This window comes from Pholcus phalangioides, unplaced genomic scaffold, assembly GCF_987345545.1.
Source record: "Pholcus phalangioides strain wild (caught in Gottingen) unplaced genomic scaffold, Ppha-v1.0 ptg000039l_1, whole genome shotgun sequence".
NCBI lineage: Eukaryota > Metazoa > Arthropoda > Arachnida > Araneae > Pholcidae > Pholcus > Pholcus phalangioides.
In genome coordinates this window covers 28,915,993-29,204,350 of record NW_028301625.1, presented here as the reverse complement: position 1 = coordinate 29,204,350, position 288,358 = coordinate 28,915,993, and the positions used below count along the sequence as shown (strand labels likewise).

The 288,358-nt window shown below is 35.8% G+C and overlaps 7 protein-coding genes across 12 annotated transcripts; 3 read left to right on the top strand and 4 right to left on the bottom strand.

Moving 5' to 3' along the window:
- Window positions 1–11,487: 11,487 nt before the first annotated feature.
- On the top strand, window positions 11,488–25,585 carry LOC149065804 (leucine zipper transcription factor-like protein 1). Its single transcript, XM_089253428.1, has 10 exons — window positions 11,488–11,575; window positions 13,089–13,216; window positions 14,236–14,430; window positions 17,100–17,250; window positions 17,666–17,731; window positions 20,013–20,099; window positions 20,294–20,353; window positions 22,954–23,058; window positions 23,674–23,777; window positions 25,258–25,585. The coding sequence occupies exons 1-10, from the start codon at window positions 11,573–11,575 to the stop codon at window positions 25,310–25,312; spliced, it is 954 nt and encodes a 317-aa protein (XP_089109554.1). The 5' UTR covers window positions 11,488–11,572; the 3' UTR covers window positions 25,313–25,585.
- Window positions 25,586–26,472: 887 nt separating this feature from the next.
- On the bottom strand, window positions 26,473–33,032 carry LOC149065803 (U24-ctenitoxin-Pn1a-like). Of its 2 annotated transcripts, none has more exons than XM_089253429.1 (5): window positions 32,874–33,032; window positions 31,972–32,011; window positions 29,570–29,606; window positions 28,246–28,488; window positions 26,473–26,679 (listed from the first exon to the last, which is right to left on the bottom strand). In XM_089253429.1, exons 2-5 carry the CDS (start codon window positions 31,993–31,995, stop codon window positions 26,546–26,548), a joined length of 438 nt encoding a protein of 145 aa, XP_089109555.1. In that variant the 5' UTR covers window positions 31,996–32,011; window positions 32,874–33,032; the 3' UTR covers window positions 26,473–26,545. The 2 variants fall into 2 exon arrangements, with proteins under 2 accessions (XP_089109555.1, XP_089109556.1); XM_089253430.1 differs by having other exon boundaries at window positions 32,810–32,885.
- Window positions 33,033–35,309: 2,277 nt separating this feature from the next.
- On the bottom strand, window positions 35,310–39,797 carry LOC149065802 (testican-1-like). Its single transcript, XM_089253535.1, has 5 exons — window positions 39,691–39,797; window positions 37,137–37,207; window positions 36,901–36,937; window positions 36,582–36,695; window positions 35,310–35,579 (listed from the first exon to the last, which is right to left on the bottom strand). Exons 2-5 carry the CDS (start codon window positions 37,161–37,163, stop codon window positions 35,398–35,400), a joined length of 360 nt encoding a protein of 119 aa, XP_089109661.1. The 5' UTR covers window positions 37,164–37,207; window positions 39,691–39,797; the 3' UTR covers window positions 35,310–35,397.
- A 4,475-nt stretch (window positions 39,798–44,272) lies between these two features.
- LOC149065801 (U24-ctenitoxin-Pn1a-like) lies at window positions 44,273–47,611 on the top strand. 3 transcript variants are annotated; one of them, XM_089253645.1, is made up of 5 exons: window positions 44,273–44,348; window positions 45,106–45,146; window positions 45,816–45,849; window positions 46,001–46,225; window positions 47,408–47,611. In XM_089253645.1, the coding sequence occupies exons 2-5, from the start codon at window positions 45,123–45,125 to the stop codon at window positions 47,557–47,559; spliced, it is 435 nt and encodes a 144-aa protein (XP_089109771.1). In that variant the 5' UTR covers window positions 44,273–44,348; window positions 45,106–45,122; the 3' UTR covers window positions 47,560–47,611. The 3 variants fall into 3 exon arrangements, with proteins under 3 accessions (XP_089109771.1, XP_089109772.1, XP_089109773.1); XM_089253646.1 differs by having other exon boundaries at window positions 44,330–44,567; XM_089253647.1 differs by lacking the exon at window positions 44,273–44,348 and adding an exon at window positions 44,541–44,654.
- A 21,797-nt stretch (window positions 47,612–69,408) lies between these two features.
- LOC149065800 (plasminogen receptor (KT)) lies at window positions 69,409–84,792 on the bottom strand. The gene is made up of 5 exons (XM_089253415.1): window positions 84,575–84,792; window positions 81,211–81,324; window positions 79,835–79,965; window positions 72,613–72,722; window positions 69,409–70,918 (listed from the first exon to the last, which is right to left on the bottom strand). Exons 2-5 carry the CDS (start codon window positions 81,289–81,291, stop codon window positions 70,776–70,778), a joined length of 465 nt encoding a protein of 154 aa, XP_089109541.1. The 5' UTR covers window positions 81,292–81,324; window positions 84,575–84,792; the 3' UTR covers window positions 69,409–70,775.
- A 19,609-nt stretch (window positions 84,793–104,401) lies between these two features.
- LOC149065799 (neural cell adhesion molecule 1-B-like) lies at window positions 104,402–139,446 on the top strand. 2 transcript variants are annotated; one of them, XM_089253784.1, is made up of 9 exons: window positions 104,402–104,938; window positions 107,087–107,188; window positions 108,564–108,764; window positions 111,078–111,368; window positions 117,521–117,808; window positions 127,036–127,323; window positions 130,570–130,863; window positions 138,632–138,745; window positions 139,271–139,446. In XM_089253784.1, the coding sequence occupies exons 1-9, from the start codon at window positions 104,869–104,871 to the stop codon at window positions 139,354–139,356; spliced, it is 1,734 nt and encodes a 577-aa protein (XP_089109910.1). In that variant the 5' UTR covers window positions 104,402–104,868; the 3' UTR covers window positions 139,357–139,446. The 2 variants fall into 2 exon arrangements, with proteins under 2 accessions (XP_089109910.1, XP_089109909.1); XM_089253783.1 differs by having other exon boundaries at window positions 138,629–138,745.
- Window positions 139,447–140,630: 1,184 nt separating this feature from the next.
- Window positions 140,631–217,088, bottom strand: LOC149065798 (uncharacterized). Of its 2 annotated transcripts, XM_089253781.1 has the most exons (15): window positions 216,693–217,088; window positions 209,754–209,851; window positions 170,405–170,525; window positions 165,854–166,053; window positions 161,390–161,524; window positions 160,894–161,073; window positions 158,462–158,622; window positions 157,975–158,208; window positions 155,430–155,579; window positions 152,259–152,423; window positions 148,725–148,979; window positions 147,630–147,764; window positions 146,486–146,639; window positions 146,042–146,158; window positions 140,631–144,989 (listed from the first exon to the last, which is right to left on the bottom strand). In XM_089253781.1, the coding sequence occupies exons 2-15, from the start codon at window positions 209,767–209,769 to the stop codon at window positions 142,426–142,428; spliced, it is 4,587 nt and encodes a 1,528-aa protein (XP_089109907.1). In that variant the 5' UTR covers window positions 209,770–209,851; window positions 216,693–217,088; the 3' UTR covers window positions 140,631–142,425. The 2 variants fall into 2 exon arrangements, with proteins under 2 accessions (XP_089109907.1, XP_089109908.1); XM_089253782.1 differs by lacking the exon at window positions 161,390–161,524 and having other exon boundaries at window positions 216,693–216,799.
- Window positions 217,089–288,358: the final 71,270 nt, after the last annotated feature.

The window sequence follows — 288,358 nt, the reverse complement described above, 5'->3', positions numbered from 1 at the left end:
AACAACATGTACTGTACTTGCTGACGTACGAAACCTCTTCGACCACGGCGGAGGGGATTCCCTAATACCTCTTTTGCCCAGGGCACCATGAAGTCAAAGTCGGGATCTGTTCTGGGTTCTTTCATCACCACTGATGTCTCATCGTTTATATCACGATCAGACATCAGTGATCTTCATTTATCGTTAGGTTTATCGTTGATTTACATGTCACGCACTTCGATTGTAATTTGTATGCTGCAAATGTATAACTATTGAGAGAGAGAGAAATTTAATTTCTACTTTATCTCAAAAACTAGAACCAATTTGGCAAAACCAATGCCAGATTCCGAATCAGTGCCCCAAAATTATCTAAAGCCACTGAAATTTCGCATTTATTTTTAACGCACACTTAACAATGTGATTTGTACAGTGTCCCCAATCGACTGACGGTTTACAAAATGGGAAAACGGTGGCAGATATTAGTCATTCTTGCGGAATATAAATGTACGAAAACGAATTTCATATACGTCATTCATGTTTCAAGGGGATAAAAGTTGGGAAAGAAGCCGTTGTCCATTATTATTATTATTTTTTCACAACTTTCCTCCATTTTTGAATTGAAATATCTCAGCGAATATTGCATTTGGAAAACGATTTCGTTTCCATCAAGAGAAACGGGACACTAACTTTGTAATTGGGTTCTTGAGTACAGAGTTCCCGTATAAAAACTTGCAATTTTTATGTTAATAACTACTGTATACATCCCATTGCAACATGAATATGAATGTCGCAGATGGAAATTCCTGATTTCGCACATTTTTATTCCGCCACCGTTTCCTTGCTATCCCATCTTGAAAACCGTCAGTCGATTATGGGACACTCTATATGCTGCTTATGTATCACCATCGAGAAATTTAACTTCAACTTTATCTCACAAACTAGAGCCAATCTGACAAAACCAATGTCGGAATCAGCGCCCAATAATCCCCTTAAAAATCTTTAAGAACAAAATCAGTGTTGAGCAGTGAATTTGAGTTTTGAATTTTCATGTGCAAAATTTTTTTTCGGTTAAAATTAAAATTCGCGTTATAAAACGAAGGATGCTTCATAAGAAAAGTTACACCGTACAATTTGCAATTTAAGGAGATGCATTTCTTCGCGATGTTAAAAAAATTGGACAAAACGAAGCAAAAAAACTGCAGAATTCTACGCACCTTCCATCCACCCGTGTACTAAAACACCAGCAAACATTAACTCTGGCAGCGGTTTGTGTTTGATAATATTTTCCGTTTTATCACGCTACCACATAATATGCTTATTCAAGTCTCGCTTTATGCATCATGCCTCAGATATGCTGTCAAGTTACCCTGTGTACATCCGCAAGAGAGAGTTTAATTTTATATGGCGTGTTCCGAAGAGCGTCTATGATGAAGCCCTTCATGATACCAACACGCGAACGAAAAAGTTATTAATGTGTCTGTCTCTTTATATATTCAACTGAGATTATTATTATTTGAACTTTTCCGGGATAATTCGAGAGGAACAATTCATTGGAGCATTAGAGACTTGTCTATTGATTTTTTATTCAATCAATGAATTGCTCAACATGAATCAAATACTAAACAATCATTCTGTACGTTTTTTGTTGTCTTTATTAAAATTCAATTAGGGGTCATTCAAGTATTACGTCAACATCGGGGGGGGGGGTCCGATTTGCTAACTTTTGATGACAAGAGGGGGGGGGGTTTGGATGATGCTTACGTCATCAACCACCCTTTATGAAAATGTGCAATATTTCTTGATGGCATTTTACTCGGAGCGGCAAAAACGAAAAAAATCTTTGTGGGCACCTGAACTAACATTCTCCCTAATGATTAATCCCTTACAGAGCGACTTCAGCGATCTCTAAATGTTTCACGGATCCTTCAAGTGCTCAGGAAATGTGTCCGGGCCGCTTAACTGCTCTGGAACTGTGTCCCGCATCACTCATGTGATCCGTAATTATGTCGCGGATCACTTCAGTAATCTGGGAACGGCCCGCGTGTAGCTTGAGTGATGTAGAACCGCACTGGAGCTCGCTTAAGTGCTCTAAAAATGTGCCACATGTCGCTAAACGTGCCGCATGTCTAAATGTGCCACGGACCACTTAGATGTTCTGAAGCTGTGCCGCTGGTCATTCATGTGATTCGTGAATGTGTCATGGGCCTACTTAAGTGATCTGATACGTCCCACGTGCCGTTTAAATGTTCTGGAATTGTGCTACGGGCCACTCCAGTGATCTGTAAATGTGCCGCTTGGTTCATTTTTGCAGAATATGGTTTGAGGTGGCGGGCCACATCAGATACCTTCGAGGGCCACATTTGGTCCGCGGGGCATGGGTTAAGCGTATATTTCTTAGAGAGTGGATCACAATGAATTTCATTAAATTTATTTAACCCCTTGCGGTTCTATGTCAAGGTGGACTCGGTATAGAACCCAAAGGGTTTAAGTAAATTTAATTGGTCGTTTTTGAGTATAATTTATTAGTAAAAACAATTAACATTTTAGACTCCTGGAGTCTATTCCCATTGTCCACGATTATCTCCGAAATCTCAAGAATTTGCAAGAGTGGATTGAATTAACCTCCCTTTGATTCCACGAGTATTGTTACAACATACCATTACCAACAACAATATACAGGGTGCATAGGAAAGTCCCTTAATCCTGAAATAATTCGCGAACCGTTGATGCTAGAAGCATGCTTCCAATTAGAAATTGTATGAAAATAACGTTAAGACCTCACAGATATTTCATTTATATTGCGAGGTGTTGTAGTTATTGAAATAAAGGAATTACCTTTTGATATGGTTCCCCTGTTCTGAAAACACTAATTACAAAGCTGTTGCCCTGTCTCTTCTGAGCCCAACAAAATAAACTCCCTGTTTTCAAATGTAATATTCGTTTAGATATTTTATTTCGGAAATTGCTGAAAATCAAAGAACCGCATAAACAAACGGACAAACTCATTCTACGCTTCATATGATGTTCTTTCCCCCATTTTCGGAAATTTTTGAATTCAAATATCTCAGCCAATATTGCATTTGGGAACTTGAAATCTTTAAATGAAAATTATTTTTTTTCATTTAAATAACTATGCAACCTTTTGTAATATGATTAACGTATCTGAGCGATTTACATGTTATTTGGATACTTTTTCCAGTTGGAAGTATACTTCTAGGATCAACGGTTCATGAGTTATTTAAGGATAAATGAACGTTCATATGCATCCTGTCTAGGCCTATCGCTTACATTTATCGTGCATGTCATTCCTCGAATTTCTCTCACCTACTGAAACATGTAAGGTATTGAAGGTACGGTGCGTACCCAAAGCCTGTCTTAACAGCACTATGGCCTCCGGTAAAGTTATATTTACGGGGGGCCTTAACTAGAGCACGAAGTGTACCCGCTCCTGCGAATTTCTATACAAACTCTCGAAAATCATAGTAACTAATTCCATCATAACGAGACTAGCCCCCCCCCCCCCGGGCCATTTCCAAGAGACCCATGGGTTAAAAAAGACACGGCCCTGTGCAAACTCACTTTAATTCTCTGGAAAGGCCCTGCGAGAGCCAGTTCTATAGAAAACTATACAGTTTCTATCTGACACATGAATTTTTGTACGGAAAAGTAATCGTGAATTCAAGCTGCGTGTAGAGATTCCCTGTATTTCTGTTTTTTATCTTTACTTCATTTTCGCCCATTCTTTTCCATTTGAATTTATTCTGGTTTTCATTTTTCCGGATTTGAATACTTCCGAGATGTTTATGAATAAATAGTACATTATCAAGTCGGTCACCGAAAATCGTATAAGATTTTTAAAGTAGGCAATATTATACACAGTATGTACAGTCTGTCGCACATGATTTGAATTTTTATGAAATTATCTTCGACTCATAACGTCACTTTCATTTGCAATGATCACGAGCTAATAGCGGAATCAGCAAATATGTATTCAGAATAAAGTGTGTATTCAAACAGGTCCATGTGTTGAATGATTTCTATATTAGTAATGTTTAGGCGGGAACATATTCGATCTTTCAAAAAATCTGATCAATCCTTGCGCATTCTTGTTTGCACCGTATTTTCTCCACGGTATAGTTCTGCCCTCTGTTGACACAAATGTAAAAGACATGTTTTACTCTTTTAACCAGAAATCTCGTAATAAGAGTAAAAATATGTATTTATTTAGGATTTCATGTTAAAAAATTTATCAATCTCTCGCGTTAAAATTATTTAAAAGAAATGTTCATTCTTTTTAATTCCTTGGGATGTAAGCGAAAATTTCTGACACCGATCCAACCCACATAAAAACGCACTGAATTTTTCTTTTTTACATATACGGATGCAAATAGGTGCTGTTATCATGTTTTTAATTAAAACCATACACTAGCACACAGAAATTTAATTAATTAGAAGAATTTTTAAATTAGTTACAATGGTTAATTACGGTGGAATATACAGGGCGTTTCAAAAAGAATCACCCGATTTGTTGTGTATATTACCAAAAATATTCACAAGAATAAAACACTTAAGATTAATTTTATATTACATGGCTCTAATCGTATATAAAGTTATTTTATAAACCAAATTAAAAAATTAAAGGTGCTCAATATGTTCACCTTGGGATGCACGGCATATGTCTATACGGTAGTCAAATTCGTGCGAGCATGTTTTCATCCACTGCGAGTGGATTTCTGTGGACTACGTGCGAAACTCTGTCGGATGCGCTCCACATTTTCGTCTGACATGCGGGGACGGCCAGGGGATTTCCCTTTACACAGACAACCCATGTCTCGGAATTGTATATACCATGGCCTAATTCAGGGGCGTAGCCAGAAATTTCGTTCGGGGGGGGGACCCACTTTCATTTCGGGGGGGGACCAAAGTGACAGAACAATGGATTTGGCCATCTTTTTCCCTTTTTTCGGTCATTTTCTCACATTTCGGGGGGGGGACCAGACCCCCAAGTCCCCCCCCCCCTGGCTACGCCCTTGGCCTAATGCTCTGAGCCGTAGGAAGTTCAGCACCAGGGCAATTGTTGGTGAAAAGCACGATGAACAGTTGTTACGGACTCACACTTCGTGAAGCTTAGAACACAAAACGATTTCTCGAAAACGAAACTCGAAATTTCCCTCTTTCTACCTATACATTATTTGATCAAAACGGATTAAAAGCTGAATAGTTAAGATTTTTTTTAAATCGCATGACTCTTTTTAAAACACCCTGCATAAAACATTCGTATAAAATGCAAAGTACTCGAATTATAGTTCCATGTACCAAGTGCAACGTATTCGAATTCAAGGGCACTTAATATTCCCCCTCTTTTTATAAATCTCTGAACACATAAAATTTCATTGGATGCGGAAAACCGCATTTACCTGCATTTTTAACGTTGTTTTTTCCCATCTTCCCTCTATTTTTCGAATTCAAATATCTCAGTGAATATTGCACGTAGAAACGTGGAACTTTTTAGTTGGAATCAGGAGAGACAGGGAAACAACTTCCTAACTGGGTTTCGGGGCACACGAGCACTGTGTAAAAACACAACTTTTTTATTTTAATAACTATACAACCCTTGGCAACATGAATGACATATCTGAGTACTACCCGTTATCTCGAAACATTTTCTAATTGAAAGTATGCCTGTAGGATCAACAGTTCTCCAGTAAAGAGCCATACACCCTTTTTTGCTATGCACCCTGTATATATATAAATATACAACTTATACGTAATATACATACGTATATTTGACATCCATATTTTTTATGAGCATCTTTTTTTCAGCCACCTCGTTGAGCAACTTGCCTGTTGTGGCCTTTAAGTTTGTATCTGTATCTGTATTTACGCATGAAAGGGATGAATTCAAAAGAGAAAAATTCAAACTCTCTCTCTCTCTCTCTCTCTCTCTGAACTCTGTTTAGTCTCACGTTGAGCGTCAATGATTTTAATTTCTGAGTAGCCACGTCTATCCGCGGTACAATTGGCATAAATAAATGTGTTTGTTAACACAAATATACTCTCTTTTACGGGGGTGACAAAAAATAAATGTATACAAATTTTCTAACGCTGTGTCTGGTGAAAGTTTGATTAATTTTCTTATCTGTTGCAGTAATGTTGAAGAATATTAATAATATTAATAAGAAATAAGTATAATTTGTGATTTCAATAAGTATTTTGCGCGTTATTTTACCTGGCAAAAAATGTTAGGATCGCAATTATTACATTGTATCAGAAGGGCAAACGAAATTGTGACGCTGTAAAATCTCTTGGTATTGCCCGTTCACTTGTCTCAAGGACAATTAAGCGGTTTAAGGAGAGCCAGGTCATAAAGGTGACTGTGCAGATTGAGGATGAAAAAGAACTGTCAACAAAATTAGGAACTGCCAGCTCATCAAAAAATGTGTTATTTTGAATGAGGAAGGTCGTCTGGGAAACTGACATTAACCAAGAATCTGTTCGTTTGACAGCAAAACTAGAATTAATACAAATACAAATATACAAATACAACGCCACAACAGGCAAAATGCCCAACGAGGTGGCTGATAAAAAGATGCCCATAAAAATATGGATATCATATGTTTCAAAAATACAGCAACCCAATTAAAAATGCAATTAACACAAATTACAAACAATATATACACGTGATAAAATATTATACAATGCCTATAAAGAATACTTATGGTTGTCTTATTCTAAGAATGGATAGCTTCTCGATTTACCCCAACATGTTTATCGTATTTCTTTTTAAACGTGTCAATTGTGTTACAATTTACTACCTCCGGGGGTAAGCTATTCCATTTATTAACAACCCTATTGGAGAAAAATTCCCTGCGACACCATAACCTTGCATTGTCCCTCACCAATCGATACTGGTGTCCCCTTGTAAAAGCAGTCGATTGGCGGTGTACTAAAAGTTCATGGTCCATCCTATCCATCCCATTGAAAATTTTGAACACTTCGATCATATCTCCTCGACACCTGCGTTCATCCAATGTAAACATATTCAAAAAATGAAGTCTTTCTTCATAACTCAAGCCCTGTGTGCCAATAAGGACACGCGTAGCTCTTCTCTGCACCCCTTCAACCAAGTCTATGTCCCTCTGTAGGTATGGTCTCCAAAACCTTACAGCATACTCCAGTCCAGGACGAACTAAGCCTCGAAAAAGCGGAAGAATTGGGACTGATGGATTACCAATTCTGAAAGTATCAACACCTTATTGATGAAAATAAGCGAGTGAGTACGGCTAAAAAGATGTCGTGCACTGCTACGTCGAGCCGCTGGCAACAGATGGAGAACATTCTTTTCACAGATGAAAAGCTGTTCACATTTGAGCAAGCGCACAATCATCAAAACGATAGACACTGGTTTTCAGATATTCCAGGATCATCAGCCGTTGTTCAATAACGTAAAAATCCTCAATCCGTTATGGTTTCGGATACAATTTATTCCAGTGGAGAGACACCTCTTGTTTTCGTGGGAAAGAACTCTGAAACCGATCAAATCTTTACTAGAAAGTTATTTTGTAAGCTTTTGCTCAAAAGCATTTTGTAAAAGACATTTAGACATCCAACAAGATTTAGCGCCAGCGCACAGGGCAAAAGGTACTCGGCAATGGTGTAAAGCTCATTTTCCTCATTCCATCACATCTGCTGAATGGCCATCATATTCACCCTAATCTCAATTCCGTGGATCACAACACGTGGTCCATTTTGAAGAACAGGGCTTGTTTGCTAAGCGCTAACAAAGTTTAACATCGCTAAAGCAAGCTTTTAGTCGAGAATGGGATAAACTTTCTAAGGAAGAGGTATACGGTGCGAATATCAAAATTTTGTAATTTTTTTGAAGCTTTGTATCGTCAAAGGCAGCTACTTTAAATTCAAGTTAATGTGGTTGTTAACAAATGTATATGTCCGCATGTTATGAGTTGTCAATTTGTTGTAATCAGAATTAATGAAAAGATCATCTGGAAAAAAGTTGCATACAGTTATTTTCTGTCACCCTGTACCCAAGTAGCACAAAGATATAGATTTATATCGTAAAATTTCAGTTTCCAATATTGATCTATATTGGTCCACGATATCGTTCTGGCTAAAAAAGGCATAGTCAGAGATAAATAGATCTATATAGTGAATGTGTGTGTGTGTGCTGATATATATGCAAGTACTTCAACTTTTGGACGATAGATGGCGCCCTTTCAGAAATAATAAAATGTCGTCTTTAGTTTTTACGGATTTGAATCCATACACGCTGGACTCTTCCCATCTCTGACTACATGCCTAACCAACCCACCACAACAGCACTGGCTACGGAATGCTATTATAACATTATTCTACTAGTAATAGTTTTTTATTTGTATTTCAAAAAAATTGTATTTCAAATTTATTAATTTTCATGTATGCTGAAAAATTACAAAAGAAAAATATGAGATATTTATCATTAATGAAAAAATTACATTATAATTAAGGAAATTATATTATACAAAATTTATTAAATATATATACATTATATTTATTATATATTAATTATTTATTTAAAATTATTAATTTATATAATAGAACAAAAAAAAAAGTTAAAAATTCTCAGAGTATGGTAAAAAATGAACAAAACATCTAAAAGAAATAATAGTAATAAATAATTTTAAAAGAGAAGAACAAGCACACACACACACTTATACAACAAAAACAAGAGCAATTTTTTTTAAATTAAAAACTATGTGCTATTATAAAGTGGCAATTAAAGCTATGGTGGATAAGTTCTTGCTCCTCCTAAAATGCCAACATCTACGATGTAAAACATACACAGTAAGGATTCAATTATAATTGATGAAATGATTTTCATATATCCACATAATTTATTCTATTAAAATCAAAATTTCATATGAACGTTTATGCAAACGTTTTTAATTTCCATTAAAACAAAAAATTGTACACTCGACTCTAAATTTTCTCCAAATTTTTATTTGAAGGCACAATATGTTAATATATCAGCATATTGTGTATCTGATATATATATATTTGTGTCAAGTTCAGGATATAGATCTATGTCATGTTCAGCATATAGATCTATGTCATGTTCAGCATATAGATCTATGTCATGTTCAGCATATAGATCTATGTCATGTTCAGCATATAGATCTATGTCATGTTCAGCATATAGATCTATGTCATGTTCAGCATATAGATCTATGTCATGTTCAGGATATAGATCTACAGTATGTCTCCTAAGATAGATCTATATCAGGTCTATATCGTGAATCTGATATAGATCTTTGTCAGGTTCATGATATAGATCTATGTATTTCAAACTATATTAAAATAATTTATTGTTCCAAGTTGTTGTCTTTCAAAGTAAAGATTATTCACGTGGAATCAAATGCATATTCGACTGAAAAATTAAAGACTTGATCAATTAATATCATAACTAATTTGCACCATATAGGATGAGATCGTTTATATCATAGTTATATATATATACATCTGATATTCCTCTGACATTTCGATATATAACAATATGGTCCAGATAATGTACTATGTCGTTGTACTGCTGGGGTATATGCTATAGAAAACTGCCAAACTATAACCGGAAAAAATTAATAAATCTCATTTGTTGAAGTATATTTCAGATAATTTGGTATCATTTTTAAATGCAGATATGCAGAACAAGTTCTGGATAGGAGTAGACAAAGATCAATCTACACAGTAGGATAGGAGAGAAATTGTATCTTATGTACACTATATACAAAAAAAGTATTTAAATGGATTTTCGTTGTCACGATGGAATTTTTCCCTGTAAAGGGGGACGATGAGATAAATAAGATCTGTAGAAGACTAGGTTTTCCCAATAAGTACTAAATTCAAAAGCTTATCGAATAATGGAGAAGGGCTGTTTATTGATTATTGTAATTGTCTCAACGTCAAGGAAACTTTTCTGGGTTCTATTGCACAGTAGTATTTAGTAGCCATGATCAATCTCATGAAATACTTTCTTTTTTTTACGGGATTAATCTAATTATATACTCGTAATTTGCGGGATGAAAGCTTGACGAAAATGTATCATTTTTAAGGTGACCATGTGACCCGTATTTTTATTTTTATTTTTTTTTTTGGAATTTTTTTGACTTTCTTTACGTATTTTCGCAGTTTTCCCTTTTGATATCAACCAAACTTACTTGAAATGATTATCTCACTGAAATATCGCGCATGATGATAATTTGCTGAACTTTGTAACTACAATTACAAAGAATCAACTCCTTTCTTGTGAAATATAATTTACCTAATTTACTGCAAATATGTGACTTAATCTTGCTGCAATAGGTATGAATTTAAATGGAATTTTGTTTTATTTCATGCTGACGTGATTTTTTGGCGGTAATTTTGCCTATACTTTATTCAGTTATTAAGCATTCAAACATAGTTTAAAAAACATCATTAATTCTCTCTCCCTCTCTTTCGCTCAATTCATAAATAAAACCATTTTTAAAAATTAAACTACGACTTCAGTCATTATATAGGAATTCAATGAAAACGAAAAAAAAAAACACATTACAAAAAGTTATTTGTTATATAGTTTGTTATAATAGAAATTATAACAAAAATTGAAAAACATATGACCAAAAGATACTGAAAAAAGCCAATTAAAAAATACCAAAAAAACACAACACTCACCCACCATCATCCCCTGCCCTTGGGAGCACCTCGTAGCAGGAAAACTCGTGTGTAGTGCATTATATTAGTTTTCAAACTGAATTTCAAAGAAAACCGGGTCTGTCCGGCGGAGAGAAGAGAGTCTGACCTTCCTATCCTAAACGTTCGCGCCGAGAAGTGTGCGTCACGCCGAGAATAAGAGCACTTTAATAAATATGCGATTTTGTAAATGGTCAATAGAGATCATGTGTTAATTCTGGAATTTCATCCAAACGAGGGAAGGCGACAGAAGAGAGAATGTTTATAATTTGACGACAACTGAAGAATGCAACAGATTGGTAAGCGAACTTCAAAGGACTTCTGTTAAACATAAGAAGCAAATTCCAGCCTCAGCCAGAAGAGAACAAAGAAAAAAAATAAGTGTTCAGTTCTACGATTCAGCAAAAAGGCATTAAAAGTACTTATATGGGGAAAACAATCTCACGACAAAATTCCGAGTTATCCTCGATGAAATATGGTCACTTAATCATAACTACATCTAGTGCATACAGGAACCGGGATTATATGAAATATAAATGGAAACTGTGCCTTTTTTCGATTGCAGTATTTATTTATTTTATTATTTTTATTGTCTTATTTGTTTCCAATAAAACCACGATGAATTCTGCAAAAGACGAAATAACCCGTTTTGTTAATGTGCATATGCCGAAGACCACGCAGCACCACCACATTACGTCATAATTTGTCACAAAGCAGAGGTAAAGCCCTAGTATCGAATCATATCGCTGTTTGGTTTCTCTGCTTGCTTTACTAGCCATGCGCGTATGTGCGAAGAGGAATACCGGCTTTTGAACAGAAAGACACATCAAAATACTTTGTATTTGGATTAATTTCTCTTAATCGTGTGACCATGGTATGTTTTTTTAATGTTTATTTTCTTCCAGGTAGATTTCTTTGTAATTTATAACCAAATAATACAAAAAGAAGATTTATTCAGCTGCCGTGCTGTCAGCTGCCATAGCAACCAGACACAACAACCATTATCAGTGGATAAATTCTGCTGTGAAATCATTTATCCCGATATCTTTTAGATGAAATACAAAAAAATCAAAAATGAAAAATTATTTTTTCATTTTAATTCACTAATCATATTATAACAAAAATTTTGATATTACAATATATTCTTTTATTTTGGTATATAAAATATACTATGTGAGTGCGGGGGAAATAGAATTTAACCATTATGACCGTCGAAGTTTTAGTCAGAACATGTAATTTAAACACTCAATTACAATATATGTTTTAGTACAATATGAAATCCTCACGTGTATCTCTGGCAGAATGATATGATTTCATACCTTTTCGTACATATGAATCATTTATTTAAGAAACCTCATAAGTAACAAAAAATTCGAAATTGAGTTTATACTGGTTTCTTGTAGTGGATTGATGCTTCACACATTTGAAATCCACTGCACAATGATCTGTGTACCCACATTTGACGTTCTTGAAGTATTCATTTTGTGCAGTATTCATTAGTGCAACTATAAGTTTCCTCAAATGTCTCAAAATTTGAAATTCTGTACTTAAGGGGTTTCTGAAATAAGCGTTCCATATACAATCACGAGTGGAATGAATTGGCGCTCTTTTTTGTTGTTATTTCATTTTATCTAATACATTGTTATTTATTAGTGCATTAGCTGTAACTAAACTTGCAGCACGATTTATAGATTATCCAGGACGATACATAAACCAGAATAATTGTTTACATTAAAACTATTAGGTGAGCAATTAAAAATAGTTCTAGGTTTTGCTTATTTTTTGTCAGAAAAGATCTGATTGAAGTAATGTGAACTTAAAAAACTCCCAAAAAAATTAAATCCCTAAATTATAACAAGAACGACTTGGTCTATAATACGTCCTAAAGAACAATGACAAGCAAAATCTCATGTTCACGACCATGTTTTTTTATATTGTAAAAAGCATGAACTTTTCTAAGCATAGTTAAGTAAGGTTGTAGCTCACAGTGTTTCTCACTTCATAAATTCTAAAAAATTCAAAATTATATACTAATAGTATATTAAGCAAGTTGGTTTTTTTTATAATAGTGTTAGGTCCAATATAAGATGATCACATGAAATAATCAATCAAAAATGTGATTTCACTTGCCTAAAGATTAGGAAAAATGAATTATTTAAACTTCAATTCTACATATATAGACTTCATATTTGTTTTTTAAATATTTTTCTTATTAAAGAAATATTTTTCATGTTTTTGTTTTGCAATTTCTTTTCCTGATAACTAACATTGTGCTATTTTATCAAGTAGTTTATTTCATAATATATATGTTATAACTGTCGTATATACAGGCAATACTTATTTTACACTAAAATATTATTAATCTTTTTTCATGATTGATAAAACAGGCTAATGAGTTAGGATTAAATGAGTTCCATCACAACATTTTGACCAGCTATGTGCGTTTTGCCAATTATCAGAAGGAAAGAAGCTTGAAAACTTTAAAAGAATCATTTGACAATTTCAAGCTCTCCAGGCAAGTATATTTACGCTACGTTCGAGAGAGTGATTACATTTTAATACTAACAAGAATCTGAAATACGTCAAGATATGCTGCTTCATTCATGAATCACATTGATTAGAGCATTCCATTTGATGTTCCTGCAATATACCAATTATTTGTATTCAAAAAAATCTAAATAAATAAAATTATCGATGAGAGAAGGAGATTTTTGAAAGATTTTTTAAATTAATCAAATAACTTGCAGGTAATTGTAGAGCGCATGAGAAAATAAGATGTTTTATTTATCAGAGTTGCTAATTATTTCGTGTGTAAATTTTTTTTATTTCGTTCTTTCTGGAAAAAATTATCTATAAATTCATACATATTAAACTTAATTAAACCAAGACATGAAAGTTTAATTAGATTTGATAGAGATTTGATTCAATAGATTAGATAGTGAGAAAAATGCAAATCTCAGTTGTCTGTATGTTGATATAAAACCAACACTCATTGAATTTGAAAAAATCACGCTAAAGAAATTTTTAATAAGCTTTAATGTATCAAAAAAATGAATTGATCATTACAAAAAATGGTATGTTCATTCCAAAAATTCATATGATCATTTCAATAATTGATATGATCATTTCAAAAATATGATTAACATTCAATGTGCTATAATCTCTCATTCACCTTATATATAATTATTTTATTAAATATTCACATTTCATTTAAGGAACGGCATCAACATGTACATACATACTTGAGGAAACTTTCTTTAAATAAATTTTTGTACAAAGATTATATGAGAATAGTTGAATATAAATTTCGCAATTTCTGTTGAATACATGTAAAAACTAATAGGTATAATTTTCATATATTTCACTATTTTTTTATAATTGTTGAGAACACGAATGAAAATTTACCACAGGTTCAGCATGTTTTTAAAATTAATTTGATCTCGAAAGATAAATGCAGACTTTGTAAATATTTCTGAGATATTATTGCTTTATGTTTTCGAGCTTCGATTCTAAATTCTCGTTAAAAAAATGTAGGGTAATGGAGGATACTTTCACCAGCGAGGAAGTGCAAGGCATAATTGACGATCTGAGCTGCCTGATCGTTGAAGATGTAAAGTCGGATATCATGAATGCTATGCATACGGTTATACTCCTCCTTTGTCAGCTCTGCAGTCAAGCAGAGCAGTGGTATTTGAATCTACAGTCAGATACATCAGAGCTGGAAAACAAGTTGGTGTTTTAAAAAATGTTTATTATTTTTCCGCTAGTTTTGATTGTGTTAATTGGTATAGCTTGTTTAAATTCATTTTTATGATATAGCAAAATGTACCGTATTTAAACGTTTATAAGAAACGCTCCCCCCCCCCCCCGATTTTCAGGCTAATAATTTTGAGAAAAAAAGTTGAAAAGATACATCTATAGTACTATCCATTTATAACAACCATATAAACCCCTCCTATTTTTAGAACCCAATTTTTGGCAAAAAAGGGTTCCTTATGCACGTTAAAATACGATACCGTTAAACGGGGGCGAGAATTGTCAAAAGGCGGAAAAATCCAAATTTAGCTCTAAAATATTCCTAGAAAAATTTGTCATTATTTTTCTAGTCTTTTATTTGTTTGCTTGAACGTGTGCCAACACATTTATAGTTGAACTTAGTTTAATGATGTAACTTAGTTAGCAAAAAACTTCGACTCATCCACTTCATCAATATAGGACTACTATACTTTCACAAAAAATCAAAAACTCTCAATGATTACAAAAATTCATTGAATGCTGTCTGATGCTTGTACAAAACGTACACAATGACGAAAACTATTTCATTTGTAAATTTGTTATTTTAATTTTCTTTCTTTCGGATGCTTATCGCTCAAAGTCTTCAAGTTGATTTAGAAAATGAAAGATATGATTTTCAAGCTTCAGCAGCGTTTTTTTTTCCAACTGGTCCGTAGCTTCTGCAAGTGTTGGAGTAGAAACCTCTGTAGGTTTCCTATATTCGTTTTCGTACTCTTCATGAGAAGATTCAATATCTGACTTCGTTCTCTACTTCTTCAACAATCTGCATCCGTAAGGCAACCACGTGCTTTTTTATTTCTTTTTCCCCACAGTTGAATAAGCGTATGAGCCTTGGTTGGACATGGCGGACATGTTAATAAGCTACATGAATATTCTAAAATAAACGAACAGTAACGTTAGAGAGACATGAAACTCCAATACATTTACCAAAGACGGACTAGGATTTCATCACTCCAGTTTTTAACAATTCCGTCTGCAGTGAAGTTGATTAACACACACACACACTTTCGTATTTCCTGAGTAACCGCATATGCATCTGCAGGTGCTAATGAAGTCATCCAAGATCCAGTGAACTTCCAGCAGATTGCGGAAAGACAAAAGCTAGTGTATGTGTGTGAGTGTAGAACTGGTAACGAAATCAGTGCTGCTTGCTTGAAGCCACAACAAAAAAAGTTGATTGTAATTTTTTCAATATTGGTTACATGCTATATTCTGGAAAGGATCAGTAAACTACGGAATGAAAGAAAAGGATGACTGAAAGTTGAGAGAATTTGCCGAAAATTATAAGAAAAGAGACATTTTGCATATGTCATATCTGAATAAAACTTCGAATTATCTAAATCACGCGGGAAAAAAATCGAATTGAACAGGTAATCTTAACATCAAATTGAATAGGAAACTCAAGGGGAATTCCTAAACTTTGAATTAGTCAAATTCATCTGTATATGATATAAGCTCTGTATATGATATGATAACTTTATGCAGAAAAGATTTTAGGAAATTAAGAGATTCTACTCAGTTTTTGTTATGCTGGTATTACTTTTATTACTTTTAGAACAGCTGCTCCCTTCCTTGTCGGGTGATGTTGACAACCGTGTGTGTAGTGTCTACTGTTGCTGTGAGCAAAGATAAGTGTTTTTCTCTTATTTCATCGCTCCAATTAAGATAATTATGAATTTTCAAAAATTAGAAGAATTCTACTTGATTTGGGGGTGAGTATTCTCACGGGAGTTTTCTCACTGGAAGATTATACCAGCCTAACTGTGCTAGAAACTTTTGTTGTTTTTCAAATACAGGACAGAAAAATACTGCAACCATTTTTTTTTTGCTCGAGTTATGGAGACTTAAGACAAATTTCATGGATAAGACGAGGTTCTTATTAGAGTTATGAAGAAGAAAACGGGAGGATTCGTTTTTTTCGGAAACACAGATATTTATGCTGTAGAAAAGTAAAACGTTTTAACAGGGATAACTTTCACCCCAAAAAAGATAGAAGAGGGACATATAAGCAGGGTGAATTTAAAAAATTTGGAAATTGAGAAAAAAAATTCAGTTTTTTCCGTTCTTTTTATTTTTATATTTTTCTCACTAGTCTGAATCATTATTCTAAGTTCAAAAAGTATTTTTTAAGTTTTAAACATTATTTGAGTTTGATTGAACCTTATTACTTCTGTTCTAAAATAAGAAGAAAGGGAAAAGTACGATTCTCTCTCTCTCTCTCTCTCTTGAAATTTGAAGTCCTCTTTTTCTGGCAGTTACCGCCACTTACCGAAACTGTACGATTTATTATGACTTAAAGCCAAGGCAATTCTCACCCCAAATGAGGGGTGGATATTGTCACCAACAATTTCTACTCTCACGTACACAGGTATTCCTTGAAATTTCAAATTTTAAAAAATAATTGTATACCTGGATCTGTGCAACAATAATACAAAATCATGTTGCGCTCAGTCAAAGGGCATGGTGTCACAGCAAAATATGTGAAATTTTGGCAACTCTCACCTCATTTGACGGTAAGCTACCCCTCCCCCCCTTCCATACAATTTTAATATCTGTGCATTAAACTAAAATTTTTACTTTTTGTATGGTTATTTTTGCCATAGAGAAATGTTGGAAAAAGTGGAACAGTTCTACAAGAACATATGCAGCAGTAATTATGAAAAGAAAATGTCAGATTCTTCTTTGACTTTCTTTAGCAAGCTCAAGCCTTTATGTGTCTCTGATGATAGTGCACCTCTCAATCTTACTTTGACAGTAGGAAATGTTTTTAGTATACTTTCTTTAGAGTTCAAAAAATGTGAATATAATGCTGTTCTTTGAAATAGGTAGTATTTACTAGTTAATTTTGCATTGTATTTACTAGTTAATTTTGCATTGTATTTACTAGTTAATTTTGCATTGTATTTACTAGTTAATTTTGCATTGTATTTACTAGTTAATTTTGCATTGTATTTACTAGTTAATTTTGCATTGTATTTACTAGTTAATTTTGCATTGTATTTACTAGTTAATTTTGCATTGTATTTACTAGTTAATTTTGCATTGTATTTGCTAGTTAATTTTGCATTGTATTTGCTAGTTAATTTTGCATTGTATTTACTAGTTAATGAATTCATGGATTTTGGGAAAGAACTATATCTCAGATGCGCTTGATTTTATATTTTTACAGGAGATAAATCGAGTGAAAGAAGAAAATGAAAAGTTATGTGCCAGATTGAAAGATGTGCAGAATAAAGTGCGTAAATACAGATTTACATTTCTAGAAATTCAATGTACCAACACTTTAAGCCAAAATTTTTTTATTTAATTTCTTTATTAAATATCTATCTATTTATGCACAGCGGAAAGAAGTGTAAAAACAACACAAATATGTATATACACAGAGAGAAATCATACACTATCATATATCAAGTAATCTGAAGGAATCCTAGTAATTGAAGAAAGAATTATAAGAAAACATATCTGACACATACACAGATATACCACAATTATAATGAATCACAATTATAATGTCACAGTATTGCAGATATTACAGTGATATCTCACTTATGCGTCGGTACAAGGTAACAAGAAAAAAGAAGCATAAGGCGAAGAGTCGTATAAGTGAATAGCATTATTTTCCTATATCTTTGAGCGGGAGTGCAGAAAACCGTTTTATAAGTGAGATAAACTTATAACTGGGAGATCACTGTATGACGGGGTTATGCGAGCTTTTTTGGTTCACACAAATGTTACCGGTCTTATTAAAACTGATTCTTAACCGATTTACTGTTACACGGCTATTTATTTATACCTCGAACCGATGGCTTTTGAAAACCACTGTCATAAAACCGACATGTACATTAAAATAGATCGAAAAATCGAAATGGGAATAAAAGAATCGGCTTGGGGTGTAAAAGTTGTCTTTTAAGCATACTAGCAAGAATGCAAAATTTTTTCAACTCCAAATAATTTCTACCGGGGTCCCAAGACACTTAAATATTTGCCAAAAATCGATTTTTATGCAAATTTTGAATAAAAATTAAAAAAATGAGTTAAATAATCTATTTCACAAGAAAAATAGTGTAGGCAGAGAATAAAAATCATTGATTGTTTATTATGAAATGTATAAAATTATTTAGTATAGTAAAAGTTGGAAGGAATGGTGAAAATATTCATGCCATACCTAAGCAGTTGAAAGATGCATTCGCCTAGTGTCTGAGGCGTCGAAAAGTGTGTGGAGAAAGAAGAGATACGTCTTCATATTGAATGGGATAAAATCAAGAAGCCATGTCAAACATTTTAATACCAAAAAAATATGTAAATCTTCAAATTAATACAATTAAAAAAGCCATTATATAACTTTTATAAGTTTTATGATTTATTGCTTTGATTTTTAAATTTCTACTTTATGTATTATTATAAAATTATCATTATTTATAAGTTTATACTTTAATACCTGAATACCCTGCAAAATTTATAAACATTTTTCATTAATTTAAAATTTTTAATACATTTTCATAAAAGTGTGAATTTTTAACTATTTTTGGGGCGTTTGTGCCACCAGAAGATATGAATGGATTTCAATAAAAAAATTATGAAACATATACATATTCAAGACAACTTTTTCCCACCCCACGCCATAAGTAATTTCGAAAAAATTCTTTTTTTTATAAATTTTCATCAAAATGTCAACTTTTAACTATTTTTGGGGTGCTTGGGACACCGGAAGATATGAATGGATTTCAATAAAAAAATTACGCAAACTAATATATACCCAAGACACAACTTTCCTACCCCAAGCCAAAAGTAATTTCGAAAAAAAAATTTCCTATACTTTTCGATCCACCCTAATGTACATTTAAGAAGTGCAAATGGCCTGGGCAGATTATACGGATGTCTTGGGAATACGTGAGGACCACGTTATTATTTTAAATTTTTAAAAAAATTATACAAGGTATGGATGACTGGATATGAAGCGAGGATGATTTCGAAAAGAAAAGTCACTTTGTGACTTGTCCAAAGTGGCTTTTCTTTCCGAAATTATCTTCGTTTTGTATTCACTCTTCGTATAATTGGTGGAGAGTTTCATCGTTTCATTTTATCGTTTGCTTGCATAAATTATAATTCTGTGGTGATTTATAGTAAATCGTTACTGGTTGTAGGTACAGTCGAACTCTGAATTTTACCCCGAGCCACCATTTATTTCGCAGAATTTCTGGCGCAATAACAAGTTTAGTGTTATAGTATCGAATCAAGGTTCAACACGTGTAATCACTAGAAATGAAAAATTTGTTCACTGAAATTTTCTGGTGCTGAGCGGGTTGGCGTGAAAAAGGTGGGCGGGCGCTATAACGGGATTCTACTGTCTTTGTAAAACATGACAGCATGGGTTGATGTGAAGAAGTTATTTTCTTTTCATGCAGTGAAATAAAACTGACGAGTGATTTTAAACTGACTTCAATTTATTAAGATGAAAATTTCGTCTGAAACTGACACAAAGAAAGTTTTAATACTCTTTTTATGTTTTTTCTAAGGCTATTGAAATTATAGAAGAAAAATCTGCCATTTCCAAAGCATTGGAGGAAGCTCATGAAGAAATATCCAATTTGAGAACAAAGCAGGTATAATTATGTTAAGAATATTTATTTTTTTCGTTTCACAAATAAATACATTTGCATTCTAGTCATCAGTTTGGATGGAAAAAAAGTTAAATTCAACATATTGAAATATTTTGTACACGATATGCATGAACTGCTGTACTTTATTTTAGATAATTGAATACCAATACTATTGAATGCCTTTCTTACTTCGTCAGGTTGAAATTATTGAGCAGAAGATGAGTAATTTTGAAGAACTGAAAAACGAATTGGAAGCGGTATGTTTCACTTTTTTTTAAATTTTTCAAGACACTGTAAAACAATTCTTTTTTTTGATTTTGCAAAATTACATGATAATGTAATTTCTCTCGTAAAAAATATTTATAACCATGCCAATTGTGAAAAATCCCCAGCCTAATCAGGACGATTTTCATTACAGAAATAAATAGAATCTGAGATAGAAAAAAAAAAAAATATATATATATATATATATATATATATTTATTTATTTATTTATATTTATAAAAATATATACATTACTTTTTTAATTTGCAAGTATATAAATACTTAAAAACAAAAAAATTAGAATATAAATACGTAAAAATATATATAGGCAACAGCATCCGGCAAAAAATCCTGCAATTTTCAATTGATGGTATGGCCATCCAAAGGATAGCATAAAGGCAGATAAACTAACAATATTGCAAAGTAGAGTTCGCGTTAATGGTAAGTTTTTGGAATGATATTTTGTGCAACTTCCATAAAGTAAGTTTGGGCCTTCTCAACAGCATCATAGGGACCTTGGGCAAACTGATTTTTCTGAGACCCTTCCCCCCTCACCAGCTAAAAATACCTGCCTACCAATTTGACACTAACTGTCGCAAATTGTTAACAGATCAAATTGTCATGAGCCCGTGAAAAGTCTAATCTGGGGCCCGCCCCAGTCTCCAGCCCAGTGGCCCCGCTCTAGAATGTGGGGGCCATGGACACAACCCGAGGAGCTCTCATTTATACTTTATTTACCCTTGAGGCGGGACACGGCTGTGTCCGGTTGAGACCCACACATTAAGAGTAAGTCAAGTTCTGTAGAATAAGGACGTGAACTTAAAAATGTTCAAATCTTTATGGCCATTGGCAGATCAACTGCATGGTTTCAGGGGTAATAAATGGGGCGCGAATGGGTGATGATGAATCCAGGAGAATTATTTTATCGTTACCCGTTCGAGACAGTTTCGCCCCCCCCCCCTTTGCGTATAAAGCGCATTAGTAAAATAATCCTGAAAACTCGCTGCTGTGTTCCCAGCTTGATGAAATGCGTCAAAAATCACTGTTTTCTCTTCGAATCCCTCAGTCCAGTACGCTCATAGTTTGAAATTTTGCATAAAAACTTTTTTCTCTATTTTTTTTTTTTTTTTTTTTTTTTTGCAATTTTTGTAATTATTTTTCTTCATTACCCCTGATCTGTTGCTCCGTGCGTCCACATAGGTTATACACAGTCGACAGCCAACCTTTTGTGGTTTGACCTAAAGCCCCTAGGATATGAGTATAAAAACACCTTAGTTTGATCTACCATAGAAGTAAAAGAAATGCTAACAGATATAGATTACAACTCGGAAATATATCAGAAAGGAAAGATACCCAATGACTGTGGTTCACAATCATTGTAGCCGGTTTACGAAATCCTAACAAGCAGTCGATGGGAGAAAATATCTTATAATGCTTTCAATACATCATAATGCTTTAATATCTTTTAAATGCTTTCAAAAGATTTTGAAAAAAAATCTAAAAATTTAAGGTCTGTCTTTTTTTTGAAAATATGGAAGAAAAATTCCAAAAATTTCCAAAGATGTTACAAAAAAAAGAAGAAAAACCTGGAGATGTATATTATAAAAGACTTTGCAAGTAGGAAAAAAAGGGTGGGGGATACTTTCAATGTCCGCGCTTAGAAATGTTCACATCATAATTCTGCCTTAGAGATTAGTTACTTCCGAAGTATAAAATTTCATTTTTTTAAATTTGTAGATTCAATATTAAGTAAAATATAATTTTGGAGACCGGGGGGGGGGGGGTCACCAAAGCCATTCAAGTGCTTAGGGCCTTCAAACGTCTTAATCCGGCCCTGCGTGTCCTGTTAAAAATTGGGTGAGATAGAAATCAGAAGAAAATGAAGGTCGCTTCAATTATTATTATACGGCGTAATTAAATACTGTATCATTATATTTCTCGTGATTAACAGATATTGTAGAGAAACATAGCAACATTTGCAAGCATTAGAAAATTTCATCTATCTCTCTCTCTCTCTAAAATATATTCTGGAGAGATAATATTTAATATTTTCTATTGCATATTTATACTCATTTTAAATTTAATTTTTCATTCGACATTTACGTAGTTATCATTTTTGGAGTCTAAAGTTCGGTATTTTAATTTATTTGTGTGTGTGTGTCACATTTATTCTTTTGTGGTCGGAAGTGTACCAGAACGAGGTGACCGGTAGTTTTCTGCATTAGTTGGTATTATAGTAAATTTTCTGTCGGACATGTGTCAAAACTTGCTACACTTCTTACTTAACTATTTCCTATTCTATGTAGGATCTTTCCAAACACATTCTTTCTAGTGTGTTTGCTCGTTCCGCAGTATGGGCGGCTCGGACCTCTCAATTATTTTGAAAAATCTAAAATACATAATGAAATTATAAGGTGACATAACATTTTACGTATTTTCTTTTTACATGTAATTCACTAAACTATGTCGCGTCGAAAATAAATGAAATTCAGAGTGTATGCAGTTGACAGAAAAAATTGAATAGGAAAAAGTTTATATAATTTTGTGTATTAATATACATATAGTTATAATTATTTTTAAAAAAATATTTCAGGAAGTTGAAGAGAAAATTGCTATGCAAAAAAACTTGCAAAAAACTCTTGAGGAAACCAAACAACGTCTGTCTCAAGCTGAAGAGCAGTGTCAGATGACTGTTAAAGTAAATAAATATATAAATATCAGTTTTTTTTCTTTTGAATATTGCACATAATTTTTATGCTTACTATTAACAAAGTGCTTTAAATATACATTCCTCTCTTGGGAAATTCTTTCTTCCTTTATTCTAAATTTTTGAGTGATTCCCTATTGATGTTAATTTTTATGGTATAAATTTAGCATTCCGATTTTTTAATTCTAATTTTTAAAAACCAGGAGAAATAAATTGCGAGAAGTTTGCTGAGAGAAATTGCCCCTGAAAATCAAAGATATGTTTTCGAAAAGTCTGATTTTTTTGGTTTAATGGATTCAATTGATTGAAATTTTTTATATTGAAATATAAAGTAAAAAAAATTCTCTCTTTGTTTGACAACATCTTTAAGAAATGACAAAATGACAAATGGTCTATCTACTGGTCAGAATTGAAAAAAATCGGGTTTTTTTTTATTTGTAAATATATTTTTTAAAAACGTTTTTACTTTATGCATTGAATACATTGAATTATTATTTTATCTGCAATATGTTAATCTCTTGAGCATGTTTTTCAAACGTGTTATTTCATTTATTTCAAAGCTGATATTATTCATATAATTTCCTTTATTCTCTTTAACTGCTGTAGGAATTAGAACATAAGTTCAGCGAAACTACTGCATATCAGAATATGAAGCAAATTTTAGCCGCAAAAAATGAGCAAATAAAAAATTTAAGAAGAACTTTAAATAAGTAAGTATACATACGATTTGTTTTTTTAATTCATGCATTTTTTAAGATGATTGAAATTTTTGTTTTCCGGAATGTAAGACGAATCCCCTTTCTTCTGTACAAATTTTTGCACTCAATCAGTGTCAGCCTATAAGATACAAGTGTGTTCAACACTATTTTCCCATAGAAAATAGAAATAGTCGACGAAAATAATTACGACAGCAAATATGGTAAATAATGTTTTCGAAATACAGGGTGGATGTGAGTAGTTCTGGACACATTTTAAAAATCAGTAACAAATCAATCAATTCACATAAAAAGGTGTAGTTTGCACTAAAATAATTATCATAGCCTAAAGGTTTTATAACCTTTTAAAACCTGAGACAAAACTAACCATTAAAAAAAATTTCGATTGATTTGTATTTATATTATGTGTCAAAATACCCTTTAAAAATGAAAAAAAAAGCTTTGAGAAATATTAATTAATTAATTAATTTTGGGTACTCTTACGCATACCTTAAGTCTTAACTTGAAAAAAGAATCATTAAAAATATTTGAAACCATTTAAAAACCGTTAAAATGAAGGTACACATATTTTATATCTCTGCAGCGAAGAGAATATATATATATCTATATCTATAATATATTTCTAAAAAAGTTCAAATTTCACTCACAGGTGGTGCTGTATAACAAAGAACTCAACATAACACATAAAATGCAACACAAACAGTGCATAATCAATGTTTATAACGATCGATTTGCATTGCATTGAGCGCCCTTTCACCCAGTTAGATGTAGCCAAGCTAAAAAAGGCGCTCCTACACTGAAACGATATGATAGTTTTATGTAAAGCAAAATGTCATAAACATTAATTACGCGCTGTTTGTGTTGCATTTTATGTGTTGTGTTAAGTTTTTCGTTTTAAAGTGCCACCTCTGAGTGAAATTTCTATATATATATGTGTGTGTTACGGAACATGTGATAAATGCGGTTATTATGCGTAATCGCAAATCATTTTGGTAAGTTTGAATTTTCCTAAATCCCTTTAAAAAAAAATTTCCCTCTAAGAAAAATTTCTTATCATTATATCGGATCCCGACATGTCAAACATACTAGACTCATTTGGAACTTTTTTTCATATTTATCAAATTCACCAATTAAGCTTTGGTATTGTGCATAATCACAGATAAAGGCGATAAATTTTAAGTATTTATCAAATTTGCCAACGACACTTGGTAATTATGCATAATCTCCGGTAAAAATGATAATTTTTTTGGTATTCATCAAACTCACCAACAACGCTTGGGTATTGTGTATATTCGCCGGTAAAAGTGATAAATTTATCAGGATTACCAAGCCGATTGGTAAGTATGCATAGTAACCGGTTATTTGTATAACAACCAATTTACCACATTTATCGTAACATATATATTGTTTTCTTGTCTTTCACTATTTTTTTTTATTTCATATTATAGTTACATAAAAACTTGACTTTTTTCAGCTTGAAGCCAAATGATGATAGTAACAATGAAGATGAGGACGAAGATGAAGTTTGAAAAAAATATTGGTTTTTTTTCCTCGAAATGTTTTCTTTTCAGCAAAAACATATAGTGTTTTTTATAGTCGAAGCAGAAAAGCTTTTAATGTTATTTCCCCGTAATGATAGCTGCATCTATAAGAAAAATATTTTTTGGTTCAGAGAATTATAAAAGAGTAATAGTTCCGGTCTACATATTTTATTCTAATGCATATTTTTGAGCCGATATATTGTATATAAAGTTATGTATATGATCATGCATTATGCTCTTCTGTGTCATTTTATTATACAGGGTATCTACTCTTATCGTTGTCCAATTGACTATTTCCTAAACTGTTGTTGGTTTTACAGAGACAACTTTCAATTAGAAAAATTGTTTCAAATGATGTCGCTCGTCATAAATGCCGTTCAGATGAAAAAAAATTATTGATAAAAAATTACAAAATTTAAATTTTTATACGGTCCCCCTCCCGTCCTCTGATTTTCAATTATAAAGTTGTCCTGTCTTTCCTGAGGCCGACAAAAACATTTCCATGTTTCTAAGTGCAATATTCGCTGTAACATTTGAATTCATAAATTAGAGAGAAAAGGGGAAGCATATATATAAAATGAGGGAAAGGAGCGTCTTCTGTTATTTTTTGCTGTTCTTTTTTTTCCCTGTTTTTTCTCTGATTTTTTACTTCACACACACAATATCGCATTTAATATTGCACTTAGAAACATGGAAATGTTATTGTTGACAACAACCAGGGGCAACAACTTTCTAATTGAAAATTAGAGGAAAGGGAGGACCGTGTAAAAATTTAAATTTCATAACTTTTTTATTGATATATTTTTTTTTCATTTGAACGGTATTTACGATGATGGACGACATCATTCGAAACATCCTTTTTAATTGAAAGTTGTCTCTGAAACCAAGGGTTCAGGAAATAGCCATTGGATAACGATAAGAGTGGACACCCTGTATGTTTCAGTGTTTCCAAAATATTTCTCTAATTTCTTGCTTGAAATCGTAAATATTTTTCAAAAGGCACACAGATCGTTGAAGACCCGGGAATTAGAACATTGAGTCCCCTGCAAAATGCACTTGACATCAAAATTTTAATTTTTTTTTTTTTTATGCATGTCTTTATATTTATCTCAAAAAGATGTATAAGATTTCTTTAATGAAAACACAGATATTTTTAGTAATTTTTATTTAGAGAGAAAAAGCTTTCACACAGACAGTGATGCATATTATGCAAACTGAGAATCAGCATGATACTTGTCCATCAGAAGGATCTGTCACGGCCTTTCCAGTGCTATCTACACACCAGCACTTGCCATTGCTGCATTGTTTCTTCTCATAATATCCATTGCGAGTGCACTGTGGAACGTAATCGTCCCCTGAAAAACAAAGAATAAACGTGAGATCCTGCTGGAAAAAGACTTGCTATAAGATATTTTCCCGAATAAAATGCATAATTGTTTTTTTCTTTTTGACGTGAATACGTCTTTTATTCATCACCAAAGAGTTGCGTAACGAAATGCTTTGAACGCTCATATCTCAGGAAATACGCAACGCAAATCAAAGCCAATGGAAGTATCGTCTAATACAGTTTCCCAAACCTCCTTTTATCGACTCCTTCTTCAAAAATTTTGTATTAAGTTTAAAACTCTGTATCTCGGGATGTACAAGATGAACATCGTTTTGTGACAAATCACACAAGCCCTGTGCTGTGTATGCGGAGCGTTCAGGTTTACTTATCTTTCTTCGGGTTTAGTTATTAGACCAAGTATATAAGTCGCGTTGCATTTCAGTGTAATCTACAAAACGTACTTATGTGTAAACTTGCGACTGTATCACCGCACAGCCTCTACCAAAAATTTTTTTCATTGAGTCATAAACGCAGAATGGTTTCAGAGGATTGCTGTAAGGGTGCTCAGCCTTTAGGAGAGTGCGGGCCACTTCATTGGTTTGAAAACGTGTTGCGGGTCACTTAATTTGTTTGAAACACCGCAGGTCAATTATGTGATCTGTAAATGTGATACGGATCCCTTAAGTAATCTGGAAATGTGACACTTGTGACACATGTGTTGTGTTCATTTTTACAAAATTAGGTTTAAGGTCGCTTGTCACGTGAGATGACTCGGAAAGCCACATTTGACCTACGGGTCATGGGTTGAGCATTGTATGCTATAGGTTATCTAAGAGCATGCAGGTGTAAGCTTTTATACAAAGTGGCTCAGCAACAGGTAATCACATAACAATGCATGGATGGAAATTCTTCCCTGGTGAGGTAGGGTACACAGAAAACACCAGAACTGGAAGGACACCACACAAGTGATCACGCGTTTTAATAATAAATGTGCATCGAAAAAGAGTATCAAAGGTGTTCAAAGTATCACCCACGAGCTGTAATGCAGGTCTCACATCTGAAGCGCATTGAATTTCGAACATTCTGGAAGATTCTGGGCATGTCTAGGACTAACAAGTTCCTTAGTGCTGCCAACAGAGGTGTCATACACCAATGTTTTGATATGCCTCCAGTCTGGGGACTCCGGAAGAAGTAATCAAGGCATGATAGATCCAATGATCGCGCAGGGTAATGCACCAAACGCCAGGAACCACCGCTCCCGTATAACGCCATCTAATGCGTCAGGAAAGCATTTCTGACCGACCCAGCAATACTATGTGATTCCGAGTCGGTCGTCTAAGTATACCCTACCCCTCTTAGGAGTTTGTAAACCTGATGCTGAGGCACCCTGTATTTATATGGTCAAAAAATTGAGCATTTGTCCAGCCTACTTTTCGTAATAAGGAAAAGAGGTAAGTGTCTGTACTGCACTAGTCCACACACTTGTGTTTTAATTATTTTTTTTTTAATGCAGTTAAAAAACTGCTCAAAACCGCGTGATATGTACGTTGTATTCTACAAAAAAATTTTGACTCAAAAATTTAAATAAACTTACCTGAAGTACGAGCATCGTCCTTAGCTCTGATGCAGTCACATGCCTTGGTGTTCTTGGATGGTGTATTGATGTTTTCTCCGTTTCGTCTGTAGCAGACACACCAATCTATCTTAGTGAAGCATTGAAGAGCAGCATAATCACCGTTTTCCTCACATTTCGGGATCAGGTGAAGAATTGGGCTTTCAGTTGCATCAACAGTAGAGTTGATACGCGTTTCCCTGTCCAACTCGCAAGCTGATTGTGCTAAAAATGAAAGTTTTATAAATATTGAAATTTTAAACGGTTTCTAAAGCTATGATGCATCGAAAATACAAACTTCAAGAACTCATTAAATGTTTAAGCTTTATTTACTCGGATTGACATGATACCGCCAGTATACTGTATTGAGAATAATCAATGAAAATTAGTTATTTGATGATTATATACGTATTTTTAACTTGGCATTAAAACAACTGACTACGTTCGGGACACTTCTTTTCAAAATAGCGCGGATTTTACAAAACGTGTGATTTTAATCATAATTCAGTATAAAATAAAGGAGATCCAGTAAAATTTCTGAGATATCTTGATACCTTTTTGAGCCATTACATATTTATGTGCTCAAAATTAGTTTATTTTTGTACCGATACATTGTACACTAAGAAACACTACTGGATATATTCACTTAATCTTGATACAGTACGTTGCTATGACAGTTGTCTGTGCAAGAAGTTCTGAGGTACACTGAATATTTTCTGAAATATGCCAATTTTTGTGAAACCATACATTAGTTTCGACAAAAATGTCAAATATTTTACATTTAAACAGCCGTGAAATTTTCAATTCTGAACATGAAGCCAAGATCCTAATTGATTACAGAGCTAGTATATATTATCTAGAATACTATTGAAAAATTTCTCTAAAATCTTGCATACTTTTGAGAAATTCAGATTTTCGTGAAACAAAGTAACAAAAAAAGAATCTTCATAAAACACGTTTGAAAATTATTTGTTGCCTTTGAACCCATTCCTCCAGATGAATTAACTCAGCTATAACTTTTTTTCTATCCCTTACACGTACAAGAATGAAATAGCTTTGTATATATATTCTGAGAAAAAAAATTCTTTCAAATACATTAATCGAAAAAATTTCGAAAATTTTTACAAAACTCGTCACTTGTCAGTAGTCAGTCGAATTAAATAAACTCTTCAAATCTGAACCTGGTGAAGTTAATTTTACAAAATCTATGCCAAGATACGTTATGCATTGATTATTATTCGGTAATTCCGAATATTAAATAGCGTAGCCAATTCAACGAATAATTTAATCGATTTTGTAAACTTACGCCTTGTCTCTGCATAAACGAGACCAAAAAGGCAAACCTGTAATTAGAATATGCAACAATTTAACAAAATATATACACATAATAATTCACAGCAATGATTTAAAGGTTATAAAATAAATTTTAACAAACCGAATGAAGAAAAGTGTTAGCATAGTGTATGAATAGGATATAAAAAAATGCTTTTCGGCTTGGAGAGAGGGGTATAAAAATAATTTTATATCCACCCGGAGTGGCTAAATTTGGTGCTTCTACTATATCGCGTGATTACGTGCTATATTCCAGAGAACTTCAGTCAACTTAAAGTTTGCTGAAGTTCTCTGGAATGTTAGGCCGAGATTAATTACACTATTAAAGTTTTGTAAAAGTGCTTTTATAAAACTTGAAGAATACAACCAATAAACTGATCTGCTGCATTTGCTCAAACGTAACCGATCAGCTTGTCCGTTGTATTTTTCAAGTTCTATAAAAGCACTTTTACAAAACTTTTATAGTGTAATGCCGGCCTTACCTTTCCAAATTTCTTGAAGGCCGATATTACACTATAAAGGTTTGATAAAACATCTTTTACAAAATTTTAAAAAACAACCAATAAGCTTATTGGTTACATTTGAGCGAATGTCACCAATACGCTTATTGGTAGCATTTTTCAAGTTTTGTCAAAGATCTTTCATCCAACTTTTATACTGTAATAATGGTCTTGGGCAGTTATCTTCTCTTCGATTTAACGAATTAAAACAACTCGTATTCTACTTATCATACCAGATCTGTCTCTTAACCGTTTCAAAAGATTTAATAAGAAATTCTCTAATAACCCTAGGATCAAATCACTATCTGATCATCAGTATCCGGACAACCCGATGTTTCAAGTTACCGGCCCATACAGCAGGAATTAACCCTCTATAGTCCCGTGTATATTTTGAATATACATGGTCAAAACACCCATTATATTAATTTCTCTAATCTTTGGTATTTTAGAAAGTAGGCTTATATGTGTTAGTGTCATTTCAGTACAAAACACGGCTATGTAAGTACAAAACTTTTTTTAGCAAAAAGAGTTGATTCCTTGTTGGTGTAATTTTTTGAGAGCTGCTGAAATTTTACGTGTTCAGAGATTTACAAAATCAACCAAATTGAGGGAATCGAAATAAAATTCAAGGAAACAACTATTCAACTTTGCTAAGCGAGATTTTATCGGTTTCCAGATAACAGTAAAATAAAAGCAAACTGTATATTTCATTCTTAATCAACCATTTTAGCTAATTAAAAACTCCACATCCACTATAATTAATTAAATTGCTGTGTTGATATATTGTTTCAATTAAAAATATGCTAAGAGCATCAATATATATCTATTTTTGTAAGAAAAAATTTTTTTCAATACGTTTTTATGGGGGGTGAATCGTAGAGGGTTAGTAACGGCATGGTTATTACCTTACCCCCCTCCCTCTTTAACTGCAGTCACAGCTGACACTTTTTCAAAAAGGCTATCCACCAATTTTTTGAATGTTATGTTCATCATTGTACAGTATGTTATTCTTACAAAAGAATTGAAACCAGTTCTAACAGATTTTGGATGTTGTTGCCTGCAGCTCACGTTCCTGTTCTTCCCAAATCTGCTGCATTCTCAATAGGATTTAGATCAGGTCTCTGAGCGCTTCAGACCAATTTCTGAACACCCATTTCAGGAAACCAGCTACGTACGGCACGAGCACCTTCGTTGATGGAAGATCATGTTGAAACAGAAACGGTTCCTCATGGCTGCCAAAGTGAGAGCCATAGTTTTCCATAATGTAATATGACTAAGTGGTCAAAGTTCCATGTACAGAAACCAAAAGCTTGAGTCTATACCAGAAGAAAAAGCATCATAGTCACTGATCAGATCCACTAAATTTCAGAGGTGTGCGGATACTCAGAATCAAATAGCGTACGTAGATAAATGTATCATTCCATTCATCTAAATCAGTGTTTCCTAATATAGGCAATATAACCCTCTGGGGTCGATCGAATGGTCCAGAGAGGCGGTAGAAGCTTGGGTTTAACATAGGATCCTATGGGTTGCTTGAGGGAGGGGAGATGATAAGAGAAACAAAAATTGATGAAGGGGCGATAGAACAAAAAGTTTGGGAAACTATGATATAAATCAAGAGAGAGAGAGAGAGAGAGCTTCTCATAACCACAAATCATAATTTTCATCCAACAAAAATTTGAATTTCCAATGTTTAATATACGGTACCTTGATTTTTCATTATAATTTAACATTTTATCGAGTAAAATAAAATCTCAATAATTTCTCTTTTCATATTATCGAGATAAAAATTTATACACACACACACACACATGTATATATATAATTTCAAAATTTCATTAGGTAAACAATTATTCAATGAAACTATTCAACTTACAACGGCGATCACGACGGCCTTCATTATGTTATTGTAGTGGCTAAAATTCAATAAAAAGAGAGCGATTATGAAAATAAAGTGAACATTTAAGCATTTTAGTTATTAATTAGTCATAATGTAAAGTATATAGATTTTTTCTTATAATTAAAAATGCTTGAGTAACAAATTGAGATTACGTATATATTTTCACTGTAAAAAAAAACTACCTAACAGAGCCCCGATTAGTTAGCAAGTGATCTTCTGATTCGGAATGCTTGGGTTTGAATCCCGGGGTGACACTTGAGATTTTTTAAACTAGTCGTTCGCAAAGTGTGCATCGCGGCTCCTAGAGGCGTAATTGGCGATATCGATGTGTTCCAGTTCTCAGTGCTTTGAAATGGTTCTTTTATGGATGCAAAAATCTACTGGACTATTCTGGGGGAGTCGCGGACGAAATATGATCAGGGCCAGGGAGTCGTGAATCACAAAAATTTAAAAACACAAACTTTATTGCACTTTGTTCTTTTCATAATATCACAGTCATTTTACATACACGAGGGCTAATTTAGAATAGGGAAAAAGTTTAAAACCTATTCCGAAAGGCTTCAACTGCAAGTTGACACACTGAACACATTGTTGTAAGGCGGTTCTGCAGGATATCGAAGATATATCATTCTTCAAATTTCAAAAAAATGTATGCGCTTCAGAATGTTATTTAGTAAATGAAATAGACTCAATAATTTGGAAAACTATATTGGTAAAATAAACAAAATTGAAATGCTAAAAAGGCTGAATGAAGTAAATTTGAACAAAAAAATATTGTACTCATGATAGAAATGGTAATTTATGCAAAATATACCGAAAATAGCTTATCCCAAAATGTAAATTTCACGTGTATGGACTGAAGAAAAAGATCCGCTTACCTTCAGTGTTACTGATATCAGCTAAAGTGTTTTCACTTGACGAGCCACGTTTTATGAAAAAAGGATATTAGACAGATGTTAAGAATCTCATCATGGTTGTTATCTCATTAGAAAAAAAAAATGAACATTAAACTCATCCTAAGATCACTTTGTCTATCTTTGGGAAAGACCTTAATAGAATTCGGTATAAAGAAAGAAAAGTAGAAAACTCCCGGAAAAAGTTCGCATTGATAAATCAATTATCTAATAATTTATTTCACAGATGTTAATCAAACTTCCCGATGACGTTTTACATGAATATCTCGTTTTTTGTTTCGCAAACAGCCAGGCGCTCGTTCCCGATCACAATAAGTCTTCCAGAAAATGCTACATTGTGATATTTTATCCAATTGGGAACTAGATGTAACGAAAGTAAAAAAACTGTGAAAAATTGTACATGTAGGCTTAATTCCTGAGTGGAATCATCCTATTTTCTATTTGAATCGAGATCACCTCAATTTAACAAACTATTTTCCTGATTTCATCACTATTACATGAACAAATAGTTTCTATGCATTTTTTACTACTGATAATGGTTTTGGAAATAGACTCGCAACGATGGATACACTGCATATACGTGTAATACTCAAGTGGTGTGTTCCTGATAAATGGGTGATGCATACAAATTGATGTTTACGAACTTCAAGACTCGAAATATGGCTTTTAAGACTTTGAGAATTCAATTTTTAAATCTATTTGATGCAATCTTGGATCCCGGCAAATCCGTCATTTTCTAAAACTGGAATAGGAATTCATTGTGCTTTTTAATGTCTTCCTTTAATACATAATTGCACATTTTGCTCTCAGCTCAAACTGAAAAATATTCGAACTGGCTATTCTGAAGATATTTAATACTCACTATGACTCAGATTTAGACCTGCAAAGCTGGGTGTGACTCATTAACGCCAGGCCATATCCATTCAGTAAGAGTTACGCTGTTTTTAAATTAAAACGGTTTTCCGCCTCAAGAAAATTCAAATAATTTTTATTAACTTAGCTCGGATTTAATTATTAGGCTCACAAAATATACTCAAACGAAATTTCATGGATTTAACAATTGCGCATGCACATAGCCAATATAGAATGAAAATACTGTATATACAATATATATATGTTACAGTAAATATGATGAATGTGGTTATTATGCACGATTGCCGAGCATTTTGGTAAGATTGACAAATTTCCCTAAGTTTATCACTTTTGCTGGTGAATATGCATAATACCCAAGCGTCGTGTCGTTGATAAACATGATAAACCGTACTATATGATATACATAATAATTCATGTATGTATTGTATCCTTATATCGGGGCACGATCGCAAAATTTGTTATCATTATATCGGGGTCAGACGATATTTATCACACATACTAGACTCATTTGGAATTTTTTTCATATTTATCAAATTCACTAATTACACTAGGGGATATTATGCATAATCACAGATAAAGGCGATGAATTTCAAGTATTATCAAATTTACCAAGGACACTTGGTTATTATGCATGATCGCCGGTAAAAGTGATAATGTTTTCAGTATTAATCAAATTTGCTAACGATGCTTGGGTATTATGTATATTCGCCGGTAAAAATGATAAATTTCTCAAATTCGGTATCAATTTCAAAAAGGTCTCTCCTAAAGTCATTCTCCCACTTTTCTGAAGCTTAGTTCGTCCTGCACTGGAGTATACTATAAGGTTTAGGAGACCATACCTACAGCGGGACGTAGACTCGGTTGAAGAGGTGTAGTGAAGAGCTGCGCGTATCCTTGTTGGCCCACGGGGCTTGAGTTGTGAAGAGAGACTTCATATTTTTTGAATATGTTTACATTGGACGGGGGTTCGGGGGATATGATCGAAGTGTTCAAAATTTTCAACGGGATGGATAGGATGAACCATGAATTATTAATACGCCGTCAATCGACTGCTTTGACAAGGGGACACCAGTATCAATTGGTAAATTATATTTCTAGGTTGTGACGTCGAGGGAATTTTTCTCTAATACGGTTGTTAATAAATGGAATAGCTCACCCCCAAGGGTAGTAAACTTTAAGTGCTGCTATACCAGACTAGCACAGAACTAAAGGAAACCTACAGAATATTCAATTATTTTTATTTGATATGCTATTTTAGTTAAATTGAAAAAAATCTCTGCTTTTATATAAATAAATATCGTACTTAACATAGTAAAAAGACAATAAGAGCTTATTTTGAAGATTCAAATTCAATCCCAAAAAGGAAACAGTTAATATTCAACAACAAGGTTTACATATCTATTGTTTAATTATATTTTTAAACCCCTTTAAATCAATATTCATTGTTTTTGGGCAATATTTTTTAATGGTTTTGTATTTCGAAAAAAATGTGTAAAATATGTTGAAGAAATAACGAATCCGAAGTCATGCGAATAAAAATGTTTATTGAAACAGCGCTAAAAGTTTCTTAGCATTGGTCGTATGGTTCATATCTACGCGAACAATTTTATAGGAGTTACTCAGAAGTTAGTTCTGGACCACAGTCTAAGGTTCCTTGATCTTGAGCGATTGGTGGACTGGTCTGATGGCCAGTGACAGGATCTGCGCACCAACAATACAAACCACGACATTGGCGAGAAGCATAGCTACCGTCTTCAAGGCATACTGGAACATACACGCCTACAAGATTTTTCAATCCTGCGGAGAGAAAGAAAAAGCGATACTTATCATATTGTATTTTGTATTTATAGAGTATATCCTATTGTATATATATTTTGTAGGGTTGCATATCAAATTGTAATGATCTTCATTGGCAAGAAGTCAAGGTTTCATGAAAATAACTTGAGTTTCTCGGGTTTATTTCCTCTGCTTGAGACATCGCTAGAGTTTTGCGTGTGTTTTTTCTATTTTATTTTATGGGTTATTCTATGGTTTCTTGTATATTTGAATGTACATAGCAAATTAATGGTCAAAAAAACCCATTCTACCAATTTCTTTTCTTAATTTTTTTTGGAATTTTAGAGAAAGTGCATATCTTTTAGTATCATTTCATTGCAAAATACGGCTACACAAGTACAATCTTTTTTTTTCTGCCAATTGATTCGTTGTTATTGTCGTTATTTGGGCGATGCTGAAATTTTACGTGTTCTCAGAGATTTATAAAATGTCACAAAATTGAAAGAATCGGAGATAAATTTCAAGGAAAGTTTCGCTAAGCAACATTACACCTATTTATAAATAACATTAAAACAAAGGAAAACTGTATATTTTAACCCTTAATTGGCCATTGTAGCTAATTTAAAAAAATCCACAATAAATAATTAAATTGCTGTGCTGATGATTATTGATTATTGTTTCAATATCAGTATTGTTAAAAATATGCTAACAGCACCAATTATATCCGTTTTTGCAAAAAAACTGTTTTTTAAATACGTTTTTACGGGGGGTGAACCATAGTGGGTTAAACTTTTCGTAGTTAGTAATCACACATTTGTCATTAAAATATGTCAAATACAACAATCTGAATCAGAATTACCACATTCATTCAAAATCTGCGACTGATCTAATTTAGATCTAAAATGTTAGATATCCAGATCTCTCTCAACTTAACAAATACACATGAGCTTTGATGATTAATGAGAGAAAGTTGTGCATTTTGTGTACCTTTTTCAATTGCTTTAAAAACATTTTAACACTTACGGATTATTGTCAATGCCTTTAATCTGTGAGCTTCACATTTGGAAGTCACACCAGTAAATAATCCGACAAATTCTTCATACGGGAAAATTTCTTCCAAGCCTGTGTCTTCACCTCCTGGAAATCAAAAATAAAATTCAAAATCAACGGTAAATTTAACGGCATGTACTGTAATTTAGTGTACGGTTAAAGTACACTAAATTATCTTCATTATTTGTTTCTGATATAGTATGAATCTTGTAGATTCTTTGTCAGCAGTTATCCATAAAACAAAACAAATGCACGAAATTTCATTTTTCAAAAAATAATTCTCATCACGTACCTTGTTGGTTGATAGAAGCAGCAACAGCACACATCATCTATATAAAAATTACAATACAAAAACAATGTATTCATATTTGAATTTCCATCAGTGAAATCGCACTTATTCATTGGCGCTTCAAAAGCAACCATCATGAATGAATTAGCTTATTTGCTTCGCTTCTATTTTGAAATAAAGGAAATTAAAAATTAATAAATAATAAAATTCGAAATTGAATTTTTATTCAGTGAACTTACCAAACATGAGAAAATAAATGCCTTCATTTTGTTTCTATCGATTTTGACGCAGATCAGTACAAACCTAAAATCTATGAAATAAAATAATTAATATGTTCTAAAAAATACGTACTTTAAAAAAATATATACAAGTGGGCCATGAAAATACACGAACATACATTTTGATTGAATTTCATGTACAACTTAATAATACAGTATATGTTTTGTACAAATGCTTAACAAGTTAACGATATATAAATTCAATGTGAAGCATTTAAGGTGTGTGTGTGTGTGTGTGTGTGTGTGTGTGTGTGTGTGTGTGTGTGTGTGTGTGTGTGTGATTAATTTTGCATTCTTTTAATCATACATGCTCAACCCATGACCGGTGGGTCAAATTTGGCCCTCGAAGTCATCTAATGTGGCCCGAGACCTCAAACCTAATTTTTATGAATATAAACTAAGTCGTATACATTTCCAGATCACTCAAGTTACCCGCGGCACATTTCCAGATCATTTTAGTGACCCGCAGTTCATTTCCAGATCATTTGAATGACCTGCGGCACAGTTCTAGCGAATGTTAAGAAACTCGCGGCACAGATCTACATCACTAAAGTGACCCACGACACATTTTCGGATCGGTTAAGTGACATGCGGCCATGGCCCTGGATCTGGTCCCTAGGTTGAGATCTTTGACGGCACCCCGCTATAATTAATTAATGTGAAAAAATAATAATAATAATAAGACTTATCACGGGCGGTGGCAGCCCTACCTTTGTGGTAGGCTATTGTCAGCGGTGCTTTTCCAGATTATTTAAGTGACCCGCGATACGTTTCAAACCAACGAAGTGGCCCGCATAGTCCTAAAGGTTGAGCACCCTTGCTTTAAAAACACACAAACACAATTATGTATACATTTTAGCATAGGCTCTGTATTTCAAATCTGTTAAAAATTTGCTTGTTTTCTTTCATATTACCATTTTATTTTTTACAAGTTCTATCGCATTAGCATAGAAATATACTTATGCATAAATACAAGATTGGCATAAAAGGAGTGATGGAGCTCTCAAAACAAAGCCTTGTTCATTTTTACATAACTATGTGTAATTATTTCTTAATGAGTGATCATTTACTATATGTATGTATATATATATATATATATATATATATATATACGTGTGTACTGGTAGTTCCAGAAGTTATATCTTATACAAATAAAAAAGTTTTCGGTAGTTCTTGCAACATGTGATAGCATAATGCGTTTCTTCAGATAACGTGGAATAATGAAGAAATAAATTTTCTGGAATTCAAGGTCAAGATACTGTCGTACTTTTCGATAGTAAAAACCTGAAAATTAGACTGCGTATGTAGGTCAGCATCCCTGATAAGACTTCTATACACATTTGCACACTTCCAACAATTCTGAAACTTTTTAGAGAACACTATTCAATACACAAATACGATAAAAATTCTACTGTATTGAAACTTTTTTTTCACGAACTGCAAATATTTAGAATGTTTTCTGAACGTGGACCAATTTCAACAGAAAACATAACATAATAAAGTCGTCAAGTTTTTCATTTTCTCATACTATTTAAAAAAAGGCTTACTAAAATAAAATCCTTTCAAAATATGGAAAAATCTCTTAGTGATATAACATTGTAAAAATATTATCTCCTTTCTTCAAACCCATACTCTTATATAAATTTCAATTTGTTAGCATGTTTTCATCCTAACAAAACAAAGCGCATTTCTAGGGAATAAAGTTAGTTTCTTCCCTATAATCATTTCTCATATTTCACTAAGAATAACATATTACAGGTGATATTACACAGGGAAATTCTAAACCATGGAACAAACTTTAAGAGTTGACATAAGACACCTAAACAAGCATTTTTTATCATAAAATGGGCGGTCTAATCTCAATAGCAATGTCGGTAGAGGGTGTTTTTTGAGAATGTGCAACAGCACTTCACCGAAATTTCGACGGATTTGCTGCGATATGTGCTATTAATCATTCGGGGGGGGAGGGTGCATATGCACCTTCGGATTGGATTGAAGTTTGTTTTTTATTGGTGCAATGTTATGCTGCGCCAAACAATGATCAAGCGGTATAATGACTTGTGGTAGAATTTGCGTTGAGAAGGACTACCACATTGCAATACCTTGCACCCGCGAATGGTTTATTGCACTTCTTGCAGCGAATCCATCAGAAAAATATGATATTTGCTTTGGTGAAGTGTTGTTGTGCACTCTCTAAAAACACCTTCTACCACCTTTGATACTGCGATTCGACCGCACATTCTATAGCCAAAAATGCTTGTTTAGGAGTCTTATGTCACCTTTTAAAATTTGTCCCTAGAATTTAGAATCACCCTGTATATAATAGGCCGTACTAGGTTTGACAGATCTGGGTTTGAAACCAGAAGCGAATAAATCCATTCAGCTCAGATTCACTCCAAACTGGCTCTTAGTTGGTGCCTGACTATATCAACTGATTATATAAAATGACGGTAATACGTATGAAAAAAATTGAAATTGCCGTAATATCAATGAAAATAGACAGTATGCTACTAACCTGCAAAATCCAACTCGGAGAATTCCTCGTATGGTAACTGATTGCTTTCGACAATATAAAGAAAGTACGACCTCAAGATAATTCTGCGTTGTTACGGACATTACCCGGTCTTTTATTTGTCATATTTTATGACCACTTAATCGTATTTTTTTCTTCTTTTTATCCAAAACAATATGAGCAGTAAATTATAAATTACACAAGACTAACTTACGTCTTTTAATTCCATTGTCATGTAGCTCTTGTGAAAATCAGATAAAAACGAATATTTTTCTTCCCGACTCATCATAAAAATTTGGTCATATTCTAATTTAATCGACATCCTCTTTTACATCCGGTTGTACGGTGAAACATTTCTCGGTACACGATACACGTGGTCCTGCAATTCATATAAAATGAGATCTGAATATAAAATTCTAATGAATATACAGGATGATTCAGAAAAATATCGCCAAACTGAAGGGGCAATTCTGGCATACGATAGCAATCCAAAATTACATAGGAACATAGGTACGCAAACAACCCTCCGGAGCTGCTAGAAGAAGTTGTTGCGTCACGCACTTTTAAGGCAATCCCGAACTCATCAAGCACAAAGTCGCAATTCTGACAGCATAAATACGTTATGGGCCACACATACACACAGAAAACGCATTCGGACATGTACCGATTTGTTGGAAATTCCGCAGAGGAATATGTACGAGGTGCATGTGCGGTTAAGTAGCATGACAAGCATGCAGTCCATGCGTAATTTCTAACGAATCAGTACATGCAGTCCATGCGTAATTTCTAACGAATCAGTACATGCAGTCTATGCGGAATTTCTAACGAATCAGTACATGCAGTCCATGCGGAATTTCTAACGAATCAGTACATACAGTCCATGCGGAATTTCTAACGAATCAGTACATGCAGTCCATGCGGAATTTCTAACGAATCAGTACATGCAGTCCATGCGGAATTTCTAACGAATCAGTACATGCCGGAATGCTTATTCTGTGTATATGTGTGGCCCAGACCCTCCTAGTTGCGTCCCTGGCTGGAAAACTGCGCAACTTGCCGGACTGTTCAGGCGGCCTGATAAGAAAATGGGGGAAATGAAAAAACAAATCTGAATAACTGCACAGTCTCGAACTGTACAGCCCGACCGGGATGCGTGTGGCACTGCGTCAGTTCAGTTTAGTTGAGGCTGTGATTCAGTCAACATGAGCCGGGAATTTCTGGAAGAGTTTATAGTTATAAATTTCAGATCTTCATGGCTTCTCTTCCAGTTCCCAGAAATCCATGGCCCCTACTAGGGTGGGGCTGAGAAGACAACTACCTGGCAACTACCATCATTTTCATGCTATAAGGTCATTATAAAATGGTTTGAGGGGGCCGCCAAAGATACCAGAATAGGAACCCGAATATGTGGCGCCCGAGTGGCGTGGTGGTAAGATGCTCATCTACCACCGTGAAGGTTGCCGTCACGGTCCCAGGTTCAAACCCGGGAAAAGTGAAGATATTTTTCCTAACGAGCTTGAGGCGACCACCGATAGATATCGCCTTCATTTCTAGCCCAACTCATTATTGGCAGTAAATTGCAATATAGCGATATGGCCAGAGTTGGTGTATGGTGAAATAGCCTAAGAACCCCCTGTGCCTGATTAGTGCAGTGGTAAGGTTCTGGTCTACCACCATGAAGGCTGCCGTCAGGTCCACGGGTGCGATACTGGGGAAGAACGTAGATAACGAGTTCTTTTCCCTACTGAACCTGAGGCGACTACCGATACGTAAAGGGCACCTACATTTTCGACCCAACTTGTTCGGTAGTAAATTTTTGTATGGAGATTTGACTACACCATCTACAGCAGAAGGCATCCGCGCGAAGCTCATGACATCACTGAAGAAGTTATTTCACCTATAGTCATTGGATATACTGCAAAAAAGGTAAAGATATCGTATGCGTCGGCCTGCTATATCCAATGGCTACAGGTGAAATAACTTCTTCAGTGACGTCACGAGCTTCGCACGAAGGCGTTCTGCTATAGACGGTGTTAGATCGGAGTTGGTGTGTGGTAAAGTAGTAGTAGCCAAGGGGGCCCTGCTCTAGTATGTGGGGGGTCATGCAAAAATCTGAATGTCGCCATAAGCTTCTCGTGAGGTAAAATAGGCATTCGCAAGAGAGAGTATCTTGTTTTTTAATGACTGACGCAACCAGTGCTAGCAGGTTTAAATTAGTTGCTTCGTCCATCCGTAAGTAATCGTGATAATCTCTAGGCACAACCTTCAATTCTGAAAGAAAAATTATGTCGGAAAAATGTGTCCCGTTTTCTGTAGTGACTCTTTGAGCCATGTTTTTCTGACACACTTTTTTTGCAATTTCTTTTAAGAATGCACTGTCGCCAATACAAAACTAACAAGAGCCAAACTATCGTCCGTCGCGTCCATCACCCACCAGCGAATTGAAAGGCATTCCAAAGTGTGTTGTGGAAGGGGGTATGCAGGCCAAATCCAGAAATCTCGACAGGGAAACCTGGCCAGTTTTTAGTTTTGGCCTGATCAGTCCATACGAAGAAAACCTTCGTATGGATAGCGAAGAGTGACATCATCCTTGAACAAGTCACCAACTGGTGGCAGTGTGAGCAATTACGAGTTTTGTCCGACCATCCATGAACGGTCCTATTCAGCGCACACGAGCTCTAAGAAAAGATTGAAAATCGTTGCCTTTGTCGTCTAGGCCCTAGACTCTAGGGCACTCACCCGACACGTGAGAGGACGTGAGTTCGATTCCCCGCAAGGGAAGTTGAATTTTCTCTTTCCTAAATTCATCTTCGCATCAGCCATCTGTTGAACCTTCGTATAGATAGCGAAGATTCGTATCGTATATCGATAAGCTCCGTCCATCCTTGGACAGGATAATGGTGCCTTCCTTTACCTCACGTGAAACATGCTCGATTTTCATGTACATTGGAACTACATTTATAAGACTTTCGTTAGGCCACTTCGAAAAATCGTATAAATGAGAAAAACGTATAGCTGAAACTTAGTTTAAAATTAGTGACATCGCGTCGTCATCCCATGCCATGTTGTTACAAAAATTTATTATTTTGATCGTGTTTTGGGATTTTGTTCAAAATCATCTGAATATACAGTACATAAACAAAATTTAATTAAAAAAAACACAATTAAAAAAAATTTTTTTCATCACCATTTAGATAACATTACTTTTACTTAAAACATGAGTATTATAATCATATTCTTTTAAGATAAAAGAAAAGGCTTGATTTCAAAACCATTTTTTAATGATAGGCAGGCGCAACAGCAACATCTTTGATTTTATTTTTTTACAGTTCAGACGTTTTAAAAGTTGACACAGAAATATGGTATTCAATATTTTTGCAAAGGGTCCGCTTTCGTCAATAATCCGGAATTCTGTGCTATTTTTCGCGTTATCTTTATGAGAAAGGAACTATAGATTCCTCGACATTGGAAACAGTAAACGAGCAAGACACCACAATTCAAGGAAATCCTACTGCAAACAAATGAAAAAAAAAACCTGATACTGGGAACTTCTTTCTTATAGTCTCACAGGCCATTCCTTATATTCACTAACCTATACTCAATCAGTTTTCAAAACCTCCACGAAATACATGTAACGCTCTACCGAATCATAATCTTTTTCGTTAAAGCTTACCGAGTCTCCAGAATTTTTAAAAAATAAATAAACAAATCACTTTGGTGATGGTCATCAGCCTATTCAGTGCTAATTTTTTCATTACGCTAAAACTTACGGCTTTCGCTACTACAAATACATCAAAGGCGGTTCCAACGAAGTGCTTACGGCACCTGCAAAAAACTGTGTAATATAGAAATGATATCGTTTTCCAAAAATTTGTGGTTCGAGTCCAGGTGAAAACGTTATATATTTAAAGTTTTTAAAGTTAGGCGTGTGTGTGGCGTAAATGAATTATTTTGCCACTAAAATGTATAGAAATGAAACAAGACTGAACGTGAAAATCGTATAGGATCCGATAAATAAAGGTCCACTGCCTTGGAATTTAGCCGAATTATACCGAGATTTTACCGTTGTCAAATTTGGGCAAGACACCTATTATTTATTTATTTTTTATTTATATATTTACCTTTGATTATTATTGAGGTCAACTAGGTCTCAAGCATATGTTGGCCCCAAATATCGTATGAATAATCACTTTATATTGAAGCTAAAACAACTTGTATACGTCTTTTATTTATTTTATTATTTATTGAGAAAGGGGTTGAATATTATAATAAAATGCTATCCCGTCTTGTATTAATTTTTCTTTCGAAATAAATCGGGTATATATTTTAACATTTTACTTTTCTTATACCAATTGCATCTAATAATAAATCGAGATTTCATGATTAGGATACTTGATAGTATAACTACGTGCTTTCCGATGCTAGTGCCATATTATGGTATCCATAAGAAAATTCTGGTTTGCATTAAGTATATTATTTCTTCCTGTTATTCAAATGATATGATAGATTTTATCTTTGAACAGCTGTTGTATTTAGATAGTGCTAGCAAGTACAATAAGAAAAGAAAAAAGAATGTGAGATTTTCATCACCTGTTCATTAGATATATACGCGTTTAAGACTGTTTGAGCACTTTGTTTTCGCAGTACCCAAAGCTAAACAGGTAAGTGTTGGTGTACAATCAGGTCGTATAATTTTAAATCATATTCAAAAAGTAAACGTCTTAATTTCCAATAGCTATTTATTCGATATACTGTATACTATGTGTCCCGTTTTCATCTCACTTCGTCGACTTTTAGCATCGCGTGATTTTGCTTTGGTAGTTGCAAAGACAAATAATTAACCTACTGCTTGAGTCGTATACCAAAAATAAGGTTTTCCAGTAAGTCCGAAATTTTATTGCGCATAAACTCAATTATCGCACACTTTGTTACTTCCTTAGTGCATGGTTTTCCATTATTCTAAATAGGTAACCAATTCTTTTCGACGTGTCTTTTCTACATGTTATAACTCTTGTTGTTTAAGTTTTTGGTGATCGGTATAAAAGTTTCCATATGGAGGAAATATACTTTTTTTTCAAAAAACTTGGCTATTCGAAAACATTATACTCAACTCAATATATCACGAATATGTACTCAATCCTGGATCAACATTTGCATGTGAATTAAATGAAGAAAAAATGTGGTACACACCTAAGTCCTTCATTTCGTGCAGGCTTGTCAATGTATGTGGACGTACTTTTCGTGTGTCTTTCGACTGTGTAAGAAAAGACAACATCAAATAATTTGTTTAACTATTATATAAATTTTGCTCTTTTTTTCTAATATTCTTGTGTCAAAAGGTAACTGAAAACTTGAAAAAAGAATTTCTATTTAAAGGGAAAAAAATTAAACGAAGTGTCTCATTATTATTTTTTTTAGGTTGCTTGTCCCTAAAGATGAATACTTTTGTGATTGTTTTCGTAAGTATATAATCAATATTTATCATTTTATATTAACAGCTCTTCGCACGCTAATGTGCTCCTATTCCATTCTTTTAATCGTTTAAATATTAACATTTAACAATGCTTTTATTAGTAAGAAATGTGTAATACAGAGAAAGGGGAAAAAAATTACCAAGAAGCCAAATGACCGTTACTAGCAATCACAAATTATAATTTGGTATGAAAATAATTTCCGTGAATATACAGCTGATATTTGTCCAGATAAAAATAATCACATTCTTAAACCTTGGTCACAATGATTTTATAATTTTAAATCATATTCAAAAAGTAAACGCCTTAATTTCCAATAGCTATTTATTCGATATACTGTATACTATGTGTCCCGTTTTCATCTCACTTCGTCGACTTTTAGCATCGCGTGATTTTGCTTTGGTAGTTGCAAAGACAAATAATTAACCTACTGCTTGAGTCGACCTAATGATGATTGCATGTTTATCCCATTTTTGTCCCTCATCATGTATGTCATCGTGCTGTCTTTATACCGTCTTCATGAAGCAAACAGTTTTTCTTTAAGGTTCTTGCATCTAAAATATTAGTTCATGTAATTTTGTTGCAATGTAACACTAACGTGAAATCTATCATTTATTACATTTGTTTGAAATCATTTCTTTATATTTAAATTTATAGGCTGCCTTTTTGGCATTGGCTGCGGGAGCCAGACGTAAGTATACAACATTTTTAATGAATTGATGTGTTTTAAAGCAGTTTATCCGATTTCCAAAAAGATCCTCAGCAACGAAACTGGAATAACTCGTACTGAAACAGTAAAAATAAAAGCAATACGTTTAACAATGTTCGTTATTTTTATACAGCTAAGTCTGAATGCGAAAAGCGTCGGGAAAGTGCCTTGGAACATGAAACTATCATGAAGCTGATACCAAAATGCAAGCCCAACGGTGATTACGAAGCTCTTCAGTGCTACAAGGACAGCAACTTCTGTGTCTGCTATGATACCAAGGGACACCCTGCAAGTCCTCTGTCGCCTAAGATCCGCACCTGTGAATGCCATCTTAAAAGACACGAGAAATTGAAACTCAGTAAGTATACACAACCATGTTAGATTCATTTATTTATTTTGTTTATTTATATTTATTTTGTTTATTTATATTTATTTTGTTTATTTATATTTATTTTGTTTATTTATATTTATTTTCTTTATTTATATTTATTTTGTTTATTTATATTTATTTTGTTTTTTATTTATTTTATTTTTTATTTATTTTATTTTTTATTTATTTTATTTATTTATTTTTTTTGCAGTGTATAATTAAAATTATTTGTTTTTTATATATGATCGCTAGTTTTTTTTTAAACTTTTTTCTCCTTACACATCATTGCTAGGTACTTACACTTTTAAAAAAAAAGGTCTCCTGCAACAACATTTCCTTTTTTTCCTGAATCATCCTAAATAATACCAAAAGTCACATCATAATAAGTTTTTATAATTTCAAAATCACTTTTAATTAAAAAAAATCAGCACATTGCAGAGAGAAAGAACACATACTGTAATAGCAAACATTTTGATATCCTTTTATTTACTTTACTATCTGAGTTTTAAAAGTTCTAATTATTTCTGATTTCAAAAGCTTATCAAAGCTATATCAACACTAAAACTTTGATTTAAAAATTGTAAAAACAATCCGTTGTTCAGTATATCGTACCAAAGTAAATTTATGCTATTTTCGAGTATGATAATTACATTAAGATCCAAAGACAAAAAACTGTTTTGTAGCAAGGAAAGACTTTTTTTTCTGGATAATTATGCCGAGGTGAACTGGGAAAGAAAATTCCACTAGTCTCCACCGCGAATCGAACCCAGACCTTTTGTAATCCGGGCTATCCATATGCGCCACACGCGACACGACCATTAATTACTTATTTACGCTCTATACGTGGCGCACTGAAATAGAGGCATATAGTAGCTCCCTTTACTTCAACAAATGGCCGCAGGTAACGGCAGTAGTAAGAATGGTCATGTCTCCTGTGGTGTATATGGATAACACGTTTGCCCGGATAGCAACAGAACTGGATTCGATTCCCCACGTAGACTTTTCTTTCCGAGTTCACCTCGGCATAATATCCAGAAAAAAATCTTTTCTTCATACAATTGGGCTAAAAAACAAATCCTCGCTATATCTTGTAACAAATTTCGAAACAAGGACCTCACCAGCAGATAAATATGAAGTTAAATGTAGTTACATCGTCATTCTCTTTAATAGGGCTTGAAGACGCTTACCTGCCACAATGCGCTGCCGATGGAACTTACGCCAAGAAACAATGTTGGGAGGCCAAGAAAACTTGTTGGTGCGTTGACAAGGATAACAATGTCGTTGGCAAAATGGTAGACGAAAATGCAATCTTGAAATGTTAGTAAAGAGCTTGTTTGAATTTCATCAGCTAAATAAAGTCAATTTTTCTTAAAATTACCAAAATATCATCTTTTACTTTTGATTAGTGTTTCGACTTTAAGCACATACATTTTTTTTTAAATGTGAAAATGGGCCATTCAAGTATCAATTACGTCAGCATTGATGGGGGTTAGAATTTTCTGAGTTTTTATGACAAGGGGGGAGGGGGATTTTAATACTTACGTCATCAACTACTCTTTATAAAAATATGAAATAATCTTAATGGCATCTTTATTGGAAATGCCAAAAAACGAGAAAAACCATTCTAAGACCTCTGCTGTCCTCCTTCTCTAGTAAATCTCTACAGACCGCCCCTTCCTCCACGTCCTGACTCACTTATAGAGGAGAGTCGGTTAAACTGTTCTATGTCCACTCAGCACGTCACATGCGTTTTTATTGAGTGATTTGCTCGACTCCTGTACATAAGTGGATACAACGGGGGGGGGGGGAAGGTGGTTTACCAAGGGTGCGCATGGTGATCTGGGAAAATTGTCTACTTTCGCCCTGTCGCCTATGCTAATGATACATTTTTTTGTGAATAACGAATCACCACACCTCTGTACCGTCTAGGCTCCTGTGTATGATGTGGAAGAGAACACAAGCTACGATGATTTACGGAACAAGCAAAGAAAATTAGGAAAAATAATTTCTTGTATGATTGGAAGCTGTCACGCAGCTGGTTTGTGCGTTGGTGGGATATTAAAAATAAAGTGAAACGTTTGGTGTACTTATTTACTATTCCCCTGAAATACTTAGTCACTCGTGGTGTGGACCCACCTTTAACTCGGAAAAAAAATTGGTAATCATTAGCTAGCAAATACAAAAAAGACCCATCAGCAATGATTCTATTAAACGCATCGATAGCTAAATAGAAAGGAATTACTTCAAATTGATTTGAAGGAGAAACCATGATGAAGAAGACGACAGAGCTCAACTCTCGCTACTTCACACCAACCAGCAACGGCAATCTATGCCACTCCTTTAATTAATGCTTAACTTAAGCTAGCAATTAATAAATTTAAAACACAAGCTAAAAAATATAGTGTGTTCAGTCTCTATATAAGTCATGTGAAAAATAATCCTCGTACATACTTAGCAAAGTTCACTACAGCAGCGTCAGACGGTGGCGGTCAGACTCTCCATGTGTATTCTCGAAGGGCAATCCAATCAGATGCATACCCAGGATCGACCTTTGGAGGGGCCACAAAAGTCTTAGGGAGTGGGTCGCAATGAATGTCTTAAAAAGAAATTTTGAGTACTTTATCTTCAAATAGCATTGAAATTAACATAAATTTGATTATAACAACATATAAAGGTATTATAATCAAATAATATGTAATATTTTCTTCCGATATTTTTTTTAAATCCTTTTTTTGCATGAAAAATAAATTTTTGATCGTCTGGGAGTGTCATAGGAGGTTCGTGCCCCCCACCTCTTCCCTTGCGTACGTCTCTGATCCCAATATGCGTTAAGAGGTAGGGGGCAGAGCTGACTAAATGTTGCTGACAAGGGGGGAGGAGAGTCAGACTTTTGCTGACTTTTTCTGAGAAGGGGGGGTCAAAAATGGTAAAAATTAGCTGAGGAAAAACTTGAATGGCGTGAAAGTGAGTTTTCTCATTTAACTCTTTCTATCAAGCTGACACGAAAAATAAAGATAGAAAATAGTTTGTAATCGACACATTTCCATTTTATCTTTAATTTTTCGCGGTCCTACGTGGAATCGGGACAGCATCAGGAAACAACGGTACTTCATTGTTACAACGGTCCTTTGCGATAATAGGAAGGCTCCTGTGAATTCGGCTTCTTAGCAGAACTCATAAGCTATACAAAAACCGCAAAGGGACAAACACCTAGGGGTCTTCCTTATTGCGGGGAGGTGTTATGAAGTACGAACTGTACCAACAAAGTGCCGAAAAAACCTGTGGACCGCAAAGGCTTAAGATACAACAAAGTTGGACTGAAAGAGATCTTAGCAACAGGATAAGTCCGATGACAGAATACTGGCGTTCATGTTATGTACGATTTTGGAGGGGTCATGAGACTGTAGAAAGATGGAGGACTGGAAGAAGCTTCATAGAGCTACTACTAGGACCATGGCCCCACAAGCTAGTGCCAGGCCCCTAGGCCAGGATTTTTCGCTTGGTCCCCACCCCCGAAAAATTTTGTGCAAATCCTTCCCCCCCCCCCCATCCCTTGTGAAAATATTATGGTTTGTTTTGCAGTAAAAAAAGGGAAACCTCTTTCGGGAAGAAAAATAATGTTCAATGACCCCCCCCCCCCGACCAATGGTGAGAAAATCCTGCTTACGCTATAGAGTTTGTATATACAATAAAACCTCTGTATAACGATACTCGATGATAAATACCTCTACAATGATATTTTTTTCAAATCTTGTTTGGAATCGCCTAGTATAATGTTAAATTATCGATACAGCGATATCCTTTACTACGATAAATCCCACTCTAAGAATACTGTTTTATAGATTTTGAAACCAATATATAAAGATATTGCTTTACTATTTCGCTAAAAATCCCCTGCTATATATTTTTCAATTCTTCGACAGTTTTTGTTCTTTCGAGCGTGTTTAATAAAAATTGGTATTTTGCACTATCTACCTTTCGAAAATGTTTATGAAGTTTCCGCAAAGCTACTTTTTGTGTAATGCACAAAAGTACTGTGGAGTAAACCGTTTTATAGCATGGAAGTTTCCAGTTGTCCATGGTCGGCAGGACCGCAAGTGTGGGAGGGAGCAAGCGGGTCTCTTGCCCCGGATGCCGGAACAGAGGCGGGCGCGAATTTCACCTTTTAACTTCTCGTTGAACATTATATGGGGGCGCCAAAATGTGTTCTTGCCTCGGCTGATCAAGCATCTAGTTGTGGCCCTGATGGTCGGTATTCAATGTCTCTCGATTTAACGATAACTGCCCTACTATGATACTTTTCTTCGTCCGCAAAATATTGATATATCGAGATATATTTCACTGTGGTTTTATTATGAATATACATAGTATCATATTTATCCTTAATTTCTCTCAGAATCCAGAATCTCCGTAGTTTCGTTACTTATCAAGCAAGTATACTCATAATAGGGATGGAAATTCATACTAGAGCATTGTTGGAAATAATGTAATTTTATTTTTAAAATTCTTTAGAAAAATTTACTTAACTACAGAAAAATCTGGTTTTTTTTTTCTTTCAGAGTAATTTATTATTTATAAAACAATCCTTCAAACAATTTGAGCTAGGAGTACAGTGATCTCTCACTTATACAAAGTGAGGTTATAAGAGGATCGGTAGAATTACTCTCGGTTATAAGAGGATTTTCTGCACTCCCGGTCAAAGATATAATACAGTAAAACCACTCTTAACGGACACCCCCTCAGATGCGGTGGCCCCTCTTTTATGGCCAAATATTAATTCTGTGGTGTTTGGTCAGAACATGATTACTCCAAAATCACATTTCTGAGATATAAGCATTTTCATTGTAATTTAAAAATCAAAAATAACGCACATACACACAAATACAAATGAAAATATCTCACATCAGCATGTTGTTTAGCCGTACGCGCGTATTTGTGCATTTATCTCACTTCTAATTAGTTATAATTAGCCATACTTTTAAATTAAAAAGCCATTTTTTGGAGATATCATGTTCTGACCAAACACCACAGAATTTTCCTTTGTACTGTATAATAAAAGTATGAATCTCAAATTCACGAATAATGGTCAACCCTCTTTTACGAACGATTTTTTTTTTTGTCCCACCGGTGTCCGCAAAAGAGAGGTTTTACTGTATAATTCTATTCACTTATACGCTTCTCTTACTTATGCGTCTTTTTTTTTCCTTGCACCGACGCTCAAATGAGATATCACTGTACATTTTATGTTTCGAAAAAAAATTTCATTGGCTTTATTTTGAAACAAAAAGATTTGCCATTGCAAAAAGATTTCACGTCCTGAACTTACAGCAACCTGTCAATCAGTGGTAGACTACTAGTTAATAAATGAATTCAAACAACAAAATTCAAAAATTCAAAATGAATTTTCAACATTGCATTCCGAGAGAACCACGATGAAAAAAAACCACGCTCTGTTACCATTTGTTGAAGATCGACCACTTTCATGGTTCGTAACTGGCAGTGAAAAAAACTCAAAAAACGATCCGGAGTCAAAATGCGAATGGGAGCAATCTATATTTATTCAATCTAAAAACAGGTATATATACACAGTCCTTGTGGGGGAAAAAAATGACGCCACTCTTGTGACGTAAAACTAAATTTGCACGAATCGGCGAAAAAACACCAACAAAATGTTTGGGCTTTTCAATGATAAAATAAGGGGCAAGAAAGAGATTGACTAGATATCTCGTCAATGCTGCAAAAAGGGTTAAATACACTGTGTGTGTAATGTATTAATTTAATAATTTATCTGTTAATACGATTAATTTTATTCAAAATTTAATTATTCCAGCTTCTAAAATGCATGCTTCTAGTGAGAAAAATTACTTAGGTACGTCTAGTTCAGTACAGAAATGTGATCTTCAACCTTATTCTTCTCCCGGGAAACGATTTCACATTCCCGGTTGCATTTCAGGTGTGAGATCCCGCGAGAGAAACCCTAAGGGTACGTCCATAGTGCACCGCTTCCCGCTTCTCGCTTTATTGCTTAAACCGCGGCAGTTGTAGAAGGCGAGATGATCCCACGCGATTCTAGCTGGTGGTGGTTATAGTGCACCGCTCGCGGGAACGTCTGCCTGCATGGGCAGTTGGCATCATTGAGCTATCACGTGGGGATCTATTGTGTGTTTTTGTTGACAACAAAAAATATTTATTATAAAATTAAACATGAAAGAATGACGAATGTACATGAAATTAATAGGACTCGCCTTGAAGTTGCAATGGGTTTAGTGTAATCGCTAATTATAGTAAATTAATTAATTGATGATAAATCAGCGATTTCGCTTTTAGTGCCACAACAAATTTTCGATTAGAAAAACGAAAATTAATCGTTACAAAATTCCGTTTGATTTAGTTTTATCGTTAATTAGTTTATATTAATGATAAAACTAAATCATGATCGATAATTAACTAATCAACTAATAACGATAAAACTGAACTGGCCGATAATTAACTAATTAACGGCAAAATCCGTTGGATTTCGTTTTATCGTTAATTAGTTTATTAACGATAAAACTAAATCATGATCAATAATTAGTAACGATAAAACGAAATCCAACGGTATTTTGATTAATTAACGATATCGTTTTTATTACGTCAACTAATTAACGATTAGTATTAACAATAATTAGGCGTCATAAAAACTCCGTTGGATTTAGTATGATAATTAATGATCCTTAATTAATTAACGATTTCGCTTATTATGTCATAACTAATTAACGATTAGTATTAGCAACAATTATCCATCACAAAAACTCCGTTGGATTCAGTATAATCGTTAATTAACCTTAATTAATGACTAACCAACGATATTGCTTTTATTATGCCATCTAGTTAACGATTAGTATTAATAATTAATCGTCACAAAAACTCCAATTGGATTCACTATAATTGGGAATTTTCTTTAATTACTTAATGATTAACGATTTCGCTTTTATTATGTCATAATTAATCAACGATTAGTAATAACGATAATTGATCGTTACAAAAACTCCGTCGATTTACTATTCCATTATAAAACGAACACTTAGAGGAAAGTATCCGTTCAAAACTGCAAGCGGTGAGCCGGTCAAGCGAGAAAAAGAAATAATAATTCATTCTGGTTAAAGCGGGTAAAAGCAGTTTGAGCCGGTAATAGCAGGTAGGCGGGCGCACTATGGCCGCCCCAATGAGTTTTCACGATCTTTTTTCAGCCGCGATAAAGCGAGTAGCGAGAAGCGGTTCACTATGGACGTACCCTAACGCATGCTACACCCGATTGAAAAACTACTGTTGAGTATCTACATAACGAACCACTTTGAAACTTGTTTTACACAAAACAAAATTTCTATCCAAACGCGCGCGCGTTCAGTTTTCCTTTATATTAGAACATCAAACAATTTTCTATACAACGCTTTTTTGGATATTCCGTTATGCCAGGCGATTCACTTATAGGCGTCCAAGAAAGAATAAATGAATATATTGAATTAAAGGGTGAATGAAATATTGAATAACTATTTTCATTGACCGTGGCCAAAGCATCGACCTGCAAAACGGAATTGAAATAATCAAATACAGTATTTATGTTTACTTCACCTATTCAACTAAGCATTAGCTTGACAATTTTGTTGATTTGTAAATATTCCCTATGAAAAATAAGCGCTTTATACTTTATGAAACACAGGGCTGCAACTAGATGCTTGGTCAGCAGGGGCAAGAACGCATTTTGGCGACCCCTCATATATTGAAGGAGAGATTATTGTTCAATTCGCGCCCCCTCTAGTCCGCCACTCGGAGCACCAGGCCCCGCATCATGGTCCACCCACGCGCGTGGGCATGGCCCCCACATCCTAGAGCAGGGCCCCTAGGATGGGACTTTTGGCGGGCCCCCAGACCAGACTTTTCATGGGCCCCTTTATAGTGAATTTATGGCGTGAAAAAACAAAAAAAATTATGAAAATCGTCCCGGGCCCTGTCAGCCTCCCCCTTGTGGGGGCCATGCGCGTGGGACTGACGGAGCTTCAGCTCTGGGACTTTTACCATTCTCGGCATTTTTTGTTTTTCACACTATAAATTAACTATAGAGGACGTCTGCTGAAAAATGCAGCCTAGGGACTCCTGTTCTAGGATGGGAGGGGTCATGCACTTCATCGGCACCCACAGGCATTTCACTTTGGCATGGCCCCCACAAGGGTAGGGCTGACAGGGCTCCATCCATGGAGCCCGGGTAAATTACCACCAACTTTTGCTTTTTCATGCTATAAATTCATTGTAGAAGGGCCCGTGAAAAGTCTAGCTCGGAGACCCACCAAATATCCTGGCCTAGGAGCCCTGTTCCAGGATGTGGAGGCCACGCACTCTGGAATGAGACATCTGTTTATAACCCACCCACAACTGTCATTTCATCCAGACATTATGGCCTCCTACTCCTACGCACTGTGTGAAACAGCAGGGGTCATACTATAGCCCTCAGTAGAGCCCCTTTATATGCGAAGATATTGGAGCCATCGTAGCCCTAAGGTCACACGCCCAATGCTGGTGTAAGGGAAATACGTCAATAGCCGCGATCATCACAATGTCCTTTCTTCCTTAGGGAGGGCGAATCACCGACAGTATGTACTTCAACTCTGGCCATATCACTGTATTGAAATTTACTGCCAGTAATGAGTTGGGTTGGAAATGAAGGCGCCATCTATCGGTGGTCGCCTCAAGATCGTTAGGGAAAATATCTATATTGTCCCCTGGGTTTGAACCTAGGACCCATGGCTCCCACATCCTGGAGCGGGGCTATGCTGGGATCTTTTGCGGGCCCCCCGGTCAGACTTTTCACGGGCCCCTTCTGTAGTTAATTTATAGCGTGAAAAAACATAAAAATGATGAGAAGTATCACGGGCCCTGTCAGGCCCCCCCCCCTTTGTGGGGGCCATGCTAGGACCATGACGGCAACCTTCAAGGCGGTAAACGAGCATCTTGCCATCACGCCACTCGAGAGTTTCGCCAATAGTATGCATAGTGAACGGGGGGGGGCGAATGACCCCCTCCACCCTTCAACGGATACCAAAAAAATATTCGCCGAGAGGGGGACGAAGGACCCCTCTGTATCCGCCTATACACTAGGGCACTGGTAGGTATGTAAGGCTTGAATTAAGGAGACATGATTATGTTGATTAGGTGTCAGGGATATATATGGTTTGTAGTACCCCAGATTTCTAATGGAATTGATAGAATGGACCATGAGTTACTAACGTACCGTCAATCCATCCAATGTTTTGACAAGCCGACACCCAGTATTTAGGGAGCACCAGTTGGTTAGGGACAATTTCAAGTTGTGGTATGACAGGGTGTTTTTTTTTCTAACATGGTTGTGAATGAGAGTACATGGAATACCTTACCACTTACCACCTGCTGCCGTAAATGCTACCGCAAAATTTTGACAGTTTAAAAAATATACTATATATTTATGTCGGGGAAAATTGAAAAAAAAAATTGATTTCTGGTTCATGTACTTCGATCTATAATAAACAAATATGGAATTGACTCCCATATTTGTCAAGGGTACTTTCTTATTCTATTGTTTCAACATGGGCAGCTCTACCTAATCTGCCACCCTTAAAACGACCCTCGTGGGAGACTGAAAACGCTTTAACCTAGGGGACTCTGGGATAAACCTGACATTTTACCCGTCCGAAGCTGCTCACACCTTTGAAAGCCTACAAAATGTAAACTAACCATATCTGCTTTTAAAGAAAGCTGTCCCGTTTTTTGGTCGTGGTATTTTACTTTCTTAATTATGCCAGATAATTTTTCCCACATTCCAGCTCTTACTGATGCGCCCGAGTGGAGCAGTGGTAAGATGCTCGTCTTCCACTATGAAGGTTACTATCAAGGTCCATGGGTTCGAAGCAAGTTCTTTACCTACCGAACCTGGGGCGACCACCGGTTGGATAGATCCTTCATTTCCCTTCAACTCCACTGGTTAGAAATTTCCGTATGGTGATATACGACCGGAGTTGGTGTGCGGTGAAGTAAGGCCTTACTGATGAGCCATCGTATTCCTTACTTTTAGGGTTGAATTTGTAATTAATCAAATTTTTCTTTTCAATAATTTTGATTTTCCCTTTCTTTGATATAGGGCCAGTCAAACCTTGTCACAATAATTAGTGCAAAGTCGCGAGGGCGGAGACTAAGAGAGTGTGAGGAGTTTCTGGTGCTCCATGCCCTGGACAAGGGAGAAACCCAAATTCTCTTCCTTTGCCTTTATTTGACTGCTCCCGAAATATTACGGGGGTGGGGCAGTGGCATATTTATACAGGGGATCTTAGTGATCCGAGGAGGAAAGTTAGATGGGACAGCAGAATGAGTGGTCAAAAAAATAGTAGAATAAGAGAAGGGTGGTGGCAATATTCATACAGCCCACAGGTTGTAAAACTACAAATCTGCCTCTGCCTAGAGAGTGAGGGAGTAGGTGAGTGAGCAACTAAAAGAGTAACTTTGAGAGTATCTGAGCATAAGAGTGACCAAAAAGTATGGAAGCACGTGAGTGACTAAAAAGAGTAACTTAGAGACACAGACATATTTACACTATGGAAGGGATCGGCTATAGAGCAGGACGACGAATCAAAGAAATGAGATGGCAAGAAAATTATACCATAAATATTATTATTATACTAGAAGGGCGGCAAAATTCGTGTAGCCCCACAGGTGGCTAAACCATAAATCTGCCCCTGGTTGGGGGAGCCAAAATTCACATTTGCCCCTTGTAAGAGTATAGCTCCAGGCCCTGCCTGCTATCTCAATCATTCTCAACATTTTCATTGTCAAGGTATAGTTCAAGAAAGAGTGACATCCCATGCTGTCATGACCTTTTATTACTCCAAAATTTAAAAAATATATATATTTTTAACAAAAGCTTAGACTGCCGCCCCTTACAACCTACCACACCCCTTGCACCCTCACTTAAGCTGCCCCTGGGTTTCAGCCACCTCATTGGGTAATTTGCCTGTTGTGATCTACGAAAATGTATTTAAAAGACGAATAACCTATTGATATGAAGTTGTTGATATGAACATTGCTTTGGTTTGTTTTATACAGCAGGAAATATTCGTCTTTCATTTATCCCCCATGCTCCCTACAAGGGGAGCTAATCTAGCCCTGGAGGCAGGAGCAATATTTCTTTTTGAATTTCTCATGTAATAGATTCAAAAGAAAATAAATACAGTGAATAGAAAGGGGCCCCTGTCAATTCCTAGATAATAGTGCACGAATGTTTCAGCTTGCAGGCCATACTTCGCATCGAATTACTTTTGGGAGCTCTGTTTAAAAGCTAAATTGCATTTTCAAAACCCAAATATGAATGAAGAAATTTTATGTTGTGCTTTTAACATACTCTGTTTGCGTTTTCTTCCCAAATTTTATGTTATGTTATGTGATATTACATATTTTTGGGTAAAACTTCAATTTTTGGCTGCGGCTTCATTACGGGAAATGACGATACTTATTTGAATTGTTACAGAGGTGCTTATGAACAGCACGCCGTTTATGAAAATATGTTTTGTAAATCTAACAATTTGTGCTATGAAAGTTTTTCTTACTATCCCAGAAAGAGATTGGTATCTTAGATACTAAAAAATTAAACAATTTTACTTTTTGACTTGTCAGTAGAAAATGTGTATGCTTAAATAAAACAAAAAGTTTATTCATCTACAAACATGTGTGTAATACATTGGGAAAATCTTTAATCAGAAAAGAATGGAAAGCGAAATATATAAAAAATTTGAATCAACTGGCTACCCAGTTGTGGAAATTTCATCAGAAAATGCACACAATCTCTTTTATACAGATGGAAAAACTATTGAAGCATACTACTAAGTCCATATAATGTTAGAGATACTATACATACAATAAATAAATATGCCTATTTCATAATCAGCATTCTTCTATATTTTATTTAAAAAATTATAGACATGTAAAAATGCACATCATAAATAATCAAGTGTAATTTATTGCATAAATACAGAATGTGATGGAACTATGCAAAAATTTGTGCAAAAGATAGATGAAAATGCTGTTTGAATTTTGGTGAAAGTTGAAAAGCAGCATCAGACATTTTCCTTCAAAATTTGCAATAAAAATTATTTCTAAAAAAAACTGAATAAAAAAACTTTTATGTTTATAATGATTATAATATAGTTCAAGTTTCCTCCTACAGTGGCACTCCTTTAGCTTCATAACAATTTTTTAATTTTTAATAGAACTCGTTAGCCAAATGTTTCAACACTTTATCATTTTATATATCTTCAGATTTAAAATAAATAAGACCCAAAAAAATTCTAAATAGACAGTGTCTGTCTTCAAGCTATGATTCTCTGTTCTTCCATTTAGATACTAAATTATATATATTTTGGTTTAAGGTTTGGCTCATTACATAAAAGTTTCACTTGGAAAAAAATTGGAGTGAAAATAAAACATTAAAGAAACCTCAAGTACTTCATTTGGTTTTTTTTTGTATACCGGTGTGCAGCTCCCACCCTTGGAAGAGTCACACTAGTAGAGCTCTCTCAAGAGTATCATGGGGTCCCTACCTGCTTGCAGTTTAGGTACTCATTATCAAAAATCATAGTAGCAGATCTCATGATCATGTGGCCCTCCTATGCACCTGAGGCCCCAGTGTCGTACACAGGGTGGGCCCATGCATTAAGTCCTGCACACTTATGTGTCAGTAAGTTAGCATAGTTTAAGTAGTTTTGTTCTCCAATTCTACCACAAATAGCAGGAAAATTTCTTCTGAATGAAAACCTAAAGATATGTTTCTTGTCATAAAAAATAAATAAATAAATAAAGTAGTGAAAAAATAATCACATTATGAGGAGAAAGGGGCACATGCTCATCTCTGCATAAGCCCTTGAATATAGCTAATTGGACTGGAAGTTACACTTCAACCCCAGTGAAGTCCCTCACGTGCCAAAACACATCAAATACTTAAATGTTTTCTCGTCCACTCCAAAATTTCAATATTCAAACATCTGTTTTTTATTTTTTTTTTTATTATGTTTATTATTGTTATTATTATTTTTATTATTGTTATTATTATTTTTATTATTGTTGTTATTTTTATTATTGTTTTTTATTATTTAGCTATGTTTTCTCGTCCACTCCAAAATTTCAATGTTCAAACATCTGTTTTTTATTACTAGTAAGAAATCATGTTTTTCCAATAACTTTGGTTCCACGAACCCAGGTGAGTTATAATAGAGTAACTTCACTAAATCCTTCACAGCGCATCCCACTTTTTCCTCCCAAAATGACACCCAAATGAACTTAATTTATTTTGCTTTTAGTAAATATCTGCATATACCAGTGAAAATTTTAACATTAAGATTTAAAAATTAAAACACAGATTATTTAGCTGCCATAAATGCAATACTGTAAAAAATATTGAGGCATTTAAAAATTCTACATACATAAAACAGTGGTACTTTGACTTACAAGCTTAATTCATTTCTGAAAATTACTCATTTATGAAAATTTTGTGTATCTGAAATCCAACTTCATATAAAATAATATAGGAATCCCATAAATTTTGTGCATACCCCAAAATATTTGCATAGTACTGTACAGTAGGGTTTCTGCTACAATTCCCGCCCGCCTGTTCTCCGGAATTTTTAGCGATTTCCCGTTCCTGAAATCCTGAGAAAAATTCCCGGGTAAGCAAGAAAATTACTGTTGTGACACATTAATACTGAAAATGAAATATAAGATTTAAAAAAATCAAAAGGAATATTTGTTTAAAATTTAATTAATTTTCTTTACCTATAGCATAGCATTGCTGGGAAAAGAGATATGGGGGCTGGAGAAAGAATAGATAAAAAAAACCAAGGAAGGGGCTTCCAGTTGTTTAACTGTACCAGCAACCCTGACCTATGATGAAATCCTATACTGCTTTGGGGAGTGGGAACACGAAAGATGAAGGAAGGAGATAATATCTGAAAAAGGATGTGATGTTACCATTCCCGGGCCTGTTGTGATTTCTAAGTGTGTCAATAGCTATCCCTATTATTCTATGTGTGGGGTCTGTCCATTTCTGAAAAAGACTGAAGCTCTCTGCTATTCTAAAGTTAAACATGCATAATACCTAATATATTTTCCTCACTCATCAGCACCACTTAGTTTATGGCCATACTTAAGGGCCCCTTTTTCATGAAGAATAATTGCGTAATACCCACCAATACTTTCTTGCCTTTCCTCTCTCTAAAACCTCTTAATACTTAAGAACTTATCCTTTTCATCTAACCACCTGCAAGTAACTGAAAGAGGAAGTTTTATGGTTTTACGATGACCATTTTGGTGCATATATTTTCCCCTTCCTTGGGAAAGTTTTCATTCACAATTGACCCGATTTTTTAAGCAATACTACAGGAAAATAAAAGAGTGATTGTGGGTTCAGGGATTGTCTTTTTTTACTTTCAAGTGGGATGACCACTGACCATGATCCCCCTTTTAAAAAAAAACTGATGTACAAGGGGGGGAAATCACTTTATGCAGCTGATGCTACAAATCTCAAATGTTTAGATGCAGTTTAAAACACAGAATTCTTGAATGTTTATCTCAGTAATGATTAAGATTGATGTGTAAGCATGTGATCAGCATAATTGGAATGAAGCCAACTTAATGCTGCATATGCAAGTTGGAATTCAAACTATACAAAAGGTAAGGCATTCTTTTTTTTCCTTTGCTAACTGTAGGAAAATGAGAGAAAATTAAATTTCATGCCGCGTAAATTTAATTTAATCTGCAACAAGAAAAACAGTAAATTGTATAAGTTTTTCGGATCCTGGCCAAACAGAATGGAATTTAGGACCTGGGCCTCCACCAGGAGAGTCGAGCACACAAGCACGAGTGCCAGTTCACCCTTCAACACAAAGATTTGTACACCTTCTACATTTAACTGTATGGATCATTAATATTATAATAATTAGAGCCCAAGTTTAGGCACTAAAAATGGTCGAAATAGGCAGGCAAAAAAGCACTTAAAATACCTAAAGTAATCACTAAAAAAAGATATTTATAATTTTTGGAAGGAAGGAAATATAACTAAAAAGTATAAAAAGGTATTAAGGGTCCAAAAACTAGCTGAAAAATGAATTAAAGCACATAATCCATCTACCATTTTAATTATGGTTTATAATAACTGCATTATTATCCAAATTAAATTAATTTCAAGCCCAAAATAAAGTATTTGAGGTCCTCAGGTCAAATTCAGGCTCACCATTACCAGACCTGGAGCCAGAAAAGAAAATGCTCTGTGAGGTACCTTTGAGTTGCAAATAATTCTTTTTTATTTGATGTATTATTTGGAACAATCACTATCATTGATAAATAGTTACCTTGTTCTATTGTTGTAAAAAAAAATTACTTTTTTTTTATATTCCCTCATACGTATGCAGGACTCCTCCAAGAATGGGGCCCTGTGTGGCCACATTTGTCTTATACCCCTGAGGGTGACTCTGGTCAATTTAATCAAATACCAAAAAATACAAAAAAAAATTAATAAATTTTTTATAAGCTATGGTTGTTTGCAGTTGCATTTATGGTGTAAAAAAATCAAAACAACATGGGCCCCAGAGCCCTGTCTTCTTCTACCTCTCCTTGCTTGAGTCATGACATCAACTGATGACCTCTTTGGACACTCATCGGTCAACTATACACATACAATGCTGTTCAATGCCTGAGCGAGACATATAACGTGAAGCATATGGAGAAACAAATTTCTAATTTTCCTCTGCTTTTCTAAAAGTGGGCTGCATTCATCTGAAACAAAATTATTCATGTCTAGCATCATCCTGTCAAAGAAAAGTTAATGCATGGCAACAACAAGTTTCTTATCTCTCAGATCATGTATTAATGGGACTGGGAGGACTTTCTGATGATAATTGATACTGAGAGTTGGGAAAAATTTTTAAAAAGCATTTCTTTTGTCTTCAATGCTCAAAATATCCACGTTTGCATATTATGGCCTCTGAAATGCACCAATAAACTAAAAACTATGTAAAAATAAACATTTATGGAAGAAAAAGTTTAAAATACATTTTTTCAGAAAAGCTTGAAAATAGGCAAAAATAGACAGTTAAGGCATTTATCATGCACTTCCGGGCTCTAATAATAATATAAATATAATGATAATGTATTATTAATCAATTATAAAATTTGGGATTCGTGTCATGAAAACACTGTGTAATTGATGTTGTGTGATGGATAAATGAAATATTCTAAGTTTAAAAAGTGTAGAGTAAGCGAGGTCGAAAAAAGTCGTATAAATGGGGTTCCCGTGTAAATAAGTGATTATGGGAATTCTCTGCAAATTCGATTTCCCGTTCTCGATGGCTTCAAAATGTTTGGACTTTGGAAACCCTACTATGCAGTGTATTCTAATATGCAGAATAAATATTTTTTACTTACAAGACAAATATAGTAATCAGTACAGTCGGCAATAATGATAATATCAACTTGTTCAGAATGACTGGGCTTTTCTATGTTGAATAAGGTTTTCATTATTTGTTTTCATGCGTGTTAGCAAAACATTTGCTTGTAAATTGAAGCTTACAATTTTCTGCTCATATCTGGATTGCTTGCAAGCCAAGGCATCAATGTATATAACAATGTATAATATACATGACCCAATGAAAATCAAATCAGTTTAGATCCCTTTGCTGAAAAATGTGAGTCTCAATATATTCATGCCCACCTTAGCATAAAGCTAGAACAAATTTAATGCTCAATCACACATTAAAACATGAAGAACATTATATGAAAATACAATTTTAATACAGTTGAGTTTATGAGACAATCACAATTATCCATTATATAAGTGTATGACAGATTAAGATTTCTCAAACATATATGTCACTAAGATAAGAAATGAAACTGTATAACTAACTGAACTAATGTCAGTTACAAATTTAAGAAGCAATTATACATCTGCAACTGAATAGCAGGAGAGGGTTGTTGTGAGTGTGAGTTTTTTTTTTAAAGAATCGAAATTTCAAACGAAATTTCAATAAAAATTTCAAAACAGTTATAAAGTATAATAACTGGATACAATGGGAGAAAGAATATATCCTCTACAGATCTAACTGCATACAAACAATGACCTACCTAACACATAAATAAAATTATAAAAATGTATGAAATATGACATACACACATGTACCAGAATCTCACCCTTAACAATAGCAGCAGAATTTACCATATTGCGAGGTCTGACGAGTTCAAGAATAATACATTCCTAAATCTAATAAATTTCACATCACATACATACATAAATATTTATGTAACATTATTGCTACAAACTTATAACTACAACTATATTTCAACCATATTAAATTTCTCTCAACAAGTGATTGAACGTCATTCTCACAGAATTACATCACATAAATACACATCCATAGTTTATTTAAATGCCAAGAAAGTTAATCCAGAAGAGGAAAATATGAAAAATAACATCAAAAGGTTTCAAATTATGTCATAACATAATAAAAATGCATTAAGAACATGAGGGAAAAACATCCAAGATTGAAATAGATCTGAGAATGAAATATTACTATAAGTGAATAAGGCCACTTTTTTCACATATATTTGAGGGCCTGGCATATTAATTTGAAAACTATGATTCCGAACTTTTAAATTTTAGGAATGCACTATGTTTTCAGAATTTCATCGTGAAAGAACATTCAGTATAAAATCACACCAAATATATAAATATTTACATACACTTGAACAATTTCAATATCAGAAAAAGGCCACCAAGTTATAGAATCAATAGGGAGATCTAATTTGAAGACATATCTGATTTCTATCAACTTGACTATTCAACAACTCACAAAAAATTTCAGACTAATTTAACTATCAGTCAAAAAAGTTTCAGATTACAAATATCAACAACACCAGCTGACAATTGATACAGAATTAACACACAGCTAAATTTCTAAAAAGATAAAATTTTTGGACAACCAACACCATTATAAAGATCAAAAACTTGTAATTCCTAAATTCAAATCTTAAATTTCTCACTTATAAAAATTTATTAAATTCGATGCAGTGTATCATATGATCTGCAAGCTAGTATGAATAATTTATAAATCTGCTGTAATTTTTTGTATAGTATTGTACTTGACTACTATCTTTGTTTTTCGTTGTACCTGCTAAATAACACCAGTGATGTGAAAAACAATACCTTTGTTCAGTAAAGCATTTATTTCTACTAAACGTTTATGAAAAATACAAAAAAGATACTTATTTACATGACATTTTGCTGGAGAATTCATAATAAATTATAGCATAAAACAATGGCACTTAAAAGCATCTATCACTATCCAAGTCTCTCAGATCTAATATTATTTTAAGACCAGCAAATGTGGATATGTTTTTTAAATACCACTAATACGTTAATTTAGTTCCCTTCCTTACAGAATTTCTATAACTTTTCATAATATGTTTATAAACGCATGAAATACTTTAAAAAATCATTAAATTTAAGAAATATATGAAATAAGATATATAAAATAAGTTAGTTAACTGAAATAAGTTATGCATGTATATAAGTTATGCATGAACAAATAAATAAATATACAAACAGCAGCTGATTAAAGGATAAATAAAAATCTGATAAAACGTCTCATAAAAGGCTATTTAAATTATTTTTCCCCATAAGGAGTTTAGTCATTCAATCATATGTTTTCCAATGATACTCTATTATTATTATATAAAAATTTAAAACTGCATAAAGATTGCTATGAAATGCACTCAAACTTTACTGTCTACACTCAATCTTTCAGGGTTTTCAATATTCTACAGGAAACTATTAACACAAGTGTTTCAATCAAAATGTCTAATAATATAGAAAAGTAACTAGTGAATGCAAATAATCAATATTTGTATATGTGATTCATTTTCCCTATTTTTTGAAACCAAGCACATCTAAAGCAAAATTGTGTCTAATAAAAAATTGTGTTCATGTATGAATTTTCAAACTTTGTTTTTTGTGATTCTTAATGAGGAAAAACTCACAGAAAAATACTATTTCTGATTTCACATTTGACATTATCATAATAAAATTATCTTAAATTTATTACAGTATTGTGAAAGAGGGGATTTACCTAAGAAATAAAATCATGTTAGTACTGTGAAATTTTGTTTCAAATACATTTTTTTTTATTTTATGTTGATATTTCAAATTGAGTAGGGTTTCATGATTCCAAATGCTTTAAGATGTTTTTCAGTAACCGTTGTACAAGACATCCTATATTTGTTTCATCATACCCTATTTTTGTCCACTCAACAAGCAACATAACTAGTCAATCTTTGGAATTATAGATGAAATTATCTTAATCTATGGAATGAATGAGAGTATCAAATGAAATGCTAAAAAATACCACCATTAGCATGCTCATATACTTAAAAGTGTTACTTCATTTTATCAAAGACTTTCCCAAGTTGTTCAATACTATGCGGAATGTTTGATTCCAATATTGACAAGTCAAGTCCAATTTGACTTCCAACATGCTTCGCAGGAAGGAATCTTGATAGAAAAGTTAGATCAGCAATTCATCAATCATGATTGACCAGTAGATCATGAAACGAATTTGTAATGATTTTTCTTTAGAAATCTTCACAAAAAATTATTCATGAAAGCATGAATCACACAGTGCAGTTGTACTTAAAAAGCTACTTATAATCTCGGTTGCTGATCCATGGATTAAACAAATTTGGTGACAATAGTCCCTTCAAAATGACTGTCTTTGCCACGAACTATTGCAGTAATAAAAGGAAACTCATCTGAAATTGAACTTGTGACTATAGAACATCTTCATAATCAAACAAAAAACAATGGCTATATCAACAATGGCTGTTTTTTAGCAGTTCATTTCATACCATAATTCTCTCTCATTCGACACAAATCAAAATTAGTCAACCAACTATTGGGAAAAAAACTCTTCAATAATTTTTCAAAAGACAAGTTTATGTCAAATGATTTACTATATAACAGTGATGCCAAAAACCAATAACAATGTATACAGGGTGCATAGCTGAGTCCTTTTGCCATAAACTACTGGTGAACTGTCGATCCTAAAGGCATATTTCCAATTGGAAAAAGAACCCAAATAATGTGTAGACCTCAGATACGTCATTCATATTGCAAGGGGTTGTATAGTTACTGAAATAAAAAAATAATAATAATTTTTCATACAGACACCCTACCTTAAAAAACAAATCAGAAAGTTGTTGCCCTGTCTCTTTTGAGCCCAACAAAAAAATGACACGTTTCCAAGTTTAGTATTCATTGAGATATTTGAATTCAAAATCAGAGAAAATGTGGAAAAGAACTGCATAAATGAGGGAAAAGAGTATTGTCAGTTAGTTCATGCCATTCTTTGATTTTTTTTAATTCAAATATTTTAGCAAATATTGCACTTGGAAACGTGTCATTTTTTTGTTGGGCTCAGGAGAAATATGGCAACAACTTTCTGATTGTTTTTTAGGTCAGGGTGCCCATATAAAAAGATCATTTTTTTATTTCAATAACTATACAACCCCTTACAATATGAATGGCGTATCTGAGGACTACACTTTATTTTGATACTTTTTCTAATTGGAAGTGAGCCTCTAGGATCAATGGTTCACCAGTAATTTGCAGAAAGGGGACTTGGCTATGCACCCTGTATAAAATGTTTAAATTAAATGGTTTTTCTTTCAGTATAAAACATGACTTCATTGAAAGATTATTCTTTTGCAGCACAAATATAATTGCATTTATCTTCCATTCAAAAATTTAAATATGTGGTGGCTATGATAATGTTCGTGGATGAGTTCTGAATATACAAGTGTCATGCAAGAGAAATTAAATTGCAATGCCTTATTTATACACAACTGTGAATTAAACAGGGATGCATAATTTGTACACAAGTTTGAAGCTAATTATTTCAAATATGATATAGTAAATTTGACTTTCAAATTTAAAAGTCTGTGAAGTTCTTTTTTTTTTACACCTAAACTTTAGGCACTTTATTCTCAAGAAGGCAGGACAATTGCAAAGATAGCAAAAAATGCTCACATATCTCTCAAAAGTTTGAGCTCAAAAATTCATTGTTTGTTATGGTGAATTTTTATCAGACAAATTCCATACAATTTTCATGACATTTCTGTATTTATATTATGTTTAGATGTATTGGAAAATGGAAACATGTTGGATTATAAATTTTTGGCAAGCTTATGCATTTGTACAAAAAAATACTAGATTCAATTTTTTGGCAATAAATTATGAAGATATCGCTGAGACTCTCATAGTCCCAGAGCAATACCACATATAGCCTAAGGATATAACTCAGACCGCCTCTTAAAAAGTCACTTATCATCAATCGCTTCAGTTGTTATACAGGCTTATTACTGCAGTTGCGATTGATTCAAGAAATAGGTAGCAAAAGATACTAAATTCATACCACACACTTTTAGACCAGGTGCCCCCACCCACTCAACATAGCAAATCAGGTTTTCTAGTTATGTAGACTGTGAAAAACGATGAAAGTAAACTCTCTCAACGCGATAGTCCTGTCATCCTCCCAGGGCCATAACAGAAAATGTATATTTAAGCATTCATAACCGTATTAACATGACTTGGCTGTATCAAATTGCTGTGATTTCTTTCTATACATTAACATAAAATTATGCAGGCATGCATATATAGCAAAAATATGCAACAAAAAATTATTTATAAAGCAAACAAGGTTTGATAACCTATTTGAAAGTTTGTAACACTTTTGATGTGAGTTTCAGACACAATGGTGGAAGTATTTTAGTTCACTTTTTGGTACACCACTAGTGCTTTACTATATTGCAACTCTACATGTAGAAACCCTTATAAATAATTACTTCTGCTGGCCAAATAGAATCAGAGAAATGGGGGGGGGGGGAGTTCATCTACAAAGCCATCTAGAGTTGTTAAATATCTGGAAGGTTTTAATACTTTGTGTTCAATATTTTTCAAGGAGACTAAAGGAGAGCTATCAAGACAGCTAAAAAAACAATAAAGAGAGAGCTAGAGAAAAGAGCTAAAAAAATCTATCAACGGGGCTGGAAAATATATTTATATATAGATATCTATAAGGAGGGCTAAAAACATACCAAGAGAGCTAAAAATGACTAAAAAAGCCCTCAAGAAGGCTAAAAAAATTTCATTAGCAACTTCACTAATTGCAGTTTGCTTCTTTTATATATATATGTGCCAATAAAATAATTTTGGTTTATTTTGCCACATCATGGTCAAATCCTGTGCTCTTATAGATTACATCAAATTTACATCAAAACATCAAAACATGACAATTACATCAAAACCAACAAAAGAAACCATTTCCAAACAGCTACATAAAAAGATATGTATTATTATACGCATTATACCCATGGATCAATCTGAATTTTAACTCATTCACAACCAGACGTTTGTGCTCCAACCACACACGTCTGCAAATTAACGATCATACAAAATTTGAAAATAAAGGATACGCACGCTGAAGTTGAAAATCTTTCACATGAAATTGTCTGAACTAGTGCATTTTTTCAGCTACTTTTTGGCGTGAATACGTCTTTTAAATCATCTGACAATACTGGTTGGATGCATCCTCAAAAAGTTCCATAATGAAACATACACTCATATCTCAGGAAGTATTCAGAATATATCAGTGTTTTTTATGTCTGTGAGTAGATCTCATCAAGACAAATTTAATAATACCCTAATGATGTTGATCCTGTTTTTTGGTGTGGGCACCAGACCAATGACCTGTTTTTATAGAAAAATTATTTTATGCTATATCTCGGGAGGTTCTCATTTATTTTATCATTTTTGTTGCACCCCTGTCATTTTCTGCACACAAGGGCTAATTAGACTGGCACCTACAATTTACTGCCAATTCTGAACTGCAGGCTTGTTTTACACTCATCGAGGGTTGGTTGGTGGGCTAACCGCTCGATGAGGGACTCCCTGCGGTAGCAATTTTTTCCTGCGGTCATGTCACCGTTTTTGTTGTACCCCTGTGTCAGGAAATTTTCCCAACAAAGACGAACAGGATATCAAACTCGCGACACCTCTAAACATCCTTTGGTACTTTAGGCGAGCATCTTATCGACCTGGGCTACCGCGAGCAGGGAGGTTCTCACTGCAAATAGAAGCCAATGGTGTTGTCTGATGAATATTCTTAAGAAAAATCCAATGATACCACTCTGGTATCAATACCACTTTTGGTCTGGGCGAGGACCAGATTATATCTCAGGAAGTTTGCAATGCAGATAGAGGACATTGGTATCGTCTGTTAGCTATTCCAGAGACAAAGCCAATGGTACCCATTTCATTATGTCAGTACCTACTATGTGATTCAAGGCACAAAGAACGTATTCACGTCAAAACTTGTGTCCATGTCTATGACACAGCCTACCCAAATTTATTCTTAGTGATTTCTGTGTATTATTTCAATTGTATATAAATGAGCTTTCAATTTATATAAACTCATAATAAAAGAAAGTACTATCTCCTTTTTGCAACTTCAGTTTACCACACTTCCATCATGCATTATTTTTATTCATGTACATTGCATGACTATAACTGTGCAAGAGATGGTTGATGTGAATGAATTGTTCCACAATTAATGTACAAATATATCATGAGAGATGGCAAACTTCACAAAAATTTCAACTGTTTTTATATTACAAATAATGAATTAACCCTTGGTCGGATGCATCTCTAATATCGAAAGTGCTGCAGCTTCTATCTCTGAGCTACACAGTATATAAACCATAATCGCCAATCTCATTCATTTGTGTAGTGCTTTTCAGATATCAGGTCTCGCTACTGACTGAGAGGTCTAAAGAATTCATATTGTATATCTGTGAAATACTGTCTGATGAAGGATTAAAAGTAATAATTAATTAAAGAATAGTTTAATTGGTCCAGCTGAATGGAAGCCTCAATGCAGGTGATTTGATATACCGTAAATGTATAAAATATACTCCATGCTTTGGAGAAAAATAGGATCAATACAGAGATCAGGGAGAAAATTATAATGTTAAAAAAATATATCAGTATTAGAATAAAAGATTGCAAATTAAAGCCCATACAAAAAAAATTGTAAAAATGTAAATTATGAAAAAATTACTATATTAATAGTTGTCACGAATTTTGTGAATTATACTGTGTGTACTTTCATGTAAAATCAAATTCTTTAAAACCATTATCAGAGCTATTAACTTAGAATTTTCAAATCTAAAGTTTGCCATGGAAAGTCAGTAATAGGCTAAATTATACAACAAAAGCAGCTCAAATTATAAATGTAGCAGTAAAACAATGACTTAGATTTGAATAATATTAAAGCACCAAAAAAAGTTGAAATCTTGTCTTAATTCAAATCAGTCCAAAAAAATATGCTACAAGACTCTACTTTTTTGTCAAAAAGCACATAAATTAAATATAAAGAGGATTTCTTGTTCACAGGAAGATATCATGAGCCCTGGAAAGGCTTTCTTCATCTGACTGTTCTTGCCTTCCTTCTTCTATAGAATCAAAGTTTGGTAAGCCTGATGGCAAGTGTAGCAACTGTTCTTCAAATTGAAGGATATTTTCAGCTTCACCTATAAAAATAATTTGGTAATATTTATTGTAAATCTGTCAATAAAACAAAAAAATTGATAAAAAATGTATGGCAGCTATTTTTAAATAGAAAAAATATTGCTGTAGAGTAGTGTTTCCCAAAGTGAGTGATGGAACGTAACAGGGAGACAATAATAGTTGCACATATAGTATAGAATCCTATGGGATCACTCAGGAAAGGGGGGATGATGAAAAAATTTCTGTGCAGGAGGGGTCGATGAACAAAAAAAGTTTGAGGAAACTATGTTGTAGAGAGATTATCATTATACTGAGAGGCAGCAGTATCATCGCACTCCACCAAATTGTTCTGGTGGAGCACTCCACCAATTGTTTCTGGACATCTCTTTAAACCATTGTTGTTAGTACCATCAGAAACTATATTGAAAAATTATAAGTATTTATAGTTGATTAGTAAAATCCAGTGATATATATAACACTATTAAAATAAGTGATTTTAATAGTAATAAAATAAGTGAATAAATTATCACTACTAATTAAATGATTAGTTGATTAATAAAATCCAGTTAAACGTTCTTCCCTAGTAAAAGGGTTTACACTTTTGTGTAATACACAGAAAGTAACAACACATACAACATCATTGATGCATTTGGTTATTGGGATGCAAAATACTGATGTTATTAGATGCCCTTGGAAGAACAAAAACAAGTGAAGAGTTCGAAAATACATTAGAACCTCCCAATAACAGACACTCCCCTTTAGCGGACATCTCATGTTAACTGACATTTTTTTAAAATTAAATCAATGGGCCTAAATGTGAATGAATCCAGGGGAGTTTAACATTGGACTATAGGTAATTCCAAACAAGATTTTAAGAAATATCATTGTAGAGGGATTTATTGTTATATCAAGTATCATTGCAGTGAGGTTATATACTAAGGTTGAAGTAACCTCCGAGGTTCTATATACTAATAATTTTTTATGTTTAAGGAACTAAATAATGTAAAACTTTGAATAAGCCGTATTTTGAATAAACCATTTTAGGAAGTTATCTAAAAACTGCCCAGGACTGTAGCCTTTTATGTATAAATTGAGAAACCATTGCTGTGGATATCTCCCACTGCTGCCAAATCTCACATGAACCCCATAAATATTCTTCTGGGGAGCTTCTATTGAATTGGTATGTGCCAGAAAGCTGTTATTTCTCCCAATGTATTTATGAATGTCTCAAATGTTAAGGTATGAGTATTGTGTTCTAAATGCTGTCATCTATCTTGCAAGCTGAAATTGAGGAATGACAGATGCATGCATTTTTGTGATTGTAATAAATTTCATGTTGTGTTTTTTGTGCCATCACAACACCTACATGTGCACAGTGACTCTAGCAATGCTCTATGGAATGACAACCTTTTTGTTTAAAAATATAAATTGAAATGGGAAATGTTAAGATACAAATTTTGTCTAAAAAAGGTTTTTTAAAAACTGGAGTTACGCCATTTTATGCCATTATGAAATGATCCAATTATGTTCTGATGATAATGTGAGGGATTTGGCCATTGCAAGTACAATTCCTTGTTTGGAAACGAGATACTCATTCATACTGTGCACAAAACTGTTGCTCACACCATCCATGGCTGAAACTGTCATGTAGTAAAAGTTTCAATGAACAGATCAGTAAAAAATATAATAGTTTCTTATAACTTGTGTGAACACTTACTTCTTATTCTTTGTATTTTGCTACCATATGCTAAATCTGCTTGGTACAGAACAATAAATGTCAAAGGCAGCATTGGAAGAATTGCCATTGGCTTCTTTGTTCGTTGAAATCTGAAATAAAGTTTTGAACAACAAAATCAAATAAATATTTTATTTGTAAAAGAAAACAACACATAAAAATTATCAAATGTTATATCTACATTAGTAATACAAAAAAAAAACCCACACACATAAGACATGCATAAAGTGGTACTTCAATCAATTAATGAATGTGTAGATTTGTGAATGATCTAATCATTCGCGTAAGCAGGGGGGGGGGGGTTGGGGTTCTAACCCCTCCCCTTGAGCCAAGATTATAGTGGTATTTTGCAGGAAAAATGTAAAAAACCCCTCAGAAGGAAAAAAAATCTGAAATCCCCTTCTCTCAAGAAAATTCTGCGTACGCCTATGGATCTAATTATAGGCCCATTCAATAAAAATGCTCCAAAATGTGAAGAACTACGCGATTAACAAGCATCAAAGAAACAAGAAAAAGCTTATTTAACAGGTGAAAGCTCTGGTATGTAAAACAAGTTGAAGCTGTCTACATTGTCAGACTGTGCAGTTTTACAAGCAAAACTAGGCTATTTCTATTCTTCACTGTACTAATTTAGTTTTATACCAGTATTGGTTATTTTGGAAGTGTGGAATAAATTAAATTAATCCCATTATTTTACATGAAAGTTCGATTTGACAACAAGAGGACCCTGGAAGGATCGTATGATCCCTTGGGTTAATATTGGAATGTAATATGTGTTTGTCTATTTGTGTTCTGTATTTGTCTTGATGTGTTAATTAAATTTCAATTTAAAAAAAAAATAGATACGTGTAACTGCAAGGTGGAATTCGAGCCAAAAATTTACTCATAAAACTTCATAAGCCAAGTATCAATACATCAAAAAGCAGTATTCATGCAAGTCAGATTATTTTTCATTCCATCTAACAAAACAGCTCTAACAGTGCAACTAGAATATATGAAAAAATAAAACTGTGTAAATTGTATTTCAAATATGTGAATACATTATCAAGAAACATTTAGCACAAGGGTGGCCTTTGACCCATGACATGCCATGGTATCATGAGTGGTACGTAAACGCTTTTTAAAAATTAAAGAAATTCTATTCCATTTTTCATTTAAATAAATTTTCTCCAACTTATAAACAATCCCTTTGTTATGATGGTTTTGTAGGTTGCCAAACCTATATTTAGTATGGTAGGCACTCTTCAAATAATAACTATGTGATGACTTTCTATTTAATGGGTTCAGGGCATAGTCGTAAGGACCAAAAGAAAATTTTCTTTAAGGATTTTTCATTCAAACGAAGCATAGTTGAGGGATATTTCTATAAAGACACAAAAAAATGGGGAAAATCTGGTTTGCGACCGGATGATGTTAATGAAGCTAAAATATTGGAATGATTCCATGTAAGTCTGAAGCATTGCCAACTATGTATGTGTACAAGATTCAGGATCATCCACATGGAACATGCATTGTATAATACAATGGCATTATTTATCCGTAAATTCTTGGGGAGGGGGGCTAGGCACTTTAACCCTAGAATACTAACTCTATGTCTCAGAAACGTAGACGTATAGGTAGTTAACATGCAGTTTTTATCTGTTTTCATTTTAGTATTCTAGGGTTAACAAAGTTTATTGAGGAGGAGGGAACCCAAGCACCCTGAGCCCGAAGGTTAAGGTGTCTATGCCCAACATGGTGTAGGCAAGATGAACTTCTGCGGATATAAGTACATACACAATCTGCATTGCAATAATCAAATTTATGACTCAAAAATAAAAACAATTTAGAACTAAAAAAAGTGGCAAACTGAATATTTTTATGAAAATAAGAGAACAGCCAAACAATATTTTGCAGAAACAGGGGGAATGCTTGTGTCTTGTACAACAGGACACGTGTGTTAGAAGTTATAGAGAGGCACGTACATAGAAAATAATCTTGATTGTGACATAGCTTGAAAAATGGTTGGCTATCCCTGATTTAACTTATTATTTTATGTTTTCATCTCAACGGTCAAATCTGTATTCAAATTACTATCACTGTTGGAAGTTAATGAAATTCTTTCAAGTTGTCAAAGAGACATCTTTCAAGGACTCGTTCAATCACTGGGATAAACAATAATGGTAATTTAAATATAATGCAGCAATGAAAAAGATCAAGCATAACATGAATGTGGCATTTAGCACTAAAGCTAATCAAGCCAAAAATTAATACAGAGTGTGCAGAAAGTCTATTAAAAACTTTCAAAATTTATAAAAAATGGGGAAATTATCTTATTCAGGTGAGGTAGAGCATAAATTTTATAATCAAGGTACATGCCAACTCTGCTAATTTTCCATGACAAATTTGACTACTTTTAATATCCTATAAATCCCACGAGGATTATAGCTGTGGCAACCCTAAGAAAATACAGAATACACACCAGACCAAATTTTGGTTGTTGGATATTGTTATATTTAGTTAATTTATATTTAAAAAAATAACTTATTTGAGTGATTAATGACGATGTCACATGGAGCTAAACCTAATGAGCTACCATTTGCTGTCATGTACCCGAATTTGCCAATAACGAAAAATCTACTAAGTTGGCATACACCTTGATTACGGAATTAGTGTCTGTGTTCGACAAAGTTTTATTGTCTGCACAGGGGATTTTTTTTTGGGGGGGGGGGGCAATATTTGCAGAAATCTCAACTTGAGGCATTGGCATAGAAAAGACAACAGCTGTTAGTGAAAATGATGCATATTATGTCACTTGATGCACGTTATGTCATCAAATGCCCTAAAAAGCTTTTCATGGTAAACTTGAGAATTGAAACTTGTTGAATTACCCACCTCTGTCTTGGATGGCTTCTTGATTGACACTAAATCACAGGGCAAATTGAAATGTGTGCTAATTAATGCCAGGAGCTTGGGTAGTAAAAAAGATTTTTTAGAAACTATGATATTTGTGTGGAGGGCCTGGATATTATAGCCATTGCAGAATCTTGGGCAAATGATGGGGATGAATCTTTCTTACACATCTCAGGATATGATACTTTTTTGAGAAATAGATCTGATAGGAAAGGGGGCGGAGTGTTGATATACGTGAAATCATGTTTAAAGGCTAGAGAGTGTAACGTGCAGAGATGTGATATTGGCTGTATGGGTTGAGCTTGAAAACAAAAGACATCATAAAAAAAATTGTTGGGGTTTGTTATAATCCACGGAATAGGGATTCAAACTACATTGCCAAATTTCATGATAAAATTTCCTACATATGTAAGCGTAAGAGGGTTGTCATACTGGGGGATTTCACCTACCTGGGTATCGATTGGGAGAACCTTTCAGCTAGACATCATGTGAAAGAGACTTTCTTAAGTTGGTGCTCGATAATATTTTGTATCAGAATGTATCAGAAGCCACTAGGGGTACTACTATTTTGGATTTAGTTCTTACCAGTTCCAAGGATCTTGTTGAACATGTTTTGGTGGGGGATGAATTTTCTCCCAGTGATCATCGTGTCGTTCGTTTTCACTGTAACTTTTCTTCCGCTAAGGTTGATAACAAAAGACTGGTTCCTTGTTTTCGGAGAACTATGTTTTGAGAGAGAGGTTAGCGGAAGTTTTCAAAGACGGATTTGAATCAGTCGGGGTGGTAAGTCAATGGGAAGAGTTAAGTAGGAAGCTGTCCTCTGTTTTGCAAAACATCATACCCTTTGTTCGAAAGTGTGTTTGTACATCGCGCCCCCTATGGTTCACAGATAGCGTGCGTAAACTTTATCTTGAAAAGAAAAGAGTATTCTGAGAGTATAAAAGGGGACAAGGTGACTACCATTGTTTACTGATAAAAGAAGAGCATTGAAGAAAGCGATAAGGTATAGTAAAAAGGAAGCTGAATCTAGGTTGGCAGATAACACTGGTTCTGACACAAAATCACTTTTTAGATACGTCAATAATGGATGACAGTTCGCCCCCCTCGATAGGATGGTCTATGATAGAGAGCAATGTAGGAGGCACGTGTAGTGCTTTTAATGACTTTTTCGCATCGGTTTTTAATAGAGATAATGATATTCGATGTACAGGTGTTGCATGGGGTAATAAAATCCTCAACAATATTCAAGTGGAAGATGTGGAGCTCCTTAATCTTCTAAAAAATGTATGTGCAAGTAAAGCACCAGGACCAGATGATATCTATCCCAGGGCAGGGTCGTCTTAAGAACATCATGGCCCTCCGGGCCAAGTGATTTTTCTGATGCCCTATCAGGCAAATTCTCAAAAATTTCTACCAGATCTTATTTTTGAGGCCCTTTTTCTCTTGAGGCCTGGGCGGCCCGTGCCTTAAGACGGCACTGTCCCAGGGTCCTCAGGGAATGTGCTAATGAATTGTTGGGGCCAGTTGCACAGATCTACAGGAATAGTGTTGCTGAGGGTATCATCCCAAGAGATTGGAAGCTTGTAAATGTTGTTTTGATATTTAAAAAGGCTCGTAGAAAAGCTGTCCAATTATTGTCCAGTGAGTTTGACGAGCTCCCACTCAAAAATTTTGGAAATTATTATCAAAAGGCAGTTGGTGAAGTGGATAGACAAGAATAGTGTATTTTCAGATAATCAGCATGGGTTTAGGAAGGGGAAGTCAAGTGTGACTAGCCTCCTTTGCTTCTATGATCACCTGACAAAGGCTTTGGGTAAGGGCAAAAATGTAGGTGTTGTTTACCTTGATTTAAAGAAGGCATTCGATTGGGTTCAACATGGTAAACTCTTGAAACCTTTACACGAGATTGGGATTGGGGGCAACTTGCTGAATTGGATAGAGTCGTGGTTAAGAGATAGGGCACGAGTTATGGTGAACAGGGAATTCTCTGGTTGGACAGGCGTCACAAGTTCCTCAAGGAAGTGCCCTTGTCCCCCATATTTTTTCCACTTTTTATTGATAAACTCGATCAGGATATTGATGGGATTGCTAGCAAGTTCGCAAATGACGTGAAGCTAATGGGGTAGTCGGGAATCAAAGTGATAGGGAGTTGCTCCAGAACAATATAAACCGGACTGGAGCATTGGCAAAAGAATGGAGTATGACATTTAGCGTTGACAAGTGCATGGTCGCTCATTTTGGTTCAAACAACCCACGGTTCTCTTACAAGTTGAATGGTGTCCCTATCACGGATGCAACTAGGGTCACCAATTTGAGAATTCTCATTGACAAGCAACTTTTAGGTTTTCTGAACACTGTTCAGTGGTGGTCAAAAAAAGTGAATAGAATGCTCAGTTTCATTTTCAAAAAGGTCTCTTTGCATTCTCCTAAAGTCATTCTTCCGCTTTTCCGAGGCTTAGTTTGTCCTGAATTGGAGAATGCTGTGAGGATTTGGAGACCATACCTACAGAGGGACGTAGATTTGGTTGATAGGGTGCATAGAAGAGCTATGCATATCCTTATTGGCCCACAGGGCTTGAGCTATGAAGAGACACTTAATTTTTTCAATATGTTTACATTGGATGAATGCAGGTGTCAGGGACATATGATCGAAGTGTTCAAAATTTTCAACAGGATGGATCATGAATTATTAGTACAAAGTCAATGGACTCCTTTTACAAGGGGACACCAGTATTGATTGGTAAGGGCAATGCAAGGTTATGATGTCGCAGGGAATTTTTCTCTAATAGGGTTGCTAATAAATGGAATAGCTTACCCCCAGAGGTATTAAATTCTAACACAATTGACACGTTTAAAAGAAATACAATAAATATGTTGGAGTAAATCGAAAAGCTATCCATACTTAGAATAAGACAACCATAAATATTCTTATGGGCATTGTATAATATTTCATCACATATATATATATTGTTTGTAATTGCATTTATTAATTTGGTTGCTATATTTTTGAAATATATGACATCCATATTTGTTATGGGTATCTTTCTATCAGTCACCTTGTTGGGCATTTTGTCTGTTGTGGCATTGTTTTTTGTATTTTTCAGAAAAAGTGCTATTCACATACACCTCACACCAGGGCCATAACTAGAGAGGGGGTGGCAATTTTAGGTGGGAACAAAGAACACCATTACAAAATTATCAAATTTTAAAGTTGTTGAGGCGGCAAAATAATGTTTGCCCCGGACGGCAAAAATCCTAGTTACAGCCCTGTCTCACACACATGAAAACTTTTTCAAACACTCAATCTTTTATAATCATCTCATATAGCAAAACCCTTTTTTCGCACAAACAACGGCAGTATAAAAAAAATTCTGTCCATAAAATAGAGGTGACTGTTAAAAGGGGTTTTACTTTATTTGCATCATACAAATATATATATTTATTTATTTAAAAATATATATATATTATAAAAAAATATATATATACATATATATTTTCTTTTTGGTTGTTGTGCCACCAAAAAAGAATTTACATCTTATAGGCATTGATAAATGTTTTTTAGAATATTAGTTTTTTTTTATATGAGGGGTGTTAAAGTCAGAGTGGTGTAAGTTAATTAATCCTCACTTTGAGAAAAAGATTTTACTAGAATTGCTTAGAGCAGCGGTTCTCAACCTTTTTTGACTCGAGCTCTTTTTGGCATATATTTCTATTTTTTACTTATTCATCAAAGAGAGAAGTTACCGATTTATTTTTATTATTTAAAAGTATTCATAATTATTTTTTAGAAATTAACTGTTTTTTTTTTAATTTTCCTCGAGCGGCACCAGTTGAGAACCACCGGCTTAGAGAGTCCATGTTTAAAATCTTGTGATTTCACAATTTAGTGGAGAACAATTGAAGCTGAGACGTTTGTTTTTTCTTTCAATAGTTTAGCATTTTTATTTGAATTTCTAGACTTGAGTCAAAATTGTCGAAAATGTGACTTTAACCCTTCATATAAAAAAGGCATTTTTAAAAAAATTTTCTCTATCAAAAACAAAACAATCCCCATGCTGACAATATAAAATCTACCAACTGCACCTCAATGTGATAATTTCACCATTTTTTTATGAATTTTAAAAGTTTTCAGAGAGAGAGAGACTTTCTGACCATTTGGTACAATGATTGCTCTAAATAATAAAAAAACAGCTAACGTAGAACCAATCAACAGATAAACTTATTTTGAAACAAGTTCACAAGTTCTTAGAATTCATCTACTTTAGGATTGGGGTCATCTAAAAAAATAAATTCGTAAGAATGAAGGACGCACCCAGCAACCATGAGACCAGTAGCTAAAACATAAAAAGTTCCAAACCAATACAAGAGTTCTCTGGATTTTGCTATCTGCATAGCTACAAGTCTTTCTCTCATTTGATTTTGCATATGAATCTGTCTTTCAAGCTGAAAAAAAAAGTACAAACAAGTTCAAAAAAAAACAGAGGGACAAAAACAACCCAAACAAAATCAAAAAAGGGGGAGAGAAAAATTCAAGCTAAATTCAGAGATTAAAAGAACAATTACATCAAATGGATAGTATAGTGGTGCTTCACAATTTGACGCCGAATTTCTCTGGCATTGCACATGCATTACATTGCCAGATAGACTTACACAGAAATTATTGTCCCAATTCTGCAATTTTTCCATTACACATTAGTTCTCGGATGGATTAATGTCAAATTGTGAGTAACAATTGTATAAATAAGAAACCATAGAGTATAAATAAGCATGACTTCTTTCAATTAGAACTTTTAAATCATTCATTTAGAGGCTGATCAAGGCCGTTCAACAAACTGAGCCCTTTGACGGGATATTTCAAACTTTTTGCAGCACTGGCTTTCCATAGCTTTCAGAATCAGCAAGTGCCGCTTCATGTTTCATTCTTATCAGGGTAAAAAACATCACTGAGTATTTTTTGAGTAGTCAACCTGAGGAGGATGATGTATATTGCTTTAAGCCTTACAGCAGAAAACACAACACAGTATTTTGACTTTTTGCCAGAAAATAATGGATAGCTCATTAAAACAATTACTAAAATTACTGTAATTTCATTATCATGTCAATCCCAATGACATTGACGTACACAAAGGGGGAGTTTTGGGGATCTAATCCCCCCTTCAAGCCGAGATTATAGTGTTATTTTGCAGGAAAAAACTTAACTCCCCCCCCCCCCCTGAGAATAAAAAAAATTGAATCCCCCGAGAAAATTCTGCAGACACCTATGCCCACTGATAAACCATAATTTTTTTTTCTCTTGGTGACTTATGAGAGAAAGGTACAGAGATCACTTGAATTATTACTTTCTTGTTTTTTTGCACAACATAACATCCCAGACCTTAACTGAATCAATAACCTCACCTAAGACTAGAAATCAAAGATGAGACAATGTACTATTGGCAAATACTCCGAGTCCTGGATCTCCTTTTATGAAGCTTTGAAATTTTGAAACTTTTGGTTCAATATAATTTATTTTGCAAGGGGTTTCAAAGACAAAATTTATTACTTTTGTTGATTTTTGATTCATAATTCTATATAGCATGTAGAAGTTATTATTCAACTTGAATTATTCAGAAAAATAAACACAGAATGCTGAAAAGTGAAAATGTTATGAGATCCTTTAAAGGGTTTACAATTTCAAAGCATACATACCTGCAACTTTTGAAGATCCATCATGAATTCTTGATTTTTTCTGAAGTTTTCATTTAAAGACTTTCCCAAATAAGATCCCATCTTAAAGTGAAACACAAATGGATATCTTTGAACCTTGAGTGAAAAATATGACATTGTAAATAAAATTTTGTTACACTTAACAAATGAAGACAATGCTTTAGATCTAGAGGTATTTCCTTAGTGAATGCAATTTAGTTGCATTTGTTTTTACATCAATCAAACTTCATTAATGGGAAATATCAACATGATCTTTAAATGCCAAGATTTAAGTTCATCTGATTAAACTAAATGTTTTCATCTGACTTAATCTGACTGAATTCATCTGACATTTATTTCAGTTTTACAAAGACCACTATGCCTTAGAACAGGGCTCCATTGGAACTTATATAAAACTTTTCATGTGTGATTACTAAATTCAAGAGAGTGATGATAACACAACATTTTTACATAATTTGTTAGCATGTCAATACAACATAGAACGCGAACACCAAGTCTTGTTATAGTTAAAAAAAAATTATTTTGGACTATTTTCCTTGAAAAAGAATATGATGGGCTTGAAACAAATTTGGCTGGCACATACAATTTTTCTCCATTTGTCAAGACCTGATTGAAAATTATTAGTGGAGGCAGATTAAAACTGGACACTAATATAGAAAATTATATCTATAGGCCTAACACATTTGCTCAGTTGCAGCTGTACATTCCCAGACGGGAATTTGCACCAGCCCATTCTCAGGAATTTTTTACAATTTCCCATTCCCACAATCCAGGGAAATCTGAAAAATACTGTTGCAACACAGTAATACTTACAATGGAAAATAAAACGTTTTTAAAAAAATCAATGGGAAATATTTGTTGAAAAATTAATTTTCTCTAGTGTTGCTTGGGAAATAAATAGTGGAAAGATAAATGGGGGAAAGGGGGCTTCCAGTTTCCAATTCTAAAAACTGTACAAACAACCTTGTGCCTGTTATAAAATTCTAATACTGAGAGTATTACAAATTTAAAATATTGAAAATAAGAAAAATTAATAAATGAAAAATGTCATTTGATTACTAAGAAAATTAAAGAAAATTCTCTCCCAAAAAAATTTTAAGTTACTAACTTTAAAAAAACATTTTAAATCAATAGAAATTGATTAAGGTATACAGACGACTGGTGTTTGAAACATCGTTTTGGAATAAAATATATATATATCAACCTTTTTAATTTTTTTATGAAAGCCCATTTTTTATGATTCTAAACCAGGCCTTGTTTTGTTTATATAATGCTTAGAACCAAAGTTATGTCCAATTTCACATTGCATTTTTACATCAAGTAATCTGTAAATGTAAATTTTAAAACCGTTTTATGAAGAATGATTATTTTTGACATTTTACTTTGGAAACATGATTTCTAAAAATGTATTGACTGTATCATTGCAAAATTTTGATATATTTTGCCATTCTTTGTCGAGGTTGTGAACTAAAACCTAAAATCTTATATCCTGTATTAGTGTTTTATACACACGATATGTTAAGTGACATTTCAAAAATTTCACACATACATCAAAGGATTTGGCTGTCAATTGAGTAGATTTGAATGAGCATATATACCATACAATCCTTTAAATTTCAGATCATAATCTACATCATTGCCAACTAAATAAACTGCAAAAATAACAAATTACTTCATTCATAGAAATTTTTGCAATCATGGTTTTAAGTGTTAAAAGGAATTTTGCCTAAAATTAGACATGAAAATTTATTATTGTTTTCACCAAAAAATGTTATTGAAATCCACTCCAGTACCATTTTATAGAAAAGTGTTTAGAAAGGTTAGTCCTATACCCTCCTTCCTTAAGATAGCATATATCCTAATTTTCTTCAGCTATCTTAATTGTTTATAAAAATACACAAAAATATTTTTAATTTTTATTCATCTTGAGAGGGGGCATCCCTATGCCCCTTGCATACTCCTCTGGAGACACCCTGAACTGTAACACACATATCCCATTTAGGAAGTGATTTCCCGAATTCTCTGGAATTTTTGGGAAATATAACTTCCCATTCCTGAAGGCTCCAAAATGTCAGGAATTCGAAAACCTTACCATCTACATAGAGGTATACAAGGCATCGCCTTGAGCCTCACTTTTTTGAGTGCTTCACAGATGTCATAAATAAAAATAAATAATCCTACCGTAAATTTTAAGCCACACAACAACTTTATTCACTTCTTATGAGTGTCATAGTTGAAACTTTCTTCTTTATGATGTAGCTTCATGTTAAAAAGTTACTTTTAAAACCTTTTAAGGCTGAACTCAGCTAACACAGAATACTAAAAAAATTATCTATAAAAATCACTCCAAGCATGTAGTTGACAAGAAGAGTTCAAACAAATGTGCAACAGGAATAAAAGTATACTTTTCAGGAACATCAAAGAAAGAAAGCTGGCCAGAGCCTCGCAAATAGCAAGGTAACAGTGCACTGTACACTGCCGTCTTGATGCATGGGACAAACTGAGGCACAGTCTGAGACAGGACTGCAACTAGAGGAGTGCAGGGGGCTCTGGTGCCTCGGCACTGGATCAGGAAGGGTGCTAGGTTTACTCTTTTTTTGGTTCAAAATTACAGCTAAAAATAGATACTGACCCCAGACAACAGAGCAAGTTTTCGTTTCTAGTTGCGACCCTTGTCGAGGGGAGCTTCATGATTAAAAGATCTGGAACCATTTTCTAGAGTAATTATGCAAATTGATGTGTAGGCAGGTATTCTTTTAATACATATGAGGCCCCTTAACATCTTTTGCCTTATGCCCATGACGCTGTGTTAAGATGACCCTGCCACTATTGATTCACAATCAAATGGTTCATGTAACTGAATCGAACTTCAGTTTGACTGATTCATAGGCTTAAAAGGTATCAGGAATACTGGAAGGGCTAAAAAATATTGGGGTTGGGGGGCCTCAAACTATATATTTCTATAGATTCTATGAAGATAGTGACAAATGTTAAGGGGAGGGGCAGCTCGGGTTCATGGAACGGATACAAGTTTATGCCTATGGACTGATTTGAATCATAGTAAAAAGATTATAGTCATTAGGTCTCACTCTAAGAAAATCCTTATAAAGTATATAGCCTATATGTACATAAAATGACAGCGGTGTCAAAAAAATAAATATAATAGATATAGATAGAGAGGTGATGCCTATGCCAAACCGGATTTTATAAACATCCTTCACATGTCAAGAGGAAATTTTTTCATAAATATTACAAGTTTATGCCTTATGGATTGATTTGAATCACAGAAATTTATTTTAATTTACAAAAAAAAATAATAATTTAAATTGTTCGGGAATATACATACAGATCAGGTACAAAATTTGATGGATTTCATTCGGAACTGCATACGAAGCACAATTTATCAAAACAATTTAATAAGCGATAAAGAGGAGGAAAAACTATGGGAACTAAATGGGAAATAATGAGGACGGGAAATTGGTTTCTCTGCACAGGCTATGTTTGTTATTGCGACTTATCGTCGACTTTGACCCATCATCAAGAATCGCGCAAATGATTTTCCAGAGCCAGCTTGGAGACGATTTTCTCATAAATATCTCACCATATTTTGTTGAAAATGAAACGGGACATGTTATCATCACTAAAGTCGGGTTTTCCTAGGAGCAAGTTTCCTGTGCCGCGCGCAACGTGATTCACCCAGCGCGACACGCCGTCCACTCACCAGTAAGAAAAGCAGCATGACTGTTTTCCTATAGAGCGCAATACGGCTCACGACAGCGCTTTACGTTGGGCGTTATTGGCTGATTCCTTCTGGAGGAGTCAAATGCGTCGTGCGCCGTGTTTTGCCGATATTCTCTTCACTCTTCTGTGTTTTCGTTTCCTCCCCCTTCAACCCGGAGCATGCAGACGACAGAGTAGCTGATGCCAAAGTCATATACTTTATATAGCCGCCCTGATCTGATGCGCCTCGCTAGGAAAACACAAACGCGTAGCGTGATTATGTAACACGTTTCTGTCGGCGCGAAATAGTCTAATTCGGTTCACGCTGCGCAAAAAACATATTCCTAGGAGTAGAATTTCTTCGCCGTGTGCAGCGTGAAAATGCTGATTGGTTAAAAGCCTGAAATTCAGGTTTTTTGACCAATCAGTGTTTTCACGCTGCACGTGCAGTAACCTGCTCCTAGGAAAAAAAACCTGGCTTAAAATAGTTTTTATTCTCAAAGTAGTATTAATGATGGTGACCGGGTTTGATAAGCTCATAAGACAGAATAAGAAAGACCATTATATATGCATGGGTTTACCAGACGTCCTCTTTGGTAAACCAGTTGAACCTCGAGAAATTTTCACTTGTATTCATTTTACCAACAAATAAAGTCCAGGGCCCCAATCAAATACCCGGGTCCCAATCCGCAGAATTTTAGCGGGGAGCACAGACTGGATTTATCTCGGGCTTCCACTGCTCCAATTTTACAATGTTAAGCAACAGAAATCAATGAGATTCATCCAGGGGCCCCGAAATGATACCTGTCAACTTTTCCATGAGGGTCTCCATAAGGAAGCTTGTCGGACATACACCCTATGAGCAGGGATGTAGCCAGAAATTTCGTTCGGGGGGGGGACCACTCTCATTTCGGGGGGGGGACCAAAGTGACAGAACAGTGGATTTGGCCATCTTTTCCCCTTTTTTGGGTCATTTTTTCACATTTCGGGGGGGGGGACCAGACCCCCAAGTCCCCCCCCCCCTCGCTACGCCCTTGCCTATGAGGGTCTTGAAAAATTTTCATTTGTATTCATTTTACCAACGAATAAAATCCAGGGCCCCAACCAATTACCCGGGCCAATTCTCGCATACTTTTAGTGGGGCTCCAGACTGGCTTTATATCGGGCTACTGATGTTGTACATTTTACAATGTTAAACAACAAAAATCAATGAGATTCATCCATGGGGTTCCGAAATGATACCTGTCAACTTTTCCATGGGGGCGCCAGACCTGGAAACTAGTCGGATATACCCCCGTGAGGGCCACGAAAACTTTTCATTTGTATTTATTTTACCAACGAATAAAATCCAGTGACCCCAACCACGCAAATGCGAACCGATACACCGGTGAGACTTTTTAACGGGGAGATCCCCGTTAAAAAGTCTCCCCGCAGAGAGCAACAGGCCTACAACGGAGTAATTATTCATTCACATACTTTTAGTGGGGGCCTCGGACTGGCTTTATCTCGGGTACCGATGTTGCAAATTTTACAATGTTAAACAATAAAAATCAGCGAGATTCATCCAGGGTTACCGAAATGAAATCTGTCAACTTTTCCATGGGGGCCCCGACCTGAAGGCTTGTCGGGCATCGATGCGGAGCTACGGCTATTACGTTTGGTAACGTATCGCCAAACACCAGGATTCATTAACGATGTCGCTGTTATTTGTCATGACTGTAAGACCAAACATGGTCCACGCTCTGTCCCAAGAGGGATGTAAATATATTTGTCATGACTGCTCGCGCGATAATATTACAAGGATCTAAAATTTTATAGTAATATAATATAACATAATTATCATAATAATAATATACAATATAATATCACAACGCAAAAAAACCATATTTCTGACTACTTTATTAATAAATACCCCGGCCTACAGAGGTATAAGCCCCCCCTCCCCTCCCCTCCCCCCCCCGGACTCAAACGTTGCTTCGCCCCTCTGACCGTTAAAGGAGGCCCCTGCCCCGGACTGAAAATATCAACTCTGTTTTCACCACAACCGGAAATATGGCAAAACTGATAAGTTGAAACAAGATGTTCCAAAAACAGACCGAGGGTAGCACTATTAAAAAACTTTCGAGCGGGTTTTTGATGTATTCGAACCCACAACCTCCACTACACCAATCCCACGCTCTAACCATTACACCGACTGGAACATGATATTCGTCGGCAAAATTAGGTATATCCATCATTAAACGTTGCCAGGAAATATATTGGCGCCAACCAACAGTCGCCGTAAAAACGCGTGCCAATAACTATGTCACGCATATGCATTAGGCAAAGCGCAAATTGAGCCGCGTGCTGCGTTCGCTACACGAAGCAGGACAGCACTCTGTTTTGCGGCCAACGGAAATCAGAAGGACAGTGCAAATCGAGACACGAGGTGACACTACGCTAAGCGCGTTCACTCGTTGGCGCTGCTGTTGAGCCGCAGATTTTCGTGTCCCGCGCGTACGATTCTTCGGATTCGGTAGGGGTTTTTTAAAAATAAAACCGTGATTTTGATAGAGTTCGCATTCTCTTATGCAAAATGTTGTTTAATATCAACGTTATTTACATAATCACGGTATTATCAATTATTTCTTTAATTAATTAATTAATTATTTTATTTCTTTCTGAGTTTCTATTAAATATTATTGTTCTGTCCAAGGTTTTAAGACTTTTCAATAGCTCTAAATTTTCATTCATTATGGAATTATTGTTCGGAATTCATTTTAGGATTCATTAATTTCGGAATTCATTTTTTGATTCATTAATTTCTGGATTTTCATTGATACACAGAATTTTCACTAATTTTGATTCCAAATTTTATAAACTGTCATTAATTCTGAATTTTCATTAATTTTTATGCATCCATAATTTTTATTAATTTTCAGAGAAAAAAAAATCCACTTTTTTTTTTAATAGCCTACCTTCCTATTTTCCATTAAATTTCTGAATTCGGCTTTTTTTTTAATTCCGAATATTCATTAATTATGATATTTTATCGATCGATAGAGGAATAACTTTTCATTAAATCTGAAATTTAATTATTAATTTCACTAATTCTGGTGTTTCATTGATCTAGTTTTCCATTAAATATTCATTTCCAGCATTATGGAATTATTTATTAATTTTAAATTGTGAATAATCGTTTCATTTGTTTTAACTTTTCACAAGTTCGAAATTTTCATTCATTATGGAATTAATTTCGAAACATTCATTCCAATTTCTGTTAATTACATAATAATCCTTAATTAAGTTCATTGTGTGATTCGTTCTAAATTTTGAATTTTCTTAAATTCTATATATTGTCATTAATTTTCATATATAAACCCTGAATTTTCATTAAAATTTTTATCCCTCCTATATAAATTGCCTTAATTTTTATCCATTTTCAATTTCGATTAATTTATGTAAAGTTTCCATTAATTTATGTGCCTTTCGTTTTTTTAAGGAATAAAATTCATCAGAAACATCTGAATTTTCAATAGTTTTTAATTATTCTCTAATTTTGAATTGTCATCAATCCTAATTTTTTATTATTTCTTTGTGTTCACGTTTTTATATACGGTATTTTAATGTATATTTTTCAGCGCATTCCCGTACTTTATATTTTAATTAATGTTATGTCTTCATTAATGTCAACTTTAATGACTAATATATAATATCCAGGCTCCGGGAGCCTCCCCAAATGAGAAGGTTCCAAGCCCCCCCCCCCCTCCCCAGATCGTTTCCCTTCGAAAACGCTCGTGCACGGGTGGGAACGCGTTCCAATATGCGCATCCCCTCGCTACGCGTGAGGCGTGTTGACGTCATCGCACACAGGTCCCGCCCACCCGCGAACGCTGCACGCGACTCAATTTGCGCTTAGCCTTGTATCAAGGCCTGAAGTTCCAAAGTCCCGATCGGGGCTAACGAGAAAGAGGAAAATTAAGTCTCTCTTTCTCGTTAGCCCCGCGTTAGCCCCGTGTGACGATTTAGTGACGTAATAGTGATCTTAGCCAGTGAGGCACATCCATGGGCGGAGATACGGGGGGCATGCATATATACATTAGATCGTCAAAGGGGAAGTCGACCGATCTAATGTATATATGCATATATTCATTGACATCATCATCGTGCCCCCCAGCAATAATGACCGTGCCCCCCAGACTTCCAAGTCTATCGCCGCCTATGGGCACATCCCATGTTAAAAATCCTATTTACGGTATGGAATTACGCGCCCCGGAATTGATACCTGTCAACTTTTCCATGAGGGTGCCAGACCTGGAAACTAGTCGGACATACCCCCCCCCCCCCGTGAGGGCCACGAAAAGTTTTCATTTGTATTCATTTTACCAACGAATAAAATCCAAGCCCCTCCTCCCTCCCCCCCCCCCAACCAATTACCCAGAACCCAATTCGCATACTTTTAGTGGGGTGCCAGACTGGATATATCTTGGGTTCCGCTATTCCAAATTTTCCATCAAGGGCTCCTGAAAATGAAACCTTTTAACTTCCCCGGGAAGGTATATGTGCAATGCCCCTCGTTTCAGACCCTGTGTGTTGGGAGAACTGGTGACATATGTATGTGGCATGGCCCTCAGAAGTGCAGAGCTGACAGAGGCCGGAACGATTCTTATCTCTTTTAGACTTTTCACACTGTAAATTAACCGCAGAGGAGTGGTTTGAGGGCTCGCCAAGTATCTCAGCCCAGGGGCCCTGCTGCATGAATGAATGAACGCCAGAACTTTGCCACTGGACTTATCGCGTTGCCGAGATCTCTTCCAACCCAGCTTCGTGGCAGAGTCTGGAACACTTTATTTTGTGTCAAAGAAAAAAAAAAACATACAACATTTTTACAACATATTTTCCCCGGACAATTGGGTACTGTCGCGATTAACAAATTTTGTGGTGATTACCAACGAGATGGGATTGGGAGTTGGAGAAAAGTTTCGGGGTTTAGTTAAGACGGATGAATGTACACATATTAGGATGGAGGCATGTTTTAAAAGCAATTGAGAGCCCCCCCCCCCCCCATGCTATCTCATCTGTTATCTTACACTTGCCATATTATATACACAGGATACAAAAAGAAATGAGAATCTTATTGCGAAATAAAATATATATATATATATATATATACATATATACATATATATATATATATATATATTCTCATTTCTTTTTGTATATATATATATATATATATATATATATATATATCGAGTCATCTCGCTTAACACCTTATTGGTGAGCAGATGGGTTTGATAACTTGCGGACTAGAAGCCAACATCAGATTTATTGGGTTGAGTTCACTCGCTCCTGTGGATTTAATGAAAATATACAAAATCAAAGTATTTTGTGGGGGAATATTGGGGATCACCCGTGCCATCTCGCTCAGCACCTTATTCGGTGAGCAACATGAATACGACCAAATGAGTACGCACTTGTGTTGTGGACATGAAATGCATGAAGAACTTGAATAGAGGAAAGAGAAATACACATATACACACATTTATATACATATATATAACTGCTAGGTCGAGTCGTCTCGCCCTAACCCTATTTTGGTGAGCAATGTGGGCTTGGTTTAAATGGGGGATTGTCTGAAGAGAGCCTTAGCTAAGGATCAGCTTCGGTCTTGGTGCTTTGGTTGACTCTTGCTCTGACTGGTTATATTTATATTTAAAAAAAATGAATATATATAAAATATAAACTACGTGTAATGGGGGGGGGGGTTATTATGAAACCATTCGTGTCGTCCCGCCTAGCACCCTAGCGGAATGAAGGTTGTACATGTAATGGTTATGTATTAGTAGTGGCAGTCATATGTGGATATGATTTTCGTTGTTTTTATCAATTACTGTTTTTCTCCCCCTTATTTTTGTACCATTTAAAACATTATTTTATAAATCTGGTGGACAATTTTTTTGTTTTTCGTTGGTGTGTATATATCTGACAAGGCTTGTAATCCTTGCTGCTGTGTTTTTGTTTTTGATTATTTGAGTGAACCATTGTTTTCTATTGTTTTCGGAATAGTTGTACATGTGTAGATGTTTTGTAAATTTTGTGTGTTGTATGTGACTCGAGGGACAATTTCGTGCACTTTCCTAGCTGTTGCTCCCTGGTCCCAAATTTGCTGCCATTTCTGGAGGGTTCCTTGTTTAAGTTGTCGCTTCAGGAGCGTTAGTGTGAAAGGGTTATCAAGTTTATTGTCACAGTTGATTGCAGCTTTGGCTAGAGAGTCTGCTCTCTCGTTTCCAAGATTACCTACATGGGCCTTGGTCCAACCTAAGGGGCCCTGCTGCAGGATGTGGTTGAATCTGGTTTTTCCTATAGACTTCTTTTGTTGAAGGATTTCTTTGAATTCCATTACCCTATGAATGACGTCACGCAAAGACCGCATTTCCAAAGAATAAATATCAAGTCAAGAAAAAAAATATCAAATTATTAGCAAATCAACCGATTGACATAAAAAAGTGCGGTTTGCACTAAGACAGCGGTTCTCAACCTTTTTTGACTCGCGGATTCCTTTTTAGTAAAAGAAATTCTATGGCGAAGCCCCGTAGGCCCATTTTTAATTATCCATTAAAGTTACTGATTCATTTTTACTATTTAAAAATATTTATAATTATTTTTTTAAATTTTACTGGTTTTTTTTTTATTTTCCTCGAGCGGCCGCGGAGCCTCTGAAGAGTGCACAAGAGAGCACCGGTTGAGAACCACTGCACTCAGATAACTTACCATGGCATTAAATAAAAGAAAATTGAAATTTCAGCCAGACATGGAGTGAAAAACTCGACGTCCATATCAGGGGTGGATCTAGCTCACCTGAAGTGCCAGACAAGACCCGGACTCTGTCCCTTGAGGGATATAAGCCCTTTACCCGACTGGGTTGAGTCTTGCTGGGGAAGATCTAGCTCACCTGCCGCCCGGGTGCAAAACCTCATGTGCCGCTCCTAAAGACATCCGTGACGCATAGGCCGAGATAGACTTGAAAGTCTGGGGGGAGGGGCACGATGATTGCTGGGGGCATGATTGATGTCAATTCATATATACGCAAATACATTAGATCATTCGGCTTTACCTTTTACGGGGGGGGAGGGGGAAGATGCATTGCGCCCCCTCCCCCCGTATCTCTCCCCATGCCGTGGCGGGAAGGAGGTTGAAAGGACTTTAGCCGAAGGCACTCTGGGATAAACCTTATTTCTTTACCCGTCCGAAGCTGCACACCATCGTTTAACCAAAAACGTGCTTGACCATACGTCCACTTTTAAAGAAACTCCTTTTTTTGGTCCAGAATTATTTTACTGGTCTTAATTATGCCAAAAAAACTTTTTCCACGTTCAACTCATTAACACCAAAATACTTATTCCAAGCTTCCCAAGGCGGAAATTAAGGAAGTGGGGGGGGGGGGGGGGTTCTAAGTGCTTCAGACACAGGACAAGTGAGAACCTTAATTTCTTTACCTTTATTTGACCGCTCCTGAAAAGTTACTGGGTGAGGCTGACAAGGTTGCAGGATGTCGGGGTCATGGCCAAACCAAAATGCAGACTTTCCCGCACCATGTGATAGAGTCCATTCTCTTTTCTGGTATTACCGCCCCAGGCCCTGTATGTTTCCCCAAGTTTTCTCAACATTTCCATTGTGAAGGTATGGCTCAAAAGTGAGTGACAGCGCGTGGTGCCTCAATTTTCATTATTCCAAATTTTCAAAAATCTGTGTATCTAAACAAAAACATAAGCTGTTGCGTGGGTGTACCGCACCCCTTGCATCCTCGTTCAAGCCGCCCCGATCTATACACGTATATAAAGTTGATTTTTTGTGTGTCTGTCAATATGTGTTCTCTATACAAATCCACAATTTCATACCAGTTTTGGCCGAATTTTACATGTGTGCCAAACAGGTCCCAACTTAAGGCAAATGCCCGATAGGGGCAAGAAACTGTACAGCAACAATGACTTTTAGAATGTTTACTTTGGTTACCTTTTTTCAAAAAAATGATTTGTCACTTTTTTAAGAGAATTGGGCAAGAGCAGGGCGCCGCAATTAGATGCTTAGTTAACACCACCCCTTGTACTGTTGAAGGAGAGGGTTGAAATTCAGTCCCCTCTGGTCTAGCACTCGGGGCACCAGACTTAATTACCTGCTCTCCCACCCATATACGCACCGGAACCTAGGGACTAAGGCCATTTGATTCCCTCCAATAAATTTTGTAAGGTGCCTGAGTCTCCCCCCCCCCCCAATAATTTATGAAAAACAATGCACAATGCACCTTTCCTCTCCGGCGTATGCGTTTGAGTCCCGTATATACGGGACGACCAGCAACTTTCAGCCCTTCCTATGTTTTCTTCATGTCAGCGCCTCTTTGCAGAATTCTTTTTCTCTCATCGCTCCCTAAATCAATCCAACCCATAGGATCCTATATGTTATACCCGTAGCTTCTATCACCCCCTGGACCATTCCATTGCACACTTTGGGAAACACTGCTGCCAGGGCCGGCGCCAGGCATGAGGCGACGAGGCAACCAACTAGGGCGGCATTTTTTATGACAAATTTGTTATGACGGCGTTTTCACTTTCGCAGATCACACATCGAAACCATTTTGATGGTAAACCGCGAGTGGGTAAATAAGCCCACGTAAACATAGTACTTTTGAAATGCTATTCAATGCTCAGTTCATTTCAATACATATCCTCACGTTCCCTCAGAAGGGGGGGGGGGTGACAGGGCTCCAGACCTGGGGCCCTAGACGATTCTCACAATTTTTTGTTTTTTCACGCTTTAAACTCTTTTGAGGGAGGTCCCTGAAAACATAGGCGGAGATACGGGGGGCGTGGGGAGCATTGCCCCCCAGCTTCAAAGGGGGAGTCGACTGATGTAATGTATATATGTATATATGAATTGACATCATCATCATCGTGCCTCCCAGCAATAATGACCTTGCCCCCCCCCCCAGACTTTCAAGTCAATTCCGCCTATGCCTGAAAAGTCTAGTTTGGGAGCCCGCCAGAGGTCCCAGCCTAGGGGACCTTCTCCAGGATGTGGGGGCCATGCACTTCCTTTCTTGCACTTCCAATAAGTGCCGTCGATCTCTCCAGATATGATGGACAGCCAAACTATAACTTTTCTTTTCTAACGTTCAGGAAGGTTCGAAATCACATAAGTGATGGGAACCTGGGTGCATCTGGTTCTTCGGGTTCAGATCTCCAATAGTTTTTGAAATTAGGTTCCTTCTCTTCTTTGCTGAGGATCTTTTCACTCTTTATCAACATTTTTCCAGTTAACCTACTTTTGGCCGAATAAGTTTGAATTCGTTGTTAATCTTTCGACAAATGCCCCTTGCGGCCAACACCATACTAGAGATAGGCCTATGTATAGCCATAGGCGTAAACTTATTGAAAATGTTGGGGGGGCTCCGGCTCTAATAGAACCTCGTTTATACGACGCGTCGTATAAATGCGAAAGCAGTACTGCAAAACGAACTTTTTCCGAAAATTACCCCCCCCCCCCCACCTTTTTTTTACAGACGTTTCCGAAAAAAAATTTTGTGAAAATCTGTCGTTTTGATTCAAAATCTTATGCTTGAGAAGAAATATACTTATAATACTATCATAACATTACTGTTGCTAAAGTCTCAAGCACTTTTACGGTATTCATTTCAAGATTCAACAGAAAAAAAAGTGTTATTTAAACGTTATGTAAAACGTCCTTTACTTGACAGAGAACACCGTTACAAAATTATCGAATGTGGGGGCGACAAAAATCCCAGTTACAGCCCTGGCTATCAGCATACCGTAGCCCGTTCAATAATTATTTCAGTACCTGTCAAAAGCCATTGCACACAGGGCCACAACTAGGGAGGAGCAGGCGGGTCTCGTGCCCCGGGCGCTAGACCGGATGGGGTGCAAATTTCATTCTAAAACCTCTCCTTCAACATTACAAGGGGGGCGTCAAAATGCGCGCTTGCCCCGGGTAACCAAGCATCTAGTTGCAGCCCTGATTGAACCAGTCAATCATCTTAAATTTTATTACTTTTTCAGTAAAAAATATGCATGAGAAACTACAGTCGGTCCCGCTTAGTTTTTCCGCTTACAACGTTTCTTCATGATGGGTTTTTGAAAACCGTAAAACCATAGGCGTAAACTTATTGAAAATGTTGGGGGGGCTCCGGCTCTAATAGAACCTCGTTTATACGACGCGTCGTATAAATGCGAAAGCAGTACTGCAAAACGAACTTTTTCCGAAAATTACCCCCCCCCCCCCACCTTTTTTTTACAGACGTTTCCGAAAAAAAATTTGTGAAAATCTGTCGTTTTGATTCAAAATCTTATGCTTGAGAAGAAATATACTTATAATACTATCATAACATTACTGTTGCTAAAGTTTCAAGCAATTTTACGGTATTCATTTCAAGATTCAACAGAAAAAAAAGTGTTATTTAAACGTTATGTAAAACGTCCTTTACTTGACAGAGAACACCGTTACAAAATTATCGAATGTGGGGGCGACAAAAATCCCAGTTACAGCCCTGGCAATCAGCATACCGTAGCCCGTTCAATAATTATTTCAGTACCTGTCAAAAGCCATTGCACACAGGGCCACAACTAGGGAGGAGCAGGCGGGTCTCGTGCCCCGGGCGCTAGACCGGATGGGGTGCAAATTTCATTCTAAAACCTCTCCTTCAACATTACAAGGGGGGGCGTCAAAATGCGCGCTTGCCCCGGGTAACCAAGCATCTAGTTGCAGCCCTGATTGAACCAGTCAATCATCTTAAATTTTATTACTTTTTCAGTAAAAAATATGCATGAGAAACTACAGTCGGTCCCGCTTAGTTTTTCCACTTACAACGTTTCTTCATGATGGGTTTTTGAAAACCGTAAAACACTGTATTTCAGTGACACGTTTTCACCAATTGAAAAATTATGTGATTCGATTGATAGAAAAGGTGTTTTCCAAAGACTTGGGAGTTCGAATCGAAGTGAAAACGTCGATTAATTGAAGTGTATACAGGCAGGGCCCTGGGTAAAGCAGGAATTAGGAGGCTCTTGCGACAAGAGTCAAAGATGTTAATTGGTCAGTGAATGTATGTTGTTTGAATTTCGGGGGCTCAAAGTTATAAAGGCTTCATTTGCCCATGAAGAAATTAGGCCCTGTATACAGGGATAATGTATAGAAATGTATAGCAACTGAAGCAAAACCTCGTACAAATAAGTAAGGTCAGAAACGTAATAGGGAGATATATACAAAGGGTTCCATTGCATTTTCCTAAATACAGTAAAATCTCCACAAATGATCACCTGTACTCAAACACAAATATGCATCAGTGGTCGCCTCTATTCGGCGTAAAATTTCTATGGTGGAGCCCCGTACGCTCTCCTCTTATATTCATTTATCGAATTTACTGATTTATTTTCTTCGAGTGGGTGCGGAGCCCCCGGGAAGTGTACACGGAGCACCGGTTGAGAACCGCTGCTTCAGTGAAAAGTTTCCCAAACTTTTTGTGTTCCATAGCTCTTCTTTAAAAAAAATTTCTTTCTCATTTCTCCCAACTCAAGCCCACCCATAGGATCCTATACTAAACCCATAGCTTCTATCGACCCTTTGGACAATTGCATCGACCCCTTCCCCCAGGGGTCGATATTTCACACTTTGGAAAGCACAGCTTCAGTGGCCATTCTTGGTTATTATACAACTTAATTTAATGAAAGGTCACGGGAAATTGACCTTTTTATTTTTGATTTATTCTTTTCTTTTTTTTTTTGCACTATTTATAAATTTGTTATGATTAGTCCTGTTTGTTGCATTTATATAAATTAACCTCTTTTTAGCATTAATGTGTGTATAAATGTATGTAATTGAAGAATTTTCAGAATAAGTGCAAATTTTCAAGTTGTGCGGAAGATTAATTAAATTTTTGTAATTTTTCAAATTAATATTGCTCATAATACAATAAAAGTTCGTTATAGCAACAGCTCACAACCACAAGAAATGTTTTCGCTGTAACGTAGTTCTCATTATTAACGAATTTTCACGTTTCGCTCTGTAAGGACATAAAATTATTGAAAATTGCTGCTTTATCTGCATTGGGACGTCTTTGAGATCATTTCGTTCTAATATTAACGATTGAACGGAACTCTAGTCATGTGAAATTGATTTTTGATCTCAAATCAGTTGATTCTCTAAGAGTATAAGACGTTTTCCATAGAATTTCGTATCATCAAAGCGGTTTAGATGACCAACTGAGCAATTAAAAGTCAGAACTTATTACATTCATGCTCACTTCCATGGATTTATGGATCAGGCAACATCGTCTATCGAATCGGAAATTCGACATTTTCAAATAGTTTGGTTGCTCAACTCCAAGGACCTTCTAGCTACAATGGACCATACCCGAAGCCCGGGTGCTTTATTTGCTTGTCATTTCTTTTTTTTTCAAGTAAAAAGAAGTAAAACCTCAGGAGAAAAATCCGCCCATTTTTGTCATTATTCATGTTTTGTTACTTGTGTGCACGTGTAGTTTGCTTCGTTTTCGAGCAACTTTTTCTTTCTATTAGTGAGCAGCTACGGTACTAATAACTAGAAATTCCTAAATAAAATACATGTAGAAATCATTTGCATGAGAATGTTTTTGCAAATGAATATGCATCGAGATAAATAGAAAAGATGCATTGCTTGGTTATTTGTTCTTTAGTACATATTTTCTCAGTTTTAGTTCATATTTAGCCATTTTTTTTAAGTGGAAAATTCGGGCTCTAATTACAGGCGAATCCCGTTTTAACGAATACCGTTACAGCGAAAATATCGTTTTAACGAATGGTTTTCTAATCCCTCTAATAAGTATACATAGGAACAATGAAAACAATCTGAAATTTTTTTATAACGGAGTGTTTTCTCCGGTTTCTTGGACTTCGTTATAACAGGATATTCGACTGTATAACAATCATTTAATGTATTGTTACCAAAGTGAATGGGACAAGGGCGTAGCCAGAAATTTCGTTCGGCAGGGGGGACCAAAGTAATAGAACAATAGATTTGGTCATCTTTTTCCCTTTTTTCGGTCATTTTCTCACATTTCGGACGAGGGGACCAGACCCCCAAGTCTTCCTCTTCGCTACGCCCTTGGAATGGGACTACCCCTGAGCATGAGCTACCCAAGAAAACCAATCTATTGGGGGGGGGGGGGACACGGAATTTCTTCCAGAGAATTTTTGAGTTGGTGCCAATTTTCCAAAAGCATTTAATTAACAAAAATTTATTTGATTGTTGGGGGCGTAGCCTTTGCCCTTGAGCCCCATTCTAGTTTGATCACGGTCCAAGTAAAAATATACTTTCATTCTCTCTCTCTCATTGAAACGAGCACAACTCCGGTCTATCGCCATAGGCAATTTATTCAGATCTAGTCATGCCGTAAATCTGAGTATATCCTCCCAGGATCCCCCAGATCTCATGAATCCCGAAATCCCCTGGGCGGGGTCATGAAAATGACTATATACAAAAAATATATTAAGAACAGTATATGCATCTTTATTTATTCCAGGGTTGGACAAACCCCAAGTGCCAGGTCACCATGGTGACTGGAAAATCTGTATTCGCGCCTAAAATTTTGTATATGTGATTGCTAAATCAGAATCTAGTGATGGCTCAAAATTTTCCGATTTCATAATTGTCTTCCAACATGGAAAGGAGCAGAGCCACAACTAGAGAAAGCAGGTAGGTCTGGTGCTCCGGACGCTGGACCAGAATGTGAGTCGAATTCACCCTTTAACTGCTTCTTCTACATGCAAGGGGCGCCAAAATTCCGAATTGCCCCAGATGACAAAGTATCTAGTTGCGGCCCTGGGAAGGGGTCATCAATTCCCAGAAAGGTTGAAAAAAGATTATTTAAGATACTTTTCTCGTGAAAAAACCATGCTTGGCTCTTACAAAATTTGGCTGGTGCCTAAATTTTTTAATGATTTTTGTCAAGCCCTGTATTTATTTATTTATATTTTATGATACAGTGTATATTTCCCCCAAAATCAAATTACATGTCACTTATTTAAGATTTATTTTACTCTCATATATTGAGTCATATATCAGGTTTTAAATTAGAAAAATAATAATTTTTTTAGTTGCATAAATTTCTTATTAAAAACTCGATTCAAATATTGTCACTTTTACAAGTGTGCAAGCCAAATGGAGTTTAAATTTTTCTTAAATAAATTTTAAATATGATTGAAAAAAATAAGACATATAGTAAGTTTTATTAATTTATTGATATGTCTAACAGAAAAAAAATTATTTTATACTACGCTTTATTGATTATAAGTATTAGAGGGCTGCAAAATCTAGATTGTTTTTGAAGATTCTGAATAAATTATCATTAAAGAAAATGCTTAAAATGCAGGAATTTATCAAAAATGTGTAACTATATTTAATATTGCTTACTTTTTCTGTCAGGAAACTGTGCGGAATCACGAGGAACTTTTCCGTTTTCTTGTAATACAACATGTTTTACTAACAGAAGGTTTATACTGTACGTGCACAACCGAATGTGGTCCACACAAACCATAAAATACTGTGGAACTGTCTATCTCAACATTTGTGGGGGGTGGGGGAGGGGGGTTTCAGTGGAAAAACAAGGAGTTTACTTCAAGTGGCTCCAAACACAGCTATTCTTATTTTGCAGAATCACAAACCTCGTCTAGATTTTTCTTCACCACCGTAATTTCTTTATATTCCAATTAGGATCATCTATGTCGGCGTCCTTCACGGATGGCCATCCATTAAGCACAAAAGCTTTTAAAGCCTTGACCGGCGGCGTCAAGAAGAATGTAGTTTTCAGGATCAGAAGGGAGGTCCCCATATGGACGGATGCCTCCAGGTGACATATTCCCCACATAAAAGCGACACGCTATACACTCCCCGTCCTTCTAATTAGGAAATGGTGATTGTATTCAGTAAACCTGCATTGAAGCAGCCGAAACTGAACCCTATTGAAATGCTCTTTGTCAGCTGCAGAAGGTGCGGCCCCTTTATCATGAAAAAAAAAAAAAAAACATGGAATTAAAAGTCCGCCAAAGATCCCAGGCTAGAAGCCCTTCTCCAGTATGTGGGAGTCCATGGCCGTGCTTATAGCTCGCTGAGTGCCCCCCCCCCCCGGGAAACACGCCACTAGATGCCACGGACGGGCTGTAACTAGGAGTGAAGATCATTTTATTGTCGGGAAAGGGGGGGGGGAAGCATCGAAATGCCTCCTTGAGATCGACTGTGATGCCGCAAAATATTTAAAATTTCTAACAGTGCTGCGAACGTAAACAGGGTATGTAAAACCCCCTCTTTGCGGTCACCGGCTGGACAAATAGAAATTCGTCCGTAAAAAATAATTGATCGGGAAAGGAGGAACCCTATTAAAACATTGAGAATAATTCTTCATTTTGAAATAAACACAATTTTTTGAATAACATAAGTAAGAAATACTACATCCTTTTTAGAAAAATTCCCCAATTTAATTTGCAATGGAACATAGAAAAAATTACAGTATTTTCCGATAAATAGAGGTCGCATCCTGTAAAATGGCCGGAAAAAGTGTTTGTGGAAAAATCGCCACTTTTTTTTTAACATGTCACAGCTTCGTATAAAGGCCGAAACTCACTGTACTGACGTGACGTGTTTATTCCGAGTCTAGGTGTGGAAAACGTGTCCATGCGATTTTTTTTTGGGGGGGGGGGGGGAAGAGGGGAAGATTGAGCCAGCTCTCCGAAATTAATAAGAGGGGGGGGGGAGTCTCGATCCCATTGGCTTAAAACAAGTTACGACTTAATGCACTTAACATACGACTTAATACAAGTTACGCTTACGACAGGTCCAAGCACTTCCCTGTAAAAAATCGGGGTCCTCGCGAAAGATCTGTCCAAAAGCCCGGTCCAACGGAGACAGGATCATTTTAGTCGTGGAGGGAGGGAAGAGTATGTAATTTTTTCACCCTCTCCCCACTAAAAAAAACGATCGAAACGATATTTTTCGTTCTTCCACCCCCCCCCCCCCCAGAATTAGCACTCCCCACAAGAATTCCGCCTGTGAAAACTGCCTTCTTCCCTAGTTCCGGCCCTGGCTACCTAAGTGTTGGAGTACTGGAAACAGGGCTGGGGGGAGGGGTCAAATGTCTAGGGTGCCGGACCAGAGGGGGGGGGACGCAAATTTCACCTTTTAACCTCTCTCCAACATTTATTGAAATACCGTATTTAAAATTTCTATATAAGAGTGCTGCTAACGTAGATAGTTTGAGAATCCCTGATTTATAAGGAGGAAATTTCATATTCCTAGTATTAGAATGCAATGGTACCCGGCTCAGGGGGCTTTGAAATTTTCCATTCATTTCTTATTTTCTTTTTTTTTTGTGTGTTAATTTTATTTTACTATTATTTATTTGATTCCCCTCAAAGGCACCGGAACCTAGGAGTGGAGGATATTTGAGCCCAAAAAATTTTGTAAGGCGGTTGAGCCCCCCCCTGAAAAATGTTTCGGCATCGGTCCTCAAGATCTGTTATGAATGGGCATTTAGAATGTGCTTTTTTCCCCAATATTTTTCAAAAAAACATTGGGGGGGGGGCCAAAAAGTTATTGGTCCTCCCTCATATACGGGACTCAAGCGTGTACAAAGGAGAGGGAGAATGCATTGCACAATGGTTTTTTTCAGTAATTACTGGGAGGCTCAGTCCCCTTACAAAATTTATTGCGGGGGGGGGGGGTGCTCAAATGGCCTCAGCCTCTAGGTTCTGGCACCTATTATTTATAGAGTGTAATTTATTTCGGTTTCAATATCATTGCTTCCCAATTTTCAACCTTCCCCCCTCCCCCCCACCATGCATCTTTGGGCTTATTTTCATGTCGGCGCCATGGCCGTCCTCCGGTCGCAGTGAACAAAAGAAGAGACACTCAGTTTTTGCCACAGGCAAAGAAGAAAGAGCCCCCTCAACACCTCAAAGAATCTTCCTCTCAGCCGTGCCTTCTGGCAGTAAGGATTGGAACTGATGGAGGTTGCAATTGGGGATTGAACGGCAGGGAAGAAATGAGATAAACGTATTGTCATGGAAAAAGAAAGCCAAAGACCATCCAGATTTTTTAAAAGAACTAAAATTTTGAGCAGATTGTTTCCATTAACTAATTCATAATTAGGACAACTTTTGGTTAAAAAAAAATTTTTCATCATTGCAAAATGAATAAGCCATATTCATACGAATTTTTGGGGGGGCTGAGCCGCGTCTTCAAAAATGTTGGGGGGGCTCGGGCCCATGGGCCCTATAGAAGTTTACGCCTATGTGTATAGCATGGTGCTGTTTCGGGTCAGAAATGATTTGACTGCTCGTTTTTGCATACCAGTTGTTCTCTAAGGGCGCCTCGCGGCTCCTAGCCAACCTTTGTCAGGGGTGTCGTGGTGAGCTTGAGATATTCATATGTTTCTGTTCATTGCTTCGAAGTGGGTCTTTGTTAGGCTGCTCTGGGGAGCCGTGGATGAATGTTGACTAGGGCAATAAAGCGCGGGTGAGGAAAGTTTAAGAGCCACTGCAGTACACCTATATATGTTTTCCTTCAGTCTGTTATCTGAATCGCCTAACACAGACTCCTCTTCTTGTGAACAAGATGCCATAAAAAGTCGCTAGATTTATGCCATTTTTTTGCAGCGGTCTTCTTAAAATAATATTATATTTTGCTTGTTTTGACCCGACTTACTCCCCTATTGAAATTTGACAGCCCATAATATCACCACAACCAAATATTAGTTCCAAGTTTGTCTCCGCCCATGGTCTCTCGCCATGGGGGGGGGGGAAACATTGCCCCTCCCGAGCATCAAAGGTGGAGTCCATATGAATTGACATTATCAACATCGTGCCCCCAGACTTCCAAGTCTATCTCCGCCTATGTCTCCGACGAACACCTTAAATTTTTGGGTTATATTTATTGTCTGTGTCTTCCCTATGGGAATTAGACCAGTGTTTCTCAAAGTGTGCGCTGCGGCTCCCAGGGGCGTCGCCAACCTTTGTCAAGGACATCGCAGCGATCTGATGACATTCACGATTACCCATTTAGTGCTTTGAAGTGGTTATTTTTTTAGCCTAGTCTGGGGAGCCACGGATAAACGTGGTCATGGCAAGGGAGCCACGGGTGGCAAAATTTTGAGAATTACTACTTAAATTAGAATTACTACTTGAGATGACGTAAGCAACCTTCAAACCCCCTCCCCCTTTGTCATCAAAAATCAGCAAATCCGAAACCCCCCCCCCCCTCGATGCTGACGTAATACTTGAATGACCGCTATTAGTGTAGACGCGAAAAAATAAAACTCTTTTCAGATAGTCATATCCTAGAGGCGACAAAAAATGATTCACCCCCAAGCAGCAAAATTTTCAGGACCGGCCCTCATTGCTGTATATGAAGAAAACCCAGGCAGTGTTGTGTGCCGGGTATTGCTGCTAGCTTTTGATATAATGTAAGCTTCACAATTTGAATTGATTTTGAATTTAAAAATTTTAAAAAACCATGAGAAGAAAAATTGTCGATCCCCTCCCAAAATTTTTTTTTCGGGATTTAGATTCCCCCTTCTCCTCCTCCTACACTTTCCCCGGCGATGAACATTTCCATCGAGAGAGGCTCCGAGGTGGGCATATATGCTCAAAGCTCACAATTGCTAGCATTGCCACGAGATGAAAAGTTATCCGAAGATGATGTCTATCTCCGGTGATCATACGAAGGTTTCAACATCTGACTGCTGCGAAGAATTCAGGAAAGAAAATTCAACTGTCTTCGCTGGGAATCGAACCCACGTCCTGTGTGTGCGTGCGTGCGCGCGCGTGTTATTCATGGGCGGAGATACGGGGGGGGCGTGGGGGGATTGCCTTCCGACCCCCCAGGGCCGAAATTAGGCAGCTGCAAAGGGTGCGATCGCACCGGGCCGCAAAATATTAGGGACCGTAAAAATGGGTTTTACTGCATTGATTATGTATAATATTTTACGCTAACTACATACTTTGAAAAGTCAAAACTTGAAATTTCATTGAATCCATTGATGAAAAATACGTCGATTTATTAAAAGACACACACATATGGTAGTGAATCTGCAGCCCCCACATCCTTGGATGGGGGCCTTAATTTTTGAAAGGACCCCGAGACTAAGATTTTTATCTAGCTTCTTTGGTTGAAATTCAAGAAAATTTATATTTTTATATATTTATAAACATAAGACCGATAACTAAAAACTAAAATATATGAATTGTCATCATCATCATCTGATCCCCTCCAATAAATTTTGTAAGGTGCCCGAGTCCCCCTCCCCCCCCCCAATAATTTATGAAAAACAATGCAACCTGCGTATGCGCTTGAGTCCCGTATATACGGGATGACTAGCAACTTTCAGCCCTTCCTATGTTTTCTTCATGTCAGCTCCTGTGCTCCCACCCCCATTGTTGCGGCCCTGGATAAGGGAGCCGCGGGTGACAAAAGTTTGAGAACCACTGCTAAAGGGAAATCCGGCACTGGCCACACGCCTACATCCCACTCACCCGTGGACGACTCTAGAATTACTTTTTTTAATTGCGAATAATCATTCGTATCATAACCGGCAAAAACAGAATGTTTTTCATTCCTTACCGGCCGTAAAAATGCAATTTTATAAAAGGGACAAAGAAAAAATATGCGATATACATCTATTCTTCCTCAGTCATCCTCCAATACTGTGGTTGATGGGGGAAGAATAAAAAGGGAAGAAAAGAGCCATGTTCGTTGCTATGGTAACCACGGAGAGAGTTGCTGGAGCATTTTTAGTTAGATGCTGCTGGGAAGCAAAGTAGCGTTGAAATTAGCGAATGATTGTTTTGAATTTTAACTGCATGAGTTCTATGAACAGATGCTCGTTAATCCAAACTTTGCTTCATGATAAAAGTGGCTGGATGGCGGGGAGTAGAAGTATTTATCGTTTACTTATTCACTCCAGTTATCTCAGGTGAGTTATTTCTCTCCCACTCTACTTCACATTCATATAGTAGAGGAGACTGTTATACCTTGGAACACTATTTTTCAAACTTTTTTCTTAGGCAGTTTTACTGTAAAATTTGTCACTAAATTCATTTTTAGTATCTGTATACTGAATGAAACATCATATAAAATTTAAATTACCTATCTTCAGTACTGTAATAATGAAATATGGATTTTTAGAGAAGGCTAAAATGTTCCAAGGTACAACATGGGTATTGTGCCTTGAAACAAGGTAAAATTTCAAAGGAAAAAAGATACAAATGTAACTGGGAAAAAAAACAGTATTTTTAATACAGGTGATCATATATATATATTAATGTAAAATATATAAATAATGGCACATATGTATTAAGAGATGGTATTTTTTTGGCCCAAAATATGCTGAGAAATTGAATTTTCTGAATGTTATGCCAGAACTGATATTTGGAAAGAAAGTGATCTCCTCCCGGAGGAGACAAATCACTTTTCTTTCCAAATATTAGTTTCGGCATAACATCCCGAAAATTTCATTTCTCAATGACCACATAAGATTATTTATACATAATAATATAAAAATAACAATAATGGAGATAGAAACATATTTATATAAATTAAATGCATAAATTATTCTTTATATTATACTTGTAAAAATGAAAATAGTATGTTCTTACATCTTTAGTTCTCTGTCGGTTCCTTTGATGAAAGTTGATAGCACTAGAGATACAACATCCATGATATCAGCATTTGCTCTGTCTGGCACTGATGGGTGATAAAATATTTTCTAACCTCTCTGTCTAAGGAAATTAATTTCAAATTTGCTTAGTAAACGTTTTTGTTGAACTCATAGTGCACAATACCTTTTTTTCCAAAAATTTCTGAAGAAGATACCTAACTATGTGTGAATGGAAGAGAAGAAATAGGTGTAGCTGAAATTCTTGTAAGCATTGGCGTACGCAAAGGGGAGTTTTAGGGTTCTAACCCCCAAAGCGGAGATTATAGTGTTATTTTGCAGGAAAAAACTTAAACCCCTCCTTGAGAAGAAAAAAAATTGAACTTCCCCCCTCCTTGAGAAAATTCTGTGTATGCCTATGCTTGTAAGAGAGAAGTATAGAACTAAAATATAAAATAAATTAAAAAACAAAAAAAAAAGAGCAAAAGGAGAAGATTTAAAAGTTGGTAAAAGTTGAAAGTCCAAGGTACACTAGGGCAATTTCAAGCTTCATACTGTTCCAAGGTGCATGATATTCCAACATTTATGAAAAATAACAACTTTGTTCATAGTGCTTGGTACAATTGAGTATTTGGTATGAACTATCAGGTATAAATTGTAATTATGCAATCACATAAATGTAATTAAGCATCATATATTAATACGTATGATTCACTAAACTTGCAAGGTTGAGAAGAAATACAGCAAAAACAAAACACACACAATTTTTAACTAAATTTAGCGTATTTGCAAGATCTCTGTTAAGGTCACAGACTTAGAGCTGAAATAGCACTCAGTAGTAAGGTTATGCATTTTTAATTTCTTGCACCCCAAAACCATCAGCAAAAATGCAACACTGTTAAAACTATTTCAAGTGTTTCAAGGTTTACTTTGCTCCAACAGTAGAGACAACAGTCTCCTCTACTTATGTAATTCAATTTAGAACTTTTTTTTCCTTCAGTTATTTTTACTTCTAAAGTTTTACACAAACATTTATGTAATTGCCAGATTATAAACATCTAAATAAAATTTTATATAGATTGTTGCATAATTTTAAGTGAATATTGATGTTAAATTTAAAATAGGTTTCATTTATAAATTAAGTTGCAACAATTGAAGGACAAGTAATTTCAGTGATAATAGAAAAATGGTAATACTGTGAAACTTCCATTTTTAAAGAACCCTATTTATTTAAGAACTATTTAAGGGACAGATGTCCTGATCAGTGTCTCTTTGAATAAGGAACACCCACGGGACCAGTCTTTTTGTCCTTGAAACAGAGGTTTCCCTTATTGAAAGGTAAATAAATTCCTATGCAAATAGACACAGATCAGGACATCTGTCCCTTTTTATAGAAGTTTTCACTTATTCAAAGTGTCCCTTAAACAGAGGTTTCACTGTATTTACATATCTTTCCTTTTTTTGTAGCAAGTATTGTAATAAAAGATGAAGATGGGAAGACAGTTCCAGATGTAATAGGCCCGATTAATGAAGGATCTCATTTATCTCTGGTTTGTGAAACTGATGGAGGCAGGTTGAATCATTTCTATTTTTTATTGCTGATAAAATTTTACTAAAACATGAATATGCAATTTGATTTCATGAGAAATTTCAAAGTGTAGCTGGTAGCTGGCTCACAAACCTCTTGCAGTTGTTGCAAATATTAATACCAGATCCCCTAAAGCAGCATATGTCAAAATCTGCAATGTATGTCACAGAACAATCAGTGCTACTGCCGAACAATCTGGAAGAATTTTAAGAAAAGTGTAGAAAACCCTATTATGGGAATTTTTACCACAGAACATATTTCCAGTTGGCCGAGGACTCATTGCAGAACAATGCAAAAGCAGGCCAGATCTGGGGGCCTTATATCTCTCTTGGGCTTCAGTACTGGCACAACTCAATACTTGCTGCAGTAAAATCCTTCTTAATGAACATCCCTTGGATGCCGTTACTATTTTTTTACGGCCAAATAATAATTTTTCCTTGTATAATAAAAATATGCATTTCAAACCCCTGATTAACAGTCACCCCTCTTTTGCTGACAATTTTTTTGTCCCACCGGAGTCCGCAAAAGAGAGGTTTTACTGTATTTTAAATACTGTATTTTACTGTATTTTCAATATTTAACCGTCAAATAACAGAAGTGACAATTGTCAAATGACAGAAGTGTCAGTGTATAGTTTGTCAATGCATCAGTTTTTTTAGTTGTGCTGGTCATAGGTGGAGATAGACTTGGAAATCTGGGGGGGGGGGGGCACGGTCATTATTTCTGGGGGGCACGATGATGATGATGATGTCAATTCATATATACGTATATACATTAGATCAGTCAACTTCACCTTTGACGCTGGGGGGGGGGCATTTCCCCCCGTATCACCACCCATGGTGCTGGTATTGAAGCCCATAAGCGATATATATTGTATTTTGTCTCTCTTTATTATTAATTTCTTCTGCTCACTAAAAACTAAATAAATGCCCACATGAGATCGGTTGTCATTTTCAATTCTAACAATCACCATCTAACTGAATCAGATAGTCGAAGTTCACTTTAAACACCCTCAGTGATTTCCCCTTCCTACTCAAAGGACCTTACACAAAATATATTTTCTGTTACAAAATATTTCAATTAAAGTGTGTGTGTGTGTGTGTTTTAAGCCCTCATGTTTTATCATTTATATAAATTTTTACTTGTTTGAAAATTTTCATATTAGTAAAAAAAAGCTACAAGCACATAATGTTTATAATCTCTTTTCAAGCCTGTATGGATACAACACAGTTTGCATATAACAAATATTTTCATAGCTCATTTGATTTGTTTTGTAAGTGGGCCAAACATGTCAAACTATCATCATTTGAATAAATTTTTAAATGTTTTATTCATTCTTTTTTTATGTATATATAGATGCTCCTTCAGTTGTCACTTGGTGGAAAGGCCCCTATCTACTTGATGATACCTTTATAACGATGCCAGAAGGTATTGTTCGAAATGAGCTTATTGTGTCCAATTTACATCGAAATGATTATATGGCTGCCTTTACATGTCAAGCTGCTTTGCCAAACATTACAAAGCCATCAGAAACATCAGTCAGTGTAGATCTGTATTGTAAGTATTATCTGTATTATAATTATTTGAGTTCATGTGAGAGAGTCCTTAGGCACAATATAAAATTCATTTTTGAGTGCAGTAATACGCAAAGTTACATGATAGGTAGGACCAACAATAGCAGCATGAGTCGATTTCATGTAAGTCGGGATACAATTTCGCATACCCATACATATAAATATCAGTTAATAGGGACCAAAATTTTGGAAAAGAACACCTGTCTTCCTCCTTACTATGTGCTGTACAACTTTGGTACTATTTATTCTATGGCTTCATAAATTTAACTTGCCATATGACTTCAATCCAGTCCTTGAAAAAGACTGCAAATGAGAGCTGCATGCAGTTGGAGGCAAAAAAAAAAAATTTCATCAGTGGGTTGAAATTAATTGGGATTTGCAGACCAAGTGCATTGACATCAAAGAGCATCCATCACATTAGACTAATTTTGTTTTCAAAGACTGGCAATAAAATTGGACTTCAATTATAAAACTGTGAATTTCTCTGTAAACATGGCAGATACCATACAAACCTTGGGATTCCCTTTTTAAATCATGGCAAAGTTTTCATTTTCATATATTGTAGACACACACTCTCTTAAATCAGCGTATATATAATTTCATTATATATATATATATATATATATATGGTGTTCTGATTTAATAAAAAATTTTACTTCATTATCACATATTAATCTCCACTATCTCAGTGATAATTCTGAAAGTATGCTTAAATTTCAGAAATGTGCACTTTTCACAGAAAATCTCGTAACTCTGAATTCACGCTACTTGGGTATTGTAATTCGGTTATTACTTATTACTGTATTTAGGTTTTGAAACGGACATAAAATCAAAAGTAAAATGTATTTTAAACCCAGAATATATATACAAGAGTTGAATCATTACAGTCACTGCCGGGGCTGTCTTAAGAATATCATGGGCCCCCTGGTCAAATGATTTTTTTGAAGCCCTACCTGGCAAAATCTAAAAAATTTCAACCAGATCTCATTCTTGTGAAGCCCTTTCTTCTCTTGAGGTTTCCTCGAGCTGTGTCCAAGTGAGCCCACGTGTTAAGACAGCCCTGGTCATGGCAATAATTTTCTTTTGGAGAATAGGGAATCAACATAAAACATCAAAATATTCAATTGATAGAAGACACTATATAGTAATTCTAAAGGTATGAAGAAAGGTATGTTCAAAAGACATTTTCACGTGATCCTTGAAATTTTTGTGAAATTCAGTCCTCAAAATACATTTTCTTCCTTCTTTATTTTTGTGGAAGAATAAAACAGCTTTCCTTTGCAAATTTTCGTTGCAAATAGGGAAAAAATTGTTCTACTGTTTTTTGATAAATTCTGACATATGCATAGTTTAAAAAAAGTTTAAAGTAGCTATCATTCCAGTTGCTACGTTTTTAGTATATGTGCAGAATTTCGTAAAAATTGGCCAAAAATTAATGAACACATATTGTCACTTTATAATGAAAACCTCATACATCAATTTTTTTCGAAAATTACTTTTTGACAGTTTTAGACTGAGAACATCATATCTCACCTATTACAGCTTTTGGAGGAAAAAATTGGCAACATCTCTTTGATACTTCTGGTATTCTGGCCAAACTATCCTCCATCTCTAATAGACTCGACCATCCCCATAAAATAAAACCTAGTTTTGCTTCCACTGACTGCTTTAAATACAGCTTCTTTCCTCATGCCATTGGTAAATGGAACAAACTCCCCACCTCTATTGTCGACTCTCCCACTATCACTAGTTTTTTTACAATATCAAACATTATCTATGTCACATTCAACTGCATTCTCTTGTATAGGCCTACAAGGCCAACAGCATTGTATAAATAACGATCTGCTTTATATTTTATATAGAGGAAAAAAATGACACCCCTTTTGTGTATTATTCAATGGGATGTCTTTTTTTTTTTTTTTTTTTTTGCTGCTCTTCCTGTAAAGTTGGGAATTTGCATTATTTTTAACTTTAATCTCTAAATTTACTGATTTATTTTATTTTCCTAGAGCTGTAATTCCACCGCAGAGCACAGGTTGGGAACTGCCAGAGTAGAATAATGGTGAAGTGTCATATCTTCACAATATATATATATATATATATATATATATATATATATATGATGAAATATATATGTTTGGGTCAGTCTGAAATGTAGCATCCGTTCAAAGTGGATAGACACTTTGCAATCAAAATAAAAAATGCACAAATGGAATAAAAAACCTTTGGACATTTTGTAAAATTGCATTTGATTTAAATACAATCTTCAGTCATACATATTTCCATGTCTTTTTAGTAAGACCGATAGATGTACATATCACTTCGCTTCAGCGCCCTCTTTCTGCTGGCCGTGAAGTGCATCTAATTTGCCAGTCAAGAGGATCACAGCCTGCAGCTGTTCTTACTTGGTGGCTTGGAAGCAAACATCTTTTTGATGCTAAAAATACATCATTCAACAGTGTATCTGCTAGCACACTGTCATTTATACCAAGCATTGAAGATCAAGGAAGAATATTATCTTGTCGAGCTTCTAATCCTATGTTGAATGGTAGCATCTTGGAAGATTACTGGGTTCTTAATATTTATTGTAAGTTATTTCTAATTGGATTTTACTTATTTATGAATAAAATTTAGAATACTTAGTTGTGAGTAGGGTTACCAGACATCCTCATTTATGAGGACATGGGCTCACGCTTTTATGTCATTTCGATCATTCTCATACAGTTTTGAAATTTCTCTCTTTTGTCCTTATTTTCAGGTATCCAGAATTATTTTTCTCTTTTCTTTCCAGGGAAAAATTGCACTGTGGGGAAAAATCTGCTCATCAGTTTGCGTTTGTTTTTTTTTCTCACAAATATTCCTTCCTTTTACAGCCCATCTATTGCAGACAAATACAACCAGGGCCGCAACTATATAATTTGTCACCTGGGGCAAGCCGGAATTTTGGCGCCTCTTGCATTTAGAGGAAGCAGTTAAAAGGTGAATACAGCGCCACTTCTGGTTCAGCGCCTGGGGCACCAAACCCGGCTGCCCCCCCAGTTGCAGCCCTGAATACAACGCCACAACAGGCAAAATGCCCAACAAGGTGGCTGAGAAAAAGATGCCCATAACAAATATGTATGCCATATATTTCAAAAATACAGCAACCCAATTAAAAATGCAATTACAAACAACATATATACATGATGAAATATTATACAATGCCCATAAAGAATACTTATGGTTGTCGATTTCTAAGTACGGATAGCTTCTCGATTTACCCCAACATATTTATCGTATTTCTTTTTAAACGTATCAATTGTGTTAGAATTTACTACTTCCAGGGGTAAGCTATTCCATTTATTAACAACCCTATTAGAGAAAAATTCCCCCTGCGACACCATAACCTCACATTGTCTCTTACCAATCAATACTAGTGTACCCTTGTAAAAGCAGTCCATTGACGTTGTACTAATAATTCATGATCCATCCCGTTGAAAATTTTGAACACTTCGATCATATCTCCCTGACACCTGCATTCATCCAATGTAAACATATTCAAAAAATTAAGTCTCTCTTCATAACTCAAGCCTCGTGTGCCAATAAGGACACGCGTAGCACTTCTCTGCACCCCTTCAACCAAGTCTATGTCCCTTTGTAGGTATGGTCTCCAAAACCTTGCAGCATACTCCAGTCCAGGGCGAACTAAGCCTCGGAAAAGCAGAAAAATTACTTTAAGAGAATGCGAAGAGAACTTTTTGAAAATGAAACCAAGCATTCTATACACTTTTTTGACCACTGCTGAACAATGTTCAGAAAACCTAAGCCACTCGTCAATGAGAATTCCCAAATCGGTGAAAACATACATTCAAACCCTGATTTAACGCCACCATTTATTTTGCAAAATTCTGGTGCTATAACGACTTTTTTTTTTTTTTTTCAAACCGAGCACAACTCAGGTCTATCGCCATAGGCAATCCACTACCTAGTGAGTTGAGCCGGAAGTGTGTAAGTGTGTGTACTTAACAGTCTGAATGCGTATCTAGTGTTGTGTATGATTTTTCAGTGCTGCCATCTATATCTCAGACGTGAAGTGAGTGATGTGTAGTGACTGAATATTTGTACTGTTTGTAGGCCTGTTGCTCTCTGTGGCGAGACTTTTTAATGGGGAGATCAGCTCGCATTTGCGCCTCGAAGTTGGGAACCACAGGAAACCAACTTCAGCCGACCACCACTGTGGCGATGGTGGGGCTCGAACCCGGGTCTCCGCGATGCGAGTCCATCACTATGACTACTCGACCACCACAGCGGCGCTATAACGAGTTTGGCATTATATTGAATCACAGTCTAACACATGTAAAGCCTAAAAATGGAAGATTTTTTTTTTTTCACTGAAAATTTCTGGTGCTTAACGGGTTTGGTGCAACATAAAGCAGCATTACAACAGGGTTTGACTGCACATAAATGATCATTGGTGTACACAAAGTGGGGTTTGGGGTGTTATTTTGCAGGAAAAAATATAAACCCCCCCCCCCTCAGAAGAAAAAAAATCTGAACCCCCTGAGCAAATTCTGCATATGCCTATGTAAGTGATGATGCTAAAGGTGCACACACATTCATCTTCATTTCTGAATTTAAGAATCTGGTAACCCTTCTTGTGAATAAAATATTTGAAGAACATTTTTTTTATCACTTTAAAAGGATTTGATTGTATAGCAGCGTTTCTGAACCTGGAGCCATATGGCCCCCTTGTGGTCTTGTGATATTCTAGGGGTGGGCATGGGGGGAATCAGATGAAAGGGGGAGCCATGACAGGTGGTAAAAAAGGGGGCCACAAAGAATTGTGAAGAAATAAAGCTTTCAAGTGAAATATGGCGGGCAAAAATGTGATCAATAATCTAGCAGAACTGTCCATGGCACCAGGGCCATCTTAATCCATGTGCCCAAAGCTGGGGACCTCATGTCCATAGGGGCCTACATGATTAAATCTGGTGCTATGATTTTTGAGTGTAAGTGTGCAAATATGTATGTAAGCAGGTACTATACCAGAAAAGGTGGGGGGGGGGCAGAACATCCTTCAAACTCTGCCCGGGAACCCATGATGTTGAGACGGCCAATCATAGAGAACCCCCACATGAAGGAATCTCACTGAACCCTAGCCCAGCGTAGGCACAGATCCAAGGTAAATACCCATCGCCCTCCTGACACAGTGTTGGGAGGGGCAATTTATTGTGTAGGTTCCTTTGATCATCCCATATTTTCTGAGACCTATTTTTCCCATTTAGTGTGATTCGGCTGTTGGATAAGATGATTCCTTCCCCTCCCATTCTAGAGCTGTGCTTTGCCCAGGGTTCCAGAGATGATAGTATTTAAAAAAAGTCCATTATCATTTTAGTTCTGACTGAATTTAATTCAATAAGTAGCAAAGGTCTTGGATGAGTGTAGGAGTCCATGGATATGACTGGGGGAAGGGCACAAGAAAAACTATGGTTCAAAGGGAGCCATTGGATGAAAAAGATTGAGAAACGCTGTATATCTTGATGTATTCATTCGAGGGAATGAAAAGTTAAAGGCTTTTAACTTTGTAAAAACTCATGAGAATAGACATATATATGGGTCATTCTCATGAAATTGCAAAAAAGAATGGGGTCAAAAATAAATGTCAATCAAAAAATCCAAAAAACTTTTTATAGACACTTCTTTACCTGCTGATAAATAAAATATTGCCAGCAGTAAATTTTGTTCAAAATTCATGGTGAAAAAATTTGTTTCAAATTTAGCAATGTTTAGAGATAGGCAAATCTGACATGACATTTTGCCTATTTCAGCACTAATTTGATATTTATGCTTGACATTTACAGCATATTCCATCTATTTTGGTTGCTCATTTTCAACTTGGACAGGCAAAGATACTCTGAAGGTTTTTTTTTTCTAATTGCATTTTTATTTTACTTATGTTTCTCATCCTTTTTTTGCCAATTTCATGGGGGCAAAAAATTTCTAATTTGTCTTTATTTTGCTAGAGCACAAGAGGTACTCTCTCACAACAAAGTATTCAGATAAAACGTTTCTGCGCATGCAGCTTGATGTAACAACCAAGAAACCTGGATTTTTTTAAAATTTTTATCTTTCTCCTCCTCTAACTTATGATCAAACCTTCTTTATGTTTACGTATTACGTAATGCCACGAGAAAGACATTTTTATACAAATATAAATACAATATAAATACAACAGGCAAAATGCCCCAAAATGAGGTGGCTGGGAAAAAGATGCCAAAAACAAATATGTGGATGTCATATGTTTCTAAAATACAGCAACCCAGTTGAAAATGCAATTATAAAAATTATATATACATGATAAAATATTATAAATTATGCATTTATTATAAATTACACAAATAAATATTCACATGTTTTGCAACACTGATAAAAAACTATGCATGTTGAAAACATGTGCTTTTTATAATTAATAGAGGTTTCTTAACTGAAGCATGTGATAAAGTGAAAATAATTTTCAATTATGATTGAGTTGATATTTTAATTGTGGCAGCTATTTATTTTCTGTGCACATAGTATACACATACACAAGATTTTAAGTTTTAAAGGCCTTGGATCGAGCCACTAGCATTCTGTACTACATGTTTCTAGTGATGCTGAAGCCTTTGGATACCATTGGCACTGCCTAATATCTGGATGGTGCAAAAAGAGTAATCTATTGCCTGAAGAACATCTTCAAATGCTAGGAAACAAATCCAGCAAAGTAGTTCCTTCATCTTAGAGATTAGGTTGAAGTCGCAGGAATCTTAATCTGGAGAGTATGGGGGTTAGTAGAGCACTTCCCGACCCCAACAGTGGAACAAATCAGATCACAGCTCCTGCTCCATGCACCCTTGTATTGTTGTGTAGAATGGTGGGTGGATTATGTGCACAAAGTATTATTGTTTTCTTCTAAGAGCTGCTTGCAGATTATTTTGCAAAAAACTGACAGTAGTACTCTGCATTAACAGTACACCTTTGGAAAATGGAATGCTTTATGATAACAACATCCCAATTGTAGGCAAGAATCACCATAGCTTTTACATTGGTGGTGGTCTGCCAAACTTTTTTTCTTTGTGGTGACCCGTAATGATGTCACTTGTTTCAGCTTTGGTTTTCTTATCCATTTTTCTATTGCTCGGTTAGGTAATGCAGATGCAATGCAAGCCTCTTGCAGTCCTTGGTGGCACTGTTGTGCACATTGTGACCTTTAGCACATTTAATTTTTAACCAGAACATCAAACATTAACGAAAAAATTGTGACTGTATTCTGTGACCAACTCATTACCAACTGCTCTGTTCCTGTTATCACTGTATACGTGCATGGGGTTAGGGTGCAAGTTCATTTGCTCTGAGGGAAAGCAAGCATTTAACTTACTTGTGGTATAAACGACATGGTCTGGCTCTATTTTACAGCATGGCTACAGCATTGTTGCCACTATTAAAAAATCAACCAATGTATTTATCCCAAAAAAAAGTAGCCAGAAGTAAATTTATTAAAAACACTTATCTCTTTTTTTCCTGAATAAATCTAATTCGTGAATTAATTTACAAATCCATAATTGATTTAAAAGGACATTCACGTGTGATGGCTGCATTCTTCTCTCTTAACCTTTCCAACACAAAATTTGATAGGTAGCAACTGGGGTTATAGGATCCTAAAAATATATATTATTGAAAATATGAATATATTTTTGTTTTAAGATAAAGAAATTTATAATTTGAAAAATGAACTGGAAACAGAGTAAGGAGAAGGACATTTCCTTAAGAAATAGAAATTTGTTCAAGCAAATTTGGAAAATCTATCGATGAAAAAAATTGTAAATAGAGTGGTGAGTTTTGTCAGAAAAAGGAATATAAATAAAAAGCAATGAAATAAAAGTTCTGTGACAAATATATTGGGGACATAATTTAAGCCAATTTCATGAGAATGCCCTATATGCGATGATATGGGCAAGGATGCCCAAAATAAAAAATGATTGATGATGCTTGAAGTGACTGTGATGATTGGGGGTCACCAACATTTTATTGATACTGCATATGTATACATGCACAGTGACCATACACTTTGCTTTAAATTAAAATGTCACATTTTCAGTCCCAAATTTGCATATTTTTTTCTTGGCATAATTTTCATTTGTGGTAATGTCAAATAATTTTTTTAATCCACAGTACAGCTCTTATTGTTGATCCATCATAGCTTGTACTTATACTATCAAAAGAAGTGACAAGGCAATGGTCATAAAGGAATTTATTTCAAAAGTGTTAAAATTTTAAAAAAATATGTTAAAACACAAAAACAAGGAAGCTAACTTATCCAAGCACATGTTCTAAATATTTTTTTTTTGTTCTGCAGTTACATTATTGAATTAATTTCAAATTTTTAAGACAGACCTGATTAATCCGAAATTCCACTGTAACTCAAGATGTGGGTTTGATCTAAATTGAAGATATTTTCCAGTTTATTGGGTAATATGCAATTTAATTAATATAAAATACAGTTTCTTTGGTTTTGTGTTAATGAGGATTGAGAGTATTCAGCACATGCAATGCCTTTTTTTAATTTTTACCTGAAAATTCACTAGAAAGACAATGCAAAGTGGTCAGTCAAAAATATAGCCCAAAGGTTCCATGAGTGTGCTATACCCATCACTTTTATACAAATTACCAATTAATAACAGTTAATAATCACTCTTATATTCCTTTTTACTTGTTTTTATTTAGATGTCCCACAACTAGTGGTAACTGTTGGTACTCTTCATCCAAACATCAAAGAAAGAGATGATGTTTATTTTGACTGTAACATACAAGCAAACCCACCAGCAACTCAAGTCGGTTGGAGATTCAATGGAAAAACACTATACAACAATCATATTACAGATGAAATCAGAGTAAACAATCAATCATTACTTTTGAGAAATGTTACAAGAAAAAATGCAGGAAATTATTCATGTATAGCAGCAAATGTAGAAGGGGAATCCACAAGTGAAAGCGTTTATTTAGATGTTCAATGTAAGTGTTTATTATATTTAGTAAATTTTATAAACTTGTAGTATATAATAAAGTTTTTATAGCCACCCAAGTCAAAACATATCTCACCATTATAATTTTCACACAAATACATATGATCGTTGCATTTATTTCAGTTCAGAAATATGCTTCATTCATAAAGCATACTTCATACTTCATTTCAGGGGTGGCCTAAGGAAGGGTGCACCTGGGCGGCAGGTTGTAAGGTGGCAACCTAAGCTTTTGTTTAGATACACAATTTTTTGAAAATTGGAATAATAAAAATTAAAAGACTCCATGCACTGTCACTCTTTTGAGCCATATCTTGACAACGGAAATGCTGAGAAAACTTGCAAAAACAGGCAGGGCCTGGGGCTGTGATACCAGAAACAAGAATGGACTCTATGGACTACTTCTTTCCCCCAAAGCAGAATATGCCAAAATCTGTGATGTACGTCACAGAACAATTAGCGCTATTGCAGAACAATCTGGAAGTAGTTTAAGAAAAAGTGCAAGAAAACGCTATTATGGGGATTTTAATCGCAGAACATTTCCAGTCAGCCGAGGGTTCATTGCAGAACAATGCAAAACATTCTGCTTTCAGGCTTCTCTTGAATGTGGTGTGGGCCCCCGGGTAGGGTTTTTCACTGGGCTCATTATAGTAAATTTATAGTATGAAAAAAAAGATCAGAATCGTCCCAGGCTGGAGCCCTGTCAGCCTCAACCAGTAATTTTCCAGAAACAGTGTCAAATAAAGGCAAAGAAAGCATTAAGGTTTTCTCTTGTCCGGGGTCTGAAGCACCAGGAAACCCCCCCCCCCCCAACACACACACACACTTAATTTCCGCCTTGGGAAGCTTGGAGTAAGTATTTTGGCATTAGTAAGGTTCAACCATGGCCCCCACATTTTGGGGCAGGGTCCCTAGGCCGGGATCTTTGGCGGGCTCTTCTATAGTAAATTTATAGCGTGAGAAAAAAAAAATGATGGTATTTATTTTGGGCCCCAGGGCTTTGGGGGCCATTGCTTCAACTGTATTAAAAAAATTTAGAGTAATTCAAAAATTCAGTCCTAAAAGGAAGAAAAATATGAGGGTTCATCAACAAGAGCTGAATGTGGAAAAAGTTATCTGGTATAATTAAGAACAGTAAAATAATTCACAAGACCAAAAAAACAGGACTGTTTCTTTAAAAGCGGGACGTATGGTCAAGCACGTTTTGGTTAAACAGGTGTGCAACTTTGGCCGGGTAAAAAGTCAGGTTCATCTCAAAGTTCTCTTGGCTAAAGCTCTTTCAGCCTTCCACCTCAGATGTGTTCAGCGGGCGGCACATGAGGCTTTGCACCCAGGCGGAAGGTGAGCTAGAGCCACTCCTGCTTCATTTTAATTCTGACTATCTTATTGAACATTTATCGAGGGGGTGAATTTTCTTCTAGTGATTATTGTGTCATTAGTTTTGTATGTAATTTTCTACAGGTAAAGCATTTAACAAAAGATTGGTTCCTTGTTTTCATAGAACCAACTTTGGGAACAAGAATGGACTCTATGGACTATTTTGAACTGACAGTTCTGAACTGTCTAATATGATCTTGACAGCCCTAAGAACCATATTAACCACACTTTAATATTAATTCAAAAATGGTTCTATGTTAATGATTTAAAATTAGATTTACAGAAGACAAAATACGTTAATTTCAATCTTATGCAATCTGATTTACATCTTAATCCTAAATTTCACACCCTCGCTTGTGATTTTCAACCTTATTGTCATTGCGATGCAATTCAAGAAGTAAATAGTATTAAATACTTAGGTTTAAATGTAGACAGCAATTTAAAATGGGAATCTCATGTTCATGAACTACTTAAAAAACTTTATTTTGTTTTATATAATTTGTATTATATAAAGTAAGAAAGTTTCCGCTAATTTCTTAAAAGACCTGTACTATGCTTGGTTTTATTCACTTATAAATTATGGTACAATTATATGGGGTGGTGATTATAAAACTAGTTTATTGCCTTTATTTTCAATACAAAAAAGGGTTTTCAAAATTTTGAATCAGGGTGAGTCTCATTCTTCTACAATTTTTAGAAATGTTAATCCACTTCCTTTTTATGCCATAATGCTCTTTTTTGTATTATTCTGTTCTTAAACCGTAATAAAGGCTTATGCAGTTTAAAAGATTATGTTTCAGAGCGAAGACCTCATATGATTTACCGTATTCCTACTTTTAGGAAAGAAATTTTTCGTAAACATTTTTATTATTTATCTCCGAAATTATATAATTCACTACCACTAGAAATACAAAATATACTCACACATGCGGCATTTAAAAAAATCATTATTCAATTTATTAATTTCAATAGACGATGTAGACTCTTATTGTGACTTTTCGGAGGAGAAATAAAATTTATTCAATTTAGCTTTGCCACTTTAATTATGTGTATTTTTTCAATTAAAAAAATTGTTTGTGTTTGTCTATGTATGTGCGAGTTTCATTTTTTTTCATATATTTTTTATCTAATGTTTTGTTTTATTTTACATTTCTCGCCATGCATTAAGAACTTTGTCTTTTTTGTGTTGTGTATGTTTTTTCGTTCTTGATTTTTTATCTTTATGTATTTTTTTATTTGACAGTGATAATTTTGTTTCTTTTATGTTGTATATGTGTCTTTTTTTTTTATGTTTCTGTTCATGTCATATGCTTTATATATTTTATTCATTAATTATCATGTAAATTTTCAATCATCCGTACAGACATCACAGCCTCTGGATGATAAATATGTTTTTTTTAAACTAATCTAAGTCTCTGTATGTTGGAAATGAATAAATTTGATTTGATTTGTATGAAAATACATTTTGGACGAATTGCAATTCAATAACCTTGACCATTTTTCTATTTTTTTTATTGTTATTTTTTGTAAATTAATGGAAATAGGGGAAATAAGTAATAGAATTCAGAAAAATAAAGAAAAACATTGTGAGGTATGTTAGTACTGCTACACTTGAGCTCTTCAATATAATAACTTGTTTAAAACCAAGTGTTTGTTACAGAAATATAATTCCACAATTGCAATCTTAATATTTGAAAATATTCAAATTCAAAATGACACATTAGTCTTCTTATCAGAGAACGAATGACTGGGGCTGTAACATAGCCTACATCCAGGGGAGTACGCAGGATCGACCTTTATAAAGGGGCTACAAAAAGGTTTGGGGGGGGGGGCACAAGGAATCTCCTCCAGAGAAATTTTGAGTTAACAACCTTTAAAAAGCATTTAAATCAACAGAAATTGATGCAAACAGCATATGAAAGTATTTTCTAACGATATTTTAAATTTTTTTACAAAAATATTAAATTTTATTTCTGATCATCTATGGGGGGCATGAGACTCATGTGCCTCTCCCCGCAGATGCCTCTGTGCCTATATTCTAAAAATGTTAGGGCTTTTAAATTTTGTATTCTAAATGTTTTTTATGCATAAGCTCCTATTCATCTCTAACGCTGTTACTGTACTAGGTTAATAATGAGATTGAGGAAAAAAGAAGAAAAAATACCAGCCAGAAACATACATACACACCTTACATTTTTTTTGGAAGTTTAGTAGTATTGTCATTATACTGTATAGGATTAAATTCAGAATTTATATACTGTATGTCTGTCTTCCTAAGATGTTAAGAAACTTTTTACTGATGAAAAATGAATATAACGGGAGAAGAATCCCAAAAAAAAAAAAAAACTTTGCTATAAAATAGCTAGATTTTACAGTTTTCACATTCCTATCCAATTTCTCATCCTCAGCTAGTAGGGATGAGATGATTAGCATTTACTAAAAAAATTAGTACTCTTTTCGGTTCTCTATAGAAAAATTGCTCATTTTTTGTATACAACCATTTGTCTGCTCTTAGCTTTTGTTATTACATGGTTTGATGAGGTTGGTTCATGAACAATTCTTCTGCAAACCTTCTGGCTGTCTAGATTAGTGGTTCTCAACCTTGGAAAGCTCACGACCTGGTCGATTTCTTTTTGTGAGTGAAAGGCTTGATCATATATGCAACTAATGAGAAAGAAATGAGGAAAAATGAAATAGTGAATCACTCATGGCCCAGTTTGACTAATGCCAGGGCCCGCTACCGAGACACGTAAGAACCCCTGGTCTATACCAGGAGTTCTCCAACTTTTCCACCCGCGATGCCCCTTTCCCTGATAAATGCTTATCTATGGTTCCCCAGGGCAGTTTAACAAAGGATCTGTTCCCAAAAAACCTTTGTCAGGCACCCCTGACAAAGGTTGGCAGTGTACAGTTTGAGAACTGAATGAATGAACGCCAGAACTTTGCCACTGGACTTATCCTGTTGCAGAGATCTCTTCCAGCCCAGCTTCATGGCAGTCTGGAACAAGTGATGTGTAACTGCATACCCAATAAATGGGAGGATGATTCAGATGATGGTGGTGTTTATGGCTGAAAGTTTCAAGGAAGCACTCAAGCCTCCCTATGGAAAAATCATGACATGAGAGTTCAGAGGTTCCCAGATAGGAATGTTTTGAACACTCTGAACAACAGTAGATATTGTCTCTCTCCAGGGCAGTCATTATTAGTGATGTCCATACTAAAGGCTACTGTAAAACATCAATAATCAGAGCAAAAAAAAAAAACTACAACATTCATCTTGTGTGCACAATTGGTACCTCCAATGAGGAGGGGAGTTCTGATTTTTTAAGGGGTCAAGAATATATATATGAGACAATAGAATAAAAAGTAATATTATAGAACTGTCAAAAGGCAAGCAAAGTTCCCACCCATTATGCCATTTGACAAGTCAAGTGGGTTTGAGGAAAGAGAGTTTGTTGAAGTTTTTTTTCAAAAACTACATAAAGCTAATAACACTAAAAATGATATCAGGGGCTTTGAACTGAAAGCCTTTTTCTTACAACCAATGTTAGTTTAAGGGGAAAAAATTGAATTTTAATCAAAGAATTTTCCTACTTTTGCTGAGAAAAGAAAGGGTTTCTCTTGAAAAAATTGCGGCCTCAGAAATATTGTGGCCTGGTGCGAACTCACCTTTCGCACCTGCCTAAGTCCAGGCCTGGAAGTAGTGTGGCCGAGGGTATCGTCCCACAGGATTGGAAACTCGCTAATGTAGTTACTATCTTTAAAAAGGGTAGTAGGGAAACAATTTCAAATTATCGCCCAGTGAGTTTTAACTGGCTCCCTCTTAAAAATCACTGGAAATTATTATCATAAGGGAACTCATGAAGTGGATGGATAATTGTCGAAAAATCAGCATGGGTTCAGGAAGAGCAAGTCATGTGTAACCAATCTCCTTTGCTTCTATGATCATGTAACCAAGGCCTTGAGCAAAGGCAAAAACATTGATGTGGTCTATCTTTGATTTCCAAAATTCTTTCGATAATGTCAAACATAGTAAACTCTTGAAATGTTTACATGAGATTTGAAGCAACTCATTGAACTGGATAGAATCATGGCTGCAGGATAAGTCATAGTGGATTGGTGTGTGGTGGGATTGCTGGTATTCCACCTGTTTAGATAGTTTTCTTTAGGTTTTGGAAAAACTTAGCCCTCTAAAGAGTTAGCATGTGATCATTTTTATAAATAAATAAAAAATACTCATTGATAAAAACACAATAAGTTGGAATAATCTTAGATAAATTATAAAAATGTAAAAATAATGTTTTATTAAAACTTGAATTTATTTTGATATACCTCATGAAAAATAAGAGGCTTACACATTGAATGGTTGCTTTATAAACTGGTTGTGCATGTAGAACAGAGATGGACTTGAAAGGCTGGGGGCAAAATATTCCAGCTTCATCTGCATTGAACATATTGGAAGGATTGTATGACTTAATTACTTTCATTATTTCACTAGCTTTCCATTCATTAATATTTTTCAAGTCAACTGAGCTTGCCTCCTCACAAATCTGCTTTGGTACCTCACCATACTGTTCTTTGAAGCGACTAAGCCAGCCAACTCTTGTTTGAAAGTTTTCGTATCCAAAAACACGTGAAAAGAAATGTCTTAAAACAAGTATAGACAGCTGCCTTGTTTTTGTATCAGTTATAACAGGTTTTTTATTTCCTAATATTAGAATTTGATATAGCCTACATTGTCCCAATGTAATCTTATTTGGGGATTAGAAAAGTTTTCATTAAGAGAAATTTACATTATAACACTATTTGTTAAAACAGGAATCAACTGTAAATGCTTTAGTCATATACATCAGTCAGCTCTGTCATTGATGCTGGGGTAGGTCATTGCCCCCCCCTTGCCCTCTCCTGGACTGTATCTCTGCCCATGCGGCTGTGCGCTAGTCAGGTCCATTAAGCAATCTGGCATTTTTAGCATAGAAGAGAAAATCATCTCACTGCACCCGTGTGCAGAAGTTTAAATTGTTCAAATGGGCTTTTTTCAACTACCTTCTGGTAGGTAATTTAGCTTAAGAGCCATTATACACATGTCACTAAGTGGCACGAAAGCACACTACTTTTGGGAACATGCTACCAATAAGCAAATGATTAGCACATGCATTTGAAATTAGCAAACTTATGGAAGAACACGCTGCTGAATCGCACAACAGTCTACTTTTCTGTGCTTGATAACATGCAGTTAGGGGGAAAAAAAGCTGATAAATAGAGCCCGGATTATATGCATTTGCATATTTTGGCTTTTTTTACTATTAATCCATATAAATGCATAAAATCAAAGAATTTTCAGTATAAGTACATATTTTTGAAGGTTTATTTAAGCCCACTCAATTTTTTTTATAATTTTTCAAACAAATATTGTTCATAATATTTTCATAACATCAGTTATTTTTCCCACAGGTGAAATTTAGTGAATTAATACATATTTATAAAGTATTTTACAAATATAAACCGTTTTATTGTAAGGCTATTTCTAGAGATATGTCAAAGTGTTACATTTTTTTTAGAAGTACTGTTGAAATTCTTTTGTTACTGGTATTTTCGTTATCGAGCAGCTTCAACAAACTGAAAATTAAAAAATGCTTGAATAAAAAATATGTAGAAATAGTAGCACATGCGGTATATATATATATATATATATATATATATGAGGGAATATTTTTTTTAAATGAAATACATATGCATTTAAGAAATGTATATGTATTTTAAAAACACATCTGCTTTTTTTTGCATGGTGATTTTTTAGTGCATGTTTCCTTATTTTTTGTGCATATTTCGACAATTTTTGACTTTTTCAAGATTTTTAGTGCATATTCAGGAGTGTTTAATGCATATTTTGAGATTTTTAGTGCATATTTTGAGATTTTTAGTGCATATTTTGGCATTTTAAGTGCACATTTTGGTATTTTAAGTGCATATTTTGTATTTTAAGTATGCATTTTGGTATTTTCAGTGCTTATTTTTGCATTTTAAGTAATTATCTTTGCATTTTAAATGCATATTTTTCATTTTTAAGTGCATATTTTTCATTTTTAAGTGCATATTTTTCATTTTTAAGTGCATATTTTTAATTTTTAAATGCATATTTTTAATTTTTAAATGCATATTTTTAATTTTTAAATGCATATTTTTAATTTTTAAGTGCATATTTGCATATTTTTAGAGCATATTTTGCCACTTTTTTAGTGCATATAATCCGAGTTCTACTGATAAACAAGTCTGAATACACTCATGCAGGTTTACTATGTTGCTATTACTTTGTAATAATGACTTGATGAAAAACTCTTTTTAAATTTATTATTATTTTTTGAGTAACATTGAGTGCTTATAAAGCGTCGACTGCACAATAAAAATTACCCGAACGATTTTGTTCATTTTTGCAGAGGAATAATTGATACAATCTGAAAATATTGTACACATAATTTTTTGTGAAAATTTTAAGAACCAGAGAGTATAGCTTCCCTCCCCTAAGAAAACATTATTTCATGTTAATCAATAGACACATGTAAAGTTTGCAAACAAAAATTTAATAAATGGAAGTTTTGAACTTATTAGCATAAGTGATTTTTTAATCAAAAATTTTGCAATTGTTGGCAAAAATATTTTTCAAATCAAAAGTTCTGAATTCATTCGCAAAAGTAAACTAAACTAATAATACAATTTTTTTTCAAGTTTAATGATGAGGTTAATTATCAAAGTACTGTATTTGGTAAAAAAATCTAGTTCTGGCTTCAAAAAGTGTAAATTATCAAGATTTGCAGAAAAGTGGTGAAAGTAAAATTTTTGCATTCATTCATAAAACTGGTACATTTCACATTTATCACATCTATTTCTTAAATACAAACATTATGTATCATTAATCATCAAGTATCGAGAGTAATACACTCACAAAATGAAGTATACATAAAAAATACGCCTATAACAAGCAAGCCTCTGGCTGTGCTAGGCCCTAGCAAATGTATATGCATGGCGGCATGCTATAAATGAGCACGCTACCTAGTTGCAACTAAGCAAGCTTTTTAGTAGCATGTGTATCATGAGCCTAACTCTGGTCTAATATGTGCTGGATTTGTATTGTGTTCTATTGCATTTATAAGGTTAAAATATATTGATGTTAAACTAGCAGCACATACATTAAATTTGGGGACATGCATGTGAGGTCTTCAAATCACAATAAGCCACCTTTTGCTTTATAAAAACCAGTAACTGGTTCTGAGGCAAACTTTAACTTTTGAGACATTTTCGGGTGTGTAATCATAGTCTAGTAAGCCAAATACATATTTTTGCATGATTTTTAAAATCATGTAAAAATGTACATGATTGTGATTACTAGCCAATTCAAACCTAATCAGTTTTTTTGTCTTCTCTGTTGAAAATTCATCTGTTCACTGAGAGAGAGAGAGAGACAGAGAGAGAGATACAAATTATCACCTTTTTAATGTCTGAGAGATTTCAACTATATTCTGAAAATGTGAGAAGTTTTATAAAAGAGTTTGGTTTTATAATAAGGATTTAATATGAGCATTGAATTTCCTGTATTTTTAAATTTTTATCATCCCCGAAACACAAATTTAAAGTTATTGAGCAAAACAGTAAATATTAACTGAAAAGAAGTATAACTAAAAGAAAATCTGAATTTGTGTTGGATCCCTATACTGTATGTAATAAAAATATATATCCAACTTATTTTTTATTTTTATGTATTTTATATGAAATCATAAAAAATTACATGAAATACTTGGTATCAATTGATGCTTACATTTTAAATTTCTTGTTACTTCTGCACAGATGAGCCATCATGCTTATTAAACCAAAAGTTTTCATATGGTGTTCCTTTATTTGATACGATTGAAGTGAAATGCATAGTTGAGGCCAATCCTGAAGATGTTACATTTGAGTGGCATTGGAACAACTCATTTACACAAACGGCTTTGAAAAAATTTGCTACTAATGGAACTGAAAGCAGCGTTTTATTTACTCCGAAAAAGAAAACTGATTATGGGTATCTATTTTGCCGTGCACAAAATATTATTGGTTTTCAGAAGCAAGCATGCTGCTATAAAATATCTCCTGCAAGTTAGTATTCTCTTTCACAACTACACTATTGTTTTGTGAGATCATGAAATAACTCAAATTCAGTGCAATATGGTGGCATGTCAACTCACGAGATTAATTTTCTCCCTAAAGCTACTCAAATCATAAAAATCTTGTATCCCAAATCAGACTTTCTCATATATATTAAATCCATTTTAAAACAATTTTTTTGGTTGATTTGGTTGATTTAATTGGTTTATTCCACACTTATAAAATTTTAATATTCTTGAATAAATCCATTAGAATGCTACAATACAATCAGAGTATTCTATGCAAAAGTAATGTTGGTTGGCTTATAAAATTAATACAGTATGGTCTGATGATGCTGTTAGCTTTAGCTTGTTCAAAGCATTCAAGCTTTCATATTTTTTTATGAGTTATTGAAATTTTTTTTACACTCATTAGTTGAATAGTCTCTCATAAACTGGTGTGTTATTATAAAAGAATATTCACACTATGAAAACAATTGTCCAAATAATAATTGTTTAATTATTATTTGTCCTCATCACATTTTCAATATTCTTGTATAGTTTTGGGCAAAGTTATTCTTTTTGATTAAATGGTGTGTTATTAGTTTTTTTTTCTCTCACTGAACCTTGATTCAGGCCCTCTAGGCATGAATTCACAGCAAGATTCACATGCTGGAACTTTTTGCAGGCTTGCTTTCAACCCAGTGAATTTATTTTCAATGCAGAACAAAAAAGGAAGAAAATCAGTTTCTAGAACTGTGGACTAGACCCCTGTCAGCAGCCCCTCTCATGGGAGCCATGTTTGGATGATTTACAATAAGATACCGCTGTATATTGATCTTCTTTTAGAAATTGTGTAGTAGTTATAACAGAAGTTTACCGTAATGTGGAAAGTACCTCCTTGAATTTCATGGGCGGTTTACGTGGGTGCACCTGGGCAGCAGGTTGCAAGGGGCAGCAGCCTGAGCTTTTGTTTAGATACACAAATTTTTGAAAATTTGACGTAATGAAAATTAAAAGACACCACGTGCTGTCACTCTTTTGAGTGATAATATCTTGACAACAAAAATATTGAGAAAACTTTAAGGAACAGACAGGGCTTAAGGCTGTAATACCAGAAACAAAAATGGACTATATTACATGGTGTGGGAAAGTCTTCATTTTGGTCTGGCTATGGCCCCACATCCTGCAGCAGGGCCCCGCAGGTCAGATTTTTCACAGGCTCTTTATCGTACGAAAAAAAGAAAGATGAGAATCCCCTTCCAAGCTGGAGCCCTGTCAGCCCTACCCAGTAATTTTTCAGGAGCGGTCAAATAAAAAAAAATTTAGGTTCTCAACTAGTCCGGGATCTGGACTAGTTGAAAATTACTGTTTCTTTTGCAAATTAGTCCATTCAGTTACATCCATAGTTTGAAAATTTTTACAAAAAAACCCTATTTTTCTACATTTTTCTACAATTATTTTTATTTCTTACTCGTGATTTGACAACCACTGGAACCACACGGGTTGAATAGATGCTTAAGGAATTGATTCATGCACCTGTTTTAGTATTGGGAGGGAAGGCTTGCCAAAAACATTGGCATGGATCATATTAACCATTTAGAATAGGTAAACTCATGATGGTGAAAAGATAAAATGGACTAGCTTAGCATGGACCATTACCTGGTGCTCCTCTATGTCCATGAGATTACACGGAACCAGATTTGCACAATACACATATTCTTATTTCTTGAGTTACCTTCTTGGAACAGAATATCAGTATTTTGTTTTGAGAAAGTGTTAGTTTGCTTCAACATGGAATGTCACCAACTTGGTATGTTGAAATTTAGACATGACTGCTTCTCTGTGTTCAACACAAAAAATCATGTCTGGGTGTGGAATTAGTTCAATGCCACAATATGAACCTGACCATCACATATCACTCATTTTTTGCTCTTTGAAATTATTAGGATCTGCATAGCCTAATTGGTTGCAATTTCAATTTGTCATTGTGAGTTGTCATCCACTTTGAAAAAATGTCATCACTGTGAGCAGAACACCAAATATGCATTCAGCTGTAAATACAGAAACCACAAAAAGGCAACTTGTCCTATGAGTTGGCTGAAAGAAATGGGGTAAAAATGCCCATAACAAATTTCAAGAGCAAGATGTGTGTACCAAAACGGCAGTGCGATAAAAACATAGCTAATTAATATTGTCCCTTGAAAAAATTAATGTAAGTAGTTTGTTAATCAGGTCTGTGTGGAAAATGATAACTTAAATAATGATAAGAAAATTAATTTAATACACAGTAATTTTACGTAGTTGCAGGCCGCACAAAATCACCTCATGGGCCAGCTGTTGGCCACCCCTGGCATATCTGATCAAGTCAGATGCTAAAATTAAAATAGTCTATTTGACTTTAAAAGTGCTGCTATGGTCATACTGACAGACTCGCATCGCGAGGATCCGGGTTCGAACCCCACCATTGCTATAGTGGTGGTCGGCTGAAGTTGGTTTTCTGTGGTTCCCAGCTTCAAGGCGTGAATGCGAGCCGATCTCCCCTTTATAAAGTCTCGCCACAGAGAGCAACAGACCTACAAACAGTACAAATGTAATTCAATCATAACACATCACTCACTTCCCTTCTGAAATATAGATGGCATCACTGAAAAATCAAACACAACACTTTATATGCACTCAGACTGTTAGGTTCACACACAGTTACACTTCCGGCACAACTCACTAGGTGGTAAATCGCCTATAGATGGTGATAGACCTGAGTTGTGCTCAGATTGAAAAAAAAAAAAGACTTTGAAAGTACACCCAAGTGGTGCAGTGGTAAGATGCTTGTCTTCCACTATAAAGGTTACCATCAAGGTCCATGGGTTTGAACCCGGGCATAGAACGTCAGAAGCAAGTTCTGTATTTACCCAACCTGGGGCAAGGTTGGAAGATGCCATTAAGAATATTTCATATTTTCATAAGGGGCCATTCAAGTATTATGTAAGCAGATTTTCAGCCATTTTTGACCCCCCCCCCCTTGTCAGCAAAAGTCAGCAAACTACTGACCCCCCCCCCATCAGCAGCTTAGAATTCATATCTTTAAAAATGGGTGGTTGATGACGTAAGCAACCTTCAAACCCCCCTCTCCCCTTGTCATCTAAAGTCAGCAAATCCGAAACCCCTCCCCCCATCTATGCTGACGTAATACTTGAATAACCCCTTATAATGTCTAAAAACTTGTCTTTTGATGATACTTAAAGTTATTTTGTTGCAGGTGTGCCCTCTGCTGTAGAAAATTGTGTCGTTGAAAATGAGACATTAACATCTGTACACATATCTTGTGAACCTGGCTTTGATGGTGGGTTGACTCAAATGTTTCATCTTGAATTGTATAGCACAAAAGGGTTACATGCTACAGTGTCCAATAAAGAAGAACCAATTTTTAATGTAACAGACTTAACTTCTAGTGTTTCATACATAGGAGTAGTTTATGCCACAAACAGCCTTGGAAGAAGTAACTCTGTTGCTATATCAGCACAAACACAGCCTTATCCTATATCAAAAGAACGTGAGTTGCATGTATTTAATTACTCCAAGTTTTATTTAGTCATTTAAAAAATTCTCTATTTTTCTAAATTAGTGAGTTGTTTAAAAACATGTGGTTTCAGGCATTCGTGGTATGGTTGGCTTTCAAGCAAAAGTCACCAAAGTCCAAAAAATCCTTTTCACTGACAACTGCAGTTGATTATAGAATTTCCAATTAATTATTTCATGATATGAACAATAATGAACCATGAACTAGTTGTCCAGACATCAGTAAATCTACTGTAAGAGTAAGCAATCTGTAAAATAACTTTTAGTATTTTTCATAGCGACTCAAAAGTTTAAATAGACAAAATCACAAGATTGGACAATTTCTGCTTGAATGCTGACGATATAGTGAAGTTAGAAATAAAATCATTTTTAGCCATATTAATCTTTCTTGAAATCCAAACTCTATTTTTCTTTTTCTTTAAATTGAAAGATGGTTTTTGGTGCAGAAAAAAGTTTCATCAACCAAAAAACACAGCTAGGAAGCTGTGTTTTTTGGTTGATGAAACTTTTTTCTGCCCTTCCAACTCGGATTTGGTACCTCCCTGAATATAAATAAATTATAGTTATAGAAAAATGATTTATGGTGTAAATGAGTTTCTCGTTGCTATTATTATGTACGTCAAGTTGATTGCAACTTGTAGAAAGCAAGGTATACTTTTTTATGACAAGTCATATTTTGGTATCTTCAAGCTATTGGTAATATTTTAAGCATGTTTGAGCAGCCTGTTATATTTTAGGAATTTACAAGCAATAAATAATTTTTTTGGTCATTTTTCTTTATCACCAAAAATTTTAATCTGTGGGCATTTTCTTCAGATATGTCATATGCACTTAAAATGAAAATTCTTGTCTTTCTTTTTTTGAAAAATGTTTGCATTCCCAGTAGCCACTTTTTGTTCACAAAGGATCTTTTTGCTATGTTACTGAATGGCATGCAATATATAATAATTATATATATATTGTTCACTATAAAAATGTTTTTTGCATTATGTTTTGAAGTCAAAATATATATATTTATAAATTTTTTCCCCTAAAATTGCCATTTCCTCAAGTTTGGTAGTTGCCCCTCTTTGTTTCCCCCACCCTTTTTTTTAATTCTGGTGGTGTCTACAGTTGAGTGTTCAGAGTAAAAAGTTATAAAATTTTTTTTACAACTTTGGGGATGAACACAGCACCCCGAAGGTAGCTGCTGTGTGGTCATTGTGAGAGATTCGCATTACAAGGACCTGGGTTCAAATTCCACTGGTGACGCAGTGGTTGTTGACTGAAATTGGTTTTCTGTCATTTTCTAGCTTCAGGTGGAAATATGAGTCCATCTCCCCATTGAAGTGTTGCAATAGATCCTAAAACCATGACCACAACTAAAAAAAATTGACACTGTCACCCTGGGCAAGTACCCAATTTTGGCACACCTTCCTCATAATTTTGAACAAACAAAAAAGCAAACTTGGTGCCTTTCTCATCTAGCACATGAGGCACCAGACCCCACACAATCTTCTGCTCTCCCCTAGTTAAGACCCTGCCTACAATTGTACAAATATTCAAGCATTACCCTTCACTCACAATTTGAAATAGGGATGGCAGTACTGATTTCACACACAACACTACATATGTCCACAGATGGTTAGGTAGATCATGTATCAGTTGGGAGTAGAACATATACACACTTTCAGCCGAACTTGCATCTGAAAGCGTATAAAATGGTACTAAATTGTCCAATGATAGTCGACCAGAGTTGTGCTTGGTTTAAATGAAGAAGGATCAATTATATCACTGTAATTTATTTTGTTAAATATGTTAAAAGTTCCAGCACAGAACTAATTTAATGTGCAGCAACACAGAGATTGCAGAAATTAGAGCCTGCTTTATGACAATTTTTTCGAATATATTGCTTCATCTGTGGTAATTTTTATTGAAGTTTAAAAAAAACCTTTGCAAAGTAGTTTCCTCAAATATTTATTAGAAGAAACTAAATAGCAGCTTTTTTTTAAATATTTGAAACTGCATCTCATAGAAGTTCAATTCTAAAATGTACTGAAGAACAGTTATTGTGCATAAGGTAGGTGTGGTTTTCATTTAAATCTGGTGGAATTTTAATTACCATAACCACCTTCAATCGTTGGTGCCCCAAGAGGGAAGAGCTTAGGCAAATTTGCCCATTACTCTGGCACCAAGTAGTATAACACGAGTTGAGGGCCGTGTGTGTGTGAAGAAATATCATTCTATTGAGATTTCCTAGGAGTTATAACATCCTTGGGGAAGAAAGGCATGGTAACTGTTACCATTTTGTTAAATATTAGAACCCCTGTGAATGGTATATAATAAAATACCTGCAAATGATATAGGCCATATCTAAGTAAATGAGGAGGCTGCTCCTATCTGTGATACCATTTTGAGGGAAAAAAAGAGCAGAAGAGGTCTCCTAGAGAGATATGGCCAAAAACTTAACATGAAGTTTTTGAAGAACAACACATGAGAGTTTAGATCAGAGCAGAAAATGGATACTCACCATGAGTTTAGGTGTTTAGTCTAATTAAGAAAATAGCATGTCAGTGGCATCTCTGATTTTATGGTAGTCAGGTCAACTCCAAAGATGTGAAAGATTGCTTCAGCACCAGTTTTGGTAATCCTGGAGCCATCAGTGTAGAATTTTAATTAAAAAAGTAAATTGATTTTTTTTTTGTTTATTTTTCAACTTAATAACATAAACAATAACTGAAAAAGAAGAGATAAAATAATGGGAAAATTATAAGGTCATATTATTGAACTTTAAGGTCATATTTTCATGTTTTTAGGTCATAAATGCTTGCATATTTGCAAGATTTTTAGTCCCACTTATTACAATACCAATAATGAAGAAAATAGTTAACACATTTTAGGCAAGAGAATAAAATCTCAGTCTTACTTTGTCTGACAAAAATTTATCTTTTTTCAGTGCAGCAGAAATTTGAAACTGAATTTGAACTGAAGAAACTGTTAGAAATCTGTTGTTTTCTTTCCTTTGTTTGATTCAAGTTAGGGATGGAAACAAGATTAGAAAAATATCATTGTAGGGAGATTTATCGTTATAATGTTTATTGTTGTAGCATGATTTCACTGTATCTTCTCTTGCATGTGTGTATGTACAAATGCAGCATAAAGTATAGTGCACTACATATGTATTCAACTCTTACATGAGTACTCTTTTATTCACAAAATTAAACTTAAATCACTTAATGTGGATGAAAGGGGGAAAACTAACAAGAACGAGTTGTCTTGTCCTTAATAAAGTTTCAGTATAACATCGTGTGCCAGTGTTATACGAAGAAGTGGGATAAAATATTTTCACAATTGTGACTGAAATTTACCTGCATACAAAGTGTTTAGATATTGTTGTCCTAAATATCACGAAATATATTTCATGTGTTAAATAATGCTTCATAACTAGTGTTACCTCATCTAAAGTGATTTCACTCCATTTTATCACGTCTTATGGGTCTCTGAAACTCAGGTTGTTGATGAACTTGAGTCCCATCAAGGAAAAGTATACCACTGGGCTCGTAAATAAAACTTTTACACATACTTTTCAAAAATTTTAGGTATGACACTAAATGTATATGAAAACAAATAAACAGCGAATGTTTGTTAAGCACAATTTTTATAATTCATTAACACTGTTGACATATTTTTTGTATGATCGTTATCATACAGTAAATTCTTGATTATCAAACCTTCATTTATCCAGAGTTCTTTGTTAACCAAAGTTGATTTCATTTGTGATAATTTTTTCCCAGTATGCAGAAAATTATCACTGAAGTTCGAAACTCTCCTACTGATTGGATTGAAGATGATTAATATATAATGACATAGTCATTATGTAATTATATAATGACTTTTGCAAGTAAGTAGCAACCATGCATTTGACTGATGCTTTTCAGAGAATCCTTTGTTGGTGCAACAAAAACATGGAGACTCATCAAAAATAATGTTGCTAATAAACTTAGTTTAGAATTTATTTTTATCACTTTATGGTTTTAAATGTCCATGCTTGTTTGTTTGAATCATGAATATGGTGCACAGTTAGAGTGTACTCATGTCTGAAGATGAGTTTCAATTTTATAGCATTTGTGGAATTTTTCTTTTTCTTTAAAGATCAAAATTATTAATTAAAGCTAGTATCAATGTTTTTTTTAGAGAAAGAGAGATTTTTTGATCTTTTCTTTTCCCCAAGCCTTCTTCTACCTCTTTTCTCCTCAGCCTTATTCCACTTCTTTTCTCCTGAGCCTTACACGTCCCACCTTTGAAAAGCACATCCATCATTTTTTTAATGATGATGATGCTTTAAGAGCGTAACTTGGTTTCTCAATGGCAACCGTGACACACACACACTGTGTCGCCATTACCTTGCATGCAACCCTTTTTGTATGATATAATTACATTGTTTATAGTTGTACAGCTAATCCTGCAACAAGCTATGTACCCCTCCACTATGACATAAATGTCGTTTCCAGGCTGCACGATGGGCTCGTAGCCAAGGTGTGGATTGAGACTCATCAAATTTGACTGCAAAAGGATGATAACAGTAACCATGAGGCTGGTAGAACTCGATGGTTCCATCGGGTCCCCTGGGCAAACGCATGACGTTATACGACAGGCAAGTGTTGTATTGTGCAGGAGCAGCTGCTTAGTCGGTTGGCTTCTGGGTTTCTCAGTCTTCAGCTGCCAGTTCAGAGCTCTGTTGATCCCTTTGCAAATGAATGCAAAGACAATCGCCAGTCCAATTGCTTGGATAATTCCTGCCTGTACTGGAACTGGTTCAGTACGATTTCCTCCTGTTGATATATCATTTCGTTGTCGTATCGTTTCAAGTTATTTTCTTGAGCTGCGATGCCCTGCCCTCGGATGCGGACTTGCCCCGATTGGTCTTGTATATGTCCGAGTGGAGAGGTGTCACCTTGACGCCATTCTCGGCAATCACTCCCTGGGCAGGGATTCATAGGTCTTGTATTCGATGAGGACGAGCGTCTTCTTTACCAGGGCCCTGTTGACGTGTGTGGCAACACTCACACCAAGGCTGTACACATGCAGCACTCAGGCAGACAATAAAGTTATGTTTAGGGCTGCGTCTTGTCTCTTCTACCTAGAATCTAATGTTGATTATGTGTCAGTGCCGACATACGAAACAGTGGCAATGAGTCGGAAGTTAGAAAGACTGTGGTTCTAAGTATGCTTTTGCTGTTTCCTTCATGATCAGTTTTGTTTAGCTTCCGCAGCGAGTTAGGCCTACTGTGGCTCTATCTGCTCCTGCTGTCACATGTGACAATGGCTCTTTTTGGAAATTTAGGGAAATTTGACTGCAAAAAGGAGCGATTCCCATAATATTCAGAATTCCTGGCGCAATTTTTCGTGTCCAATGAAGTTGAAGATAAGGGCCGGCAAAGTGGGCAATTTTCCCTTTGATCATCGGCACCTCAATGTGCAATGTGTGGTTCTGATCTGGAGAATTTGGTGCATAGAGACAAATAATTCAAGAAAGCGATTTCCTTAAATTTAACAAAATAATTAATTTATTAAGGTTTTAAACAAGAATTTTTCAAATAAAGATTAGCATCATAACAGAAACATTAAAAGTCATCTCATACCCGCAGCAGTAGTCTACCTCTTTGTGTTGAGAGTCCACTCACTGTACCGTTTACAGTACATTCCCGGTTATTTTTTGTTACCCAACATAGAATTAACAATTGTGAATGACACAACAATGAAATACACAATTTTCTTTTCACTAATAGGATTTATTACAATATTAAGTTTTTTACATTTTTTAGAACTTTTAACCTGTTAAAGGAGTAAACATAAATACAACAACTTTAGTAAATATTGCACATTAATTGATTATCCTATCTAATTTTTTGGACAGCTCACCTGGAAAAATCATATCACACCATTCGTCAAAATAGTATTCCTTAAAATCTGCTGAGATGCATTTTTTCATTTGATCCGCGATGATTAAGTCTCTTAGTTGCTCAAACATTGTGACCCTGAAAGCAGCCATCCACCCATTGAAATAGGTACTCAAGTCATGATAAAAATCTCTCCAGGTGCCCTCTTGATTTTTGTGATGGAAGAAAACATCTATCAAAACTTCTGTGGGGTGAGCTTGAATCTTCTCAATAATAATTCCTTAACTCAATTATAGTCCTGTACTCTCTCTCTCTTCCGCTTTGTGGGCAATTAACTGGTTCAGCTCGAACGGAAGAAGCCCCAAAAGCTCAATCAATAAATCTTTCCCACGCCAGGGTCACGCAATCAGCTTGCAGCTTGAACAGCACCAGGTATAAACTTATGTCTTCTTCCATCCTAAATTTTTGAATTATGTTCTGGAAGTAGCTATGCTAGGGGTTCTGCCGCACCCAGCCTGATTATACTTGTCTCTTCCAGCTCCTGCCTAGATTCTCAGTCCTTCCAGTTCATGTTCTATTTCTCTATGCCACTCCCCAGTCTCTTCTTTCTCTCCTATTGCTTATGATTGTTTTCAGTATCACTTTGTTGTATACTTTGCTTTCCTGCACGGCATTCACTAGTAGCATTACATTGATTTTTGGTTAAATTACTACCCCCAAGTTGTCAACCATTGTCTTCAGGGTTGCCTTGTCCCCTTTTGACAAATACGGCATCTTTGTTTATTAGCTCAACACTGTCACATGGTTCTTGCTTCTCTTCACACCTAAGTCAGGTTAACTTCACAAAAAAAATGTGGAAAAGCTTGACACTACTATTATCTTTCCATATGAACCGGGGAGTTCCACTGCGTGGCTAGGACGCTCTTCTTCCAATTCAACTCACCGTCTTGTATCATTGAAGCCACGGTCTTGTTGACTGCGTCAGTAAAATTGTTCCTTTCTTATTATTATTGAACGTATCTGCTTTACTTTAAATGCAATTTCAGGGCGAAATAACACTGGGTTTGCGACTTCTAAGAAATGTACACATTTTATTTCATTTTTACTCTCCAAATACCCAAGGAAAAACATCATGTCTCTCCGAGTTCAAACTTCAGAACAAAAAACTCCTTATATTTCAAATGTCTCGATCTTTTCTTTCCCCCGAGCCTTCTTCCATCTCTTTTCTCCTGAACCTTATTCGCTAATGCCTAACTTCATGTTTTGCACTTCAGTAATGGTTAAATATCTTGCCTCCTTAAAAGCCTCTTATTTTGGCAAGAAGTTCAAAGATTTTGTTTTTCTTCTTCTCTGTTGAACATGTTTCTATTCCCCCAACCTGTCAAATCAACTGTCAGTGGGCAAAGCCAGCTTTGTTCACAGTTTGATAACAGAAGGAAAGATAGTGTTTGAAATATACTTTTTCCCCCTTCCCTTTGGTAGTAAAGGAATATACATAGGCCTACAATATAAATAGAAAAAAGAATTTCTCTCCATATAGAAGTACTTTTCTTCCTGGAGTTTATTTCTCGGAAATGGGGGAGGGGGCAACATTACCTGCACAAAATGGGTAGAAAGTATTTTCCTTGAAAAAAGATGTGGCATTTTACAGAGTGGTTGGTTATTTCCACTGTTTGTCACTTATAATTCAGATCACAATAAAATTTATAAAACCACTGAAAGGATTAAGGCTATCTCTGCTAGTGAGCTGTAAAGTTAGTTCATATGGATTGTTCTCTAATTTATCAATGCACAAGTTTATTAATTTTTCAAATTGAAATAGATTTATATTCAAAATTTAATTTTAAATATTTTTTTCAGCAGCCAAGCACATGTTCATTAGTCCTGTTCTTGGGATTTTGATAATAATTATTGGCTCTTTAGTTTTGATCGCTGTTGTGATTGTCATAGGAATTCGTCATGAAGATGCACATCAACGTAAGTAACCTCGATTTAAATACAGTGAAGTGGAAAAAACTACCAGTTGCATATGATTTGTTAAATCTGTGTTCTACAGTTTTATTAATTATTAAAAGCTGTTTGCTTTGTCCAACATGGGATAGATCGCATATATTCCTTCGGAAAACATAAAAAATAAATCAGAGATATTAGGAACTTTTTAAAATTTTAAGGATAAGGATAATAACAGGACTGACAAATAGTCGAAAATTCACATGCCCAGTTGAGCATTTAACTCAGAATAATAAATGCCAGAATCGATATTTCACATGTCCAAAAAATAGTACTAAATGTTACCACTGGATTTACTTAAAAAATTTGAAAATAAACTATTTATGTGCAAAAAAAATCCAAAATAATTGAAATTTTAAAAAGAAAATCAAGATTTTGAGATAAATACAAAAATTTAGAAGCAATGGAGATTTTTTCATCTTGCTTCCAAAATACTGAATGAATTAATTTAATTTCTTCATTGAAGGAATGTGTTTTCTGTTATATTTTCAGGAGATGCAGGGCTCGCACAAACATCCCAGAATCCAAGTTACGCATATGAGTTTAGAGCAGAACTGAAACCTGGACAGTATATGTGATATAAATATGCAAACACTGCCTATGTACTAACTGGTTTATATGTCTGTGGTTATGTTTCAGAATATAACATTAAACATAATTTCCAGATATGCTAATATTATTTACTCTCTCCTCTCCCACACTATAAATACATAAATGTTCCAAGAATAGTAAAACTGAATCATTTCAGTAAACTAAATGAGAAAATGGAAAAAAATTATGAAAATTTCCTACTTCCCTATATAGTGTTTTATACCATATATAGAATATTATAGCAGTAAACACTCATTTAATGAATAATTTGTCTGTCCTATTTGATTTATCAAAACAGGGTTTGCACATTATTTCAACGATTAATTTTTAAAAATATTCTTTGCTAAGATTCCCATACATAGTGCAAAATTTGTGCATTTTCTCAAACTAAAAAAAAATAGGTGGGCATGATGTTATCAACATGGGCACAAGTTCAAATGTGGATACATCTTGATTTTGATACACAATTTTACTATTTTCACTTAAGACTCCTGGCAAAATGATTGAACATATATATTTTTGGTCTTAACGCAATGCTTTTTAATCCTTTATCTGTCATTTTTGGCTTTTACTGCCATAGCACATGAGTTATTGTTACATTTGTCGCAACAAGGTCTATTCTTGGATACTCATTCTCATAATATCTGTTTGAAATTATTGAGAAATGATTGAACATGAATTTTTGGCTTCAACCGGGCGCACTTTAATCCTTCATCTGCAGGCTTTGGGCTTTGCTATCACTAGTCATAACAAGATTTATTTACAGATATCCATTTCATTTATATATTTAAAAAATGCCTCAAAATTGAACATTTTTGTCTTAACTGATTGTTCTTTAATGTAGGCTCTGGGCTTTGCTACAATAACAAATGAGCTATGGTTGTATTTGTCTTAATAAGGTTTATCTGTAGATACCCATTTAGTCTATTTCTGATTGTGATTGTTAGCAAAATACTTTGATACAATGAATTTTTAATAGCCTCATTTTACTTAGGCTCAAACTACAATGCTACAAATTTTATAAGACTGGGCCAAAAGTTCTCTTTTTAAACCCTCTTGGGCAGAGTGTGTAAAGAGTACAGAGCTCCCTAACTGGTCACCTAAGCAGCTTTGAACCTTGTATCATCCATGGATACTTTTGATATCTCACCTATCTCACTCACTGGTTGTTAATAGTCTAAGAGATTAATAGCATGTGAAAACACAACCAATTTTATGTCACTCTGTTTTCTATCAAAAGCAAAATAAAAAAGCGTTGAAATATATCAGTAATGTACAAGTCTTTATTTCCTTTTGCATTGAAGCATGGAAATACAAAATAGTATTGAGCATATGCACACAGAAATGAATCACTGTGAAATATATCACAGAGCAAAGAAGAGATTTAGCTGTCAATAAACAATTTCAGAAATAAATATTCCATGCCCAGATAAAATCTATATTTACAGCATGTTTTCCCAATGTGACCAATCTTACCAGAATATATTGAACACATAAAAATTCGGACTAAAGAATATTGCATGTTAATGCCTGAAATATCACACAATCTTGAAAAAACTTTTCATAAAAAATATTCACAGCATCCATCTTTTAATTTTATGCAGTGCAACTTTTTAGTCATTATCTTCTGCTGATAGTTTTAAGTGATGTGTACGAAGAATTTTCAAAATTAATTTCAGTGGAAGTTTTTGTTTTAATTGGGAAGTAATGAGCTAATGGGGGGTTTGCATTTTTAAAAATATGCTTAAAAATCTAAGAAAACTATCTGGAATGTATCACATATATATATTAGCTTGTTGTACTTCATTAGTTTACTGCAATTAAGTTATTTAATTGTGACATGAGGACCAGTATACACAATACTGAGACCCTAACCACATTTAAAAAGGCATATTTATGATGCTATAATAAATGCTGGTAAATAAAATTGAATTTATTTGCAGCTTCTGAGTTAGGTAGGGTAAATTTTAAAATTTTCTGAGGATGGAGAAATGTTTTTAATTACCCACATGAAATACTATAAAGAATGAAATATAACTAATAATTTCATCCTTTATCTAGGGCATTTTATTTATGATAATAGTTTTGCTGCTTACATTTTAAATAACAAATATAAAATAATGAAATAAATTTAAGAGATTATTTCATTATATATTCAATATTCCTTTGATATCAGTGATTTTGATAATTTTATTTGGGCACAATTTTTTTAAAATCAGTTTTTGCTTAGTGAATACTTTCCTTATAACAAGTCATACATTTAATTACTTACTGTTGTGTTTTTGATAACACATTGTTTTGGATTCGTATGGGATAGTACTTTTTTTTTTTGTTTCAGGGAAGCAGTTTCACTATTAAAAATAAAATGAAATTATTCATCAAATATATATATATATAATAGGTTGTTTCTGCTATTATATCAAAACTTTCGTAAGTGGAAGACTATAGTGATTGCTCAGTGAACGGAAGATGTACCTAAAACTTTTTATTTTAAGAAAATTTATTGTCTCTATTTATCAACTAACCCAGGGATTCTCAAACTGTGAGCTGTGGCGCCCTAGATTCCTTGTTAAACAACTCTGAGAAACCGCAAAGCTTGCTGATAAACATGGAATAGGGAAAGGGGACGCTGCAGGTGGAAAAAGTTTGAGAATCCCTATAAGAACTAACCTATAAATCAGCATTTCATTCTTAAGCAAGCAAAACAATTAATGCAGATAACAGAATGATTACTAAATATCACTCAAACTATTGTTGATTCTTTTTATGGTAGGCAATTGGAAAGATCATTTACATAATATCAAGCTAAATTGTGCAAAAATTCAAAAAGTACATACAAAAACATGTGAGAAACCAAAATTTTGATGTAATTGTTATGAATAAAACACTGGGAGAATTTTTTACAACACAGAACCGCATTGACACATTAATGCAAAATAATTCATTAAAAATTTATTCTGCACTGCAGCATTTTGAATTCAGATCCATTAGAAGAGAGATTTGAATCTTTGGCTCATCACACTGAGATGAAATGATTAAGAAATGAAGACAAAATTTCATTGTAACAAATGCAAAAACTTTGTTTCCTCAACAAGATTACATAGTCCTGAGTTGAGGTCATTTATGACCATATTTGAAGTTGCCAACAAAGGAGACTGACTCATGGTAGGACTTGGACAGTCTGTACTACTACTAACTCGATTGCACCCAGGGGATGGCCTTTGTTTACCTAATAATTGTTGGCACTGTTGAACATACTCTAATGTTCTTTGGTATGCATCTGGATGCATACTAGACAATGATGATTGACTAACACTTTGGCACTGGATTTCTCTCTGGTCATTGGGGCAACTATGACATGAAGCAGCAACAGCAGATACAGATGAACCTTTTGTATCAAACTCACTGACACTGGAAGCACTGTGCTTTGCTTGCAAAGAAGCATTTGTGCTGTGACCACAACTAGCACTGTTTTCTTTTTGCAATCCACAGTGCTGATGGCTTTGGCACATTTGCAATGGCTGAGTTGAACAAGACCTGTGATTGCTACTAGAAGAGTAATGACTGGAGTACGCTTGGGGAATCTGTGCATGAGCATTTTGAGCTAACGGTTGAGATGATTCAAAACTATTAGAGTTATTACTATTCATTTGTGTGTGTGAATTAGAACATGCATTGAAGTAAGCCCCTTCTTGTTTATTGCAACTTTTGGTTCCCCCAATCTGGGTTGAGAACATTTCCATTGCAGGGTTATTGAAAGAGTTATTTGATGGAATTGTGTGTGTGCTTTGGGTAGGTGTGTGAGAGTAATGAGAAACGTTTTGGTTTGCAGTATATTGCACAGTGGTTGAAGCACCGTTTTGACCTGGTGGAAAGTTCTGTACATTTTTGTTATAATCATGGTGAGGGTAACATTGAATATTTGCATTATGGCACATATTTTGCTGTACATTATAGTTTTCATATGATGGATAGCTTTCATCAACTTTTTGAGCTGGTGCAGTTCCTCCATTCATACCTGCTGAATTTTGGCAAAGTGCTGAGCTGTTATTAGAAGTATTTGCTGTTGGAGGACCTTGGAAGCTGTAACTATTTCCATTACTTCCATAGTGATTAAGGGTATTCTGATTTGGATGCATGGAATTGTGTAATGAAGGTGAACAGTTATGATTTCTATTCTGATAGGCAAATTGAGGGCGATCAGGTGAAAATGTTCTGCCATTACTTGCGTAATTTTGCATCACATGACCATTGTTTTGAACAGTGTTCATACCAGACTGATTCATATTTCCAGAATTGGACATATTACAGTGCTGAGTACCGGCACTTTGATTACTATAATTATTTGACTGATTTAAAGCATTTGAATGAGATTGTTCGTATGAGGTACAGTTATAGTGAGTATTTACACCTGTAGAGGGGGAAACATTTTGTACATAAAGTCCTTGTGAAGCTTGATTGTTTGCTTGATGACAATGATTAGAATTGTTACCCACATAGGGTAAATCTGAGTAGGCTTGTGCTCTATGTTGATGAGGAGAAACTGCCATCGGTATACATTGATTTGATTGATTTTGGTTTATCTGATTATGGCAGTGAGCAAATGAAGAATTCTGTTCGTAAGTTCGAGCACTAGAGCAACCGCTATTCTCAGCTGTATACTGCGAATTTGGTGAATTGAAAATGCACTGCTGACCTGGTATATGGTTAAAACATTGCTGCAAGTGACAGGGATGTTGGGAGCAAAATTGTTGTTGCTGGTGACCATTACAAACTTGAGGAGTGGCACAACATTTATGGGCTTGAATAGCAACATGCTGGTGACAATGATTACACCCATTTGCTGTGAAAGGTTTTTCATCTTGAGGTTGCATGTGTTGTCCATTGTTCATACAATGTGAGTTACTATTGCTCTCTCCAGTTTGTCCACTTGGATTGTGAGAATGATGTGGTATGTACTGACTGACACTGGTGATAGGTTGACTTAACGCAGAGCTTGGTCTTTGACTTTGTTCTGCTCTTTCAAGAAGGTAATTGACCATTTCATCGGGCAGGACAAGATCTTGATTTTCCTCAATTGGTTTGTCTTCTTGAAGGGCCTCCAAAACTACATTTTGATTTGGATGATGGTTTTTAGCATTTGATGTGGTTTGAAGTCTTTGGTAATTGTGATTATTAGGCATGCACATTCTTTCAGATGGTCTATGGTTGTTGCTGCCCTGAAAATTTGCTGTTGAGGCTAGGGCAGAGCCAATGCCAGGTCTATAAGTTTCACAATCTGATGCTAAAGAGTCACTTTGGCTTTGAACAACCAGATTTGCAGTATTTGACAAATGCTGGGATGTAGCTGCTTTAGCACGTAGTTTGTGTAAATGGTTAAGTCCAACTGAGAGACTGCTGCTTGCTTCACTAGATCTGCGAGAACTTCCAAGTGATATAGGATCATATGGTGAACTGAGGGCTTGCAGACTGCGTGCTGGGCCTTGGCTACTTTTGCTACTATATGTACTGAGAGGTTGAGAACTTGCTTCAGAATGCATGCTACTGTAAAATGAACTAACAGTGCTACTTCCACTATTTCTTCGCATCGTTGGCTGTACATCTGCATGGGGTGTGATAGCTAAAAAAGGAATTTGAAAATTTTCAATTTGAAGCATTTGAAAAAGCAATATTTATTAAACAAAAAAATGAATTTTTAATGCAGTGATTCTCAAACGATGTGCCATAAGAACGATCAGGAAGTGCCAAGAGATATATTTTGGTCAAAAAATTGTATATAGGCCTATTTTAGTAATAAGGCTGTGACTATATTAGCTTGTCTCAGCACTTTGGAAGGCTTCTAAAGTGCCTAGATACTGAGACGGGATGACTGACATATTAAAATATCTGGCTTAATGTGCAGAACACATTATACCAAATTTTTAAATTACTGTTACCAGGTTTTTCCACTTGTTCCAGACTGCCTGGCAAGGGGATAAATTCAGTGGCAGAGTTCTGGCGTTCATGCATTCATTGAGGTTATCCACAAAGCAATATGCACTTGTGAATTGAGCTGAAATTTTATATGCTTTAATGTATTTTGCCGTAACCCATATCTTGACAGATTCATGTCATCATGTATGTTTGACAATTTTTTACGGTAGGATCAATGGTTTGCTAGTAAAATACCATACACCCTGTTACCTATGCACCCTGTATATGTATGTATACTGAAATCATCTCATCCCTTTCCTTCCCTTAAGGTCTATCTCCGCTTTCGGTACTGAATAGAGATGATAAGCATAAATACATAAGATGGAACTGTATAGGAAAATGAAAAAATGGGTTGTGTATTATGTTAGATGAAGTTGGTATGGCAATAAAGTTTGAATAAAGTTTGCTGTCATGGAACTAAGGAGGCTACCATTGTGCCTGCAAAAGTTTTGGAAAATCTTACTTAAAGTCAATGATATTCTTGACAAGTAAAGTTTCAAAAATTAAAAATTTTAACATGATTAATGATTTTTACTTAATTTTACCTGACACTAGCTTACCTTTTTTCCTTAACTAGATTTAAAGAGGATTTCAGATCAGAGGAAAGTGGAATGTTAAATTTAAATTTTCAGTAATTTGCGGTACTAAATCAATTTTACAATCAAATAAATGAGACAAGGTAGGAACTCTAAATTTTACCTGGTGGTTGCAAGGTGCATTTGTTTGTAATCTGAGTTGAAGAACTCTGTTGTTTTTCATTTGTTCCAGATAGCTTTGTCATTGATCCATCAATGTGACTTGAAGCACTCCTATTACCTACAAATGCAGAAAATTTAAAATAAAGTTATGTACATAGGAGAAATATATACAAAATTATGTCAGGATACCTCTTAACTTACAATGTCCATTTTCTAAATATATAATTTTTTGTAAAATAAAAAAGATATGCAAGTCACAAGTGAAGAAATTTTAGAGATGAGTGAACTAAAAAGCATTAAAATACCATGCATGACAACAGTCATAATTCATAATCAAAATTGTTTCTAACAAGTGAAAATGTGAGACACTTTTCTCTATTTAAATATTAAAGCAATGATTAGTATGATTTAATTGAATTCATATAATATCAAAAATAAATATTACTTTTTCTTGACGGCAAAAGACTAGGAAGCCATGAACGTGCTGTTTTGAGCTGAGCTTGAATTTTGTTCTTCAGTCTACTACGTGTACTTCTTCCATTTTTGTTTAAGCTAGATGTCACACTACAAGGACCAACAACTATTTGCTCTTCTAATGGCTGTAATTGATAAGAACTTTAATCATGAAAAATTCAAAAATAAACTACTTGAATAAAAATTCATATTAAATAATTTCTACATGGCTATGATTTATTATCACATTTGAAATAAACATACTGTAAGAAGTTAAACAAAGAACAAACTTCTTGTTATTACAGTGGGGTCTATATTATACTACACTTATTCATCTAGAAATGTCCATTAACACTTATGTGGATGATTTTTTGCTGCAACAGTAAAAATATTTTACCCTTTCTTCTAGGTGTAACACTGGAGCAAAATTGCAACCCTGTCAAAGGCATTATTATTTTATCTATGAACCCTTATCTCATTTTTGTTTCCCCTATTTTATATTTTTTTACCAACTTGAATTTGATGAAAAGAAGGGAAGGAAAAAAAGATTGAACATATCTTTTCCTTCATTTTAAAAATGTAACAAAGAATTCGACACTCTGCAACTTTCTGCAGCTGAAGAACAAGCTTTATATTTCAGTCAGACAAGGTTGGACTGAGATTTCAGTCTACCCCCCTCCACCCCTGGCTACAATGTGTTGATTGGCATTGAGATAATTTTTTTCCAAAGTTGGTGAGAAAATTTTTACAGAAGTCAGAGATTCTCCTACTAATGTAAGTGAAGGTGAAAAGACTTCACAAGTGCAAATAAGCAATAAAGATGCCTTTCAATGATGATTTTGATCAATTGCTTCATTGGAGCAGTAAGAACATTGCAACTAATCAGAAATAATATTACTAAAAAAAACTTTGTACAGATGCAAAGCGAAAACTGACCAAATTGTCTTTTTGTCTGTTGAGTGTTGAATATAGATCCAATTATAACTAGTATAGATTATGCTTGACACTTCAATTGATGTATTTATTATAGACCCAGACCTGTCTCAATCAGTTAATTAGCATTGTACTGAAATTCAAAAATACAATTTTATGGTGGTATACTTTAATTACTTACAATAGCTAATTGCATATATTACCTCTACTTCAGCATTCTCTGTAATCTCCCAGATTGATTCAGCTTCTATGGTTCCACTAGTGGTAGAAATGCTGTTATCACTGATGGGTGCTTCGATACCATCTGTTGTATCTTCTCTTTCACCCTGTGGAGATCCCTATACAAGGCAATGTAGGAAAATATTTAAAAAATTAAGTTTGTGAGAAATTTCATTATTTCTTTTGTTATCATCATTACAAATGACAGAAACTGAAAATAATTAACGTTACAGCGCTGCTTATTTGAATTACAGAAAATGTTATTACTTGGGTATCATTATCACTTTTGCAAAGAACAAGTCAGGCATTAACTCCACATAGGAGAAACATTTGACACTAGAATGACAGAAGTGGTCATTTGAACAGTAAATCCACTTCAAAAGGCAATCACAAGCTGTTCAAATTTTATTACTGTTCTCATCTTAACACTTTTGAATTCTATAAAACAAATATTCTAGGTCTTATAATGAATTATTCAAACAACTTTTCTACCTAGAATGATGACAACAGTCAAAATAACTGCCACTAGATTCTGCATGGATCTGATTACAAAACAACCTGAAATGGAGAGTTTCACTATGCAAGCATAAATATTGGGAGAAAAGAGGCTTTATTGAGGCATTTGCGATTTTAAGTATCCATGTTTAACCATTCAAAGCTTTGAAGTAGCTCGAATTGAAAAAAATTCAATTTTTTTCTCTTAATCATGATTCAATTTATAGAGATTTTCTATGAATCTTGAAACTTCTTAAAACACATGTCATCATGGGACAGAACCTATAGCCAAAACACAGGAACCAGTATTTGCAGAAACTGTCTCAAGTGACCTAGAAATCTTTTGGTTCACATGATTTGACCAGACATAGACAATTTTGACTCGTTCAAATGTTGAGTCCTTTAGACCGAGTAGACCTGTCTTTCCCATTTTTGCCTTTGATTAAAGCTTTCATTTTCTTTCTCTGCATTAACAAGAGTCTTTAAATATGCTCATAAACCTAAACTCATTTGCTGATTTCAACAGTCAATAAATAATATGGTAATAACTCCAAATTTTTCTATAATATTGAAAAAGAACAGACCTCTGATTTAACACTTGGGCTTGAAAGACTAGCTGTGTGGGTAACACCACTTCCTTCAGAATTTGGGCTACCTCCAGCACTACCAGGATCCAGATTTTGATCATCTATGTCTTTATCTCCATCTTTACCATCAGTTCCTTTATGTTTCTTATTAGCATAGAAATCTGGTCCATGCACAGTTTTTACATGTTTTCTCAATGAGCTTGGATCTGTGTACCTCTTTGTACAACCTGCAGCTTTACATACATATGGCTTCTAAAAATGAAGAGTAAAAATATATGTTGAAATTTTTTTTAGTCAAGAAAAACCCCCATACAGTTCAGAACTCATGAAATTATTGAACTGTTTAATGATCAAACACAAAAAACACAAAAAAAAATATATACCGATGAACCTCAATAGAAAATAAAGTAGTATGGACACCATTAAAATCTGTTATGCTTGCTCCTCAATTTAGCATCCTCGATTTAATGTTAATTTTTACTGATCTCATGGAAATCAGTTTTTCACTGTATTTAAAATTTAAGCGTATATATTCACAATTACTAAAATTAACTGAGTAATATAAATCAGTGAAGAAAGAAATAGAAAAGAAATAGTAACAAATAACTCATGAAAAAATACAGGGCACACAAGATTCGGTAGTAGAAGACTGCAGCAAAAAGAGGCATGTGCAGGGAGAGGCACTGGGGACGCAGACCCCCCACAAGATGATGAAAATTTTGAAATATTTTCAAATATTTTTTAAAAAGAAAATATTGTATGATAACACTTTGTATGATATTCTTAATTAATTTGAAATGCTTTTTGAAGGTTAGTAACTCAAAAATCTCTTTGAAAGAAATTCTGTGTGCCCCCTACCCAAACCTGATGGACCCCCTCCAAAGGTCAATCCTGCATATGCCTCTGGCAAGAAGAGTAAAAAGATAATAGAAAGAAGAGTAATTTATAGTATGATGGTTTAACTTATGTGTGCTAGTTTGAGTTTGGTTTGAACATTTTTTTTCCATGGGACTCAATATTTTGTATAGACAGCATAAAAATAGTTATTTTATTAATAGGGGCATTTTCTTTATACAACATTAATTTCAGTTTCTCAAGATTAGAGAAAAAATTAAGCAACTTAATTTGTTCAAGTTAACAAACTTAAAATAATGAACAACCATTGTTTTCATTAAAGCTTTATTATGCTTTATAATTACACGATCACATTATCTACCTTTATGCTCATTTTTTGGATCCCTACTAAATAGACCTTATTATTGTGTTTGAAAAACATTTTATAAATCAAAAGATGTTTCAGAATGAAAATTTTCTAAAGGAACTCATGCATGTGTATTTGTGTATTGTGTGGCTGCTCCCTGATATGTGATTTATACATAATAGTAACTATGATTAAATATAGTATAGTCAAACCTCTCATCAGTGTGTCACCCGGGTAATGCATCACTCTGCTTACCAGGTCACTTTTTGGATATCCCAATTATCCTCTATGGGGTTTTAATGTTATTAAACTCCTGATAATGTGTCACCCACACTCCGCTTAAGGGATCACTTTTGCGAAAGCACTCTTTCGAAAATTATTATCCAAATCAGAAACGCTTCATACAATATACACCATAAGTTCGAAGTTCACTCTTAACGTCAAAGATCTACTAGCATTACAAGCAGAAGCTACTGAAGCCATCTCCATCCCTCTCAAACACCTTTCACCACAGACTTGTTGACGGAATCCTTCTTTCAACATTGGGCTATTTCTTCTTTAGGAATGGTTCAACAGGAATTTTTTTTTTGTTGGTGAATTGCGGTTCTGGGGCAACTCAATATTTTTGGAGGCTTTTAGATGTTATATAAGCAAATCTTGTCTCCAAATGTCACATCTGAGTTACAAATACTCTATCAAGGAGTCATCCAAAATTTCAAGTTGTATTATAAAAAATTATTGCTGAAGGATTTTTTATTAGAGTGATCAATAGAAAAAAAACTATTGTTTCTGAAAATTCTGTCAATGACAATGAAGATGACAATAATGACTTAGTCCCACTTGCTGTGTTAGAGCATCTGCAAAATTGTGGGAAAGATAGGCCTGATGAACAAATGTATCTGAATGCTAATGAAAATTATCAGATATACACTCAGAACATAATGGATACTGTAGCTGAACTTGGAAAGTAAAAAGTCCACCCATCACCTCAGACATTTCTGCTTCCAAACCTATATCTTTTCTGTACTCTCATATGCCTGTGAAATCTGGGATCCTCATACTCTCTCCGACATAGACAAACTACTTTACCGCACACCAACTCCAGTCATATATTGCCATATGGCAATTTCCAACTAGTGGAGTTGGGTGGGAAATGAAGGTGTCATCTATTGGTGGTCACCCCAGGCTTGATAGGTAAAGAACTTTTTCTGATGTTCTTTTGGCTGGATTCGAACCCATGGACCTTGATGGAAACCTTCATAGTGGAAAATGAGCATCTTACCAGTGCACCACTAGGAGGCATAGACAAACTAGAATCTATTCAAAATAAATCTGCACCAGCTTCATTTTAAACTATTGGTCATCCTCCGTCTCTGTTACTGAACTCAAGTGGCAATTCAATATCCAACTACTTTACACCTGTAGACATAGCTCTTGATTAACTTTCTTTTTCAAAATCCCTCATGGCTTTTTTCATATTGGCATTTTTAATTTTCTAACTCCAGCTTCATACTTTTCCGATAGAATTAACCATTCCCAAAAATTGAAACTCACCTTTGCATCAACAGATTGTTTCAAATTTAGTTTCTTTCTTCGAACAATAACCTATTGGAACAACTTCCCATCAAACATTATTGATTGTACAACAGTTTCCAATTTATTTTGTAACATCAACCGTCTGTTCTGTCAAACTTCACCACTGCATTCCCTTGTATAGGCCTTGACCAAGCAATATTGAATAAATAAATAAATATTCGCACAATGATGAAACAAAGAATTACCACCTACGATGACACTTTTGGAACAAGAGGCCATGGATTCTATTGACTTTTAAAGAAAATTTGTATCCGACTAAAAAGCACAACAGATAGAGACTTCCAATTTTTATCTTTTTTGAAGAAAAGGGTCACTTCTTGAACTACCAATTCATACAAACAGAACTCCAAAAGAAGTAAACTGCCATACAAAATGCCAATACTTTGGTTTCTATAAACATGCAAAAAAATTTGAGAATTTTTAAATATAAAAAAAAGTAATATTTTGTGTTGTTCAAATGTGTAATTATGTATCAAATAAACATTAATTAATAAAAACTTGAGTAATCAATTTTCAAGACAACTTGTTTGAATAACTAACTAAAATTTGTATTTTTTTTGCATGAATGTATCAATAAGGAAACAATTAGCACTTCCGTGGCTTATTCCATTTAAAAGGTCACTCCGCTTACAGGCTCATATTTTTGCTCTCCCAAGAGTGACTCATTAACAAGGTTTGACTGTAATTATACAGTCATAAAATTGTTTGGAAATAAATATAAAACATATACTTACAGCATTGGAATGAGTTCTATTTTGGTGTTTAGCTCGATCAGATGCATTACTAAATGCTTTTGTACAACCAGGAAACTCACAGGTGTATGGTTTTTCACCAGTATGGGATCTGAGATGTGTCTTTAGATTCTCAAGGCGTGAATAAGCTTTTGTGCAGCCTTCAAACTACAGGAAGAGATTGATTGCTATTCAAAGTCAGACAGCTATGTGAAATTCTACACTCAGAAATGATAAAGTTGCAGGATTGTAAACTATTATTTATATTTTTTTTTGCTTTTCACTGTTTAAAGGCCAATGTTCTATAAATGGAACATAGTTTGTATTTACAAAATATCAGATAAAAATTGATTCAAACATTTTCGGTTTTTTTTTAAATCATATATAGAGGAGAGTTCAAAGTATTTTTTGAAATAAATTTAGAAACTTCAGGTTAATATAAATTTTTTTGACAGAATTTTGAAATTTGACATTTTTAGGGCATTTTTCCCCATTTTGATTAAAATTTGATAAAAATTTATTTTAATTTTGAAGTAAATTGAAAATCATTGTGTGTGTTTCTACCCCTTGATATATCAATCAAAGTAAATCAATTTTTTTTCATACTTTTACATGTGAACAAGCTACACATATTGAAATATGCATTTTCCATTTATGAAACATTGGTTTTTCAAGAGAGCAGGATTCTAGAGATATCTAATGTGAAGTGCGCTGCTTCGATTTTCCTGTTCAAACCCCAGGGTGTTGTCATCATTCAACATATGTATAGGGGTGAATTCTGCATAATATGACACAGAGGTATATGCTTTCTGGGCTGAATTGTTTATATATTGTGTGAGTACTTTTATTCTTGCATTCTTAGAAATACATGTTTTTGCGAACCGCAGACTAATCAAACCGAGATCGGCAATCATAGATAATCCTGTTATGTTCAGCTGAATATAACCATATCCAAAAGATGTCTCACATTAGAAGAAGCTGTAGGATATTTATAAGCGTCTAGATATATATAACTAGTAGGATATTTATAACTTGCAGATATATATGCCAATTACTTGCTGATGAAAATGGGAACATCATGTATGATCATGCTATTGTTGAAAATGATCTAGTGACAACAGTTCCAAGTGATGTATGTTGAATGCTAGATATATTTTGCAACATTAGTATGACCGGTATGAGGTATTAGAAGCTCCCGAAACGTGTTCTTCAAAAGATGTAGGGCAGAAAAAGTGCAACACTCATGTGAACGTTTCAAGAAAAGGCAAGACAGTTTTGAGCATTCTGAAGACAAAAAAAAAAAAAACCATTGCATAGGATAGAAAAAATTCTTCCTGGAATTGGAACAAAACCTCAGCTCTGGATTATAGTGGAAAAGATTTGCCATATGACCATTATAGTATGTTGGAAAATTCATTCAGAGTTGTAAAAAGTGGAACTTATATTTCGCATTTGGAATTCCGAAGAGAAGTGACAATGAACCTTTTATGAACAAAGGAGGGGCTAATTATTCATCCAGGTCCACATTGTCAACTGAAAAAGGATGCCAGGTCATCTGATGGTCATTATATGTTAATAACTTTAATGTTATAACTTATATATTAATAACTGCACTTAAACAGTAAAGAAAAACCATTTGACTTATCTTATCCCAAAATTTTATAACAATCTCGCAAACGACATCCTCAGTTCTATATCTCTTCCTCTGTTAAAAAAACGGTTCAAGAATTACCTATTTACCATAAACAACATTAAAGACCATTTTGGAAATCTCTGTGTATAGATATGTATGTGTGCATATATATAGACTTATATACACGCAATTTTTGAGCTATAGATAAAATATAATTACGTTAATTGATACGTTTATATTCCTCCCATTGTTGCCCATATGATAAAATGTTATAGTTATAATTATTATTATTTTATATTGGTTGCTTTTTTTGCTAATAATGATTGCACACTAATTTCATTGCGTTCACCAGATTTACCAATATAAATATTTGTGCAAAAATCATTACTTATATAACAACCTATTACGTTTATAGATATTACTCTGTTTTCTTCCGTCTCCCCCTCTTTTTGTTTCTGTGTTTACAATTTTTTTTGTCGTTAGTTTTTCATTTTAATGGATGTATTATACACATAAATTATATACTTGATTCAACTATTGAAAATGGCTGTACCCTTATAAAATTGGTGTGTCCACCAGTATGGATCCTATAGGACAGTTTCTCAACCGCCAGGCCACAGCCTAGTACTGTGCCCTGGCATCAGTTAAAACGGGCCGTGAGTGATTCATCTTTTAATTCTTTCCCATTTATTTCCCATAGTCGTGTTTATGATCAGGCCTTCCACTAAAAAAAATACTCAACCGGGCTGCAGGCTTCCAAAGGTTGAGAACCACTGCTATAGGATCCCTTGATAGATTTTTCTTATGTTTGATTTGCTTTGTAACAATAATAATAAGACAATAAAATTGAAATATATTGTGTCTGCAATGCAAGGATGGAGTGCGGTTTGCTGAAAAACACTAAATGCTATCAATGTGAAAAACGAGTCCATCACACACAAAGATGTTTTCCTTCTTTTATCACAGACATTAGAAAAAAAAATTGAATTTTCTGCACACATTTTCATGTTAAAAAAATTGGTAGTGTTGCGAATTTGAATTTGTAGTAGAAAATGGAAAGTTTCGTGCAGCAACTGTACTCCAGAAATAAAAAATCGTGAGAATATAGTTTAATATATACCAGTTTCTGCTTTGACCTCTCCCCAAGTGCCAATGTTTCCATTTATGGAACATCATGGAAAACAAAAAAAAATTGTTTTCTTCAAATTTCAAAGTTGATCTATGTATAGGCATGCAAAAGGCCTTCGAATTCCAAATTTCAAAACAATAAGTGATTTTGTTCATAGTTTGGCCTTTAAACAGTTACAAAGTATTCCCAGACATCTGGGGGTCCGCAGACCACAGATTGAAAAACCACCAGTTTAAGTCATGTTCTGCTTGGTATACATGCAAAATTTCATGAAGTTTGGTCAAGAATTATAAATTTGCATTGAGAACATAAAAATACAAAATAACCAGTGATACCGTAACATTTAACTTGAAAAATACTGCAAAAAATAATGCATACAATAAAATATTTAAGCTATCCAACTAATACTTACAGTGCATTTATGAGGCTTCTCTCCTGTGTGTCTTCTCATGTGAACCACAAGCATATAATGAGCTTTAAATGGCTTTTCTTCTCGAGAGCAATCTTTCCACCGGCATACAAAAATTTTTTTGTTACTGTGAGTGTGATCGTCATTGATATGCTGTAAAATAAGTGACTCAAAATGAGTAATTTTAATGACCAAAAGTTTCTTTGATAATTTGCACTTATATTTATATACAGTAAAACCTTGATTATCTGGGGTAATTGTGCGATCATGGTAACCAAAAACCTTGGATAAGCTGTCACGAATAAAATGTTGTACGGAATTGCTAAATAAAAATTGCTAATAAAAAGCTGTCACGAAATTGTGCAAGGTGGCAGTAATCACAAAATAGTTCAAATAATAAAAGATATATTCATGTATTTTTCCCTTTTAAAATGAGTCCCCAGCAAGTCTTTTTTTTTTTGCTTCTTGTTCTTTTTTCATTACTGTAGTTCAGTGTACGTTAGGGTTATGAGAGCTCAAATTCTGCCCCCGGGGCCAATCTGGCACATTCAAGAATTTTATCTGACCCACAAAGCCAGTTAAAATACACTGCTGGCCACCGTAAATGCAACACCCTGAAGGAAGCATGCAAATAATATGAAATTTACAACATGCATTAGCGGAGGTGAGATATGCAAATGATTAGAATTTCAGCGCAGATGCACATCACGCGCGCCTGTGGCGCCACTTCAAAGTGCTATTTAAGGCTTGGAGATTTTGACGATTTGAAGTACGGCAATTGTGTTTTTCTTGTGGTTTTTTTCAAAAAAAAACAATCAATTATGCCTCGTAGAAAACAGCGATCATCTTTTGATCAAGTATCCGAGTTCGACAGAGGAAGGATAGTGGCCTACCGAGATTGTGGATTATCTTTCAGGGAAATCGGTAGTCGTGTTGGACGAAACCAAACAACTGTAATGCAGGTATGTGATCGTTGGATGCAGGAGGGTACGACGGACTGACGTGTTCGATCGCATCCACCTCAGTGCACCACTTCACGTGATGACAGGCGTATTGTGCGTATGGCAGTGACGGATCGCTCAGCCACATCACGAACCATAGCACAGCACATTCAGTCTGTACCGCATCATCCAGTGTCTGCGCATACCATTCGACGCCATTTACAGCAGAGTGGTCTGTCCGCAAGACGTCCATTGCTTCGTCTACCCTTGACGCAGAACCACAGACGTCTCCGCCGCCAATGGTGCGATGAAAGAAGGATGTGGACGGCACAATGGAATGAAATTGTCTTTACTGACGAGTCACGCTTCTGTCTGCAACACCACGATGGTCAGATTCGAGTCTGGAGACACCGTGGAGAGAGGATGCTGAACAGCTGCGTTATGCACCGCCACACTGGTCCTGCACCGGGTATTATGGTATGGGGCGGTATTGGATATCACTCTCGCACTCCTCTAGTACGCATTGCCGGTACTTTAAAAAGCCAGCGCTACATCTCCGAGGTGTTGGAGCCAGTTGTCCTTCCTTACCTTCAGGGCTTGCCCACAGCAATATTTCAACAGGATAATGCGTGACCACACATGGCACGCATTGTCCAAAGGTTCTTCGTCAATCGCTAGATTGAATTGCTTCCCTGGCCAGCTCGCTCTCCGGATCTTTCGCCGATAGAAAACATGTGGTCCATGGTTGCTCAACGATTGACCCAGATTACATCCCCAGCTGCCACACCAGATCAACTTTGGCAACGCGTGGAAGCTGCTTGGTCTGCTGTACCCCAAGAACACATCCAAAGTCTCTTTGAATCAATGCCGAGGCGTGTGGCAGCGGTGATCTCCAACAATGGCGGCTACTCTGCTACTGATTTTGACAGGAACCACACTTCACAGAAGTCTATAAATTTAATCATTTGATGCTTGGTCAACATGTTATCTACAAAATAAATATTGTTGCGATATCTCTTGTCTTTCTTGGTGTTGCAATTTGGGTGGCCAGCAGTGTATATACATAAAGCTAAAACTTGCTGACTTGAGTCTTTCTACAATGATATTTCTCCAATTTTTTTTTGGAATTGCCTTTAATCTAATTATACTACAGTATTGTTTACGATGACATTTTCTCATATCTTGCTCAAAATCACCATATCAATATACTTCAATATAGTTTTAAACACCTCACTAGTTATTACTCCTCTGAGGGAATCTAGTGACATCACTTATTTTGAACCACCTGACCCCAGAAAACATTATTAAAGTTTCTGCTGTTGTTACTTTCTGTGTAGGACACAAGAATGTAGAACAGTAAATTCCTTTTCACATTGAAACACAAAACTCAATTTCATCAATTGCTAATAAGTTATAATTTTGTGCACCAATAAATGCTCATAAATGTGTGTTTTGCTGGCAATAGCAACACTAATTTGTAAGAGATGTTAACAACAGCATTAAAATATAATAAAATAATAAAATGAGTTCTAAAATAAGTAATCTTACTCATCCAAAAACCTATACAAAAGTAATCGGGACTACTAAATTGTTAATCAAAAACATACTTTTACAAGTTCATCTTGAGTCAAAAATTCTTTCCCACATTCTTCCCAATGACAGCTGGTCTCCACAAAATCATCTGGCTCATCTTTCATATCAGCGACTTTGTCATCATCCCCAACTGACAAGTCCCTTCCACCAGCATATTCTTTTTTAACGCTTAATTTATGTTGAGCTTCTTCATTTACTGTACTGCTTACAACATTGCTGGCTGTTTCTGGACGACATGGAAGATCAATCTATGTTAAATTAAAAAGAAAGAAATGCATAGTTCAGTACAATGAAATATAGTTCATATTATCTTATCAAAGAAAAACACGGGTAGTTCAGTACAATGGAATATGATTTTATACTACCTCATCAGCAAAACAAAGTTTTTTGTGTGAAGCGTTTATAACAAAAGTTATATTCACAATCAGGAGCAATAAAAGAGACTTGGACAGTAGAAAACAAAACAATTATATATAGAATTTGAAGAAAATAAATGCATACTCCTTTATCTAATTTTGTCATCCCCAATGTTGTGGAATAGGAACCAATTAGTGGTTGGTGTGAAGGCAATGAAGATGAAAATACAGCATTCTGTCTCATGAAATGATGTAAGTGGGATGGAGTTGCTTGCTGACCAATGCCCATGGCTGGACTTAGAGCACCTTGATAGAGATGTTATTTGTATGAAATACTGAGCAATATTTCATTCAATGTTTTTATGTAATCAAAAATGTATCTTATTTTATATCAAAACATACAAAATACTGCATACCTTAAATAATTTCCTGTGAGGCAAGGAAGAAAATACAGAAAATGTAATTAAATTTAATGCATATCTATCATGCAAAGACTAAAATTAATGCCAGCCTAATATGAAATACAGATGTTGTGCTTTGCACATTTTTCTACAAGTTCAGAGATATGCTCTTGAATTTCATTCAAGACATGTGCTCTTGCTTTGTAGTGTGACATCATTGCAATTGCCTTCCAATTCTTCACTCTGCTTATTCAAATCTTACACACATGCTCAAGGAACAAAAAAAACTTGTTTACTTATACTCATTCATTTAATAATTTAATAAAAATACTTATTACTTTTAAACATGAGTCTGAATGTGGCTGCTGAACTAAAGGATCTTATAATGCAGGGAACATAAAAAGTTCAAAACAATCATCTCGTCAAACTTGATCTGCTTTATTTCGGTTAGCCCAAAATATCTTGGGTTCTTAATGTGATTTTATTTCCAATGTGGCAGTTATAATATGGATCAGGAAAATTTTAAAAACTGCTTAAAGGGTTAAGAGAGTTCAGACATTTAGGAATTATCCAGAATCTGTGACTCAAATTTACTGGCATGCCCGCTGATTTGGGTGAATACAGTATTTCGATTTTCAATATTTTATTATTATGTGAGCACACAGAATATTTTAAATAATACAAAAAATGTTCATTCCGTAAATTCACTCAAACCTAAAATTCAAAAAGAAGAAAGAAAAAAACTTGTCAGTTAACATCAAAATAATAACAATAAAGATATATTTTTTATTATGTATAATGAGACACTGTGCAGGTTGAAAATACTGTATAGCAGGGTGGCCAACCTTTTTCCAAGGTGTGCCATAATCAAGATTATGTATGATGATATGCCACTCTACGAATTTTAACATGCAGACTATATGCCCAGTTTTTATGGAACATGAGCATTCTCTTTGTGTCTGCAAAATATTATTTCGGCTGTCCTCTTATTTTTGTAAAAATGTTCAATTTGTCACTCTTTCTAGTTCTGAATTGTTTTTACTTTTGTAAAATTGTTATAAATTTGATTATTGCAATACATATATATCAAAAGAAATTCATCTTACCTACTTCATATGGGGCATAGATACTGTAACCTGAAGACTCAGGGTGCTTGGGCCCTCTTTCTAAATAAACCTTGTAAGAGAGCTTACCCTCTAGTCCCAAGAATTCATGGATATGTAGTGAAATTGTATTATACAATGCATGTCCCCATGCGGATGATCCTCAATCTCGTACACATGGCACGTCGAGCAACTATGCCCAAAAATGAATAGTTGAACAGAAACACATTAAATAGAAAGTCATCACATAAGTATTATTTTAAGGGTGCCTATATATACCATACTAAATATAGGTTTGGCAGCCTACAAGACCATCATTCATAAGAAAGAAATTGTTTAAAAGTTGGAGAGAATTTCTTTGATTTAAAAATGGAATAGAATTTGTTTAATTTTTGCAAAGAATCTGCCTGCCACTCCTGATATCATGGGTTGGCAAGTGTGCTACAGGTTGGCCACCCATGCTATATAGCATGAGTTTCAGAAGGGGAAAAATATATCACAAAACTTTCCAAATTAAAAGAAACTGACAATTCATTTTTTTTACCTTTCAATTAGTTTAAAAAGTTCAGCTCTCCATAGGTGAATTATATTTGTCTTTATTGTTTTATTAGAAAAAATGAATTATATTTGTCTATTTTAGTTTTGATATATTGATTTTTCCTGAGTGGTGTAATCATGGAATCATTAGCCAATACACACTCTGACACCAAGTATTTAATCACTTTCATTACTTCTTCCCTCACAAAAAGTGTTATGCTTCAAACCATCGGTAGATGATAAGATCCATCTGATATGCCAATTGCTAACACACAATGGAGCAATTACAGGGTTTAAGTGTTTTCAAAACCATAGTGAGAGGGAATACTTGAGGGGTCTGCCCCCCTTCCCCTGAAATGTAAGAAAATCCTTAAAAAGAGGGGAAAAGATGGCAAAATCTATTGTTATGTCACTTTGATCTCCCCTCCCAAAATGTAAGTAGTCCCCCTCAAAACGAAATTTCTGGCTATGGGCCTGAGTGTTTCCCATAACATTTTAAATTACTTTCATATTATTTTCTGAGTAATAAACCTCACCTGCTGATAAATGACCATAAGAACCACTTGCACTGGAACTCCGGGACCCATTCATGAACGAAACCAAAGAATTTGGTGAAAAACGTATCATTGAACCAATATCCATGTCTGAAAAATATGGTGAACTAGATAATGCTCGCTTGCGACCATGGCGGTTACCAGGGCTTGCTAAATGAGAACCTTGATGAATGAAGATTTTATAAAAGTTATTATATTATTAAGAAACTATTTGAATCAAAATCATATTTTTCCATTTTTTTGACAAAATAAATTTATAATAAATAAAGTTTTTCTTTTCTGATGGCAGAGTTATGTTAAAATCATGCATATAAAATAAGTAATGTCAATACAATGAGTGTTTTGTTGGTGTAACATGAATGTTCAGAAAAATTTAATAACTTTTGACAAAAATGTTTAATTAAATATTTCAATATTTAAATTAGATTTTCTGTTTAGAAATCGAAAATAGATTTGGTGTAACTAAAAAGCAACGAACCATCAGATGGCAACAGGTAATCGCACCCACTCAATGTTCCTGAAGTTTGACGTGCAGTATGACAATCACCTCTCATACAACGCTGCCCCAAAGCTGCCATTTGTTGCAAATATTCTGGATGAAATGGTGGAACCCCTATATAAAGTATAAGAATAAAATATATTAGCATAAATACAGTTAATATATTTTATTTTTATACATAAAGGGACATTTTTGTCACCCAGGTGTAGAAAATTAATGAACTAAGATTTAACACCATGTCTTATTGCAAATATATGATGCATGTATGCTAACTCATTTTACGTATTTATGGGAATTCAGTCAGGATAGAATTCTATTAATAATTTAAAAAATCATACATTGGTATTAAGATGAAGCAATAAAGAGCTGTCATACATGGCCTTATAATTAATTTTTAAGCAGCTTTTTGAAACAAACAAAAAGTAATTTATGGATAATTAAAAAATTTCAAAGGTTGTACAAAATTTTATACAGTTCTTTCTTACAATTACAAATTTGTTATACTATATCTCAATAGAATGCTCGGGGGTATTCTTAAAAAGGTCTCTTTGCGTTTTCCTAAAGTCATTCTACTTTTCCAGGGCTTAGTTCATCCTGGACTGGAGTATGCCATAAGGTTTTGGGGACCATACCTACAGAGGGACATAGATGTGGTTCAGGGGGTGCAGAGAAGAGTGCTCTTGTTGGCACACAAGGCTTGAGCTATGAAGAGAAACTTTATTTCTTGAATATGTTCATATTGGAAGAATGCAGGTATTGGGGGGGGGGATATGATCGTAGTGTTTAAAATATTCAATGGTATAGATAAGATATGGTTCATGAGTTATTAATACACGGGTGGTATATAGTCCCTTGAGGCCAAACACACACACATCGTATGCTATTTTTCTTCCTCTTTGTTTGTCTTTGAGTAAGTTTATATGCATATGTTTTTCCTGCAAAAAAATGGTTCGTCAAGAGAACAAAAGAACCAGCAAGAAAATGCCAGATTATTGAGAAGTTATCCATACTTATATAAGACAACCATAATATTTTTTATGGGCCACTATTATTAATTATTAGTCTTTTTTCATGATATATGCTCTTATATTGGGCTGCTGTATTTTATTTACATTTGACATCCTTATTTTTATTATGGGCATCTTTTTTCATGAGAGTCGCTGCAGTGTTGAACATTGAACATATGTTTTGATTGGCAACTTATCACCAAATGCGAGAGTTGATTGGCGATTTCACTCAAATAAACGTTTATGAATAAACGCTCTAAAAAATGACATTTTTGGCATTTGGATATTTTCATTATGAACAAAACCAATAACAAAGGAATGGGTCAACTCCCTATGAATTAATAAATGATAGCAGGGCCCAGCTTTGCTGGCTGCTCGCTCCATGAGCTGTTATTATTGCTAACTTGATGCATAGGCGGAGATAGACTTGGAAGTCTGGGGGGGGCACGGTCATTATTGCTGGGGGGGCAAGATGATGATGATGTCGATTCATCTATACATATATGCATTAGATCTGTCGACTTCACCTTTGATGCTGCCCCCCCCCCCCCCGTGTCTCCTCCCATGATTTGATGCAGCTGAACCGCATTTGGCTTAAATCAGAAAAAAATTAAAGCATTTTCTAGTGAATCAATAAATGACAACTTATTGTATGGGGGCAGATCCCGTACCCTCATCTTGCCACGTTCGCAGTTTGGGAACAACCCCCTAGCCCAGTGCATCTGGAGATTGGTTGTGAAATATACTATAATGAATCACATTTAACCTGTGTCCAATGGTTTAAAAAAATTTAATTTTATATTAAAATTAAAAAAATTAATAAAATTAAATATAAATTTAAGATCATCAAGAAACAAAGATGGTAAGGAGAGAAAAAAAATTTGGCTGGGTATGAGAAGGAATCGAACCCACAACCTTTGTTATGTGTGTCTGATGCTCTAACGACTATACCAATTGCGGATGTCGGTTTCTGGTAAAATTAAGTATATCTATCATTAAACATTACCAGGAAATATGTTGACGCCAACCAACAGTCACCAGAAAAACGTGTATCAATCATGCACATGCACATTCTGAGAATGTTCAACACTGTGGTGAGCCGCTTCTCTTTTTTCTGCCATCTCGTTGGGCAATTTGCTTGTTGTGGCCTTTGTATTTGTATCTGTTTTCAGCAAATGTTGAAGGAAACTAAAAAGCTAAATATTTATTTCTCCCCTTCGAAAAACAATTTATACTATATTTTTACTTTTATACTAATAACCTACTTTAAGAAATGGGGAAAAGCATATAACGCATACATGCCAACATTGGCTTAAAGCTTGTCAGTAGGAATGAATGTTCAGCTTTGCCATGGGAAGGAGGGTCCCCTCTATAGGACAACATATTCATAGTACAATAAAAAATAATCACTCAAAAATTATTATTTTTTTAAAATTCAACTGAAAGTTCATTAAATACAGCATCTCATTGGCACTGGAACCTGGAAGACTCAGGTCACATGAGGCCCCCTCCCGAAGCAGCGTTCTGACGTTGCTGAGTGCCTTAATAATTCATGAATATTCAATGCAATCCCAACCTGCATAACCCTTGTGGGCCATATATACGAACGTCTGGTGGCCCCATCCCTGCTTTCTTCATATCAGAACTCCTACGACACCTATGATGAAATACTCTTTCCAACACGAGTTCCGCGAGCTCGACCATGCACTATGAAAATGAGGCCGGGTCCAGACCCACTGCGCTGAACCACTCAAAAACCTGTTTTTAGTGCACAGCGTGTGGCGGTTTTGACAGAAAACAGGTTTTCGTGTGTTTGAACATTAAGTAGAGTGGCAGGTTTAAGCGTGGCTTTACAGATTGCCTTCCTGGCACAGACAAAACAGATCAGTTTCGAGTTTGTCTTCTCTCGAACTCTCTCACATACGTATACCAATTCATTGTTATGGTAAAGATCGATGCAATTTTTAAAAAATAATAAAAATACGTAAAACACAGCAAGAAACTCAAAAGTCTGGTTTTTTTAAATTGACTTCCATAGCATCTTCTGTAGTTCTGTAGTTTATTGCGGCCATTTGCAGAAACTAAAGACAATCCGTAGCAGTTGGCAACTCTGAGAATGAGACATTATTGAGACTAATGCTCAACACAATATAACAATGCAGCGTTTTTTTTTTATTATTTTTTTTTTTATTGGTTTTTGCAACTCACTCACATAAATGAGTACTTGATATAACAATACACTGTGGATTAAGAAAAATGATCTTTGTAAAGGAATTATCGTTATATTGAGAGGCAAAATTATCATTATGCCTCCCCACCTCCCAAATTTATACTGACATCCTAACTTTTGACTTTCAAATCACTGTTGCTAGTGGCATCAAAAAATGCACTGAAAAATATGTTTTTGCCACATAAGAATGTGATCAATTAGTTGATTGATGAAATTCAGTTTTGATTATTTTCACCCCTGTAAAGAGAAGTTAACTATACTAAACTTTTGTGTACTATACAGATAGTAGCAATATATATATATACGACAATTTCAAAAATATTTCCAAAAATACTTTGAATATCTGGTGGTGCAAAATACTGATATTATTAGATGCCATCAGAAGAACAAAAACTGGTTCAAAAATATGTTAAAGGCAATTTCAAGTGAGATAAAAAAATATTTGTAGTAGTGATAGCGCGATTTCATATATCTTCATAAAATTTTGTTATAGAGGGAGATTTATCATAGTAAATGATACCATTGTATCAAGAAGTTTAAAATTAAATTAAATGCTATTTTGAACAAGATTTGAAAAATATTGTTGCAGAGAGAGGTTCATCATTACATTGAGTATCGTTGTAGCAAAGAAACAGCTACTCACTTTTTTTGTGAATGTGAACTGTATTCTCTGCATAGGTTTGAACACTTAGGTCGTCATTTGATTGAACCCTGGAAGCTTCAAGACATTCCAATTAAAGTTTTGGTGAACAACAAAAGCCTTCATCAACTGAAGCTGCCTCATTATTTTTTGGAAATAGAAGATTTTGGGGATAGAAGAATAAACCTGTGGTTGCACCTGAAGAATAAACCTCTGGTGCTAGGTTCCACGGAATCACCCACCCTTTTTTTTTAAGTCTATAATTGTAGCAAGGTTTCAAGGTTTCTTTGTAATAATAGAAATTTATAGCACAGCTTGTCAAACAGACCAAAAAACTTCCATTGTAGCAGAGTTTCTCAACCATTTAGCATTTGATACCCAACTTTTCAAAACTTTATCTCAATGTATAAGAAAGAAGACAAATTAAACATTTTCTTTAACATTTACAGAAGCTTTTGCATGTTACATACACATTACAAAAACTCAGATGGTGATTGAATCTTTTAGAAAAACCTGTTAGGAACATCTAAACCCATATTTATGTAATTGAAGAACTTCATATTTACCTCTGTTATCCATTGCATTTAATCCGGCCAAGGGTGTGCCAGGAAAACCATGAGAGCCATAAAGTTCTTCCATGTATGGGCTGATACGATATGGTGGGTGCATTGAAGGACTATCCAAGTGACCATTTGCCATCGCAGCCCTGCGCTGGGCCAAGAAAGCAAGGTCTGGTAAGTTTGGAGTAGTTCCACCAGATGGAAGACTAGATTGGAAAGAACATTGTACATTGCATTACAGAACTGAAAAACAACATAAACATTCATATCATACATGAAAATTTAAGAGAAAATTCACACACAAGTTTCAATCACTTGAAACTTCTCGCAAAGCATTAAAAGTTTTTTTTTGTTCAGTTAGACATATGAGAAAGACTTTCAGTAGTTTTCAAAATGGGTTTTCTGTGTACCCTTATTAGTACAGTAGAACCTCTCGATAACGGACACCAATGGGATCAAAACTTTTATCCATTAACAGGGAGTGTCCACTATTAGGAAGGCAAGATATGCAGTAGAATATCATTTATACAACTTTCAGACAGTGCCCTCTTAACGCATGGGCCTACCCGGGCACGGCCCTGGGGTCTCAAGAAAAGAGAGCCTTAAAAAAATGAGAAGTAGTTGAATTTTTCAAGAATTTGCGAGGTAGGGCCTCAGAAAAATCACTTGGCCCGGGGGGGGGGGCCTATGATGCTCTTAAGATGGCCCTGACTGGTGAAGAAGTATCTCCTGGTTCGTGAGAACAGAAGTTTAGGGACATTACACACATGGCCCCTCGGGCATGGACAAGGTCCGCTTTTACTCTGTGGTCCAAGTTCCTGGAAACTTCGCATGATGTAAGGCCCATTCACCATGCTGATTGGTCAAAAGTCCCACTTCAGGAAAACTATCTGGTGACAGAGTCAGAAATTCTGAGCTTTGGCCTGAGTTAGGTCTGGCTGTCCATGTATGGTCCCATTCAGTGCACATGAGCTCTAAAGGAAGCGGATTCATTGGCTTTGTAGTCTAGTGGTCTAAGGCGCTCACCCAACAAGTGAGAGGATGTGGGTTCAATTCCCTGCAAGGCCAGTTGAATTTTCTTTCCTGGATTTATTTTTGTATCAGCCAGCTGTCAAAGTTTTTGAACTATCATGGTTTTTCACTTCTCTCGAGACACACTGTGGATGAGTATTTTGATGTGATAACAAGTGAAATCAATATTTGAGCAGGACCGTGATGTTTTTTGTTATTACATATATGTGTATGTTTTTGGTATATTGTTATATATTTTTTCATTTGAAAAGCATGTCGATGCATAGGCGGAGATAGACTTGGAAGTCGGGGGGGGGCACGGTCATTATTGCTGGGAGGCAAGATGATGATGATGTCAATTCATCTATACATATATGCATTAGATCAGTCGACTTAACCTTTGATGCAGGGGGGCCCAGTATCTCTGCCCATGTGTCAATGGCACTCTTTGAAGAATTATGGGGTATTGTTGAAATATTAAAATTTTTTTTTATTAATGTATAAACAAGGAGTCTTATAATATTTTCATAACACAACTGTCCTGTTAAATTAAAATCATAAAGCTTAAATTTGAAATCTAAAGATTCCTTTTTTTTTTTAAAGTATCCTTTCTTAGCAATAAATTAGCTATGATAATTATAAGATACAGTTGATGGTTGTTTGACTTGAACAAATGAATTCATACATGGGAGGGAGAGGTTGAAAAAATAGCATACTGTTTGGGACTTAGAGGACAGTATCATCTTGATGCATGAGTCCATTCAGGCATGGCCCAAATTCCTTGTCTAGAATAGGATCCTCGTGATAATGAGAAATGGTACTGTGATTTTCTAGAGTTTTAAGTTTGTAAATTGGTAGGTATGTACTTCTAACTTGTCAGGGGCCCCAACACACCACTTTGCTGAGGTCTGTGTTGATGTTAAAACGCTCTGAATGAATGAATAAATGCCACCAGACTTATGGCTGGCTCACCTCCAGCCCAGCTTCATGGCAAGAGCCTGGAACAGACAAAGCGTATGTGTGTGTACCTAACGGTCTGAGTGCATGTCTAGTGTTGTGTCTGATTTTTCAGTGCTGCCATCTATATTTTGAATTGTGAGTGAAGTGTGATGATTGAATGTTAGTACCATTGTAGGCCTGTGGCTCGCTGTGGTGAGACTTTTTAATGGGGAGATCAGCTTGCATTTGTGCCTCGAGGTTGGGAACCACCGAAAACTAACTTCAGCCGACCACATTAAGACAACCCTGGTAGAGAACTACTATATAGAAATGTGTGCTTACACAGAGATTACAAAACCTAAAATGTTGTAGATAAATTTTTGAAAATTTACAATACAGAATCATAAGCATCAAACTCAGAACAGAAGTTGAAACAAACATTAATGTGCCTGAGCAAGTTTTGTTTGTAACATTACCATTTAGGCCCTGGCAGAAATGGCTCTTTTCTAGTCATTTTTATATTTTTATTAACTTGATTTACATTGATTCCGGGATCGATTGGCGAGATCACGTGCCGCCGATCGACCGCCATGTTTACGATCTTTTGTGCTGCCAGATGACAAATATCATAGTTCTATGAATATTCTAAGTTCATGTGAATATGCAAATTTATTTGTCAAAGTATTATGTTGATTCTAGCGCCGCAGAATCTTGATACAGATTGGTTCCAGTAATAATGTGAGATGGGGAGTTTTTCCTTATATGCCGGTAGTGTGCACCAAACAGACACGTTGGTCCTTGGACGCTGATCATTACATTTCACTCCGGCTTGTTCCAGAAGCCTGTGAGTTGATGATCTAGCAGGGTGCATCGACACTGTTCGATCCATTGATCGAGCTCTTCATCTTCTAGTCAGAAATCGCTCAGCTTGTGTTGAAGTCTCTGTGATGTCGGCTCTCATCTATGATGGGATATTCGTCATGCCATAGCCTCTTCGGATGCGTGATGCTGTTCCTATGGAGCTTTCCTTTCACCTGGAAATCGACGGATCAATCAAGAAGTGACTTGTTCGTTCTTGTGACAGTGACATCCCAAAGGATGTAATCTACGGACCGATTGGGTGAGAACATTTTCAATCTGTGATATATTAATGCTAAAACTCTAAAGAAAATTTGCTGATGCATGTTGCGCAGGCTTAAAATGTTTTGTTGTAAAATCTAAAGATTAACGCTGAAATAAAGGTCTTAAGTAAATGAAATAGTTGTCATATCATTGTTGTCATCTGTCTGGCAAAATTATTTTGGGAAAGATAAAAATTGAATCCGGGATGTAACGACAGCACAAACGAGTTTTTTTTTTAATTGAATGTACATCCCAATTCATAGTTTTGTCTGCTCAAATTTTGAGAACTTTGAACTCAAACTGAAATCACATATTCTGTACATCAAAAAAAATTATGCCATGCTTTTGTGAAAATATGGAAAGTTTTCTCCTGACTACATCATATGTTTCTATTCATTCTTTAAAATATGGGTGCACAAACTTTTTAGCTTGCTAACCATATTTAATCGAGGATTACTTTTACAAGCATTGTAAAAGCTTAATCAAGAACACTTAAAAATTTTGAATGTGTTTATTTAGTACTGAGGTTAATTTTTTGGCATAGTTATTATTGCACCAAAAGAAATAAGGCTTGATGTAATTCTGTTTCATATTACGCTTTACTCATACATCCTAAAGCATATGTCGAAATGATGATGATATATTTTTGGAAATTGCTTTGCACAGTGCCAATTGGCCTGTGAGAAGGAGTTTGTGCACCAATGCTTTAAAAAACTTTCAGGTCAAAAGTTGTATAGCTCCTAAAATCTTTCCAACAAAGATATTTTCTCAAACACTAAATAAAAAAAGCAAAATTCAGAATTTCCTTTCAAACACCAGAAAGAAAAGACCAAAAACATCAAATAGCATATTGTCATCCAGGGCTGTAGTGTATTCTCGGCGCAGACTTTTCCTTAGGGCTGTTCTTGAAAGGGTTATTATTATGCAAAACAAATGTAAACTTTTGTAGGGTCCTCATTTGGCTCTCAGCAGTGCATGGCCCCAGTTGCCCCAGCCAGCCTAGTTACGGCCTTGTCGTCATCTTATGATGAAAACCTCATACATTAGTTTTTTCCAAAAATGACTTTTTGACAGTTTTAGATTAAGAACATCATATCTCACCAATTACAGCTTTTGAAAAAAAAAAGGCAATGATCTGCTCTCAGTAGAGAGAAAAAAATTAACCCCTTTTGTGTGTGTGTGTTATTCAATAGGAAATCCCATACTTTTTTGTTCTTCCTGTAAATTCGGGAATTTTTGATGTACAAGGTTTTCATTAAAAGGTGACGATATGCAATTGGTAGGCCTACAAAGATAAAAAAAATTATGCTCATGAAAAGAAAGACATTACCATGCATACATTATGCATGCATGCAGCACATAGGAATTACCCATGAAATGCTTGTTTCTTTTATGTACAGTAAGATGTTTAAACAAAATAATATATTTTTTGGTGTGATTTTCACATAAAATGCATAGCATGTGAGGATATAAATAAGTGATTACTTTGATCCATGAAGATGATGGAATCTGGCATCCAACATATAACGGCCTTCATGAGTGCGTTGATCAACAGGTATAGGACCATGTACAGTTGAGAATGCACTCGAAAACTGCAGAGGCAAGCCTGTGAGGAGTAAATTTTTTTTACTTTAATTTGTTCATAGCAGCAAAATAGACATTTTAAGACATTTACATGAAGTTAAATAATATAGAAAATAACTTGCGAATGCTTATAAATTATTGATAAAAGTTCTAAATACAGTATAGTATGCTAAATTTCCTGCTCATGCACGCTTATTTCAGACTCAAAGTGTTTTAACCCTTTATCTATTAAGTTATGGGAAATGAAATAATCATCACATAATTTTTTCAGCAGGTCGTTTAGTCGAATTGAAGCCTAAAAAAGATTTTTTTTTAAATTAATACATAAAAAATTTATTTACCTGGAAGGGGTGGCTTAAGTGAGGGTGCAAGGGGTGTGATGCACCCAAGACAGCAGGTTGGAAGGGGCAACAGGTTCAGCTTTAGTCAGATACCATTTTTTTTTTAAATTTCCAATAGTAAAAATTCCCATAACATTACGCTTTTGAACCATAGTCTCTAGTCTGACGAAAAAATTGTTGAGACAACTTGAGGGAACAGACAAGGCCTGGGACCGTAACACTAGAAACAATGTACTTCATCACAAAGGGTAAGTGTGCATTTTGTGTGTGTGTGCAGGGTGCCTTCAAATATTAATTTTTCCGAAACGGTCAAATAAAGATAAAAAAGAACTCTGGAGCGCATGGAACGTGTTTAAAATGAATTTATTAATAAAAATTGCCTCGTTATACATAATCTTTGCAGAATGTAAGTAATGATGGCTTACCAATCAGTGCTATTTTGTGGATTGAGTTGTCTGAAACAAGTAACAGTGTTAAAATAATTCTGGAAATTCTCTCTAAACCTCTCTCTCTCTGAGAAACAGGGTAGTTTCTTCAAAAGTGGGAAGTATGATCACAAACATTTTTCTTGGTGAACAATTGTGTGCAGCTTTGTCCTTCAAAAATTAGGTTAATTCCAAGGTCCACTGGGCTGAAGCCCTGTCAGCCTCCCACCAGTGTCATTTGTAGGGCCGGCATGCGAGCCTTTGTGTCACTTAAGCACAAGCTGTCCCTGTTACTTTAAAGTACCCTCTCAGTACTATATGCTTACAATAAAAAAATACATATATATACTAATTTAAATATGTTGAACAATACAGTTGCATGAATATTTATTCATTTTACCCCAAAGAAAAGCATAATTTATTTTGTACATTAATTAGGGAACACTTTGTGCAGTGTAGTATACTAAAGTGCAATGAGCAGGACTATCAGGGGACCAAAGCATCATAGGGGCCCCGGGCCAAGTGATTTTTTTGAGGCCTACCAGGCAATTTTACATGATTACTTTCAACAATTGTAACCAGATCTTGTTTTTGTGAGAACCTCTTTTCCCTTGAGGCTTCCCGGTGAGCCCATGCATTAAGATGCACTGGTGTATAATGAGGTAAACGCTTTTACAGGGGTGAAACATTTAACTGAAAATTGTTATTCAATTTACTAATCAGATTTTTTTTTTTTTTGCTGTGAATAAAGACTAACAGTGGTACTAACAATGTGGATTTAGAAAATATGTCAAGAGCAGAATAAATTCAGTGGTGCATTGTGATGATGCTCTGCCCAGCATCATCTTAACTTAACGCATGGGCCCACCCGGGCATGGCCTCAGAAAAATGAGAAGTAGTTGAATTTTTCGAGAATTTTCCAGGTAGGGCCTCAAGAAAATCATTTGGCCTGGGGGCCCATGATGCCCTTAAGACAGCCCTGGCTCTGCCTATCCTTCTAACAGATTTTTTTTCAGGATTTTCTCGTGTGTAGACCAGGGGGTGTCCAATCTTTATCCAAGTGGTGCCACAATTGAGATTGTTTTCAATATGTGTGCCCCTCTACGAATTTTGATACCCAGACCAAACGTCCCGTTTGTACGGGACACGAGCAGTTTCGTCGCCCACACGAAATATTCTTCTCGGCTGTTCTTTTATTTTCGTAAAATGTTCATTTTTTTTTTTAAATCAACACAGTTTTTAATTTGTCACAGTTTTAAGTTCAAAATTGTTTTTATTTTTTGAGTCATGAAGATTTTTTTGATTATCGCAATGCAGATTGTGCATATACGTATATCGATAGAATATAGTTTACATATAGTTTATCGATAGAATAGTTGAGGCTATTTCAACACCCCCCCCCCAATAAATTTTTTGAGATAGCTGAGCTCTACCAAAGCCTCCTAGAGAGAGTAGTATCTAGGAGGCTTTGCCTCTACCCTAATAATTAATGAACATACGCACCCCTTCTCCTCCCACATACGGGCCTTTGTCCTGTATATACGGGACGACTGGCAACTCTTTCAGCCCCCTCCCCATTGTTTTTTCATGTCGACGCCTCCATTCCTTGTATTATGTTTTTTCCCAAGAAAGTAAAAAATAAACAGCAAAAGAAAGATGAGAAGAAAACAATGAGATTTTGCTACAAAGCGGAATGAAAAAATAAAAGTGAAGAATGGAGATAAGATGATATGTTGTGGATAGAAAAATTCTCGGGACTTCAGATTTAGGGGACGATGCAAGATCACTTTTGTAAGACGTGAGCCCTACGTCGAATATGTGTATAAAAAAAATTGGCCTCAAAGGCAGAAACGTGTTAAGCCAGTGTTTCTCAAAGTGTGCGTCGCGGGTCCTACGGACGTCGTCAACCTTTGTCAGGGATAGCGCGGTGAGCTGGAATATTGATGTGTGTGTCTATTTATGATTCCGAAGTGGTTCTTTTATAAATGCACATAATATCTAGTAAAATATTCTGGGGAGCCGGATATGGTTAGGGCAAGGGAGCGGCGAGTGACAAAAGTTTCAGAACCACCGAGTTAAGCGAATCTTTCCCTGAGAGAAATACATTTTCAAAACAAGACAGAGGCGTACGCGAGGGGGGGGGGATCATAGGAAGCCTGAGCCCCCTCCTGCGCCAACATGAAATGTAAAAAAAAAAATTCAATATTTTAGTAAGGAAAAGGCTGTTCTTTCATTTTCGTGAAATGTTCATTTCGTCACAGTTTTAAGTTCAAAATTGTTTTTATTTTTTGAGTCATGAAGATTTTTTTGATTATCGCAATGCAGATTGTGCATATACGTATATCGATAGAATAACTGAGGCTATTTCAACACTCCCCCCCCCCCAATTTGAAATTTCCAAAATACCTCTTGCATGCTGTTTTAACCAATTTCTGGTAATTTAAATGCGTTTTGAAGGCTGGTAACTCAAAATTTTTTGGGAAGAAAATATTTGTGCCCCCTCCAAAAGTCGATACTGCGTGCACCCCTGAAACGAGCAGTAGAATGTTTGAGATTGAAAACCATGAAATCAGACCAACGTTTTTAGAGGTAGAGAAGCGGCTTAAAAAAGTCGATTGTCTATATCCTGTGAAACGAGTGCAATGAAACACAAGGCCATAGTAAGAGGGGAAGGACTTGGGGGTCTAGTCACCCCCAAAATGTGAAAAAATGGCTGAAAGGGGGGAAAAGATGGCTAAATCTATATTGTTCTATTACTTTGGTCTACTTTCCCCTCCTCCCTCACTCTCCGAACGAAATTTCTGACTACGGGCCAGATAAAACAGAAAAGGAATTGATATTTCAGGAGAATGATAGTGCGCAGAGCGGGTTATCAACCTGCTTGATGAAGTAGAGACGAGCATTTGTGAAAGAGCTATAAAACAGACGCTCCAATTTCGATCTGGAAAAGAAATGAGATATACAATTGGAAAATTGGAATTCTGAAAACGACGTGTTCTGAAATTCGACGCGTCGAATTCTTAAACGACTTAACGATTCGTAAGTATATTGACAAAAAACACGCAAAATCGAGCGTAAATTTTCTGGATATAAGGCAGACATGAAGCTTATCCAGGAGAGGATGATAAGAGAGAGAGACTGTTACCCGCGGCTTCACCAGTGCCGTCTTAACGCATGAGCACGGCCAGGAGCCCTCAGGAAAAGAGGGGCCTCACAAAAATGAGATCCGGTTGAAATTTCCAAGAATTTACACGGTAGGGCCTCGAAAAGCCACTTCGCCCGGGGGCCCCATGATGCTCTTAAGACGGCCCTGGCTTCACTCGCCTGAATTTGGTAATCTGAAAATTGTTCGGCGATGATTTCCTCCGTATATAATTTAAACTCCTTATGACCCCCGTTCGGGGGTTGAATTTTCAGAAATCCCGTCTTAGTGAGTCACTATATTATGAAACATTATACTGACCAAACTTAATATTTATAGCTTAAGCGGTTTACTCTTAGCGATATATAAATACAAATACAAATACAACGCCACAACAGGCAAATTGCCCAACGAGGTGGCTGACTTAAGAACACTATGGATCCCCGAGCCATTTTTTGGAGGCCCTACCTACTACTACTACACCCCACATGCACCCCGCCCACAACCCACCCTCCCCGCGGAACCCCCCAACGAATCGGTACATGCGGGAATGTGCGTGTACGTGTAGTGAAACCTGACGTGAAGTTTTGTTGTTTCTCTGTAATGCTTGTTATGTGTAGTGCTGCCATCTGCCACAAGTTTTTCAAACTATGAGTGAAGTGTTATGATTGAATGATTTATCGTTGTAGGACTGTTGCTCTCTGTGGCGAGACTTTTTAACGGGGAGATCGGCTCGCATTTGCGCCTTGAAGTTGGGAACCACAGAAAACCAACTTCAGCCGACCACCACTGTGGGGTTCGAACCCGGATCCTCGCATCGCGAGTCCGTCACTATAACCACTCGACCACCACAGCGGCCCCACAGAATCTTTGAACCCCCTCCCAATTATGATCCCTTACATGTTGAATTTTGAGAAACCCCTTCTTACTGAGTCTTGACATTATAAAATGAAACTATTGACCAAATGTCGAATGAAACCAAATGAAACTATTGATCTGCTTCCCTGGACATACCGTAAAGATCTCTTGCGAATACGTGATGTGTGATCTTATGTTATTTAAAAAAAAAAATCATATTTTTAGCTTCAGCGATTTCGGCTTGGCAATGATGAATCAGTCAGTCAGGAAATGTTATTTTATATAGATAGATAATACCTGAATGTGAGCAGGCACCCAGATTAACGAAATGTAGCTAGTAGAGGTGCAAACTGTCTATAATTGCGAATACAGGAGGTAGTAGACCTGTAGAACACAGAGTAATAATACTATATCTTAAGTCTATGCTGTAGAAGAGTGGCCAGAGAATTTTTGAATCGCGGTAAGAACCGATTTAGCATCTGAAAGGATCACAAATGGTTTTCCCCCAGTTAATGGTTATGGCTTCCCCTCTAAAAATTGAAAGTGAAGATTAATTCACTAGGCCATAGTCTCCCAAACTTTATGTTCCATCGCCCCCCCTCATCAGACATTTTTTTCTCTCATCGCCCCCCAACTCAAGAAAACCCATAGGATCCTATGTTAAATCAGTAGGTGTTATCGCCCCCTTGGACCATTCCATCGCCCACCAGGGGGCGATATTGCCCACTTTGGGAAACACTGCACTAGGCTCTCATTATTATTTGTTGATGGGCAGAAGGTACATTACTACCGTTGGAAGCATCTGCAGCAATAATGATGGAGGACTGATCCAGAGAGTTTGGGAACAGCAATACTCATATGCACAATACAGTACATCAGCAGCACTGCATGTATACAGAAAGCACATAAAAAAGTCATAAGCCCACATATCGTGTAGGGGCATATCTAATGAAAAATCGTCTAAATAACATTAGCTTTTTACTATGCTCATTTGACACGCGGATAGTCTTAATCTATCCCTCCCACAAGAAACTATCATAATGCCCGCATTAGCAAGAGACGTACGAAGAGGGGGCATAGGGGACTGGCACCCCCTTCCAAAGGCGATCAAAAATTCAAAATACTGTATTTTCAAGTATTTTTGTAAAAAAAATAAAATATCGAAAGAAAATACCTTTTTATAAGCTATATTAATCAATTTCTGCAACTAAAAATGCTTTTTTGAAAGTTAATAACTAAAAATTTCTCAGGAAGAGATTTCTTGTGTGTCCACTCCAAAAGTCAACCTTTTGTAAGCCCTTGCGAAGAAGACGTCGTTATGAGACCGTGGCACACGATTTAGAATTTGTTGTGGAATCTTATATTGAAGAAACGTAATTTACTTTTTGATATATGCATAATGTGCCAACTGCTGTATAATCATATGTTGCCGCATTGGGAAACATAAAGTAGAAAATTCAACGGCGAATATGATATGTTAAAACGACTAAGAAAATTCCAACGTTACATAAAGCGGGGAAGGGGGCTGGAGATAATGGAGAAATTACAGCTCTCTCAGGAAAAAATATGTGAGCTCGTTTCCTACAAGTAAGCAACTAACTCACGTTCTACTCATAAGAGACTATTCATCATCAAGCTCAGCTAAATTGTTATACGTACTAGAGAATTTGTTATACAGACATGGTAGTGTATAATCTATAATGTCTAATTGAAGGGAAAAACATAATAACAATTAGTGCTGATTGCCGCACCAGGTGTGCCTCAAACATCACGTAAATGTCGACAAGACGTAGCTCACACAGGTGATTACGTTTAAGATAAGGAAAAAAAAAGTTTTTCTCTAAAGTAAAGCTTCGCGCGCGAAACCCCTCTTAAGAATAAGCCAAATCAAGTCGCCAAAAATTGCTATCAAAGGATTAAATTCATCATTATAGTATCCACCGCTTATAAGAATTCACTGGTTATAAAAATAAAGTTGGCAAGACAAAATTGTTTTAATGTAGGAAGATCACATCGGATTTTTTTCTCTCGGATCAACCGCTCATAAGAATCATATAGATGAACTAAACATTATTTTTTATAAGTGGCGGCTACTGTATACTTGAAAAAAAACGAACAGAATAAGCAATCAACCGTAATTCACAATGTATATTGTTCTATCATATTTTGCATAATCTTGAATTTCGCGTTCATTACTTTCACTACCGGAGAAAGTTTTATTTATAGATTTAACTGCCACTGAAAGAGATATATTTACAGGATTATCATTATATATATATATTATTCGTTTCTTCATTTCTTGGAATTGATACCTCACAATTCGATAATGCTTTATAACTTTGTAGTTGCCGTTTTTTCCCCCTATCTTTCTTGCATCGTTATCGAGGTGTAGATTCGTCAACTTTCTCATTTCCCAAGTAGGGAAGCTGCAATTATTTTCAATAATCGGACACGTCCACTTTACCACTTCTATTGTCGGACACATTTTTTTAGCAGTGAAAAAGGTAGACTCGCGGATTTTATTTCGCATCCTGTATAAGTGTATACACAAAGAAACAGATATTAGGCTTAGAAAAATTAATATAGTATTTTATTTTTTTAAATTGAATTCTTAAAAAAAGGATAGTCTTAGTATATCGTATTTCAATTACGACAAAATATGTTGTTTTGACTCCCTGTGAAAGATGATGCGGTAAACATGGTATGATATTATATAACATAGATAAATATATATATGTGTTATTTTATAAACCATAAGCTCTTTACGGCGAATTCCGACGATAATAAAACCTTGATGGATGAATGAGAAGATCAGAGAAGAGATTTCTGAGCAACCTATATATTTTACTCTTTAATGGAGTCAAATCATTTTCAAGAATCTGACAATTCCAACATGGTTGAATGAGCAACATAAATGATAGGTATATACTGTAGTCCTTCAAGCTTATTCTCGGTAACAACAAAATGATTGATGCCATCGGATGCTTTCACATTATCTCAGACTTACTTCGAAAACATTTCAATTACGTTAAAAGAACGTTTATTTATATTGAAAATAAAATATAATATATTATCTCGAGAAGTTCTTCGATTTTCTGGGAAGCGAAAAATCACTTGTGCAATTGATGCGTACATTTATCATCGAGAAAAAAACATCTTCCACGTACTCCCCACTCTCATTATAGATGCTATAAAAAAATTGTTAGCACGTAATCACACCAAGTGATGGCCTTCATTGTGGCATTCTGCGAACTGATTGCCCATTCAAGAAGCTGTTTTGATCGATTTTTACATGGTTTTTGGGCATTACATTTCATATATGTACCGAAATCTCTTATCTGAACCCATTTTGGACGAGAAATGTCTGAGACATCAGTGGATAAAATGGCTGAAATATAGAGCTTTGAAGCTGATAAAGGGCTAAAAATTGTAGAAATTGGCTTGTTTTAGTCATACAATTACATAAATCAAAGTAAAGAAAAAGTTTACTTTTACTTTTAACGTTTATTTTACTTTCAAAAAGTCAGCTCACAAATTACTTACTCCATTTTTTCGGTCACTTTCCAGACAATCAAAAAAATTTCTCCTCGATAGAATACATTTTATTTTAAATACCAAACATTCTTTTACGTAACAGAAATGTTTGTGAAGTGAGTCTGAGAAAATTTGAAAGCATCCAATAACATCAAATATTTTGTTATTACGGGGCACAAGCTAGAAGACCTCATGTACTATCTCGCAGCCAGCACGTATCTTTGAATTTGTCTATGTAAAATACAGTAAAAGTTCATTATAGTTACCGTTCCTAATTAAGAGAAAAATCGTCGTTATAACGGACTTCCCGTCATAAAAAAGCGAATTACAATTTTTTGCTCTGTCTGGTTATAAAATTATAGAAAATTGCTGATTTTCATCTGCTTTAAAATGTCTTTAAGATCTTTTTTTCTGATACAAGTATAAGGGCCGGAGAAGGCAGATTGCCCAACGAAGTGGCTAAAAAAACATATATATATATAAATATGTTAACGAATGAACCGAACTCTAGTCATGAAATGGATTTTTGGTATCACAACAGTTTATTCCGTAAGACATTTTTGCATATAATTTCGTATTATCAAAGCGATTTAGTCGAACAATTAAAATTTTCAATTATTATTATACAGTCGATCCTGCTTATAACATTTTCCAAAAAACCGTCATGAAAAAACGTTGTAAGTGGGGAAACGTTTTAAACGAGAAATCTTGACGAGAATTTGTTAGAGTTGAGACCTCGAAAATGGGTCGTACTAAGCTGGAAAACGTTATAAGTGGGAACGCTGTAAGCGAGATCGACTGTATCACTCCTCACTTTCATGACTGTATGGGCTTGTTAAAATTTTTCTGCCAGGAAACGAATTTAAACTGTAATGTAAGTTCTGGTCCCGTGGTCTCTTAGTCACTGACGAAAGTTGAACAAAATCATCACATATCCCAAATAGGAAGGAGGAATTTGACTTTTCTGTGTCCATCTTTTGTTAAAAGTGCCGCAGAGTAAATTTTTACTAAGAGCATGTGCCCTGCTAATCGTCATTAGGTTTAATTCTTGAAGAGAGAGAAAGTAAAAATTGAATTTTTGGAGAATTTTTTTGACGTTATAGTGAATTACAGTGAAACCTCGATATAAAAATACTTTGCGGATCAAAAAAAAAAAATTGTTGTAGAGGGGTTATCGTTATATTAAGGGTAGAGGCGGATTAAGGTCGGTTGGGGCCTCAGACGAAAAAGAAAATATTGGGCACCTTAAATTAGAAAAAAGTGTGAAGTTGGGGATTTGCGTGGCCCTGCAGAAGGAGGGGCCCAGGGCGCACTCTTGGTGCGCTCACCGTTAAATCCGCCTCAGATTAAGGACGTATTATCATCAGGCGCCACTATATTTACGATGTTGTTGGCATCTCTTCTGAATTGGCGTTGTTAGTACCATAATAAAATACATTTGTAAGTATTTATTCGCAGCAAAAAGTTCTAATTCATTAGTTTATTGATAAAATTCAGTCACTTGTTTTGCTCCTGTAAAGTACTTTACCACCCAACACTTTTGTGTACAAAAAGTATCTTCAGGGCAACTTTATCAACACTTTTGAAGAGTAAATAGTGCGAAATACCGATATTATTAGACATCCTAGAAAGAATAAAAACTGGTGAGGAATTAAAAAAAATATTGAAAGTGTGTGATTTTGAGCGAAATAAAAAAAATATTGTTCTAGAGAACATTTTTCGTAGTAAAGGATATCGTTATATCGAGGAATTTTACATTAAACTATAGGTGATTCCAAATAACGTTTGGAAAAAATATCGTTGTAGAGGGATTTATCGTTATATAAAGTATCGTTATGGCGAGGTTTCACTATATTCCTCATCTTCAACTCTCTATAAATGAAAAATGTTTGTATTTCTAACATTAGCTGCTATTTGACAATCACTCGCTAGCGAGATTCTTATAGAGCTGTACTTGTTGTATCCAGGGCTGCAACTAGATACTTTGTCAGTCGGGACAAGCACGCATTTTAGCGCCCCCATGTAATAATGTAGAAGGAGCAGTTATAGGGTGAATTCGGCGGCCCCTCTGGTCCAGTATCCGGGGCATTAAAACCGCCCACTCCCTCCGCCATAGTTGCATTCCTGGTTATATTGGACTTTCACTGTAATTATTTTGGTCCTGCCGAAAACCTGTTAAATTTTAGAAATTTTACGCAGAAAAAAACTACAATAACTAAATTGTAATTTCCTTTTATGAGAATATTTGATCGCTTTTTTGCCTCTCGTATACGTTTGTAACTTTAATTTTAGAAACATTAAAAATGGAACGATTCTCACAATTGTTTAGAAAACTACGTTATTAGTTCGCCAACATGATAAGCACTAGCCTATACTAGAGACCAGCTATGGAGCCAAAAAAAAAAAAGAAACAAAAAACCGAGCATCATGTGCGGCCGCTGTAATTTCGAGATTTGATGAGGAGGCATTGGAGCAGTGGTGAGGAGAAGAAAGACTTAAAAAGCGAAGGGGCGTACTGCATCAAGGGGGGAACCAATTATCCCTCGAGCCCTCCACCATCCATACCAACAGAACTCTTGGCTTCTACAAACCAGTTTCGTTTTAATGACTTCATTGCGGCCGGCAATTGAGTTATAGGCGACTACCCAGAACACAGCCGTAAATCATGCTGACTCTCTTGGCCGTGAAGAAGAAGAAAAACAGCAATATCGTGTTTTTTGGTCACCCTTCTTCCCTACCACGGACACAAACTCTAGTTTTTTTTGTTTGTTTGCTCCTGCCAAGCCATAAACTTAGCAGGCAGACAAAAAAAAAAAAAATTCAAGAAAGAAACAATATACTTTTTCTTAAATCAGACCATCCTTAATACGCTGTAAGCGCGGCAACGTGACATAACAAGAGAAATAGCTCTCAGAGTATAGTAGAGAGAGAGAAAGAGAGCCGGGTAAGCTTTTTAGCCACTTCCCAATGAGGCTATCTGGTATCAACCTAAATGGTACGGAACTCCGCGGAACGAAACTTTAAATACTGTAATTTAGCTTTAGCTAGATGGGAGACTTCCTCTTATGGAACATCTGTTGTTTCCTCCCTCTAGGAGTTTTCAAACAGGACAACACAACACACTCGTGCCAAAATAGAAAAATGAGAAGAACGAGGCACACACGCATATGGGATGATACTCGTGAAAATGAGACACCGAACACGAAAACTAAAAAACAATATTCCCCGCTTTAAAACATCCGTTTTAGTTCGGTTCGGCCAGCTTGAAATCATCACGGCAAGCAAATCATAACGAGAGAAAAAAATATGTACCATCATAAGCTTCATCACTTGAATAAAAAAACTGGGGTCAAAGAAAAGAAAAACTACATTCAACACACCAGAACCAGGGAAGACTTTCCAATTGAACAACCCCGAAAATTCATACTTCATTCAACACGAAATACTATCAAGAAAACCATGGGGAGGGCGTGAAAATTTCCAAAAACTCACGCAAACAGTATTTTATGGTATCGCGTTACTTCCGTCCAAGTATTCCTTCGTGAAAGCGCATACACAAACCCATATTAACAACGACTAAGATCGATCATCTCCTTCTAACTCAGTGGTTCCCAATCTTTTTTTAGTCATGCCCCACCTAAGCACATTGTAAAATCCTGACGCCCCCTTCCTCCTTCAAGTGACGCGTGGAGCCTATGCAGCCTCTCTCAAAATGATCGAAATTGGAACAAAATTATAAAAAAAAAAATCCTTTAAACGCCATGTTTCTATCAATTTCTGCGAATTTTAAAACGCCTTTTGAAGGTTAAAAGTAAGTCCGGCGTACCTTACTGTGACATACAGTTCTTATTATTCAAAAAGAGAACTCCTATCCACTCGAAGGGAGCCCAAAAGACTGTTAACCCGGTCAAAAGTACGGATTTTCAACCGTTGAGACAGTGCGGCGGGCCAAAAGAAAAATTCCATGAAGTCCAATGGCCATAAAGCCATGTTGTGGTGTCTCGATTCAGACAGTGGCGTCCTAGCGGGTAAACCCAACAGGGCCCAGTGCTGAGTCACACAGAGAGCCCTATATTATTGAACAATTTAATTTATTCTGAGATTTTTTTCATTGTTTGTGTGTGTGTGAATTTTCTCATTAATTCTTAAATTATTTTCTTATCAAGTATGTATTTTCATAGATTCCGATAAATTATTTTTTCACCAAATGTGAATTTTTACAAATCCCGATTGCTCCCATTAAAAGCTAAATTGCCCTCTTTAAAAATCACATCGCCCCCCCCCCTTACGTGGGGTAAATACAAATACAAATACAACGCCACAACAGGCAAAATGCCCAACGAGGTGGCTGATAAAAAGATGCCCATAAAAATATGGATGTCATATATTTAAAAAAAAAAACAGCAACCCAATTAAAAATGCAATTAACACAACTTATAAACAATATATACACGTGATAATTATATTATACAATGCCCATAAAGAATACTTATGGTTGTCTTATTCTAAGAATGGATAGCTTCTCGATTTACCCCAACATGTTTATCGTATGTCTTTTTAAACGTGTCAATTGTGTTACAATTTACTACCTCCGGGGGTAAGCTATTCCATTTATTAACAACCCTATTAGAGAAAAATTCCCTGCGACACCACAACCTTGCATTGTCCCTCACCAATCGAAACTGGTGTCCCCTTGTAAAAGCAGTCGATTGGCGGTGTACTAAAAGTTCATGGTCCATCCTATCCATCCCATTGAAAATTTTGAACACTTCGATCATATCTCCTCGACACCTGCGTTCATCCAATGTAAACATATTCAAAAAATGAAGTCTCTCTTCATAACTCAAGCCCCGTGTGCCAATAAGGACACGCGTAGCTCTTCTCTGCACCCCTTCAACCAATTCTATGTCCCTCTGTAGGTATGGTCTCCGAAACCTTACAGCATACTCCAGTCCACGACGAACTAAACCTCGAAAAAATAGAAGAATGACTTTAGGAGAACGCGAAGAGACCTTTTTGAAAATGAGACCAAGCATTCTATTCGCTTTTTTGACCACCGCTGAAAAATGTTCAGAAAACCTAAGCCGCTCGTCAATGAGAATTCCCAAATCGGTGACCTTAGCTGCATCCGGGATAGTGACACCATTCAACTCGTAAGAGAACAGTGGGTTGTTCGAACCAAAATGAGCGACCATGCACTTATCAACGCTAAACGTCATGCTCCATTCATTTGCCCATGCTGCAATCCTATTTAAGTTGGTCTGGAGCAACTCCCTATCGCTTTCATTCCCGATTACCCCCATTAGCTTCACATCATCTGCGAATTTGCTAGTAATCCCATCGATACCCTGATTAGAGTTTATCGATAAAAAGTGAAAAAAGTATGGGGCCAAGGACACTTCCTTGAGGAACTCCACTTGTGACGTCTGTCCAACCAGAGAATTCCCCGTTCACCGTAACTCGTTGCGACCTATCTCTTAACCACGATTCTATCCAATTCAGCAAGTTGCCCCCAATTCCAATCTCGTGTAAACGCTTCAAGAGTTTGCCATGTTGGACCCGATCGAATGCCTTCTGGAAATCAAGGTAAACAACGTCTACATTTTTGCTCTTACCCATAGCCTTAGTCACGTGATCATACGTGTACGGCTTTCACGGTATTACGGTGCTAACTGGAAACATTATGACCACGCACTAATTTTAGCTCGAAATTTTTGGAAAAAAATTCCTAGGCTATAATTGTTATCTTATAAGGTTGAGAGGAAATCCTCTCGCAACACCCATCAGAAAATAACTAACGATAGGTGGTTTTGTGTTTAATGGTAAATTTTATTTTATCTTGTTCCTGTAAATTTAGAACGAAGAGCAACAACCTGAAACCGTTATCTACGAATACCACACCACGTAGCCCGATTTCAGCCCACGCTATCATACATCAGATGGGTAGTAATTTCACCCGAGAGACTTTTAAGCGACAAAAAAACTAGAAGCCCCTTAAAAATGATGACAGAAGAGGGGGGAAAAACAAAATTCTTGAGTAGTTCATGAAGATAAGGCATTATCAACTCTCGTTTTATATTACCCAAGCTCTACTCTCATATCCCTTGAGGACATTGTTCGGAACGGCTGTTATAGCCAAACGTTAGACTTTTATGATAACCATTTGTAGTTCGTTACAAGTTCGATAATATATAATTTATATAGAAAAATTATTATTTCTATTTTAAAATACCATTTCGTTTTTGTGAAAGATAAATTTGCCCTGTCTATAGTACTTTACGTTGCTGTTGGTGGTTTTTCCTCAATACTTGATATATATTAAGAATTTAATAATATAAAGTTTAAAGACGATTATACTTGACAGTTATTATACTGGGTATAGATCTGAAAAACCTGCTATTATCTTCGGCAGGTTTCATTGAATACCTTCTTTGACGTGAATACCCGTGGCGGTTCCTAAAGGGGTCGCGAAACTGCGCATTAGAATTTCACTATAGAATTTCAAGTCATTAAGTTAATTCTCCAAATGGATTTGATACAAATTTAATGCCATTAAGTTACTATTAATCAAATTAATTTGATGAAATAAATGTTTTCGAAAGCACTAATTGAAAATAAAAGTCTGTGCCGTAAAATAAGTGACATATGGGTGCCAACATGTAAAACTGTATCTATTATAGTTCAGTTTATCTCAGTAATTCAGTAACATGTTTCTTTCGCGCGTCAAAACATGTTACTGAATTATGCGTAGGTTCAGCACCGAAAAAGGGAGCCTTGGAAAGTAACTACAGGTTATTATATTTCTTCTGGATACTCAGAAAATAGCACCCACTGTTATTGACGCCATCTATCTTTAAATTAGAATATAATGTTGAAAGAAGTAGGTGACCTGGCTCCCCTACAATTTCTTAACCCCTGCTGTATGTATAAGGAATATATAAGATTTTTTGGTATTTTTAGAAAAAGGATCTCATGTAAAATTCCAGTGATACCCCACTGATGTGAAAACAACTTCAGTTTTGGTTTTTATACCAAAAAAAGTCGTATTGCACTCTGTATATAAGGAGCTATAAAATACTTTTTAAACTTTCGACAGTGTTGATGTGACACGGCATCCATACAATTTGTTCTACATAAAATGACAACGATCAATTCCATGATTTGATTCTCGATGACAGCAATGATAGCAGATGTCACAATTTTCATGAAAACTCCATACTAAATAACTGAAAACCGTAATGCTGATATTCCGTTAGGAAGCAGTTGAACCGGAGGATATAGCATGATGCGACTAAAAACATTCATCAAATTTTAATACGTCACAGTGAAATTGAATGCTCCTCTAAGGCTCGTAATTGTATATCTACGACTACTAGCCATAACATTATAACATCGACCATAATGTCATATGCCTTCTTCATTAATGGTTGACACAAGCGAGTTGCGATGCCGTCTAATATCCATCGATCATATGAATTAATTTTCACGATCCAGAGATGGCAGCGTAAAACTTCTTCCATTAATTACTATGACGTCCATAAGGAGAAGGGGGGGGGGGTAAATTTTTTTTATTTTGTGATGTGTCTTCAGCGAGTAGATGGGTGGAGCAACGAAAGGGTGAGCAGTTGGAAAAGAAATATTAATAAAAAATAACATATAATAATAATAATAATAAAAGAAAAGATACACCAAAAGGCATTTAGGTTTGGCTGCTGGCAACACTGTGTTGTTTCTTCAAGTTGGCGCCCACGTGCCCAGAAAGCAATGGAAGGAAAGGAAAAAGAACGGTCTTTGTGAAGTCTCCAATTAGGGCGATCCTCAAGTTGATGACTCCATTGCGTTCCAAAGTACGTGAGTGTGATTCAAACACCGATAAAGATAAATCACGAACGAATCAAAGTCATTTATTTTATGTAATGTTATTCAATATAAATAAGTAATTAAAATAAATTGAAAAAAGGTTCCCATCTGAACAAGATGGCTACAACTGAGGTCAGGGATCTTTTTCCTTCTCACTCTCTCTCCTTTTCCAACAGAGGTTTGACGTCGAAAACCAAAACGAATTAAACAAAGGGAAAAAATGAAAATTCAAATATTTTAAAGCAATTGCAAAATTGTTTATGAATCCCTGATTCTATATATAAAAATTTCACCGATGGCAGAAATTACATTTGAGACGATTCTAAATTTTTTTAGTGATTGTAGCAATTGAAAAAATTAAAAAACTGTTTAATTGTGGACTACACCAGTGGCTCTCAACCTGGGCCATACGGTTCTCTTGTGGTCCTGGGGTGTTCTAAGGGAGCAATGATGAAAATCAAGTGGATGGGGAGCCACGGCAGGCTTCAGGCCCAGGAGGCCAGCATGATGAGATCTGGTACCATGATCCACAAAAAGCATAGAAATATATAAACTGTAACTTTCATTTAAGTATGGGACCCAGAGCCTCCTCTTTTGGCTCAAGGGCCCATGACGTTGAGACAGCCCTACATAGAACCCCTACAAGAAACAAGCTCACAGACTTCTAGCCTAGGGTAAGCGAAAATCGAAGTTGATATGTTGGGAGGGGCAATTTAATGTGTATCGTTGGATCGTCCCATATTTCAGGGGACAGACAAATTTTTCCCATATAATTCGGCTTTTGGGGGAGGGGGTCCTCCATTTTGGATTAACGCCTGGCCTACGGGTTCAGAAATCAACCTCATTTTTGGAACTTCTGTTCATTATAAATTCAATAAGTGGAAATGGTCTCGCTGCTGGATGAGGATGGGGCCCTGGATTAGACAGGGGGCCTTGCGTAGAAAATGTGACCGAAAGGGGAACATGTGGTAAAAAAGTTAAGAAACACTGACCCACATATTGGTTCACTAAATTCTTATTTTCTGCCGAGGAACTTGTTTTTGTTCCCAGAAGCTGCATCTGTTCTTTCTGTCTACATGTAGCTGCTTTTCCACCATAATTTCACTGTTCCCTTATGCCATAAGAGCTACTACGGGGCACAAATATTGTGATCAACGCTTTAACATGTGGTATGCGCGTAGCTAAATACATAGTTACTATATTTTAGACAGTAAAATTAAGGAGGGCTACGGAACGCTACTATAAGAGTACGAGTTCATTTATGATGCGACTGGACGGGGATTCACTATAAAAATGGAAGCGAGAAAATTGCGAGAAAACTGTTATTTCCCGGAATATTAATACCCTTTAACTTTCTTTTTTTTTGAAAGGAATCTCAGATTACGATAAAAAACACATTTGCTGCATACAATCGAATTTGTTTAATACGAACACTATAAACTAACATTAGTTCGCCATTCGCACCTCCACTATAAACTCCATGCAGAGTTCCCAGTAAAATCTGCTTGTGATCATTTCCCTCACCAAAACTTTGGGAGAAAAAGAAATGCAATTCAATATCTTAACCACCCAAATTTCGAATTTAGTTTTTCCCCCCTTCACAGAGCTTTCCCCTAACTTTTATCAAATATTTTACATTTTCCTTGACGACTTTTCATTTTCCTGACTCTTTGCCTGGTTTTTCCTGATTTTCCAGATCGCTAGGAGCCCCATCATGCTTTTTACGAGCGTTCGAATAAAAAGGGCAGTTAATAAGAGCACAGTCTTTGGTAAATTTTCATTCCTAAGTAAAGTTTGTGAGTAAATCTGTTCATTAATTTAACACGCGAAAAGAACAATCTGTGAAACCACTGATTTTTTTAAAGCTTTATATTATTGTCAATATGGGTAATGCATATAAACTATACCAGAGGTTTTCATAAATTAATCAACGGACCCACATACGAACTAAAGTCTACGAACTGAATTCAAAACTGCATATCTGACAAGAAATATAAACATGAATGCATGCTTAAGCAACATCAAAGTTCGTCAAGCTTCAACTACATTGATTAACATTTTTCCTTAGAAAGAGAAAAGCTTTTTTTTCACAAGGGACCCTTTTTCATAAATACCTTTGGCAATGCAGTATTGAAGAGAGCAGAGGTCTTCGATTCACTAGAATGCAAAGGGGTCCTTCTGGGTCCATTTCTTTTTCACGGATATTACGAGTGATGGCTAATTATGAACAAATGCTAGACTCTTTCGTTTCTTCTATAAACTGGTTCAAATGTATCATACTACACTGAAACTATTTTCTAGATAATACACTAAAGCATACCAAGACTTTGCCAAAAGTTTCCGAAACTTTTTGTTAAATCGGCCCCCTTCTACAGAAAATTTTTTCCCTCATCTCCCTCAACTCAAGCGAACCCATAGGATCCTATGTTATGCCCATAGATTTTATCGCCCCAACCCCAGACCGTTCCATCGTCCATCAGGGGGCAATATTGCCCACTTTGGGAAACACTGCATTAAAGTAATCCCTCGGTTTTTGAGAGCACGTATGATAAATTTCATGATCTTTCGATTGGATTTAGGAGAGGACTTGGTGAATGACAATCCGAGTGTCCGAATGATGACCGTGCAAACCACTTTTTAAGTTTGAGACAAAATATATTTTGGCATGACCACATTCTGTAGAATATACCATCGTCTTTAGAAAATAATCTATTGATGAGTAAATATGTTCATCACGTATGCAAAAATATTTAAGACTTCATTTTATTGTGGACTTGAGTCCAGAACACTTCGTCGTTAGGCTTGCACAGTTAGATTCAGTAAAGTGTGTTCCGATTTTCTTTTTTGGAAAGGCATTAAGTTTTAATGTTAAATTTTCAACAGTGATTCTAATAAAAGACACGAAATGTCTGGAAATGTGTTATAACAAAGGGCTTTTATATTACTAAGTCTATAGCACTATATTTGACATCCATTTTTATGGGCGTCTTTTTTTCAGCCAAGTCATTTGGTCATTTTGCCTGTTATGGCCTTTGTATTTGTACAAGTTCTATTAGCATTCATCCTTAATGTCATAAAATGTATTGAAGCTTTCAGGTATCGCAAGATTTTGGTCAAGTCATTGAGAAATGGCTAATTATTAGGCAAATATCTCTGCCCATTGAATACAGAAAATATGAATTTTGTTTTTGTTTCGGATTTTAAAACTACAGAGCAATCAATCGTGACTGAATTTATATCTTACTTTTCAGTTGTTTTGCTATTACGCAAAATGACCGTAGGGAGAATTATTCAACAATGGACAACTGCAATAACCAATGTATTTCTTCATTTTTGGAATGAAAAAAAAATCTAGAACAAACACTCATCTAAGGCGAGGAACAGCACTTCATTTTCAAGTGTTTTTCTTTTCTTAGCGTTCAAAAATAGTAACACTTCAAGTAGCCTCCTGACTTCCGTAACTTTTTTTGCAGGTTTCAAGAATCTCATAAACTGTAGGTTGTTCATTTCTCTGCTTCTTTACGTGATTTGATCGCTGTAATCGTACAAGTATAAGGAGCTCGATTAAAAAATGTTGACGTTGGGCCAAATCGAAATCTGCAACAAACATTACACGTAGAATCGAATTGAGATGTCCTATTATTATTATTGTACGTAACAATGACACAAAATGACCACTAGTCACTAGAAAATTTCGAAAATTAGCTGATAGTCTGAATTAAAAACATGAGATAGCTGTCGACTGATTTCTTTCTAATGAAAAATTGAGCTCTTTTTATTAATATAGTCGATCCCGCTTATAACGTTCTCGCATAGTTCGATTTATTTTCATGGTCTCACACAACGCTGATTCTCATTCAGATCATGTCTGTTTTTATGTTCCTTGTCGGAAGTGCACAAACAACCTTGATTCATTTTGTTACATATGTGGAAGTTTCACGATTCCCAAAGGGCGAACATCAGCACATTTGTAAAGCAAGCCCATTTTTCGTATTTAAAAGTTCACCTTGGTGATCAGGATAAATCATTGGCCCCCCCATAAGGTTTGCAAGCAGCGTATGGAGAGTTTACGGATGTGGACAAAGAGAACACGTGATAAGATTATCATTTGGAATACAAATACAAATACAACGCCACAACAGGCAAATTGCCCAACGAGGTGGCTGACTTAAGAACACCATTGATCCCCGAGCCATTTTTTGGAGGCCCTACCTACTACTACACCCCACATGCATACCTATGATTTGGTGCGAGCCAATAGATCAGGATAGTGACTGATTTTGTATGCTGAAAACATCAGGACGTAACAAGAAAAACAAATGTAACATAAAGTATCCGAGGCCACCATCAGCCTCCACGATCTGCAGTCAAACCTGGTGATCCAAACATTCCACAAGAGCCACTTGTGTGTATAGAAAAAACATAAAATTCCACCTCTGCACATGAAACTGGGTCTCAAACAGTTTGTTAAAGCTCTGCCAAATGAAGAAGACTGTTTCAAGTACCTCCTTATGGCATTTTCCTAGCTTGTCTTTAAAAAAAAGAATGTGTTTGATGGTCAACAGATTCGGCAGCTCATCAAATATCAAAATTTTATCGGGACAATGATAGAACTGGAAAAGCATGCTTAGTTGTCGTTCAAGACCATTGCCAAAGACTTTCTTTGAAATACACAAGCAAAGAATTACACAGAAATTGTTCAGAAACTCTCGCTCCTGAACTCCAACAAAATGCTTGGTTGCAACATGAGCATCAAGGGATATTTTCTGCATCGCCATTTTCATACATTCCCGGAAGATCTTCGTGCCACGTGATGAACAAGGTGAACGATTTCACCAAGATTTGAAGGATGATATTAGGGTAGATAGAATGAAAATGTGCTGGCTGACTATTGCTGGAGCATTTGGCGACATTGTTTACAGACTGGAGGACACTCCAGGAAAAGTTATAAGAGCGAATTTCTACCTTAACTGCTTCGATCTGCACATAATTTGACGGACAGTAGAAATATATCCTTTAAATGAACACAAAATAGCTATAAATAAAGTACGTATATTGAAGTAATTTTTTTTATTTCCCACTTTATGCATAAAATGTGCATGTTTAAGGAGGGTACCCCTTGTATCGAAAAGATTTGATGAGATGGATAGAAAATGAGGGGGCACATTTGGATTCACAACCCAAAGGTAATAAAAAATAAGTATCAAATCAAACTCAACAAAAACTCGGTTCCCTGGGTATCTACTATTACTACCATAAATACTACCATTGTAAAACTAAAGTCTTTCCTAACGTATTTGCTATCAGGAAACGAAGATGTAATCTGTGCTCTGATGGCAAAATGTTATGTCACTTTTTTAAAATTTCACGACGGCAAATTTGTAAATAATATTTCGCCAACATGTGATACTGTGGTTTTTTGACGTATTGCAATTTGCTTCCGTTGTTTATTCATAAACTGAAAGAGAAACATGAAATTTTGCCACCTTCCAAAATTTTAACGAACGAGACTCCGGAATGCAAACAACTCAATTTTTTGGGAAAAGTGACTTATGACATTTTGCCATCTGAGCACAGTAACACAGTAACAATCAATTGCGATTTGATTTAAAATTAGAATTATATAAAGCTTTGATGTAACGCAAAAGGCATCAGCCGTTTGAAATCAGCTTTAAACTATATGTCCCTGTCTATTAAAACTACAAAAGGCCTTAAAGTTAAACAGACCGGGCCTTCTCAACAGCATCACGGGACCCCTCATTAAAGATATGTTCTGTGTCCCCCCCCCCCCACACCAGAAATACTAGCTATCTCAATCTAGTATGTTTTACATTAATTTTTTGTTTAAGTTTCTCTAATATGAGGCACTCTATGCATATGGGGCCCCCGGACTATGCCGAGGTGGGTCCACGCATTAGATGGCTCTATCTATGGATACTATCTACAGAAAGTATTGGAAAATGTTAGCAAATATTCATAGAATCTTTGCGATCCTACGGCAGAAAAAAAACGTGAACATTCTGAGCTACATCGAACTAATTGGAACTCGTTTCAATGGAACTCGGGGGGGGGGGGGGAGATTATCGGGTTCTTCTGTATTACCACTTTCACCAAGGCCATCATCTTGTACAATAGATGAATATTGTCAAAAGTAGTTTCATCTTTGGAACGACAAGTTTAATAGTTTCAGTACAGGAGTACGCAACCTTGGAAAAAAACCCAGGGGACAAATTTCTTGAATATGTACCTCAGGGTAATTCTTCCTATGGATGTTTCCCAAGATGGATTTTTTTTTATTCAGAACAGACTCTCAGTCCGTTGACAGAAAAAACAAGAAGAAAAATGTTTGGGGGGGGGGGGGGGAAATCATATCAGACCGTTTTTTTTTCTCAGGAGACCTAATGCATTTTAAATGTCAGCAACTGTCAATGGGCAAATTAGGTACAGGCTATCTTGCATCAGATCCGTGAGAGGGTATAACAGGAAGAAAAGATACATGGGGACTTCAGCAAATCTTTCGCCCAATTACTCGGGCTGCTTCTAAAAAGGGGTCCCGCGAGCACATTCATCCATCTATGCACCACTCTAGCAACTGCTAATGAGACCAGGTTAGTGAGCTCAGACTATTTCTCAAAAACGAGGCTAAAAAAGCTACTTTTAGGGCGGTTATTGTGGGGAAGATAGTGCAAAGAAAAAAAAACTAAAGAGCAGGGTCTCCTCGGATATTTTTTCTCAGTATCCCCTCTTCCTGTCAGCGTCATCAGTTACTGAGTAGGCTTCCGTGATATAGTGGGACGCCTCTGGACTAGGGTACTTGCTGTTGTGTAGCCTCCCTCATCCTTTTTCCTGTCTCTTTTTACTACAGCTCCTAGTGAAACCTGGACATCTTCTCAACAAGAAGATCGCAGAAACGGTGGTGTTATCTTTTGGAGAATGCACCAAGCGATCTAGCAAAGCTCGCGGTGGCTAAGATTACTGTAATTGGATACATCACGCCTTTTTTCTTTTGGAAATAGCACTGTTTCCCACAAGTACTGTTCATGACTTTCGGGTGGTAATATGGAACTTTTCCCATTTTTCTATAAACAGAATAGTCAGTACGTCCTGAAATCTTGTTTGAACAAGTTCAGCATTTTCACCTCTATTTATTGCGTTAATTGCTTCAACATTCACGTTCCAATAATCTAATGAAAACTGAGTCTTACCAAAAGAAAAGCAGCGTACTAATTTATTACAACCCTATAATCACAAACAGGGAATGCGTAAATAGCACAAAATCATGGGGGGGAGGCGAGTTTCTGAAGTTAAAAAAAAATTCTACTCTGCTTAGTTCTTCCTTTGTCTGGTAAAAAAGGAGCTATCAAAGGTTGTGGAAGTAATTTTTAGTTCCTTTTTTTACGTGGGAAGTTCTTCGGATAGCCTCTATAATGGATATCCACGCTGTTTCGGGATACCCAGTTCAGTCACGAGAGGAAGCCTGCTTAATTTTCAAATATAGACTAGTTATAGCCAGAAAATTGAAACTGGCGAAATTCGTGACTTTCTTCTCTTCTTCAAGAGTCAGTCAGAAGGTGAAGGTCTTTAATTAGCCGCCCACGTTAGTCCTTAATTAACCTTTCCACACACGACTAGTGCGTGAGGTATCCGAACGGTGGACTGTCCATCAAAGAAAGAAAGTATAACAGCATCAGCAAAAGCTTGTAAATTCTATCTTGTTTTCTCGATATTTTTACAACGGAATTTGTGCTAGAAGCTAGAGCTTTGAGAAGGATATTGGAAAAAAAGAGACAAAAGTGATCAAAACGTAGTGACACACGAATAACTACATTAGAATGTGAAATTCTAAAAATCCATCTTTATAAAAAATGAACGGAAAGTAAAATATGGAATTTCGAGTATTTATAGTTTTTGAGTTATATATAAGCACGCGTGATAAGAAAATTCTCCTCCAGAAGTACAGTATGAATAACCTCAGAAAAAATATTATATAACACAATAACGGGTGAAATAAATGATGGAACATTGCTATAAATATCGCGCACGTTTAGTTTGTATTTGAAATATAAAGAACGACTTTCAAGAACAGAAATTTCCAGTAGATAGGGTTCATTTCTTTTGTTCATACAGCATATTGGCTTTCCTCCCATTGCTTCGTTTGGCAACACAATCTACTGTCATCACATGTGTCAACCATACGTCTCTATTTTCCAGCCTTACATACTTTACATAGGCTTATATATATCTCAGCTGTTTCTCATCTGGCATTTCGCCGATCATGCATCAAAATCTTAAAAAAAAACCCCACAAAAACACAAACCAAAAAAGGAAAATAAAGAAAAGAGATATCACAGAAAAAAGACAACAATTCCAGAACAAGTACATGGGAAAAAGTTAAAAAAAAAAGAAGACAACCTGTATTTTCCACATCAACCCTGGGGCTAAAAACCTGCGTAGGAAGACTACAATTACTACAATGGACAAAGAATGTAATTGGAAAGAATAGGATGAGGGGAAAAAAGACCATTGAAAATATAATAAGGATCTTCTCTTTTTTGTCTTAATTTAGCCATTCGAAATCAACTGGATGCGATGCGTACAAAAGCAATCAGAAAGCGATTGCTTTTTCTGATAACAGCGTTTTTTTCTTTTCCCAAATTTGGGCTGGTGAGGGTTGGTCAAAAAACAAACAAACAAAAAAAAAACACGTAATTCTTTACCCTCCAGATGCACGATAACTTCGGAAAACCGTGCAGGTCCGAGGCAATTAGGATTCATAAACGTATATGATCAAAATATATTTTTTCCATCCTTACAAGAAACTACAACGTCTTCCCTCCCGAAGACCATTATAAAATTAGCCTCCAGAGTTCAGTCGGGCAGTTGTCTCAATTTGTCCATTCTCCTATCATGATACATATCCCCCTTCTCATCAAAACAACATTATCCATCAGAAAAATAATGTGCTTAATTTTCTCTTTCTCTCTCTCAAACCACAGGAGTAGTATCTATTACTATAAACCAGTTCCACAAAAAAGCCAGAAAGAAAAAACGTACCAACCAATACATATTAATAATAATAACGAAGATAGATAATACACCAATATATATCGGAACTGAATAATCATTTCTCGGAATGTTATCAGCAACTGCGGAGAAATTGCTGTTATTGATTTTTCTATCAAATCGAATTGGAATATATATGAAGTGTATAGCAGTGTTTCTCAACCTTTCTGAAAAAAAAAAGAACAAGTGCAATGTCCATGACGCGGTGGCCGATTGGTTAAGGCGGTGGACTGCTAATCCACTTCGAATCCCATCCTCGTCGAACACATTTTTCAGCGTTTACATCCCACATGGGAAAGAGCCTAAAATATGTCTCCTTTACAGTATAATGCCCAAAAAAAAATTTACGGACCACTTGTGTCCCGTATTACAGGACATTTCCGTAATTTTCGTTGTTCCGATTTTTTTATACATTTGTCATGTTTTTTCAACGATAACTCCTTATTTGAATTTGTAATTTTTACGAAAGTCGTGAATACACAGTGTTTTCACCATATAAATTATATTATGATAATTATGGCAAAAATTATAAATATCCATCTTACATATATATCATATATAACGCTTCGTCCTCAATTGTTTTTTTGTCCTGAATTTTAATTACGATTGGTGAGTGTGCCTACTTATGGCAATGTTCTTGATGACAATTGGCGATGTCCCGTATTTTACCGATTATTTAAGATCGAAATTTACCAAATATTATTTTTCTCAATGAAATATGGCATCAGATCATTTGAATACTTTTTTTCGTGAAATACATTGTTGTTTGCTGCGATTTGTAGCAGCCCTTTATTTCTCACAGCCTTCAGGAATTTTGTAATTAGTTAATTGAATTTAAAGCAATAAATTGAAATTGTCGGCAAAATTTAGTGATATCCCGTATTTACGATCGCAATTTCCAGCATTCTCCTCGATGATGTAAGGTGAACCTAAGTATGAAGGTATAATTTTATTTGAACTCATATGGTAATGTATTACTAATAATCAATTGCAACGGGTGAATAATTTTATCGAGTTTGCCTGCGGACTACCTATATCATCGTCGCGGATCACAGGTTGAGAAACGCTGAAGTGTGGGAACTGAAATGTGACTTTTAATATAAATCGCTATATTTTATAAGAAATTGGGTGTAACAATAAGGTTACGATTTTTTTCCCCCTTGCCACATGTCTTTTATCTGGATAAAGTCTATTGAGTACGCCCAAAAGAAAAGGAAGACGATTAAGAGCCAAATCGGACACACCTCTCTCAGAACACAAAAGAGGCCCAAACTGAGCTGTCAAGCTTTCACAAGGAACTGAACATTCAAAAGGAAAGAGATTCTTCCCTCCCCACGTAAGAATGTGCCTAAAAGAAAAACCAAAAGAAAAAAAGGGCAAAGGAAAAAAAACCCAAGTCACAAACTCTTGTCCAATGCCCCATCGCATTAGTGAATGACCGACGAAGCAGTTTCAAAACCCTCCTAAAAAAATGGTTGCCTAAATATAATTTCCAATTTCTTAGAAGAAAATTTTGAAGGAAAAAAAACCAAAAAATTTCTTGATTGTTACACGAAAGGGAAAAGTAAGATGCAAATTATAGAGGAGATACTTTAATTACTTTTGCCTTCGAGCAAACAACCCAACAATAATGAGAATTTCTATTTGGCTTATTATTATTATAATTATTTTTTAGGATAGGTTGATTACGAAACTGGTTTCAATGCATAAGTTTCTAAGAAAAATGTTATTCCATACAAATTTTTCAGTCAATTTTTTTCTCATCTTAAAAACGGAAAAACATATTGAAACGTAAATAAGTTGTCGTTTTGTGTGAGGCCGTATTGTTTAATGCAATAGTTTTCCATACAGATTCAATGCAAAATATATATGCAATTAATTTTGCAGTTTCAGCCTGTCTCGGCAGTAGCGGTTTATGCAAATTTTTGAGCCCCTAAAACGAAGATTGGCAAAAAATTGACTCTATTCTGGGTTCGTTTTTGAACTCTTTTTCTCAACTGCTCACTTGCTGTGATTTTTACAGACCATTAGACTCGTATTCTGCCATAAGATGAACTCGCTTTGCAAAATTTTCAAAAACAACAACTTATGGAAATAAAGATGTTGCAAAAAAAAAAAAAAAAAAAAAAATACAAAGTTCCAGAAGAGCAAGAAAGCATACAAGGAGCAGGGTCGTCTCAACATCATCATTGGGCCCCTGTCACGAACAATATTTCTATGGATATCCCCGGGCCAAGTGATGCTCTCGGACCTTTACCTGACTGGAAGTATCCGGCTACCAATTTTAATACAAAGTCATAGTTGAAGACAGTGCCGTAACTAGAGGGGGGAGGGGGCAGCCGGGCGGAAAAATTTAGGGAGACGGCAGTTTTAGGTGGGAGCAAAGAACACCATTACAAAATTATCGAATTTTAAAGCTGTGGGGGCGGCAGAATAATGTTTGCCCCTTGCGGCAAAAATCCTAGTTACGGCCCTGGTTGAAGACATCATTAATATGGAAGGCATTCACGCACCTGATGTCCCTGCACGGTGGGCACATGCGGTAAGACAGCACTGGCAAGAAGTGAAAAAATCAGTTTCGTGGCTTGAAATTGAAGCCGGCAAAATTGTACTTACATACACTATTACTGGTGCCATCTCTGAAACTGGACTTTGCTAACCTCTAGGTAGAGATCCACTACTGTCTCTAGTTTATCGGGAACTGACCCTTGATTCAAGCTGGGCCGATTAAGAAAGGTTCTACTTGTACTTACACTCCATGGAAATTAAACACAAAACATAGTTTTGTCTTGTACACACCAAGACAAAAGCAGAACAAAAAAGAAAAACTGAACTATTCAATTTCCCCCACAAAACTTCAACAGACCATAAAAATAACTCAATCCGCTCTTACATTACAACACATCAACACAGAGAAAGAGAAACCACTGGGCAGTAAAACGTACATAGTACGTTTTGGCTGAGTGCACGCTCAGACTTCAAACCACAAGTAAGTAGCTTTATCGCAAAATACTATAATAAAAAAGGGCAGTATTCGTATACGATGACGCTCAGGACGGCGTTTAAACGCCGCAAAAAAAAAAAAATAAAAATAAATAAATAAATAAATAATCTATTTCTTTTCTCAGATCAACGTAACTATTAAGATTCTGTGCCTTTTTTTCTTTTAAAGAATGGTTTTATCTTCCGTCTTGTTGAAAACCACTCATTTGGTCTGGGTTTTTATTATTTTTGTTTCGTATTGAAATTATGCTATGCCCAGTACTGAGAAACCTTTAAAATTTGATCCCCTTGTTGTTGAGGCGAATGAGAAAGTTATTTTAAAGGAAGAAGCGAAAAAGAGTACAGAGAGAGAGAGAGACAGGCTGTATATCGACGATCTTCCAAGTGTAGCGAACAACGTATAATTACACGCTTCCTGAGACTAGAATGAATTTTTTTTTAAATGAACGGGTCTGAGAAATAGACAGTACAAACTATGGTCAAAAACAAATATATATATATATATATATATATATATATATATATATATATATATATATATATATATATATATACTCAGACGACTGGCTGTCTCATCAAGTGGCCACAGCGTAACCAGACATTTAAGGGTGGTAATTTCAATATTTTGTTTTTTCCTCTCTCAAACCTCTATTTCCAGACGTTTTCCCACAACTCAACTCTACATCAAGTGACAGCATTCAAGAAAAACATTAAATAAATAAAGTATGTCTATACACATCACATACTGCTATATATGTTTTCATATTATATGCAAGTATCACTCTACTTTCCGTGATTTTACAAGGAACGGGTGAAGATTGAAATGTTCTCTTGGAATATCCTCATCTAAAAGAACTTGGACAGCTAGAATACAATATTAACAACATCATCCTATTTTTTTTTTCTTTGGTGAGAATGTCTGAATAGCATCCACATTTTCGATAGCTTAAGGCAATTCCTATTTGGAAAGATGGAAAAGAGAAAAAAGTCTTGAAATCCAACTGCTTGTTGTTTGACAATGGTTGATTGCGCTGCTGATTGAAACGTTCACTGGTTTTCAATAGATCTTCCAGTATGCCAGAGGATAGATACTGTGTACAAGGACACAAAATAAAATTTTTCCAAAAGGAGAAAGAAGAGAAATGGTGCCGGTTACGCCCTTTCTTTTGAATCTTTTGTACGCCATCTCAAATGATCCCAAAAGGAATTCAACAAAAAGAGAAGGGAAAATATATTGGATGAGGGAGAATTGTCCAAAGGGGCTGACCATCTCCTCTCACTTGGCATCTATTTTTCGAAAGAGAAAAAAGTCTACCGAAAAACTCGAGAGTTCATGCCATACCTCTCCCTCACGTATAACAGTATGTTGTTATGGCTGGTTGAATTGCTAAAGGAAAAAAAACCTGAGCTATAGGATACTCTTGGCGAATCGGATGGCTAATGCATCACAAAAGACATTTTTCTTCGGATAACATACAAGGGTAGGTAAATACCCGAACTTCTGTGAAAACCTGGTTAACCGCTCTTACAAAAGAAACGTCTAACATCTGAAAGCCAGTACATATCTTTTAAGATACCGTGAATCAATCGCGGATAACGCAGTTGTAAGCGGCTTAAGGTACGTCTAAACCTGAACAAAAAATGGTAAAGAGTGGGGAAAAGCAATACACATTTGTTGTGTGTACATTTTTTTTTTCTCCGGTAATAGCAACCTCCCCGTTCTATAAGCATGCTTGTTTTTCTCGGTTTTTAACGGTGATTAAATCCGTCAAACACTTTCACCGTTTTGAAAAGCGTGACGTGTACCTTAGTTATAAAGAAATGGTTGCAGTCTCCCAAATGGTGGCATGCATCCAATGTGAAGTAGGAATAACCATTCCAAGGTGGGGTTGATGAATTTCAAAGTGCTGTATATCGAAATAAAAAACAACAAAAAAGTATGAATCGTTAAAAAATACCATAACAATAGAGATACCAGTTTCTCAAGATAATGTCAAGAATTCCCGCTTGGAGGTCTTGTTGAGCAAAAAACACTGCTCTGGAAATATAAAACTAAATCACTTCTTAATAGAAATGAGTAAAAGTCCAAAAATAATAATGAAGGGAGATAAAAAAAACAAAAACCTGAAAGAAGAGATGATAAAAATCTGTAGTAAAGGTGGGAGGGTTATTGCCTTGTTCTTTAGTTTTTTCTTACTTAATCCACCAAAAGAATGAGAAAGAAATCCACATCCCCACATATAAGTTTTTTTTTCCTTTTCTTTTTGTAGCTGGTAGCAACCCTACCTTATCCAGCTGTCAGGGGGAGTGAAGATTTAGAGCTCACAACTGATCCCAGCCCAAAATGCAGCAGCAAGCACCACACACAAACTCTTGCTGGACGTCAGACTCCTTGAAGGATGGCTCCCCTTGAGAGCATACGACGTCAAAGGCCACGAATCTGAACCGGACTTGTAACAACCTCACCCGAAGAAAAAGTCTTCGGCGATCCGGTTCTAAGAAGAATAAAAGTGAAAAAAAAAAATTATACAGCACTTTTCTATGAGAGTCTGCTTTTTTTTCCTTTCATTATTATTATTTTGCTTAACCTGAAAGAAGGGAGGTACCCATTGTGAGCCCCCACTAATTCCCAGAATTCCCGAATGACTGAAGAACAACATCTTCATTAACTGATATGAAGTTATAGAGTACAGAATATATATTGTAAGTATATATAGAGAAAAAGAGAGCCAACCGCAATTTCAGACAGCACTAAACCGGGATATAAAAGAGAACCACGTCATTACTTTATACTCGGTCCACGATATTCGGTGCGATAGCCATTGAAAGACTGTGAAACCGCGATTATTGTAATAATAACTTCATTTAGCCAGGATGGCAATTGAAAAAAAAATTCTCCATGGCGACGCCTCTTTCCAAACTGATAATAAAGAAAAGAGATCTTTTGAATAATTCCGTTTCTCGACAATAAAATGACAAAGCCATACGGGTATGCTAGTCAAAAATATAGCAAAATATTCCAGCTATATGAGATCTATATCTACTATTGATGCGTGTCTTGTAGAAGATTTCTACGAGAGTGGCATCCTGTTAAGCGATGGCAGATGAACGAGATACCACGCATCATCGCTTCACATTTCGTTTTCTTTTTTAAATCCCGGAAACAGCCTCCTATTCAAGGACACAATTGATGATGCACCAAATAAAATATTCGTCACCTTCAATTCGCTGACACACTCAACACAATGACCGACTCTTGTGCATCGAAATCACCAGGCGAATCTCTCAAAAACGATCGTTCATTGTCAATTCGTGGAAAAATCATGAAAGTTGACGAAATTGTGCCAAACTACAAAGCATTTTGTGTGACACTTTCTAAAAGTCCTTCAAACAACTCAATGTCAAACAACAGCGATGACCGAACGATGTTGGATTTCAAGACGGTGATGACATTAATATTTTGTAGGATGACTAATAGAAGTGAACTAACTGTTCTCAGCGCGCCCACAATTTTCCTCGATGTAAAAATCCATTAGGCGATGGTTAGATGCAGAGCCGCTACTAGGGGAGAGCAGGCGGGTCTCGTGCCCTGGGCACTGAACCGGAGGGGACGCAAATTTTATTCTCAAACCTCTCCTTCAACATCAGAAAATGCGCACTTGCCCCGGGTGACCAAGCATCTAGTTGCGGCCCTGGTTAGACGTGTGGTTTACAAAAAGGGTGGTCGACGGAATCCTGGGTGTTCCGGGAGAGCTTTTCTGGGGTTCCAGAGTTACTAAAAAATATGTATTATACTGTGAGGACAGAGTGGGGTTATGGTCGGTTTATTGTTGTTGTGTATTATACCTTGATTATTTTAGTTCATTTGTCTGAATTATTCCTAAACTTTGGATATGATATATTTATTTGTATATTTTCTCATTTTTTTCTGATAATTTTTATCTTTTTTTCTTCATTTTTTCAGCAACCTTGTTGGGCAATTTGTGTGTGTGTGTGTGTGTGTGTTGTAGCTTCAAACTTTGTGTTTAACTTTTCATTTGAAGATGCAGTAAAAATATTCAATCTATATTATAGAAGCATTCATGTTTTTGTCCGAGATCCGTGGAACAATCCCGTAATCATCAAGGGCTCCGCGCGAACAAAAACGTAGGAAATTTCTGAATTACACCATAGGGTTCCAAATTGTGTTCCGAGAATCTTTTGGCTCCACAGTATCTGAGCATTTTGATCATTCTTGTCGCACCATGGTCATTTTCTGCACACGAGGGCTAATTAGACCGGGACCTACAATTTATTGCCGATTGCGAACGGCAGCCTATTTTTTATACTCACCGAGAGGTTGGTGCGCTAACCATTCGATGGGGGACTCCCTGCGGTACAAATATTTTTCCGTGGTCATGTCGACGTTTCTGTTGTGTACCCCTGTGTCAGGAAAGTTTTCTGACAAGGACGACTCGGGTATCGAACTCGCGACACCTCTAAACATCCTTTGGTACTTGAGGCGAGTATCTTATCAACCTGGATTATCACGGCCTGGCTCCACAGTATCAAAGGCTATAATCCCTTATTACTTTCCATTGGAATTGCAATAATACTTGAGAAGCATTCGTGTATTTTAGGGTTCCGTGTAATAGCCGCGTAACCATCAAAGGTTCCGTGCAAACTAAAACGTTGCAATCCTCTGGATTAGACGATAGATGCATAAAAAATAGGTTTCCAAGTATTCGGGGTTGTAAAATTTTTTATTGTCAATAAAAATAAATATGTGTTAATAAAAATTACTATGAGAAGTGTTTATGTTTTTTGGGTTTCGTGAAGCATTCTCGTAATAATCAGGAAGGGGGGGGGGGGTTCCGCGTGAACTAAAACATTGAAACTTTTGGTAGATATTTGAAGATAATTTATATACACACGTGTGTGATCAGAGTTTTTGTTCCATTTATTCATCACTTGAATATATATTGTATCAGTGACATGTGCATTCCTCCCGCCTTTGTGTTTTCACAAATTCACCTGCATAAAGATATAATTTCGGAAATTTTCTTTCAATTGACAGTTACATTCCTATATTCAAGGAACTTCAAATACAATGGTTTCATTTTCCGTGGCCAGAGAGCTAACAGCAATCTATCTTTCTGGGATAACAGTCAGCAGGAGACACCTAGGGAATGTCCCAGCGCCATGGAGGCTGGCAGTAGGAAACATTTCATTTATGACCACGTTTTTAAAGGCCATTGTTAAAAAAAGCAGGACATCAGTAGGAAACCCTGCTGATACCAAAAAGAGGGGAATGTTCCCCGCATTTCCGAAAAGCTCTTTATAAATCTCTCCTCCTTCGTCTGGTGTTTTGCCGAGGGCTGAATTTATGAGTACCGCGAATTTTCTTTTCGAAGAACTCCTGAAGATATGGGTTGGCAGTGCAACACAGAAAGAAAAAGGCACAAAAATAAGATGCACTACCCTCACGTCAAGCCCTTTATTCAAGGGATATGGAAGGGAACGTCACACAGCCACGTGGTTGCTTTCTCTTGACTATCCAAGTACACTAAAGGAAAAAGTTTTTTTTACTGTAAATTATAAAGAAGCGCATATTGGGGAAAGCAAAATACAGTCCCTCCGAACAAAGTGCATCAGGCGTAAAATAACACGTTATATATTTTCCTACATACCCTGAGATGGCTTTAACGGCGGGCGCGCGCCCGGGGACCCAACTTCGAAAGGGCCCCAAAAACCCAAATTTCATACTTTTTCTAATTTAAAGAGCCCAATATTTAACATACTTGTTTTTTTTTCATATACTGGAACTAACAAGAATATACTGGTTAAATGTTGAACAAGTATTTTAAAGAACTAGAAAAAAAAAACGACACACACACACACAGGGTTATTTCAATTGAAGTTCTGATTTCAGAATGGTCTAACATCGGAACAATGGTCGGAATGATGAGAAACATTTGCGTGAATACTGCAATGGAATTTTGTTTGGTGTAGAAATTAAATTAGTTCAAAGATTTGCCATTAGGAGGCAATAGGTGCTTTATCATGGTAGAAAGCAATAGGTGCTTTATCATGGTAGAAAGCAATAGGTGCTTTATCATGGTAGAAAGCAATAGGTGCTTTATCATGGTAGAAAGCAATACAAAAGTAATAAACATTTGCTAGACATAATAAATGTCTCCTTACCTCTAGCAATCTAAATACTAGCAAAAACCTCAAAACAACAGATCTTAATGTTGCTATTAGGATGTTCTTGATATGATGGGTATTGCTGGATATGTTGACTTCCAGTTCTGCTAAATTTTTGACGTGCCCATTAAAAAAATTATGTTTATATAGCTCTGAAGCTAAAAATCGAGTGGATAAAGGCCTGATGAACGTGCTGTGCTATCCGTGTTACAAAAAAATGACGGCTGATTATTCTGTCATTTCCAAAATGACTACGATGTAGTGGCTTCATTGGTATTGTAAATGTTAATGTGAAAGGTTCATTGTCGAACCCCCAAAAGTAACTTTTCAGTGATTACGTAGTGCAAGTGGAGTTTCAGCAGACCAGATAATGCAATTTTATGCATTTCAGCTATATCAGAATGCGAAAGACATCATATTCCACAATTTAAATGCCATTCATAATTATAACTCATGTTCACTTTATTTTCATATAGCTTTAAAACATAACGAAGTTGGATGATAAAAAAACCCCGTTAAATCTATCAATTAAATCCTGTGGTTTTCAAAAGGTTGTTCACGGATACCTGAGGGTCCCCAAAACATTTATAAAGGGGTCTGCGGAATAAGTTTAGGAATAAATCAGAAATTAAGATGGAAATATAGAGCGGCCCTGTAAGTTCTTAGTTTCTTCGGTGTTTAATCAGTGTCTTCGGATAAAAAAACTGATCTAATCAACGCTCAAGCTCACTGAGATTGCAGTTATTGGATCAGAGATAATAAGGATATAAAAAAACAGTTTTTGGATGTTATGAGCCAAATCCGTTATTATTTTTGGCCTCTTCTAGAGTTTTGGATGCTTGGAAAATTTCTGTAAGATTATATTCGGGAGGGTGGAATTGTGGTGAAAAATGTCGGTTGTTTGCTCAGCAGCATCCATCTAAGAAAGCTAAAATTTCCTTGCAGTGTGGTACGAATGGAACGGGGAAGGGGAGTTTCTTCCCTTGTCATCAGTTGGGGGTTTTCTCCTTCAACCGGACGACCCCTTGTGCTTTCTGCCACAACTGCTTTTGTGATGCACACATGGCACTTTGTGAAAAAGAGATCTTAATCTCGTTGATGGGGGGGATACGGATGCCAAGCAAAAGAAAACATGCAAGATGAGCGTGGGATGGCGTTTCCAAAATGACGCTAGTAGTAATACGGTGAAAGGTTTTTTTACACAACGGAGAGACCGACCGCTCGCTCACTGAACTCCCTGGAATCTTTTCTATCTATAGTACATATTTTCATATCCTTGGTCTACCCATCCCCCCCCCTTGTTTTGAACAATATACTTAACACTCCTACAAGAAACGTATTCTAAAAACCGGTGGACAAGTGCACCAGTATGCATCTGAGCTAGAAAATGATTATTCGCGTTTGAACAGAACAACGATAAAACACTGGATCACGCATTTTACATTGAATGACTATAAATTTATGCGTCAGTTCTGAACACATTTTTTTTTTCCGACTTCATGAAATTTGCAGTCGAACCGGGCCATGAGTGATTCACTGTTTCATTTTTTTTCCATTTGTTGCATATTGGTTGTGTGTATGACCGGACGTTCCCAGTGCCGTATTAACGCATGGGCCCGGGGGCCTCAGAAAAATAAGTAGTAGTTGAATTTTTCGAGAATTTGCCTGGTAGGGCCTCAGAAAAATCACTTGGCCCGGGGGCCCGTGATGCTCTTAAGACGGCCCTGGACGTTCTATTCACAAAAAAAATAAATAAATCAACCAGATGTCGTGGGCTTCCTAAGGTTGAGAACCACTGCTCTAAGAGCAGGCGTTTCCAACCTGTTGTTCACGAGCACCGCGTTTCTTGTTGAAGTCTTCAAGAGTGTTCGATTACTTACTCACGAGTAATTGATCCCGTGAATTAAATTCTCATTTAAGCTGCATTCAAGGATGGACATCATACTAATTTGAGCTTCAGTGTATTCCAGAGATGACGTATGGGTGATCTTATTCTGATGGTCGTCACAGACAATGCTCGCGACTCTAAAAAGGTTGCACATTGCTGCTGATCATCTGTTTTCGAATTTTTTGAGACCAAACCTAGGCGAATTTTCTCTTTAGAAGTCAAGGATCTGGTCATATATAACTTGCTCTCTCTCTCAGAAACATTTTTTTTTTCAATTTCATACAAATCATACTAATATAAGAGATAATTATCAAGTTCAATCTTATTAGTAAATTAGTTCTTATTAACACCTGAAAGAGTTGATAATTAATAAATTTAATTCAATACTGCAAATAATTTTCCTCAAGAAATTGTTTTGGAGGAAGAATATTGTTCATGTGTGTATGTAGATAGAGGTGGTATGTTTTATAAAAGGTGTTGAAACACGCACGTGTATGTGGAATGAAATACGCGTATTGATAGATATATGGAATCTTAATCAAATTATTTGCCATTATCACTAATGAGGTAGCCAAGCGGTTGATCGGTTTCATATGCTTTGGTTCGAGTCCCGGTAAGTGGCATAAAAGCAACAATTTTTTTTGAGAAAAGAATAGTAGCGAAACTATATATATATAGTAGAAAGAATAGTAGGAGTTCAGTCACCTCGTTGGGCAATTTGACTGTTGTGACCTTTGTGTTTGTACTTGAAAAAAAAATTTCATGATATTGTTTGCTGTAGCTCATCAATTATTATTGGAGTCATCAAATTCGTGTCTTGTCGGAGGAACATTCAAGATCTTAACAAGTTTGGAAGGGACACGAATACTGAAAAATTTTTGAAGAGCCTGGATTGTATGTATTTTTGGAAAAAAATAATAAAAAATAATTACTTGCTCAAGACAGACACATAAAGTGATGTAACTGACACATTAACTATCCAAAATATTGGAAAAAAAAGAATCCTCAAAGATTTTTAATTCACTCATCCCATGGTTCCGTTTTACTCGGTAAGGACCCGAGATTTACCAACAACTTAGATTCCATGAACACAGAAGAGTTAAAATAGAGTAAAAATAACCCGGTTCGGGCATGGATGTCTACTAATACACTAACAAATTCCCTGGACAGATCGTAAAGATCTCTCGGGAATACGTGATGACTACATTTATTTTAAAAAAAATATGCAGACAATATACAAAAAAAATTAGATTGATAAAAAGTCCTATCAAATAATTTGGGGATCCGTTGGGACACCCGTTAAAACGCCACTGAGTATCATTCACTACAGCATAGGCAAATAATGAAATTGAGTACATGAAAATTCATCAATCTCTCGATTCTTAAATACAAATACAAATACAACGCCACAACAGGCAAATTGCCCAACGAGGTGGCTGACTTAAGAACATCATGGATCCCCGAGCCATTTTTTGGAGGCCCTACCTACTACTACTACACCACACATGCACCCCCCCCCCACACCCCCTCCCCCAACGAATCGGTACATGCGGGAATGTGCGTGTACGTGTAGTGAAACCTGACGTGAAATTTTTTTTGTTGTTTCTCTGTAATGTTTGTTATGTGTAGTGCTGCCATCTGCCACCAGTTTTTCTAACTATGAGTGAAGTGTTATGATTGAATGATTTATCGTTGTAGGACTGTTGCTCTCTACGGCGAGACTTTTTAACGGGGAGATCGGCTCGCATTTGCGCCTTGAAGTTGGGAACCACAGAAAACCAACTTCAGCCGACCACCACTGTGGGGTTTGAATCCGGATCCTCACATCGCGAGTCCGTCACTATAACCACTCGACCACCGCAGCGGCCACTACTTCGCACTACTTCACACAAACCAATACTTCGAATTCAAAAACTGTATGGATGGGCCATGGATGGACAATTTGTCATAAAAATAATAAGTTATTGAACAAAAAAAAGCTCAAGAATGGGTTTAGTGTCCAACTGAGCCTATCAAATCTAGGCACTGCCATCTACTCGTGTGAATACCTATACTTTTCAAAGTTTTATGAATATATTATCCTTTTCAGAATATTTCCACTGTTAAATAAAATAGTTCATAATTGGTACACAGTAGACCAGTGGTCCTCAAAAACTTCTGTCACCTACGGCTCCCTTACCCAACTTATAGTTCCACTGCGTCTCCCCAAAATAGTTTGATAGATAATTTCCCATATAAAAAAACCTTTTCGAAGCATAAATAGGCTCACAAATCAATATTCCCAATTTGCCACGACACCCCTGACAAAAGTTGGGGACGCTCACGGTGAAAAACACTGCAGTAGACTCGATAATCCGGCCGTGAGCTAGTCCGACCCGCCCAGTATCATACTGGAAGCAATGAACGGTAATACTCGCAAATATACGTGTCATGGACCAGTGAAAAGCACAGAAACAGAAATAATATGTATATAAACTACATATGTATAATATTAAATGATATCCGACGTTTTTTCACGTGGGTTTTCTTCGAGTACAGAAGAGGAAAACGTGCCACTGCATTTCTGTGCGCGGAAGTTTATATTATTTAAACGGGCTTTTTTCAACTAATCCGACACTCCGTCTGATATGCGCTGGATTAGCGACTACTGTAATTGTAGTAACAGTAGTCTACTGCAATTGTATTTATGCCGCGGCCCTGAAGTTGAGAAATACTTTTCTAGAGGATATTTCGCACCAGATTAAAACCTGAGATATGATTTATAACGTGCTGGTGTCGAATTTGAAAAGTTTTGTACTGTGTTTCCGCAACACCCGGTAATCTTGAGAAAGTTGTATTGAAAAAAAGTTTTGCTTTGCACAATAGTTACTCCTTTTTTTCTTTAATTGAGAGAAAATACGTATTTGTATACAATATAGCTTCTAATAATATATAACGAGGTATTACTCACCAAAATGAGGGTCCATTACCGATTCCTTTCAATCTTCATTCTGAAATTACAATCCCTTCAATCACGTAGTCCGTGAATCGTTGAAACAGCAAAATTATCTGAGAAGATAAGAAATGTGTGGTTATAAATCATAATTTACGAATCATACTTATTCTACACATCATCATAGAAAGTAAAAATTTCACTGAAAACAACAATTACGGACAATTCAATTTCATAATATCAATCTTTGCTTTATGAAAATTCAATAATTCCAAAAAAAAACTTTTAGTTAATTTAATACCGTAAAGTAGAAATCTCAAATTCGATATTTTCTATATAGCTATTTGAAATTAAAAATAGAGACGTTCAAGAAAATCGAAGACTAACAACGGAGAATGATTCTTTTGACTCTAGCGGAACCTGTGTTGTTTGAAAACAATGTACAGTATCTGTGACTTTTATATAGCACCATGTGTTTGAATTTGAATCGATGTAATAGAACAAAAGAAAGACGTTAACCCCAAATTTAAGAAAACATGTTGTTTTTTCTGATTAAGACAAGGTGGATAAAACAACAACAGGAACTAGTCACCTGCTATTTTGCTTGCAGGAGCTCTAAACAATCTAATCACTGTGGATTGCTGCCAGTGTTACACTAATCTTCGGCAATTACTATTTAATATTATATAGTTTATATACGTATTATTTCTGTTTCTGTGCTTTTATTGGTCCATGATACGTATTTTTGCGAGTATTACCGTTCATTGCTTCCAGTGTGATTTTTCCTTTTACTATTTCTCGCTTTTGCACACAAAAAGCCATAAATAAAGGATTTTTTGTGTACCAATTATTCTAAGCAATTAGGCATTACAGTTGGAAGCCCAGTCCTCTACACTACAAATGATGGCCGTAGCTTATTGTGAAAATGGTACAGAGGAGAAGAGAATCACCTAGTGTGCAAATTGTAATGGAAATGAGCAAAAGCAACAAAACGAAAAATCACAAAGATATGAATTTATATAAGGTTGTTCGCATTACATTCCGGGATATATATTTTTTAATTGTAATAATATGCAGTATATGCATGCATGCTGTTGCAAACGCAATTCGAAGGTACCGTGACACACAAAAGAAAACCACGACGTTTAGGGTAAAAGTAATGATAAAACAAAAAGAGAGCCTCGATTTTTCTTTCAGAACAATCAGTGCGTTAGAGGTTAGACTGGATTGTTCGTTGGTTTAAAAACATGATTGAAAGTTATTCTTCCCAAGCTCCTTTGGGAAAGAGTTGAAAATATACAATAAACTCAAAGTCAACTGAATTGTTGTGTTTTTCGAAGCAGTCATCGAGTATGTTGGAAGATAAACGAACGTCAGGTTTTCATCAACAATAGATAACAGGCGTGTTGATGAGAAGTTCCTGGCGGCCATGCCTAACTTTATTTTGCCTGCTCTTTTTCAACTATCACTTTTTTATAATATAAACATCTTTTTTTCTTATGAACTATTATTACTTAAGAAACAATCACTCAAACAATTCCAAAATTGATTCGAAAAAAAGTGGGGCAATCGACATTTTCTATAGATGAAATGTAATTTTTTTCATTCCCTTTCTTAGAAACAGAAATAAAGATGTTAAAAAAACAAGAATCTCTACTAGATGTTAAATCCTCACGTTTTCCAAACAAGACTAGACTCCAATAATTCATATCCATTACAACGACATAAATGTCCACATTAAGTCTTGACAATGCCATCCATCCGTAAGACATAACTGATAAGGCTGATTCTAGTTGAAGAAATCGGTTTTTTTTTCGTTCATTTTTATTTTTTGAAATAACAATGTCTGTGTATATAATCATTGAAGTGATGAGTTTTTTCCTTTTTCTCCTTTTTTCTCTCAGAAATTGATGCTTTAGTTCATGCAACAATTCAAGAGGAACGTGCCATTCTTGAAAAATAATAATAATAATAATGCCACTCAGAAGAAAGAAAAGAAGCAAACCAAGGAAACCACCTAATTTCGTTCGTGGAAAATGAGTAGTGCTACAAACCATGGTGATGGAAACTGCACTTGACAATGCCAGACAAAACAAAACGATGGGCGAGGAAACAAAAACCTGATAACAATAAAATATGAAATGAAAAACACTTCGATTTCTCTAGGCCCGTGAATGGGTTCGTTTTAACGAAATGCAGATGGTAATTCTCTCTCTCTCTCGTGATCGGAAAACAGCCTGACAACTGTCTTTACTTCTTTTGTTTATTTTTTAATCTCAACTCTTTCTTACTTATTTCTTCATTCATCTGGATGATAACTAAACAACAATCATCCAAAAACATCCGTGATATAAGAATAAAGAAAATCGAAAACGAAGTCATAAAAATCCGAGATCAAATTTGAAGGAAAGAAATGCACTCTTCATTTGCATTTAAAAACGTCCTGTTATTATATTAGTGTTGATCAAATGAAGAGGTGACTAGATTCCTTGATGATAAAATACATGTAGGATAACAACCAACCCTTTACAATGTCCCTCAAATCAGAGTCTTGGGGTAACCCTATGTTCTTTTATGTGCTTTTTCGAAGCGGGGATGCAAACATATTAAAGTCATAGGTCCAACTGCAGGGTGAGCGGTTCAAAACTGCCAGCATAATTTGTTGAGAAGATTGGTTGTCACATTCTGACAAATGTTGGCGGGCATTATCATGAAAAAGACAACATCTGCAAGCAGCCGATTAAATTTTCAATGAACACGATCTTTTCGGGCTAGGGGGACATAGTGAGTATGAGTAATGATTTGGCTTTTTTCAGACACTGGTATTTGGCATCATCAGGCGATACACAGTGACATGAAACTGGCTGCAAGGAACAAAAAAGAAAAAAACTAATATTGCCGGCGTTTTTATAAGAAAAATCTAGTGCATAGTTTCCCAAACTTTTTGTTCCATTGCCCCCTACTTCAACTCAACCTCCAACTCAAGCCATCCCACAGTACCCTATACTACTGAATCCATAGCTTCTACCGCCCTCTGGCCATTCCATCGCCCCACAAGGGGCAATATTGCCCATTTTGGAAAATACTGGTCTAGTGGATATTCTCTATAGTCTATAACTCAGTGTTTCCCAAAGTGGACAGGATGGTCCGGGGGGGGGGGACGATAGAAGCTATGGGTTCGCCTGGGTTGGGGGACGATGAGAAAAAATTCTCTGAAGAATGGGGCGATGGAACAAAAAGTTTGGGAACTATGTTCTAACTCCCCCCCCCCCCTTTTAGCGAGAAAAAAACAGTGTTCACAACATCCGCAGTTTTACACATTCCAGAAAATTTGTTCTTTATCAAGCCATGGAGACGTTGGAATGTCTTACAATACGCCTGACTGTTGATGGTAGTTTCTTAGTTCTCAATCACCAAAGGTCACTGGTCATGTCAAGCTGAAGCTGTGAGAGAGAACTTATAGTCATACTCTTTCTTATCAAAGACTCCTCTCTTCGAAGCGTAACATAGCATCACCTCACTGCATTGCAATGTGCAAAACATATTTGGTTTTTGCAAAAAATGTGCTGTTTACTTTTTTTCTCTAACCATCATCGTCACCTTTTCCATTTGATCTACAAGTAAATTTCTCCCAAAAAAAATGAAATCCATCACACACATCTGAGGATTAAAAATGTGGTTTTTATATAACCGAAAAATGAAAATTCTTCTATCTTACTGGAGAAAACTTTGCCTAGATTATCAACCATCAGAGACGGACGAACTAGAAACTGGCTTAACACTTACTTACGGACAGGGTCAATCCACTGAGGAAAGAGAAATCCTAGCATAAGCAGAAAGTGATCGTCATGCCAAAATACGATTACCTAGCGAAATCATGCTCTATAGGATATCACGGACAGTATTTATGGATCGTTAGATGTATCAGTGTATGTAATGATTAGAATGGAAAGAACGAAAAAAAAGAGAGAAATGCTTGCTTTTTCCCCGATTCTAACTTCCCGGGGAATTATGTCGTGAGGGCTTCCATTAAGCCGCGCAGATCGGACCTCAGCCGAACATCCCGAGATGAAAGAAGCTGTCAATTCCTAATCCTTCTTCAATTCAAAATCCATTAAAAGAGATGATGAGGACAACGAAAGAGAAAAGAAAATTTTCTGTTGATCGTTTTTTTCTTCTGTTTTTTTTCCTCCACAACACGCTTTCACACAAGTCGATGATTTCATTGAATCATTGATGATGCGATTACCCCCTGGATGAGTTCAGCCTCCACACGTTCATTTGCCTTTTGATGATGGATGTGGGAAACACAGAAGACTGAGAAAATTCTTAGCTGGTGATAATATACAGTCCTACATACACACATGTTTGAACATCTGTAGAAAAGGAGGAACATAAAAACATTTGCTGGACAAATTTGCTTGTCCGTTTTCGAGTTGATCTGAGTTTTTTAACATTATGAAGTTCATCAAAGTGAAGAAAATGATTGATGAAGCATCGCTGGGTCAGAGAGGATAATTTGAGATCGTATTCAACAACCTATGAAAGATCATACGATGATGTATATTAAATAACACCGTGGAGAAAAGAATTGTGTTTTTCGACGACTGTGGTGGGAAAATGTTCACTGGCGAGTTTTGACGAAGTTGATGAGATTGCTTTTGTTCGTGGTGAATAAAGGGGGGAAAGTAAGAAAGCAATTCAATTTTACACATGACTAAAATTTTCATTTGAGTATGAATTTTGTCCACGCCTATATATGAACTAAAAAAAGTGAACATAAGAGTTTTGATGAAAAACCCACTTGTGATGGGAAGGTGGGGATTCAAAACAGCCAATGTGCTGCTGGAATCTTTCTTCCAAGACGCCAACTCCCTTCTTCTCACTACTCCGTAATTAAGAATTTTTCATGTGATGAGGCATTCCTTTTCTAAAAGCCCTGTTTTAGCCTTTGTTTTTAACATCTTGACCTTGAGACTGGGCTGGCTTTCTAAATTGAAGTAGTCTGGGTTGGGCCACTGCACTGTTTTTTGTTGTTTTTTTTTTCTTCTACTTCCAGATGTACCCCATGCACATCGACAATCGAAAAAACATGGCTATATAATAATTTAAAAGAAGGAAATTCGTTTCCATTTATTTATTTATATCCAATTCTTTTTCGTTCCTTCACTTTAATAGTTGGGGAGGGAATTATAGTCAGACAAAAGACAGCTCATACCGCCCAATCATTCGCGATATGAAATTCACAAGAAATGATAAACTCATGTTATTACGATAATTAAATTGAAATTGTGGAATATAGAATGGGAGGGGATGATTTGTTGGTATAGTGGTTTGTATTATTGGAATCAACTAACAAACACCAGTTTTTATGTTTATTTATTGACGAGAATTAAAAATGTATACTCATTTCCGAATCCCATGTATTCCGACATTGAAATTCATTTATGCAGTGAAAAAGAACGTTATGGAGGTTCATTTTCGAATAATCGAGTATATACGGATATAATCACCTAACCTAACCTAATTTAAAAGTTTAACGCCGGGACGAGGCTAAAGCTTCTTTCGACTGGAACTGAAAGGGTCCACTGAGAGGGAGGAAAGATACAATCACCTACTCTAGGATTATTATTATTTATGTAGGTTTAATTGTTAAATTATTCGACTGATAATACATTTTTTGAATACTATCACTACTAGGGATAATACAAAGTTTTTAGTTTCCAACCGTGAAATGGAAGGCCTGTTTCTCGAGGGGCAAACAGGGCACGTGCCCAGGGCCCACAAATTTCCAGGGCACCAAAGTGACTGCCTTTTGTGTTTCAGGGACAGCTCACATGCCCCTATCCCCCGCGTTTGCCTCTGCCTCAAAGAAGAATACACATAAGGGGGGGGGGGGCTCCAAAACTTTATATTTGCCCTGGGCCCAAACTTATGAGGAACAGACACACCCTGGTGACACGTTCAAATAAATATCAATAACTTACAAAATCAAATCGAAATTTCTATTATTTTGATCAATAAAAGTACGTAATAGATTATATCAGCGGTTCTCAACCGGTGCTCCGTGTGCACTCTCCAGGGGCTCCACGGCCGCTCGAGGAAAACAAAAAAACAACAGTACGATTAAAAAAAATTATAAATGTTTTTAAATAATAAAAATAAGCCTGAGTAACTTGACTGAATAATTAAAAAATTGGCCAACGCGGTTGCTCCGCCATAAAAAATTTTTTACTAAAAAGGGCTCCGCGAGTCGAAAAAATTTGAGAACCGTTGGATTATATTATAAATATTTCTTTTTATATTTAAACTCTGACAAAAGTGGGACTTACCGGGTTGGTAAACGGGGCTCTGAAACAAACGGGGGGGGGGGGGAGTCCCAAAATCATTTAAAAAAATTATAATTTTATTCATTCTGAATTTTTCTATTGATATTTTTTTTGTATTTCTTGCTTAAATATTTCATTTTGTTGTCAGGAATTCAATTCAGTGTTTCATCCCTTAAAGACATTATTCAAAGAATTTGAAAAGCCGCACTCCAGGGCCGTCTTAACGCAAGGGCTCACCCGAGCACGGCCCGGGGACTTAATAATAACGAGATCTGGTACCATCATTCTCTGTAATAAATATTCAAATTGGTAGGCAGGTACTTCCTACCCATGTCGATGGCCCCAGAACATCACTTGTCCTGGGGGCCCACGATGTTCTTAAGACGCCCCTGCCCCCTGCAACCCCGAAAAAACTGTTTTTAACACGTTAAGCTGTCGAGCATGAAACAATCAACATGAGAAAAATAGTAAAATCCTAAAATAGTACTTACGTCTTCCCACGGATACGAAATTATAAAATATATGTATATGGTAACTTTCGAATTTACTTACCGGATTTCCATGAACATTGATATAAACTCAAGTTAGAAATAAATAAAAAATAAAAAAAGTATAATATATATCTTACCATGATTTCGCTGATTGATGACTATACATCCGGTCGCATAGTACCTATAAGTCACGTGTGTTTACAAAACTGTGGACGCGGAAAGCGTTAGGGGAAGCACAAGTACTAGGAAACGTCTTGGATTGTAAACAAACAGATACACGGAAATAACATAATCTCACATTGTTTCTCTGATGACAACAAATACCGCGTCCGGATATTAATGTCACGTGCTTACCCTCAAAGCACAAGATTATCCATAAGCCGAAGATTAGCAACCAAAAAAAATTTTTAAGCGCCAAAATAAACCACACCAACCGAGGCTAACGCATAAGCAAACATTTGGAGCACCGTAAACTCAAAAAAGAAGTTCGAAAGTGAAAAGTTGATGGACCCGCAGAGAGCAATGCGTTCTCTCTCTCTCTCTCTTTTCTCTCAAGGGTTACTTCCCACTGCTCTATTACAATCTTTACTCGCCAATCACAGCAGGGATGCTCGCCAAATTAGAGCAACGAAGCCATCGGAATGGCGATAAAAAAAAAAAAAAACTGCTGACTTAAAGATTAAGGGGACCTAATACTTTTAACATGTTGAAACACACACTATGTATGCTCTAATAGAAATATCATTAAAAATTGTATTTGTGTGCGACTATTGATTTGTTTCAATTTTTTTGCGCATGTTCTTGATTGTATGCGCTATCCTATGCTGGTAGAAAGCTTTTCATATCTTGGATACTTAATTTTTTGTAAATTAAAAAAAAAAAAGCATTAAAAATAGCTTGCGTAGGATAAAATACCATGACATCAATATAACTGAATAAAAATTGATTCAAAATAAAGAAAACTGTTCAGTTCAGGAAATGAAGCAAAGTTTTTGAAATTTCAAAACAATTTTGAATTCACAATTTCAAATAAGATTGAGTCAATGAAATTTCAAACTTTTGTTTCATTTCATGAACTGAACAGTTTCTTTTATTTTGAATGAATTTTTATTCAATTACATTGATGTCATGGTATTTTATCCTTCGCGCAAGCTGTTTTTAATGCATTTTTTTTTAAATTTTATAAAATCTTAAGTAGCCAAGGCGTGTAAAACTTTTTACCAGCACAGTATAACACATACAATCAAGAACATGTGTAAGAAAATTGAAATAAATCAATGGTTAAATACCATTTTTAATGATACAGTCGAACCCCGTTATAGTGAAACGTCTGCGGACCCAATAAAAAGTTCACTATAACCCAAGGTACACTATATCCAAATTTGTTGAAACATTGATATTTCTTAGAATTTCACGGTGGTTTTGTTGGAAACATTCACTGCGATAACACACACAATTTACTAATAAATTATTTTTCTTAAATAGACAATTAATCAAATATTAGAAAGGAAGAATTTTCAAGAGTAGTATTACTTACTTTTATTTTTACATCCTATGGAAAAAATTTGTTTAATTAATTTGTTAGTAAATTTCATCAATTTTCTTATCGACGATTAGAAAAGAGTCCAAAGTTTTTTTGTCCACATTTTCCGTAGAAAAAAATTATTCAGAATGTTTGCAGTCCTTTCACTTCATAGACTGAAGGTGCTGACATTTCACTTTCTCCTTCTGAGGGTAGGGAATCTTCATTCTTTGCTTTACTTCGGATACGATGACATCATCGGTAGGAATATCCGAAGTACACACCTCTTATCATAAGATTCGAAGTGTTCAATTTCATCTTTGGAAAAAGATTTACACAATGCTTTTCCAGCCATATAGCGATCGGTAGGTTTTCAACTTCGTCGTCCACAATACTGTCTCTTCCTTGCTCCAATACATTCTTGGAAAGACCCGTGTGTCGAAAGCAGTTGCGAATTGTTGCATCTGTTACCAGGGCCGTCCCAAGACCATCATGGGCCCCCGGGCCAAGTGATTTTTGCGAGGCTCTACATGGCAAATTTCAACCAGATCTGATTTTGTGAGGCCCCCGGGCCGTGCGTTAAGACGGCGCTGTCTGTTACTTGTCTCCTTGTCTCTAAGACTTCTCCAACAAAACGATTGCTTCCAAAAGAGAGATGTCATACTCGCTCTTCATCATACCTTTCCAAAATACGCGTTTCAAACTCCTTCCTGTAGTGAGATTTGAGGCTGCGAATAACACTCTGATCCATCCATCTGTTGCAGCACAGAAGTTGTATTGGGAGGCAAAAAAATAAGCTTGATGCACTTAAGATCTTACTTAATGCTGTCGTTCTCATTTTATGTATGTAAACTTACCTTTGAAAAACTGGAAAAAAACTCTGCGGAAGGGACATTTCAGTTCACTATAAGCGTTTAAAATAACATTAGTTAAATAGATGTTCAGTTGGGACCACTGAAAAAATTCACTATAACCGAGAATTCACTATATCCCGGGTTCACTATAGCGAGGTTTGACTGTATTTCTATTAGAGCATAGTGTTTCACCATGTTAAAGCCATTAAGTCCCCTTAACGTTTTCCGGGTTTTTCTCAATCCTGGGAAAGCGGGAATTACAGGGCTCAATCCCGGGAATTTCTCGTAATTTGGTTAACCGAGCAATTCAAGTAAATTTAGCGTCATTTAATAACAGTTAAAGTTTTAATAGTTAAAGTTTATTAACTAATATCATTAATAATTATGTGATTAATTGTGTTCCAGTGTTTCCCAGTTTGGAGTTGAACCTCTCGGAAAGCTCGACTCAAAAACAGGGCAATGTGTCTGGGAGGGAACTGAATGTATCTCGTGGATCGCCAATAGTGCTTTAAGCCTAAAATAATTAGTAATGGGTGTGGTTAATAAATTATTACAATTAAAGTACGCACAGTGAAACTTCGGTTAACGAGCTTAATTCATTCCACCAATGTGCTCGTTATTCGAATCAAACTTCCCCATAGGAAATAATGGGAACTCGAATAATCCGTTCCATAATTATTCATTCACATAAAAATGACTAATAAAAACTGCATTGAATCAATAATTAAATACAATAATAATAATAATACATAATACAATGAAATATCCATAATATATATTGATGATGTTTACAAATTAACACTCTAAATGACGAGAGAGAGGAGGACTATCATTTGGGGTGATTTACAGACTCACTGTTTGCAAACTTATTCGTTTTGCGTGATTTTCTAAAAGAATCTTATCCAATGACACTTGCGTTTACCTCCTTTTTAGGATTTCTGGGAAATGGAAAATTGCAGTGTTCGTTGGACAGATTCATTGCTCACATACTGTTACAGCGTTATTTGGGTGGTTCTTTTCTACAGTTTTGCACAGATTCCCACATTCTACACATCTCTCTAATCTCATTTTATGTGAGAGAGGGATGTCTCTTTACTTCTCTCTACCTCAGATGAGATATCGTCCATAAACTCTTGTTGGTGCGTGCATAAGAGATCCATTACCTCATCTACCGTCAACGTCTAGACCTTTTTTACCACTTGTTCTTGTGTGTGTGAATGCCGTCCTCACGCACCTCCAGTCCATGGTCTTCCCCAAGCACACAATCTCTTCTACAAGTAGTGGCTTCTGTTCATGAGCTAGCCCCTCAAAGTCACGTTCAGTAATGCAATCAGCCCACAGTTTTCTCCAAGAAGAATTAAAAAAACTTCAAGCGCACATACGCATGGTTGCAATGCTACATCTGGTTTCGTATCGTAAACATTCACCCTCGCACGTGTGTTAATTTTCGGAGTGAGGCACGCTTACCGGAGACTGTAGGGAGAATAGTACCCATAATTCCATAACACGTGTGTGAGCGAAAGCAAAACCATCAGCTCAGTTGTGATAACGTGAAAATAAATAAACAAACCGCAATTTTTGCTCGTAATGTGAATCACCGCTCGTTAACCGAATTAAAATTTGTTCAAAATTTTTGCTCGTTATGCGAATTGCTCGTTAACCGAAGTTCCACTGTATCATACTGTAATATTCGTATTAATTAGACGACTTATCACAGCGTAAACTATTCTATTCTATTTCTGAAAATAATGTAATTTAATAAAGAAATTTCTTTAGAAACATTTACTAAACTACAGAAAAAAATTGGGGTTTTTTTTCTCTTTCGGAGTAATTTCAATATTTGTAGAACAATCCTTCAAACAATTTGAGCTATATTTGAGAAATCAACTTTACAGAATATTTTGGCTTGTGTCGATGTTAAAATAAGAGGCTTCCAAACAGGCGTGATATTTCGTCAATGCAGCGCAAAGGTTACTGAATGAATTCAAATTAATGAAAAAAGAACCGAATATTCAATTGACTTATTTATTATAGATTTCCACTGTCCGACAAATTACTGGAAATTTTTTCAACATTACAAAATGTGTGCATTGTCAATGCTAAAATAAGGGACAAGAAATTGACGAGATATCTCGTCAATGCCACCTAAATGGTTAAATGTACTAAATATACTGTGTGTAATTCATTATATTGATAACTCATCTAGTAATATGATAAATTTTATTCAAAATTTGTTGATTGAAGCTTCTAAAACGCATGCTACTAGAGATAAAAATTTCTTAGCCATGACTGAGGCCGAGATTAGACTATAAAAGTTCGATAAAAGACCTTTTACAAAACTTGAAAAATACAACCAATAAGCCTATCAGCGAATCATTGCAAGTTGCGCGTTGCATTTGCGTGAATCGAACCGTTCGATTCACGAAGTTTCATAAAAGAATTTTTATCGAAATTTTATAGTGTGATCCCGGCCTTATTCAGTACGGAAATGTGATCTGGTTTAACCAAAGCTGCATTAAGAGTTTCAAGCGGCTTTGGGTTCAACCTTATTCTTTCTCCGGGATAGGAGTTCAGATTCCGGGGAAATTCCCGGTTGCAGTTTAGGTGTGGGATCCCGGTAGAGAAATTCTACGCTGACTAGAGAGAGATTAACATTTTCTGAGTTTTTCGTCAATCCTGGGAAAGCGGGAATAAGGCCGGTGTTATACTATAAAAGTTTAATAAAAGTTATTTTATGAAACTTGAAAAATGCAACTGATAAACGTTTCGGTTACATTTGATCCGGAGCCGCCCTTAAGGGTGGTGTGCGACAAGTGTGGTCGCACCGGGTTGCGCGATTTGGGGACAACGCTCTTATGGTAAGAGAAGTGAAAAAATACAGGGTGATCAGCGAATAAGCCCGTATTTCAAAATTAAATATCTCTACAACAAAGATGTATCGAATTATGCGGTAAACGGTACGTTTATTAGCAAAACTAAGAATGTTGTACAGAAATTTCGAAAATTTAGTTTTTTTTTAAATTTTTTAAAATTAAAAAAAAAAAAACTGGAGATTTTGGGGTTCCGAAAATCCGCATTTTTGTGAAGAGAAACCACTGCATTCGCCTAAAGTTACTGCATGGGCTGCGGTATGCGCCATGTGTGCTGACAAATTGTTCCAAAATTGTAACGTAACGTTCAGTAGTAATCGTTTCTCGCACGAAGAAGGAGCCGATAATGCCTCTAGCGCATACCGCAGCCCATGCAGTAACTTTAGGCGAATGCAGTGGTTTCTCTTCACACAAATGCGGATTTTCGGAACCCCAAAATTCCAGTTTTTTTTTTTAATTTTAAAAAATTAAAAAAAAACCTAAATTTTCGAAATTTCTGTACAACATTCTTACAGTTTTGCTAATAAACGTACCGTTTACCGCATAATTCTATTGATCTTTGTTGTAGAGATATTTAATTTTGAAATAAGGGCTTATTCGCTGATCACCCTGTATATACTTATATATGTTAAATACATTTTTTTTTCGTAGTAAACAAGGTGCCAGCTTCAACTGATTGGAGTCTGTGGAATTTTCATCAATTCTTGAATTATTTCTTTCATCAATTCTGAAATTATTTGTCTCATTAATTCTGAATTTTTATCAATTCTGGGATTTTCTCTCTAATTCTGAATTTTCATATATTTTGGGTTTTTTTCCTTCATTAGCGCTAGTGAATTCTGGGGTTTTTTAATTCTTTAATTTTGAATTTTCATTGGTGAATAGATATTTTTCAGCATTCCTGTATATTCTCCGATAAGGCATGAATCTTTGGATGCGCTATTCCTCTCCCCACAAAATACTCCCCCAGTTGGGAATACGTGATGAACACGTTATTAGTTTTGAGTAAAGAAATTTGTTATTGTAAAAATACTTCCCGTTCTGCACATACAGCAACGTTTCAGTGGTGGACTTAACCCTTTAAGCGGCACAGAAGAAATGAGTAAACACCCCTTCCAAAATCCTATATATTTTTTAATGTAGTTGGCTTTCTTGTGTAGGGAAAAGTGTTTTATTGAAAAATCAACTTTACAAAATGTCTGGATTTGTCAATGCTAAAATAAAAAGCAAGAGAGATTGACGAAATACCTCGTCCACGCCGCCTAAAGGGTTAAATGTACTGTATGTAATTCATTAATTTAAAAAAACCACCCATTAATATGTTAATGGTTACCCATAATAATTATCAATCATTGATTCTCATTTGTTGTTTATAGAATTCCGTTATATTTTTCAATTGAAAAAGCAGAAATGTTTGCTACTGGATTTACCGTCGAGATATTTATCGGCAAAAATCAGAATTGTTTAGAGCAGTTAAGCGTGTATTCCCAGGAAAAAAAAAAAATCATATATAAATAAATGTTTAAAAATACAGTAATACCTTGAAGTTGCGCGATAGGTGGGACCGACACTAAGCGCGTAAGTCGAATTCTCGTGTCCGAGTGAAATTTTTCATGCAAATACATCAAATAGTGGTTAATTGGAACCAATAGTTCTGAAAATCACCAGTCTTTTCGAAAAACGTTGCCATGAACGTGCAGGTTTTTCTACATTTAATTAAAATTCTCATTAATATTTTTAAATTGCTCCAGAATATGTACCAAGTCAGATGTGTGCAATATTTGGTATCATTTTGCTGCATAGAAAGAAATGGGCTTCTTGTGTTAAAGCAGTTTAATTTTGTTATTATATAATTTTTGTTTCTTTGTATAAAGTCAAGTAGTGTCAAAATTAATTGGAGTGGCAGTTGAGTGTGTGTGTGACTGGGTGCATTTGTTCATTTTAAATAGCATAATTTTTAACTCTCAACGGTGATAAAACAATTTTTCAAAAATGGAAGATATGTTTTCAAATGGTTCTCAGGTTTGAATTGATTCTCAAAGTCTGTAGTCAGGGCTACAACTAGGGGGAGGGAGCAGATGGGCCTGGTGCCCCCGGACGCCCGACTGCATGGGACGCCAATTTCACCCTTTAATCTCTACTTTAACTTTACGGGGGGGGGGGCAAAATGGGAGCTTGTCCCGGCAGACCAAACATCTAGATGCGTCTTTGTCTATGGTAAAGTTTACATCTTCAGCTGCTCTTCCCTAGTTTGTAAATTTACCACTTCAAAAAATCAGCTCATTTTGGCTACTTGTGGTTTTCTGATTGAATGGACAATACATATTTTTTACTTCATTATAACACCATAAAAGAAATATTCTTTCCATCTCGTCTATAATTCCATAACGCTTCTGATATATAATTCTAACGAAATTTTCTGATTTCAAGAACCACGCATTTTTCACAGAAAATCGCATAGTTCCGAAATCGGGTAAATCGCTGTAGCGTAATTCAAAGTATGACTAATTGTTATTTGCGTATTTATGAAAAAAAATGACTTTCGTCGATGCACAAACAGTTTTAAAATTCTCAATAGAGGTTTTTGGATGTTGCTTATTCCTTGCTTAAAGAACATGAATGTACACCTGGTATTCAGCGGAACCCCAAGGTTCTGTAAGAGATTCTTTGGGGTTCCACAAATCACAAATGTCCGGAACCCGGGGAGATTGTAAATGAAAAAAAAATTGGTGACTGGTGTTGTTTATTTTTTGAATTTTGACGAAAAGTGGAGTTCGCAAGCAAATTCGCACCATTTGGATGACCACACAACAGAAAAACGACTGCAGATAATTTAACCATGGAAAAAACTCAAGAAAGACGTTGAAAATATATTTTTTTCCAAATCATTCTTTTGTTTGATGTTTAAATCAGTTGAATTTTTTTTAGAAATTCAATTTTCAATCAAGAGGTTGGTTCCATGTGATAAGACTCCATGAATACTATTTTACGTTTTATCTGGAAATCATTGGGGTCAGGGGCGTACGCACAATCAACCTTTGAGGTAGGGGGGCACAAAAGGCTTGGGAGGGTACAAAAATTTTCTTCCCGAGAAGTTTTGAATTACCACCCTACAAAAAGCGTTAAAATTAACAGAAATTGGTTAATATAGCACGCATATTTTCTTTCGATATTTCATATTTTTATAATTTTTGACCGGTTTGGGGGGGGGGCACGGGTTCTCTGGGCACCACCCTGCGTACGCCTCTGGGATGACCATTTTATGGGACATTTCCCATATAAGTCGTAAAAGAGATTTATTTCCGGAAAAAATTTTACTCACTAGGAGTGAGTTTTCTTGAACCTCAAAACACTTACACGAACTTCACGAGGCATCCTGCATGTTAGAAAAATATTCAAAATTTGCTTAGGTTTCGTGGAACAGCCACAAGCCAAAGTCATCTTTTTTGTCTCCGCCGGGACAAGATGACTTTTCTTTCCGAGTTCACCTCAGCATAGTATCCAGAAAATAAATGTTTCCTTGATATATTGGGCTGAGAGAAAGCCATCTATCTCTCTATAAATTTGAGCTAATATTGTTGTTATAGTATTAGTGTAAATTTTTATACAATTAAAACAAGCAATATTTTTACAATGTTTACCCCACTATTAGCTACAAAATCCTATATTTAAAGTCCTTTAACGTCTCTTGGAAAGCACTATATACGAAATGTGGGTTCAATTCCCCTTATTTCCGATACAAGAGATTCCGCTGATACTATATATATTCATACTGTACTTCCCACATCGGTATTTACTTGGAAAGACATAATAATGTCTCCTTTCAAATATTCTCGATACTTGAACATTATTTATGTATAGTTAATTATAAAATAAAATAAACTATCATATCCACACGATTACCTAGAAACAGACGCTTTTTTTATTATCTTGAATGTAACCAAAAATCTGAGATTGCGACGACGTCCCTGAATTTTCTTGGATTTTCTTGAATCTTGTTTGTAATTGGCTATGGTACGAAGTTAGTATTCAATCACCATTGAGAGAAAGTCAGATTTATTTTTTTGGTACCTTCAATACATACATACAAACATGCACATCTTTTTCTTGAGTTGTTGGTGCATGAAATTACTAGTGAAAACCTCATTTCTCGAAAGAAATATCTTTCTCGGTAATTTTCTTTTCACTATTTTTTAAGTTATGTTAACGTCCTACCAATCTAATAGCAATCAATTTCTCCGAGAAAGCTCTTCAACATAATACATCAAAAATATATTTTTACCCCCCCCCCCCCCCACGTCTTCAAAAAACTTCATATCAGTTAAATCTTTTCTCGGAAATCGTCATTTATATACGTGTCTATATTCTACCCTATTTTACTTCCAGACTATAAGAATACTTGAATGCCTTTAAATTTTTTGTGCGGATTTATTTTCATTTTTTTAGACAGAAAATATTCAATTTGATGTGAAATTGCTTTTCAGCATGACAAGATCGTCCGTAAAAAGCCTTTTTTAACTATTTTATTTCCCTCTATCAAAATATCTATAAAATAGAAAGTTCTGGTTTGAAATGAATTAAATTTGATTCGAGTGAGTCCCAAAATATGCTTTAAATGAGTCTTTCATCATAAATGTTTTTATAAAGGATATTCTGTAAGTGCTAATGCGGCCTTTATGTCATCAGCCGTCTGTCGTAGAGGTATGAGTCCAGTTTAAAAAATTGCTCTGTACCAGTTTTGAGAGTGAAAATACAGTGTGTCACAAAATAAATCTAAATTTTTATACGGTCCCCTTGAGCTCTAATTTCCAATTAGAACATTGTCGCACTGTCTCTTCTGAGGCACACACAAAAAATATTCCATGTTTTTAAGTGCAATATTCACTGACATATTTGAATTCAAAAATTGCAGAAAAATTATGAAAGAACAGCAAGAAACTAACGGACAACGCTCCTTTCCTTCATTTATTCTGTCTTTACCCAACTTTTCTACGATTTTAGAATTCAAATATCTCAGTGAATATTGCACTTAGAAACTTGGAATTTTTTTGTCGGCCTCAGGAGAGACAGTGCAACAACTTTCTAATTGGAAGTTGGAGGACAGGGAGACCGTAAAAAATTTAGAATTTTTTATTTTGTTAAACACTGTATTTTCACTCTAGAAACTGGTAAACGGTAATTTTTTAACGCCTTTTGAGCATTTTTTAAATTGAAACTAAATCTCTACGATTGATGGTTGATGAAAGGCACTTACGGTACACTCTGTATATATAGTATAGTAAGCTACTTTTATATACATTTAAAAAAAAATATGTTTATGATCAGATAGAATTTCGAACAATTCTATAGAATTCGAACATCGTAATTACATAAATATGCATTAGATATGCACATTAAATAATGTAACTATTTTTCGTATTAATTTGAATTTAATAGTTAGATATTTTATAATTAAAAAATTTGGTTTTTTTTGTATTAAAAAATAATTTTCAGCGAAAAGCGGTTACAAACTGTATAATTTTAAGATATCATATTGAATGTAATCTCATATCAATTGCAATCTTCGTATTATTGTATACTATATTAAATTGCTCTTATGTATAATTGCTCAAGAGTTATGATGGTAATTCTGCTACATTTCAAATAAACGCAACTAAATTGAAGGCTAATAGTTGTAATTGTGTGTGAAACATATTACATACCTAAAACTATTTACAATGAAAGTTATTTAATGTTTGAGAAATAATTCAGGTCATGACCACCACATGAAGGGAGCTGACAAGGCTTGAACTCAAGGGCCAGAAACGAATCCAATTTTTTATACAGTCAAACCTACGTATAGCGTCAACTCTAGGGACCCCATAAAGGTGACTTTATAAGGGCGCGACGTATCTTCTTCGCACCTGAACCAAAACTGAGTATTAAAATTTTTTTAATTGATTTATGTTTATGTATTGCATGTCAAAATGCCCTTTAAAAAGGATTTTTTACTTGAGTTATTAATTATTTTTAATTAATTAATTTTAAAAATGAATTAAGTAACAAATTAATTAATTTAAGTCGATATCTTTAGTAAAACCATTTGAGTTAGGTATACATTAGGTACACACTTAGGTCTTGAAAAAAGAACCGTTAAAAACCATTTAAAACCGTTAAAAATGAGGAACACGTTTGTGTACCTTCAGAGCGAAGAGGTTAATAATGAGTAAGTCTGATTTAACAAGTAAACAGGTTCTCTGGGATGGCACATGCATGAAAAATCAGCTCATTTTGCGATTAGAAGTATAAGGGTGGACCAAAATCTATCAAGATACAGATTTCACTTATTAAAATAACAAAAAAGCAAATAATTTATTTCGAAATGATTGTGTGATTCAATGAAGAATAAGTAGGCATTTTCACACACACATCGAACTTATACGTTCACACTATTTGAAGGATCTGTTATACACGATTGCTTGACAATTTGAACCAACTTTTCTAATTTCTCATAACGTTAAAATTTTCTTCGGTGAACTCGGATGTTGTCAGGAACCTTTTGACAATATTCAACGCTGAGACAGTTTTATCTGCGTGGATATGATTTCAATTTCGGATATACACTCACATTCATCATTAACACTTGAAAATCCATTTTTATTTCTTACCCCTGCAACAATCACTGTTGAAGATGCGATAGAAGAAGTGAAGACATTGCTGTCTATTGTTGCATGTTCGATTTCATCTGGGTAGCTTCACCACAAATTTTCTAAAACTTATAAAAACTAATGCTATAACCGGGGTCAAGTTGAAAGTCATCGACGTTATATACGGAGTACCTACTATAAATTTGCTGCAGAAAGGGCCTGTGAAAATTCCAACCTAGGGACTCCACCAAAGTATTACAGCCCGGCTAGACGATTATGGTGGGGGTGTTGTATATAATATAAGTAATTGTTATATTAATAATATATAAATTGTTCGCCACTGTTATAGTGTCTATAACAGTGGCGCCCAAATACTTTTAGTCATGGACTCCCCTCCCGGAAAACTTGATGGCACCCCATTTGTACTACAGCTATCAATCAGCTAGAATGTTCTCGAATAATGGAGGACATTCTATCCAGTAAACTAGTAAATGTGATGCAGCGATACCAATGTCATCTATTAGACTGCGAAAGAACTAAAACAACGTTTCATACAATTTTTGAGATAAAATAATAACAATATTACTATACTGCAGTCTACCAACGTTGTTTTTTGCGCGTAAATTTAATTGACACTTTTCTATTTAAGAAATTTATTTATATTATTTATTTATTTTTTCAACTTTAGCATTAATTTTTCTCATAATTCTACAATTTGGCCGTGGACCCCCAATGAAAATATCAGGGTCCAGACACTCAATCAGAATAAAAATCAAACTACAGACCAAATTTTGCTGGTCGCAATTTTCAAAATCGCGTAAGAGGGGGGCGGGGATACCTGTACAGTAGAGCCCCTCTTTTCTTGACACCGGCGGGATAAAAGAATTCGTCCGTAAAAGAGGGATGACCGTGTTAAAATGTGATTTACTGTAAAAGCAGGGCCGGAATCAGGCTGATGCGAAGCGTGCAGCCACACAAGGCAGGACGGAAACGAAATAAATTCATCATATACTCAGGGCCGTTATAAGAGCATCATGGGCCCCCGGGTCAAGTGATGTTGTTGAGGTCTTACCTGGAAAATTCTCGAAAATTTCTTGTGAGGCGTTTCTCCTCTTGAGGACCACGGGCCGTGCCAGAGTGGGCCTATGCGTTAAGACGGTACTGTATATACTGTATTTCATGGTGAATTTATCACTCTAACTCAGTTTAGATAGAGATAGATAGCTTTTTCTCAGCCCGAGATATAACGAACCAGCAGCGTCCACAGAATTTTTTAAAGGGGAGGAGAAGGGTCATCCTTTGTTTTTGTTTCCGAAGAGTGATTTTTTCGTTCCTATTGCAAACCCCCCCCCCAAAATAATCTCAGCTGGGGGGGGGGGGGGGTGTTGAACCCAACCCCAAACTACCCTGTGCGAAAGCCAGTGTAACAAACACACGCAGAAGACAAGACCCTGAATAGGTTCGGCTTTTCTGCTTAATTAGGACTTTGATAACGGAGTGGTTCTCAAAGTGTGCGTCGCGGCTCCTAGGGATGTCACCATCAATTTTCAGAGGCGTCGCGGTGAGCCGTCGATATTGATATGTGCTGGTTTAGTTCCTTGAAGCGATTGTTTGTTAGAAAATTGCAGAGAACCACGGATACGCGTTCACTAGGGCAAGGGAACCGCAGGTGACAAAAATTTGAGAACCAATGACCTAATGCATTGATTTTTTAGTAAATGTATAGACGTAATAGAGCAAATAGGTTAAAATTATACAAGGTCAATCTGACTTTCAGGCTACGGCCCTGTCAGTTTTGCACTTGTGGGAGGCCCTTCATACAGGCAAAAAAAAGAATCACTAATAGGAGTATAGAAATAAACGAAGGTATCACCATCATCAAGCGGGACAAGCACGCATTTTGGCGCCCCGTGTAATGAAGAAGGAGCAGCTACAGGGTGAATTCGGTGCCCCTCTGGTCCAGGAGCCGGAGCACTAGACCCAGCTGCTCCCCCGCCCAGGTGAGGCCCTGAGCAGCAAAGATATGTTTAGCTTTATCCAGAATGGTGGATGCATCACCAACTCGAATACATGAGTTGACCGATAAGATCTTCTGTCAGACATAATCGAAACTGTTCGGAAATTTTCATTAGAACAGCCACTAGGCAACGTTAATCTTTTTTCAGGATTGGTGCAAAGTAACCACTGTAGGTGCAAAGAAGCCCCGGATTACGGTACATCAACGGTTCCCAATCGAAGGTGCTTGGACCTCCAGGGGTCCATGTTACTTTTACTGGGGTCCATGATCCAATTGTAGAATTGTAAAAAAAAAAATTAATACTAAGTTGAAAAAAAATAATGAAAAAATAGATTACTTAATTGATAGCTTTGATGCGCAAAGCGCAAAAGGCACCGCTGCAACGTTGATAGACTGCAGTAGTAATATTGTTATGATTTAACTAATATTGTACTAGTGGCGACAGCTCTTATGAAGCGTTGTTTTAGTTCTTTTGCAGTCCCGTAGATCGCATTGTTATCGTATCACATATACTATATTCGAGAACATTCTCGCTGATAGATTGTTGCAGTTTCTGCTGCTATGAGTGGGGGTCCATGGCAGACACAAAGATTTCCGGGGAGGGGGTCCACGACTAAAAGTATTTGATAACCGCTGTGTGTGTGTGGTAGGGCCTACATAACTGTTGCACGACAATAATGTATAACTATTATTGAAAGAACGCTATACACAAGGGGGTTCCAAAAATTCATGTTTGCTTTGGGTGTGAACCCATGGAGAACATGCACATGCACATACCCGACGTACATACACATGCACATACCCGACGTACATACACATGCACATACCCGACGTACATACACATGCAATAAAACAAATTAACTACGGTATATGCTTTCCGAAAAATAATGATAAAGAACAAACAAGGAATTAGAAGGAAAAAGTCCCTGGTATACCAGGATATCGATTCTTAATTTAATTTAATTTTTATTATTATTAATTTTTATTCATCTACATCCACAAAAGGCTGGTTGCATTTACATTGCGGGGAAGAAAAAAAGAAAAAGAAAAGTAGCAAATAATGGCTTACTGAACATCATAATAGACTGATTATGTAAATTATTATACTCTAACTAATACTGAATTAATAATTTGGGATATTATTCAGAAGTTCTACTGTATAAATATTGGGGCTGGGAATGGATTTAAATTTTAAGCCGGTTTATCAAATATTTTTAATCGATTGATGAATCGAATTTTAATCGAATATTTTTTGCAACTATATAATATTAATTGATGCGATAAAAATATATTTCATTCGTTTCACACTCCTATTCGGAAGAGATGTAAACAAATAGAGATGGATTAAGAAATTGAATAAAGCTGCCCGCTTGAAGCAATTTAACATACTAATTTGTCAAAACCTGGAATTTCTTCATTTGATCTTGCCGGTTTTAAAAAAATCGGTTATTTTAAGTTGGTCACAGATTTCGAAACTATTTTCGATCATATTGTTGCTTGTTTTCCTATAAACTCCTTCCAAATAGTGCTTGTGAGGAGAGGAGGGGATGTTTCCAAGAGTATGAAAAACTACTGTTCACACAGTGGAGGCAATAAATTTTGGTCTTATCTTCTAAAAATCCCATCAAACTCAATTTGAAACAGTCAGTTTTCATTGAATCGACTTTTAATGTTTTACCATGCCGAAAAATGTGATCAAAATATTGATTCAAGTATTTTTCAATGTGGTCACCAATCTAAAATGTTGCAACTGCATACATAATTTAATCAACGGTGCATCGGTTTTAGTACGCAAATAAAGTTAAATATTCCAACCTTTTTCTGCAAATTTTTCATCGAACTTTAATCGGATTGATCGGGTCAATTAACTCAACTAAAATTTTGAACCGCGATTAACAATAGATCGATTAACTGACCCGATTAATCGAACCAGCCCCAATAAATACAGTTGGAGTGGCTTATAATGAACACGGATATTACAAATTTTTACATATAACGAAGTTTTTTCGTGTCCCGTAGATTTCGTATTGCTTATCAATGCTATTTTGATTGCTTATAATGAACACCTATTTCAGCAAAGCACGTCTGTAACCAATTTTCGGCCGATTTTCAAACATGGAATTGTATTGAATTTCTTTGTAATCTTATCTAAATATTCTTTTCTTGTGTAAATTTACCTTTCTGCAACTAATAATGTCTCCTTTCTTTCCTTGGAAGACATTCTAGTAGGTCTGTTTTGGGTAATGTAAAATCCTATTTTGCTTCTTTTTTTTATACTTTTCTCTGTTAAATCTTATTTTGTTTGCAGAAAACCTCATTATAAAAAAAGAGGTTATTTCAGATTGAGGTTATTTATTCCCAAGAATTTGAACCCCCCCCCCCCCCTCTAAACCACTTTTATTGCACATTTGCCATTCTCAAGCTAGATTCGTACGTTTATTGTGGTTGTTTCATCCGGTGCAAATTAATTTTGGGAATGTCCAAATGCAAAACCTACTCACATTACTTCAAAAATTGTAGCTATACAGTTGGTTGAAAGCTAAAATGCTCTTATACTGAAGAAAAGACATTACACTTTGCATGCTTATTTCACAAAAATGATTTAAACGCAAAACGTGTTCCCACAAAATATCAAGAAAAAAAAACGACACATATTTTTGTTGCTCAATTCAATTACGCGAAATTAATTAAATTTTTAATCTTTATTAAAAATATATTATTAAAATCTATTAATTTTTTAAGAATGCTCAGATTACTGAACAATGCCTATATCGTGCATGAAAAATGTTTTATTTTACTTAAACGCACCATTTTCTAAACTAGTATGGATACAACGAATAGTTTTTTTCTGTTTTTTTTTTCCTGACTTCGTTATGAGCGGTTCCGACTTGTATATTCGAATGAGGGATATTTGAGCAAGAATACGTTAAAGCCAAAAAAACGAACTACACAATGAGATAATTTGCCAAGGACGGAACCCCCCTTGTTTATTCACACAGATAAAGACATCACGGGGGCCCGCCTTCTGAGTGCCCACCGCCGAGTTCCACCAATCAGGAGTAGCTCTTGTTTCGTCTTATTTTTCTTTCTCCATACCAACCTTCCCTCGGGCCCCACAATGGGGATGGCCACGAAAAAGGTCAATTAAAACATTCAGGGACATTACAAAATGAAAACAACAAAAAACATTATCAGGAGGTGGGTTCCGATACCATGATTGAAACGTCGGATTTTTTTTTTTGTGTGTTTCTAAATATTCTTTTTTACTACATTCTATGGAGAAAACGCGAAACCTGTTTTAGGTGCTCTGGATATAATACATATAGATATATACACATATATATATGTATGTATGTAATTTAAAAAGAAAATCAAGATGGGGAAAACACGAAAAAGAGCTCTCGAAATTGGGTTCATGTCTCCCTTGGGCTAACATTTCACCTTAACAAAGATGAAGATTGGTTTAATTATGACGTAACATCTTTGTCGGCGAGAAACAAGAATTATATAATTACTATAAGAAAGAATTCTTAATGTACACGAAACTGTCATAAAAGAAGCAAATCATAGCTTTTCAAAAAATACAGTAGTAGTTTGAAAAAATACGAAAGTGGTGCGTGAAGTTACTTCTCCTCCCCATAGGTTCTTCGAAATCGTAGGGGTTAGTATCCTATTGATAGCCATCATATTCAAATACTTGAGTCGGTATCGGAAAAAGTTTTTATTATAACATTACATCTTTATTAACGATGATCACAATTTAATTTCGATTTACTTTGCATTAGAATAGCGTAGTACGTCCAGGGCCGCAACGAGATGCTTGGTCACCCGGGGCAAGTGGTTATTTTGGCGCCTCCTTGTAATATATTGAAGGAGAGGTTTGAGAATAAAACTCTTGAATTAACCTCTTGAGAATAATTGCGCCCCCCTCTGGTCCAGCGTCAGGGGCACGAGATCCGCCTGCTGCCCCCCTAGTTGCGGCCCTGAGTACGTCTTACAATAATGGTTGGAAAAAAATCTTAAGTGGAGTTTTCTTAGGAGTACGTTTTTCTGCGCCGCGTGAACCGAATAAGACCATTTTGCGTGGGCGAAAACGTGCAACTTCATCACACTACACGTTAAAGGCCTGTCCCACGATTCTTGGTACACGACGCAGGGTATAAGGTAATTAAAGTAAAAGATAATAAAGTCTTTGTTACGTGGACATAAACCACAGCCGGCGTGTGTTTATTCCGAACAAGTACGGGATTTCCTTCACGCCGGCTGTGGTTTTTGCGGTTTATGTGTGTCCAACAGACTTTTTATTATCTTTTACTTTAATTATCTTACCCTGCGTCGCGTACCAAGAATCGTGGGACTAGGGCTTTAGTGTTTTCATGGCGTGGCTCATGTGAAGAGAAGATCCGTGAAATGTGCGGCGCACGACGCACTTGACTCCTCCAGAAGCAGTCGGCCAATTACGCCCGACCTAAAGTGTTGGCGTGTGGCGCTCTGTAGCAAAACCGGCATACTGCTTTTCTTATTTGTGAGTGGACAGCGAGTCGGGCAGGGTGATTCACGTTGCATGCGGCACAAAAAACATGCTCCTAGGAAAACCCAGCTTAAACTTAAATTTGATACTTTAACCTCTTTACGATCACGGGCGTAATGTTACGTCCAAACTCCATTGGAATAAATTCAAACAAGTAGTTCTCTGTGTTTTCTTTCATCTCTCTTCACCATCGCGAAGCTTTATAGCAACCCTATTATAACGATTGTCTATTATCTATGGAAGTTGCTTTTTCTTTCCCTCCTTTCTATATAATGTATCTTTCTGCTATATATATGTAGGAACGAAAGAGAACACGTAGGGTGAGGGTGAAAAGAGGGCTCTAAAAACAACTCTTTCATCTACCACTTATCTATTATACTTTTCCTTTGATATTTTTTCTTTCCCCTTTTCTAACGTGCGGTTAGTTTAGGGCAAGGTTAAAATATTTATCGCCGATTCGTTAAATTGAGATAATTCGAATTTCTTGCCAAACGCTTGTACGTGAAGTGGTTAAAGTGGAGCTTTCTAACGTAAAAGCGGTGGTGGAACCCTTGATGGTTATGAGGAGGGGTGCACAACCTCTGGCCCACCAAGGGGTTTCATCCGGTCCACGAAAGGTGTTCCGTCAGTAGTGAAAGGCTGGCCACACATATTTCCTTCATATAATAATACGGAAAATCAGGTTCCATGCAGGTTATCGCCAATTATAACAGAAGAAATTCTCAAAAGGAAAATCGTTGCCAGTTATAGTAAAAGAAATCGTCGAAGGTAAGTAAAGTTGCTAATTATAACCAAAAAAATTATCAAGGGAAAGTAAAGTTTGCTAATTATAGAAAACAAAATTGTCAAGAAAGTTGCTAACTATAGTCAAAAAAATTGTCACAGGTGTGTAAAGTTGTCAACTATCGTTGGAATTGCTGAAAAATTGCCAATGGCATGAAATAGAGATAATTCTAACGCTACTGAAACTCAATTAAAATGCAATTCCCCCCCCCCCCCCAAAAAACAAAACCTTATATGTTTGAGAAATATTTTAAATGCATATGTTCATCTGACTATTATTAATTATGATAATTGGAGTGATAATTGAGTGGCTGTGAATAAATGGAATAGCTTACCTCCCCGAGGGCCGTGAATTCTAACGCAATCGACCCATTTAAAAAGAAAATTGGGAAACTATCCATACTTAGATGAGACAACCATAATTTTTTATGGGCCGTATATTTATATTTCATCGTAATTATTGGTTTTTTTATTGCTCTTATTGGGTTGCAGTATTTTTGATATAGTTTAGATATGCATTCGACATCCATATTTTTTGTGGGCATCTTCTTTCAGCCACCTCGTTGTGCGTTTTGTCTGTTTGTGGCTTTTGTATTTGTAATTATCATCATGTAATTTATAATATCAATCCTTGATTTCAGCAAAAATATAAATTCAAGTAAAATTCGTTGGAAATCTGAAAAAAAAAACAGGGCACTTTAAAGAATAGTCGAGATCACAAAAATTACGCAAATGCTCCTTCAAATAAGGTCATATGGTCACCATATATGCTCGGTTCCTGGCCCGCGAACGGCAAAAACACCACATATCTGACCCGCACACTGAAAAGATTCGTGCACTCCTCGTTATGAAGCTATTACCCAGAGCCCTTGTGGCTGTTCCATGGAACCCAAACAAATTTTGAATATTTTTTCTAATATACAGGGTGTCCCGTAAAGTTCAAGTAAGTCTTGCGGTTCAAGAAAACGCATTCCTAACGAATATTTTTTTTTTCCTTCAAAAATCAATCGTTTTTATGATTTCAATATTCGTTATGACTTTAATTTCGTTTTTATATACAGGAATGTTCTGTAAAATGATCATAGAAATGATTTTCAGAAAAAACGTAAAATAATATTTCTGGTGTTTATCCCCATGGAGTTGGAACCAGCTTCTTAAAAATTGAATATTGAAAAACATCCTATAAATTTTTACATTAAACAAAAGAATGATTTCAACAAAAAAATTTCAGTGTCTTTGCAATGCCTTTGCTTTATTCTTTCTATGGTTGAAATGTCGCAATTTTTGACTGAGAAATTGTATTATAAATTTATCTCTTATCCGAGAAATTAACAGAATAATTTAAGGAAATTTTTCGGAAAAAAGTCTGAGAAGCACTTAGAAAATAATTTAAGAAACTCTATATTTTTTAAATAAAATTGTTGATCTAGAACGATTCATCAGCTCGATCGGTCAATTTTTTTTCTATTGATTAATAATTATATTAGGTTTTCAAAGCCCATGGACAACGCATGCTTGAGTGTCCCAACCTTTATTGTTCCGTCACCCCCTTCTTCAGAATTAAAAAATTTTTTTTTTCTCTCTTCGCCCCCCTCCCCTCCAAACGCAAGCTAACCCATAGGATCTCATGTTATACCCGTAGCTTCTACCACTCCCCTCCTTGAACAATTCTATCACCCGGGGGTGTTTTTCCCACGTTGGAAAACACTGATGTAAGTTAAGTGCCTATAATATACAGATTACGAAACTTTTCAGAAAAATTCAAAAATTCTACTGACAATTAGAGGAACAGAAAATTCAAAAATATTTCACGCAAAATATATCATGCCTAGTTTTTTAAGTTACTGTATAGTTTGAAATTTACAAATATTATATTGAAATTTCCCACAAAAAAACAAATAAAGTAAAAAATACGTCAAGCCCCTGTGAGCCGAGTATATTTATCTGTCAAAATTCTCTTCCATTTTACTCCGTGTTATATTTTCTGTACAAAAACCACTGACAGAAATCACTCACTAGACCGAATGGTCTAGTAAACGGGATGATTTTTAACATCCTGTTCTTGTTCGTTCTAGGCGAGCAGCCGTTTTGAACTATAACAATAAGAGAAAGTTTTTATTACAGTGATTTTCTCCCAGTTTTATTACCTTTTTATACCAAATGTTGTTTCTTTTATTACCTGTAATCAAGGCAGAACTCAGCAAGTGAATTCTCAAATAGGTCGGCACGCCTTTCGTTTTCTTGCTTGTATTAGGGCCGAGAGAAAACGATAATCGTGTGTAAGTACATCATCTAAAAAAGATGCTGTAGAATACCTCTTTCTTTATGACATCTTTTCAGTAGAGTTATGCCCTGTTCTCGATTACAAATTTACGTCTTATGACCTAACTTAATTTTGTCTTTTTTTTAACCCTAATTTTAATCCTTCAAAAGCGGTGATAAAAAGCGCAAAACTAATCATTTTGTATTAATTTTCCGAATTCTTTTAATTATCATCGATGACAAGGGCAGCTCTAGCTCACCTGCCACCCCGGTTGCAAAATCTCATACGCCGCCCCAAAAGACTACCCTGTTGGGAGCTGAAAGTGCTTTGGCCAAGGGGACTGAGTTAAACCTGACTTTTTATCTGTCCGAAGCCACACACTATTCTTTAATCAACAAAATGTTCTTGACTCCACGTCCCGCTTTTAAAAGAACTTTCCTGTTTTTCTGGTCCAGAAATATTTCACCGTTCTTAATTGTGCTAGATAACTTTTCCACTTCACAGCTGTTATTGATGAGGCATCATATTTTCCTATCTGTTAGGATTGAATTTTTTAGTTAATCTAAGTATTTTTCATACAGTTGAACGTTGTTAGCGTCATTATACCCACTCTAAGGTTCCCATGGTGGAAACTAGGGAAGTGTGAGGGGTTTCTGGTGCTCCAGGCCCTGGTCAAGTGAGAATCCAAATTCTTTTTTTGCCTTCATTTGACCGCTCCCGAAAATTTACTGGTGCGGCGGAACCAAAATGCACACCTGCCCCGTGTGATAGAGTCCATTCTTGTTTCTGGTATTATAGCTTCAGGACATGTTTGTCCCCTCAAGTGTTCTGAATACTTTCGTTGTCGAGGTATGGCTCAAAAAGGAGTGGCAGCGTGTGGTGTCGTGTGATTTTTTATTATTCCAAAATTTAAGAATTTATGTGTCTACACAAAAATTTAGGCTGCCGCCTCTTGCAACTTAACACCCGGGTGCATCACACCCTTTGCACGCTTGCTTAAGCCACCCCTAATCGATAAACTGGTTGTATTCTCTCTTGTAAGGCAGAAGTTAAATAACGGATATTATCGAGGTAAAATTGAAGATATTCGCTAAAATGGCTTTTCAATTCGCTATCATAAGTTGTTTAGAATATTTTATAAATATAAATGGTAATAGAAGTTTATTACCTCCAAACATCTTTAATTCACTACATCTAATGCATATTTTTTGGATTCGCAGAGGGATACAAACTTTGTGTGTGTTAAACATCTATAATAATATGCGAAGCACTCAGAAAAACCTTGGGAAAAAGGAAATGTTATAGATAAGGAGAGGGTTCACCATGAAAAGAAAATTATAATAATAATAAGATAGTGGTAAGTTGAATTAAATGCCAAGATAAAAACCAAATTCTCCTTTGATTGGAATCTTCCAGAAGATCAAGTTACAAGTGACCTGCTGATGGAAAATATTTTGTCGATGACCACATCGTCATCAACTAAACATCATATAAAAAATACAATATTTTTTTTTGCTCCAATCAACTTGAATGGTTTTCAGATAAACGAAAAATGAAACGACAAGGTTACGAGAAGGGTGGAATGCTTATGAGCAAGCAAATGAAGCTTGACCAGCTGATCCATCATTCAGCAAGTTTGGGTGGACAGAAATTCCAAATGACTATCTTTTCATCGCTGTTTCACAAATCAGTTTCTTTTCTATTTCTTTCGTATAGTCTAGAAATATTTATCTCAAATTTTTGAAGTATTACTCACATGAAAATGGAAAAAAATACGATAAATCATAATTTAAAAAAAAAGAAGTTAAAAATAGCGTTCATAAAAAAAAATTCTGAAAATATGATGACTCGTCCATTTTATTATACGCATATCAGTTTCTTTTATCAAAGATCAATTTCGCAGTGTAAGCGTTTCTGAATGAGATGAAATATCTTAATTTTGGTCATAAATTATACTGGAAAATAAATAAATACTCGTATATCTGAACAAAAAAATATCTGAAGAAAAAAATTTACTTTCAAGTAACACAACTTACACTTTAGTGCCATGCACTAGATCAAAATTTTCAAACTTGTAGTTCACAAGCAGACATGAAAATTCAATTCTAATAACCCTATATGGTTTACCCGCATAAAATGGTATTGAAAATTAAAAAAAAACTGTACGGATATTAATGGGTGCTGTTAGCATATTTTTTAATTGAAACAATATATCAGTACAGCACTTTAATTGAATAGAGTTGATTTTTTAAACAGCTAAAACCGTTAATTAAGGGTAAAATGTAAAGTTTACCTTGATTTTAATATTATCCATAAACAAATCAAATCTATTCAAATTCCAATCCTGTTTGGTGTCATTTTATAAATCTCTGAACACACAAAATTTCAGCAGCTCTCAAAAAAGTGATGCCACTAAGGAATCGACTTGGTGGCATCACTACTAGATAAAAAGTATTGTACTTATATAGTCGTATTTTGTATCGAAATTACACTAAAGTCTGTACTTTCTAAAATACAAAATAAGTTGAGAAAAAAAGTTGGTATAATTCCATCTATATTGGGACCATATACACGGGACCATCGAGGGTTAAATGAAAATTATTCAATTGTGTTTGCAACTAGAATTAGTAATGTCTATATACAGTAGGTAAAAATGGAAAATTAGACCTACACACTCTAAGTTTGCTGTCGATCGAATAGTTTCAGACATTTTACTTTCCCCTGGATTCAAGAAAGTTGAGAAACACTGCCATAGATAATTTCACTATCTCCTCTGATCAGTTTTACGGGAGCAACTGATTGTACGTGTGTGTATATCCGATCCGATTCGATCGTATAATCAATGTGGTAATAATAATAATACTCTAATAGCAGCAGCAACGGACTGAGGTCGAAAAGTCTTCCATTAGGAGTCCACGATGGAAGCCCATTACCGGAGGAAAGAAATAATAAAACAGCTGCGAAAATAATAAACCGTTTGTTGCCGAAATAGCCAGGGCTAAGGGTGGCGAGGTGTACTTCCCATTCAAACACAGTAATCTTTTACAGCCTTTGATTGATGACTAAAATTTGATTTTAATATCACGTTGCTCCATCTGCAATTTTTGGCGAGTTATGGAGATACATTCATGCATGATGATGCCAAATTTGTTAATCGTGCATCGAGTGTGGTGGGCCCTTTTCTTTTCCCGTGGGGAACCAGACCAGCCACGAGTGCGAGTACGATTCACCCATTATCTTTCGATAAAAAAATAACATTTACATAATAGACCCTTCGTGAAATAAGAGGAGAAAAAAGAACCGATTGCTATCCATATTTAAACACGACATACGCTGATTGCAGCCGCAACAACTCTCTACAAATGATATTCTTACACTTTTAATAACTTACTTCGCGGGATCTCATTTATAATTCTGTTCATGCTTTTTGCCAGCTAATGTATCTTCATGCAACAGTTCAATCCAGATGATAGCAACCCGCTTCCAGCGCAGGAGTAAATGATGTTCAAATTATTCCACTTTTGTCCCGTAGAAGGCTGACACATGACTTTGATGTGACTGGAAAATTAAGAAGACATTGTAAATAGGGCCGGACCCTGGAACTATCACATTGCGCAAGACTGATCATTTAATTATAGGTTATACTGCCAGGGAAAAAAGCAAAATCAAAGGATGCTTTGGAGGGGTCCATGGAAAGGAAAGGAAAAGAACTAAACTAATGGACCTCATCCCCCTCAACACGAAAGCACTTTATGAGTGAATAACTTGTACTTTTATGTTCTCACTTCCTAATAGACATCATTTTTCCACCGTAATTCTCTGTTACATATTAATACACGAGTCATTTTCTTTTCTTGTCTTTTCAAAATCTCATTGTGAGCATTTTTATAGGTGAGTGTAGGAGAAGAACTCAAAAGGCGGAAAGATCGTACAGTATTTTTCGCGTGTGAATAATTTCCATCACATTACAGCCAAACTCGGTTATAACACCATTCAAGAGACCGAACCCTGAAATAATGTCGTTATAACAGAGGTTGAGTAATTTAAGACACTTTCGTGAAATCTCTTACACCAAATAATGATCGCATCTGTCATGAATTGGTTATTATTTCACCCTGATGTGTGCAAATGATACAAAAATAACTAAAACTTACACCACTTCAATTTGAGGTCTTTGTATACAAAGATACAGAATATACTTTAAAACCTGGGACCATAAAACCATAATGAACCTGAATCAGAATATATTTTAAACCAGAACTTATGATAGAAAAAACAAATAAGATATTTTTCTTGAAATGTTTTTCCTCTGAAGCAATCCACGAACACATTTCAACAAAGAATTGACAAACATCCTTGAAAAACACCACAAAAGCAAAAATGCTGAACAATGCGTTATTATATGAAAGGGATGTTCATTAAGATTTTTCCAAGGAATCGCCGGGACTGTCGTTTATTATAGCCGTGATAATCAAGTTTGACAGAGCAGTTAATCCTCGCTTCCACGGCATTTCGATTTAACGGGGGGGAAAAAATTTAACAGTTGTTTTTTTTTCTTTGCTTCTTCATATTAAATCATAAAGGGGTTTATTAAGTTTATTATAATTATTACGTTTTCAAACATTAACGGGATTTATGGAAACAATTTCTGCAAGATACAACACATGAAAACGACTTCAAAGGTTTCGAAGCCCGATTTTCACACAATCATACAGAGGGCAGTGAAAGGTGTATTGAACAAGGGCTATATAGACCAGTGACACCAAATCGGTTTGCTGCGGCACCTCATGGTGCGTGAAATATACTTTGGGAATAAACTTATATTTTGAACACAATAAGAAAGCTGTGATTTCCAACCAGTAAGTAACGGCAATTTCGGGTCCCATCGGAGCGCCTAAAGATCAAGCAAACAAGGACCTTAAGATATCTAAATTTCTTACGTATGCTAGCCGTATATCTGGAAAAAAACGTCAATTATTCTGTTCGCATGTATAAGCCATCAATAAATCTTTAAAAAACTATTTTTAAAGATTAATTTTTATTTATATCTATTTTTATCCGATTTTCTGAGGGGAAAAAAAGTTACAGATATTACGCAGCGGCACATAATCCGCACTAAAAAATTTAGTACGTCTGAATTTTCAAGCAGGAAAATACTGTAATATCACTTCTAATGGTACCGTGGAAGTGAAATGCTTGGCATTGGTAATCATCGGGTTAGACAATTCAAGTTCTTTTGTGTAATTCTTTTCTTTTTTATGAAGATAATAAAAGTAAATAGGACTTTTATTAATTTTCGATTATCTTTGAACGTAATAAGTACGACATTATTAATTATGGAGAATTCATCAGGAACAAAAAGAAATTACGATATAAAGTATTTATACAATCTAAATACAGTGTAAATCTTATTCAGTAAACCCTCAATATAACAACATCTTGAGGTCCACGAAAAAATATTGTTGTAAAGGGATTATCGCTACATCCAGAGGCAGCATTATCATAAAAAATTATTATTGATTAGTTGATTAACGAAAGCCAGTAATATGTTTTGCCCCTGTAAAGGGGTTTACTGCATTATACTCTTTATGTAATACAATGCGTGTAGCAATAACGACAACATTATTAACACTTTTGGTGATCAGTGGTGTGCAATGCCGATGTTATTAGACTCCCTCGGAAGAACAAAACCAGGTGACGAATTAAAAAATATATCGAAGGTGATTTTGAGTGAGACCTGTGAGACATCGTTGTACCTGTTCCAAAATCTGTTCAAAAAATATCGTTATAGAGAGATTTATCGCAGAGTCACCGAGATGAAGAAAATATTGAGGGGGATGAAAGTTGCCAGTAGTCCCGTATATACGGGACTCGAGCCCATTTGCAGGAGGGAGAGAGGTGCGTTGCATTGTATTTTCTTCAATTATTGGGGGGGGGGGGAATGGCTTCATCCCTTAGGTTCCGGCGCCTATGATTTATGGTGGTAAAAGATATCGTTGTATCGAGAAAATTTTAACATAAGGCTAAAGGCTATTCCACGAGAAGGGTTGAAAAAATATCGTTGTAGAGGGATTTATAGTTATATCGAGTATCGCTGTAGCGAGGTTTCTATTTCATTATTACTGTTACGAAAAAAGTAAAGTTGCTGTACTATATGTAATGCTTCTAATATTTCACGTTTAAAACAACCTTGATTTTACATGGACCCCTCTTCTCTTATACAGTACTAATCTGTTGAATTGAGGATTTACTGCTGATAAAAATCAGTTACGGGCAAGCAAAAACCGAATTTGGTTACTCAACACCCCAATGTAAACTCACAAACCACGAGCAACACTCAGTCATTTAGAATTCAATTGAAAGCTTTGAAAAACAATAGCCTGTGTGCTTTTTGGAGTTCAGAAATTTTCTCGAATTTCTAGTAAAATACCGGCCAAATCATTTTGAAATTTCGGCCACGTAAACGCTATGCTTGTACTCACAATTTCTGGTGAAAATTTATTCAAGAGTGCATTTTTTTTAGGGACCGACAAAAAATTAAACAAGAAAAAAAGGATAGATAACTAAAATAATAATAAATAAAATAATCAACCCTGTATAACAAAAAACTGCAAATGATTTGTAACTTTCACAGAATATTGTACTGACTTTGTGCAATACTTGGGTGCATTTTCGTGAGAATAGCACGTATATTCATGACGATACGTATAATTGTTTTTTATAAAAATTTCAATTTTCATAGCATGTTTTTTGCTTATAACAAGCAGAGTTTTCAATTAATTTTTATGAAATTTATTGAATGCGAAAAATTGAAGTGTGATAATTTATTATTCAGTGAGATATGAGTACTTTTAGTAAATGACTTTTAATCACTCATGCACAGAAAATATCGATTTCATTTTTTCATAATTTAGTTGCCAGATATGCAACTTATATAAAAATTCCAGTTGTATGTCGTGAAAATTCAGAAAGATATACGCGATATCGTGAGCTGTAATTTAAGTTACTGGATGATAAGGAATTTTTCACAAATTGGTATTTCGATTATTTTATGTTATGTGATTACTTCAAAAATAAGCCCACAGCTTTATGCGAATGAGTGAAGACATGAGTCTGAAGCTTTTTATGAGGAAATGCTTGAACGTAACACACGTCTATGTGATATCAAAATGAAGAAACTGAATGAAATAATCAAATGACAGAAAATAATCAAAATACTAATTTGTGGAAAATCCCTTATCATCCAGGTACTTTCAGCCAGTAACTTAAATTACAGCTCACGATGTCACGTATATCTTTCTGAATTTTCACGACATACAACTGGTTTTTTTTGGATAAGTTCCATTGTATATCTGGCAAGAAAATCATAAAAAATATATAAAATCGATATTTTTTGCGCATGCGCGATTAAAAATCATTTACTAAAATGCTCATATCTCATTTAATAATAAATTGTCACATTTTAAATTTATACACAGGGTTCTCATATGTATGACAATGTTACTGTAAATTTCATAAAAATTGATTGAAAACTCCGCATGTTATAAGCAAAAAACATGCGGTGAAAATTGGAATTTTTATAGAAAACAATTATACGTATCTTCAATGAAAACACGTGCTATTCTCACGGAAAAGCACACAATTACTGCACAAAGTTAGTGCAATATTTTTTTGAAAGTAACAAATCATTTTCAGTTTTTTAACTGCATCTCGTGACTAAATTTCCACTGGAAATTTCGAGTAAAAGCATGGGGTTCATGTGTCCGAAATTGCCGAACGATTTGCCCAGTATTTTTTTAGAAATTCGAGAAAAAATGTCTAAACTTTAAAAAGGACACAGACTTATGGAAACGTAGTGTAAATGCATTGGAAAATTACTGTCAAAAAATATGAGTAAAAGGAAACAAAAACAAACCGAACCAGAAATTGATACTTAACACCAATTTTTATTTTTCTCTTTTCCCCCACACTATTATTTATCGTCTATCTCTCACTGATAAGAAATTCCATTCCATTAAAAAAAAACCATGCTGAAAAGCCAACCAGTTAACAAGATACGAACATGATGTTATTATTATTATTTTGTTTTTTACAAAAATTTACGCTTCAATGATCTTTCTCGTAAATAGCAGTTAGCATACAGTTTCAATACAAGCTTGATAAATTTTTTTTATTTAAGGAAAAAGCAGTATAACAAGCGCAAACGTATCTGATTGCTGCAGGTGTAAGTGAGTAGGAGCCATTTTTTTTTTTTTTTTTTTAGTGGCTTCACTGCATTAGGATAATGTTTCATGAAAATCTTCTGAAGTTTCCAAGTTCTTCATAAAGAGAGAGAGAGATTCAATCATGCTTTTTTCATGTTTGCTTGTAGGTAAGAAAAATAAATGTCCCGTCACAGCTGCTCTTAGGGGTGTGAGACAAGTGCGGTCGCACCGGGCACCGCACTTATGCGGTCAGGGTCGGTACTAGAGGGAAGCAGGAAAATTTTAGGTGGAAACAGAGAACACTATTATAAAATTATCGAATTTTAAATTTGTGGGGGAGGCACAATCATTGTCCCCATGCGGCGAAAATCCTAGTTACGGTATAATTTCTTTCATAAATTATAAACTTGTTTCTTTCATTTAATCCGAATTTTCATCAATTCTGGAATTAGTTCTTTCATTTATTCTGAATTTTCATCAATTCTGGAATTAGTTCTTTCATTTATTCTGAATTTTCATCAAACCGGGAATTATTTCATTCATTTACTCCGAATTTCCATTCATTCTAGAATTATTTATTTCAATTTTTTCTCTGACTTTCCCTCCAATATTCGGAGAATTATTTTTTTATTTATTCTGAACTTCCATCCATTCTGGAACAATTTATTGTGAATTTGCATAAATTCTGGAATTATTTCTTTCTCATCTATATATACTGAATTTTCATCAACTCTCCAGAGAGAACTATTTCTTTTATTTATTCTGAACTTCCATCCATTCTGGACAGGGCCGGATTAAGAAGTCTGAAGGCCCTAAGCACTTGAGTAATTTTGGTTCCCTCCCCCGACTTTTCAAATCAAATATTGATTATTATATACACAATACTGAATTTAGAAAGTCATTGAAGAAAGATAGTTAGAGATAGAAAGATCTATCTTCAAAAAAAGAATTAGAAATAAAAATTCTAAAGAAAAATATCTATGTTTATTTGTTGAAATTAAATTAAATTAAATTAAGTAAGCGGAAAAAAACGCATGTCATTGTTACCACACATCACTGTTTTTTAAGTTGTTAACATTTATTTATTTTTTTTTGGAATTTTTCTTTTATATTTTCTAAAAAAATAGCCCTTAGATTTTTACTTTTTTTTTAATGAAAACATTTGAAGATATTTTCTCCCATATTGACTGCTTTTTAGAATTTTCCAAGACGACTTTAGGAGGAAGAACTGAATCTTAGCATGACCAGAATAACTACCCACAAGTATCTTATTTTTGGTGAACCGCCATAATTAAGTGTATTTTGAATTATTATTATACACATTTCGAGTTTTAGTTTGTATAATCTACACTTGATCCCAAAGAGATCTGCGCATTTTCAAGTTCACATTCTTAGTATGTAGAACATGGATCTTCAACAAATGACCAACGGGCCAAATATGACGCTCGGAGCATTTCGCCGATTCCCCACCGATCATTTCGAGGAAAATATCTATTTAACAGTGAAAGACGGTTCAATAAAAAAAATCATTCGATAAAGCCCCGCATGTCACCGAGAGATTATGCTGCAGTATTTATAATTATGAGATGTTTTCCAGATTCATCAGTAAACGCTGGGTGGATTCTATATATTTCATTAAGAGAAAAGCCCGCATAAAAAACATTAATTTTAGAGACAAACATCTCAATGAATAGAATGAATAGGTGTATACACAATAATTTTAAGAATTAGTGAAAAAAATTATTTCGAAGTTATTGAGAAAATAATAATAATAATTTCATAGTTGTGTACTTCTCCAAATAATTTCTTAATTATTGGGGGAAATTCTAAATTATTCCTAAAATAATTCTAGCGTAAACGAAAGAAATGATTTCGGAATTAATAAAAGAAATAATTAATCAATGTCTTTTCAGAAAAATAACGACAATTTATTTATTTTTAATGAAAGAAATAATTTCAGAATTTATGAAAATTCATATGTCTTCAATAATTTAGCTCCCCCCTCCCCCTGTTTAACCCAGGCTCTTTAGCTTACTCGCCACTGTACAGAACATTAAGTCTTAGTCAATCTAAGTTCAGTAAATTTTAAATACTGCTATGGGAGTTGGTTGTAAGCGGGCTTCACTGAAAGTGATTATTTGGCCCGCGCAACGTCTGAAAGGTTGGTGACACTTGCTGTGGAACTTGGCTTACTTAGTGTCGTCTTAACGCATTGGCCCACCCGGGTATGGCCCGAGAGCCTCATGATAACTAGATCTGTTTACAATTTTTGAAAGTACTCAAATTGGGGTAGAGAAATATTTTCAGCTTGGTAGGGATCTCAGAAAAATCGCTCCCCTGGGAAGCGGTCTATGGTGCTATTTAGACGGCCATCTACTTCAAAAAAATGAAATATTTTTTTGATAACTTTCTGTGGTGCCCCTCTTCTCCTGATGCCCTAAGCACATGCTTATTTTGCCTAATGGTTATTCCGGCCCTGATTCTGGAACTGTTCTGAATTTCCATCCGTTCTGGAATTATTTCTTTCATTTATTCTGGATTTTCATGTGGATGCTGGAATTATCTCTCTGTCAATTATTTTTCTTATTTTCAACTCATCGATTCCGAATTTTATTAGTTCTCAGACAATTTCTTTCGTTAGGTTTTAAGTTTAATTTGTTTCGGAATTATTGCTTATATCAATTTAAAGTTTTTTTCAGTTCAAAATTTTCATTAATAAATTTTTTTGCCATTTTAAATTTATAATTGCGTTTATATTTTTTGTATGGACATTTTTCGAGTCATTCCTGTATACCTCGTAATGATGTATAAATTTTTCGACGCCGATTATCCTCCCCCACAAAATATATAAAACTTTGGCTAAGGAGGCCCGAAATTTTTGATTGAGAATCCCTAGTCTCCGCTATTATTTTCGCACCCGGGCCATGCGTCTAGTAAGGGTGGCCCCGTGTTCCATACGAAGAACACGAGGCTTTCGAGTGCACTGAGATTAAAAAAAATGTCTGACTGACATAGAAGTGATAAATAAGGGCAGTTACTTTTACAAAATCATTCTGAAACTTTCCGGGAACTTCGTTATCAGACAAAGGAAGTTCTTATTCACACATGTACATACAGATGGCAGTGTGAAAAAGGATGAGCTCACTGGTCTGAATATTCACCACTCACACGCTGGGGCTATTCATCTCTTCAAGAACAAAAGACTGTCTTCGAGTTTTTACTCCTTTTATCACCTTATCCTTTTCTTCACTAGACCTTCTGTCCAGAAGGAAGAAGAGAGAGAGAAACTCACCTATCGGGGTGTGGTCTTCGGCCATCGGTTTCTGCTCAAGGAAGCTCGGAACCCATGATTATCACCACAGGAGCTTGGAGCCGAACAGTATTGAAAGGATGGTCAGTCAGCATCAAGGGTTAAAGAAATAACAGACTCGGTGGATATAGTTAAAGTAGTTGTCAATACCCATTTCCCTATAGTATTTCCTTTGGAGTCTTCTTTTATTTTCGTCTTTAGAAAACCTGCCAGCGCGAAATAACCTGTATATTGAGTAGGGACAATGATCGATGTCGGTCTTACTTGGTAGGATATTCAGGTGTATGTACTGTGTTATACAGCTGATAGAGTTCCGACGTGAATTATTCGATCACATGTGGCGCCGTGCAAGTTTTATTTGAGACGTCCTGGGGGGAGGGGGGGTTATTTAAATCTTACAAGAACGGACACAGCGGGAAGAAAAAAACTTTCTGATTTCTGTAACACATTTTCAATTACCAATTAATTCTGTTGAAGCTGATTCCCCGATGTTATGAATCCTACTCGATTGAATATCGTTGGGACATCTCTAAGTTGTTCGCTAAGCCAACAAGCAATTGGTCCACTCAAAATCACTGTTGTATAACAGCAGGAAGGAAAGAACCTAGTGTTGTATTAGAAAGTTAAATAATGGAAGGTCATGCTACGTATGAAATGAAATTTCTGGCAATGGCCTGTGCTAAACATACAAAACAAAAAACCGAAATACAAATTGACAGATTAAAAAACAAAAACATATAAGACTTAGAATTAAATTTTAAAATTAAAAGAATAAAAAAGAAAAAGGGGAATAAAATATAGAATATGAAATTGAGACGGTTCGAAGGCTGTGTGTGAGTGCGAATTCCGAGCATACAAAATATGCATATACCAATTTAGACGTACATACAAAGACATAATACATTCATCGATCTCATTCTATAGTTATGTCAATTTCTATAGTCAAATCAACACTATTTCGAAACCAAGAAACTCGGAAAATTCGGGTTGTCACCGCGCTAAGATAGTGAGAGGTTTTGGGTCGCTACATAATCTACTATGGTTCATATTCGTAGTCGCTTGCCTTCTCAAGGATAAGTAAGAAAAACGGAAAGAAAACGTAGTTGTAGCTTAAAAATATGACGGAAATGCTACTTTTTTACGGAAATTATGTCTGTGACACGTTCGGCATACACAAACCATGAAAATTATTTAAAAGTCAGTTAATCATTCTCAATTAATTTGTTTGCTCTTAAAGGTTGATTAAGTACGGGAAAATAAAAGAAAGCACATAAAACATGACTCAGAATATGTAAATTAAGTAACCGGTTTGAAACGGCGAACTCATAATTCTTTTGTTCCCGTCCTTCATCAAATTATAAGAGTAAATTAATAAATCGAGAGCGATTAACTGACTTTTGATTCGTTATCACGGTTTGGGTATGCCGTACGTGTTACAAAGACATCATTTAGAGGACACTGAGAGTAGTCCAATCTCTCAATCGAATGTCTCCCGGGATCTTAAAAAATTGCACAAAACTTTGTTTTTAGACTCTGGAGACAATTGTTTAGTATAGATGTCAGTCGGAAAGGAGGAAGTCAAGTCATCCAAGGTTAGGCACGACATCTGACTGTCATCATGCCCCCCCCCCCAAGAGTTAGGCTGAGAGGACTCCAGCCTGGGGGCCCCGGGACGATTTTTATATATTTTGTTTTTTCACACCACGAATTCAATGTAAAGCGGCCCGTGAAAAGTCTGGCATAGGGGCCCGCCAACGATCCCAGATTAGGGGCCTTGTTGCAGGATGAGGAGGGTGCCATGCTCGTTATATCAGTTTAGTAGCACGTGGGGAAGTCAAGTCAGCCAGTTGAACGCAAATAAATACATTTAATTTATCATATAGTTTTCACGAATTTGGGCTGTATGAGGCACGATGAATGGCCCGTGCTCGCCTCACCTCTTTCTCGAAAGGGGAAGTATCTAATGAATGGAATAGTTCGAATATTCGCTGGATTGAAATCGTATTGGCATGTGTAAGACGCCCAAAAATTTTGAGATGCATTCTTTCAGCCTCCACCTAATTCTCTGCGTAGCTTCCGCAGGTGCTTCTGCGACAATACGCTTTGCAACTATAAGAACTCTCGTACAGTTTAATTAATATAAAACACGTGAAAATCAGCACGTGTAAAAAGTTCCGGGACATGATTTATGGCGGGCTTATTTGTTGCGCCATCTGTTTTACGTCCATGGTACTAGACACTGTGAAATTTTCTCTTAGATCTCCGAATATTTGCATAGTTGTTTTTTTTTTTCTTTCTTAAGAGTTTTTACCTCGTTGCTTTTTCAATATGAGCGGATATATCTAGAGATATATAGAGAGCTGTCACAAGTTTTGAGCATAGGCTCCCGTAACTTGCATAAACGACCGTATCTTATCACGGATAGTAAATATCAAAAGGGAAAGAACGGGGGGGGGGGCAGTGCCGTCTTAAGGCATGGGCCCACCCGGGCACGGCCCGGGGGCCTCAAGAGAAAAGGGGGCCTCACAAAAATAGGATCTGGTTGAGACTTTCGAAAATTTGCCTGGTAGGGCCCCAAAAAAATCATTTGGCCCGGGGGCCCATGATGCTCTTAAGACGGCCCTGGGAGGGGGGGGGGTGCTTGGACGATTCTATATAGCATTTATTGCCATCAACGTTTAATATATGGTGCAATAAACAAGTTCACTAAAATTTTAGGCTGAAATTTTTTTCATTGACAATCTGTAGTTGTTACAGTTGTATCTGTAACTGGAGGAACTAAAGTGCCTTTAAAGGATAGTAGACTCGTCATCCGTTACCTTGTGAACAAAAACTTGGTTTTCCGCTTCAAGGGACGTTTAATCGTTGAAAAAAGAGAGGGATTAGAGATCTGCTATAGCGATAATACCGACGTTATTCTTTTCCTCAAAGATGACAGATGAATCAGCCTTACTTTCTTTCAAACAGAATAAAACTCCGGGCCTATTGAACAATTTACTACAGAATGAATTGTGTCAGAAGTGTGTACGTGTACCTAACAGTCTGAGCACGTTTCTAGCGTTGCGCGTGAATTTTAGTGCTGCCATCTATTTTCTAAACTGTAGGTGGAGTGGTGGGAATGGGTCAGCCTAGTATTTGAAGGAGCTCATAAAAGAACAGTATTCTAAAGTACCTTGCATTTTCGGAATAACGGCTCAGAAGAGTAGATTTTTAATTTTTTTTTTACATTCTTACTTTAGTATTTCGTTTCGTAATTGTAAATTCAATTCGGTGCTCTATCGATGAAAAACATTTTCTACAGAAAAACTCCAAAAATATTGGAACAGTGGCCACATTTAAAATCAGTAAGTCGTATAACCCGATTGTGACACGGGTACTGACAGAATCATCCATAAAAAAACACTACTATGCAAAGTTACCGTACATAATACTCGGAGAAAATAGATGTCATCGTGGTTTTTTCCCCAGCTAATTTTTCAAATTGCAAGGCTGTTTTTCTTTTTAACAATTTTCAGTTATTTATGGTCCAGACTAGATTAGTACTTGTTCTTCCAGAAGTGATTTACTGACGTTATTATTTAATATTTCAAGTTTAAACTTTTGCAATAATCTGATACATGTTGTAAGAGACAAAAACTCGAATAGACACGGAACCATTTTTTATATGCGATCAAGATCCGTGATTATTATTCTCGAGTTCTGCGGGACGTCTATATGGGCTGACCGGTGTTCTAGGGGCTGTCATAATCATAGAAAATTATCGTTGGCGTTTTATTCAATGAATTGCATATACAATACCACAAAAAACCCAGCTGAGGGGTCGACCCCTTACCTCGACATTATTCTTCCTTTTTTTGAGTGAGGCTTCCACGAACCTATTTCTTTTCTTGTTGGCTTTCAACAGCTGCCTGCCTGAACAGCATGCATCTTTATCATGAGTAGAACAGGATGATTTAATCTTGGTTCCTCCTACCCTCTATCTCGTTATTATTATTATTATTATTATTTAATACTACACAGAAAAGGCGGTTCCTATTTGAAAGCACAATAATCACTTTCCATTGAAAATGACAGAACTTTTAGGAGGCCTAGACAGAAAACATCCACCAAATGTACATTTTATGGATGCTCTTCATCCAATCATTCCTTATTTAGTGGCACTATGTAGTGCTTCCTGAAGGAAATGATGTGTTCACTACAGGCGATATTTCATTCCCCCCCCCCTGCAGCTGGTTGTGACGGAAAGAATGGTACTGTATTAATTATGCATGGTTATTTTCACTGTGTATCCTCAAGTTTTCATATTTATGGTACCAATTTCTTGAGAAAAACCACTGGAATAATTTTTTTTTCTTTCTGAAGCGTTCATGTAAGTTTAACCTTCCTTTCTCAACTGCGATTAAATCATAAAAAATATAGAAATTTTGACATGCAGGGTCTTCTTCTTCTGTGGCACGGGCTACAAGTATTTTTCGAGGCCCAGGCCCTGTCTGTTCCTTCAAGTTTTATACAAATACAAATACAAATACAACGCCACAACAGGCAAAATGCCCAACGAGGTGGCTGAGAAAAAGATGCCCATAAAAATATGTCATATATTTCAAAAATACAGCAACCCAATTGAAAATGCAATTAACAAAACATCTTCGTTGTCAAAGCATGACTCAAATGAGTGACAGCACTGATGTCTTATGAATTTTTTTCAAAATTTAAAAAAAAAATTATATGCCTAAATAAAACCCTAGGCTGTCGGCCCTTACATTTTGCCACCCGGGTGCACCTCATCCCTTGCACAGTCGCTTAAGCCGCCCCTGGTGCTCTTCGACGGCGACGTTTCTGATGATATTTTATTCTGTCAAATTACAATAGGGGAATAAGTCGGGTCAAAACAAGCAAAATATAATATTATTTCTGAAGCATCGTGAAGACCACTGCGTAAAATTTACAAAAAGATATCGGCTTTTTATGGCACATTGTTTGCAGACGATTCCGATGACAGAGTGAAGGAGAACAGATATACAGCAGTGGTTCTTAAACTTTCCTCATTCGCGGCTTCCTTGACATAGCCAACGTTTATCTACGGCTTTCCAGAGCAGCCTAACAAAGAACCACTACGAAGCAACGATCACGCACATATGAATATCGCAAGCTCAACCACGACATCCCTAGGAATTGTGATATGCACTTTGAGAATCACTGGTATACAAAAAATGTACTCTTTCAGAATCACTGGTATACAAAAACGAGCAGTCAAAACATTCCTGAGAAGAAACAGCACCACGCTAAAGATAGGCCCATCTCTAGTATGGTGTTTGCCTAAAGGGGCATTTTTATCGGAAGAATGAACAAGGAATCCAAATTTTCCGAGAGATTTGGCCCGAAAGGAAAGTCAACTAGAAAAATGTTGATAAGGAGTGGAAATATCCTTTACAGAGAAGAAAACGAAAGTAATTTTTCAGAAACCAGCTTCTGTAGTGACCCGGACCTGAAGTGCCAGATGCATCCCAATTTCCATCACTTATGTGATTTCGAACCTTCCCGAAGGATGGATACAACTGGAAAAGATGAACAGCTATGTTCGACCTATCTGTAGAAATCGGTGGCACTATTTGAAAGTATAGGAAAGGAGGTGTATTGAGATGAATCGAGATCACATTTTTAATAGAAAAGAGTTGAATAGCATTTCAAATGTATTGTATTTACTTAAGCTATTTACACACTCGCGCTTTCTCCTCAAAATGATTTCGATGTCTACGCGAGAGTGAAAACACCGTCATAACGAATCTGTCTTAAAAAATATCATTCTGTCAACATGCCCCGCTACTTCATGCCTGGCGCCGGCCCTGGCTTAAGGGGCCTCATGATAATGAGATCGATCTGGTTAAGATTTTCGAGATTGAGCATGTAAATTGTTAAGCAGAGGCATTCTGAGTCAGCCAGAGGATCTCAAAAAGATATATTTGTCCGGGGCCCATAATGCTCTAAAGACAGGCTTGGGAGCACCACGGTGTTCACGAGCAACAAGTTTGAGCTGCACTTTTCCACTAAAGCTTAAGAAATACGTCTCCAAAATGTTTTAAACTTAGCGCTGACCACGAAAGCCCATACCATTATTCTTCTCGAATCCGTTCTTAGCAATTTTATTTCATAAAGTGGCTGATTTTATTTTCCAGTGATTTTATTAGTGGCGGGTAATGTATTAAAACATTTTACGTATAAGAGGTTTTTGTTATTCCATATGATAAAAAAAATTCTTCAACATTTTGAATATTTTGTTCAATAATATATAGAAAGTATGTCAATGCTGTTTTTATATTGCGTACGTATTCAAGATTGCAGGCAAGTTGTTGAGTGGATGGCGGATCTCTCCTGAACGACAACTTAGCTCCGATCTCGCCTTGGTAGGCACTTCAAAAATGAGATCTTGACCTTGCTCTTGGTTGTCATTCAAGCGGCAGTGAAGAAAAAAAAATAATAAAACAAACTTTATACATAAAGTACTTCAGTGAGATACGCCGATTTCAAAAGAATACGTGTGTGTGAGTTTTTCCTCCCTTTCAAAAACCCATTTAGGTACGGAATCTTCACGGATGGATTGTGCCTCTTCCATGGATCTTCAAAACTTACGGGTAAACTGGAAGATGTTTTTCCCCGAACGTCAAAATTTGAGTTACTTATTAAGGGAAAGAAAGAAGCACTTGAAAAAGATTTAATGAAAGAAAAAAAAATGGCAGCAATGACTTTTAGCCACTAAACAACGTTAGGGGCTCTCAGCACTGGTATAAAAACTTAATACATAAACCAGTAAAAAAGAAAACACGTGGGCGAAGGAAGGATAGTTCAGAAGAGTGAGGTGGAAGATCATCATCACACAGACATACAGTATTGCCTGCGCCTCAAACAACAGAAAGAAAAAAAAAAACGTTTATTGCTAGTGGTACATGCTGCAACAGCAACTGCTGAGCCATCGCTAAATGAAGTGATTTTCTTTGAAAATGATTTAAGGGTGAGAAAGGAAAAAAAAAAAAAAAAACCTAAAATACTTCGACGCGGTGGGTCGCCAGTGATGGCCACAAGAGAGTTGGGCCGCACCACCATCATCGTGAATGAAGCCTGACTTATAAAGGTCTTGAGAGGTCTACCAACTTGTATGTGCAACAATAATCTTTCTGAGGGAGAAAGGTAACCAGGCCTGAATCGTATTCTCGAGCGAATGAACCAACGAATAAAGTGATAAAGTTGTCTTGTGCCTATTCTCTTTGCTACACGAGGAATCCTCAAGAGGTTGCCCAATATTTCAGACGAAACGAAAGCTTCATTATCGCCAACTGGCGCAAAAAAAAAAGAATTGCTTCTCTTCGATTTTAATCTTATGATTTCTTATCTGATCGAATGAACCACATTATTTATTTATTTCGGTATCATGTTTGGCTCTCAATTTACTACTTACTCTGATAACGTTATTGAAAAAAAACCTCTCCCGATAAATCACACACAGAGAGGCTGTTTTTAAATTTTATTCTTTTTTTATCTCAAGTAAATTTTACAATTTTTATAGATGTAAGGAATGTTGATCGGGTTGATAGAGAAAAAGCACTTTTTCAAATTTTCTGGAAGGGTAATCGATGTTCACATGATGATCATATATAAAATTTGTTGAGCCATCGGGCGATGAATAGCCAACCCTAGAGGCTTTTTTCAGCAAGCAATTTCCATAAAAACTTGGTGTAGGGAGGGCGGTGTGATGCACGTCGGTAATTGGCATGCAGAGGGCGTGAGTAGAGTTGCAATTTTCGGCGCCGCCTAATCACAGGCTTTCTGGACCAGGACGCCATGATGGCTCTGTGGTGGGGCCGGGCCCACCAAAAGACTGGGGGCAGGCCCCCTATCTACTGCCCTCTGATATCTCCATCAGTCACTTGCTGTATGATCCATAGATTTTCTTTTCTATTTCTTCCCCCCCCCCTCTTCGTTTTCCATCATATTTCATGACCACCGCTATAGTTTGATACATCATGACGTCACCATGGTTGAAATTGAGAAAAAAATCATCAGTCAGCCGGGAGGCATAACTATATATATATATATACTTTCCTTTTCGTATATAGATATAAGATGGGTGAAAAATTCATCTTTATAGGCACTTTCTTCCAAGTCAGTGTCGTATTTAGGTCAATGGAATCAAGTAATGTTCGCTATTGATGTTCAAACCAACAATTGTTTTTTTTTAAATTTTGGACAAAAGGCAAAATTGGAGTGGGCAATGTCATAGACATGGTCGTAAGTTCGGACAAGAAAACATCTTTTTCACTTCGTTTTGTGTTGACAGTATAGTGCTAACTGAATGAAATGCAAGACGGCCAGTCTGGTACTCAAACTGAAAGATACCTATGGATGTGATATCATTGTATTTGTGAAGACAAGGTCTATCTACATAGAGACTATTGAGTTTTTTTACCGTATACTCTCTCAGTGTCGAAGTTTCGATCTGTTTTTTTTTTCAAGTTCAGGACTGGTTGTTCTGGTGCCTAAACTTGAAGACGTATTAGGATATAGATTTTTCTTAACGAAGTCTATTTGTAGACGTCATCTACTACTGAACTACACATGCACCTCGTTCATATTCCTCTATGGAACTTCTAACGAATTGGTACATGTTGGAATGTGCGTGTATGTATAGCGAACCACATAGGCTGAAATTTATTGCTTTTGGGGTTTTTTTTTCTCGGTGAGCAGTATTCCTTGTTATTCTTCTCTGCCATTGTTTTAACAACGTCCTCAAGTATCCTTACGTGGGGGTTACCAAACTCCAAATAGTCCATTCGAATTCTTTTAGCCTTCAGATAATGTGTACTATATATTTATAAGCACTTAAGTGACCTATTTGAAAGCAAAGTTATTGAAAAGAGGCTAAAGTTAGAAAAAAAGCTCTTTACAACGTAAATAAGTTCTTGCGTTAATTAACCAGTTTCGGACGGAATTTTGCAGGGACGTTTTAACGATATCGAGGGGGCAAAAACGTAATTTTGGGGGGGCGGGGGTGGTATCGGCATCCAAAGAGGAATATATAATTACAGAATATACAGAAATTCTGAAAAATACCTACTCAAAAAATATGTGCGCACTTAACAAGATGGATCAATGAAAATTCAGAATTGAAGAGAGAAATAATTTCAGAATTAATGAAAATTTAGCGTTAATTAAATGTCTTCTATAATTTGATTGGATGTGTTATATGTGATCAAATGAAAAATGAGGAGAGGACTGCAGAAAAGTACATGCACGGCACATTTTCAAAAGTGAAATGCTTTGTTTTGCATCGTGCAATGTGGTGATGTTACGTGCATTACATTAGCATGACATTAAGTGTTCAAAGACAGAGTTTTTGAAAGGAGAAAAGAATAGTACGAGTTTGCTGGTCGCTTACCTCAATCTCATAGCTTTAGCTTGACTGAAGGACCGCGCTGATTGAGCTCCTTTAATACGTACTGACTAGCGTTGGGCTATAGCCCCTTCTATAGCAGAAAGCCTCTACGCGAAGCTTGGACGTCACTGAAATCTTCCATTTCACCTGTAACCATTGGATATAGCAGTCCGACGTATGCGAAATCTACCTTTTTTGCAATACATTCAATGACTATAGGTGAAATGGACGACTTCAGTAACCTCACGAGCTTCGCGCGGAAGCTTTCTGCTATAGAAGGTGTTGGTTGGGCCCTGATGGGCTTCAAGTTTGCTCTAAATTATCGAAAACCTTCATTAATTCCGAAATTATATCTTTTATTAATTTCGAAAAATTATATCTCATTAATTTCGAAAAATTATATCTTTCATTAATTTCGAAAAATTATATCTTTCATTAATTTCGAAAAATTATATCTTTCATTAATTTCGAAAAATTATATCTTTCATTAATTTCTAAAATTATATCTTTCATTAATTTCTAAAATTATATCTTTCATTAATTTCTAAAATTATATCTTTCATTAATTTCTAAAATTATATCTTTCATTTAATCCGAACTGATTTTTTTCCCAAATTCCGAATTTTCTTTAATGATAAAATTACTTTTGTCAATTTATTCTGAATTTTTGTTAAACAAATTTTCCTTGATGTTTTTCAGTAAGCGTATAGTGCACACATATTTCTAAAGTGACACAAGTAAAAAATTCTTGTTTTGAGAGGAAATCGCAAAAAACTATGAAGTGGACTAATAGAAAACAATAACATGACTAATAATTTCTCCAAAAAGAAAGACGGAATTTTGAAAGTAATTTTTTATACTTTTTTGATGTTTGATAGAGGACAGTTTATCCAATTCTTTCATGGTGATAACTCAAAATACAGGTGTTTGACTTGTGTCACTTTAGAAATACATGTGCGAATGAATGTGCACGACAGAACAACTTTTCCACTGGACTTATCCCGTTGCTGAGATCTCTTCCAGCCCAGCTTCGTGGCAGAGACCGGAACACTTTATTTTGAATCAAAAAAGAAAAAGAAAAAACAAACATGCAACATTTTTACAACTTATTTTCCCCAGACAATTGGGTACTGTCGCGATTAATAAATTTTTTGGTTGTTTTTAGGCAACGAGATTGGGTTGAAAGTTGGAGAAAAGTTCCGGGATTTCGTTAAGAAGGATGAATGCACATATATTAGAATGAAGGTATATTTTAGAAGCAATTGTAGGGGGCCCATGCCATCTCATCTGTTATCTCACTTGTCATATTTTATGCATAAGATACAACAAACAAACAAAACGAGAATCTTATTGTATAATATAAAATATCCATCGGAGCGAGTCATCTCGCTTAACACCTTGTTGGTGAGCAAATGGGTTTGATAACTTGTGGGCTAGAAGCCAGCAAAAGTTTTATTAGGTTGAGTTCACTCGCTCCTGTGGATCTGATGAAAACAAAATAAAATGTATACAAAATAAACTATTGTTTAGGGGGAATACAATTAGGGATCACACCCGTGCCATCTCGCTTATCACCTTGTTCCGTGAGCAAACTGAATACGGCAGTATGAGTACGCATGTGTGTTGTGGATATGAAATGCATGAAGAACTTAAATAGAGGGAAGAAAAAGAGAAATATATATACATATACATGTGCATATATACATAACTGCCAGACCGAGCCGTCTCGCTCTAAACCTATTTCGGTGAGCAATGTGGGATTAGTTTAAATGGAGGATTGTCTGGAGAGAGCCTTAGCTAAGGATTCGCTTCAGTCTTGTTGTTTTGGTTGACTTGCTCTGGCTAGTTATATTTATAAAAAAATTAATATATATATATATATATAATAAAAACTACATGTATATATATATAATGGCTGTTATGAAACCATTCGTGTCCTTCCGTCTATCCCCCCCCCCCCCGCTAGAAGAGCTGAATGGAGGACACTTGTGGTTGTCACATTTACATCGTTGTTACGGGAATGTCATAAAAATTCTTGTTCGGGTCCCGTTAGTACATACTATATCCTGTTCATGTATTGGTAATGTGTTAGTAGTGGCAGTCATGTGGATAGAAATACGTGCGCGATATGTTTGTGTCAAAAGTCAGACATATTGTAAGACATTACAAAACTTACTTCATTTTATAAAGAACAAACGTTCTGGAACATGAAACTGCGGGTGTTGACTTTTTCATAATAGTGCCCGCCCATATGTATCCGAGCGAATATCAAATCCCACAAATTTCATTGATAAGTAATGCTCACTCCCACGGTCTGCGTCTTTCTCTTGTTACCCTTTACAGGCTATCACGGACGCATATTAACAAACTTTACATTCATACGAATACGGAGGAGATTTAGATTTTCGTGATAGGTCACAGTGAAGTGACGTAACGGAGGTAGCAGCAATAGGTGTTCTTGGTTATGTTTGAGAAAGAGGTAGAGTGGCGGTTTTCTTCCATTTTCAATAACGTTCTTTTTACTTTTCCGTGTGTTTGCGAGTATATTGTTGTAGTGAATTTCACCCTCTTGATTTTACAACAAACGAAACAATGAAATTTAAAATAAGATGGAACTAGAAGAAAGTGCCTGCAACCACGCCAGAAAGTAAAAAGAAGAAACAGGCGGAATGGGGAAAAATCCTCATTCTGCCTTTATTTTGAACTTCGCCAAAAACTCCACCAAAATTGATACAGTATTGCTTCCCCTCCTATTCATTTCGACTAATAACGGAATGCTAAATTTCTCCCTTACTCGTATGAATGTAAGGTTTGTTAATATGCATACCGGACACTGATTTGAAGGACAATGTGAAGGATTGGCTGCTATCACAGCTCAAGTAAGGCCTGAGGGACACGCAACGGCTTGCGAAAAAAATGCAATCTCAATCTTCAAGCTTAAGACACACACACAAATTTAATTTCTTAACTAGTATACTGTATTTTATATTTTATTATTAGAGACTCCCGTCATCTTTTGAATGATTGTTGAAAGAATTGTTTCGATAGTCTATTCTACATAGCTATCTATTCTAGCTATCCATACTTAGAATAAGACAACCATAAGTATTCTTTATGGGCATTGTATAATATTTTATCGTGTGAATATATTGTTTACAATTTTTTGTTAATTGCATTTTTAATTGGGTTGCTATATTTTTGAAATATATGACATCCATATTTTTATGGGCATCTTTTTCTCAGCCATTTCGTTGGGCATTTTACCTGTTGTGGCGTTGTATTTGTATTTGTATAGTCACTATCAGCGCTAATAATAATTAAGTAATGGTCTACTCCATCCGTATCCATTTATACTAATAAATATTCATTTCATACCATTTTTTAAAGTACACAAGGGTATTTATTCCATTTCTAGAAAAAGGAAACTTTCGGGAAGAAAATATAAAGAAGCCTCGGAAGGAAGCGCATGTAGAAAAAAAATGGAAGCTCTTGTATCTCTCTACTCTCTCGTGACCTCCATCTACACTTGTTGGGCAATAATATTTTCCCCCCCGGAATAAATAATTGTCTACAAAGTACTCTGTTGAACACTTTTCTCCAACTGTAGACACTTTCTCCCAAAAAAAGACGGTATTCATCTTTAAGACTGAGGGTAGTTTATTATCGCCTCATTCCATGCATGTCACCCACCCTCAACACCATAGCACATATTTCAAAAGGAAAAGGACACAGAAAGTCTACGTTCAAAAGTAAAAGAACTGAGGATCATCCTCCTCTTGCTCACGATCAGTCGTATTTCTCGAATATCACTAGCATAGTTAAAATCCGATACATAAATATTTCAAAACCGTAAATTAGGAGATTAGCTATACGCCACCCGCCATCTGCAGCAGCCCAGAAGCAGTCAATCAGGGGGCAAATAAAAAGAGATATCTTCCTATAATCTAAGAAAAAAAGAAAGAAAGAAAGAAAGCAGCTATTTTAGCCTACAAAACAGCCACGGACCTTGTAAAAAGTTCTGCAAGGTTGGGATGTGAAGATCAAAGGGCACTCATCACTCAGCTGTAGCGGACTCGGCTGATTGGTCAGTTCGGTCACGAGGTTGATTTGTTGGGGTCAGGTTACGTCTTCTTTGCTTTCTTATTTTCTCAACATTTTCTTTATTCAACTTTCTCTCTCTTTTCTCGTCCACCCATTCTCATTCTTGTAGTTATTTTATTTTCTCCCCTCGGAGAAAAAGCTTTTCACAAGCAGCTTGTCTCCCATCCTGTCATAGTAACATGCATCCATGGCAGAGTAGATGGACTTGAGTGAAATGGCGATGGTTCAATCTTCTCCAGGAGCTTCTTTTTTCTTCTCTCGCGTTTTTCTGTTGCAAAGCCAAGTTCGCGACTGACAAGGGGAAAATGGAGGGATGTTAACGAAAAGTAACAAGAAGGTCGACGGGTCACAAGAACTCTGCTTCGAATTTACTCTATCAAGAGACGAAAATTGCAACAAGTATGATTGATGATACCGAGCGAGCTGCGTTACTCTTAATGAAATTTCTCGTTGTCCTAGCTAACGATTGCTGCATTATTTTTCTTCTGGGTTCTGATGAGGTTCTATTCATTGTTTAATGAGGATCCGTCATGAGTTCGACGTAAGCGTGGAATTGAGTTCTCGCACAAATATGCAGATTGTATTTAACGTTTTTAAAGACAGTAAACAAAAAAAAAATTATTATTATGAAAGACAAACAAATTCTTCGACGTGAGAATGGTGAAAACATTGAAAAAAATACGACGATTCAGATTAATTCTGCGATGCTTTTACTAGATAGATCTTTCGTTATACAATGTATGGTATATCCCGTATCAATTAGCCACATACAGCAAGGCCTGATTTAAGTAGATGCGAAAGGTCTAGCCACATAGGGGCGCAAAATTACAAGAGCCCTGAAACAAGATTAAAATATACATTGACTTCGCACATTTCATTTTCCACTAAAACTGTTTAGGGGCCGTTCAAGTATTACGTCATCATCGATGGGGGGGGGGGGAAGGTGGGTTTCCGATTTGCTGACTTTTGATGACAAGGGGGTGGGGTGGGGTTTGGATAATGCTTACGTCATCAACCACCCTTTATAAAAATATTAAATATTTTTAATGGCATCTTACTCGGTGCGCCAAAAACGAGAAAAAAACCTTTCGATAGTTTATGGGCACATGAAGTAACATCCCCCCCCCTATTGATAAGTGCCCTACAGAGCCACTCTGGTGATCTCTAAATGTTTCGCGGATCCAAGTAATCTGGAAATGTGTCCGGGCCGCTCAAGTGCTCTGGAAATGTGCCACTTAAGTGCTCTAAAACTACGTCACATGTCACTCAAGGGATCTCTAAATGTGTCACGAATAGCTTAAGTGTTCTGGAACTGTATCTCGAGTCATTTAAGTGATCTGAAAATGTGCCACGGGCCGCTTAAATGTTCTGGAATTGTACCACGGGACACTTAAGTGATCTGTAAATGTGCCGCTTAGTTCATTTTTAGAAAATTAGGTTTGAAGAGGGCAGGCCGCATCAGATAACCCCCAGGGCCATATTTGGACCACGAGCCGAGGGCCTTTATGTGATTTATCATTATATGGCTGGCTTAGAGCGTGGGTCGCAATGAATTTATTAAAGATAAATTTTGAGTTCATAGCCTTCAAAATGGCATTGAAATTAACAGAAATTGATTGTAATAACATAAAGGTATTTTCTTAAAAATTATTTTTTGCATTAAAAAAGTATATTTTTGATCGTGGGAGGGGGTTACGAGCTCCCTATGCCCCCCCCCCCCCCTGTGTACGTCTCTGATCCCACCAATATGCCTTATTATTCAGAGAGGTAGAACTGATGACCAAACTTTGCTGATAAGGGGGTAGGTTGTCAAAAATGGCTAAAAATTTGCTTACGTACTACTTGAACGGCCCCTTACCAAACAGGTTGTTTCCAGGAATTGTCCCACAAAATTTTTGCACAATAAATTTGGAAAGTAGAGGTCCAACTTGACTTCAGGGCCCGCTTAATACTACTTCAAACTCAGGACCGTCATCAACAGCATCATTGGGGCCTAGACAAATGATAAACTGAGTCGCAGTCTATCAATTTAAATGCATGATTCAAAAATAATAATTCTCGAAAATAGTAATACAAAATATTATTATCATGGGGGGCCCCTTTTGCAATTCAGGGCTCTACAGGCCATGCCCGGATGAGAATATGCGTTGAGATGGCCTTTCTGATGATGTTGTGCCATGGATATGGAAAAACCATGGATTGTCATTTAAGCAAGGAAGCCGGGGATAAATGGTCTCTAGAGCAACAGAACAACCAAAGCAGCGAGAGAATAAAACGTTTAAAATGGAAATGAGCTGGGAATATCACTGTAATACAGGACACCAGATTGGATATATTGTTCCGGATAATGTCCCTCACAAGCACTCGAGATGGCACTTAGCCCCAATTCGAAAGACAACACAGATTTATTTTACAGAACAGCTATGTACACATGTTTACAAGCAGCGGTTTCGACAAAACACGCTAAACAGAGAGGGAGTGACCTACAAATACGACCTCCTCTTTCCGAATATTAATTCAACAAACTCATAATTCCGCAGAGGCGGCTCAAACATATGGGCAGAGGGAGAAAAGCTTCGAGAGAATTCTATCATATTCTTGTGGGGTCTTGGAAGCTATGACATCGCTAAATCATCACTGTCACCAGACTTTTCGCGAAATTTACAGAGAAATGCATTAATGATTATTTACAGGCGAAAAATAACATGATATATGATAAATAATGACTATTCACATAATTTTCGTAACATAGCCCCCTCCTTTAGATTTGTTCGTTCCGGAAATTCAGTTCTCAAGTCGGCGGGCGGGTCACATTTGATCACTCACTATGGTAAGGAGTTAGCCTGTTGAAGTGGACCACTTTACACTTTGAAGACGGTGTATTTTGAAACATGGCATCGTTCAGTTTCTTCACAACTTTATATGGTCCTTCCAATGACGTCTGGAGTTTCGGACAAAGTCTTTTCCTTCGCTTCGGGTTCCAGACGAGGTCTCTCTCCTTGAAGTCGTGAGACGTGCCCTTCGCATCGTAGTGGTTCTTCATCTTTTCGGAGCCGATGCTGATCCTGTCTCTGGCGATTCGATGCACATACCATAATCGATTCAATCCTGGAGTCCTTCGACGTCTTCTTCCGGTGGAAGAGGAACATCTGGCTATTGCCCAAACAGCAGGTCACCTGGCAGTCGAAGATCTCGTCCCGTAAGCATCTGCGACATCGTTATACTCTCCTGGACAGCTGTTCTGAAGTCTAGCAGCAAAAATGGTACCTTTGAGTCCCAATCATCTTTTTGGTTCTGCGACACGAAAAGAGCGAGAAATTATTCGAGATGGTTCTGTTAAATCTCTCGACTATTCCATCAGATTCTGGATAAAGGGGTGTATCAACATGGGGACTCCGAATCGAGACACCCAATTTTGCAACGAAACTTCAGCCAGAGTCACTGCTTCTTGATCAGGAACGGGATACGCTTCCGGCCACTTGGTAAAATAGTCCATTACCAAAAGTAACCCACGGTCATTATTGCTGGGGGGGGGGGGGGGGACGATGATGTCAATTCATATATACATTCATACATTAGATCAGTCGACTCCGCCTTTGACGCAGGATGACCCCCACGCCCCCCCCCACGTATCTCCGCCCATGACTTGTGACTATCGTGGGTTCTGGGTAACGGTCCGATGATGTTTATTGTGATTCTCTTGAACATTGAGGTGATTCTGCGTTGTAGTGTTGAAGGCGGGCCTGGGTGAGTTTCGGAGGGCCTTTGCGAGCTGCGCAGGCGTCGCAATTCTTGCACCGCTTTTACACATCCGTCCTGGACTTGTCCCAATAGGATAGTTCACAGACCTTCTGTAGCGTCTTGGTTATGCCGAAATGTCCACCGATCGGACTTCCCTGCAACTTATTCAAAACCTCTTTCACACTCTTGGTAGGATGAGTTGCCGTCTGAACATCTTCCCGTCCTCCGAATCAAAATTGCGGTACAATACGTCATCTCTCATATCCAAGTAGTCTCATAGCTTCCAGTATCTTTTGGTCATCGGAGTGGAAGAGGCAACGTCTTGTGCTACGTTGGTTTATTTTCCCGGAGGATTCCTTCAAGTCCATTATTTGTCGTATGTCGGGAAATTCTTGTTGGGCCTTCGGGATGTTTTCGTTGCTCCAAGGATCGTCACTTGAGACTTGAGATGTTATATGTCTCACTACAGGGTTCACCGGCCCGTACTTCTTTTCTGCCTTGAGGCAATGGCGACAGTTCTGTGGACACGGTCTTCCCGTGCGATTCTCCCTTACGATGCTGGATCTCTATGTCGTACTACTGCATCGAGCCACTTGACCCTCGGGGTTCTTGAAGGTCAACAGCCAGCTCAATGAGGCGTGGTTTGTGCGAAGGAGAAATTTCAGACCGTAGAGGTAGTGATGGAAATGTTCGACGGCTTTGACGCAGCTAGAACTCCTTAAGTATATGAAGGCGTCTTAGACGCAGCTCCTTCCTCGTGACGCAATAATTCCTCTCGGGCTTGGACAAACTCTTGCTGAAGTGTTCTTTGCCGTCCACTTCTTGCGATAGAACAGCTCCGATCCCGTTGTTACTCGCATCCGTGTCGAGAATGAATTCCTTCTCTGCTCGTGGAAACGCCAATATTGGAGCCGATGTTAGCGCTAGTGACGTAAAATCCCTTATGCACTCGTCGGTCCACGGGCATTTTGGTTTGGCTTCAGTAGGTGGGGTGAGGGGGGGGGGGGTCTCGCTATTTTGGAGAAGCCTTAGATAAATTTACGGTAATAGGTGCATAGTCCCAGGAAGCTTCGAAGCTCGTGCACATTTTCTGGTCGTTTCCAGTCTTCCACTGCTTTGGTCTTCTCAGGATCCGTCCTCATTCCCTCTCGAGAGAGATGATGTGACCCAAGTAGGTGACTTCGTGTCTAAGCAGACGGCACTTTGTCGAGCTCAATTTCAAATTGGCATCTCTCAGCTTCTGAAGAACTTTGATCAAATTCTCTAGAAATTCTGAGAATATTCTTCCAACTATTATTATGTCGTTCAAGTACACGAGACACGATTCGTAATATAGTCATGTAAAACGGTCTCCATCAGCCGTTCGAAAGTAGCTGGAGCATTGCACAAGCCAAACGGCATCACCTTAAATTGCCACAGCCCTTGTCCGGTCGTGAAGGTAGACTTCTGTCGATCGTCCAGGTGTATTTCCAATTGCCAATATACACTCTTCAGGTCCAACGTAATAAATCACTGATGTCCGGAAAGCGTGTCAAGAGTGTCGTCGATCCTTGGCAGCGGATAACTGCCTTTCTTGGTGACGTCGTTCAATCGTCTGTAGTAGATACAGAATCAGGTGGAACCGTCCTTCTTTTTCACCAGCATGATTGGTGACGCCCATGGACTCGTTGACGGCTCAATGATGTTATTGACTCTCGTTTCCTCTAGCAATTTACCAACTTCTTGCTTTGCAAACGAAGTCTTCTAGGACGTTGTTTGATTGGAGAATGGCCCCCGGTGTCAATGGGATTTTGCGTCAAGCTGGTTCGGCCAACATCAGCTGATGACCTAGAGTAGCTGTTCTCAATCGGCACTCCGTGGAGCCCTCGGGGCTCCATGTGCACTTCCCAGGGGTTCCGCGGCGGCTCGATTTAAAAAAAGTAAATTTGATAGATAAATTAAAAAAGAGACTTACAGAGGGTTCTACCATGAAAATTATATACAAAAGGGCTCAAATTAGAGCTCCACGAAAAACATCTATATGAATTAATGGATTTTGTTGGTGTAAGAGAAATGCGGGGTTGGTTTACGGAAAATTCACCGACAACAATTCACCGCCGGAAAATTCACCGACAACAATTCACCGCCATGCAATTCACCGCTAGGAAAATTCACCGACCAACAATTCACCGCCATGCAATTCACCGCGAGGAAAATTTACCGACCAACAATTCACCGCCATGCAATTCACCGCTAGGAAAATTCACCGCTAGGAAAATTCACCGACCAACAATTCACCGCCATGCAATTCACCACTAGGAAAATTCACCGACCAACAATTCACCGCCATGCAGTTCACCGCTAGGAAAATTCACCGACCAACAATTCACCGCCATGCAGTTCACCGCTAGGAAAATTCACCGACCAACAATTCACCGCCATGCAATTCACCGACGACAGTTCGATGCGAGTCAGTTAGCGAGGGAATGAGCGATTGGGTTACTGAGTGAGTGAGTGACCCAGTGAGGGACTGATTGACCGAGTGAGTAAGTGATTCAGTGAGCGAGTGGGTTACTGATTCAATGAGCGAGTAAGTCAGTCCGTGAGTGAGTGAGCGAGCTGCTAAGTGAGTGAGCGATCTAGTGAGTGAGTGATCTATTGAGTGAGTAAGTGCCATGTCCTAAAGATATGGTGGAAAGTTTAAATAATGACTTTATGAGAAGAAATTCAGATGATACGGATTCGGGTTGCTGTATTTTTGAAATATATGACATCCATATTTATTGTGGGCATCTTTTTCTCAGCCACCTCGCTGGGCGTTTTGCCTGTTGTGGCCTTGTATTTGTATAAATTACAATTTGCTGTTGCCCAATACAAGATAGTATATTCAACAAAATTCCATTAACTCGGTTTTACTCAGAAACTTCTAATGGAATGTTAAAAGGGATAATAACAGAATTAAAAGATAATAAAGTAAGTGGATACGCGATGAATCAACCCCCTAAAAATGTTTAAAATCATCTCCTGTTATCACTTTGATATTATAAAAAACATCGCTGATCATCAGTAACCAATGGATTTTTTTATGCTGAACTAGCTGTTACCCGCGATTTCACGTGATGAACTTTCAGGAACCCGCCTTAGTGCGTATCTAGTATATGTACTCTATATTTACTATATGTGTATATATATACTTCCTATGCAACGGAAATTAGTGACGATTTTTTTATTACGGGAGTCGGTGACGTTTTTTGAGTGATGGAAATCTGTTACGTTTTTGTGTTACGGAAGTCGGTTACGATTTTGGGGTCAAGTTTTCATTTAACTCTTGCATATATCGGGACCCATTTGACACATCGGGACCAAGTAATGTGCATATACCCCGAGTTTCCCACATCCTACAGCAGGTCCCCTAAGCTGAAATGGATGGCGGCCCCCAAACCAGCTTTTTCACGGGCCCCTCTGTACTTAATTTATAGTGTGAAAATATCAAAAAGCGATAAGAAACGTTCCGACCCCTGTCAGCCCTGCCCTCGTGGGGGTCATGCCGAGAGGTATGTATACGTAAAATATACATATATCACCAGTGCTCCCAACATACAGGGTCGGGGTACCCGGGTTATTGCACATATACCTTCATGGGGAAATTAAAAGGTTTCATTTCCAGGGGTCCTAGCGATAGTGGAAGCCCAAGGTATATCCAGTCTGGGACCCCATAAAATTTCGGAATTCGGTCAAGGGTAAATTCTTTAATCTCTGCGCAGAGTCCCGGTATTTCTTTCTCCTAATCAATGTGATGGTTTTGTCCACTTACAATTTGCACCATCCGAACTTCATTCAAACTCTGTTCTCTTTTTATGGCACCGATGAACTTCCATATATCTGGGTGGTGAGCAGATAATTGCTGTTGGAACGCTCGATGCCATCCTTCTATAGAATTGTTGGTAAATCGTTACGCGTTCCTTGAAAGCAGTTCCAAATGTCGATGCCAAAGCGCGGCTGACGACGACCACCACGACGAAGAGGACGCCCGATCCAAGTGTCTTCAAATCAACACTTCATCATAAATACGTTTTCGGAACAATCGGATTTTTTAATCATTTGTGACACTACTAGGTTAAAAACTAACTAACTAACCAATTCACTCACTCCCTCTCTCACTAACCAATTTACTCGCTCGCTCAATCACTGACTCGATCAATCACTTACTCACTCGGTCACTCACTCACCCGCTCAATCACTGACTCGATCAATCACTTACTCACTCAATCACTGACTGGATCAATCACTTACTCACTCGGTCACTCAATCACTTACTTACTCGGTCACTCAGTCACTCACTGGGTCACTCAATCACTTACTTACTCGGTCACTCAGTCACTCACTGGGTCACTCAATCACTTACATACTCGGTCACTCAGTCACTCATTGGGTCACTCACTCACTCACTCGGTCACTCAGTCACTACTGGGTCACTCACTCACCCGCTCAATCACTTACTCAATCGGTCACTCAATCACTTACTCGGTCACTCAGTCACTCACTGGGTCACTCAGTCACTCACTCGGTCACTCGGTCACTCACTGGGTCACTCACTCACTCAGTAACTGAATCACTTACTTACTCGGTCACTCAGTCACTCACTCACTCACTCGGTCACTCAATCACTTACTTACTCGGTCATTCACTGGGTCACTCACTCACTCGGTCACTCAATCACTGACTCACTCGGTCACTCAGTCACTCACTGGGTCACTGACTCACTCGGTCACTCAATCACTGACTCACTCGGTCACTCAATCACTGACTCACTCGGTCACTCAATCACTGACTCACTCGGTCACTCAATCACTGACTCACTCGGTCACTCAGTCACTCACTGGGTCACTCACTCACTCGGTCACTCAGTCACTCACTCGGTCCCTCACTCACTCGGTCACTCAATCACTGACTCGGTCATTCAATCACTGACTCACTCGGTCACTCAATCGCTCACTCCCTCGCATTGAACTGTTGTCGGTGAATTGCTAGTCGGTGAATTTTCCTAGCGGTGAATTTTCCTAGTGGTGAATTGCATGGCGGTGAATTGTCGGTCGGTGAATTTTCCTAGCGGTGAATTGCATGGCGGCGAATTGTTGGTCGGTGAATTTTCCTAGCGGTGAATTGCATGGCGGTGAATTGTTGGTCGGTGAATTTTCCTAGCGGTGAATTGCATGGCGGTGAATTGTCGGTCGGTGAATTTTCCTAGCGGTGAATTGCATGGCGGCGAATTGTTGGTCGGTGAATTTTCCTAGCGGTGAATTGCATGGCGGTGAATTGTTGGTCGGTGAATTTTCCTAGCGGTGAATTGTTGGTCGGTGAATTTTCCGGCGGTGAATTGTTGTCGGTGAATTGCTGGCGGTGAATTTTCCGGACACGTGCGGGGTTGCCTTGTATTCAGACATGTATGCACCCTGTATTACAGAAAAGTCCTTTATACATCAATCATTATCAGAAACATGGAAGCTGTAGTAAACTGGATGCATCAATCGATAGAATGCATCTTATAAAAGAAGCACACCGAAAAATGTTCAAATATTATATTCTAATGATTTCGTCATCGACGTTCATTTATTGCTTAAAACCTATAACTGAAACAGAGAAGAAAAAAAAAACCCTTCGATTAGAATGATTCAACTTACAACTTATATGGAGGTTTTATTTTGTAAGAGTGTACGAAAGAAATAAATATGTTTCGGTAGGTTCTAAAACATAAAATTGAAAAATCCGCTTTTACGATTATGTAACTAAAGCTATAGTGAAAAGCAAAAATGTGGACCTTACCTACTTGGATTTAAAAAAATTATTTGAATCCAACATATTAAGCTCTTAAAGTGTTTACATGAAATTAGAATTTGAGCCAGTGTGTTGAATTTGGTAGATTCGTAGTTGCGCGAAAGGTAATAGCGGGTCATGGTGAACGGGAAATTTTCTGTTTGAACAGGTTGCACAAGCGGAATCTCTCAAAGAATTGTCATAGGTCCCATAAGTTTTCGCTTTTTATTAACAACCTAAATTAAGGTATTGATGGGATTTTTAGCAAATTCGTATATGACGTTAAAACTAATGGTGTTATCCATGAATTCAACCAATAGGGGTCACTCTAGACCAGTGGTTCTTAACCAGAGTTCCAGGTCCTTGGAGAAGTTTCAAGGATGTGCATGAACTTTGATGAGAAAACAATCACACCCTCCTCCTTTTAACGGACACTTTTTAATACTGCGAAATAGGACCTTAATATATTACGCTATACAACGGACGCTCCTCATTAGTGGACAAAAATTTCGGTTCCATGGTATCTGTTACCGAGAGGTTCTACTATAACACATTATTTTTTACATTATCGTGTACTGGATGCTATTTTGTAAAATGGTCCATGGTCTTCGTCTTAGTGGGGTAGGAGGGGTCCCTGGTCTTCGTCTTATTGGAAAAAAGGGTCAGTAGAACACAAAATGTTAAGAATCCCTTCTCCAGACCAGTGTTTCCCAAACTGGGCAATATCCCCCTAGGGGCAAAGGGATCGTCCAGGGGGCGATAGAAGCTATAGATTGGTTGAGTTGGGGGCAATGGAACAAACCGTTTATTAGACGAAATCGGCAGTTTGAATGTAATTGCAGCCATGGACGGAGATAAGTGGGACGGGTATGGGGGACATGCCCCCCCCCCAGCGCCACTGGTTGAGTCGACTGATCTAATGTATATGCATATACAGGATTCATATGTAACAGAGGGTATGGTATTTCACTGGTGAATCGTTGATCCTAGGGGGCATATGTCCAATTAGAAAAAGTATCCAAACAACGTGTAGAACTCAGATATAGCATTCATGATGCAGGGGTTGTAAAATTACTAAAATATAAAAATTAACTTTTTATACAATCCCCGTGTGCCCCACAAACTAGTTAGAAAGTTGTTGGCCTATCTCTCTTAATGCCAACAAAAAAATTTCATGTTGCTAACTGTAAGTGTTTAACTTCGAATATCTCAATGTTCACTGAGATATTCGAATTGGAAAAACGGAGGAAATTTTGGAAAAATCAGCGTTAAATGAGAGTGAAACAGTTTTTCCGCATTTAACGCGGTTTTTTTTGTCAATTTCCTCTGTTTTTCCAATTCGAATATCTCAGTGATTATTGTACATAGAAACGTGAAAATTTCTTTTTTTGTTGGCATCAGGAGAGACAGGACAACAGATTTTCAATTAGGTTGTAGGGCACACGGGGACTGTATAAAAAGTTAATTTTTTTTTATTTTGATAATTATACAACCCCTTGAAACATGAATCACATATCTGAGTCTGAATACACACGTTATTTAGAAACTTTTTCTAATTGGAGGTATACACCTCTAGGATCAACGGGTCGCCAGTAAAATGCCATACCCCCTGTTTACTATGCACCCTGGTATATATGAATTGGCATCATCTTTATCAAGGTCCCCTCAGCCTTTACATAATCATCATCGTGCCTTCCCCCCAGCCTTTGAAGTCAATCTCCGCCTAAAATTATACTACGGGCATGTTGATGAAACGTGTCTTTCAGGTGTATCTTTTGCAAGTGTTTTGCTGCTCAATTTGGTTCGAATAACCCACGTTTTAATTCCGTGCTAAATAATTAAATTAGAGCTCTGCTAGTTTACGTGAAATACATGCCATAATTGAAGACAATATAAAAAAATTAAAAGTTTTATACGGCCCCAATGAGATAAATGCCAACCAATTCAATTTTCACCTCCCTCCAAACTTAAAAAAAATTCACTGAGATATCACTGACTAAAATTTCTCGACTTCTGAGCCTTTTCACTTTTTTTAGAAGTTATGAAAATTTTCAGTGATTCTAGAACTTGAAAAAATGACGTAAATTTCGTAAATTGAAAATTTTTTGGTCTTATAACCATTTAAATTTTTATATTTTCCTCAATAATTACTGATTTTAATTTTGCGGAAGTGCCACTGTCACAGATGGATTTCCATTGCTTTATGGGGATCATTTCTCATACTTTTACTTCAATCATAGACCACAGAATATTTATTCCTTACGGACATTCGTCTTGGCACACCGAGCATATACACCCTGAAAAATAAAATGATAGTCTTTTGATTGTTTACTTCGATCTTTTAGACAGAAATTGCTCCGAAAATAACACTCGAAAATCAAAAACAAAACTTCAAAGCATAGCGTTTCGTTGAACTATTGATCAAAGATATAAAAATAATCATGATCTCATTTTTTTCTTCTTCTTTAGCCTATTAGCGGGATAGAAATTGAAGAGAATTCACACACAGTGAGAGAGAACGTATATATTACGTTGATATTATCCCGTCGATACAATTCTTAATATAAATCAATCTACCATGATATAAATGTATTAAAAAAACTGTAGGTGGTTTTTTCTTTAAGGAATCAGTGTCTTCTTATTTTTCTAGCCTTACCCTTCACGTACTATGAAGATTGAATATCCTTAATAATAGGTTTGGAGTTCAATGCCGGAGAGAATTCAAGCTTTACGTCGTTTTTTTTCCTATTTTTTTCACACTATATATTTTCTTTGCGAGATTATTTTCACGTATAAGATCCGAGTTAGGGTTTCTCTAGCATTCTTCGCGTATAAAAGCGTATTTTTTTTCATTCATATATATATATTTCTAAGCATTTCTCGAAGGGCGTGTAAAAATACGCAATTTATACGAAAATCTATATAAAAGAGGCGGAAATGAATTTTTGATAACGCAATATCGGAAAACCCAATGTCGATTATGGCTTTTCTACCTAAATAGCGTACGGTTTTTTTTATGCGTCGTTTGTCATGATATTACTGATCTAGTAATTGCGAGTCGAACCATATAAAAATGCATGATTCTCAGCGGAAATTGTACATATTACTGTCCGAATGTCAGTACATATAACTTTTTTTTATAATAGAAAAAATATAATTCAATATCATTAATAAAAGTTTCTGCAAGACCGATAGTGTATGAATATCGATATCAATGTGCTTTGTCGATATCTTATTTGAAGTGTAGATCGATGAACCCGATAGAGTTTGAGAAATTAAGGTTCATCTATAGTTTTTTTATTTCGAATATTCCGGATGTGTATTATATGTACTGTACTATACCTCTGGGGTAATTCTATCAATAATAATAATAATTCTTTATTTGCGTATGAGGCCAGACCCATGCAAGGATGGCGAACAATTAGAAAACACGATTCATTAGTATGCACTTAACCATAGCACATGCACATAGTGACAATTGGAAAAAAACGAACATCACACACACAGTATAAAAAAATTCCAAAACTTCACAGCATCGTTAAAAAAATATATAACAGTTTTCCGATTCGATCCGCGGATAAGTGAGATAATTTAAAAACTGAATTTTGTCTGATGGGATAGCGGAAAATACACGATTGCACGCTTCTTTGTAAATTCAATAGCGGCTAATTCGAATAAACTATGAAATTTGTCGAATAAATTATTGAAGCTACTGCTGCAATTAGAGCGATTCCGGTCAGGATTTAATACAGTGTTTCCCAAAGTGGGAAATATCGCCCCCGTTGGTGAATGGAAAGGTCCGGGGGGGGGGGGCAATAGAAGCTACGAGTATAAATGCCAATACAAAAGCTACAACAGAAAAAATGCCCAACGAGGTAGCTGAAATTAGGTATCTAATAACGTAGGATAATATGGGTTCGCTTGAGTCGGGGGTGACGAGAGCAAAAATATTTTCTGAAGAAAGAGGTGTGATGGAACAAAAAGTTTGGGAATTATGATTTAATTTGCATATTCGCTAGGTAAACGCAAAAAAACACCTTCTGTTCTAATTTGAAACATAAGCGTTTCGATGACAAAGGTATGTTAAAATCAGATAATTTTCATTGTGAGACTAAAAAAAATCTCGTGGTAGTGAGTATATCTTGTTGATCTATGAATTGATGAAGGATCGTTTTGAATACGACAAAATACGGGACACTGCCAATTATCGCTAAAAATGCCACAAGACGGCAAAATAACCAATTACCGCTAAAATTCTTGAAAAGTCATTGATGGGGATTTAAATTGAGGGCTATTGGAAACCATCGAAAATAGAAATGTATTTCTAGGTAAAAACGTGTTGAAAAAATATGATAAATATGTGATATGGATGTACAGTATGTATGCATATATTTATAGTCATAATCATCCTATCATATAACATTGTTTATAAGTTATGAAAAAATTATCTTCATTTACAATCTTAGAAAATATAAATTTAAATGAGCTTCGTTGGGACAATTATGTAAAACACTCGGTCTCCCCCCCCCCCCCAACCAAAAATGCTGGAATGTCCCGTATTTTACAGATTGTGTGGCAACGCTACTCATGATGATTCATACGAAAAATTTCAGACATTTCACTGGTCTTGGGATTTAAAAAGGATTAGAAATGCTGATATATAGTACATATTTGTATATACAGCATATTATAGGCCTACAGTATATAGTAGGCTTACGGCAAATGCATGGTAAAAAAAATAACCCATTATACCTACAGTCAACCCTCGGTTTACGATAGTCTCAGTTTGTGAATGATTCGGTTTACGAACAACAAACAAAAATGATTCGGCTTACAAACTACTCTCGGTTTACGAACACGCAAAATAGTCTAAATCCCCGAATAAGTGTATTTCAGAAGTTTGAGATTATAATTTTTTTTCGACAGAATTCAGTTGAAGGGTTATATTTCATCAGAGAGAAGTTCCCACCACCAAATACAGCTCCTCTTATCCAGCCAGCAGGTCATTTCAAACTTTATGAAGCTCTGACGAAAAGAACTTTTTCAAAGATCTTTTGCAACAAAAAATCTGGCTAATAGTAACTTTTGGAAAAATTATGCTATCATCCTACAATTGCATAGTTCGTATTTACAAAGCTTGGCAGAAAGTGTTTCACGGAACCATCAAATTTTGCTTGGAGTATATTTTATGGTCAGATAGTGTTGCAAGAGGAGATTTTGACGCTTCGACACTGAGATACATATTCACGAAACCAGACTTTGCCCTGCATAGTTTTCATTCCGTTTGCATTTCATCTCATTCGAATTAAGGTAATTTTTTTCAGTGTTGGTGTAATGATAACTATATTGGTTATGCACAGGAGCAGCACAGTAAAAGTTCACACTTAAGTTAGGAACGGATTAGTACATTTTACATTGATTCCTACGCTAAACTAAAAACTATTTCGGTTTGCGAACAAAATGTTCTGCATTTCTGTAAGAATCTGTAGGTAAGTACAACAGTGAAATACATAGTAACGTCACCGGTTTTCGGAAGCCATTCTCGTGACCTTATTTGGTGTTGGTGTCATTTTTTGAGAGCAGCCGAAATTTTACGTGTTCAGTGTTTTATGAAATTGCCTTTATATCATTTATCTGGTTATAAAGATAAACTTAAAATCAAGGCAAGCTATATATTTTAAGCTACCCTTAATTATCCATTTCAGCTAATTTAAAAAAATCCACTCTAATTAATTTAATTGCGCTGTGTGTGTGTGTGGTGATGTACTTTTTTCTATTAAAAATATGCTAATAGCAACATTTTACATTCGTTTTAGTAAAAAAAAAATTATTACGTTTTTGTGGGGGGTCAACCCCACAGGTAATTACGTTTTCTATCGTTGGGAGCACCATTTGTCCATCATCAGAAGAGCACCCATATGATAAGTCCGACATATTTTCAATTTTGAAGAGCATAATTTGAATTTCGGAATGAAATGTGAATGGATAGTTTAATTTGGTTTTCGATCGATGGCTCGTGATAGAGAGCACGTTACTGGGGCACAAGCATCTAACAGTCTCTGTTGCTTCAGTGTAGATACTTCATCGAGGTACTCGCGAGCACTAAGTTGAAGATAGCTGTTTTATAAAATTTATGAAAACGTGTAACATTTACAGATTTGCAGCAATAAAATTCACATCTCATTGTCTATAAGTAGTTTCATAACCATTTTCGTTTACCATTTTATCACTTTCCACAGAGCCAAATTTGCCTCTTCTGATCATTTTTGAAAGTAAATTTTTTTTCAAGGGGGAAGGGATTTTTTTTTCTTCACATGATTCTATATAAATGCGTATTGCCCAAGTCCGGTGCTTTTCGGTTCCTTGATTCTATCTCCGAATAGTAATACATATTGTACTTCAATTATAACAACCAGGTATATTCGCTTTGGATGAGGGAAGGAAGAGCAATACTCTTTGAAGTTTTAATATATAAATTTTTAAGAATGTTTTCTCATTTTTTTGAGAAATGAGTGTTTTGTGAATGGTGTGAGATAAAAAAAAACCACCTTTCTTTTCACTAACAAGAGATAATGAGTGAATTGTGAGTATGATGAAGAAAAAAAAAGCTGAGATTTTTCGAACCTGTTCTTCTGCATTTCTGCAAGAATCTGTAGGTAAGTACAACAGTGAAATACATAGTAACCTCACTGGTTTTCGGAAGCCATGCTCGTGACCTTATTTGACAGATAAGTGACAGCAAAGAGGCTTTTGTCTTTCGGGTCAATGCTCAGGTTGCTTGTTTAACGTCAACTTTTTCTTTATTTTGGCTCCAAAATAAACATTTTCAAATTTCTCATTTATCCTATCTAGCATCCGAAATCAGTTTCATACGAAAATACTCTATATTCAACAGCTATAATCATTGAAAAAAAGAAACTACCGTAAACTGGGGTGATTTGTTGTCTGGCGGGGTGAGTTGGGTACATACTCTAATTTTTTATTTTAGATGCCGCCATAGCTACTGTAAATGAAATAGAGAGGTGATTCCAAGTCTAGCCACTAGAGTGAGCATCCATGATTAAAAATGGTGCTCAAAAAAAGCTCTCGCACATAATTAATCCCGTCTTTTTCTCCCTCGCCTACTTTTTATCATAACCTGCGTTCCAAGGTTTCATGAAACATTGCAAAACTTTGTTTGCAGTGTTTAGTGGTTATATTTTATAATCTTGATAGAAATTTACTTTGGTACGTATAATTATTGTTTTAACTGTGGATGATAATTGATCTAGTTAATTAAGTTTGTAAAATACTGGTTGTTTTATTAGAGAGATGTTTAATATTTGCGGGGTGACTTTTGACCCCGCGATATTTAGTATTCTGTACAGGCACACACAGTTATACAGGGTGATTCTAAATTCACGGAACAAACTTTAAGAGAGGTGATATAAAACTTCTAAGCAAGAACTTTTGGCCCTAGAATGTGCGGTCGAATCGCAGTATCAAAGGTGGTAGAGGGTGTCTTTAGAGAGTGCACAACAGCACTTCACCAAAAGAAAATATCATATTTTTCTGACGGATTCGCTTCAATAAGTGCAAATCAACCATTCAAAGGTGCAGGATACCGTAATGTGATAAGCCTTCTCATGATGCAACCTGGGTAACGCAAATATAACCACAGGTCATTACACCGCTTGATCATTGTTTAACGCAGCATAACCTTGATGGTCCTTGGACCAATAAAAATAACTTCAATCCATTCCGAAGGTGCATATGCACCCTCGAGTGATTGATAGCATATATCGCAGCAAACCCATCGGGAAAATATGACATTTGTTTTTGGTGAAGTGCTTTCGAGCACTCTCTAAAAACACCCTCTACCGCCTTTGCTATTGAGACTCGACAGCCTATTCTATGATTAAAAATTATTTTTCAGGTTTATATCATTTCTTAAATTTTGTACCATGCATTTAGAATCACCCTGTACAGATGCCGCGAACATATAAGAAAATGTTAGGCCCCAAACTCTGTAAAAATTACACAGATTAACCTTTAATTAATTTAAGAGATTAACACCACATTGAAAGATTAACACCAAAACAGGTATCTTCGATTAGGTAAATTTACACATTTTAGCATAAAAGAATAATTCCCTGTGTTTATTATTTGTAATAAAACAAAGTTTATGTATTTATATACCTTTTTTTATTTATCCTTAATTGTTTCCAGCTGGGTGAGGTGAAACTATAGGCTTCGAAAAGCGAAATGTCAAGGTAATAAAGTAGTCACCCCTTCAGGTGGGGTGACTTGGGAACACTTCCCTATCCCTTTCAGACCCTGGTGCCACAAATGTGGGGGTTGCTTTTTCTCACTGTAGAATTTTTTCTTTTGACCTTAGTGATTTAAGCCCTGACTTAAAGGATTGTGTAAGTGTTGAGTTGGAAATATGGTGAATATGGACTTTAGGCTTTCAATAGAGGGTAGCACCTAAAGTTGAACTTTCAGGGGTTTTTAAGATGGCTTTCAGGAGAAAATGCCTCCTGGAAAAGTATGATTTTTTACAAAAAACTTAGCAATAAACTTCTAGAAAAGGATGTGAAGATGAATATACTCTGCATCATCTTGGCTGAAAAAAAATTGAACGAAGTAAATTATTTCTTCATAAAAAAAAAAGAAAAAAATAAATAATAAAAAATAAAAAAATTGAAAGAACAAATATTTGCTGACATTTATGTTTTTAATTCATTTTTTGAGTATCAAAAATGCAAAAATGTTTTTAAAATTTCAAAAAATGAATGCTCGTGTCTGAAGAAGATATTACGAGAGACTGCATGCTTTTCTCCATTTAATAAGTTACAAAACAATTATCCTTGCATAAACAAACAACTAAAAACTTCTTTTGTTTCTCTCTCTCACTCTAGTGGTGCAACTTTTAGTAAAAAAGTTGATTCATGAGGGAGATAATACAAAAACAAATGTCCAAAATCTGTACCCAAATTACCCAGTTTACAGTGTGTGTACTGTATCACTAGATTTTTCAATATTTCAATATGTGTTCCATGAAAAACATCCGTCTGAATTCATGGATTGTATAAGAGAAATGTACGCAGGGAGAGATGCCGCCTTGTATATTCTGACATGTATATAACCTCTATCACAGGAAAGTCCTTTTGACCTTAAAGCTACAGCTGTGTAATGAACGCCTGATCAGATTCAATAAACCATCGAACGTTAAATAATAATTTTTGTGGAAGGTAGATATAGCCCCAACAAAACACCGACTAGTAAAAGTTGCAGCTCTCTCCATTTTCAAATTTAGCATTTGAAGGAGAATTCACCGAGGTATATAGATGATCGAAAATTTTAATTTTGCCATTTTTTTGAGTGCTAAAATAATTAAATTGTTCTAAGAATAGGAGACTGTAGTAAAAAGTGACAAAAATCAACACTTTCAATCTCCGGTAACTTGGTGCTTTTTCTTGAGATATTAAGGGAGAAAAGTTAACTGATTTGCTTTTTTTCATTGGAAGCCATATAAAAATTTTAATATATTCATATTTTCCTCCCCAAATTTTATTAAAAAAAGGTACTGATCGGGTGTAATCACTTCACTATACCGTAATCTAAGTTGCATAGCTGCAGCTGTCTCCGTTTGCAACTTATTTCAGATCAAAGGGATTTTTCTACAAACTCTATATATCTGAAATAATTTTTTTATCCAGCACTTTTCTTCCCATTAGTACTGAGTATGGGGGTTCAATACATATCAGATGGAAAAAAAATCGTTTTCTTTCGAATTGTGTATAAATCTCAAAGACGGAAATCACGTGGATTGAGATGATATACTGCGAAATAATGTGACAGAAATATCCTTGATTTTTAGTTATTATCGACACTGTAATTTTCAGAGAGGTATTATTGCATTAGTTTCAACTTCCAATTCGTAGAATACTATAGGTAAGAGGGCATTCATTTTTAAAGCTGTTGCTATTATAAAGTCATTAGATGGGAAAGTTGTTATTTCTCTCACTGGGGCCAACTTGAAAACCTGAACATTTTCTTTTTATTTTATTATCATTCGGTTTTTTTTTTTTGTGGCGAACATATTGCTGATGGCACTGTGTTTAGTGTGATGCACGCACCACCGCTACTGAATAAATGACAGTTTTTTGGTAGGAAACTGGAAGGGAAGAGGACGAGGGGTGCTTCTCTTGAAAATTAATATCTGTAGCACTGTATGCCGTTGAAAGCACTCAGGAACTGAAAAGCCCTCGCGGCTAATTCTCTTGTCTTTTTTTTTTCCTCCCATGGCACAGCTAAGAAGAGAGAGGCAATGTCTATTATACTGTACTTGCATCATTCTTACAGCTTTTTGCCATCAGAATTCAATTGCCGATTTCTTTTCACTCTTTTACGCCTCCACTATATACCATGAAAGTGTTATTCTGGTGATAAAGGGTTCAAGGTTTTTTACCTTCGACTGGTAACTACACTTGTCCACTATAAATTTAAGTAAAAACTAGTTCCATTCCAGAATTTACATTTTCTTTTCATTCGAGAGAGACTTCTTTTCATATTAAATATTTATGAGACTCGTAATCATATATTTTCAGTAGTTGGTCGTGATTTCTGTCATTTTAGTAGAAAATATCTGACTTGATTTGTTTTAGAAGTTACTTTATTAGGATTATTCTGTTGCTTTTTTGTTTGCATGTAAGTGTTGAAAATTTTCATCGCATGAATTTAGATGCGGAGACAAATTCTTAGTATGTGAACGAAACTTAAGCAACACGAAGGATAAAAGAGGAGAAAAAGCCATTCGTTTTAATGATTCAAAGGTAGAGTTTGTGGCTCGAGTCAACTGTCAACCAATATTCGATTAAAATAAGATATTAGGGCTGTAAAAATATCGTGAAATCTGACAGAAAAATTTGTTATTTCTTGCCATGTGGCCCTAGTATGTTTGCAAACTGCAACAGGTCAAGGATTGAAATACATGAAATCAGTGAATACAATCTGTATAAGGTGTTTAATTGGATCTTTGACCAAGTGCTCGCGAGCACGAAATCGGACACGAGCATCGAGCACTCTGGTTGTTCCAGGGAGCATCGTGGTGCTCGCGAGTAACGAGTTGAAGATGCCTGGTATAGAGGAAACTTGAGGGAACAAACTGGGCCTGGGCAATATCTCCTAAATAGTTCTTATAAGCTATGCAGGAGTTATTGGCATGGGTCGTAATACCAGAGACAAGAATGAACTCTATCACACGGGGCATGTTTGCATTTTAATTTCCCCACCCAGTAATTTTTAGGAACTGTCGAATAAAGACAAAGGAAGAATTCTGTCTTTACTTGTCCAGAGTTTGAAGTACTAACTAGAACCCCCTCGTACTCCCCTAGTTTCTGCCCTGGGAAACTTGGAGTAGGTATTTTGGTGTTAACAAAGTTCAACTCTATGTTGGAGATTTGAGATTAATTTAAAAAATTCAATTCTAAAAGAAAGGAAAATATGATAGCTCTTCAATTGGAGCTGCAATGTGGTAAAAGTTATCTGGCGTAATTAAGAACGGTGGGCGGTAGGTGAGCTCGAGTAGCGTATACATATTAATTATTATGTTTGTGTCATTATTTATATATTTTTCATTTCAATATATGATTTATAAGAAAAATACTAGTTACATTGTTTTCCGGTTATGTTTGTATTTTTTCTACCTTAGTTCAAGGTTTTTCAATCGCATTTTTTGAGGTACAATAACCCTGTTGCACCTTGAAACATTTTAGCCTTCTTTAAAAAAAAGCACATCTCATGGTTACAGTAAGAAATCTCTCTCTCTCTGATTTAAATGTCATATAATGTTTCATACAGTAATGAAAGAACTTTACTGTAAAAAAGATTGAAAAATGATGTTTCATGGTACAACTGTCTCCCCTACACCAATACTTTATCTCATCTTATGACTGTTTCAATCTTCTTCAATAAGCAGAATTAGTCAGTAGAAACTCAATTTTTTATGGATTTGATGCATTGTTGTAAGTGTTTTGTTCTTAATGGATGAGAATGACATCTAGAATGAAAGTAAAATTCTAAGCTGAAGTCATCCATGAAGAGATCTTGAACCTAATCGTTTCAGACATAAAGTATGAGTAATGTTCGCGACTCAATTTCATATTAAAGAATAGAAATGAAATGTATGAGCAAAAAACAAAATTTGACTCGAGAAAATTTGACTAACCAGAAATCAGTCCCTTTTGACATATGACATGCAAAACTAATAGAGATTACGTCATCCATTACCTGCCGTCTGTTCAGCATTACAAGAGCAGTCCGTGCATTGATCTAAAAAAACAAAAGTAATGGCGATCGACGCTTTACCAATGATGTGGAAGTAACTCAATCTCTGGGGCGCGACTTTTCGGGGGGGGGGAGGCGAGAGGATACTTGCTTGCCTCTAGACATACGTAGAAGGTTTGCGTATCGTAAGAAATGCCTAGGAAGTTACTTTTTTTTCGAAACTAAAGCAATGGAGCTGGATAAAACTCTAATGCGTTTTTTTAAATGGTGGTACCCAACAAAGTGACCAAGGGCTCATAGGAATATTTTAGGGTATCTGTATCGCTTCACAAAACGATAGCTAGATGCACTAAGGACTCTTTAAAATAATCGAGCGCATGCAGCAGAAATCGTGGCAGATTTTTTCAATCACCGTGGGGTGGAAAATTGTTCTACCATACTTCCTAAATTTTACGAGTGTATATTTCTCTTGCGACTTCGAAGCTTACAGTAAATCAAAATACTGTAAACCATCATTATATTGAGAAACCATAAAAAAATACCATCTCTTCGTGCATCATTATACTATTCTGTAAACTTCGAACTAAGATGAAGGAACTATACTTCGTGGTATTCGCTTCAGACGTGAGACATCCCTCTTCGCTTCATCAACATATTCTTCAGTATCATTGGTCTCTGACGGCTTCCGTTTCCTCGACAACAACACATTCCACAAAATACTGAGGACTACATGGAAGACCTGCAAAAGTTAGAACCATGTATGCGTTCTATGTGTGCCTGGTAAATGAATAGTTGCCACTGTTATAAAATCAACCCTTTTATTTATTACGGAAGAATAAGATAGCTTCTTATACTTGTGCTTTTGCTCGATAGTTAGGAAAAAAACAAAACAAAAAAAAAACACTGAGAGAAGATTGAAAGCTCTCGGACGAGGTAGGCATTGTGACGTTGTCGGGATGATAGGCACAACAAATTTCTTCAAGCACTCGTATCCATAACAAATGGTCTTGAAGGAAGTTTCTTGTTTTCAAATCCAATCTTATTCAAGACAAAAAACGGGCTGGAACGCGTCAACAGATGAGATTAGCAAAGGAAAGCGATCATGTAAGAGGACGTTTTGGATAGAAAGGGAGGAGTAAAGAATCCGTCGTGTCTATTTCGGGCCTCTCATCAAGACCGTTAGGAATGGAAAAAAAAAAATTAAAAATAAGACTGAACTGAAGACGCACCTGGTACAGAGAGAGAAAAGATAGTAAAAATCGCTTATTTTAGATCTGTGCCTGTCGGTCTGTCGTTGTGACGAGCACAAGACACCTCGTTGTTGTATATAAAACGTGGAGAGTACTCACTCGCGTTCGCGCCTCATATGAAAAAAACGCAACCAACCATTCTTAACGAGCGCATTCTATCTCGTTGTCAAGTTAGCAGGGGTTCATCTCACTGTTGATGCCCTTTTCACCTTTTTTTTTTTTATAATGGATCTTCGCAGAAAATAACTCCGGCGGTGTTTAATCCTCTAAATTCTTTTCATTTTGAACTTCTGTTTTATCCCCGGTTTATATGTTGCAAGGAAACCGTTTCAACCATTCTAGAGATTCGATTCATTACAAAAAGGGAAACAACCAGACAAAAACTCATTTAGATTGTGTTCGTGCTCTCCCATTCAAAATGTTGGTAGCGGAGAACCGTAATTTTTCATTTATTATCTTAATTCGGGGTTTTTTTTGAGATCAGATTTTGAAGTTCAAAGATATCCTGATTCATGGCGAGAGCAGAAGGCGGAGATAGATTTGTATGTCTGGGGGGGGGGGGTGGCACGTGAAAGGGGGGGTACGATATAATGATTATGTCAGTCTATGTACATATATAGTATCGTGTCACCCGTACAAATCTTTGATGTTGGGGGGGGGGGGCGGCTATTCCCCCAATGTCCACTGTATCTACGCCTATGGGCGAGAGAGAATCATTCAATGATTTTAATGAGACCCTCGACCATAATGTGATGATTAATTAGTTAATTACTGAATAAGAATGTATGATAATAACGACTGACGTAAGACTGATATAGATTATCTTGTAAATGAAGTCATTGTTGGCCGTTGTTGGCACTGTTGTTATCTACTGTTTTCTTATGATTTTGATTAGAGATAGGGATATGTGCTATGTTACTGTAGTCATAAACCGTTATTTTCTCATATTTTTTCGCCATGGGACTTTTTGGACCACGTGATATTTTTCTCCTTTAGCAAAGGGTTTGATGGACATATATACCTAATGTATATGTGTATATATGAATTGACATCATCATCGTGCCCCCCCCCCAGCAATAATGACCTTGCCTCCCCCCCAGACTTCCAAGTCTATCTCCGCCTATGAATTAAAGATATGAAATTTCTCCCATGTAATCCATGGGCCATAACTAATTTTTAAACAATCTTAAACTATATATGAACGTAAATTTTTATTTCCATACTTGATAAAATATAAATAAAAAGGTGAAATCAATGTTATTTCATAGATATCAAACTTAAAAGTAGGTCCAGTTTAGTATTTTATATTTGATTTTTTGACTTCTTATCTCTAAGCAAATTCAAGATTTTGTGAACTAAGATTTCAATTCAATTTTTAAAATTATTGACGAGATGGAAAGCACCACTCAATTTATGCATTTTCTTAATGAAGTTGGCACCTTCAACATTGATTTCTACGGAGATCATCATGTGCTTGTCTCTCACAGTGATGCTGATTATAGTTTTGACGTCTATGTGAAGAGCCTCATGAGGATCCAGACGGGACATTTGCCAACTTGCCTCCAGTGAAATCTGCATCAAAGTCCAATAAAGATCAGTCTCACAGAAAAATGATATTGTTCAATATCTTTACTATACTATTTAACATAGAAAAAGTCAAAATAATTAACCATTTTATTTTGTTGTAGCTCGCAGTCTCCAAAAGGTCATAACTCAGAATACCCTCGGTTTATATTCGTTTAAAACTCAAAAAAAGGTAGTAAAAATAGTTCTGTTCTCTCCCAATGAAAATTTTTGGTAAATTTAATTATTCTAAATACTGAGTAAATGAAAAAATCTTAAATTTATTCAAATGTGACCCTGAACTTTGATTCATGAACCGGCAACACCCGGAAAAAAATATTTGATCACCATTTTGGTGGGAAATAAGTGTTCGATCAACACTTTGGTGGGAAATAAGATCACTGTTTTAAAAATATGTTGGCTCGAAATAATGTTTTCACAGGAACAGGGTAACCAGACCAATATCTGAAAATAAATAGAATTGGGTTTTCATTATTATGACTTTTTCTGAACGCTAACAGATGACTCCCAAAAGATATCTTCATGATGATCTCAAAAAGCTGATTATTTCAATGTTGGAAGACAAAATTTCTTAAAAGAAAGTTTCAGGATTGTTTAACTGTGTTCAAAAAGTAGTAAGCTTTCTTTAGAAAAAATGTCAAAGAACTGGTAGTGTTGTGA

Excerpts from the sequence above, each read along its gene's own strand:
- LOC149065804 (XM_089253428.1), top strand. Across the intron at positions 14,431-17,099 it reads ACATCAGAGCTGGAAAACAA|AGAAATGTTGGAAAAAGTGG; the intron begins GTTGGTGTTTTA and ends TTTTTGCCATAG. Across the intron at positions 23,059-23,673 it reads AGTGTCAGATGACTGTTAAA|GAATTAGAACATAAGTTCAG; the intron begins GTAAATAAATAT and ends TAACTGCTGTAG.
- LOC149065803 (XM_089253429.1), bottom strand. The coding sequence starts at position 31,995 with ATGAAGGCCGTCGTGATCGCCGTT. Across the intron at positions 29,607-31,971 it reads AGGCCGTCGTGATCGCCGTT|GTTTGCCTTTTTGGTCTCGT; the intron begins GTAAGTTGAATA and ends TTCTAATTACAG. Across the intron at positions 28,489-29,569 it reads CGTTTATGCAGAGACAAGGC|CACAATCAGCTTGCGAGTTG; the intron begins GTAAGTTTACAA and ends TTTCATTTTTAG.
- LOC149065802 (XM_089253535.1), bottom strand. The coding sequence starts at position 37,163 with ATGAAGGCATTTATTTTCTCATGTTTG. Across the intron at positions 36,938-37,136 it reads CATTTATTTTCTCATGTTTG|ATGATGTGTGCTGTTGCTGC; the intron begins GTAAGTTCACTG and ends ATTTTTATATAG. Across the intron at positions 36,696-36,900 it reads TGCTTCTATCAACCAACAAG|GAGGTGAAGACACAGGCTTG; the intron begins GTACGTGATGAG and ends TTTGATTTCCAG.
- LOC149065801 (XM_089253645.1), top strand. The coding sequence starts at position 45,123 with ATGAATACTTTTGTGATTGTTTTC. Across the intron at positions 45,147-45,815 it reads ATACTTTTGTGATTGTTTTC|GCTGCCTTTTTGGCATTGGC; the intron begins GTAAGTATATAA and ends TTAAATTTATAG. Across the intron at positions 46,226-47,407 it reads ACACGAGAAATTGAAACTCA|GGCTTGAAGACGCTTACCTG; the intron begins GTAAGTATACAC and ends TCTCTTTAATAG.
- LOC149065800 (XM_089253415.1), bottom strand. The coding sequence starts at position 81,291 with ATGGGATCTTATTTGGGAAAGTCTTTAAATGAAAACTTCAGAAAAAAT. Across the intron at positions 72,723-79,834 it reads ACTGGTCTCATGGTTGCTGG|ATTTCAACGAACAAAGAAGC; the intron begins GTGCGTCCTTCA and ends ACTTTATTTCAG. Across the intron at positions 70,919-72,612 it reads CAAAATACAAAGAATAAGAA|GTGAAGCTGAAAATATCCTT; the intron begins GTAAGTGTTCAC and ends TTATTTTTATAG.
- LOC149065799 (XM_089253783.1), top strand. The coding sequence starts at position 104,869 with ATGATAAAAGTGGCTGGATGGCGGGGAGTAGAAGTATTTATCGTTTAC. Across the intron at positions 111,369-117,520 it reads CTGGGTTCTTAATATTTATT|ATGTCCCACAACTAGTGGTA; the intron begins GTAAGTTATTTC and ends GTTTTTATTTAG. Across the intron at positions 117,809-127,035 it reads CGTTTATTTAGATGTTCAAT|ATGAGCCATCATGCTTATTA; the intron begins GTAAGTGTTTAT and ends ACTTCTGCACAG.
- LOC149065798 (XM_089253781.1), bottom strand. Across the intron at positions 166,054-170,404 it reads CATCATCTTCATGGATCAAA|TCTTCCATCTGGTGGAACTA; the intron begins GTAATCACTTAT and ends TTTCCAATCTAG. Across the intron at positions 146,159-146,485 it reads TCTTTTGCCGTCAAGAAAAA|GTAATAGGAGTGCTTCAAGT; the intron begins GTAATATTTATT and ends CTGCATTTGTAG.